The 288358-nt window shown below is 32.7% G+C and overlaps 31 protein-coding genes across 51 annotated transcripts in view; 16 read left to right on the top strand and 15 right to left on the bottom strand.

Moving 5' to 3' along the window:
- Positions 1-594, top strand: part of LOC123691825 (myoblast determination protein 1 homolog) — a 1589-nt gene extending 995 nt beyond the window's left edge. The window contains exon 1 of the mRNA XM_045636398.1: positions 1-594. This exon is cut by the window's left edge and continues 995 nt beyond it. Coding sequence (XP_045492354.1) covers positions 1-260 — 260 coding nt within the window. The 3' untranslated portion in view covers positions 261-594.
- A 5009-nt stretch (positions 595-5603) lies between these two features.
- On the bottom strand, positions 5604-13676 carry LOC123691746 (facilitated trehalose transporter Tret1-like). Of its 2 annotated transcripts, XM_045636286.1 has the most exons (3): positions 13529-13676; positions 8718-8859; positions 5604-8101 (listed from the first exon to the last, which is right to left on the bottom strand). In XM_045636286.1, exons 1-3 carry the CDS (start codon positions 13637-13639, stop codon positions 6852-6854), a joined length of 1503 nt encoding a protein of 500 aa, XP_045492242.1. In that variant the 5' UTR covers positions 13640-13676; the 3' UTR covers positions 5604-6851. The 2 variants fall into 2 exon arrangements, with proteins under 2 accessions (XP_045492242.1, XP_045492243.1); XM_045636287.1 differs by lacking the exon at positions 13529-13676 and having other exon boundaries at positions 8722-8851.
- Positions 13677-26562: 12886 nt separating this feature from the next.
- LOC123691641 (cytochrome P450 4g15-like) lies at positions 26563-36645 on the top strand. 3 transcript variants are annotated; one of them, XM_045636141.1, is made up of 12 exons: positions 26563-26672; positions 27897-27993; positions 30344-30552; positions 31322-31519; positions 32053-32235; positions 33339-33408; positions 33559-33685; positions 33974-34154; positions 34325-34437; positions 34718-34955; positions 35680-35865; positions 36238-36645. In XM_045636141.1, the coding sequence occupies exons 3-12, from the start codon at positions 30348-30350 to the stop codon at positions 36414-36416; spliced, it is 1680 nt and encodes a 559-aa protein (XP_045492097.1). In that variant the 5' UTR covers positions 26563-26672; positions 27897-27993; positions 30344-30347; the 3' UTR covers positions 36417-36645. The 3 variants fall into 3 exon arrangements, with proteins under 3 accessions (XP_045492097.1, XP_045492098.1, XP_045492096.1); XM_045636142.1 differs by having other exon boundaries at positions 26565-26668; XM_045636140.1 differs by lacking the exons at positions 26563-26672; positions 27897-27993 and adding an exon at positions 29106-29239.
- A 91-nt stretch (positions 36646-36736) lies between these two features.
- On the bottom strand, positions 36737-47311 carry LOC123691642 (monocarboxylate transporter 13-like). 2 transcript variants are annotated; one of them, XM_045636143.1, is made up of 9 exons: positions 47004-47311; positions 43265-43388; positions 42294-42437; positions 41856-42128; positions 41445-41589; positions 39197-39344; positions 38812-38956; positions 37921-38109; positions 36737-37611 (listed from the first exon to the last, which is right to left on the bottom strand). In XM_045636143.1, the coding sequence occupies exons 1-9, from the start codon at positions 47118-47120 to the stop codon at positions 37493-37495; spliced, it is 1404 nt and encodes a 467-aa protein (XP_045492099.1). In that variant the 5' UTR covers positions 47121-47311; the 3' UTR covers positions 36737-37492. The 2 variants fall into 2 exon arrangements, with proteins under 2 accessions (XP_045492099.1, XP_045492100.1); XM_045636144.1 differs by having other exon boundaries at positions 41445-41508.
- A 6761-nt stretch (positions 47312-54072) lies between these two features.
- On the bottom strand, positions 54073-80456 carry LOC123691655 (monocarboxylate transporter 14). Its single transcript, XM_045636161.1, has 9 exons — positions 80087-80456; positions 67653-67795; positions 65530-65800; positions 60212-60495; positions 59433-59786; positions 58912-59122; positions 58446-58601; positions 57973-58164; positions 54073-57480 (listed from the first exon to the last, which is right to left on the bottom strand). Exons 2-9 carry the CDS (start codon positions 67770-67772, stop codon positions 57344-57346), a joined length of 1725 nt encoding a protein of 574 aa, XP_045492117.1. The 5' UTR covers positions 67773-67795; positions 80087-80456; the 3' UTR covers positions 54073-57343.
- Positions 80457-85378: 4922 nt separating this feature from the next.
- LOC123691890 lies at positions 85379-96773 on the top strand. Its single transcript, XM_045636476.1, has 13 exons — positions 85379-85584; positions 86522-86648; positions 87643-87786; positions 88456-89976; positions 90047-90238; positions 90459-90601; positions 92769-92776; positions 92842-92947; positions 93491-93761; positions 93857-94195; positions 94281-94868; positions 95915-96106; positions 96363-96773. Exons 1-13 carry the CDS (start codon positions 85477-85479, stop codon positions 96503-96505), a joined length of 3882 nt encoding a protein of 1293 aa, XP_045492432.1. The 5' UTR covers positions 85379-85476; the 3' UTR covers positions 96506-96773.
- Positions 96494-115736, bottom strand: LOC123691710. The gene is made up of 4 exons (XM_045636239.1): positions 115468-115736; positions 97889-100820; positions 97598-97665; positions 96494-97446 (listed from the first exon to the last, which is right to left on the bottom strand). Exons 1-4 carry the CDS (start codon positions 115480-115482, stop codon positions 97408-97410), a joined length of 3054 nt encoding a protein of 1017 aa, XP_045492195.1. The 5' UTR covers positions 115483-115736; the 3' UTR covers positions 96494-97407.
- Positions 115737-123612: 7876 nt separating this feature from the next.
- LOC123691711 (glucoamylase S2-like) lies at positions 123613-124921 on the bottom strand. The gene is made up of 2 exons (XM_045636240.1): positions 124719-124921; positions 123613-124258 (listed from the first exon to the last, which is right to left on the bottom strand). Exons 1-2 carry the CDS (start codon positions 124767-124769, stop codon positions 123656-123658), a joined length of 654 nt encoding a protein of 217 aa, XP_045492196.1. The 5' UTR covers positions 124770-124921; the 3' UTR covers positions 123613-123655.
- A 2536-nt stretch (positions 124922-127457) lies between these two features.
- LOC123691712 lies at positions 127458-128340 on the top strand. Its single transcript, XM_045636241.1, has 2 exons — positions 127458-127537; positions 127614-128340. Exons 1-2 carry the CDS (start codon positions 127502-127504, stop codon positions 128139-128141), a joined length of 564 nt encoding a protein of 187 aa, XP_045492197.1. The 5' UTR covers positions 127458-127501; the 3' UTR covers positions 128142-128340.
- Positions 128341-129318: 978 nt separating this feature from the next.
- Positions 129319-151347, top strand: LOC123691713 (protein PTCD3 homolog, mitochondrial). The gene is made up of 15 exons (XM_045636242.1): positions 129319-129500; positions 129752-129934; positions 138814-139042; positions 139150-139373; positions 139546-139642; positions 139765-139926; positions 140939-141113; positions 141442-141572; positions 141702-141820; positions 142528-142612; positions 142947-143088; positions 144221-144332; positions 144588-144786; positions 150680-150861; positions 151222-151347. The coding sequence occupies exons 1-15, from the start codon at positions 129475-129477 to the stop codon at positions 151292-151294; spliced, it is 2139 nt and encodes a 712-aa protein (XP_045492198.1). The 5' UTR covers positions 129319-129474; the 3' UTR covers positions 151295-151347.
- Positions 151348-151730: 383 nt separating this feature from the next.
- Positions 151731-153006, top strand: LOC123691709. Its single transcript, XM_045636238.1, has 2 exons — positions 151731-151866; positions 152091-153006. The coding sequence occupies exons 1-2, from the start codon at positions 151828-151830 to the stop codon at positions 152817-152819; spliced, it is 768 nt and encodes a 255-aa protein (XP_045492194.1). The 5' UTR covers positions 151731-151827; the 3' UTR covers positions 152820-153006.
- On the bottom strand, positions 152987-158684 carry LOC123691707 (probable serine/threonine-protein kinase DDB_G0282963). The gene is made up of 2 exons (XM_045636235.1): positions 158453-158684; positions 152987-158357 (listed from the first exon to the last, which is right to left on the bottom strand). Exons 1-2 carry the CDS (start codon positions 158498-158500, stop codon positions 153078-153080), a joined length of 5328 nt encoding a protein of 1775 aa, XP_045492191.1. The 5' UTR covers positions 158501-158684; the 3' UTR covers positions 152987-153077.
- A 729-nt stretch (positions 158685-159413) lies between these two features.
- On the bottom strand, positions 159414-164033 carry LOC123691708. Its single transcript, XM_045636237.1, has 5 exons — positions 163874-164033; positions 161985-162108; positions 161442-161594; positions 160190-161365; positions 159414-159994 (listed from the first exon to the last, which is right to left on the bottom strand). The coding sequence occupies exons 1-5, from the start codon at positions 163943-163945 to the stop codon at positions 159645-159647; spliced, it is 1875 nt and encodes a 624-aa protein (XP_045492193.1). The 5' UTR covers positions 163946-164033; the 3' UTR covers positions 159414-159644.
- A 2298-nt stretch (positions 164034-166331) lies between these two features.
- On the top strand, positions 166332-167859 carry LOC123691676. Its single transcript, XM_045636188.1, has 4 exons — positions 166332-166799; positions 166873-167194; positions 167280-167539; positions 167748-167859. Exons 1-4 carry the CDS (start codon positions 166472-166474, stop codon positions 167834-167836), a joined length of 999 nt encoding a protein of 332 aa, XP_045492144.1. The 5' UTR covers positions 166332-166471; the 3' UTR covers positions 167837-167859.
- A 139-nt stretch (positions 167860-167998) lies between these two features.
- On the bottom strand, positions 167999-169904 carry LOC123691677 (transmembrane protein 41 homolog). Of its 2 annotated transcripts, none has more exons than XM_045636189.1 (5): positions 169526-169904; positions 169294-169423; positions 169088-169216; positions 168403-168740; positions 167999-168267 (listed from the first exon to the last, which is right to left on the bottom strand). In XM_045636189.1, the coding sequence occupies exons 1-5, from the start codon at positions 169674-169676 to the stop codon at positions 168098-168100; spliced, it is 918 nt and encodes a 305-aa protein (XP_045492145.1). In that variant the 5' UTR covers positions 169677-169904; the 3' UTR covers positions 167999-168097. The 2 variants fall into 2 exon arrangements, with proteins under 2 accessions (XP_045492145.1, XP_045492146.1); XM_045636190.1 differs by having other exon boundaries at positions 169631-169903.
- A 349-nt stretch (positions 169905-170253) lies between these two features.
- LOC123691675 (tumor necrosis factor receptor superfamily member wengen) lies at positions 170254-180597 on the top strand. The gene is made up of 4 exons (XM_045636187.1): positions 170254-170593; positions 171832-172306; positions 174548-174670; positions 180425-180597. Exons 1-4 carry the CDS (start codon positions 170576-170578, stop codon positions 180487-180489), a joined length of 681 nt encoding a protein of 226 aa, XP_045492143.1. The 5' UTR covers positions 170254-170575; the 3' UTR covers positions 180490-180597.
- An 888-nt stretch (positions 180598-181485) lies between these two features.
- Positions 181486-187299, bottom strand: LOC123691701 (G2/mitotic-specific cyclin-A-like). The gene is made up of 8 exons (XM_045636225.1): positions 186915-187299; positions 186545-186834; positions 185813-186044; positions 185450-185673; positions 184915-185119; positions 183902-184070; positions 183099-183237; positions 181486-182416 (listed from the first exon to the last, which is right to left on the bottom strand). Exons 1-8 carry the CDS (start codon positions 187059-187061, stop codon positions 182311-182313), a joined length of 1512 nt encoding a protein of 503 aa, XP_045492181.1. The 5' UTR covers positions 187062-187299; the 3' UTR covers positions 181486-182310.
- A 659-nt stretch (positions 187300-187958) lies between these two features.
- LOC123691699 (ER degradation-enhancing alpha-mannosidase-like protein 2) lies at positions 187959-192302 on the top strand. The gene is made up of 8 exons (XM_045636224.1): positions 187959-188288; positions 188384-188680; positions 188863-189106; positions 189432-189582; positions 189825-190004; positions 190254-190510; positions 190851-191095; positions 191299-192302. Exons 1-8 carry the CDS (start codon positions 188182-188184, stop codon positions 192017-192019), a joined length of 2202 nt encoding a protein of 733 aa, XP_045492180.1. The 5' UTR covers positions 187959-188181; the 3' UTR covers positions 192020-192302.
- Positions 192303-192478: 176 nt separating this feature from the next.
- On the top strand, positions 192479-196284 carry LOC123691598 (testis-specific serine/threonine-protein kinase 1-like). Of its 4 annotated transcripts, none has more exons than XM_045636075.1 (6): positions 193643-193755; positions 193830-193910; positions 194043-194147; positions 194227-195004; positions 195072-195248; positions 196168-196284. In XM_045636075.1, the coding sequence occupies exons 2-5, from the start codon at positions 193890-193892 to the stop codon at positions 195239-195241; spliced, it is 1074 nt and encodes a 357-aa protein (XP_045492031.1). In that variant the 5' UTR covers positions 193643-193755; positions 193830-193889; the 3' UTR covers positions 195242-195248; positions 196168-196284. The 4 variants fall into 4 exon arrangements, with proteins under 4 accessions (XP_045492033.1, XP_045492031.1, XP_045492030.1 ...); XM_045636074.1 differs by having other exon boundaries at positions 195072-195244; positions 196168-196282; XM_045636076.1 differs by having other exon boundaries at positions 195072-195256; positions 196168-196279.
- LOC123691597 (testis-specific serine/threonine-protein kinase 6-like) lies at positions 195314-197227 on the top strand. The gene is made up of 5 exons (XM_045636073.1): positions 195314-195701; positions 195777-196385; positions 196462-196621; positions 196805-196936; positions 197115-197227. The coding sequence occupies exons 1-5, from the start codon at positions 195591-195593 to the stop codon at positions 197186-197188; spliced, it is 1086 nt and encodes a 361-aa protein (XP_045492029.1). The 5' UTR covers positions 195314-195590; the 3' UTR covers positions 197189-197227.
- Positions 197228-199693: 2466 nt separating this feature from the next.
- Positions 199694-216574, bottom strand: LOC123691595 (liprin-beta-1). 4 transcript variants are annotated; one of them, XM_045636067.1, is made up of 13 exons: positions 216121-216574; positions 215170-215804; positions 214633-214806; positions 210697-210843; positions 209262-209424; positions 208181-208340; positions 202987-203209; positions 202501-202711; positions 201923-202162; positions 201572-201683; positions 201346-201442; positions 200855-200965; positions 199694-199879 (listed from the first exon to the last, which is right to left on the bottom strand). In XM_045636067.1, exons 1-13 carry the CDS (start codon positions 216392-216394, stop codon positions 199805-199807), a joined length of 2622 nt encoding a protein of 873 aa, XP_045492023.1. In that variant the 5' UTR covers positions 216395-216574; the 3' UTR covers positions 199694-199804. The 4 variants fall into 4 exon arrangements, with proteins under 4 accessions (XP_045492023.1, XP_045492024.1, XP_045492025.1 ...); XM_045636068.1 differs by having other exon boundaries at positions 200872-200965; XM_045636069.1 differs by having other exon boundaries at positions 209322-209424.
- Positions 203627-207727, top strand: LOC123691599. Its single transcript, XM_045636078.1, has 2 exons — positions 203627-204008; positions 206195-207727. The coding sequence occupies exons 1-2, from the start codon at positions 203834-203836 to the stop codon at positions 206968-206970; spliced, it is 951 nt and encodes a 316-aa protein (XP_045492034.1). The 5' UTR covers positions 203627-203833; the 3' UTR covers positions 206971-207727.
- LOC123691596 (protein ANTAGONIST OF LIKE HETEROCHROMATIN PROTEIN 1-like) lies at positions 204022-207894 on the bottom strand. Its single transcript, XM_045636071.1, has 2 exons — positions 207611-207894; positions 204022-205041 (listed from the first exon to the last, which is right to left on the bottom strand). Exons 1-2 carry the CDS (start codon positions 207892-207894, stop codon positions 204123-204125), a joined length of 1203 nt encoding a protein of 400 aa, XP_045492027.1. The 3' UTR covers positions 204022-204122.
- Positions 216575-239430: 22856 nt separating the features above from the next.
- Positions 239431-241764, top strand: LOC123691889. The gene is made up of 4 exons (XM_045636475.1): positions 239431-239463; positions 239655-239901; positions 240315-240503; positions 240935-241764. Exons 1-4 carry the CDS (start codon positions 239431-239433, stop codon positions 241762-241764), a joined length of 1299 nt encoding a protein of 432 aa, XP_045492431.1.
- A 5423-nt stretch (positions 241765-247187) lies between these two features.
- LOC123691580 (zinc finger protein ztf-16) lies at positions 247188-252703 on the bottom strand. Of its 5 annotated transcripts, none has more exons than XM_045636030.1 (8): positions 252566-252697; positions 252358-252484; positions 251960-252083; positions 249592-250106; positions 249210-249520; positions 248839-248966; positions 248220-248396; positions 247188-248021 (listed from the first exon to the last, which is right to left on the bottom strand). In XM_045636030.1, exons 3-8 carry the CDS (start codon positions 252032-252034, stop codon positions 247782-247784), a joined length of 1446 nt encoding a protein of 481 aa, XP_045491986.1. In that variant the 5' UTR covers positions 252035-252083; positions 252358-252484; positions 252566-252697; the 3' UTR covers positions 247188-247781. The 5 variants fall into 5 exon arrangements, with proteins under 5 accessions (XP_045491986.1, XP_045491987.1, XP_045491985.1 ...); XM_045636031.1 differs by having other exon boundaries at positions 252358-252454; positions 252566-252688; XM_045636029.1 differs by having other exon boundaries at positions 252289-252702.
- Positions 252704-253239: 536 nt separating this feature from the next.
- LOC123691579 (transmembrane protein 184C) lies at positions 253240-257688 on the top strand. Its single transcript, XM_045636028.1, has 6 exons — positions 253240-253775; positions 253913-254152; positions 254663-254944; positions 255149-255251; positions 256041-256215; positions 256659-257688. Exons 1-6 carry the CDS (start codon positions 253513-253515, stop codon positions 256925-256927), a joined length of 1332 nt encoding a protein of 443 aa, XP_045491984.1. The 5' UTR covers positions 253240-253512; the 3' UTR covers positions 256928-257688.
- Positions 257689-258485: 797 nt separating this feature from the next.
- Positions 258486-262516, bottom strand: LOC123691767 (putative neutral sphingomyelinase). The gene is made up of 6 exons (XM_045636319.1): positions 262190-262516; positions 261943-262116; positions 261516-261699; positions 260470-260624; positions 259804-259996; positions 258486-259597 (listed from the first exon to the last, which is right to left on the bottom strand). The coding sequence occupies exons 1-6, from the start codon at positions 262225-262227 to the stop codon at positions 259139-259141; spliced, it is 1203 nt and encodes a 400-aa protein (XP_045492275.1). The 5' UTR covers positions 262228-262516; the 3' UTR covers positions 258486-259138.
- Positions 262517-262780: 264 nt separating this feature from the next.
- On the bottom strand, positions 262781-265372 carry LOC123691768 (gastrula zinc finger protein XlCGF8.2DB-like). Of its 3 annotated transcripts, none has more exons than XM_045636320.1 (8): positions 265083-265372; positions 264798-264989; positions 264614-264726; positions 264173-264346; positions 263826-263977; positions 263388-263511; positions 263200-263299; positions 262781-263114 (listed from the first exon to the last, which is right to left on the bottom strand). In XM_045636320.1, exons 2-8 carry the CDS (start codon positions 264912-264914, stop codon positions 262851-262853), a joined length of 1044 nt encoding a protein of 347 aa, XP_045492276.1. In that variant the 5' UTR covers positions 264915-264989; positions 265083-265372; the 3' UTR covers positions 262781-262850. The 3 variants fall into 3 exon arrangements, with proteins under 3 accessions (XP_045492276.1, XP_045492277.1, XP_045492278.1); XM_045636321.1 differs by having other exon boundaries at positions 264798-264925; XM_045636322.1 differs by having other exon boundaries at positions 264798-264916.
- Positions 265373-266923: 1551 nt separating this feature from the next.
- LOC123691706 (protein ILRUN) lies at positions 266924-272269 on the top strand. Of its 2 annotated transcripts, none has more exons than XM_045636233.1 (6): positions 266924-267128; positions 268558-268774; positions 268862-268975; positions 269410-269636; positions 270579-270685; positions 271885-272269. In XM_045636233.1, the coding sequence occupies exons 2-6, from the start codon at positions 268605-268607 to the stop codon at positions 271912-271914; spliced, it is 648 nt and encodes a 215-aa protein (XP_045492189.1). In that variant the 5' UTR covers positions 266924-267128; positions 268558-268604; the 3' UTR covers positions 271915-272269. The 2 variants fall into 2 exon arrangements, with proteins under 2 accessions (XP_045492189.1, XP_045492190.1); XM_045636234.1 differs by having other exon boundaries at positions 266924-267133; positions 268560-268774.
- LOC123691705 (thymidylate synthase) lies at positions 271930-275401 on the bottom strand. 2 transcript variants are annotated; one of them, XM_045636232.1, is made up of 5 exons: positions 275168-275401; positions 274817-275090; positions 274558-274678; positions 274208-274433; positions 271930-272804 (listed from the first exon to the last, which is right to left on the bottom strand). In XM_045636232.1, the coding sequence occupies exons 2-5, from the start codon at positions 275019-275021 to the stop codon at positions 272595-272597; spliced, it is 762 nt and encodes a 253-aa protein (XP_045492188.1). In that variant the 5' UTR covers positions 275022-275090; positions 275168-275401; the 3' UTR covers positions 271930-272594. The 2 variants fall into 2 exon arrangements, with proteins under 2 accessions (XP_045492188.1, XP_045492187.1); XM_045636231.1 differs by having other exon boundaries at positions 274817-275074.
- Positions 275402-276885: 1484 nt separating this feature from the next.
- Positions 276886-283523, top strand: LOC123691741. Of its 2 annotated transcripts, none has more exons than XM_045636282.1 (10): positions 276886-277100; positions 277307-277427; positions 277862-278050; positions 278933-279081; positions 279303-279475; positions 280576-280709; positions 281009-281183; positions 281340-281450; positions 282197-282308; positions 283107-283523. In XM_045636282.1, the coding sequence occupies exons 1-10, from the start codon at positions 276961-276963 to the stop codon at positions 283402-283404; spliced, it is 1602 nt and encodes a 533-aa protein (XP_045492238.1). In that variant the 5' UTR covers positions 276886-276960; the 3' UTR covers positions 283405-283523. The 2 variants fall into 2 exon arrangements, with proteins under 2 accessions (XP_045492238.1, XP_045492237.1); XM_045636281.1 differs by having other exon boundaries at positions 280576-280715.
- The last annotated feature ends 4835 nt before the right edge of the window (positions 283524-288358 follow it).

The raw sequence follows: 288358 nt of genomic DNA, 5'->3' as shown, positions 1-288358 counted from the left end.
TTCACACTAATTACGAAGATGCATCTGAGCTGCCTCTGGACGCTATCAATCCAGATATGATTCTTAATCACGCTCAGTTCAAATTTAAAGAAGAAGATCAAGTGTCGGACGATCAACAATATAGCGATATAGAACTCAAAAAAGAGCTTCCTGACATCCAAGTCACTCCCGAAGATCGTGAACAATTTGAAGAAACTCTAAAATGGTGGCAAGAAAAAACAAGGCAGGCGCGTTCGTTATCTAAAAATAAAACGCCTTAACTAGTTATAATATTAGAAAACTTTTTATAGAAACATGTAGATGTAAATAGTATTTAATTTATAGGTATGTGATGTAAACATACAGCTGTCAGTGCCAAAGTCGATGTACGAAGCGAGCGCAAGGTGTTCTGTAACGGTCATTTTGTAGACTAGTTAGACTTTGCGTCTATCGCGTTATAAATGTCGCATATATGTAAATGCCATTTATGCTAGTGTCAATTAATTTATATTGTATCTAGATTAAAATATAGATACGTTTGTAACTAAACTTAGATAATATTAAACCATAAGTGCTTTTATAAATCTATATAAAGGTAGGGCACCTGATGGACAAATATTGTAGGATTTTTCTTTGTGCCTTTATGAAAATAATGTGATCTTAGATGTATATTATTTAAGTGTAATAAATATTTCTAATAGCTACCCAATTTATTTTATTAGTCATTCCCAATACCCCAATGCATACTGATCCCTTTTTTGGTAATCTGATAATCTTAATGACGTCATTAACGACACATCTTTGTATACCAACCCTTCGAGACAAAACCCTCATGCTAATACGGCAAATTGTTTTACATTAAAGGACCTACTTAAAAAGCTTTGTGAGTACCGATTTGGGGTGCCACAAAATGTTAACCATAGCATTAAACGTCGTTTAAAATGTTTTTTTTTAATGTAGTAAATAATGTATTCTTTGAATTTTAAAATATTTTAAATTTTATTAAACACGAAATAAAAAGTTTTCTTTCACCAATAATAATTATTAATATGTCAGTACGCTTTTGAGCGTTTTTGAGCTCAAAATATTAAAATCCAACCTTTAAATGAATATTTCTATTCTTATAAACTACCTAGGTACTCGTAAAATTATGTTATTTTTTCCATTTGCACTAATTTTACTCCTACATTTCTTAACCGTAGTTTAATCTCCAGTTTTGAATATCGTTGTATCTGGAAAAAAGGCCGTTAACGGTACGGCGGTGTCGCTATTATGATTGTAATGCGCCGCCGTTACCCTTCGAAAAAAAATTCATTTCTGGGGAGCGAACAAACGGTTGATTACAATTTTTGGGATCGAGTTTAAGCTAAGATTTATGCAACGGATCCTTTTCTGGTTCTATAGTGGAGAGTAAACTGGAATTTGATATGTGCGAGAATTTTGACATCGATAAATATTTAAAATAAATCGTGAATAATTTATAAAACATTAAATATAAAAGTAATGCAAAGACAATTCACAAATAAAATTAAAATTTAATTAATCTTTAACCTTATTAGAATCATTGTACTTTTAAAAATAAAATAGACAACGCAAAACATTTTAAGCAGGATAAATAGGTAAGTATATATTAACACAGGTGACATAAACAGAATGTGAACAATTTGAAATTTGTAAATCCTATTTCTTGCTTCGTTCCTGTTATATCCAGCTTCCGGGTGCAGGAATTTTAATTTATTTTGAAAAGTTTTTTTATTCATTTTAGTAATATTTTACGGGGATAACTCGTGGCACGCTATTTTGGCTTCCATTTAAATATTTTCCGCTTCATTCGTCAGGCACTGTTCCTTATGATTAGAGTTAGACACACGTGAAAGAATATGTAATTATGATCGATATGTGGAAAAAAACAACTCTCAAACAAAGAAGTTTTGTTTTGGATATTTTTTTATCTAAATGATACCTACGGCTATGATTTAAAAACAAAAAAGATGCTGTATTTACTAAAGTGAATGTGTGGAATTCTATTGATTTATTTTTTATTTATATCTTACTGTGCCCGCAATCTTTGCACCAACTCACGTAATATTTTTATAGTTAAATTTTCGTGATTACTTTCCCTGTTTAAATTAAATAACCAAATATCAAAATTATAATTATTATATTGTTTAATGATTTACTTTAAGAAGTGTAAGATAAAATAGTTTGTTGAGTTAAGTAAAAATTAAGTGACGTGGGAAAGAAAACTGCTCTTTACCATAACAAACTATTACGTTACCTACGTAGTATATTGTGATAACAACGAAGAAATCCTGATTGATTCTCTTTGAAAAAGTCCGTTACGGGACTCTACCTATTGTTATCTTATACGTGGCCTGACACCCTTGATACTTTTCGATTAAAGGAGTTAAAATCACGGCTATCCTGACAAAACTAAGCGAGGTTATTTGCGTCTCTTTAAATATTATGATCAATGATCATGTTATATTTTTGCAATTAATGTCTTTGTTTTTATTTAATCGTTTTATGTCATATATTAAATAGTAGTATCTGCAAGGCATAGGTATTGTAAGTACATAACTTTAAAATCTCTATAATAAAAATTAGGCAAATAGAGAAGTAGATGAACTTGTCCGTCGTACACTATTAAAATGAAATTTAAATGATAGAATAACTAATAATTTAATAAAACTTATATCAATACAACGTTTTCATGCAAATATTTTACATACTTTGAAGCGTTTAAATAAAGCATCAAGTCGTTCCATAGCGCTATAAGGCAACTAAAAGTCAAAGAAGCTACCCTATTGTTGCGTAATATTTATTCTTGCGTGGATCTTCGGCAGTCTTTCAGCGAGGTCGTCGCCATTGTCGCAGGGTTCATGGGAACCGGCAAAAAATGGACTCGCCTTTAGGGAACTACCGAACCTAACGAACAAAACTGAATAAGCACTTTTCAACCTCACACAAAGTATTGGATCCACGTGTTCAAAGATTAGGATGACGTTTATAATCTTCGTGCTTTATGCAACGTCGAAAGTTTGAGCTTCATATTTTTGGATCACGAATTAAATTGTATGCCGCTTTTGTTCAAATATTCATACCTGATCTTTTTATCATTTTGAAATTCCACACAAAACAACATCAAACATTAAATAAATGTAAAACAACAAAACATAGATAAAGGTAACTAATCTAAGTTAGTTTTTGGCGGTGCACGTAAAAGTATTAAGTAAACATTACAACTCATGAAAAAGCGTATACTCCAAACCCTCTCAACGGAGACGAGAGGACACTTAAAAAAATAGCCTCTTTTTATTGCAACAGACGTACTGCCAGATTGTTTGAGATAGTAGACAGAGAAATTACGCCAGAATCCCGACAATGTATGGAGCCTGCCATACGGCATGCGTATCAGCACCATATGGCAATCTCACCGTACAAAAACCTACTCCGAACTAAATTAACTACAGAGCAAGCAAAAGTCACGGTGGCATATGTTTTCATTTAGATTAATTTGTTTAATTCGAATCAAATATTTAAAATTATACGTTGAAAAGTACAATTTGAATTGTAAAACGATCACGTCATAGAAAATGACACTGTACTTTATGTACCTACGTGCAAAAGTCAAACTACTAATATTATCATAATAATGATAATATGATGAGATAGCTAAAGTGTCTAATAAATTATTCTAATTGTTTATAATAATCTCAAATTTGTCATAAATGTGACACGTTTGATAAGATCAATGTTTGTAATTTATTAAGTGTTTACGAAACTTACTCATTCCCTGCTAATAGTTTTGTTTACTTAGATTAATATCTAGACTGTGACACAGGGCTTTAGACTATCTATTTAGATACCTCATTTCGATGTTATGCGTAATCTGCGAGCATACTCATGAGGAAAAAGCACGTTAATTTATAACAAAATACATACTACATAAGTTCAAAGACAACAAAAATAAAATTTGTATTCGCTTATCGAATGTATTAGCACTTTGATCTGGATATGATGTATAATTTGTTTTAATACTTATAAAATATGTATGATAGATTAGGTATATTATAATCTTTTTTGGATAGTTAATAGCAAAGGGGCATTGTGATATCATAAAGAAAAAAGCTTTACACCATTATTTTCTAAAGAATACTCAGGTTCCTAGCCTTTTGGGAAGTTTATATGTATTACTTACTATTATTTCATTATAATTACTACAATAATTGTTTCATTATAATTCTGAATACTATGGAAATAATTCATACCTTTGTATAAAACAAAAATATTGTAAGTATGCAAAGCATAAATGGACGCCGATTATTATTTAAAAGAGGCCCATATGCTGTTTATTTCGTACGTTCAAGTCATTGTTTTGAAAATTTTGTCTAATAATAAAGAGAGATAGAGTCTATTGAATATTAAGAAGTGAATAATTACGGTAATTAATTAATTATTATTAGACGTAAAAAAGTACTACGTGAACACTGGACAGTAAATGCTCGCAGCTTAGGCTAAAAAAAAGGAATGATAAATTAAGTATTGTATCAAACGCACAGTAAATGTACGTAAATGTTGAATAATTAATGTATTTTTGTTATTGAATTATTTAGTTGTGGCACATGTGTATAGGAAGCGGGGTTGACGTATGGTTTAAGCACGTGCATGCTCCGTGCAGAGTTTAGGCATGATTCCGGTTATTTATTATTTCATATTAAATCACTTGCATAATTATCTTCCTGTATAGAAATGTATTGAATGTTAATAATAGCGTTTTATGCATATTCAAGATAATTATATGCATCCTCGAATCACCTATTTTATGAGTAACTGTTTTTCTTATCTCGAAACAGGTGATGAGGAAATTTTTCATCTTAATTCACTACTATGAATCATATTTACTCAATATACGTTTGAAGCCCAAATCAAGAAACATGTATGTTAAAGGAGATTAAACAGTGAAACAATAAAACAAAAAAAATCAATGATGTTTTTATTTATTTATATAAATGCTGGTACATGGTTGAAAGTCGCATAATTATTTGTCTACAAATGCTATAAATAAGTCAAAATCGATGGCTAACATAATTTGTATTAAAATTAAACCTAAAATATTTAACGGACTAGATGAAACGTGGCAATTGAACACATAGAACTGTAAAAATTATTCCATTAAACATTCACGAAATGAACAAATTCATATTTAAAAGAAACAATAATTTTACAAATGATGTTATAATGAATCCAAAATACCTAATAATTAACTACTTAAAACAGTAATAAAATCACGAGTCTTGTATTGTATAATGATAAATGGAACAATGTTTTCTATTCGCAGTCATAGGTCAATAGATACGTATTTCTTCGATAAGCCCTTTATTACAACAACTCCACCCACTTAGGGGTGATGCGTTTTATTCTTTTTAATATTTTTTCTATCTCCCGCTCTAATTGAAACCACGTGCATAGTTTCCGTTCCGCCACGTGTCTTATTGTAAATTATTATTATTGTAGGTACCTCCGTTCTGACCCATACACATGATATGATATGTAAGTAGTTCACAGAACAATAAACAAAACATATTCACAGGAACTACTTGATATGGAAATTGAACTATAGGTTAATTTACATACCAAATTTCTATTACTCTTCGATATGCAATTATTCGTATAATTCGTATGGAATGTACCGAGCTCATTAGTAATATTTTTACGTATTTGAATATTTATTACGTAAATAATTTACACTACACTATTATCAATGTGTTTGAGTTATATAATAAGGTTAAGATAAGAGATCACATATGACTGGTTTGCTAATTAAATATTTGTTATGCGCATTAACAAAAGACAGACTCAGCATTTATGACAATGTAAAGACTACACTTTGACTCGGAATGAGCGACTTGCGTGTATAAAGATTACTTTTATCAAGCGAAGATATACGTCAACGTTTTTACATTTCCTAGCATCTCCATAAAAACATCAAGTCCTCCGAAAATAACCACATCTAGCCCAGATGTTTTCCTGGGTTTTTGTCTGCATAAAAACAAGTCGCGTACCAACGTGGGAACTTATTAAATTTTGAAAAAAAAAAGCCTCTTCGCAGATGTCAGCGAATCATCTTCGAGCGCTTCGGGTCATATCCACGTGTCACAACAGGAAGAAATTCATAATTTACAGACAGAAGCGTGCCACTTGTCCATCTTTAACGGACTGTGAAATAGTCTTCGGTTTTTATTAGCGAGGGTGCATCCGTAAACACTTCACCTTGTTCTAATTAACTAACATTGAAAGAACATTTTTTTACAGCAGGTTAAAAGGGCAGTTTTATAAGTGGGGCTCTCTAAACTGTTTCTGGACTGATAGGTTGTTTGATGTTTCATAGGATAAATACCGGCATGATACATGCCGGTATTATATTAATAATATGCAGTTTTTATGGTAACTATTTTGTGTGAGTTATTTCCTATTTCATAACTATTACCTACTAATCAAAATGAAATCTAAATAACCTTACACAGGTACAATATTTATTTATTTATCTAAAGGTCAAATTATACCTGGTATTTCGTAATATCAATGAGAATCATATCTTATTAGGTTAAGTAGCGCATTATCTGTAACGATAGGCATTAATAGATTTTATGTAGCTAAATGATTGATAACATTGTGCTTTACTAAAAAATATTCCTATCATAATATTATTTATTTTCCTATTATTCACTATTCTAATTAACATTAAATCATTTACTTGTTTGATATTAATATCTAAAATTGTTCTATTCAATTAATTTCATCCTAACCTCTCTTCATTAAACAGCGAATTATCTTATCACGACGTCTTAGCAACGGTATTGAACTCGTAATCAAACAAAATTATTATCTTCCTTAAGACTTTTTTCTTTACTTTTATTGCCGTTTCTGAAATGCTCGGCTATCTGCAATAGAGTTTTTCCCTTAGTCTCAGGAAGGAAGAAGTACAAAAATATCGTACCGCATAGAGTCGATAGACCATAAAATAAGTAAGTGCCGTGGTGGCCAATAGTATCGAACATTGCCGGAGCAGTTTTTACAGTTCCAAAGAAAGCTATCGATGTCATCATTACACTTATTCCGGACCCTAAGCCTTTTGTTTCAGTCGCAAATACTTCCCCTACCATATTCCAAGGTAATGGCGATATACCTAAATTAGAAACTACTATATACACCGCCATTAACCCTAACGATATCGTCGGTGATATATGTCTTATTATGCGTTTATCTACAAGGTATAAGTATATTGCTAATGTTATCAGTGATAAAGTAGTAAATATCCCACTGAATACAGCTAATGGTCGTCTACCTATCCTTCGAAGTAGAATACAGGCTGAAATCAAAGCTACGACTCGTAAAACATCTGTAGCTAACATCGCAGCGTACGTGTTTTTGTTATTTCCAATGAGAACTTCCATTATATTGGTCGTATATGCGCAAATAACATTGATACCGGACAACTGAGTCACGATAAAGAATACAATCATGATAGACAGCGGTTTCCAAAACTCTGGCTTCTTTATGTTTTCTTTTAATGTTTCCAATTTTGGCTTTACCTCCTTTTTCTTTTCATGTTCTACAAGCATTTTGTCGAGTTCGTTCTGCATTACTGGAGTTCTTCCTCTATACCAATAAAATGCAGTTCTACATTTTTCTATTTCATTCTTGGATGCCAGCCATGATGGTGATTCAGGAGCGAAATATAAAACAATGCATCCTGATAATGGAAACAGAGCGCAGAGGAATGAGGCGTGACTCCAGTGAAGGAAAGTTCCAAATAAGTGAGACATAAAAACACCGGATGCAATGCTCAATGATAAGCCAGCTAAAAATAATCCTCTATAAGCCGGTGAGCTAATTTCTCCAATAAACACGGGTCCTAGAGGGCCAAGCCATCCTTGACAAAAACCAGTGATAAATCTTCCCAGTAACATGAAAAACATGTTTTTTGCGAATCCAATGATGACCCATCCGCTGATATAGAACATTGATAGAATGATCTGGGATGTTCTTCTTCCGAAGCGTTCCATCAAATATCCAGATATCATGTTACCGAAGAGCAGAGCCAGCGATGACATAGCCGCTGTAAAATGCAAGAAAATGTGTGAAAAGATTTTCTAGGTATATAGTGTGGAGTATTGTTATTTACACAAATTATAATTAATGAAGAACGACTGAACGGATTTTAATAGTTTTCGATTTGATGGTTTAAAAACAATAAATTGTTAAATTTTTAATGACTAATGTTAATAAAACACAAAATTAAATGAAATTGAAGCAGCTTATTTATCTATATTGAAGCTTGATATTTGCATTATGGATTATAATTACTGGGAAATATGGAATTGTCTTATTTATAGTAACTGGCATCATTCAATATATTATATAAAGTCAGAACTATATTTAATTTACAAATGCAATAAATAAAGTTAATCACACATTTCATATATTTAAGAACATATAACAAGTGTTATCTTTCTTCTCTATTTCTTACTTATTACTTTGTTAAATAACAATTTGACAATTTTATATAAGGAAAAACTACTTCTCTAAAAATACAACTCAATAAAATCAAAACAACTAATAAATATTTAACTCCGTAATTATAATGTGACGTAAACGAAAGCGTCACTACCAATTCATTTTAATTAATATTAACCAATCAACAATATTCAAACCAATGTACCAGGAATACATACCTACCCAGGACAACATGTTCATATTATAGTGATTGTGTCTCCCATGATTGTCTTTTAGCAACTGCGGTATAATAATAGCTGATATTCCACCCGTGGCTCCTGCACTGAACGACAGCATGAATGACCCCATTGATACCAATGCCTGAAATGTGTTTAAAATATATCTTTAGTACTTTATTAATAAATTACGTTACACAATCATTTATTTTCTTTGTAGTTACTTCTTGGTGATAAATATTCATTCAAAAAGGCCTCGTTTATAATAAAAGCAACTTGTGATAAGAATAAAGATTGTAGACCTTTAAAACTTGTTAATTGATATTACAATAAATGTAAAATTATTGATTTGAATAACGGAAGGGAACAATTTATTCAATCTAATATCTATGATTGCATATCTTGCACATGTTATTAATAATTTTAATCTCTTATAAAATATATTTAAGTCGTTCAAGGGACTGGGCATTGAAACCAATTTAATGATTTTGAAAGAATCAAAATGTTGTTTACGATGGTCGATAATAATCTACATTGTAATGTATATATGTAATATAATATAAGATATGGAATCTTGATTTGCAACTCTAACTGCGTCTTAGCTTGAGCGTGTCATTCTAGGGTCTTTAGAAATCATTAAATCTATGACTAGCTGTACACTAATACATATATCATTTACTTTGTAATCTAATGTGGTCAATATTAGAGCAATATATTAGGTATTACACAAAATGAGCTTGTTGACTGACCTAACGTCCTATACATTGGTTTCATTATTTTTAAAGGAAGACTAAAAAGGGCCAAATAAGCTTCGATGTGTCACCTGCAGCCCAAGGGCAATAACCGATTTTTGTCCTATAACTTAAATATATACAACAATAATTACACAAAGAACATCGATAAGCGACTTTATGAGATGGTTGACATTGTTTACTTGTAGGATATCACCTATTTATAACGCATGTATAACGTCTCGTGTTTTATTATAATGACAAAGTTATACAGATTGTACTAACTTCCTAGCTGAATTAATACCTATAAAACTTCCTTGGGTAATTTAGATAAAACTAGCCAATTAACAATTAACGTTACCTTATAGTGCGATGAATGTCACACATAGAAATATCCTAATTAACTTCCAAGCTTAGTGTTCTCTACAAAGAGTCTTATTCCATCTACTAATATCCTATAGGGGTTTTTAATAATTTCGATATCTATGATGTGTGGGTAGGTAAATAAAAAAAAGCCAAATCCTTTCTGTTATTCAGGCGTGATAACGTTACTACAGACAAAGTAAGTAACTTTCATAATAAATATTTTCGTCTGCATCTTATTATTTCTTGTTTCAACACGATGCAAAGGGTACAATGAACTTAGGGCTCTATGCAGTATTCAACCTTTTTACTGCTTTATATTATTACTAGCTGTGCCCCTTGGTTTTACTCGCATTACTCCGCTTCTGTTGGTCTTAGCGTGATGATATATAGCCTTCCTCGACAAATGGGCTATCTAATACCGAAAAAATTTTTCAAATCAAACCAGAAGTTCCTGAGATTAATTAGTTCATGAGGTCAAACCAACAAACAAACTCTTCAGCTTTATAATATTAGTATAGATTCTCTATTATAGGTGTTGTTGCAATTTTGTTAATCTGTATACATCGCAAACAAGTTAATAGCACGTTTTTATAAATATATTTATCTCAATATAAATAAGATATATGTTATTTATTTAAAAACGCGTAGTATTTGTTTATTAATTACACTAGTGACTAGTCTAATTTGATATTACAGATAACGGAAAATCTCCGATACATATAATTATGCATAATGTACATAATTAATCTCACGATTTCTACCACGTGTGTGAAAACAAAAAAAAATTATTAAATAACCCGGAAAAAGCTTTCATTATACAGTTATTATTACCGTTAAAATCTTAAATTATATGTACATTTAACATTATAATTTTTACTAGCGAAAGCCTCGCTGCTCAATTCCAATTAGTTAAGTATGATCCATAAAAATTTATAAAATTTGAGTAACTCATCAGTTAAACGCATAAACAAAATGGTCGAAAATGTTTGTTTGTTTCGAATAGTCTTCTAAAATGGATGGTATATTTTCTTCATGGCTTTTGGCTTTACATAACTCTTGAGTACCAGGAAAGAAGGACTGATGAAGGAGTAGCATAGTTGAATGCGTAAATGAAATTAAATTTCAGAATTTAGGTATCTAAGATATATTTTCGTACTATGAATAAGTCGTTGGCAACAGCTAGTTTGAATAGAGATAAGGTGTAGTTCCTATAGTAACATTATTCAAAATATAGGCTTCAAATATAAAATTTATTTCAGGCATGGATGTAAAAACAGGTTTCAATAAGTATTTATTATGAGTTATGTCAATATCGTTGAAAGCCTGAAAGGTTTACAGTATCTTGACGAAGCAACAATACAAATAATATTTTTAGACAATTCACTTGTAATTCTAATATTGTTTCGTTGAAATCAATTTAGTAATTTTAAGATTTTCATCTGTGACAAGTAATTATTATCTGTAATTTTTTTATTCTATTCCACTGTGATTTTATTATTTCTTAAAAAACTCTACATTGGGTGATTTTCAATAGATACACGTTATATATACTGAGTCATAACAGTAATAATTTATAAACTTATATCCATTGTGATTTTGTTCTTTTTTTTTCATTACTCTGATTGCCGTTTCTTAATCTAGGTATATATCTCGAAGATTTCTTTTAAGTTTTGTGTTAGAGCGGACAGAAATACGCTCAAAAGATTATTCTTTTATTTTTTATTTAATAGAGATGTTAATTTTTAGTTTTAATTATACTTATTATCAAAATTATCATTAAAATTCTTGTTAGATTCTATACTAAACAATTTACATTTTTTTTATCATTATCATATTTTTTGTGTATTAGTATAAATAGATAGTTATTCTGCTATTTAGTGTGTGAAATTCCGTTTCACCAAAGACGTCTTTTTAAAATGTACCTTCAAGTTACGACTTTACTACGACTGACACGCGAAAACCGGCCACAATTAGGTGTCTCTTGGTCAAGCCGGCCTTTTAAACTTTAACGTTTGTAATATTAGTAGGAACGGTTAAATTTAAAGGAATGGGTATAAGTCGAAGGAGCTTCGCGAAGCACGCCTCCTATATACATAATATACAATTAAAATAGAGCGAAGCCCACTTAATAAAATCAAGTGACTATATTCTCTACAAACATTTTTAACAAGTATATTTCTCCTACAAACATTTTTAATAAAGGTCAACTGATAAAACGCAGGTTTTCTGGAACTTTAGCTTTTACAGTAGCTTATACATGAGTAAAACATACTGCAACCAATGTAATGACTCCTTTGTCCAAATGAAAGGCGTCTTCTTCGATAAATTTAGACAATAATCAGTATCAATTATTTATTGGTGACATGGTTACAACTATCGTAAAAGTTCATGTCAAAACAATGTTTTCATTGCATCATACTACGAGATGGCCCCATTTTGCTCCACAACATAAAACTCAATGACGCAAGAATATTTTAGAAACTAAGACGTTTAACTATTATTAAGAAGTATACCCGAAATACCACCGAATTTATGATATTTATGACATAAGCATGGTTTTAAAGGTAAATCACCTTTAATATTTAGAAGGAAAAAAGGACTCTTGGGTAAACCGGTTTCCAAAAGCTGACTATAATACCGTTCGGTCCTATATCCAAAACGCTACTTATTACGTTTTGTAACCCTTCGGCCTACGGTAAGCTTTGTCTAGCTGTTGTGCTACCTTTCTCTTTACTTTGGGAAGGTATGCTATATACCTAAATACCACATGCTTAAATATTTTACATCTCTGGACATGTACCTACCTGGAATATATTGTTTCTTTTGATTATTTATTTCATTTGTCATTTAACTGCATTGTCATTACGACCTTTTTTTTAAGTAGAAATTTATTGTTTAGTGGGTTGCGAATATTCAGTTGAAATTTTGATCTGAAGAAAATTACGCTAGTTTTATAAAATTTTATTATTTTTAATTAAAAAGCTTTGCATACTTTTATTAAACAAGAGTATACCTTATATTTTATATGTTTTGCGTCCTACACATTATGCTCAGAATAGATTTCTTTATGAATATTTTATGTAGAGTTATGAGAGTTAATATGAATATTTGATACCCACCATGATAAAAATTTATTGACCAAACATTTTAGTAAGACCAGTGAAAGTTTGGCTCATTATTTTGACCTATATTAAAAACCCAAGTGCCCATGCTTTCTATTAATTTTATTTCCAACGAAGAGTAGATGAAATGTTAACACATCTACATTTCACATCGATTTGAACCTCTTTCATACTTAAAACGAGTTAAAAGCCTCACGAATCCCATGGTTACGAGGTAATTTAAATGCAAATATATTCCAAAATAAATTTAATATGTAATATATAGAAAAATAAACTTCATAGTTATCCTCAAACAAAATTCTTATACATACTTAAAAGGTATATTTTCCAAGTTTAATAATGCGATTTAAATGTAACTACAAACAGTGCATAATAATTTATATGCCATTTATATTTTAACATCATTACACTTAAAGTCAAGCTTTAAACCAGATTTTGTTGTTGTTTTTTTATAGAAGAATAAAATATACGCACTGTACCTACTTAAATGGATATTATTTTAAAGACTCGTGGTAATTTTACGAATATTCCTTTATGTTCATTTAGCCACTTGAAAGACATTAACTGCTTAATTTATAACACACATATCACACACCTGTCTCCTAAACGGTAGCCGAGGATCGACATCGCAATAATTATTTTTCACATCACCATTTTCATCACTTTTGTTTATCTTTTCTAACTCAGTTCCTTCCTCGTGGTCCATCTTGTACCGATCATGCAATGATACTGTGAGTCGCCGATGTACGGACCGAGGGCTTTATTTTATGAAACTCCAATCACTACATGACATTATTTATCTTATCTTCGAGTCGCATTGTTAACATTTTACGTTCTGACGATTGTCGGAGAAAGGATTTCAATGTCATTAGCACGAAGTATTGGATAATAGATGGGACTTCATGGCTGAGAAAGTATTTACGCAGCAGGTACTTTTGCCATTGTTATTTCACAAAAATTCGGTTATGAAACTGTGGCTGTGTTTAAATTATTATTTAAACATGCTTAAATAATAATTTGAAAACAAGTTGTCGCGACTATTGTACTTTTTAATAAATAAAATTGATAAACAATATTTTTATTGATGTGATAAACTAGGTAGCAAAACATATTGACAATAACGCACAAATAATATTGAGTGAAATTAAATTTTGGTCGTGCTACTTTTTAACACGCATTGACTACTTTAAAATAGATAAAAAGACTCATTAATTTAAATTCTATTACATCACATTGTTAATAACTGTTAGTGCTATTAATTCCACATGTACTTGATAATCGTTTCTACATTATTGTTTATTATCTAGCTCTTATAAATAATTGACGAACCGGGTAGCGCTATTGTGGTGTTTAAAGTTTTGTTTCTTGTGTCTAGGCTTTATTTTACTTGTCAAGTAACCCATTGAGTCCCGAGCGGCCCGATCGGACCACGACACAATATATTTTCTATTGTGTCTGTGATTCCGGGGGCTGAGTAATAATAAAAATAAAAGGTAAAGAATGTTTTTATCAATTACTAGCTGTTGCCCGCGACTTCGTCCGCGATTACGTCGTTTTTCGTCATTCGTCGTTTAAAAAAAATACGTGACACTTTATTTTTGAATGTTCTTAATTATTGTCTCTTATAAAATTTAACTACATTAAAATTGAACACTGATAAGAAAATCTTAAAATCTAAAGATAACATGAATGAATGTGATTTAAATTCTACATTACTTAGTATTTCAAATAATAATCTAAATTAAATGTAGATTAACAGTTTGAGCGCACCATTATAGAATATGTACCTAAGTATTAAATTACGTCAGTATACATAGTAACTTTACTAAAAACACGATGACTTTCTTTCGCGCTCGGTACCACAAACTAAGCATGTTTGTGGTACGTGGCCCGCGTCACTTGACCCCCCGCGAGTTCCCCTCCGTTGCTATGCGAAAATACATTCGTCGCCCTACTGTAGGAAAAATTGTAATACTGTGGCCTGGGCGTTATAACACGTCCAGGGAGTTCCTGAGTGCCGATATCACCATCTTGAGGAAAAGCTTCTAATGTCGATTTAAAACTGCATACATACGAATTAACCTGTTCTAAAATAATTGTGAAATGAGTTCAGTTTAAAATTTGAGAAATATTGATTTCTTGTATTCCACTATTCGTTGTAGTCGAATACAAAATATATTTAAACAAACTTAGGTTGGCCTTCAGGCAAAAGAGATCCTATCAAATGGTAAACTTGACCTTGTATCTTAAAAGTAAGCATGAAAGGACCTTCTGATAATTATTGAGCACCAAAGGATCATTTGAAAATTGAAACGCACTACTATAAGAGCGAATATTGTCTAATAACAGTTTAGATTGCACAGTATGTTCCTCTAAAAGTAAGTGATTTCAAAGGTTCCGGTATATCTTCAAACGAAAGCCGTCTCCTTACTCCACTTTAAAGCATGTAAAGCATGCAAAGAACATACTACGTTAATATCGCCTATACAGAAGATGATCTGTAATAAATTGTGAGGTTATAAGCAAACCCACTTTTATGTTTGTCGGACCACACCACCGAATTCGTAGATTGTTTACCTCTAAGTCATCAAGACTATGACGAAATCGTCTGCAGTAAGACGGGCCATATCTCGCTATTCGTCCGTTTTCAGAGACTGAATAATTTCAATTCTTAATCTTTAATTAAACAAATATTAATCGTTCTTGTCTCAAATAATTGTAATATTCGCGTCCCTACTCTAGTCATTGCTTATGCTCATGTTCATCTTCAAGAGATCGAATAATATTATGATACACCCTATCATTTGTCAAACGGTCTTCATATTGAGTAAAGTTTCAGATTCTCGAGATAAAATATGACTGTCGTGATCAGTAGTGAGACGTAATTCCCTCTCAGTGAGGGTTTCGGTCTAACGGGATAATAGGGGAAACCGGGTTTGTTTGTCTCACGGGTTGGTTGTCACAGCGGTCTTAACACAAAACTGAACTATCGAATAAGTCTGTTGAAAAGCGTGGCAAAAGCGATACAGTGACAACGCTGTCCCCACTTCGCGTCAGACCGCCCCGATCTGCCGTGAGGGCCTTTTTTTTTTAGTGGGGAAATCTTGCATAGATACCCACGGCCTCCGGGGAAGAGGCCGTGGGTTATGTCGGATTCCTACCGACCAAAACCCCACTGTGTTCCGTCGAGCCGCATCAACGACAGGGCCACGGGTATGTGTAGAATTCATCCGTGACTGCCGTGAGGGCCTCACAAGTGTTTATAGTTTTCGCACAGATTTTTAATGATATGAGGACCGAATATGGTCCTCATAACATCACCATCAGAAAAAAGGAAATATTTTTAATTGTGAAAAAATATTAATATGATTAACACTATTTTAACATAAAATATTATAAGTCTGTGAGTGTGTAAAAAAAAAGACGGGTTGCACTCCGGGAGTGCCGGCAGAAGTGAAAACTTGATTATTAACGTTCAGCATGTTTGATATTTTGGAATGGTAGGTATCTGTCTTACGCATGGAATATAAGGGCTAAAAAAACTAACATCCGTCTTACGCTTTTTCGATGGTCACGTGTCCTGACGCGAGTTTAAGATTTTAAACCCAACGCCGCTAAAAAAGTTTTCACTTCAATAAATCCAGCTAATAACACATCAAACTTATGTTTATAATTAAGTATACGACATGAAAATATATTAATTAGTAATTACCAAGCAATAATAATACAGATAAATACTGAACATAAGTATAATAGTTAGTATTAAGTAGTATTAGTTAAAATATACTTTGACTGTTAGTCAAAGTTTATTTTTACTAACAACATGTAAATGAAGAAGAAATAATAATTACCAACGAACTAACCTTTTCTATAATACTTAACACGGCACATTTTTCAAATTATCTTGCTCAACTCTGCTCAAAAATTTGAGGGTTTTGTTGGAACTTTAATGTGTCAAAACTATGATATATCTAAACTACTATACTACTTGAAATAACTTGCATGCGGAAATGCTCATTACAATTGTGAATCTAAAGAATAACTAACAACATACTATTCAATTTTATTGAGCTGATGAATATCTTTTGCCTGGAAGAGATCACTGTCTCCTAATAAATATACTGTGTTTTCTTATAAAATCTTTACATAATTTATTTTATTTAGTAGTTTAGTTTTTGTTATTTTTATGTAAAAATGAGCTTGAGCAATGAGCTTATACATATTTGGCAAAAGTATACATAAATTTTTTATAATTTCAGGACCGCAACTTAAATGGGGCGCTCGGAAAATATGCCTATGGGTTATTAATAGAGAAATGATACACAACAAAGTTATGTTGGATCCATTTTATTTATAAATAATGAAAATGATATATTTATAAAATATAAAACATATTAGTTATGTAAAATGATTAAAAATAAATAAATGAAGCAACTACGATTCAAAGAAAACATCTTTTTCAGTGTGAAAATGCTCTTAGCAATCCTGGATGATGAACTGTATATCATGTACTCTGATCCCAGTACGGTCGGTACCTCGATAGCCATAACGATAAATATTATAATCAGATAACCGCAAAGTCAAAATAAAAACATTGCTTGTACAGTTGTGAGTGCAAAATTTACGTTTCATTTGGCAATGACATTTTTTCGGTACTAAAACGTAGTAGTTTGATATGTGGCTGGCTGCCCCTCCTCTCCTTCCTGAAAAATATCCTCCAAAATTTCCCGAGATACTTCCAATGATTGAACCATTATGATTAACACTATTATTGATATTGATCAATGATTGAACCATTGGAAGTTGGACATTAACTTCAGTCAAAAATTAACGAAGCGGATGATTACTAATTTCCACTTAATCCTCGCTGCCACTATCTTTATCATCAAATCATAAATTTTCAAGTGGTGTTGTAAAATTGTCAGCAGAAATCGTCTTCCAAAGGCGATATAATTTTATGAGCATTGAATCTGTAAATAAAAAAATCAAAAGTTAACTGTAAATCTATAAAAAAAGCTACTTACAAATAAAATTTTATCAAAAACTACTGTTCCCAATGCACCTCAAAATCTTGTAAAAGTCATATTATATAAAAGAATAATACCAACAAAACACATGAATTGCTATCATTATAAAAAAATAAATACCTGTATGTAACAACTTACCTTTAGTGGGAACGCATGACGGTGAAAATTCACAAAACACTAAGATTGCATTTGATATTTTTGGTTTTATGGCATTCAATAGTCAAAAGTCGATTTCTCTGTCCCTATGTCCCTTTGTATGCTTAAATCTTTAAAACTACGCAACGGATTTTGATGCGGTTTTTTAAATAGATAGACTAATTCAAGAGCAAGGTTTTAGTATATAATTTATTAGGTTTTAGACAAAGCGGGCGAAGCCGCGGGCGGTAAGCTAGTAAATTTATAAAACACGAAGATTTTTAAAATTGTAACTAATGAACACAATCAATATTAGATTAATTACTGTAGATAATGGTGTCTAGTTTTACTTAAAATAATAAACATCTACCCTCACCTTAAAAAAATGTAGTATATTTATTATTTACACGAAATATACCTTATAAGGAAGGGAAGATATGGGTTAAAGAGTTAAATAAATAACATGATTATATTTAAATTATTAATTTTCAACAGTGTATTCAGTAGTGTTAACATGTAAATTGATTTGATTTTTACGAAATCTCATAGATGGCGCTGTTACAAAATTAACATTATACAACTTACATTCTTTAAACTATGTTTCTCTTCCCAAGTTACTTAAATGGCATAATTTTTATAGTTTCAATCTAGATATTGTCAAACAACGTCATTTAATTATTAATTTCCAATAGTTAATGTGTGTTTGATTTTTATAACACTGGCTATAGATGGCGCTGTTTCAAATTTGTCTTTATACTGCTAAGATTCATTTAACTGTTTCTCTGCCAAAATTACATAAATGACGTAGTTTTTATAGTGTAAAGGTAGATAATAGCATGGCTTACTCAAAAACAACATTTAAACATGAGTCTTTAGATTGTACGCTGTCGTAGTACACGGAATATGAAAGAAAAATAAAGGTTCACAGCTCCTCCCCCGTAGGTGATAGCTTGATAATATGTAGCCTATAGCCTCACCCGACCTGTTAGTAATATTCATGCAAAATTTGAAGTCAATCTATGCAGTACTTTTCGAGATTAGCCCAGACAAACATACAGACAAACAGACAAACAGACAAAAATTCTAAAAACTATGTTTTTGGCTTCTATATCGATTACTAGCGGCCCGTCCCGGCTTCGCACGGGCATTAAACATTACATTTAGATTTGTTAATTTTACTAAACGAATTATTATCAAGCGTAAATTCCGCACACGTCCATCACGTAGGTAGCCGACCGCGCGAGTAAGCCGCGCGGCAAGTTTATTTCGTGATCTTAACCCCCCTCCCGTACCCCTGCCCGAGTGACGCTTACAACGCATAGCTAGCCGAATACAGTTTATTTTTTAATTTTTTTTTAACTCGTGATATCTTTTGATTGGATTGTCAGAATCGAATAATTCAAAAAGTAATATAAAGATATTGAAGCAGTCTTAAATAATACATCGTTTATTTTGATAAGGGTTAATACCAAGGTACAAATAAAGAGCTTTTTGTAGCGGTGGTATTTTAATTTCTTTTTTTCAATAAAAAAACGCTTATTGTGACATGACTGTAATAGTTAGAGATATGCTGCCGCTGATTTTTTGTAGATAATGGTGTGTTCTAAAAAAATGTAGTATATCATTTTGTTCTATCATCAATAGTTTTCGCAGCGCACGCGATGTAAGGTAGTTTTTTGATATTTTTTTCACACCTTGGATTACGTTATCGTAATTTTAGTAAGGATGCCTATTTTTTTTGAAAATGAAATATAGCCTATGTCACTCAGAAATGATGTAGCTTTCCAACAGTGAAAGAATTTTTCAAATCTGCCAAGTAGTTTCGGAGCCTATTCAATTCATACAAACAAACAAACAAAAAATCAAACCTTTCCTCTTTATAATATTTGTATAGATAGATCACGGCCCAAGTATTCTTTTAAAAAAATATTCAATGTACAGTTTTGACTTCCCTACGATTTTATTATATGTATAGATTAAGTCTTCATAGTGCAAGTTTGTATTTTCTCCTTTTTGTTTGTCTGGAGAAGATGGATGTTCTGTATTTTGTGATATTTATTAATTAGGTACTTACTTGCAAAATTGTGATATATAGGTCAATCCTACTTTACTTGTTCAGTTAAATGCAATAAAGAGCTAAGCTAAACCGTATATTAACAACATGAATATAAAGTAAGATTTAAGACAGAATATATTATGTGTAAATCCAATCTGCTTGTGGGGTATTATTTACCGTCTGTTATCTGCAATCTTTACGAGCAAGAAGGTGGTCAGCCTACATTACCCTTCCAAAGCAAGATTTTTCTTTGTTAATTTTCTCCTGTCTTTTTGCGCATGTTTACTATTTTACCAAAGAGTCGATCAGAATTCCACAAAATTATTTGATAGATTATAATTCTGTAACGGTGCATTTACATTTACATCAAACGGGCGAATGCTTAGATATTCTAACCCCATTATGTCAAATTCTTTTATTGCGTATGCGTAAAGCTTCTTTCGTTTTTCTTAGTGCGTTCGAAATGATTTTATGCAATGTTCTAATGCTGAACAACACTATACGAGTTTAAGTTTACACTAAAAGGTCACGAAAGAATGCTCTTGCTCTAGCTCTGTGCTTTTGATGTAAATGAACCGTGACTATACTAATATGTTCTATAAATATCCACACTACACAGGTATATACAAAAACTTAGTATATTCTTAAATTTTATCATAAAAATAGAGATTAAAATGATTACCATAGAGAACGCTATAAAACGTCCAAAAATTTGCCAAAAAAATAAAATTTGCCCTGTTTTAATGTGACAAACGCACGTGATTTGTAAGAACGTTAACGTTTCGTAACGTAACGTTTAAGAAGCATTATAACTAACAATAATTATTATTAAAGACACCTCATTATATTAATTATATATGTACTACAATTTATTATTATATGTTTAATAAATAAGAGCCTCAGGTAGGATGACGAATCCAAGCTTATGCGCATGTTACATAATAATATATAATAGATACTATTAATGTATTTAGTTACACATGCAAGATTATTATTTTTATATGTTATAATTATTGAGTATGTATCACATTTCATTAAATGCATTAATAAAGGTTATAATTTTATGAAAATGAAAAGCGTAATTTGAATAGACCGTGTTTAAATGAATAGCTATACCTAGTCTCTGTGTGACAATTTTCCCTAACCTTCATCTTTTTACATAAATCTTTAATCGTATTTCAAAATATTGTCAACATAACGCTATAAAAAAAAACCGTTGTTTATAGTTTGTTCCCTTACAAATATATAAGACAACTTTGTAAGACAGACATTATTTATAACGATTTTAATACTGCCATTATTTACCACGAAGAGATTTACGGGATATATATAATTTTATATACTTATAATATTATTATTGTTATTGTTTTTCATTATATTTTGCGAAAGATTTCTCAGCACAAAGATTCGTAATTTCTTTACCACTGATGCTCTTCGATCTTTGTCATTCCATGGTCGAACTGCATTCCTTTCATTGCTGTACCTAAAGACCTTGTATTAAAACAACAATAATAATTTTCTTCCGTTATTATTGCCCTAAATGTAACGGTTTTTTTAATATGCAATATAATATATCCAGAATAATACAATACAATATATTGAAATAAACATCAAATAATGCTAAACGATAAATAAAAAATATTTACTATCACAATAGAAACACTAGGTACATTTTTACAGATGAAAATGGTTTTAAATAATCCTTTATTGAATTACCATTATCTGTATTTAATTACTTTATACGATCAATTAGTTTAGAATGGCATGAGAAAGAATAATGTAAACATGCCACCTAATGTGTAAATTGATGTGTTATTTTGTTTGTGGTTTCAAAAAACAGTACATATTTAGTTTTTGTACATATCTCTATAAAATAACAATGTAAATTGGATATTTGAACAGGTACATATGAGTTTCACAGTGTGTTCTTGTAAATCACTCTCATAGCCCGTTAACAACCACATATATTTTCTGACTTCTACTTATTTTTGTCATGTTGTAGTAAAAGTACGCTACGGTAAAAGTAATGAAATTCAGGTAATCAAATAATCTCTGTTTGAAAAAAAGGTCTATCCAAGATCCTAATAAAGGATTTAGTAGAAATATTCCCTCCAATATAAAAGAGAATAAAAGGAGGTAGAGTCCTCACTCTACCTCCTTTTATTCTGGTATTACACACTAGGATAAGACATTTAGTGGCATTTATAAGCTGAGGAAGTACATAGACAGAAGATGAATATCGCAAAAGACCTCATTCACTGCAGAAATGGAGAAAAAGTCGTAGATATTGTATTGAAATATTTGAAAAATTGGGATAGAATAATTTATTGTGTCACCTCAGCTATAACGATTGCTTTTGAGGAGAGATATAACGAAATTATTTCCAGGCAATAATGAAAAAATGGCTGCTTAGGGCTTTTTGAAGGGTCATTTTGAAGTGTTTTTAATTAGGATAATGTTGTTGTAGGTATTGTTAATAATATTAATAAAAAATGTTCTTTAAAGTTATTCATTGTATTACACATCATTCCTTTTGTTTATTTTTCTAACACCCCTGACGCATATATGATTCACAATCTAGTTTGCACGTGAAACCTCATTTAAATAATAAGTTGTCACTGTGTAAATAAAACAATCATTTGTATATTTAATGGTGTTTACCTAGTCCCTTTTACAACAAAATAACACCTAGACCTTTTAAAACCTGACCTTTGATCATTTTAAATGAACGTGTATTAAAAAATTACGTAAGTATGTTAGACATTTATTAACAATTATAATTATCAATAAGTAGAGATCTCTATTCTCACGACTTTTAACAAAACATTACCTACATAACTACGTACACATATTAATTAAAAATAAATCTTGAATGACATGAACAAAATAACTTTCTTAGTATAAATTTTTCATTTTACACGCATAGTACTAAAAATAGAGCAAGTAGTTCCTTAAGAAATTGAGGAAATTTAAAAAAAACGCAACTTTTAGATCCGCTCTCCGAAAAAGAACACCTAATCGAAATACCATTTGAAAAAAAAAACTGAGGCTTCTTAGTAAGTAGGGCACTAATAAACCCTACTATATAAACCAACAATGCCTATGGGTTGGTAGTGTTGTTAAATCGAAATATTTCATGTAATACAAAACCAAAAGACATAAATGTACATGATATCGTAGAAGCAAAATATAAATAGAAATGAAAGATGCCTCATGACTCTTAAAGATCCGATTTAATCAATAATTTTAATGAATAAATAACTTTTATATGAGTGTTAATATTATAGCATGCGTCTATAAATCTCGGGTATGTTATGTGCTTATCACAAGACAAGGAAACATGTCATCGATTTATTTATGATACACTTACTACGTACCTAAAAAGATAGTCCCGCGCTTTTACCCGCAGTGCTCCGCTCCTGTTGGTCTTAGCGTGATGATAGAGCCGTAGCCCTGCCTTCCTCGATCATTTTGGTGTCACAAACATTTCAGCTTTATAATATTAGTACAGATAAACTTACATATCCGTTATTTATGAAATCACGTTTCAGCACTATAGACTCAGACACAAAAAAAATCGATATAATCGATGTACGATGAGTACACAGTAGCTATGATGAGAAATGAAAATGGTTTAATTTAACGACATTTTTTCATATTGTGAAACTTAATTTAAATTTGTTATAGAATTATTCAAATTATTTACGTTTGCAATTGCATATTATGACAACAAATAGTGTTATTTACATCTGATTTTTTTTTTATTTGTAATTTTTGCTATTAATAAAGTTTTCGAGAGCTTCTTTGTTAGACATAACTAATGTATTCTATAGGAAAACGCTCTATCTTCTCCGATTGGCGTTGTCTATTTTTTAACAAGATTATAATGTAGGTATAGGTAGTTATGATAGGTTCGTAACTAAATAATTGTCTATTTATTTATTTCGTATATAGTTATATAACAATTATTATACGTTTTGCAATATTAATACCGCGTATAATTTTTGTTATGCGCTTCTTAGAGGCAGCTTTACGAAAATAATAAAATCAATTTAAAAATGAATTTTTTCAATGTATTTTAAGTAGCACTCATACTGTGATTTCGTCTTCTTAAATATTTTATAATATTTCAAACGACATCATCAAAAATAGTCACATAATATTATAAATTTGGCCACCACCACATAAGAGGGATCCAAAACATCACGTGACCCCTAATTACCTATTAAGCATTCGTAATACAAAAAACTATAATATTAATATAGATAAATCATAAAGATACATTTTATAATGGTAAAGTATTGATATTTGCTACCATGATGAATATTAATCGTAACAGGTACCTATCGACCAATATCTGTGTTAAATAAAAAGCATTAAATTAGCATTTACAATTTTCTACTCAATTCGCAAAATTTTAATTTTAATTAAATTAGTATAATCTACCTATGCATCCGAATTTCTTCGCATCCATTGTGACCTTTATCATCCCACATACCCTAAAATTCAAAATATAAAACTAATTCAGGTTCACGTTTATATGTGACCTAAAGGCTATTGACTCGGATGTTATTGGCCTCTGGATTTGGAGTCCGAAAACTTTAAAATTACCTACTTATCTGAATCGTAACCCACTAAAAACAAGATATTGTACTAAACGTTGCAAGAATTCCAAATGAAACAGTTAACTAAGGTGTCATCATTTTTCTGAGTTAACTCCAAATTTTAAATATTAAATACAATATTAATTGTTACAATACTATGACTTTAATATGCAGTCAAAGAATTTAATAAGCTCCAAATTTATTATGTAAGCATATTGTTGGGTTATTCAAATTTGTAAATTAGGTATGCACACAGCACAATAAACATTACTAATATTTCCACGATTGCCTTTTGATTTTACTGTAATTATAGAAACCCAAATGGAACACCACCAAATTAAAAATGTAAGTTTTAGAAAAGCGAAGCTTTTAAATTTACACGGTAGACCAACCTGTATACCTACCTATACAATAATTATAGGTAGGTATCAAGGGCATACTTAAACGTATTGCAGGGCTTAGACAGCATCTTAATAGATAACATTATAATATTATCTAAATTAAAATTATAAAGTCATGCACATGTCAAATAACAAATGACATTAGTTCATTAACATGCAAATGTACTTGCTAACATTGCAATGTTACCTACTTGTTTATAAAGATAACTATCTTGTAAACGCAAAGGGTAACTTTTTATAAATGCATTTTAATGCAATGTTTTTGGCCTGGCCCAAACAACATCTTGATTTTCTTTTAAAATATGTTTGTACTTCTAGTTCGTATTTATTAAAAACATAATGTAGTGGTTTCCAATTTTAACCGCCTCCAAATGTGGTATAGCAAAAATGAACATAAGAGAAATTGCCGTTAACATTTACTTTTGGATCTGATTGAAATTGAACTACGTGCATTGACGAATCGTAGACATAATATTGTAAATAAGTGTAATTATTGTGAATTAATTTCACACACTTAGATAAAATCTCTTAAGAATCTTTCTCAAAAATGGGCTGTCAGAACAAAAAATACCTAAAACGTTCATCTTAAAAAATAATTGTACGTAGGTAATATTCTATAATTCTCAAGTAGTGAACACAAATTATTGCTCTACTGATTATTATTTCAAACATCTTTGAAATATGTAGAAAGGCATAAATCTCAAGTATATCTATACTAATATTATAAAGCTGAAGAGTTTGTTTGTTTGTTTATTTGAACGCGCTAATCTCGGGAACTACTGGTCCGATTTGAAAAATTCTTTCGGTGTTAGATAGCCCATTTATCGAGGAAGGTTATAGGCTATATATCATCACGCTACGACCGACAGGGGTGGAGCCACGGGGGCTTCACGGGGGTGAAACCGTGCGGAGCAGCTAGTAGTAAAATAAAAGAAGTTACCTTTTTTTATTCCTACAGGTTTGTGGTTACAAAATAATCATTATAGATCATTTGCTTACATTAAAGAGGCAGGTGTGTAAATTGGAAGGATGAATTATTAAGTTTACCAACCCACATAACGGATATTTTGAAACCTATAACTGAACCTAGTTACACATCCACCCTAACTCTCTGTATTAGGTTGAGCAATAGCCTTCCGCTGGCCATTTGTTTCGCAATATTGTACCGATTGTATCATGTATGTAATTCTGGGTATTAACATTTGTGACTCCAAATCGTCCACTTGTTATAGTTAAGAAATTAAATAAGTTTAATTTTAATTTTATATAATTTATTTTTAAAAAAGGCAAATCGCTCCCGCAAAGTTTAACTGGCGCAGCCGGTAGGAATTAGGATAGCCATAAAAGGTCTGCATGTCTAGAGGTCTTCCAAATTAGCCCTAGAAAATGTTCTAGGGCTAATTTGGAAGACCTTTATAGCAATGGCTATAAAGGCAAAGGCCGTGCTATCCTAAAAGAACCGAAAAATAAATTTGTTAAACGACCACGACGAGGACATGGGATCGACGATCGGTTAGTGAGTAAAACTTTTTGCTATCCTTTCTGATATATTCCCATATCCTTTTCACGAGAGTGTTATTTTGACTTTTAACTATTTTTAACTGTTATTATGGGATTGAACGTGAGAGACGATTGAACGGATTATAAGGGATCTGGTTTTAATATGAAATTCTATTAAGTCAGTAATTAGTTATAACTTATACATAAGAAATATCGTATTTAATTCGAAGAATTGTCTTGCATCAAAATCTGCACAGACTAAATTCGAAACGAAACGAAACGCCATCATAAATGCACTCGCGAATGCCACTGCGAATTCCATCGCGAATTCCATCGCGAATGCCATCGCGAATGCTATCGCGAACGCCATTGCGAATGCCATCGCTACTGCCATCGTGAATGCTATCGCGAACGCCATTGCGAATGCCATCGCGAATGCCACCGCGAATTCCATCGCGAATGCCATCGCGAATGCCATCGCGAATGCCATCGCGAATGCCATCACGAATGCCATCGCGAATGCAATTTCCTGTACATCAAAAAGTTAGGTTTGGTTCACCAATAACTTAAGTTTTATCCAAAAACAAAAACTACTGAACAAAGAGGAACAATAACTTGAAATTAACTAAGTTGATAATAATTTCCCTGAAACAAAACGATGTTTTCTTCAATAGTGCCAAAATGCGTATTTGAATCGATGCGTATGTACTACCACTGTAAATTCTAGATTAATTAATTTAGGAATTATTAATTATGTTGTGAAAGAAAATACTTACGTGTATTTTGTGCATATATAGCTAGAGTGCTAAGGAAATCAAATAATATTTTATAATTTACTTAATTACTGCTAAGCTAAATGCTCCTTACAGTATTTGTTGCTAGGGAGGAGTCCCTACTGGAGAGTAGCCACATCTAACCACACTAGACTAAGAAAATTATTTTGATCTATACTTATGAAATAACGCACACTCTTTTTTAATGCACACACTATAACGATTTTTTACTCTTTCATATTGGCATAGCCGTCAAAAAAGTTATTTTTTTTTTTAATACGTGTATGACACCCCAAATATTATGTAAACACAAATATTATGTCGTAGAGCCAAAAAAACTTTTGGAAACAAGTAAAATCTACCACACTTTTTCAGAGGCCGCAATGTAATCTCCCTTAGGACGATATCACTCGCCGTGAATACACAGAATATAATATGCATATGATGATAATTTACGTCTGTTTCAGTGATTGGTATTGGCTCCTTGATCCATTGAGAACAAGACTTTTTGAGGTTTCTACCAGGACCCGAACACAGAATCGTGGAACCGAGTACAGTAAATAGGTATAGACTATAGACCACAGACGACGATATGACGTACTATAGATCCAAAGAGAATAAAGAAACTATACATATAAACATACATACAATTAGATCTAAAATCAAAAATGTAAAATTCATAGCTGAATCTCATTAAACCAAACGTAAGATCCAAAACCAAAGTTTTCCATCGACCTATTACGAAATGTGTTATGTCAATGCTCTATATATTATTAATTTCATAAATTTACATCGGTAATAAGTTATTAAAATGATACAATTATTTACATACACACAGTTAGTACTAGGTAATGAAATTTTTATATAATACTGTATGAAATATTATAATTTGGTTAACTGTTTACAAGTTCAACATAAATTTTATCACCAATCAATTGGTCATAAGTGATTCGATCCATTAGCAAACAATGAAAAAATTTCAGGTGAAATGTCAAGGAATTATAACTATTAATTTCATTATAGTTAGGGCTTATACATATTGTTTTTCTAATAGTATAATATAATGTTAAATAATAGTATATACAGATAATGTAGTCATTTCACAAAAAGCTTATTTTAAAATTAGATTTCATGGTGTAATAAACTATCATAAACTTGAATTATTTGTTAAGTGAATCTGTTGGAATAAAAAAATCAACATTTTACACTATGACAAGTATATGGTATTTGTGTAAAAGCGCTCCTAAACAAGCTTTCACTGAATTCGTAATTAAATGTATGAGTATTAGAAATTACATTTAGTAATAACAACTCTGCCAGGCTCATATTATAGGTGAATGAAAAATGAAATGCATTTCATAGGAAAATGCAGGAGAATAGTATCTATTAAAGCGGATTGAAAATAATAAAAAAAATCCTTAAAACTCGAATCAAGAAAACTAGCATCTGTACCTATGAAAAAATATATATTTATCATAAAAAACAACAAATTTAAAGTATCATGGAAGCCAGGCGTGTATCGTTTAGTACCTAGATAATAAAACTATTTATGATATTCAGTTTTCACTGCTGAGATAGAGCTCATAAAGAGTAATAAAAGCTCAAATATCCCTAAATAAAATTATTATACTTATATCGTAGGTAAAACGCGCATGTGTCCTCACCTTAACACTTTTGTGATTTCGTTTGTCATCGTCATTATATAAGAACTGTTGTTTAGCGAATCTTAAAGCCAAATAGCAATACACCACCAATTGTAACTGGAGCAAAGAGGACTATATTTTCACATCACACCGTCTGGATTAACCAGGTACCTACAACGTGCATATTTAATAGAACTCACATAATTATGTAATAATTGAAAACTTTTCAGACTAAATACTTTTCTATTTCGAAAATTACCAAAGTTGTTTCTAAGTGGGTGATGTTATTATTTTTCTATGGTTTATTACTAAAAATTATATCTAAATATTTTATTTATTGTAACTAAAATAGAAGCTTATTTAAGTTTCGTGTTCTTAATTATTACCATACATGTGTTTATTTTGATAATCTTAGATTTTTCGTGTGTATTTGCAAAATATTTCAATAGGTATCATTTTTATTAAAAAAAAAAATTGGCGGACAAATTTATATGACAAACAAATATAATAAGATATTATTTTATCACTGCCAATTTCTTCTTAATAATATATTTTAAACAAAAAATTACAAAATTTTTATAATTACTTTTCTTTCCAAAAGGAACTAAAATTTTGTTTATTAATGTTATCCATTTCAAACTTGACCTTCTTATTTAATATAACTGCATAAGAATATTTTACTGCATCCATACGTGCTGTTATTTATTTATGGAAAAAATAATGAACAATGATATTTTCAAATTCAGATACATGACAAATAGTTTGCAAATAGTAAAGCTTCGATTAACTCAAACATCGATGATTTCTACAAAACCATTTTAGGATTATATTATTATAAGCTTTACTAAATTATGTATTTGCAAAGAAAATCTCTGTAAAACCATAGATAGACTTTTCTAATTTTCTTATTACTTTACTTTCTATCTATTCATATATTTTATGAAATATTCTGCCCGCGACGTATGATAGATTTAAAATAAAGCTTTCTTATTTTCCTATTGTAAAGTTCCTTATTTTTTTTTATATAAAAAAAACTTTCGCTACTGAAACCTTTTTCTTCGAACTTTAGTCAATCTATGAAAACACCACATCAAAATTAGTTGCGAAGATGATCTTAGCGTAGGTAGGTACATAAGTACAGACTGACAGATAGCGGAAAGTGACTTTGTTTTATAGTATGTAGCAATGATGACTAAAATGGTCAATAGATATATCACTTTCTTTCTTATAATAATATAATTGCATGTATTTAGACGTTTTCTTTTTTGCAGCAACATGACGGTCGTCGAAGACGTTCAGACGTACCAGCTCTCGACGCGTCTGATCTTTTATCCTCTAGTTCTCCTTGCCACTGGATTATGGCTCTTATACAGATGGCAACAACAGTCAAGATTACACAAGCTAGGAAACAAACTGCCAGGGCCCATGGCAATTCCCGTATTCGGAAATGCTTTGTTGGCCCTCGGTAAAAAACCAGAAGGTAAGATTGGTATCGATAACACCACTAAACTCAAATCCAATAGCACTTTATATAATATGGACGTCATAGTGAAAATAGATCCTCTATATTATTTGAGATAACCAAGTTAAAAGATAGACTATACGCTAATCCAGAGTATTAACTACCTAATTCATTTGTGGAGTAATTTAATAACCAACATCCGCACATATACATAAAGGTATTTATCTAAATATCCGAACAACTAAAGTTTCGCATATTGTAATTTATAATACCCACTAAAGATCCGTGCTTTAGAAAGGCTCACAAAAGTTTCTTCCTTCACATTTTAAAGGCAACATTATAAGAGATATAATTATTTAAATTATTATGGCGTCTATATTCTATATTCATACGATAAAATATGCTTTACATTTTATCTATTAAACAATAGACAATTTGAAAAAATCAAATTTGACCGTAGTTTTTAAGCCGTTACAAAACACAGATGGAAGTAAATATTTAACTGACTTTTTAAAGAATGACGGAGGTTCTCAGTAGCGAATACAAAATATTGTTATGTCGATAAAATAATGTTAAATAAGTTTTTTTTTTCGCCGTATCATGATCGATATTTACTGTTCTGTGTATTTTAAAATATTCATGTTTTATCATTCCTAAAATATAGCTGGAGAATAAATACTATTTATAGGCCCAAACCTGAAAATATGATAGTAATGTATTGTTTGAGGTGGTAGTAATTTAACATTGATAAAATTCGCCATTACATAACTCCAACATTTCATTTTAGAATTGGTCAAACTTGCCCTGGAATACGCCGAAGTATACGGAACAGTCGTCCGTGGTTGGTTCGGCTCAAAGCTCATTGTGTTCTTGAGCGACCCTGATGATGTAGAAGTAATCCTTAACAGCCAAGTACACATTGACAAAGCCACTGAGTACAAATTCTTCAAGCCATGGCTTGGTGAAGGTCTCCTTATTAGTTCAGGTAAATCATACATTGATACATTATTTGTATATTTTGCAATTATTTTATATGGAGTAAAATTAACAAAAGATTTGTAGACATCACTGCTCTAATAGACTAATAACGATTGTATACTAGCTGCTCCGCGCGGTTTCACCCCCGTGGCTCCACTCCTGTTGGTCGTAGCGTGATGATATATATCCTATAATAGCCTTCCTCGATAAATGAGCTATCTAACACCGAAAGAATTTTTCATTTCATTGGTCCAGTAGTTCCCGAGATTAGCGCGTTCAAACAAACAAACTCTTCAGCTTTATAATATTAGTATAGATATTTTGTGACGTAAATTTCAATTATAAATATACGAATTGTTTAATTCTAAATAACGTTTAGACTAAACACAATTTCTTATAGACTGTATATCCACGCCATGCTTAACCAAATTTTTGTTATTTGTAAACACATCTTAATTAATGTGATTATAGCCTTATAAATAATTTTCATTTTTACTCTAACAAACAATTGTTGATCAACAACCAAATGTCTCAATTTAGGCGAGAAATGGAGGTCCCACCGCAAAATGATTGCACCCACATTCCACATCAACATCCTGAAGTCCTTCGTGGACACCTTCAACCAGAACAGCAAGAGTGTTGTCAACAGGATGAAGACCGAAATGGGAAGAGTCTTCGATGTCCACGACTACATGAGCGGTGTCACTGTAGACATTCTTTTGGGTAAGATTTTTAACTTACCCTACTCATTTCCCTATAATTAACGCGATAAGGAAATAATAAATTATTGAGAAATTTTATATGTACTATACTACTAATCTATTAGTATTCAATTACAATTAAATTAACGAAACTCAAAATCATATTCGATATTATACATTCTCATTATTAATGTTGTATTTGAATTTCACAACATTACGTAAAACAAAATCATAACATTGTGTAAGAATATAAACACCAAAATAGCATAAACTATTTTTAGAATGATTAATATTTACATCTTTATCACTTCATAAAATCCTCTTTTTATAGATTTTATATTTATAAATATTATCTAAATCTAAAAGTAGAATGTTTTATTTCTGCAATACTGTTTTAAATAAAAACGAGTAAAGAAACTTGATCGAATAACGGATACGACAACAAAAATTTACATTACCTTATTACATTGACAGTTCATTCGATTATATTATCGAACTTTTGCATCGCCAAAAAAACAACAAAAGACATGCACACAATCAAGAAAACTTAATTTTTCAGCAATTAAATTATTTAATATGTACATAATTACGTACAAACGAATTCTGTTTATTAAAAAAAAACTAGTTTTGCATATTCATACGTATACATAATTATGACCTTAGTACATAATTTTGTTTTTATTGTTAACAATAAAATCAATTGTAATGATGAAGCAACATTTGATTTGGAAAGTGCGTCATCGATGAATACCTATTTCAATAATTAACTACTATTTATTTATGATGCATTAATTAATTTAATACGTCATAATAATATATTATTGTTTTAGTAGGAGTATTATCTGTTTATGTTATCTATTGTTAAAGTTTATTTCATAAAACACTCATAAGATACATTCTACACGTTTATTTTTTGTATTAATACATTTTTTTCTGATTTTGATAAATCAAGTTACTGTAAACTATAATTACTATACTAAAAAAATAGCTTTAATTAGCTTTAAATAGCTTTACTTTCTTTAATTGTACATACAATTTAATAAAGTCTCAATTCCTTTATATACCTAGATAAAATTAAAATCATGCTCCAATCCAAATTTATATAAAATGCCATAATTATTTCAGAAACCGCTATGGGTATTACCAAAGAAACTCAAGACGAATCCGGCTTCGATTACGCTATGGCTGTCATGAAGTATGTACCTATATCTAAAACTCTAATCTCTCTATCTCTCTATTGAAACCTCTAATCTTGAAAAAAAAAAAGCTTCTAAACATGTTTAAAGTAATTATTTCTACTGTTTTATTCGGTTATATTACGATGTTAATAATTCATAATTTATAGGATGTGCGATATCATTCACCAAAGACATTACAAATTCTGGCTTCGTTTCGACGCAATCTTCAAGTTTACATCTTTCTTCGAAAAGCAAAAGCAACTGTTGGGCATCATCCACGGTCTGACTAACAAGGTTAGTATAAACCGTTTTAACTAATTACTTATACAATTACATTTAAATTTAGTTTGAAACAAACTTTAAACAATTAGATTCAATTTTACATTGTTTAAGAACTTTAAAGGACGATGAAAATTTGTTCAATTTCTCTATTAATAAATTAATCAGCAATACAATTACAAATTATATTTTTTAGTTATAAATAATAAATGTTTTATAAAGTTTACCCATTTGAAACAATGTTAGATTGTTTCCAAAAACATTAAAGGACGATGAAAATTCTTCAATTTTTCGGTGGTTTAGGTTATCAAAAACAAGAAAGAGCGCTACATCCAGAACAAATCCAAGGGTATCACAACTGGCATTGTAGAGGAGAAAACTTCATCAGAAAACGAGACAGGTCTTGCCAATGTCAAGACTCTGGCTGACACAGTCTTCAAGGGTTACCGCGATGATCTTGACTTCAACGATGAAAATGACGTCGGTAAGTAGATCTCGATTGGATAATGTTACTAAATAGGTAATTGAGATCTTGTTTCATCTTGATATACCGTTTCAAGGAGCAAAAGATCAATTCAAGTTCAATTTTATCGTATTCCGCATAACAACATCGCATTGTTTATAACTTCCAATACAAATTGTAATATGTTTTAGGTGAGAAGAAACGCCTTGCTTTCTTGGACCTTATGATTGAGTCTGCTCAAAACGGCACAAACAAAATTACTGACCATGAAATCAAGGAAGAGGTTGACACCATTATGTTTGAGGTAATTATGCGATTCTTAAAACATTGAAAACATATTTTGGACAATATGATTATAATAATTCTTATTTCAAAAACTTCAATATAAATATTTATTCGAAAAAAATTAAGCACTTCATTTATTCGGAAAAGTTACAAACTTTGCAAGTTACATAGGAGCAGGTTCTAAATAATAAATTCTTCATCGATTTATTACTTACGTAGAGACCAACGTTTAGTTACAATTATGTGGTTAAAGTTGTATCATACAATAAGTATTTCATAAGGTATATTCTCTATCTCAGGGTCACGACACGACAGCAGCTGGCTCCAGTTTCTTGCTCTGCCTGCTCGGCCTCCACCAGGACATCCAGACCAGAGTCTACGATGAGCTCTACTCCATCTTTGGCGATTCTGACCGCCCCTGCACCTTTGAAGACACCCTCCAGATGAAATACTTGGAGAGAGTAATCTTTGAATCACTCAGGATGTATCCACCTGTACCAATCATTGCCAGGAAATTGAACCGTGACGTTAAGATTTGTGAGTATAAATGATTTGTTAATATGTGAATTTATTTTGATTCTTTCGCTTATAAAATCAATGTATGTTATAAAATTGTAATATGTATGGCCACATGTTGTCACACAGCAAAACAATGTTATTGATTATTAGCGAATAGTAGAAACAGAATGTGTTATACTTTCATATTTTTATCAAAAGGAAATATAAGTAAGGAAATGGAGTAATATCAATATCGTTATATTGAGTGGGATACAATTTTTATTAATGCAAATTATAAATTTATAATGCAAATTATTTCATATAGTAAATTTACACGTGTACTAATAAATCAAACTAATTTATTTCTACTCTTTGATCGCTTTATCTTCTAAATTATATGTTAATGTGCATACCTTGTGGACATAATCGCGCCAATAGTCCAGATTATACTTTCAAATCATTGCGTATTAATTGTAGTTTAAATCATCTCACAATTAAAAATATAATTTATATAAATAAAATATAGATATAAAAACGCAAGAATTTAGGTATATAAAAAATATGTATTTTTCATATTTAATATTTCTACGCGACGTCAAAAAAAGAAGTAGATTCTCAATTCGACTCAATTTTTTTTGGGTTTGTTAGATCAGCACTTTCGACTGTGTGATCCGATTTCAATGATTTTTTTTAAACTTGCGCGCTTTGGTTGGTCCCCCCCTCGTTCTGACAATTTGAATCAAAAATAATAATTTAATTGCAGCCACAAACAACTACGTACTCCCCGCCGGGTCCACGGTGGTAGTCGGAACCTTCCAGATCCACCGCAACCCGAAATACTACAAGAACCCGAACGTGTTCGACCCTGACAACTTCCTGCCAGAGAACACACAGAACAGACACTACTACAGTTACATTCCATTCAGTGCCGGCCCTAGGAGTTGTGTTGGTATGTATTTTTTTTACTTTTTTTTTGTGAAAATCATATCAGGCTATGAAAATTTTGTCACTTATTAATTTCAGTTATTAAGGGCAAGGAAAAAAATGCTGTTTCTATTTTTTATATTAGTTATCAATAAAATATGAAACTGAAGTGCAATTAGTGTTTGTAGCAAGATAATTATGTAAATCAAAATTAAAGAAACCGGTATAAACAAACCATTGCAAAACTTGTCATAACAACACTGAGAATCTAATTGTTACTAAAATAGTTTTATCTTGTAACTGTTTACTCTACAATCCTAGAGTACGGTACAATAAAATAGAACAATGATAAACGTTTATCTTACGCTGCACTTACACGTTAATTTGATGCTTATAGGTCGTAAATATGCTCTTCTGAAGCTGAAGATCCTCCTGTCCACGATCCTCCGTAACTACAAAATGGTATCTGACGTAACCGAGGACCAGTACGTATTACAGGCCGACATCATCCTCAAGAGAAACGACGGCTTCAGGGTTCAAATCGAACCCAGGAAACGGGTTCCATCTACCGCTTAAATTTAACTCCTAGATAGAGGAAACTATGACTGTTAACACTAACTGTCATCATTACTATTAACGTAGTCATTATGAACGCTAATGTAACAAATGATAAGACCTGATAAATTTAAGAATTTTAAGGCTAAATCAAATATTTCAGATCATTTGTGTAATTAGGGTAACACTATTTATATTCTTGACTGGTTACGAAAGGTGATATGTATATAATAAAAGTTGATATATAAGATTTATATTTTTTTATTTATTAAATTCAGTAAAAATAACTGAATTGTTTCATTTTATATTTATTATTTTATGTTACTAATATAATTTATGTATACAGATATAAATTGAATATTTATTAAATTTTCGTTGAAACAATGCATTGAGTATTTTTACCAAAACAATCCATTCATATAATAAACATGTGTATAAAAACTTAAAGTTGATTATTTTGGATCTCCACTATAAAGGAAAAAAATTACTTGTTACACATTTTTATTATCTATTTTATACGGTGTTTGCACTATTCATATACCTATTGCTTAAATACAAAAAAACAAAATCATCAATTTCAAATGTCGTAGTCTATTAATTGGTGAAATGGAAATACATTTGTAAGTACATACTTTACTTCTACACAAATCCTGTTTTGCATTTATATATTTACAATAAATACAAGTTAATATATCTATATCCAATCAATTATTTTACAGAAGCCTCATAATCACACTGAGTTTTACCGATGTGTTTGTTTCAGTCAATTTTATAAAATTTCTAAACTAATCTTATACACTATCAGACAGCGAAATTAAGAGGATTCAGATAAATATATACTTATTATGTTAATCTGTTTGGTAACATTATTTTTTTAAAATTAGTATACCTTATATTTAATTTACTACTAAATATAGTATTCTTAACAAACGTAACAACAACTCAAAAATAGGAAACCTTTGTGAAAAATAAAGCTTAAATTGAACCTAAACTACATAATTTTAAAATGGTTTGGAATAAACTTGCTTGGGCGTTGAAAACATATTGTTCCCTGCAAGAAAGTATGAGTTTCTATAATTAATTAATACTCGATTTCATCACGTTTTCTTACGATACACAAAGTATTCTACAGTCCAGAGAATTATACACACTAAGCAGCAAAAGCTCATAGCAATAAAACAGTTTACGTAACTTCCTGTCGCTTCATAAATTACACCTGAAAATATATAATTAATTAATGTACCTATTTATTTATGTTTCAATTCATTACAAATACTGACGCCAATTTCTGCATTACAAAAACCACACCAAGAGATTCTTAAAAATTAGAAATTAACCTATGCATTACATTAATTATAAAATAGTTAAGCACCCGTCACGTACGCGCGTGCGTAAATTCAAATTAAATTAATCACAATAAATTATATAGCCTAACTATAACTAAATCATAAATCTTTCCAGTAGTTTTTGCGAACAACAGTTTTAATAATTATAATATAGTTAATCACTATACTGAAATACCAACCTATCATCGGATCGGCCATCAACATGAGACATCCAGAGAATAAGATATGGAGTGCCAAAGCGGCTGGAAACCGGTCTGGGGCTGCAGTCACCAACACCAAGGGGAATAACACTTGTACCGAACATCTTACAAGACCCGAAATTATTGTTATTGTGAACACGAATGTCACGTTGTCTGATGTTACCAGAACTGAAAAGATATAAGTAGAAATAAAAGTAACTAAACTAAATATATAATTTAAGACTAGCCTTTCGCTCCCGGTTCAACTCGCGTTATAGTAAAAAGTTGTATGGATCAATCAAGTCGTAAGCAACTCTACGTTTTACATTTCATTTCTAAGCCAATATAAACTTATAAGTTTATGGTCTTAAAATATTATATATTATTATGGGAAGCAAAATTTAATTGAAATTCATTAAAAAGTAAAGTTATACCCATGTTATTATGCTTTGAACTGTCATCAAACTTGAAAAGTTTATATTGTATAATTTTCGAACAAATTAGTGTGTGACACCCTCATTGAATTCGCATACCTTTAAGGTTAAGAAACTATGTATCTATAGAATTTTCTTAAATAGACCTTGGCCAAACCTGATAAATTATATAGCTCAAGAAATACATAGAATATTAATGAGAAGTTAATCGATCTTAATAAGATTTACAGTATTATGTAAATAGATAAAATGTAGGTACCTTAAAATATTTTTATAGAGAAGCCTGTTCTCTATCAACTTAATTACTAATAACAGAAGTATTGCATAAGAAAATGAGGTTCGATTGGAATAATTGATCCATTATTAAAATTATAATTATATGACTATTTAAATAACATGAATATAATTATTTCTATAAATTGACGTTGTACCAGGATAAAAAAATAAATGAAATTACCAATTCGTAATATCATAGTAATGAATGTTCCAATAAAAAATAATTTTCTGCTGTCCACGTTATAAAAATATGTGAAAACTGCTAAAATAAATCTAGCAGCCAAGTCAGCAATAGCACCAGCCATGACGCATGTAGCCACTTGCATCTATAACAGATTGTTATTTCTAAATAATTATGAATATTCGACACATTTATTTGAATCTATGACAAAATAAAACTGGCCACTAATAAACATTTAAAAAAGAACAAAGATCTTAGACATTCCATTTTCAAAAAGTAGCGGGAGTATTGAGCCTATTTGCAGCTCTTAATAATTAATGACTACTACAGACTAGTATTGTAAATTACCTAAGCTAATGATCTTAAAATAATATAACCATTTTACCTTAGAATATTGATAAGAAAACAACAGCATGGGTTCCATTGCAAGATACGTTACATCGGACACAAAAGCAAAGCCAAGTCCGACTAAAGTACTAACAAATTTGGGATCTTTCAATAGATCTAACTCTACGTTTGCGTATATAATTTTTCTGTAAGTAAAATATACAACTTATAATTTTTATGCACAAGTAAACACATTTTTATACAAAGGATGTTTTAGTGATCGTCCCTTCCAAACTTATCGTCAGGTACTTAGGTAAGAATTAATATATTAAGTACCTAATCGTAATTTGCTCTATCCGTTGTTTTTCTTGGTTAAATATTTGAAACAATGTCCCCGAATTTTATTGTTTAGAGTTGTAAAATAGGTAGAGGGTAGTGACTTTTCATAACAAACTGCTTTTCTTTTCCAACTAAAATGCGTAGTTTTTGTGAAAATCGAAAATGAAAATAATTTTTTTAAGGTTATTTTTGTACTAAAAACGACACTTTTATACCATTGTCGTATCAAAACTTCTAATAATCTCGCACACAGGCAATATTTTTAAATAGATTGCCGGATTATTAATTTATATATATAACAATTTCTAAAATTATATTAACTACCTGAAAAGGTATATAGCCAAAAATTTAAGTTTGTATTTACCACGTATTTACGACTGACGACATGCCATAGATAATAAATGTTATATGACGCGTTCACGATTGTAAATATTAAACATAATAATTAGAAATTGATTTTTAAAATGAATTTGTCAAAAATAATTTTAACTTAGAAAGCTTTTGATAATAAAAATAATTTTACGATACATAAATAAAATACAAACAAGTTGTTTAAACCTAAGTAGTTTTTTTTTGTTTGAGTGGGAATCGCCCTAAAGTCGCTTCTGGCACTCGCCGGCCGCTGCCGCGGCACGCTCGCTTTGCTCGCTCGGCTCGTGCGGCAGTTCAGGAGTTAACCTAATACGCTCGTCGCTTCGCTCCTCGCTACCTATTTGAATACTAAAAAAAGTAAAAGTTAATCGTTTTTAAAAACTGAAGCAAGTGAGCTATAAAAATAACATTAAAATGTATCATTTATACTCTATGATAAGCTAGTATATTTTTTTGCTAATCTGTGATATGCGTCATATTAACTAATCTGTGGCTTGTTCATTGTTGTAAATACAAAATTAATGGAACGATTTTTGGCTATAATAAATTGTTAAAATAATATTTTAACAAAATAAATTGTAATTTGTAAATAAAGTGATAGGTACGTGAATATATTTAAAAATAATGCGTGTGAGTGGGTGATAATAAGACATTTTGATACTATAATGGCTTAAGATTTTACTTAAAGTTACGTTTTTAGTACAAAAATAACCTTGAAAAATATCATTTTCAATTTCGATTTTCACAAAAACTACGCATTTTTGTTGGAAAAGAAAAGCAGTTTGTTAAGAAAATCCACTACCAGCTATCGACTTAACAGCAAAAAACAATGAAATTCGGGGACATCGAATCAAATATGCAGCCTTTTTCTTTCCATTTGTTTTTGGATTTCTTAACTAAAAGTTCGAATCAAGTGATTGATATTTTATTTATTTATTATATACTAGATTTCCGCCTGCGGCTTCGCCCGCGTTTTCAAAGGAAAACCCGCATAGTTCCCATTCCCGTGGGATTTCCTGGATAAAACCTATCCTATGTGTTAATCCAAGTTACCCTCTATGTATATGTGTGCTAAATTTCATTGTAATCGGTTCAGTAGTTTATGCGTGAAAACCATACATACATACCTTTCCTTTTTACACGCTTTATATTAGCTTCACCTGTATGTTTGTAACCGACTTCTTTGGGCGCGATTTTGACCCACTTTAAACGGCCAGATTTCGTTCAAACTTTGTAGATTTATTGAGGACCGATGACAATACACTAATTTGATAAAATTTTCTATTTTTTAGTTCGGTTTTCTATAAAAAGCGTGTTTTTTAGTTTTTTTAAACTATTATTATTATAATATTATAGTATAAAAGTATAGATGTTTATTATGTATACTTGTTGAATAAATTAAACACAATATTCATTAATAAACTTCCAACATTCATGTATAATTAATAATTATATCATTAATGGTAAATACTTTAGAAATATATTTCCAAATGCAAGGTCAAGGACAGTATAGCAAAAATCGTATAAATTAAGATATCTGAATCGTTATCACTAAAATAATCATTAAAAAATCATTATAATAATACTCCACTTACATAATACTTTTTTGAATTGATTCATGCCGAACCGGTGATGTTTTAACTTCGATGACGTCATCACCTGGCAACATTTTTATGGCGGTTTCATCTATAACTTCACATTCATTTTTTATTTTATTGACGTCACAAAGTGAAGACAATTCTGAAATGCCATCTGGACATTGATAAGCGGACGACACATACGTACATACACACATATCCGGAACAAATTCAATGAGCAAAAGCCACTAGATATTTTAAAGATGAAGTGAATGTGTATTAAAATAAAACCATTAAACATTAAATTTGAGCCTTAAAATGATATGACGCAAGGACTTCCACAAACTTACTTAATGATTGAACCATTATTTGTGACTACAAATCAAGCAACAAGACAAAGACTGTGATAAAAACTTCATACAAAATTACCTTTTATAGCACACTCCGGTGCCTTCACCATGTGCCATTCAACAGGATGCATAACTATCATCGCGAATAGTAAATGTAAATCTACAGCCATGATCAAAGCGAGAGTCCACCTAAACCCATATTCTGCCAGAAGATATGTAACAAGAATGGGAAATGTTATCGAAGCCATACTACTCATAGTTTGGTTTGCACTCATCATGGCCGTTCGTTTTTTCGTAAAGTAACAGTTGAATGCCGTAAAACTAACTGGTATCATTACTCCAAAACCAGCCCCTGGAATACAAATGTTCATTTGAATAATCAATTGAATATATCAGACAATAACTCTACTTTAAAGTAGAGTTTTCCTCCGCCTCATTCAGATTTCATCCTTATTAAGGCGATAATTTTTCTAACTCAATGACTATTATGTATGTTTATTTAACTATAAATATTTACCTCGTATAACACCAAACGTAAACACTAATTGATAAGTTCTTTGTACGAAAATTGTCAAAACGTCTCCTAAAATGAACAGTCCAGCTCCAACCAAACCGACTTGTCTGAACGAATACTTTTTCAATGCTATGCCACTCAGAAATCCTGAAAGAGAAAAATAGATAAAAAACTTAGATGTTTTTCATTACTATCAAATGTTTTCAAAAGCTAATTCTATAAGGACAAACAGAGTCAAGCAAAAAGGAATTGTATAGGTTTGCAATTAATTGCCCTTAAATTTTGCTTCGTCTAAATTCAGTTCATCAATAAATTAGGGAAATAGGTCATTGCTTTTTGATTTCCATCTAATATCTCGGCCAGATCAATTAATATTGCAAATAGAAAATTAAAATGACACTGACATAGCCCTACTATGGTCTCTTAATAAAACTGTTAGATTAAGATAATGGTTATTGACCTTTAATAGATTAGGGTCAGAGCAGCGTAATATGAACTATCTTCAATGGATTTCGTGGCAAACATTTGCCGGGATGGAAGATTAATATAACTTTTAATTTCTTTTAATTGACATGTGGTGTACTGTTTCTATCGTAACAATTAGTTTTTAATAATTTATAATTTAATCGTCTAGTTCATTGACATTATGACTCTCTCTCTCTCTCCTCAAGAATTTTTGAACATGAAGTTCAAATATAATCGGAAATATAACTCTGTTAATGTAATATGTATCTCTCTATCTCTTTATCTGTTGGTAAATTGGGAAACACTGGTTTGTTTTACCAAGATAAGAGAACTCGATCCAAATGATAGAGGGGTGAAAAATAGGTAAGAAAATATACCTACATGCTGGCAAAGACCGCGCTCGTTTTTATTGTTTTTTTTTGGCTTTACTGAGATAAGTTAGTTGCATGTTATCTCTGTAAATCCATCAGAAATTAAATATGTAAATACATATTGCAACAACTCAATACCTGCTATTGACAGTGCTCCATTGTAAACTCCTATAACAAGGGGAAGTCCACTCGCACCATCTTGTTCCATGAAAAAGTTGTTAAATAGAATTCCGAAAGCATTTGACGATCCGAATCCAAGCATCTGAAAATATTAACAAAGATCTTGATAATAGTATTTATAGACAACTAGCGGTCCGCCCCGATTTCGCCCGTGGTAAATATTTCGCAATAAAAAGTAGCCTATGTTCTTTCTGAGGGTCTAAGGATTGTCTGTGCCAAATTTCATCAAAATCGGTCCAGTAGTTTATGAGCCTATTCATTACAATCAAACAAACAAACAAACAAAGTTTTCCTCTTTATAATATTAGTGTAGACAACATAGGTCCTCTTGATAGTAATAATTTCTTGCAACTATGTTATTATATTTAAGTATATATTATTTTGTTATTTTCCATTTCTCTATATTAATAATCCCAATAAGTTTTGTATGAATATATTTTATAGATAGATTTTAGGCTACATTAGTACCATATAGATGGTAAATGGTAATAGAAAGAGAACGTTACAGAATTTTATTTAATTTTAAAACAATTTAAACATTATGGTATTTGGTAACCCCGCTGGTTTAAATAATTAAAAAAATCTGTTTTCGTCAATAATAACAAAAAAATATTCCATAAATACAATTTTATTATAACTTGTAATTGTTGATACATAAATATTAAATATCCTTTTTTATTTTTGTTTTTCCATTTTTCAAACGCTAAGGATCCGGTCCGGTCGTAAAGAAACTGTGATGAAAAAAATCCACGAATGCATCTTTTGTAAATAAGGTTTTATCTACTGCAAGATATCAAATCTTATGATGGCAAGCAAATCTTTTACAAATATAAATTTATAATTTAAAATATTTAATTAAATAAATGAAGTCAATTTGCATTTAAAGTCAATGGTCTAGACCACAGGTCTAGACAGATATAAGTACTAAGACAATAGTTTTTTTTTTTAATATTTATAAATTTTCTTTTTTTCCAATCTTAATATATATAAATCTCGTGTCACAATGTTTGTCCTCAATGGACTCCTAAACCACTTAACCGATTAAAATAAAATTCGCACACCATGTGCAGTTCGATCCAACTTGAGAGATAGGATAGGTTTTATTCCGGAAATCCCACGGGAAAGGGAACTATGCGGGGTTTTCTCTGAAAACGCGGGCGAAGCTGCGGGCGGAAAGCTAGTATCTACATAAAATGTACAGTTGCGCAATATTTCATATGGGAAACTTTGGAGATGAACCTACCAAGAAACTAGTTCCGATGGCTGAATATTTGGTTATAAATTCTATAGGTACATGTTATATATACAAATTATAGCTATAGTAGATTTATCTTGTCAATCACGTCATAACAAAACATATATTGTATTCAGGAATGTTATATTTAAATTCTATTTTAGTATTTATGTTAAAAGACAAGTTCATCAACTTGCTATTTATCGAAAATTAACGTTATGCATACTTAATTAACTTCGTAAAATACTCTACTTTTAAATAAAAGTTTTACAATATAGACTATCTTACTACTTTACCGTAAAACCACCAGAATTTAAGTAATAGGTAAGAACGCGTCATACTTATCTATACTCAATATTATAAAGCTGAAGTGTTTGTTTGTTTGTTTGAACGCACTAATCTCAGGAACTACTGGTCCGATTTAAATAATTATTACGGTGTTAGATAGCCCATTTATGGAGGAAGGGTATATATTATATCATTACGCTAAGACCAACAGGAGCGGAGCCAAACGCAGCTAGGTATATGTATTTCAATTTCTCACTCAGTTTTATTAAAAAAATGACATTAGAATTGAATAGACATGAATAATTTAGATAACTATAATTAATTCTCTATTGATTAGCTGTTGTCCGTCGCGAAATATAGGTAATCTGTCGCATAGCCTTCAACTTTCTTTTATACTTTGGAGGCTTTATCCATTTCCGGTATATACAGCTATCTCCTTAAAATTCAAATCATAAGTGCTATGTTAATGTACCTAATAAAGAATAATTTTATTACTGTGACGATTTAGATATCTTTATTTTTATTTTTATCTAGGGATGGTTTAAACTAGGTATATTCTTATATGATTTAAATTTGAAAATTTGTGATTTGAATCAATGCAACTGCCAACTGATTTGCAGTTGCATTGATTCAAATCACTACAGAAAATGTATTTTAATTACCCTTTCAGTTAAAATAAAATAAATCCAATTCTCAATCACTACAACTAACATGTAATGGAACAAGATAATATAATTCCGATTCAATTAATGACAAGAAATAATATATTATACATAAGATAGATTGTTGTTTGAACAATATTGAAATGAATTATCGGCAATACGATATAATGTTCACAACATTTCTGGAACGCTCGGGACGCAGATTTTAATTATATTAGAAAATGTAATATGCTAATACTACATCTGTTACGTTCTGATAAATCAATACATAGTATTAAAAAAAGCCGCTTTCTCTGTATGCTTAAATCATTAAAACTACGCAACGAATTTTGATGAGTTCTTTTTTAATAGATAGAGTTTTTCAAGAGGAAGGTTTTAGTATATTATATTTTATTAGGTTTTAGACAAAGTGGGCGAAGCCGCGAGCGGAAAGCTAGTACTTTATATAAGAGTCTATATAACTCTTGGATTTTTTGCAACAGCTGGGATATTATGAACGAATAAACTGTAACTCAAAATAAAGAGTTTGCGGATCTACACGCATTCAATGAAATGATTGTAACTCTAGATAAGAACACGTATAACAGAAAAATAAAACACTAACTCATTGATAATAAATCAGATTCAAATAATTATTGATTAGCATATGAGTATAAAATAAATAATTAATAGCAAGTATATTATTTAATAACTGTAATCGATCGTGTGACAAGAACATTGCTGCAGTGAATGATAAAACATAAGCGCATTTCTTATCATTTTAAGATCATAAACGCATATAAAACTTCAGCTTAATAATGTTTGCAATTATAATCTTCCAGCACTTATTTAAATATAAATTTAGATACCTAACGTTATATATTTGATTTTATGGTAAGAGGCCATTCATCCATTGTCTTTATTCATTCACGCAACTCATAAAGGTAAGTAAGAAAATAATTAATTCAGATAAAAATATAACTAAAAAGACATGAAATGATGAGTTAATTTTACTGCATATCGTATTTTCTTTAATTACTTTTTTGTAGACAATCTTTAGAATTCAATTAAGATAAATTATTTGTACAATAATTTAACTACCGATTATTGCATGATAAGCATTACACAAATATTTTCTGTTTTGATTTTTTTATCGGCATGAAAACGCAAATTTGTTATGGTAGTCCTTTATTTGTAAAATGTAGAGTGAATGTAGAGTTAAAAGTCGTGTTTCACAACTTTCTTTTATTATAGATAAATGATAAAACCGCTATGTATTATCTAATAAGATACTTAAGAAATGTATATTAGACTTTAAATAATTAAGGTACCATAATTTATGAAAAGATAATTATTAAGGATTAAAAAATGAATCCTATTAAACAATTGAATAAAGTAATATTGTTGTTTTTTATTTGGATTAAAATCAATTCTAAATATCACGTAATCCATTATTTAATAAACCAGTACAAAATCTTGCACAATATCTCTCAAGTAAAATAAACATTTCAAAGTAAGAAAAATAGTAACTTACGAAAGTAAATCCAACACCGATACAAACGACATAACCCCATCCCCCGTCCGGCGCTATCAAAGAGTTTTTTCCTTGTTTTGGTTTATTTTGCTCCAAATGTGCGAACGCCTCATCCATCGTTACCCAAAAACCAAGTCACCTCACAAAAATTCAAGGGAATCTTCCGCGATATATTTTTTTATATTATTGTTTTACAAATTAATCTATTCTAAGGCGCATCCTCTAAAGTATTTTTAAATTAAACAGGTAATAAATGTATAAAATGTAATGTCAGCATTTCCCTCCGAGGAGGCGACCCGCACGTAAAACAGCCTGTTTGTTTCTGCCACCATTTTATACGGTTCATTTGTTAAGCGAAAATAAGGCTCCAATTGAGAACATTATTCCAACTTAATTAAAGCACATATTCTCTCAGTCAGTCGGTGATAGTGATATTATCAGAGATGTATGATGCAAGGATCAGTTTGACATTAAACATTAAATCCTACTTTAACCTGTTATACTTAATACCTATTTTTTAAAGCAGAGGAACCTTTCAACAATCCATTAGGTCAATTCATAATACACAATATAAAACAAATCAATGATAATATGTTAATGCAAATTATAACATTTAAGGCATTTAACATTCTTATTATTGATTTTTAGCTATAATATTATACATATCTATAACAGGATTAAAGTATTAACGAGCTGAGGTTCAACAAAAGTTTAGATAAGGCGATCAAACTAAATAAAAACTCAAGTCATTTGGCATTGCTAGCATTTTCTATTACCTACATAAAATTCATTGAAACTTCAATTAAAATACATAACTAAAACAAAACGCTTGCAGTAATAAAAAACTGTCTAGTGACATCGTAGGTATTTGGGACAGTCGATTTCTGTCTTTATAGTTACAGATAAGATATTTTATAAATAGTCATAATGTTATTTTTAACTTAATTGTTTTATCTCAGTTGAAAAATATTCGAAAATGTTTAAAAAATGTAGGGAAATACTTGCCCTTCACGTAAGGTTCTAGCAGAGATTTAGATTTTAGATTTAGCTAGATATCTACATAACATTTTATTAACTCAATCTCCAGACAAAGGAATGTATATTACAATTATATCACATTCACCGAACTTAACTAAGTAGATGATAAATAAAGTACGTATTTAGATACTAATAAAAAACGATCAAGTGCTAGTCGGACTCGCGACACTGAAGCAACTTCAAGCAACTGTAATAAAAATACCTATCCAATTAAAAAAATCGTTGGCACATCACTCATTTTTTTATATTTATTGTTATTTTTGCAACATGAATAAATCATTTGCGCTATACCCTAAGCTTCTTACATTTCCTTTCCTACCAGGTTGCCTGGCAGAGATGGCTTTACAATAATAAGGCCCCCTTTTGTGCAAAATGCCTGTACTTCTTTAATTCGTATTTTTTAAGGTTTATTCATATTATTTTGTACAATAAAGCATTATAAATAAATAAATAACAATCATACAGAAAACTTGAACTAACTATCTATTATTGTTACGGAACCAATAATGCTATAACGGAGCTCTAAAAACTTAGAATATTTACTAGCAAAAATAAAAGAAAGGTCCAAATGCAAAAGACACTAAATATTAAAATGCTGTTGTATTTTCATTCTAATAGTAGAAATTATCTGTATAGGTAACCTACCTACTAGTATAGTTAGGTAGTATTTGGTGATTAATTTTCTACCTTTTTTAACCCTGATTCCATCGTTCTTAAAGTGTCTACAGTCTATTAATAGCCTTAATACAACAGAAAAAAATGTTATACTTACATACAGTTATTTATGTAAAACATAATAATGATCGAGGTCCAAGGTGCGGTTAAACCCTACGGAAGGTTATCGATTGCCAAGGACTTCGGAAATAAAATATCTAGGCCTTTATTATCAGGTAATTTCTCCATGTTTATGTTGACATATTTACATAATTATTATGGTAACAAATAAACTATACTAGATTTAAGGCAAATACTAGTAGGTAATTTACAAATGTTGCATAACCATCATGTAATATATTCTCATAAATTGAAACTCATTCTGCTGCAGTTTCAAAGAATAATAAAATATTAAGAATAAAAAGAATGAATTAAAAATGGAAAAGATATAATAATGAACTTACATATAATACAGTTACATAAAATTGAGATTATAACAGGAAATATTTTACCTTACATCCAATTTATAGTCGCAAATAGAGGTAAAAAATAAACAACAACTACCTACCTATAAAAATTAGAGGTTGACAAATCTAAAAATTTCCATTTACATACTTACGATAACATTGTTATTTTCGTTCATTTGAAACATTTTGACCTCTGGATAGCAAGATAATAATAAATAAAAGAAATGTATTTTATCTGCAAAATGGCATAAAAAAATTCAATTAAATACGATAAGAAATGATCAATATACTTTAAAATAATTATAGCTATGTTTACATTCCCACCTAATCCATATTCCATTCAGGACCCTCTGGTCTGCTGGTCACTTTAATTACTTGCCCAGGGGCCCCATTATTGTAAAATATAATAAATTAACACCGTGATTAGACACGTCACCAATATATGATAACCATATACATATCTAATTATATCTGGTGCTAACACCATAATTTTTAATTATAACTAATAATATTTAATTCAAAATAAAAATATATATCACCTATTTAAAGTAAAGTATATTTTATTTAAAGCTAAAAAAAATAAAACAATTAAATTAATATAGTTTTGTACAACCGAAAATAAGTTTCGTTTTACATTTCTTTCCGGTTTGATTATCTTGAATAAGTTCTTACCAGTGACATTATTAATCTCCTTTATCTATAATAATGTAGATTTAGGATATTACGTGGATTACATACCAATTCTGTAATAAATTAAATATTTGCGGAACCAAGGCAAAACAATTTTTTCGATCGCAGAGCACTCTCTTATATGTACTTCGCATTATGAGTCGTGCAAAAGGCCCCATTTTCTTTATTTTCCCAGCGACCCGTTCCGGTTAAGACGGCCCTGGATCCATTTGCATTATTTTTTAGGGTAATACATTATCATTTTGTTATTTACAATTTAGATAAACCTTTTCTGATATATGGATGTTAATAGTGTGTTTTTCAGTCTTTTATTTGTGAACTAAATGTAAACTTACTATAAATGATCTTTATCTTTGTCATTAACAAGGTTTAATTTAGCATATATTATTATATATATTACACAATTTATGTTTTCATTGCTTAGATTCGAATAAAATCATTTTAAATAAATTTATTATACATACCTACCAGTGTAAATAAATCCCAAATCATGAGTAGGTACTAGATAGGTACATAAATATATAGGTTGTTTCCACTATTAATAGTAGTCGTATAGGTAACTATAAAATAACATTACTGCATTATGCATAATATAATAAACATTATATGGTAATCGTAATTCACAATAATTTGAGTGAACTTAATTTTAAAAAATATGAATAAAAAAAAGAAGCAAGATTTTTCAATCCGACCGCATTTCCGCTTGAAACATCCATATTGCAGTCTTTTAAAATAGAATAAAATAAGTGTAAAAATGGTCTGGATAGGTATCTACTGTTAGATTATGTTATGTATATAGTAAATTATAGACGAGCACAATCTCCGATAATTATTTGAGTGTAAAACGTTAGGTAAGTAGATACCTATAATTTGTATATTTTAAATCTTTTCTTTAACCTAAAATTACATCGTTAAGTATCTTTGTAACGACTTATTCAAACATGATTTTCTGAGTTATGTTAATGGTATCTGAACAAATTTGTTTTATCTTGTATGTTCATACAAATTAAGCCGCCGAGACTATTTATCCATAATTGACCGATATAAAATCACACTAAATAGTGCCGCCTGTCGGTAAAAAATACATGCATCTAACATGAGGATGTTTCTTTTAGATCTCATGTTTTACAAGGATTCCTATTCCCAAAAAGGTAAGAATTCCTAGCGTGGGTATGCTTTTTATGGTCTCTCCATGTTTGAATCCAATCTAAATCCTGGATATTCTTTTTGCATCATTTGTCACTTTCACACTATGACGATATAAATAATTTCAGCAACAATATTATGATAATCGAATCACGAGACGAGCTAGATTTGATAATTAAGTAGAGATTAAAAATTTAAAAGACTCTACTTCTTAAATCCTCAACCTTTAATCCATACTTAATATTATAAATGCGAAAGTAACTCCGTCTGTCTGTTACTCAATCACGAACCAATGAAATTTGGTATAGAGATATTTTGATACCCGAGAAAGGACATAGGCTACTTTTTACCCCGGGAAAACCGGGAAATACAACGGGAACGGGAACTATGCGGGTTTTTCTTTGACTGCGCGGCGAAGCCAGTAGAAACTAAGTACAAAAAATGCGAAGGAGTATTGTAATTTGTAACTCTCATTATTTGTTTTGTTAGATACTTATGTGCTGTAATAATAACAACGTAAAAATCGTGGTTATTGTATTACTTACAAGCCACAACCGATAGGTAGGAAATTATTTATCTAACACAGAGAGAGTGAAACGTTCAAAGTTCAAACGTACCTATTACTTAGAATACGAACCTACGCTAACTATATCTACCTATATTGTAGTTCGTTAGCATTTTAAAATAGATGGATAATGAAATTCAAATGTACGTACTGAAAACATTGCATCTATGTTAATAAAGCAGAATTGCAGATAAATAATTAAAAAATAAAGGTAAGCAACTAAATAGTATATGCCGTATTGAGACATTCATAAGTAGGTATTCGTCATGCATTTAAGTATAAAATGATAAAGGGCTAATGAGGACGAATATGTATAATGAGGGCTCCACGAACATGGTTCGATACAAAAGTTTATTTTTATCCCAGGCTCAGGATGTTCATTTCACAATGCTTGGGCTCAATTTAAAGGTATAATTGGTATTATTTCTGTGCCTTAGAGCAGTGAGTAATTTTCGTAATTTAAAAAGCATCATTCTGTGGTATATTTCTGACAAAATTAGATTTAAAAAAAATATTAAAGCATCGTCGTCATCGCCAGCGAATTAAAGGTAATTTTCCAAATGCGAAAAGCATACAGGGTTAGTTTTCAATGACCAGCCAAATTTTTTTTTCCAGCCATTTTAGATATGTAATGAAAAAAAAACGTTTTTTTAAAATTAGATTTCATTCCTGTCCGCCACTAAAAAGCGAACGTGTGGACATTACAAAAGCACAATTCAGTTCAACAACCTAGATAGGTAGAAGTTAGCACACACATAAATTTGGCAATGCGCGCACGCACACAAGTGCATTGATTCTGGCGGTGGTTACGATTTAGGAAATTTTTAAGACATTTTCAAATAAATGCTATTATTTTTATTTTATTTTATTCGACAATAATGTTTCAAATGTACCTTTGGTTTAATATCTAGATCTTAATTTTAAATTTTGGCTGGTCATTGAAAACTAACCCTGTATTATTAGGTATATAACTAGACTAATAGTGATTTTTCACTGTCTTTCCTTCTGGCTACGATCTCTAAACTAGGTAGGTACAAATTATTAAAAAAAATTACATATGGAAAACGTTGCAATACACCAGTGATAACAACATTGTACCGTCTTCAAATCTGTTCACCCTTAATGTGAAGCTACCACATACCTACTTTTACTTCAGGCTCTTACTAACATTGTACTAAAACATTCCGTTCGTAAGTTCTTAAAATAACTTTTGGGGGTCAGTAACACGGTGCTGTAATTTATTGAATAACAAATCTTGTTTGCATTTACGATGCGAGTAAAAGATTCCAATGAAATTGCAAACAGGAAGCAAAATCAATATAATCATCAAATGATATTTTATGATTTATCCATAACAATTATTTTAATAATTAACACAAAAAGAGAGCAATTAAGAAACGGAAATAATAAGAATAAAATATAACAAGTTTCGAATTTTTACTATAACAATAATAATGTAATATTTTTAAAGGTTTGTAATAAACTTTATATAATATTACCTACGCGTAATCGATTTACTATAAAGGCACCCAATTTCTACGAAAATTATTATTTTCAAAAAGAGTAATTGTATGCCAGGATAAGACCCCAAATAATAGTTGTTATTTTTTTTGTGTTGGAATGCGAATCAATCGCGTAAAAACCAGTGCCCAGATTTTATCAAAATTTAATAAATAAAATACTAACTATGAATAATTTTTATTCATAGCATAAACCGCATATTGAATACTAGTAGGAGTAAAAAACGTCACGAATTACTATTAATTTCCATCAAGACCGGAGGGATATCGGATTACACCAAATTAGACCACGTGCCTGTTGAACCATAGTCTAGGAAACCAATAAAATAAGTTAATCCCGTCAATGTATATTGATCCAAAACGTGCCTCTTATGGATAAGTGATACCTTGACTCCTAAAATACCTGTAATAGATATATACTGTGATCGAATTTCCGCTTTGAGATTTATTCATTATTGCTTCAATTAAGAATCCTTCGAGGTGCTACCATTTTCATAAAATTCTTTTTTTTTATAGTAAAGTGGGCAAACGAGCATGTGGACCGCTTTTTGTTAAGTGATTCCCCAGCTAATTGACAAGAACCTGCCAGAGGTCGAACCTTATGACTTATTACCCTAAACTTTGGTTCGGTCAAAATCGGTCAAAATTGATTTAATATATTTCTGCATTTTGTTTTTCTAATATAAATCACATTATGGTCAGTGGTTAAAATTAAGCCAAACAATATTAATTCAGTAAGACATATAAATAGTTGCTCAATCTTATTTAAAATTGATGTTCCCAGTGTGTAGTGTGTAGTACACTCTGTGTAGATTTATTCAAAATCATTCTCGTTGTTTATTTGATTAAAGTATATTAATTAATTGGATGGTGAATTCCCTTCTATTTTGTCTGTCGCCACTGAAAGACATGTTTTTCATTTCTTTCTAAAAAGTATATTTGAAAGAAAACCTGTGGAAGCTGCTTGTAATAAAATAAAACACACATACGGGTAACCAATTACTTGTTTAATCATTGTTTTTTGTCTTGTTTTAATATGTACTCAGATACATTGTACATTAATCAATAATATAGTATTTTACATAGTACAAGTACAGCTCTAAGAGACAAAATATAAATATTTCATCCATAATGCACTTGTCAGCCGTTATGATATAATACAGTAGGCGCTCGATAATCCGGCGCTCGCCAATCCGGCACGCTCAGTAGTCCGGCACTTCGGGACTCAGACAGCCCGCTCTATAATCCGGCATTTTACATAGCTGAACGCCGGACTACTGAGCGGCGCGGCCGGCGGTGTTCGAGTAGTTTCTTTCGCTCGGCAGTCCGGGCCTAACCTCAATAATGAAGCCACGTGGAATTTTTTTATAATAAATTCAACTTACCATTTTAAATATGAAGTCTTATTTCCTATACTAATTTGATAATCCGGCATTTCCGACAATCCGGCATAGAGGAAAAATTGCCGGTGCCGGATTAGCAAGCGCCTACTGTACATAGATCGACCCGCAAAACACAATAGGAATTACATTTTCATATTATTTTTACTTCATTTGATAAAATATTTTTATATGGAAATAATTATTAGGAAAATTTACCATCGTATAAAATAAGTAAGTACGTAAACAACAAAATATATAACATTTTATATAAAACAATGTTTGTCAATGATTATTAAAGTTAACAGCACACTAAAACAAATTACGACGCAAACAAAATTCTTAGAATATTTTCCACTTTCTAAATCCACTTATAAAACGCAACAATATTATTTCGTATTTGAGTTAAATTAATTTAAAAACAAACTAAAATTGAAATAATTATAAGCGTCGTATTTGTTTATAAACCGACACTAAAATTAAAACAAAGATATAGACAGAATTAGCGTGGAAACAAATTACATATATGTATACTTAATTTTAAAATATATACGTAGATTTATATTTAGAAACAGTCACGAAATACCACATTCAAAATAGACATATATTATATAGGTAAAGAAAATCTTTATCCCTATTAATTCTTTCGGCCTTACTAATAAAAAGTTAAAAAATGGATAAATTTCTACCATTTTCTACCATAGTCCTGCTCTTGCTCACATGAAAAGTCCAATCATAAAAACAAGACAGGTTATTGCAATAACTAATCCATTGCATAGCGAATGGGTAACATTTTATTAGTAATACCTTAGTTTATTACATGTCTACAAAACAAACACTTACTCACTTTTAGAAGGCAAATGTAATGCATTTAAATAATATGATTAACGCTATAAAAATATATAATATAAATCCATCACACATTTCATTGTTAAGTCATCTCTATTCATACGTTTAAAAACGTTACCTTACAACTAATTTCATTTCAGTTCCTTCCACATAAAAACATTGGCACATACATTTCAATAATTGAGTTTGTAATTTGCTTTAAGGGCAAATTAAGTCTTGTCATGAAAATTAATAGTTAAAAGATAACAACAAAAACATCGATGCTTATGTTTAAAAGGAAGAAACGAATATAAAATAATCGATTTTATGTTTTTGAGCTTGATTAAAATAAAATTTGACAGGAAAATGTTGCCATTTATTACATTTTTAACACTATATGAATTAAACAAAATTAGTTCGGTTACGGAAGACAAATAACGCATACGTAATGCGTCAATAAAATTCATACAAACAACATAAAAAATCGATTTGGGAATCGATTCGATCATTTGGTTAAATCGATTATAAACATCGAACACAATCATACGTTTAAAATAGTATCGTTCTCACAAAATAACTGTACTGCCGAAACAAAAATCTTTAGCATTCAATAAAAGTAAAGCACTGGTCTTACAATAAAAATATAGTCATATAAAATTGATTGATATAATATGTATGTATAAAAATGGAACAAGGAAGAGCGAAGTATGAGGTCATCAAAATGTTATTTAACGTTTTAAAAATACTTACTAGACCCGCGAGTTTTCGCGTCTAAAATACATGAAGAAATATGCGTCGTAGAAAAATGTCAAGACAAATTACGAAGAAAAATGTGGCAGCATAAAACATTGACACATCTTTTAGAACTACACAATAAATTTCATATAAGTTTTGTTAACAATTCAAGGTTATGCTTGAAGTCAATGAAGTAGGAGGCATCTAAAACCTAGTGTTTTAGTCGATAAAACTTTCCAAACTACCAACAATCATCTAAAAATACAATCATTAAAAGAACTACGAAGGTTAAAAGGTTTTCTAAAACTGTTAAACAGGTATATTAATTTTAATATTACTACAGAAGTTTAGTATACAAACTTCATTTATTGGCATATATTTGTGAAATACTCTAAAACTGGTAAACATTGTTCACACTGGGACGCTCGAAGACATTATTTTTTACACACAACTCATTATTTTTTCTGCTCACGTCTACCAAAATGCATCGACTTGCGTTGTATACTGGGATTATATTTTTTCGCAAAATTCCTAAAATAATAAGTAGATAATAAAAGTTAAAATACGTTTACAAAATAAAATAATAATTAATTATACGTTTCGTCATTTTAAGCTCCAAAATGAGGCTTAATATTTGTAACACTGAATGTCTGTTACATATTAAAGTGAGCCTATACAGAAAACAAATATTATATTCTATTAACGACTTTCAATATGCGTATTTCACATTCACTTTTATATAATTTTAAAATAATAAAAAGTCATGAAGAAAAAGTTTAGAGAGAGGCTAATTTTGTCATGAGTAGGGATAGTATAGGATTTAAAATGTAAATAGAGATTTATATTTACTTGTCTTTTCATTTTGATATGAATTTTATAGTTAATTCTAGTTTGCTGATACTCATAAAATTTGACATGGACCCGAGTCTAATTATTTCAACTTTGCGATGATTGGCGACCTATTTTAAGAAATGCTTGGTTTGTGCTTGCAATGCAAAGTCATACCTAATCTATTTAATTCACCAGCCATGTCAAATAAACTACCTATAAAGTATAAACCTATCACTTGTCATCATAACGAGAGTCAGTATTGTTAATAAATTTCAAAAACATAATCACTAAACAAAACATTAAGTATCAAACTAAGTACTGCTGTAACCTGGCAGTAGGTTGACATAAAATTAACCGCTCCTTAACGTACATAGCCAACAAGCAAACTTCAAAACAACATGAAGTACGTACAACAATAACAAATTCGTCATAATATATCTGCAAATTTGCCATACAAAATTGGACCTAATATCGTACCGTATAAGTACTATATTTGTACGACTTTACGCCGCCGCGTCAGGTTATACGCGTACTCGACGCCCCACACGAGCACGCACGACATTATCAAACAATTCTGTACGTGTATGCATATTGAGAAACTGTTCGTGTAATCTCTTACGTAACCTGGAAAAGGAAAATATGTAAATTATAATACTTATGTTCTTAGTAAAAATATATTAAATCTTAGAGAGACCAACAAAAACATCAGAATGCAGAGAAATAACCTATCTAAATATTTTTTTAAAAAAACTTTTGAATTATACTGCTCTAGTTTTTTTTGGTATTTTTTAAGGTGGCCTCTAATTAGCTGATTGTTTAAAAATTGCATTTTGCACCCTATTTAGATAGGATCAAATAAAAATAACATTATATTTCTTACTAGCTTTCCGCCGGCGGCTCCACCCGCGGTTTCAAAGAACAACTCGCATAGTTCCCGTTCCCGTGGAATTTCCGGGATAAAACCTATCCTTTATTACTCGTGGATAATGTAGCTTTCGAATGGTGAAAGAATTTTTAAAATCGGTCCAGTAGTTTATGAGCCTATTCATTCCAATCAAACAAACAAACAAACAAAGTTTTCCTCTTTATAATATTATTAGTGTAGATTTAACTCACCAATAAGCGGTCCAATGAGCACAACGAGCACACCCTTGCTGACCATGTGCAGACCGAACGCAGCGGGCAGCTTCTCAAGGGGGCAGTACTCGGATATCGTTAGAGTGAAGTTGCTCAGGCACATGCCTCGGAAGAAACCACATATGGACAGCCAGATCATTAGTGGCACCCATTCTGATTGTTCTGCTAGCACTGGAATTTAATTGTGTACTGAGTTTTGACGGTTCAAATCTATAAACTATGTAGTGTAGAAGGGGGATAGCAAAATAGTAGTTCGAAAACTGATCACGTGGCGCTAGTGAGAAAAGTTCCCATTAAATACCTTTTATGGAATGATTAAACGCATACGTAATGCGTCAATTTATCAATGCTATTTTTTATTACATAAAAATAATAAACTTTATTGATGTACGGTATATGATATTTTAAATCTATACATTATGTCAATTACCTGATCACACATGCGTACATACCTGATCGTGTAGCAGCCAAAAAGAAGGAAGACACGAAGAATATCATCTTCTTGGATATCGTGGTTCTGTCGAATATTGGAGGCAACACCAATCTAACGCCTATATCCGTGATGGCGGTCATAGAGAGGCAAAAAGCCGTGTCATTCATATTATAACCTAAAATAACAAACATACACATTAAAATAAAACACATGAAGGATATTTTAATGTTAAACGAAGTATCGTTTCGACTGTTTATCTGTCACGACTTTATTACTCGGCTATTTTTATCGGTATCTTTGGAGAATTTTATAGGATAATTAGTAAATAAAAATGTATTTTAATGGAAAACATGGAGGTACAATAATGGATATGAAACATGGAGGTACGAAAATGCGCATTTACGCTAACAAATTTAAGAGCATACATTTATAATTTTTTTTTTTTTTTTAACATATCATTAAATTAATAACCAACTATATCTTACCTAAGCTCCTAATAAAGAAAGGCGTCAACATACGAAACTGCAACTCCCCAGCCCAAAACAAGGAGAGTCCAAGTAAAAGGTTTAGAAAAGACCAGTCTTTTAGTAAATCTAGATCCATGAGAGCTATGAACTTTCTTATAAAACTCTTCTTCTTCTCCTCAGGTTCACTTTTCTTTATAGCTTTCATTTGAAGCGCGTCTTCGTCTGCCGTCTAGAATAAATTTGCATCTAGTAATATAACTGCGATTTTACTTAAAATGATAATACTGAGATACATTTAATACCTACTCATTATTTTTTATCAAAAATAAATACTCATTTAAAACTAAATAATACCTTGTTATAATGTGAAAGTTAAATTAATTTTGCAAAAAAAAGTGGTATGAAAAACAAAATTTACTTTATTATCATTTATGCGACTGACTTTTTTTACCATTATCACAATTTTTTTTTTCTTACATTATTACCTCAAGGATTGCCTTGAGGTAATAATAACACAAAAAAAAACAAAATATACTCACATCAAGATACAGCTGAAAGTAGCTACCCGTAAAGTCCATATTGGATATGTTAGATATCACAGACACTTTCCTCTTCCTGGCCGCTTCGCTTATACTACCACTTGACTTCACCATTGGCATCGCTGCTAGAGACGCAGCTGTTGTCATTCCTTGGTTCTGTTTACACCTTTCAAATTCTTGCAATGGTTTGTCACATGTCTTCGCTCGTGGTAAACCAACAGTTCTAACTGACGGATGGTTCATATTGTTGTGGGACCTTTGAGTTGTCAGTTTGGGCATCGGATGAGTAACAAGTGGATTGATTTCAAATTTGTCTTCTTCTTCTTCGTCGCTTTCGTTGATGCACTCCATTTCCTGGAATTTGTGTACATCGAGTTAATATGAAGGTTAGAATTCAACTAAAAATAATACTTATTTACTGTTGAAAAGTCATATATGTAGTCTGTATGTATTCAGATATCACAAATGTTCGATTGTTTAGTTTACCACAAATGTGAACAATAAATATAAATTTGAATTTTGGGATATCATCGCGAAAATTGTGTTTATGGACACTCTACTACACTATGTTAGTCTTTCACGCGCGCTTTTCAACAATATTATACGGATTTTGACGACCCTTGGCAGTGATATAGTTTAATAAAATACTGAGCTATAACAATATATTTACTTTTGAAACCGCAGCAGCTAATAAACACTATATTACTGGCAATTCGTGGCTATTTATCTACTTAATACTTTAGAAAAGGATATCTACACCTATTCACACGTTCCCTCACCTTAACAGGCTGCAGTTCACAATCCACCGGCTCCTCCTTCAGATGCTGTTCCACAGGTTGCAATAGAGTCGATCCCAGTACCGCGTGGAACGCCAGCGCTCCTAATATAACCACGGTCCATCTGAACCCGTATTCCCCAAGTAATATTTTAACTAATTGCGGCATAACCATCAAACCGAAGCCCGTGCCAGCCATCGATAAACCGACCGCTTGACCGCGCTTTTTGGAGAAGTAATGATTTAATGATACGAAGGAAGACGATGACGCTAAACCTACTCCGAACCCTGAAATAAAGAAAGAAATCGTGAATTTTTTGTATGTAAATAATATTGTAATAAATCACTACACTATAAAACAAAACTCTATCGCGTCTGTCTGTCTGTTCGTGATGAAGTCAAAATTGACTGCACCGATTTTCATTCTGTTATAGATTTCTGGCGATATTCACCATACCGTACCATATAATTTGATAAGTTTTAATAAGTCATACTAATATTATAAATGCGAAAGTAACTCTGTCTGTCTGTCTGTTACTCAATCACGCCTAAACTACTGAACCAATTTTCATGAAATTTGGTATGGAGATATTTTGATACCCGAGAAAGGACATAGGCTACTTTTTATCCCGGGATTGTGACACAATCCCGGAAATCCCACGGGAACGGGAACTATGCGGGTTTTTCTTTGACTGCGCGGGCGAAGCCGCGGGCGGAAACCTAGTAAGTAATAAATATAATATTATGTTCTTCATAAAATAAACTTTAGGCCCAGTTTCACCAATATTTTCTAAATCAGAGATTTATTAATCGAGCTTCAAAATAAACATGTATTTTAACATCGTTGTCAACTTTACAGGTTCCACGAAGGAAATTTAAAAGACCATTAACAAATCGACCTTTAACTGAACGACTCACGAATCATTCATTCGTATTTTAAACCGCCCGAAACAAAATGTCATAGTTGACAATGCCATAGTTTCGCACGTTGGGGCTATTTGTTCTAGTTGTATAATAACTGTCATGTTTGGTAATTCGACTAAATTGAAATGTTCTAATACAGTATAATATTTAATAATCATGTAGTAACTTTTACGTTTACTGGTTTATAATATGTCAAACGATTTGTTCGTTACCATGGTTACAAATGTTTGATGTTATTTGGAGATTGTTTTGTTGTGATTTTTCTTGTGTTATTTTAAATTTATTTTGAGTTGAATAAAAACAATAACGTTGAAGAAAAATCGCGGTTCAATTTCACTTGGTAGAAGGTAAACTGGATCTGATTGAAATTACGAAAAAAAATGCGGAGTCCGAAGGAAAGTGGAGAGATGGTGGAGAGATCTCATACTAGAAGAGGAATTATTAAAACAAGAAAAATAAAGACAAATATAAAAGAAAGCAGCAAGATACATTTAAAGTAAATTAATAGTAAATTCTTGTTTGTAATAAGCTTGTATCTAGTTGTTATAACCTATTTATTGAATGATGTTGATAGGTACAATAAAAATGTTTTATAAAAACACAAGTTTTATTTATTTAGGTAACATGAAAACATACATACATTACATATTTGATATTTCTATAACAATAACACATTTAAATTAAATAAGGATCATCATCATCAATACTTCCAAAACCGATTGTTTTGATAAACGAAATCTTGAACTAAAATCAACATCATCATATTATTCTTCGAAACAATGACGACGTCTTTATAAATTCTGGGCCGTCGCGGTCGCACTATATAATCCAAATTATACAAATCATCCAACACATCTTCATTTTCAAAAATAAAATAGTACCTATGCAGAGTCCATCTTGACAGCAAGAAAACATCAAATCATTTTTTCTAATCACTTGTTAAAAATTTAAAGAGCCTCTATGCCAGTAATTAAATATAATGCCGTGTTAAGGAAACTAAACCTCGATTAGGTCATGGTGGGACACTCCCTTACATTGATGTCCGTTTAAAAGAGTTAACAGCGTGTTAAACTAACTAACAGAGCTTGGTGAAACTGGGCCTAAATTTCACGTTGAGTGTGAAGGTGACATAAATAATTAAATTTAGAATACGCATGATCGTGAGTAAACCGGTATAATATGAAAAATGAAAAGTATTATGACACTAACTTATGCAATATACTTTTCCGATATTCGGTTCCAACTTCCAACACACAACGTTTATTGCGTTTTCGTGAATTAGGTACCTAAGTAAGTACCTAATTATTATCTAAAATTATATAAAATCGAAACATTTAGTTGCATGAAAACAATTAGTTATAAGGTTTTAATTAGAAATCGTTATGTAATGTTTTGTAGTTTTTTCTATCTATGATGAAACAACATTATTTTTAACCGACTTCAAAAAAAGGAGGAGGTTATCATTATTTTAATACTTACTACAAGTCGAATAATAATAAATCTTTAGTACAAATCATAATAATCATATCATATCAATCGCTTTGATTATAGAAATCTTCATGCGAGGCGTTCTCAGAGTATGTTGTACAGTGCGCTATCACTACGTGAAAAGTAGTGTGTGTAGTAGTGTGAAATATTGAAGCTAAAATAAAACAACGAATATTATGCCAAAAAAACAACAAGGAAACTATAATTCACTAAATAACTATTTCCTAGTACATACTAGTGAACAGTTTCTATTCATCATATAATATTATAGTTTCTACATGTTCAATATGGACAATTTTTAGGGAAGCGCGTACCAACTTAGACCACATCTTCGCTTTACATCAGGCGAGATTGTGGTCAAGCGCTTCCCTATCTCTAATAAAAAAAAACCATCATTCTACTTCTTCTGCACGATTAATGAACACCGCAAATGACTAGTATTTATTAATATCCTATAAATGTTTGTTATCTTAAGGCCCAGTTTCACCAAGCTCTGTTAGTTAGTTCAACACGCTGTTAACTCTTTTAACGGGACATCAATGTAAGGGAGTGTCCCACCATGACCTAATCGAGGTTTAGTTTAATTAACACGGCGTTATATTTAATTACTGGCATAGAGGCTCTTTAAATTTTTAACAAGCGATTAGAAAAAATGATTTGATGTTTTCTTGCTGTCAAGATGGACTCTGCATACTATTTTATTTTTGAAAATGAAGATGTGTTGGATGATTTGTATAATTTGGATTATATAGTGCGACCGCGACGGCCCAGAATTTATGAAGACGTCGTCATTGTTTCGTAGAATATGATGATGTTGATTTTAGTACAAGATTTCGTTTATCAAAACAATCGGTTTTGGAAGTATTGATGATGATGATCCTAATTTAATTTAAATGTGTTATTGTTATAGAAATATCAAATATGTAATGTATGTATGTTTTCATGTTACCTAAATAAATAAAACTTGTGTTTTTATAAAACATTTTTATTGTACCTATCAACATCATTCAATAAATAGGTTATAACAACTAGATACAAGCTTATTACAAACAAGAATTTACTATTAATTTACTTTAAATGTATCTTGCTGCTTTCTTTTATCTTTGTCTTTATTTTTCTTGTTTTAATAATTGCTCTTCTAGTAGGTATGAGTTCTCTCCACTTTCCTTCGGACTCCGCATTTTTTTTCGTAATTTCAACCAGATCCAGTTTACCTTCTACCAAGTGAAATTGAACCGCGATTTCTCTTCAACGTTATTGTTTTTATTCAACTCAAAATAAATTTAAAATAACACAAGAAAAATCACAACAAAACAATCTCCAAATAACATCAAACATTTGTAACCATGGTAACGAACAAATCGTTTGACATATTATAAACCAGTAAACGTAAAAGTTACTACATGATTATTAAATATTATACTGTATTAGAACATTTCAATTTAGTCGAATTACCAAACATGACAGTTATTATACAACTAGAACAAATAGTCCCAACGTGCGAAACTATGGCATTGTCAACTATGACATTTTGTTTCGGGCGGTTTAAAATACGAATGAATGATTCGTGAGTCGTTCAGTTAAAGGTCGATTTGTTAATGGTCTTTTAAATTTCCTTCGTGGAACCTGTAAAGTTGACAACGATGTTAAAATACATGTTTATTTTGAAGCTCGATTAATAAATCTCTGATTTAGAAAATATTGGTGAAACTGGGCCTCCCTACAATATATTCACATTATGCATAGCGATTGGCTTTCATCATATATAATTAGAACATCGATAGTCACGAGTGTACTTAATAGGCACAATAAAACAGTATCATCGTAGGTATTCATGGAAATTAAACCTATGGAAAATTTTAAGGAAACAATAGGATAAATACAAAATTCAAATGAGTAATAATACAACTTACAAGCAGAATCCTTACAAATAAGCAATTATATATTTCCACTTCCCAGAAGACTCAGCTCCGTCTTATTAAACGCTCATCATTATTTATCACTAGTGTTCAGATTATATATTATATGTTGAGTCACGCAAAAAATTAATAAAATCTATTTTAAGACTTTTAAGCTAAGTTATTAATACAGAACGATTGTAGGCGGTGTGCGATAAAATGACCATAACCTAATTTAAGAGAAGTGAGAGAATAATATAAATTATTGGTGGTTGTGTTTATAATCTCTCTGTGAAAATAATGAATTTTTAGGAATCATACCTACTAAAAAAAGTTCTAGTTACATTCAGAAATGCCGTTTCGATAACTATAAATTATAATAACTATGTACATGATATATTTGTATATTTTAATGATTAATCGTTCTCTCTCCATGATTGTGTGAATCAATAATTTATTCATTTTAACAATTATTAATTATTATGATAATGATTTTTTGTAGTTATTGATTGCATAACGTTTATTCCATTCACATAGCTCAAAGTACGTGTACTTTAAACATTTATAAGAAGTGTGTTTAGTTCCATTAACAAAGGCACATTGCATCACTTATCGGTTAGGTTCAGTGGTCAAACTGCCTTATTACAAACTTATCAGCGGCACAAAGCGTGCTGACGAATTATTTTACTATGATTCATACACGCTAGCGACAATGGCTTTGTCGTAATTCTGAAATTTTCTCCTGCATAAGGTAAAACCCGACAAACGTTACGGTGTGTGGAACTGAATGGGAAAACATTAATATCTATTATTATTTATTATTGGATTTAAGGTGATATAACTTGGAACAAATAAAATAAAACATTTATACCTACAATATAGATCTAATGACATGATAACTGGATAGGTAACAAGCGTGTAATCCGATCCGATGTGAATGAACCTAAAGTATGCACGGATCACATATTTATTTGCCGCGTCGCTTACTCTAAACAATGGACTATAAACTCACCGCCAAGTATACTGTATGTAGCTAATATGTGTGCCATACTGTTCGCCGGCGCGGTGAAGAGAAGACCAAGGGCGCATATCGTCGAGCCGACGAAGCACACCTTTCTGTATGAAAAGGTTTTGATGACGGGTCCCACGAAGAAACCGGAGAAGTTCACGACCGAGTCAAGGGTACTGGCGATCACTGCCGCCCCTGTCGTGTGGACCCCGAGGTCGTCCAACAGATCCTTGAACAGCAAACCGAACGATGGCTCCAGTGAACGCGTGGAGAACTGAAAAACAAATTCGGCGGGTTAAATGGGCGTGCTGACGTCATAACCCCATTAGTAAATTGAGCAAGAACAAAAGTTCGAAAGGATGACGTCATGATTGTGCCCATTGTAATCGAATCACGATGTTTTGTTGTGCTTTTGGCGTTGTTATCATTAATGTGTAGCACGGCTACAGTTACCGAAGATAAACAATGCCATTATAAATATGATGATAAAGCTAATGTGCCTGATTTATATTTCGCTGACTTAACACTCAGTTAATACGTAGTTTCATAAAGCTTACATATTATAATATTATATCGGTTTGATGGGTTAGTTCGTTGATTGATTGACCCAAATACATTTATTAGTACGTTTGTATACCAATCAGAAGATAGAATCCAAATCTCAATCCAAATAATAAACAGGAATTACCAACACCAAAATTAAACTGAAAATGTGTCACCTTATAAAGAAAAAATAAATCGTATAATAGTGATTAGTGATAGCCTTGCACAAAGATCACGAAAGCATCTAACAATCACAAACGACGAGGTAAAAGCAAATCATTAATATTATTATGATAATGACGTCGATCTTGTGCCGCTGGATATTTCATTAATTACAATTTGCTAATTCACTTCAATGACCTAAATAATTGAGGTAGAAGATATTGTATTTATAATGGTATTTAGGTAGAAACTGATCCATATCGTATAGAAGGTACATCAAAAATGTATTCTTACGGGTAAATACCAAAAGATGGATAAACATGCCTGTGAGAGCAATTGTAGTACATGTGACTTATAATAATTGTGAGATGCAGCATCATTGCCTCCACGCACGAACATTGTTGTCAACAGAGTTCATGGAGTTCACTTAGATATATTATTGTGTTTGAAATATTATTATCAGGTCACATAGAGATATTATAATTTATGATAATACACACGAATACCAGACATGATATTTAGTTTTGACACAACAATCGCAGACATAACTTTTTATTGAATATTTTATCGAAATATTGTGTTTAGGTTCAATTCTTGGTTTTATAGCATTGAGTGAGAAGAGTCGAGGTTCCGATGTCCGATCCCATCGTAGGTACAAGGACTGTATTGTTGTGTTTTCGTTGCAATGAAACTTTAAATTTGTCATTGATGCTTATTTTTTAATGGAAAATATACTAGCAAGATTGACACCCTCAACCAAAGAAACAAATCACCTGTATAATTATTATCATAGATAGTTTCTATATATTATTATTCCACTCATTAAATAAATCGATACACATCAATGTATGTGTAAATAAGTTTGCCACTCTGCATACAAAACATTATTTAGCATCATAAAGGCTAAGTAGCGTCTCAAACACTCATATTGTGCCTTTTACGAGGATAAAGATCCAATTATTCATGTTATTACTAGACCATTATGTGATAATACAATAACACTTTATTGTATTTCTTTACAATACCTACTTGAAGATAGAAATATACTACAGCCATGGCAAGGAATATGCAAGTAGAATTGTAAATTCTAACCCTATAACTAAACATTTATTTAATGTTTGCTTTAGATGCTCTATTTACTCATTATAATCGAAAGAAAGGATATAGGATAAAATACTGCTTATATTTCACATATTTTAAACGGTCAGGGTTGGATGTATTTATATAAATCCCAAATCTGCTGCTTGGATCTGAATAAAATTCGACACACTGACATTTTCTACCACAATAACATGATGAACATATAATTAAAGCCTAGCTTACCATTGAGACTACTTTCCTGAAACCGAAAGTAAAACAAAGACTAAAGCTAGCTAACAATTAATCAGTACACAAACGAAATATAAATAACACTAACTTACATTCACTAAGCTGACTCCCAAACACACCATCCACGCCCATCCACCGTCTGGTGCGACCTTGCGCGTCGCTGGCTGGTAGCCCTTGCTCTTCTCAAAACCTTTGCTCTTCTCTACCGTCATTTTGCTAATTGTCACCTACGAACCTGCAACGTGCAATAACATGTAAAAAAATCATTTATTTGAACACGTGATTAAGGATACTAATTATAATATGTATTACAGTGGCTGTGGCCCGGCCTCAAGGTTTCAACCATGTTGTTATAAAGCCTTATTCAATTAGAAACAATTATAGCACAGATGTAGTTACTACGTAACAAGTTCCAGAGATTAGCATGTTCATACAAACTCTTCAGCCCTATATTATTAGTACAAAGTATAGAAATGTGAAAGTGTGTTCGATTGCTTGTCTTTCTCTCACGTCACAACGGAGATAATAATTCTAAATGAAAACATGGCAGGTAATTCAATTTATCAATCAATTAATTATGTATTGGGTAGTTACCTTAGATGACAAATTGTGTAATTATTAATTCCTTATTAACCTACGATACTAAAACTTTACAGCATTTAAGTATTACTTACTAGTAGGTACAAAATGTTAAAAAGGTATGAGTTTGATAGAAAACTTTTAGAATAACTCAATAACTCGCGAGCCAGAATAACTTATTTCGCCAACGCTACTATCTTATTTCAGACAAATACAGTATAAAAACTTAATTAAAAGTTTTGGTCCCTCTGACATATAAAAAATGTATTCGCTAAATTATCAGTACATCAGTTACTTCTGTATAGGTAAATAAATACGGTTGGAAGGATATTTTTATATAATTTATTTTTTCTTTTAGGATATACATATATATCCTACTATATTATTAAATTGTTTGTTTTTTTTAAAAGCGATCCGCTTCTGGCACTCGCCAGCCGCTGCCGCGGCACGCTCGCTATGCTCGCTCGGCTCGTGCGTTGTTTATCAAAGTCTAACCTAACCTAACTGTTTTTTTTTGCAAAAACGATTCGCTACTGGCAACCTCCGGCCGCTGCCGCGGCACTAACTTAAGGTTGATGTAACAGTGAAACGATTTTGAGGATTTGGACGTTCTCCCCGCGCTAGCCAAGCACCCCCGATTCATTTTTACGTGCGCAGAGCGTGATCCGCTATCGCAACTATCCGCTCGCGTCGCGTTTTTATAACCCGACTAAAAAGAATAGGGTTATGTTTTTCGCGCCTATCTTTGTATCTAATATTCTTTATACTCTGATATCTTCCGAACCACTGGATGGATTTCTTTAATTAGGGTATCGTTAGATTCGTCGTATTAGCCTAAGTTTTGTTAGATAGGTGACAATAAAAAAGAAAAATGTGGGGTGCTAGACTAAAATACAAAAAAAATCTTTTTCTGCAATATGAGTATCAATTTATAGGTATCATAATAAGGATTCCAAAAAAGTGTATCATGCTTATATTACCTACAATAATAAAATAACATAGATTTATTTTTGTGAAATGAAATCAGTGATGATAAGAATGGCGGGACCACTTTGTTTATAGAATATCTTGAAATCCTGTTAGAGTAGAAGTTTTTTACGAAAGTAGAAAATAGTACCTAATAATTATGAACTAAATTATCCTACTAATATTATAAATGCGAAAGTTTGTATGGATGTATGGATGTTTGTTACTCTTTCACGTAAAAACTACTGAACCGATTAGAATGCAATTTAGCACACATATAGAGGGTAACTTGGATTAACACATAGGATAGTTTTTATCCCGGAAATCCCACGGGAACGGGAACTATGCGGGTTTTCCTTTGCAAACGCGGGCGAAGCCGCGGGCGGAAATCTATCCTACTAATATTATAAATTAGCTTCCGCCCGCGACTCCGTCCGCGTGGATGTCAGTCTTCGCGTGGATGTTTTATTTCTCCATTTTGAGTAACTCTGACAATGACATCTTATAAATATCTATCTGACCCAAATACGGCTAGGCCTATAATAATACGCAACGTGTGTTCGCGGTTCTACAGAACAACGTCTATGGATAACTGAAAAGTTAAGATTATTTTTTTTCTACGTACCTATTTATCCAGGATAAAAAGTATCCTATTTTACGCCCAGGATAATAAGGTATAATTACCAAGTTTCATCGAAATCGAACCGGTAGTTTTCACGTGATGTCTTCACATACAGACAGACAGACAGACAGACAGACAGACAGATAAAAATTTTTTTAATCACATATTTGGGTTTGGTATTGATCTAGTAACACCCCCTGCTATTGATTTTTTCAATATTTTCAATGTACAGAATTGACCCTTCTACAGATTTATTATATGTATAGATGCGAAAGTTTGTATTGATGTATGGATGTATGGATGTTTGTTTCTATCCCGGAAATCCCACGGGAACAGGAACTATGCGGGTTTTCCTTTGCAAACGCGGGCGAAGCCGCGGGCGGAGATCTATCCTACTAATATTATTGATTGTAACTTGATAGAAAGCAATCCTTGTTCGAATTTTATATTGAATTTTACATGGAAATAAAATTTTGTTTGTTTAAAATAACTAAGTATGACGACGATAGACGCATTTGAATTCTATATTTGTGTTATACGAATAAGTAAGTTATTAGTTAACACTACATAGTATATAAAGCAAAGTCGCTATTTCCTACTACTAGGTAAGCAACGGATTTTGATGCGGGTTTTTTTGATAGATAGAGTGATTCAAGAGGAAGGTTTTAGACTTTAGTATATAATTTATTAGGTTTTTAAAACAAAGCGGGCGAAGCCGCGGGCGGTAAGCTAGTAGATGCATGCTAGTAGATACAATAATCAATGTGCACTAAAAATCATAAAATAAAAAAGTTGTTAAAAAACCCGACTGAGAAAAAAACAAGTTCAAAACAAGATTTCTAATAGAAAACATAGTTAGTAGCAGGCGGGCACATATTCGCAAACATAGTTAAAAGAAAACTTATGTGAAACCAAGCGCACGCACAAAATTGTCCAAAAAAAAATTGCACAAAATTGCCATCCACAATCAAGCAAAATACAATTTTAGAGAATGAGCAGCACAACCTCCTCGTCCGACAGTTCGAGCTACAGTGCCGCCCGTCGCCTGCGCACGGACCCGCTCATTTCATTTCATTTAGAAAACAGTGAATAATTATTTGTAGCTCAATAAGAACTTGCTTTGTCTCGCCAAACGTTGAATTTATGACAAACACCTTTTAAAATATTATTGTGAAAGAAAAATAGCAAAACTCCATACCGTTTAGACGTAGTTACGAAAATTCAAACAAGGAAGGCTCCACTTTGGAATATTTTTTCGGATATTATTTTTATAGATAGAATTATTTCAAACGTTGAAATTAAAGTTTAAGGTCTATTAAGTAACATATATTTTTTTTGGACATTTATATTCACTAACCGAAGAGTAGTTAGACGAAGAAAACAGGCAATTGGCAGTAAGTAGCCCCTTAAATGACATTAAACGTTTTTAAAATATTCTGATTTTTTTAATATTTTATGGACTCTTTATATTTTATACGATCTGGCCAAATTTGGATGACCAAATCGTGAAACGTTGACGATTTAACGATCTGATCAAACTATGTTGGCCATTTCATGAAATGTGACCATTTCGTGAAATGATCGATCATATCATGAAATGAGCAAATCTACGATATGGCCACGACATACATATTACTTAAACCCAACATGCTGTATGTGTGGGTTTAAGTACCTAATATGCTAGTTTGGAGTAGATACAGTTGCCGGACAACGACTGCTTTATCATCACGTCTTATCATTGTTGTTTTGAATTTTGATTCCGACAGCCGGCACGCTTCAAGTATTCGCCTATAAATACCGTCGACAGTTAAACGTATATACGAGTGGGTCTAGAGAGGATCACGCTAGCACCACGTGGCCGCAATAGAACGATAGAAGCCGGCAACCACGTGCGTATTCGCGAGGTCATCGCAAACTGTTAATCCGAAAGCGGTATACCTACGTAATAACATTTCGTACTTCCAAGGGCAATGACTGATTTTTTTGTAGCATCAGCAAGACGAATATAACTCTTGTACACTGTTCGGACCTTAGTTCGGACACATAATCATTTATGGTACCTACTTGACATGCACGAAGGTGGCCTAAACTTTTTAAAGTGAAACTTTTATTACATCGCCTCAAACTTTTTGGTCTGTGTAGCGCATGTCGCGTGTATCGCGGCAACCGAGTAGGTATTACCTACTCGGCACGCGACATGCGCTACACAAAGCAGTGTTCCGAACCGTTCGAACAATTTCATTTTACCGGGGTTTCATAAAACCACACCCTTGGATATGTCGCCATGACCTCACCTTCACCGAGTAGGCCGAGTAGGTAGACCATACCTATTACCGAGTAGACCAAGTAGACTGCACCTTCGAGTAGACCAAACCTATTACCGAGTAGACGAAGTAGACCGCTCCTTCGAGTAAACCAAACCTATTACCGAGTAGACCAATTAGACCGCACCTTCGAGTAGACCATACCTATTACCGAGTAGACCAAGTAGACCGCACCTTCGAGTAGACCAAACCTATTACCGAGTAGACCAAGTAGACCGCACCTTCACCGATTAGTCCAAGTAGACCATACCTATTACCGAGTCGACCAAGTAGACCACACCTTCGAGTAGACTAATCCTATTACCGAGTAGACCAAGTAGACCAATCCTATTATCGAATAGACCAAGTAGACCACATCAATTTCCGAGTAGACCAAGTAGACTGCACCTTCACAGAGAAGACCAAGTAGACCGCACCTTCACCGAGTAGACCAAGTAGACCGTACCTTCACCGAGTAGACCAAGTAGACCACACCAATTTCCGAGTAGACTACATCAATTTCCGAGTAGACCAAGTAGACCGCACCTTCGAGTAGACCAAACCTATTACCGAGTAGACCAAGTAGACCGCACTTTCACCGATTAGTCCAAGTAGACCAATCCTATTATCGAATAGACCAAGTAGACCACATCAATTTCCGAGTAGACCAAGTAGACCGCACCTTCACCGAGTAGACCAAGTATACCACACCAATAGACCACATCAATTTCCGAGTAGACCAAGTAGACCGCACCTTCACCGAGTAGGCCAAGTAGGTAGACCACACCAATTTCCGAGTAGACTACATCAGTTTCCGAGTAGACCAAGTAGACCGCACATTCGAGTAGACCAAACCTATTACTGAGTAGACCAATAAGACCGCTCCTTCGAGTAGACCAAACCTATTACCGAGTAGACCAAGTAGACCGCACTTTCGAGTAGACCAAACCTATTACCGAGTAGACCAATTAGACCGCTCCTTCGAGTAGACCATACCTATTACCGAGTAGACCAAGTAGACCGCACCTTCGAGTAGACCAAACCTATTACCGAGTAGACCAAGTAGACCGCACCTTCACCGATTAGTCCAAGTAGACCATACCTATTACCGAGTCGACCAAGTAGACCACACCTTCGAGTAGACCAAACCTATTAACGAGTAGACCAAGTAGACCGCACCGATTAGTCCAAGTAGACCAATCCTATTATCGAATAGACCAAGTAGACCACATCAATTTCCGAGTAGACCAAGTAGACCGCACCTTCGAGTAGACCAAACCTATTACCGAGTAGACCAAGTAGACCGCACCGATTAGTCCAAGTAGACCAATCCTATTATCGAATAGACCAAGTAGACCACATCAATTTCCGAGTAGACCAAGTAGACCGCACCTTCACCGAGTAGACCAAGTATACCACACCAAATTCCGAGTAGACCAAGTATACCACACCAAATTCCGAGTAGAACAAGTAGACCGCACTTTCATAGAGAAGACCAAGTAGACCGCACCTTCACCGAGTAGACCAAGAAGACCGTACCTTCACCGAGTAGACCAAGTAGACCACACCAATTTCCGAGTAGACTACATCAATTTCCGAGTAGAACAAGTAGACCGCACATTCGAGTAGACCAAACCTATTACCGAGTAGGCCAAGTAGACCGCTCCTTCGAGTAGACCATACCTATTACCGAGTAGACCAAGTAGACCGCACCTAGATTACCGAGTAGACCAAGTAGACCGCACCTAGATTACCAAGTAGACCAAGTAGACCGCACCTTCGAGTAGACCAAACCTATTACCGAGTAGAACAAGTAGATCGCACATTCGAGTAGACCAAACCTATTACCGAGTAGACCAAGTAGACAGCACCTTCGAGTAGACCAAACCTATTACCGAGTAGAACAAGTAGATCGCACATTCGAGTAGACCAAACCTATTACCGAGTAGACCAATTAGACCGCTCCTTCGAGTAGACCATACCTATTACCGAGTAGACCAAGTAGACCGCTCCTTCGAGTAGACCAAAATGCATCGGTCGAACCGTACGATAATAATTATCGTACAAATACGATAATTTTGTGCCTAAGTTTCACTTTTACCGTGGTTTCATAAAACCACACAACATTTTTTTTTTTTTGTTAGGTATGTTATAAAACCATAATACTTATCGTAATGTACATATGTTTTGAGTGAAAAAATGAAAAGAAATTACCTAAGATAAAAATTCTGCAATATTTTATATTAATTGCAACCGAACGTTTATCAACACGTATTCAGCATACCTAACACATAACAATTTTTTTACAAATATTACAATTGATGAACTTTAAACAGCTGATGGCGATAAGTAATAATACATTGTAGATTACATCCATATAAAGATACGAGAATGCGAGTATGTTTCGTTTTGTATGTATTTAATCGTTACATTGAAGATAAATACAATTGGATCTTGAGCATTTCAAAACGATAATAATTATTACATTATATTTTAGTTCTAGTTACTTAGGTACCTATATATTTAGAAAAAAAAATTGTGATTGGAATTTCAATGTTTGTAATCAAAATTTTTCCATAGTCTCATTATTTTATTACAAAGTAAAATACACAGTAGGTACGTAACTAACCAATGAATATATTTAAGCTATTTCAAAATTACTAGTAATTTACTAGTAATTGATGCTGTTATGTCCGCTTGTTTGTAAAACTAGATCCTGTATTCAATTCAACATTTACAAATTAAAAACTTATAGAAACAAGTCCCTATCTAATCCCAGTTAAGTTTTATCTAATCCCAATAAAATATACATAACAGACGCAGCCCCGAATCTACGATTTTTTAACTTGATAGTGGCGCCCCTTCCCTTCAGTGTTTGAAGACAGACAGAGTTTGTCACTTGAAGTTCGACTATTCCAATTTGTTCGACTTGGCTCTTAAAGATATGACGGGAATTTCCCTGTCAGAAAGATAACGCATAATAGTTACATACGCACGCGTCCAAAAAAGAATTACTTGATCTGTTAAGATGCCTTCGTAAATCAATTAACTGTATAGGTACTTATATGTTCAAAAACTACCAAACAGATACGATAACTTGATAAAAACATATGAGATTGTAGGAAAGGGGCTTCACTTCTACGATATTTCGAATTCTTGTCTCAACTCTCAAGGATTTGGTGCCCCCAAGAAACTGCCGCGCGGGACAAGTGCTCCAGTTTGCTGATTCGGGGCTGTTAATTGTTATAGAGAGACAACCAACACTGTTCTTGATTTTAAACATAATGCCGTATGTTGATGCACACGATATTTATAATTATTCAATATGTTTTTAATAACGTTTTTCGAAGTTATGACTATATTCACAATCATATTGTAGGATACTAAATATTTTAAAACATTTGATTTGTTTGAAAACATTTGTTTGTTTGAGTCATTTTTATTAAAAGTACTTAGATTATTTATAAATGATGTGCTAAAATGATGATCAGATAATAAAATTTCACAAGACAATAAAGATATCACTTATCAATTATCGTGACCCAGTAACCTATATCAATTACGAGTAAGTACATAACATTACAAATTCGTTAATTTGTAATAACGAACTACCTAGCTGTGTCCCGCAGTTTAACCACGGGCAATAACCTTTTATCTATTTTTTAACCCATTAGATGATTTTTGAAAAAAAAGCTTACGTTTTACCTATCTATTTTAATTTCAAATTTACTCCAATTCGGTCTAGTGAAAGAGTCACAGCCAAACAAACAGACTCTCGTATTTATTATTTTTATAGTAAATATAAATTATTAATTTTACACGATTTTTCAACAATTATTCTGTCATTTAATATTCAGTCTTTAATTCTCGAATGTTCTTAGAATTTTTTCAATTTTTTTACAACCATCATATCAGTCCAAGTTTCAGTCAGAAAAACCGAAAGAGGACAACGACCTTAGCCGACGTCAATAGTCGAATGCAGTGTATGATTTAATATTTGATAGCTTGTCCGCCTCTCGTGAACTGGGCAACGAATAATTTAAACCCTATTGTTTTATTAATAAATAATAAAACATACCTAATATTTAAAGTGAAAAATACAAGACTTCTTCATATTATAATATGCTACATAAAATATCATAACAAAAGCTATTGCGCTTATGAATCCTATTGAAAATAAATACAAAAAAAATACCATGACAACAAACTTTTCAATTATCAGTAATAATAAGGTAACTTAGGTAACTAACTATCATCATAAACAGTTTTAGCTCTCATACTTTAAAAATAACAGAATTCACTGAAATAATCATGAATTATTATATTTATGTAGGTACCTACATGTCGAATTGGCCGAACCATCAGTCTACACAGAATTTGCACCTGACTAATATTTGCCATTTATCAAATTCCGGTTTCACATTACCTGTTCTTATATAAAAAATTTTCCATATTTTCAAACACGTACGTATAATATGTTGTTTATACGCGAAATTTAACACACTTCCAATGAGACGATTTTTCTTTGTGGGTGTGAGTGTCGCAACTCGCAAATTTAATATAATATGCTACATAGGCTAATTTAGACTTTCAATGTATCACTTTAAATTGTATTATTAAATCGAAGGCCACTCAGTCGTTATACGTGACCCCCAACACGTAAACAATGTATCATCAGTGAATACGATCTTTAAAATCGAATTGTAGTTCATTCACAGTTGTAGGGCCGATGCTGATTAATATATTATGTACCTATTTAATATGTAACAACTAACATCTTCACAAGGCGCATTGCTATCAGATAAAAAAAACAAACGATGCTGAGATTGAATGCTGTAAACACTCCTAAATGTCGGTCAATGGGACCCTTAGTCCTGTCAAGGCAATCAAGAACTTTATCAGCCTCAAACACTTCAGACATCATATTATTGCACAATAATCACGTGCATTGAGATTGATCTTTAAAAATTATCAGTTAACTAGGTAGGTACCTGTAATATATTATCTGTGTTTATATTATAAATAATATATATAATAAAGACATAATATTGCATAGATAATAATTATCAATGGTAAAATTTACGATCAATTGTATTATCAAGACATTTTTACCAATGCATTTATCAGTAGGAATTATACCTATTTAAATAGAAATAATAATTATTGTAAAGTGAATTATTAAGAACAATTTTAAGAATCACTGATCATTTCTAATATTTTATAGACTTATAATACCTATATTAGGACGATTAAAAATAAAGATCACAAACAGGTTCTTAAATTTCACATTTTTTAATAATATTATACCTAATGTGCTAAGTATTTATTATAATTGTTACACTAGACTAGAAAATTGAAACGTTTTGCTAGTGTAGTTCTAAAGGTTGTATTTAATGTATCTATCATCAAATTTAATATTCATTGGTTGTTTTATATTTATTATGAAAGGACACTGTTCATGTAGGTATGTGGGTCACACAAATAGTTCTGTGGTAATCTACGGTCAATGTAAAAAAGTTTATTTCATGCGTGTTGCGTTATAGGTATTTACTGTGGCACCGGTATACAATCTAGGAGTCCTAGATTCATGTCGGCTTTCTCTAATAAAAAAGCTCTTAGGTCGACAGACAGACGTTAGACGACAAACGTGTAAACAAATACCTATGTGGCTGCAATAATTATTAGGACAAGTGAGCAATGTTAAACTTAGGCTCTGTGGCGTACGCGGTACGTCTGAGTTCTGATATTATGGACCCATATTTTTTTTGTTGATTGTTCGCTACGATTTAAAATCTCATGTTTAATTACTATTATAATAATAGATAGACTATTTTTTTTTTTTTACACCTATGAACACGCATCCCACCGAAACACGTGTCTAGATTAAAATAAACGTATAAACTAGGTATAAATACCTAAAAGATAAAAAATAATGATGTTCTTACCAGATTTAAGCAGTCGTAGAAGATGCAGACAATACGATAATAATAACACAATAAGTACATATCAATACGATTTTGAGGTTTTTATTCGGTAAAAAACAATCAATGCCAACCGCAAGTTATATTTGCGATAACATAGACGTCAGGTTTGCGATACTCCACAAAATGTTCACGACCTGTGTTGGTGATATTTGACGCACGTTCTTGTTATTGTATACGGCAATAAGATATACTTAACTACAATTTAAGATAATCTATAACACATCGGAAAAAAGATTTCCTTATATAGTTAATGCCGTTTCAATCATAAGCTCGGGGAATCCTGGTGGGTGACATAAATGACAATAGGTACCTACCTACGTATTTTCGTAAAGTTTTAAATTCTTTGAAACGTTGGGCAATACCCTTCGTGATGACATCACAAAAACGACGGAACGGAATATAACAAAGGGCAAATTTGTTACGATATAATGCTTGTGTTTAACTTTATGAATTATTTTCAGTTACAAAATATGCCATCTACAAATTTTACTTGAGTTGAAATATATCGAACTTGTGGGCCACCTGATAGCTAGTTTTAGTAGCACCACCCAAAAGCAGGTATATGCCAACCTATATCAATAAAACAAAATATATGTATGTTGCAAACCTGGCCTATCTTCTAATAAATAGGATGAAATAGAACTTAACTACCCGTGACAAATCACAACAGAACAAGTGCTACATAAATGAAGCTAATCTTTGCCACCTTTATTATTCTTAGGGAAGATATGAACTTCCTATGATTATGTATATTGTATAAGTATTTACTTAGTCACTTAATCCTTTTAAATTTATTGATAGTTTCAATAACAAGAATAATTTTAATAGGATTACTATTAAATATTAACATTTTCAAGTTGAAAAATCAAAGAACTGAGTTCTTATGGGTAAATTTTATGTGTTACATATGCATTAGAAAATTCTTATTGTTAAAGTCTGAAGTTCGTCTCAACTCATTGTAATGATAATATGTATCATTTAATTCATAAAAACAAGAATGTATCAATTGAATAAAATTATAAAAATGAATTCAATATAATATAGAATAACGTACATTATATAAGCAGATAAGCGTGAATTGATATTTTTCTATGTATGTGTATGTGTATGTTCATTTCAATAACAACATACAAAATTTCACAAACACTTCTAATTAGCTGAATGTTACAGAACAATTAATGAAAATAAGGAAATGCCTATTAAGGTAATTAATATCAATAGACTAGTTTTTATATCAAACAATCTAATCTAGATGATGATAAAGAAAACAATTAGGTACCTACATTGAAAAAACTTCTAATCTTGCTTTATTGTCTACCTAATCATAAATGTGCCTTTGAACTAATAATAATAATACAATATACATAAAAATTTAATCCCCAAAGGCAACCACAGTGAAAGAGGGGTTATAATGCATGTTCTATTTCTAACGGCAGAATATATGGTTCTTTTTACTTCATTTTTAAACTTTTTAGGACAACTTTCTTTGTACAAATTGCATTACTAATAAGGGTTAGTGAGTAATTAATATAGATCATCTCTCCGTGTATGTCATGGAAATGGGAATTGTATTTCATTGATTGAATTTAAACATTTGAAATGTTTTATTTATACAGTCAAGGAAAATTAAACATGCCTGACTAAAGTTAATTCGGAGAAATTGAATGAGGAATAAAATAATGTTTTTAAGTGTTTATATTAAGGATGATCATAACTTCCTTACTATATTATATATTTTGTGTGTACCTATTAATTAATATTTACTTGACATGAAAGGTATTTAAAAATAGAAAAATTAAGGCTACTTTCTTAACGTTTCAGCTAACTTCAGTGTATAGGTATTACACTATTTACTGGGTTTATTTTTCTAAGTAATTGAAATGTACATTATATGATGGCCATTGAAAAAGAAACATAGAGAAAATATAAAATTTCACAGCCGGGCTCAATGGTCAAAAATAAATACACATTAAATTCTTTGTAATAAATATAAGATCTTGGCAATATCTATGCCAAGTCTAACAAAACGGAAACTTTTGTGATATAGTTAGTAAATATAAGATTTTACTTACCGTGCTAAAAAGAAGTCCCATATATGCAGTTACGAAATATTCAGTTTCACAATAACACCGTTAACATTTTTTAGCTCACTTAGAAATAAACATTCAACTTTAATTGCAGGATATTAATACTGTTGTCAAAATTAATAAAGTAACGTTAACTATCAAATAACTTTTGTCAAATCAATTCTTGCAACGAATATTAACAAAAAGCACGAAAAACTTATGACACAAAACTACAGTCTACAACCACTCTACAACTGTTTAGTGTTTTGATAACCTGGTTCTTTGTTATTTCTCTCTCTTATGTTTTCCCTCGTTGCACATTTCTTCGAATCTTTGGTTAGTACTTAGTACCTACCTAGTTTGCGACTCGGTAGTTGGTAGCTACTGCTTATTGGGCAAAAAAATAGGGATGTGATTGGCACAAAGTTCAATCGATACTGCAGATAAATATTATTTGTAATCAATTATAATAGTCGGATCTTGCTCAAAGCGTTAATATAATTTTCTACGTACATATCGAAATATTTGTACGATAACTATTTCTAATAAAGGTATACCTATATTACATATTTTGTGTTCCCCATTCTTCAATTCTATTTCATTTATTCAATACTTTATCATTCCAGAAGAAATATAAATAAGAACAAATTATCAGGCTATTATCAGTTTATTGAATTGGCTTTTTCATCTTAAAACAAAATAGTAATTATTACACTAAAAATATAATAATCTTATCGATACATTTACACATACACACAACCCTAGAACTCTCGAAATACAGACAATCTATATTGACTTGCAGAATCACAAGATGGCACTGTATAAATTAATACTAGTAAATTATTTAATTAAAATAAAAACTCATACATTAAAATAAATTAAAATAATAGTTATGTGTATATTTAAATTAAATTTATTTTATTACAAAGTTTATATAAAAACTTGAATGTAAGGTTTTTGTCACAGAATACAAAACATTGTAGTTCTATGAGTTAACGCTAGATGCCGTTATTTTTATATTTTATTTTTACTTTTATTACTTTTTACTGTTTTTACAATATTGGTATCAAGGTGGTAAAGTAAGACGTAGGAGCTAGTAAATAATGTTCATATGAATAAAAAATATCAACTTTGTTAGAAACCAAATCGACACCTCAAAGATAGGTCAACTTGTTGCAACTTATTGGTTGCAATCTCTACGATCTGTCTATAAAGAAAATAATGAAAGTCGTACTAATTACATAGTATATACTCCATTTAATATTATACATTGTGTAGAATAATAAACCTAACACTGTATAGCTATGGCATTCAAGTTAACAAGGAGAACAGCGTTGAAAAAGTTTCCGCGGCTTCACGCTCAACTACACAGACATATATACATAGTAGCACAGACTAATAATAATATACTACGATAGTAGTCTTTGACACAGACAGACAGTCGTTGAAATTACGCTGCGCGCTGGTCGGATTGATTTAAAAAAAATATTTCGTAGATTCATTCCGTGTGTCTTCGTTTTCTAACTGAAGGTGTAAATATAGATGCTGCTAACTTGACAAAATTGTGTATCCGGATAGAGCCTTTTATATTCAAATCAGCCTTTAACCGACGAAAATAACTTAGTACCTAAGTACCCTGTACTTAAATATTATAATGCATATTGCATATATGATATAGACAGTGGCGTAGCTATCATATGGCCAGGTGGTGCAGTGCACCAGGGCCCCGGAGCTCAGGGGGCCCTCAAACCTCAGCTTTGAAATATATTTTGGATCAGCGATAAGCTCTCGTGCTTGACGGTAGTGAGACCAATTCGCCAATTCCACCCATCAACTTTTTAATGAAACTTTCATTCGCTCTTGCCTTGCATGAGTTCTCATTTATGATATTTGTGGCGATGTTTTCAACTTTCTGGGGTCTGGGACGTACTACAATAGTTGACGCTAGGTGTGTCGCTGACTGTTGTAATTCGTAATTCCCTACTACCAGCCTTATTTCATCAAGTATCATTATGATTTCTATTCCGCACATCCATCCATCTGGCACCAAATTTCTGCTAGAACTCATTTTCGCTAAAAAAATTTCCGATGACAAAATATGTATTCGATACCGGTTGCAGCACAACGGTAACCGTATAATCTATGATAGCTCTCAAGTCTCAACATGATCGACAGCAAAAATAAAAACATTTATTCTAAACTCAAATTCAAATTGACAAATGAGCTACTTCACGGAAAAAAAGAAACAGAAAATATCGCAGTGTAAACTGCTTAAACAACGGGGTACCCACTTCATTTTACACTGGAACAGAGAATTTTCCTGTCCAAACTGACATTTTAACAGTTACACTGGATTGTTTACAGTTCGATACACTAAATCTATCAATGTTTCCAGTAAAATAGTGTTCAACTGTCAAAATTAGATGACATCACCGATTTTCATACTGTTCGCAGCAGCAACGGTTACAGTGTTACAATATTGACTACCCTATCAAACACCGAAAGGCCTGTGATCAGTTACAGAAGAAATATTGCGATATAATTGGACCCAATTTCTCGCTCTAATTTCTTAATGTATATCATCTGATTCTCCCTCAATTGATGGAGACGTGGTCTATTCGCCAGCTTTGCAAAGAAATTATAACAAAATTTGTCGTGTGACCTTACGGAAGTGTATACAGTGATGCTACTGTTTCATACAATTCCTGTTACTTCCGCGGCAGCAGAAAGATCTTTCAGTAAACTGAAGATTATAAAAAAATTATTTAAGAAACAGAATTTGAAAAGATCGCCTCCGACATTTATCGTTAATTGCAATAGAAAATGAGGCGGCATCAAACTTGGATTTGAGTGAAATTATAGACGAATTCGCAAAAATTAAAGCGCGCAAGAGATTGTGAATTGGGCGGAAAATTCTGTTAAAAATAGTTTTTTCCATTAATTATCTCATCTATTGTCATGTGCGTCGTTGTTTATTTATTCCCTTTTTCTTCTATTAAACCTTCTATTAAACACATGGAGAGTCTAATAGAGACGACGCACGTATGGATTTAGCCTACTAGAGATAAGTTCACTTACTGTTTTCTATTCTTATTCTTATCAATAATTTTGAAGGCTTTATTTTAGAATTAATAAGTTAAAACTACGCGGAAAGAGGGGAGGAGGAGGGCCCGATTCTTTCCCTATGCACCAGGGCCCTTGTCCCCCTAGCTACGCCACTGGATATAGATAGTAGGTACATAATTAATTACTGTAGAAGTCTATATACCTATTTCCTTATTACTTTTCTAGTTCATACATACTAGGTACCTACCTACGTAGGTAGTACGTATTCATGTAAAGTTATTGTAAAGCGAATATTCGATCTCATTCTGGTAATATAGAATGGATAGGTAGCTAGATTTGTATTGCTAATAAAACACCGTAAGGACATGGTTTATAGACGACAATTAAAATAATTCAAACAATAAAATATCAGATAAGTCGGTACTTGTTTAATTGATGCAATACGTAAGTAGCTAATCTACCTACCTAGTATTGTAAACCAAGTCTCCATAATTAAGATTCCATGGCATTCAGTAGATGAATAACCGTACGAGAACTTGTGTCTTGTGTAGCTCTTTTTAATCATTGATATATGAGAGCTATTGTGAAAAATTAAACAGTTTTTTTTCTTTGTGAACATAATACCTATGAGTCAGGTGAGTCTTATCAACGCGGAGATTACAGTTGCAATGCACGCATTAATTGGAAACCTTATATTTCAACTTTTGAGAATTACAGATATTTCCTCACCCCAATTTTATTTATTTTATTTTATTTAAGAAATTTAGCTGTTATCAGCTTTTATAAGAAGGCATCTCGAGAAAAAAAATCATAACAATCGTTCGGTTCGCGTTGTGATAGACAAGTAAACCCACTTTCTTATTTAGGCACATAGGTAATTGTAGTTTAGTATTACATTATCTGTGGTATTACAACATTTGCATTAATTTTCTCTTAAATGACGCAAAAAACGACTATAATTAGTTATTATCTAGTAAACAAACCCGGGGCGGCGAAAAGATAATTCGACACAGCGCTACACGTTAAGTTCAAAAATTTACTATTCTGCTACCTACTCATTCACACAATAATTAGAAAAATAAAAATGTGTTTGTTCCATTTCACAATGCATTTTATATACTTACATCACATATGAAAGAAAACCAGTCACACGATTTTCTCGTGAATACTTATTACTTATTAGTTATTAGTCACCTTTTTAATGGTTTTAATTATTAGCGTTATACATATTATTATTTTGTTTAGGTATACCTGTAAATTGACATTGTTATTCATCATTATTTATATTATATTGTTCACAAGAAGAAAATAGACGCCAATATGTACTATACTACTTACTTATAGAAGACATGTCTAGTAATAAAATACTTGTATATTCATATTCAACAAAGGATTAGTTATTGAGACATCACGTCGCCACAATTATAATGGAACAATGAGTAGGCTAGTTTCGATAGGCTGTTAGTATAGATATAGTCTGTAGACGATAAACATTAAACAGTAGTTTAACATTGTATTTACTACTATATGCCGATTGCCGAACGATATAGGTATAATTCTAGCTGTCCCTGCGTGCGTTGTACTCTTGTGACCTAGGGTTATGAAAAATAGATGTTGGTTGATTCTCTAACCTTATACTTGTACATGTACCATACATGTCCAAGTTACGACTACAAACGGCTGCTGAAAAGCGCTAAGTTTGGATGTTTAACTTGCCTTTGTCACTTATATTTGCCCTTTGTGGCTTTGTCTCTTTAAAAACACACGAAGTACATACTTTAATTAATTAGATGTCATCTATTGTCTATGTTCAACTTCGTAGAAACCTGTGGTAGAAACGCATTCTAATTACCTAGACAGTTGGATATCGTTTAGGCAAACGATACTCGTGTATGGTTTTTTGATTAGTTTTTTAGAGTAAAGTTGAAAATGACAATGTAGTTTATAATTATAAAACAAAAAGCTATTGAGCTCATATCTGCAAACTTATCTTGAAATGGGCGCAGTAGTTATCAATGTGCTATAAAACTAATGATATGTGTTTATATGATAAATTCCAAGATGCATGGACGGACGCGTGGGCAGATAACACCAATTTCATACAAATATTGCTTTTGAACTGAAGACTACACTTCAATTCGAATAACGACTCTATTTATTCCACAAAAGCGTTAGACAGTTTAGATAAGAAGCGAATTGATTTAATTACGGCTCGTGTAACTATAAATTACCACTCAAATTTGTCACTCACTAAATGACTGATGTGACTCTCCGATATCATATTATATAAAAAAGATATACAAATTTCTGACTGTGGAATTAATTTCAGGATGACTAAGTCAAAACCCATCAAATCGAAGGTTTTAAAGGAAGGCGAATTCGTGCCTCCTGATGGAGGATGGGGATGGATGATCATATTTGCAGCTGGATTTTCTAATGTAAGTCTTTTATTATTGATGGGATCATAAATTTTTGCTTACCTCGAAATGCTGTTATTACTAATACATGTACCTATGTGAATGTGACATTAGTAAACTTTTAAGAAAACTGTCCAAAAAATAATTGTTATGTTCATAAGAACCTTCCTTGTGCCTAAGCCAAAACGTATAAAAATGTAACCAAAATTGTAGAGCCGTTCTAGAGTTTTACGCTTAACAACACATTTGGCGATTTTTTTTTTCTATTATATAGGTATACAGTACATTGTAAGTAAGTACATAATATTTTTATCACATTTTACAAAACTTTTTATATTTGGAAAATCTCAGTTTGTCCTCACTCCTCATCATTTAAGTGCATATTAAATTTTTTTAACTGTTTTTGTTTGTGTTGAAATCATACTTATATAACAAATTAATTATTAAGTAAAATATACCACAATCACTCTCTTTTTTAAATCTGTCACGACTCCAATATAATAGATGCTCTCAAGCGAATCACGTCTAAGTGGACCTAATCGGTTCCCACATTTGTTAAATTACACTTTCAATTAAGCATTCATAAATTCGTTATTTTTACCGCTAAAGTTAGTTAGTAGTACTTGTGTCAATAAAAAGGGCGTAAAGGAATCGATGTGTCCGGTGTCAATAAGTAGTGTGCCAAATTGTCCTTATGTAACTAGCAATTCAACCACGATATGCCATAAAGGTACCCACGACATATTGGGAAAAGAATTGATTACTTGTGCATAATTGTTGTTATGTTTAAATTAATACAACATAATATTGGGCAGAGGTCGCTTGCAATCACGTTTACGACTGCTCTTTGCCCTAACTGTCATACAAATTTCAAAGCAAAAGTTTGTCTATCACGAGCAATAAAACCAAGAACCGCTGATCGAACAAAATGTTTAATAAACATATTAATTCTCCTCAGCTATCTGCGTTACCGATTCTCCAGCAATTCGGGCTATTGTTTCGGGACAAATTCGCTCGTATCGGCATCACCAGCTCTCAGACGACGACCATTATCAACATGAATTCCGCTCTGACGTCTTGCGTCGGTGCGTGACGCGTATTGGATGGTAACTTTATGCACAATAACGGCACATTTAACTTACGCACTAACTGACGATAAGTTTATTTGTTACTTCAAAATTTCATGAATATTTTTGCGTTAACCTGAAATTAAATGACGGTACCTCATATGTAAGAAAAACGTTTCTTTGGGATACTCGGACGAAAGCTCTGTTTAGGTAATATTGTACCATCTTGTTCAAATTACATTATTTTAAACTAAAAGCATTCTGCGTGGCTTCGCCCGCTTTTTCTAAAAACTTAATAAGAAAATAATATACATACCTACCTTAGATATATACCAAAATAATATACATACTAACCTTTCTCGAGAACCACTCTATCTAATAAAAAAGCGCATCAAAATACGCTATGTAATTATAAAGAATAAAGCATGAAGGTATCCTAAAAGATCTGCGGTTTGAGATATCCCAGAAACAGAAACTACTGTATACCTACAATAAGAATAAAAAAATGTACTTGATCCCCTTATTGAATGCTTATGCATTTTAATTTTAATAATGTACATTTGACGTACCTAATCACTAAACTGATAACCGAATGTATATGATCACTCATTTCAATTACATATTTAAAAGATTATCTTAATACCATTTTAATACCCAATATCAGGTGTTATATTATATTCAAAGCATAACGGAGTTTATGATAATATCGCATTATTTTAGTAAGTAATTTCAAAATTTAAGAGCCGATTTTTTGGTTGGCAAATAATAAAAAATGTTATGACGATTGAAAAGTGCTTCTAGAAAAAGTCTAATTTAAAAAATAAATGTATGACTTTGAGTTAGACTAGATTTCTCATGTTTTTCTTGAAGACAATATGACGCCTATTTGGATGCAGATTAACCTGTTTAAATAACTACACGCCTTTTACACGACGAAGACACGTATTTATATCACGCATAGAGGTAAATCTCTTTTGCGAGATCTATCTTAATTTGTCATTTATTTTTTCAGGGTTAGCAAACGGTCCTGTTTTCAAAACATTCAGCTATCGCCAAGTGTCGCTTACTGGAGCAATTGTAGTGTTCATAGCTCTACTTTTGACGACATTTTCTTACAACTTCACCACTTATCTTATCAGCTTTTCAATACTATACGGTAAGAGCCTATTATTTATTAACCGACTTCAAAATAAAGAAGAGGTTCTTAATTCGACCCGTATATTTTTTTTATATTAATTACTAGCTGCGCCCCGCAGTTTCAACCGCGCTCGTGAATGAGTTTTTCCTTTTAATCATAATGTTCATTGGAACAATATAATAATGGGGGAATATCGGTATAAAAGAACGTAAATTACTCCTTATAACAACAGCTATCTGTCAGTGCAAGTCCCGTCAAAATCGGTCCAGCTGTTCCTGAGATTAACCGGAACTAACAGAGAGACAAAAATTATTAATACATTCATTATCAAGTATTTAGTAAAAATCAGTTATTTCAATACTAAAAACAGGCGTTCCATTTTTATTATTTATATAATATTCAAACAATTAAAATGTTGTTTAATTGGCTAGGTACGCTCTCTGAATAGTAAATAATGACTACTTATTCGACGATAGGTAATTCGTCCATCAATCACTGCCTATAATTGTATATTGTGTAACATAATATTATCACCATAAGATAAGAAAAATTGCGCGCAATTTACATTTACAAAATACAATTTGAATATGTGAACTAACAAAAATAAAGCTCACACGCAGTTTCTCGATTTGGTTACAAAATCAAGTACCTACCTTAGTACCTTACAAATTTATTTCGCATTTCCAGGTGCTGGTTATGGTATAAGCAGCTCTGCCAATGCACTAGCCCTTAATACTTATTGGAAAAATCGAAGAAGATTAGCAACCGGCCTGTCATGGACTACAACTGGGCTCGGTCCGATGTTATGGCCTCATATTATCACAGCACTATTTGCCTATTTTGGCGAAACAGGCGCTGTACTTATTTTAGCCGGATTTGCTTTACACGCTGTGGCTGGAGCCCTTTTATTACAACCTGTGGAATGGCACGCTAAACCACCAAACAATAATGACGAAGAAAGACTTCTGTCCTCAGATCAACCCACTACCCAATTAATAAATGAAAAGAAGAGCGATGAAAGTGGATATTTTAGCCAAGTGTCGAAGATAAAAAATCTCAGTGTATTCTCTAGCCAATACCTTTATAATGAAGATGATCCAGTAAATACTGGATACGAAATCACAGATCCTGGAGTTCCTATGATGTTGCGAGCGAATGATGGATATTTCAGTCAATCCCGCCAATCAAGAAGCAGATTATCATCAAGAGAAACTTCTGCTAAAACATCGCGATTAAATTCTAAAAAACCATCAATGTCAAATTTACTAGAAAACAGATCTAGAAAATCTTCAACACTTTATTTGAATGAATCTAAAAAAAACTCTTCCGCTAATTTAGGTCTCTTAGTACAAGAACGTGAGTCCAAAGTTATTGTCAAACAAAAACGTAAAACATCTATAACATTAGGAACACAAATTCCTGAGTCTGAAATAGAAGATTGTCCGTCTTTAAAGGCTCCTCAAGATCTTAAAGCTGAAGAAAAAGCAGTTGTTGAAAAAATTGATCCGCTAAAAGCGAAATATATCGCTGACCGCGCTGAAAAACACATGGCGGGCGCGAAAAGCCTGAAATCATTTAAAATGGATGGACAGTACGGTGAAAGCTATCAAAAGAATAACCACAGTAATATTTCATTTAAAAATCAAGAAGAATCCGAGGACAAAAAATATTTACGTGATAATCACAGTAATCAGTCAAATAAATCAAAGACTAGAAGGAAGTCTAATAACTTCAATTACGAAAGCGAAGTTTTGAAACAAGCATCTTTGAAACTCGAACAATACCTAAAAGAAACTGAAGATGAAAACGAAGCTGAACAATCAAAGTTTATCACTAATAATAATGAAACCAACGGAAAAATTCTTGAAGAGGAAGAGGAAAACGAAGACGACCCTTTGGAAAACCTAACATTTTGTGAAAAAGTTGCAATGTTCTTTGATTTAGACCTTTTAAAAGATTTCACATTCATCAATCTAATGCTTGGAATAACTTTAGCAAATTTTAACGAATTAAATTTTTCAATACTTACTCCGTTTATTTTAGGAGATTACGGAATGACAAAATCGCAAATAGCGTTCTTCATGTCACTTCTGGCTGGAGTTGATATTTGTATTCGCTTCTGCATACCTTTCGTTGCCGGCAAAATCGGTTGGGACAATAATTCGTTTTTCTTATTAGGGGTTATGTCAATGGCCATGGGAAGAGTTGGTAAACATTTTTTTTTTATAGATACATTTCAAAGCAATATTCGATATTTAGTTAATAATTTATATTTCAGTGTTAGCATATTGTCAAGATTATACCGTAGTACTTCTGGTGGCCGTTATGATTGGTTTCGGAAAGGGATTACGAACAGTTTTTATGGCCCTTGTTATCCCCACTCATGTTCCGCTCCATAAGCTTCCAGGCGCTACCGGTATACAACTGTTGACGGCTGGAATGGTTTACCTTAGTTTGGGTCCCGTTGTTGGTAAGAATTAAAAGGCGTATGATCTATTTTCCCATATATAACATTAATTATTTGCATTTTCATTAAGCATTTCGGCTATTCGGCCACTCGGCAACACTTATTAAACAATACAATAAAGATACAGTTGAATAAAGACACATGAATATGTGTAATTTTGTATGTTTTTGTACAGGCACCAATTAAATTTAAAATGAACATTTATACAGTGGCTTACTTTCAGGTTGGATCAAAGACAACACGACGACTGCAGTGACATTGCATTGTTTGAACATTTTCACTTGGCTCACAGCCATCTCGTGGGGCTTGGAAAAATATTACATCATGCGAAAGCAGAATGCGATCGATGCAGAAGCTGTCAAATCATGATATAATATATTAGTTACTGTATTAGTTTCAATAAAAATAGTTTTTTACGATGTTTATTCGTTTTCATTGTTCGGGATTTTATGTAAATGCCATAAGTGAATAATGCCGAATACGACCTATTAACCAATAATGCTGATTAGTGTGGCCAGTGATGGTATGGAGGTCATCTTGCTGCCAGTATCATTTTAACACTCGTGACATGTGTTGTGATAACAAATCCTCTTATATCCGATCGTTAAATATTTGTTTGTACACGTTAGTTTGTTGTACTTTGAGTTTGCGTCTATTGATTTTCAATATGAGTTGCTGTGTTAAAAAACATTTGTTTTAGCGAACCGAAATTCGTTCTGTCTTTCACATTGTTATTTATTGTTTACTAAGTTGTGACTAATTACTAACAAATTTTTTGAAGGTTTGTGTAATGTTTTAGATGTCGTTTTACAAAAATCATAAAATACCTTACTATGTTCAATTTGGAAATTGTGTTGTGGGAAGGATTGACTTACTTCAAATTCTAATATTAATGTTCAAATTATTTAAAGATATACAAGTAACCTTCATATTATTTATACTGAACATTTACCTGATGCCCATTTCAAATCTATGTCGTCATATAGATAGCTTACATACTTGTAATCATTTTAAAGATATAAACTTAATCCCATTCGTGACCATTAATTTATCGATAAGAAATGGAAATGCTATAATGCGTATATTCTAGATAAGTATTTTTTACCAATTTTAACGTTGCTAAGCGCGTATTGATGATAATCGTGCTTTGATTGAGACAGAGAGAAATTAAATTCGGTTTCAAAATTCATAAAAGTAGGTCATTCACAATGTTTTTTGACCCATGGTCAAGGTGTAAACTATACTCAAGTAAAATATATATCTAAGAAATTTGTCTTGAACCCTATTTATTTGTTTATTTACTTTATCATACATCATTGACTTACCGTACAATTAGCGACAAATGAAATAATTTAATACTAAATAACAATAGCAAAGATACAACCTAGCCTAGCCTAGCACACTATTAGTAGTGTGGTAGTAAGTATTATGGTATGATATTAACCAGCTCATTCACATCAACCAAATAAGCCTTGGATACATAGTAAGAGTAAGAGCAATACTAAATACTAATGTAAGTAATTGATGGACAGGATGAAGTAGTTACGATGATCTCGTCATAAGGAAAGTAATATTAAAGAAATAACCAGTGCTCTTATAAAAACTCTAGTATTTACGTCAATTAACTAATAATACCTATATAAGTTAATGTTCAGTAATTAAATAACAATGCGTCACACGTAGCGATTTTATGTAAATATCTTGATAATTGTTAACATTAATTGTTCTTTTGTTCATTTCGAAATGGTCATTGACACCGCGATTCAATGATAAAATATCTTCGTCTCTTTGAGTTATACATGTTAGACTGGAACTCTATCATGGTTATCGATTAGAAAACGAGTTTTTTCGAGTTTATTTAAAGATAACTTAAAGAAATGTTAGATTACTAATTTTAACCGTATATAAAATACCATTCTATTAAATTGCACTGCATGAAATATCTCATATTACTTACCTAACCTAACCACAAGATTAACCCTAAAATAGACATCGAAATATGATATTGGATAGATGTTAATAATAAATGGAGAAATAGGTAGTTACTAGTAATTTTTTTTTGAAATTGTAAATATGCTAGAGTCTAGAGACACCAAATCGATACAAGTAATAGATTAAGAACATATGCACTCATTTAAATTAGATGCAAATGGCAGATTTCAATGTTTATCTTCCATTTGTTTGCAATAAGAAGTATCAACTATAAACAAATTATAGTATTTATAATAGAAACAGAAAGAATTGCCAAGAAATTTGTTCCAACATAACCTCATATCTAAGTAGGCGTAAACATCTGTTTTGGCTATAAATAATCAAAACTTAATTCGATAAACATTAGGTAAATAAGTCTGTAGGCCAATAAAATTTCAGTGTTGATAATAAACGACATTAAAGTCAGACCGATAACAAGTGTCGGAATGTCTACTTTTGTACGTGTTACTCGCCACCGTTCCTCCATTCATGCGGGTACTGCTCCTGTGCTATTTAGGACATTAAAGTCAATAAACTGTTAAGTGGATTATCTCGGGCGCAGATGACCCGGTAGTGCACTCCACTAGTGATAATGGCTTCTAACTACACAAATAGTTAAGTTACCGTTGATTGAGAAATGTGAATATTGCATCAATTTATCTTACAATGGCTCGACCTAATAAAGTGCCACCTGACGGAGGTTATGGCTGGGTGGTCACTTTTGCATACGCCCTTAACAATGTAAGTAATAGTTTTAATTAAATTTTTATTTTGTCAATTATTCTTTTTTTTAATTACATAAGTATCATCATCATCATCATCATCAGCCCATATTATACGTTCCCACTGCTGGGACACGGGCCTCCTATGAGGGTACAGGCCATAATCCACCACGCTGGCCAAGTGCGTGTTGGCGGATGACACATGTCGTCGAACTTTTTAATTCTTCGACATGTCGGTTTCCTCACGATGTTTTCCTTCACCGTTCGAGCAGTGATGATGTTACAACATGCGCAGATAAATTGAAAAATCAATTTATTTCCTGCGCGCTCGCCTGGTCTCGAACCTCGGACTTATCGATTCGAAGTCCGAGGTCTCACCACTGCGCCACCACTGCTCTAAGTATACATAAGTATACAATTAGTTAATTAATAAATTGATAAGCAACGTAAATTAAAGTAGAAAAAAATCAGTATTGAGAAAAACTTTTCCTGCTAAGAAAAGATGTTCTTCTCTATCTAATAATCTATATACATAAATATAAATTAACTAACGTAATTCCAGGTGGTCGTTTTACCCCTCATAGCAGGGTTTGGTCTAATATTTCAAGAAGCATTTGCGGACACGGGTATGTCCGCTACACAGGGGACACTTATAATTATATTCAATCATGGCAACGGGATGCTCCTGTCGTTCTTTGGTGGCCCTGTTTTACGCCGATTTGGGTACAGAAAAGTTGCAGTGGCTGGAGCCATTTTTGTATCCGTCGGTTTGATGCTGACCGCGGTATCAACGAACTTTTGGCTATTCTTCATCTCCTACAGTATTATTAACTGTGCGTACATTTATTCTGTAAACAATTTTACACTAATTAATTTCATCTAACTACTTAAGAGAATTACATATGAATATGATGGTCATTTCTTACAGCCATGGGAGTTGCAGCAGTTATGGCAGCGTTTTCTTTAGCTATAAATTCATTCTTTAGACAGAAAAGAGGGCGTGCTATAGGGGTTGGGATGTCTATAACTGGACTTGGGGCTATTTATACACCATTAGTTATGAGTGTACTTATGTATGCCTATGGCTGGAGATATGCAGTTCTCATTTTGGGTGCAATATGTCTGCATTCTCTCCTAGCCGCGTGTCTACTCAGGCCAGCAAAATGGTACTTAATAGATCCTCCTCAATCTGAAGAAGAGGAACCCCTAAATAAAGAGTCTGCTGTTGAACTGATAAACGGCAGCATTACAGCCTCCAAAGAAATCGGTAAGATTGGTTTAAAACTAAAGATGCTGAATAATTTTTAGTGTTCATTATCATTATAACACTTCTTATCTGTTTTTTTCTTCAGGAATACATTCCTTACCACATCTTGAGCAACAAAATGAAAATGGAGATCTACCATCGAAAAGTACGTCGATGCATGCTCTAACCAATGGCAATAGTTTTCATGATAGAAATGCAGTATCGCATCCAGATATTAGGAAGAATTCTCCTGAGCCACCTTTGGCGGAGTCAAAATATAAATGGTGGGAATCTCAAGAAATCAATTTGGGAAGCTCGATCAACATATTTCGAGAAACCGAAATTGTAAAAGAAAAGGAAGTTAAACACGAATTAAACAAGGAGAATAAGACACACTTCAAAAAGTTTGTCGATTTTTTTGATTTAACGTTACTCAGTGATCCAGTATTTGTGAATATACTAATAGGACTATCGTTTGCATCTTGCGTAGAAACAAACTTTTCACTTTTGTTTCCTATAATACTCAAAGACATGCTTCAATTTGAAACATCCGAAATTGCACAGATCATGGCTATCATTGGATTTTCGGATACACTCTTTAGACTGTTATCCCCTTTTATCGGGGAGTGGTGTAATAAGCCCCCAAGAATTATGTACATGGTTAGTTTACTAGTCATCATCTTTACAAGGACAAGTAAGTATTCTTTTCTTTGATTTATATAATTAATTCATTTCAAATTGCTTACCAAAATGTATTTATATATTTTATCAAAGTTTAAGCTATTAATAGTTCTAGGAAGGATTTATGTAAGTATAATATGTTATCTAAATTGGTAGTGGGTTACGTCGTGTTAACTAGTAACTTTGATTAATGGATTCAATAAATAATCACCATAGTTAATGTTTAGATCGATTATTATCGATACTTAGGGATTATCACTAAAACAAATAAAGAGCAAAAAATCAGATAATACATAGTGTTCTCAACCAAATCTCGGACATGGAAGTGCATCTCGAGCACACTCAATAGATCATATTATATTATTGACTCAGTAAATCATAATAAGTTTATATAACACTTATTGTCCTCAAACAGATCAGACGAAGGATCTCTACATTCATTTAATAGAAAATAATTATCGCCTCATCATAATATTTTAAAACTGCGTTCTAAGATCAACATTTGATTTGTTTTATTTAATGACACATGAGAAAACTAACAGTGGCTGTACAAATACAGAAGTTGTAATTATGGAAGATTTCACGTTAGGGAATAATATAATAATAGTTAAAATAATGAAGGTCGAGCAATTGAATGTGATAAGATAAAACAATATCACAAGAAAAGTAATTAGTTATCATGCATTAATGCATGAGAATATATTACACAATTATTTATTTATTAGATTATTTAAAAATACGAAAAGTTAAACAAATTGAATAATGAAATTTGCTATGATTTTATAACTGAAACCAATAATTATATGGGGAGTAATATTTTTCCATTTTCGTAAAAAAATACCTATCATTTGAATTTGACTTATTTTCGAATGAAAGATAGATCTACTATTTAACTTTAATAAGATGTATTATGATAAAGTGTAGTATAATATACTGAGATTAATTATTACATTTGTGTATTTATGTCTACATGTCCTTAATTATTGCGTCCTCTTGACGACGAACCACGACCTAAATAAGATAAATTGTAAATCATAACAAACTATATCTATGTTTCAGTAATGCTGTTTACAAATTCCTTTATTGGAATGGTGTTAGTAGCTCTGGCTATCGGAATTACCAAAGGAGTGAGAACAGTCTACATGAACATTATCATACCAAGCTATGTACCACTAGAACGGTTGCCATTCGCATCTGGTATTCAAATGTTCTTTAACGGCATTGTTATAATTACTATTGGATCCTTTTTAGGTGAGTTCTATTCTTGTTGTCAGAATACTGATATGTATGCTGTGAATATTTATCCTAAAATAATATATCTCTACATAGAGCAAATCCTGGAAAAATCTAGTCAGAAAAGTGATTCCAGAGCACAAGTCAATATTTTAAAATATATTCATACAACTCAAGTGTCTATCAATGCTATTGTGTCTTCATAATGTCTAGAGATTACTCAATATTTAGTTATTTCATAACAAATTAATGAGACGAACAATTTTCTTTTCAGGTCGAATACGTGATGCTTCAGGTTCATATAGAGCACCAATCGTTGTTCTCAATTTTGTTACGTTCCTGACTGTTATTCTCTGGTGCGCCGAATTTTTATACTTCAGAATGAAAAGTAATAAAACAGGACAATCAAATGAATGAGCAACTTGCTTTCGTATAATTATTATGATATAAATTTACAAGTATCTGTATATACTTAAATTAATGTACAAACATATTGATAAGTCATTCACAAAAATATTATACGTATATAATATTTATTTTATCACTTAATACTTATTGTAATATAAGTCTCTACAACTTAATATTAAATTGTACTAGGTAGATATTTACAAAAGTTATTATGTACAAAGTTGTGACCAATATTAATGTAAATAAAATTAGTTATAGAAATAATAAATTTTTATAAAAAACTTCTCGTTTACATTATTTATTCACGCAACAAATTGAACGTTATTCAATATAAAATTATAATTTGGTCTGCAATAAGGAATTATTTCAGGATTTCCAAATGCAAATCATATTATTATTAACCATGGCTCTTATGAAAATCTTATAACACACTTTCAGTCAGTCTAACTAACTACAAAACTTAACATGAAATGTTTGTTGTTATTTTACGTGAAAGGAGTAAGCAATTATTATTATCTGGACATAAGTCTGATTATAAAATCAATGCAAATATATACAAAAAATATATATTTGAATTAATTTTTTATAATCCACAGACCGTTTAAATTTTAATCTTTCAGGAAGTATTTCCTTTAACAAGACATATTGCATATAAATACACTACAATAATACAATTACTGTGTAAAACATTATATAAATAGATACATTTCTACATTAAATTACTTTGGACTTATATGACAATATAAGTTAAAAGGGCGCTTATCTATGGTAAAGCAGCACTTTAACTGCATAAAATCCACTTAGTCACTTCACAGTTTTAAATTTTATATACTTCGTCACTTGAATATAGCAATTTAAAATGTCACTATCACACATTAGTCTTCACTTAAAGAGAGTAAAATAAGCCCACATTATCTTTGGGTCTCTACATTTTTTGGTTCCTCTTCTTCCTGCAACAAGAAAAAATTGTAAAAAAAAGTTTCATTTTAGTCATTAAACTCTCTCCACAGAGAATTGGAAATAATACATTCCTATTGTATTAAAAATATCGTACAGTGAGAGAAGACAGTGTATGTATACTTAATGTGTAGAAATTATTACCTCATTGCCGTCAGAATTGCTTTCAAATGAATTATTTTCAGTAAACATTCGATTCTCCAAGTTGTTAACTGTAACAACAAATAATACACATGAGACAATATGCAAGACACATACAAATATAATACAAAATAAGGCATCATTTATATATTGGGTCAAAAAGTATTAATCTAAAAAGAAGTAGGTATATTATGTTAGTTACATTTCAAATTTTGTCAGCCACAGTTGTCAGCTAAGCCAAGCTTATTAATGGTATACATATTATATTAAAAATAAAGGTAATGTAACACTTACTAGTTTGATGCCATCCTTTTGAAAAGAGGTATGTTTGATCCCCAAAAGCAGGACGATTGGAGAAACGAGGTGATTTAAATGGTAATTTATCGTAGGATTCATCACTTTCAGATGATTGAGATCTTACTTCCTTATTGTATTCATACTCATTTGAGGAATTGGATTTCTCCCGCCATGGTTTAGATGTTACTACATATACTTTTTCTTTTGTTAAAGGAGATATAGATGTTTGTATATAACCCCACGGTGGAGGAGTGGTTGTTGCCTTTCTAAACTTTGATGCAGCAGTGTAAATGTGAGGTTTATAATCATCATGTGATTCTTTGCTCTTCTCACTTTGATGATTTGTTTTAGTGCGTTCAATTGTATTGTATTGCTTAAACGGTTTCGGTGAAATGCTGCTCTTATTTTCCCTAACCACGTATTGTATGCTACTGGAACCTTCGTGGTCGTAAATATCGTAATTATAAGTATTAGCATCTGTAGGCATGCTTGTTATCGGGCTTAACGTTGTCAAAAAATCATCAGGAATTTGTTTCGAGTACTTTTCATTAGACCTTGATTTTGCTGGGGCCCTGAAGTCTTTAGAATATTCTTGTTGTGTCCAATCATCAATGGTATGTTGTAACTTTATAATGTCGAATGGGGGTTCCTTGACATCATAGAAATCATTTACTGGAGGCGTGTTAAAGGGATCTGAATTATAATATTCTGTTACAGTAGATGTTGGTACTTCAGTAGTTGACATAAAACTTTCGTAACTTTCCGTACTTGCATTTAAAATATTTGTTTCGGTTTTAGTATAGACCTTTCTAGGTTGGGCTTCTTTTTCTGAAGCTAGCGACCACTCTTTAAGATCATAATAATTATCGTTGTCTTGATGCCCGCTTGTGTATGGAACAATTATTTGCACAACTTTAGACCTGTTGATGTTTTGTTCCTTTTTTGCAGGTGAGATTTCTTGTGAAAAGTAATTCCTGCTTTCATCCCAAGCACTTGTTAATGTTGAATCTTGTGGTGTTTCCGTGGTTGGGATTTCATCGTATATTTCATATTCTTTTTTATTTCTAGGGGTAGAAGAAGTAACAAAGTTGGCAAAATTTTTGTGAGGAGCACTAGGCTTTAGATATAGTAATGGTGAATCAATGTGCTGTAAATTACTCTCCGTGCGATATTTATCAATATCTTCATCTTTGAATCCTCTTAAATCAGCAAACACTGGCCTGTGATTAGATGGAACACTGAATGGTTGTTTTAATTCTGATGGTAGTATAGTATCATATAAATCATTTGCATAGTCCACTCCAGTACTTTCAAAACTAGAATCGGAATTCGTTTTTGATGCTGAAACGTGGTCTTCCGAAGCTTGTGGAGTAATATCATGATTATCATCAACAACAAAACTATTTGGAATATTTCTATACGACTTTGTCTGATTTGTTTTGGAAGTATCAATATCAATAATAGGTGACTGAATGACAGTATGTGGATATTCTATAGAATGTACAAATTCAGCAATGGGAATACTTTTAGCAATGTTTACGTTATTCAAATGTTGTTCGATATTATTTATTTCTTTAATATTGTTTGATAAATTATTTAGCGGTAAACGTCTAAATGGTCGTGCATTAAAAATAGGTGGTAAAGGTGACACACTTAAATTTGGTAATGCAACCGGTTGTAGTGTGTGTATGTGCCTACCTCTATTTAAGCTAAAGGGTGCTGGATTAGCTAGAGCTATCGTGGAATTAGTATTTTGGTAAATGGGCTTGCTATCCGGTAAAACTTCTGTTTTAATTTTTAATGATTCAGCACCAGTGATTGAATATGGAATATCTAAAGCATATGTATTAACTATAGGTTCTCCATATGAGTTTTTAAAACCGGTAGGCGATTCCACTTTAGGTAATTCAAATTCAGTTGATGGTTTAAGTGTACTAATATAATTACTATGATCCGGTATTTGATTATTTATCTGATAGTGAGAAATACTTGATGTAGAAGTAGGAGGTTGTTGAGTTACAAATATCGAAGAACTTGGAACATATGATGAACTCGGTACACCGTATGACGAACTCGGATTTCGGAAAGAAGAACTAGAACCAAAAGAATTACTTGATACTTCGTACGAAGACGTTACAAATGGATTGTTACTTGAAAGAGAATGTGTACTTAAAGAAGATTCATGTGGTATTGTGACAGTGTGAGTTGGGCTTGGAGGTCCATAGGTTGAGCTTATAGTACTGAAGCTTTCTTTGTATACTTGTTGAGGTAGCCCATAAGTGGCATGCGAACCATCAGTAGTAAATGGTGACTGATCCGACGTCTGCTTGTTAAATCTTTGAGGCACATTTTGAATTGTATTATACACATTAGAGGAAGCCGTTGGAATGGGTGACCCATATGTTTGTTTGATATTTTCTCTTTGATTTTTAGCTGACAAGTCGTATCTAATTACAGGTATCCATGGTGCTAAATTACAAGGATTGCAATTTTTTTGAACTTGCGGTATGTGATAATTAACATTTGCGTCATCGGAAGTCTGCTGCGAGGGAAAAAGCCATTGTGATACTTTTTGGAAAATAGTTGGCGATGGAGTAGTTGTAAAAGGATGCGGAGGAGGAACAAAATTGAAATTGTACTGTTTGTAAAATGGTGCGGGAAACTTAAAATCACTAGGTGGAGAAATAGGTGGTAAGGGAGGTTGAGGTGGTGAAGGTATTTGATACTGGTAGCCGAAGTCAACGTTTTGTTGCTGCGACCGTCCTGCTCCTCCGTGGAATGGCACAGGAATAATGGGTAATGGCGGAGGCGGAGGCGGCCTCAATAATTCTCCAAACTGTGATGCTTCGTTTCTGTTATGGTATGTGTGGTCAATTGTTGGTTCGCAGCTGCATCTTGCAAATATGGCGACTAGTAACACTGGAACGGCCTGAAATAGATAAATATTCACCTGTTAATTACTAATTTTATTTAGTAGAGAAATTTCTTTAACCGTTCATTTTGTAATTAGTTAGAAAATTAGAGAAACACGCGCCACACTGCCATTGTAACTACTTCCCACAAGTTATTCTTTGCACTTTTCTCTTTCCCATACTATACTGTTGATAAATGTCGACGGAAGAAAATGCTTCTTATTACTAAATCATAATAAGCTTAAATTATTAATTAATAATTATACGTGCGTAATCTTTATATCATATTCATTAATTTTATGGAATATAAATAATTAATAATGTATGTCATATAGGTTATTAGGTCTTCCTATCTACTCTTGATATAGTAATATTCAGATTTGAAGTAAAAATTCCTCACTATAATCTGTTGAGTGTGAATCTGTGTGTACACATGTAGAGTCACCACTATATAATCTGCTTAATTCACGGAATAATTGAAGTTGGAGATGAAAATCACATTTTTAAATTATACTTGGCTCAGGCAAATCTCTACCTAATAATTAAATAATTAATCCCAGGGATGTCGTTTCAATCGAATGAAGCTTCAGCGCAAATCTACAACCGAATATATCAATTGGTTATAAATTATAATATTGTCATAGTAGGTATATTATCTATCCATGCCATTATTTTATATGACTGAAATCGTTCCAAGTTATATTGAATGCATCACTCGTATCAAGAACAAATTTCAAAACTCTTGCCATTCGTTTGGGCACATCACTTGAATAAATACGCGAATAAAAGTGAAATGTTTCTCGATGGGCTACTTGACCACAAACATCACGTAGTTTTGAAGGATTTTCGTACGCAGGAATCGAATTGGTGATCGATCGCATAATAAACAATAAGGTTATGTTAACTTGAAAAGAAACTGAAGTGAAACTGAGCTTTTAAAATATGTTTTCAATCACAGAATAATAATATTCAAATTGAACTGGTTTTATTTTTATACTTGTATTGTAAAGTATAATTTTAGGTGATTAATGACTATTCAAACACAAATAATTTATCGCAATTATTTTGACCCGATGACACTCAACCGAAGCAGTTACTTTTAAATTTGAAATACTTCGATATAAAATAATCTACAATATATTAATAGCTGAGAATAATTCAAATAACCTTTGAGGAACTTATCATTAAAACCATACTGAAATTTAAAAACCAACTAGTAATTGAAACTTTTAAAAGCTTATTAAATGAAGTAATTAAAAGTTAATATGCTTTGGGATACCTCTTGCTATGTAAGAAGATCTTGTGGTCTTATCATTACGTCATGATAACTTAATCTGTGTTAACATCTCTTGAGGACTTGGCCATTAACCTTACTTGAGTATATTCGGAAATTACTATATAAATAACCGTTAACCGCATGATTCTTGATAAAATACAAATATTTTTACCTAACACGATCTTAACATTTAATGCTTCCGTGAAAGAATTATCATTTTGTGTAATTTTAGATCTTAATTGATATAATTTAAGGAAGTCTAGCATTTCAACGGTTCACCGTCCATCCGTAGAAAGCAAGCGTTACAATTTATTACAAATAATTGTAACATTTTAATTATCTATTTTTAAACAAATATATAGTAACTAATTGGGTCGGGGGGAGGTTCTTGTCCTCTACTAGCGTGTACCTAATTGTATGTAATCATATTTTTATATCACACTTGTAGGAAACGCAAAGGGGCGAGTTCCATGATAGTAGTCTAATCATTGAAATCTAAAATCCGAGTAAATATAACACACATCGTATTTTCACCTGACTGCGTTTAGAAAATATTATGTTGTTTGTGATTTGTGTATATTTCTTTGACATAATATCCTGTAGCGTACCTAAACATTGTGCTAGCAGCTAGATTTTATGAGGTGCGAATTATGAACGTGAAGCTGGATTTATTACATTTATAATTATTTTTTTTTACATATTTTACGACATTTTATTTACTACCATCATATTGTTAATTTTTTCGAAATCTATCAATCATGTGGTTCAATGAATTTAAAAAATATCTTATGCAGTTGTGTTTTGAGAATTATTTCTTTGTAGGTATTTATTTTTCATGAATGCAACAAACTTTAAAAATCTTATAGCGTCTACGAAAAACATTATGGAGAATGATTCATTCATAAAAACAAAACTATAAGGTATTTATAATCTCGTTCTAAAGGTCAGCAAAAGGAAGACCAATGACCCCAACAAGTTCGCACGCTTCTACCATTACTTTTACTTAATTGCACCACAAATCGCTATTCCTATGTCATAAGATCATTTTCTTCAGTCGAAAGTGAAAACTGGGTTAAGGTAATAACTTTATGTTGAAGAACAATGGTTTTGAATAATATGAGATAATTTGAATTTAACATTCCACGTTTGTTACTTTTTATACAAAAAAGTGAAGTCTTAAATTGTAATAAAATACATATATAACATTACTTGTATTTTGTTTTTAAGTTCTCTTCGATGCATAATATTTTATTCGAGTAAATTTTTATTTTTTATTACAGCTTATCAAGAGTAATTTTTATTTTTAATTTTCGGAAGTGTTACCTACCAACTTGTTATAATTTTAATTTAACAATTTATAACATCACTTTTACCAAATAGTTTCACAATTTTAGAATGTTTATAAAATCTTAGAGCTTATTATATATTAATACTTTAATTAACAATCTTTGAAATGAATATCATCGTATTATTAACATTAAAACAAGATTAGGTACTCGGCACCGGAAGGAAGTTAGCGCGGAAAGTTTTTTTTTTATTATTATTAATATCTCAAAAAATTGCTCCTTAAATGCTCCATCAGAATCTGTAATTGCTCCACTTCTATAATTATTAGTTTATTTATAATTAATTTTTAAAAAAATCCAAATACTGAAAACTTGATTTCCCTATAGAATGAAAAATATTCACTTTTCATAAAAAATTTTTTTGCAAAAAAATTGCTCCCGATTTGCTCTATCAATTAACAAAAAAAATTATTTAATTTTGTTAATTTTTACAATAATTAACTGAAAAACTATGTTTGCATAGTAAACTACTGCGCTGTGACGTCATCAATTATTGTCGTTGCGACGCATAAGGGCCATATTTACATGTATCAGCACTGCAGCGATATGTATAGACCTTAATGTTTATGTTTTCTTATTTATATTATTCACTAGATTTCCGCCCGCGGCTTCGCCCGCGTTTTCATAGGAAAACCCGCATAGTTCCCGTTCCAGTGGGATTACCAGGATAAAACCTATCCTATGTGTCAATCCAAGTTACGGTCTATATGTGTGCTAAATTTCATTGTAATCGGTTCAGTAGTATTTGCGTGAATGAGTAACAAACACACACACATCCTCACAAACTTTCGCATTTATTATATTACTAGCGGTCCGCCCCGGCTTCGCCCGTGGTACATATTTCGCAATAAAAGGTAGCCTATGTTCTTTCTCAGGGTCTAAAGATTGTCTGTGCCAAATTTCATCAAAATCGGTATAGTAGTTTATGCGTGAAAACCATACATACATACATACATACAAACCTTTCCTCTTTATAATATTAGTATAGAAGTATAGATTAGTAGGATGGTATTACTTAAAAGGTTATTAATTATTATCATGTAATTATTTGGTTCTGATCACAGATCACAGAAACTAAAGGGTTCTGATGATAAGAATAATAAGAAATAATTATAATTTTTGTTTTATTGAGTCTTCAAGTTAGGATTGCAGGTTCGAATGATAATAATTTTTGTATACCATCGTATATATTACATATAACATAATATGGAGACATTTCATCATGTCCACAACAATATCAAGGTTAGTAATAAATATTTCTACTATCAATTATCATCAAAGTATTAAATCGGTAATAAGTATTTTTATAATTGAATTTGAATTTCTGTTTACTATAAGAAAAATTAATAGGCACTTTTTATTTTAGGGTGTGAAGGGATTCAGTCAAGGAGTTTTAAATTATTGAAGAGTGGTAATTATTTAGAAGTAGGGTTCGCGAAAAAATTGAGCCCTACTTTTATATAATCACCTGAAAATTTTTCACTAGAGTATAAATAATAAAATATGTGCTAATTATAAAGAATTTTATTTTTGACAAAAGGTTTTACATACAAGACATAACTGCGTTAAAAACAACCGACTTCAAACTTGCACTTGCAACATTTACAAATACAGACAAAAATGCTCATAAAATAAAATACTGGGCCTATCCTAATAAAATTTTTATGGGACCAATTCGACACCATCCCGCATCGAACAAAAAAAGAATCACGTAAATGATTTATTTTCACAAAACACGAAGATTGAATTTGATATTTTTGGTTTTATGACATTCAAATGCTTTATAAATATAAATTTATAAATATAAAGAATATAAACATTCGATCCCGAAATTATGCGGGTTCGAGTCCCGCCTCGTGATCGAATTTTTTCTATTCTTTATAAATTTATAAAACACGAAGATTTTAAAAATGTAACCAATGAACACAATCAATATTAGATTAATTGTAATGGTGTATAAAAAGTATTATGTCCTATGGAATTCTACTATGGGGCTGGGCAGCAGATATAGAAACTATATTTATCTTACAGAAAAGAGCCATTCGCTCTATATATAATTTACGTGCTCGGGACTCGCTAAGAGATCTCTTTAAGAATACTGGTATCCTTAAAGGGGTGACAGACGTACGAGTAAGTACGCGAACTTGTGGCTCGACGACCTTTTTCGCTCGTGTGTCACCCCAAGTACGCGTACTTAAAAACCGTCGAGTAAGTTCGTTGACGATCCAACATGTTTGAAATTTTACTCGAAGCCCGCCTTGGCTCGCACGTCTGTCACCGCCGCGAGCCGAGTAAGTACGCGAACTTTAAAACCGTGACTTTAAAGTTCGTACGTCTATCAGCCCTTTTACTGTACCATCACATAATATTTTGCATGTACACAAAAACGCCGACTTACACACAAGAGTAGGAGATAAACACTGTTATGGCACAAGGAACAGAAATAAAATTGAAATGCCATTTTACCGGTTAGCCAAAGTTAAAAATTCATTTATGGGTCTAGTTATACGCTTTTACAACAGAATTCCACATTGTATTAAAGAGTTTGGTAGTGCTAAATTCAGGTAAAACTTATGTAAAAAATATATTAGTTCAGAGAGCCTATTATAGCATTAAGGAATATATGGAAGATGAAAATGATATATTATGAAGTTAGATATAAGTTACAGATTATGTAATATTGACATGATTTTAAAAGAGCAACTATTTAATATGATTAATTACCATAAAATGACATTAATAAGTTTTATGCTGGGAATAATAATATTATTATTTAATACTTATACTTACCTTATGTTGCTATTAATTATACTCTAAGAATATCTAGGCGCCATATTTTAATTATTGAGTTTTCATCTAGCAAAATTTCAAGGAACAGATATTATTATGTACCTATTTAAATCATTCTTATTATAGGTATTCTTATAAACATTTCCCTACCCATCCCTAAACTCGTACGTTTATTCGTATTAGGGCCGATTTTTCAATGCCCAGATAAACAGTCTAATAACTACCCCTCGAATACATTTATTCAATTGCTTATCTAACTCATAACGGCTCGCCTATTTTTCAATCGTGATTTATTTGATGAATAACTATCTGACCAAATATTTCCATATTGGCAGCTCTGCTCTTGGAGTGGCGAAACAAACATATTAAATTAGTCAGGTTAGAGCGGGATAGAGTCAACTTGCAATATGTCAACAACCGTCATTATGACTCACGTCAGGAGTGCATTTTAAGTTTATCTTGTGTTCTATGATTGTTGATTATTGTTTTGATTCGAGTAAAGAGTTTTGATTAAATTTGTGTTAAAATTTATATATTTTACGATGGAAACGACATAAAGGCAGCGTCCGGCAAATTTTCAATGGCATGATCATCAGTAGGTACTATCAAAAACATCAATTTCAATATGATTTTAATTGATAATTATTTTATAGAAAGAGGCTTTATTGTAAAAATTCTACGCTCTATGTTATTACATACGAAAATATCCCAAATTTGACGCGTCAGTTGTCAACTCAAACGTCTAATCGTCGAATAGCACGCTATCTGGCCGTTGGAGCAGCAGATAGATTTATTCCTCAAATAACGTAGTTATTCGATAGATAAGTCCTATTCGTCTATTGAAAAATTGAATATTTTGTTAACTGAAGAATAAAGTCTATCTAGCTGTTTATCTGGGCATTGAAAAATCGGCCCTTATTAAAACTTCAAGTAATTATCAATTAATTTGTGTTTCAGTCGTTTGTTTCATCTTTCGGTGTCAAGTTGCTATCGTTTGCGTTAGCGGGAACTACCTATGCGGGTTTTCCTTTGAAAACGCGGGCGAAGCCGCGGGCGGAAATCTAGTGAATAATATAAATAAGAAAACATAAACATTAAGGTCTATACATATCGCTGCAGTGCTGATACATGTAAATATGGCCCTTATGCGTCGCAACGACAATAATTGATGACGTCACAGCGCAGTAGTTTACTATGCAAACATAGTTTTTCAGTTAATTATTGTAAAAATTATCAAAATTAAATAATTTTTTTTGTAATTGATAGAGCAAATCGGGAGCAATTTTTTTGCAAAAAATTTTTTTATGAAAAGTGAATATTTTTCATTCTATAGGGAAATCAAGTTTTCAGTATTTGGATTTTTTTAAAAATTAATTATAAATAAACTAATAATTATAGAAGTGGAGCAATTACTGATTCTGTTGGAGCATTTAAGGAGCAATTTTTTTGCAAAAAAATTTTTTATGAAAAGTGAATATTTTTCATTCTATAGGGAAATCAAGTTTTCAGTATTTGGATTTTTTTAAAAATTAATTATAAATAAACTAATAATTATAGAAGTGGAGCAATTACTGATTCTGATGGAGCATTTAAGTAGCAATTTTTTTGAAAAAAAATTTTTTATGAAAAGTGAATATTTTTCATTCTATAGGGAAATCAAGTTTTCAGTATTTGGATTTTTTTTTAAATTAATTATAAATAAACTAATAATTATAGAAGTGGAGCAATTACTGATTCTGTTGGAACATTTAAGGAGCAATTTTTTTGCAAAAAAATTTTTTATGAAAAGTGAATATTTTTCATTCTATAGGGAAATCAAGTTTTCAGTATTTGGATTTTTTTAAAAATTAATTATAAATAAACTAATAATTATAGAAGTGGAGCAATTACTGATTCTGATGGAGCATTGAAGGAGCAATTTTTTTGCAAAAAAATTTTTTATGAAAAGTGAATATTTTTCATTCTATAGGGAAATCAAGTTTTCAGTATTTGGATTTTTTTTAAATTAATTATAAATAAACTAATAATTATAGAAGTGGAGCAATTACTGATTCTGATGGAGCATTGAAGGAGCAATTTTTTTGCAAAAAAATTTTTTATGAAAAGTGAATATTTTTCATTCTATAGGGAAATCAAGTTTTCAGTATTTGGATTTTTTTTTAAATTAATTATAAATAAACTAATAATTATAGAAGTGGAGCAATTACAGATTCTGATGGAGCATTTAAGGAGCAATTTTTTTGAAAAAAAATTTTTTACGAAAAGTGAATATTTTTCATTCTATAGGGAAATCAAGTTTTCAGTATTTGGATTTTTTTAAAAATTAATTATAAATAAACTAATAATTATAGAAGTGGAGCAATTACTGATTCTGATGGAGCATTTAAGGAGCAATTTTTTTGCAAAAAAATTTTTTATGAAAAGTGTATATTTTTCATTCTATAGGGAAATCAAGTTTTCAGTATTTGGATTTTTTTTTAAATTAATTATAAATAAACTAATAATTATAGAAGTGGAGCAATTACAGATTCTGATGGAGCATTTAAGGAGCAATTTTTTGAGATATTAATAATAATAAAAAAAAAACTTTCCGCGCTAACTTCCTTCCGGTGTACTCGGCTCTATTTCTTTGAAATTCATGTTTAATTCAATGACATAGCATTCCAACAAGATATAATTGATAAGGAAGGTTACAGGTCAATTTAGAGACATTCTCGTGAGTATAAGTATGAGATGAAAAATCTTTACAATTAGAAACCTAATGCGTCTTTTAAACTCTTGTCAGATTAATGTTTCACGGAGAGATTTGGCGGAAATAAATTTCAATGAATAAAATCTCAAAAGTATTAACTTGATCTATCAAAAATCAAAATCTATATTACCTGTAGGTAAGTGGTAGGATTTTAATGACCTGTAGGCCAGGTAAAGTTTATCTGGATAACCCGTAATTATATGTTAAAAAAAAGACGGGTTGCACTCCGGGAGTGCCGGCAGAAGTGAAAACTTGATGATTAACGTTCAGCATGTTTGATATTTTGGAATGGTATCCGTCTTACGCATGGAATATAAGGGCTAAAAAAAATCCGTCTTACGCTTTTTCGATCAGGCCACGTGTCCTGACGCGAGTTTAAGATTTTATACCCAACGCCGCTAAAGAAGTTTTCACTTCAAAAACGACCATGTAGGGACATTTACGCACTTGAAGAAATTATTTTGATAAAAGAAACAGTAGTAAATAATATAGAAATCGGATGAAAACATGGCGTTTCAGGTTAATGGCTGGAAGATGATTTGTCGTTTTATTTCATGTCCGGATTAAGTGTTACTTGCATCTTGTCATGCACATCGGTTATTATGTGTGTGAAAATAATATACAAATGTATGCTATTATAAAAACACGAGAGAATCTCAGTGGGCCAGTATGTCTTACTACGTACTATTATGGTAATTAATAACTAGTTCATAGACATCTTACAGAGTATGGCGGTTTTTAATATTGGTTTGAGACCGGGAACCATAGTTTTGTGTGCAAATAAAGAATATGCACATTTTTAAGAACATAAATTTCTCAAAATAAAAAAAAATAATTTCAGAATAATAATCTCTTCGTATCATCCTACAAACAATTAAATGCTATGTACGGAACAAGACAAGAACTATCAGCCTTGCCGAAAAATAAGGTCGTAAATACGTAGGTATACAAAATATCCAAGTTCAAGAAATTGGTACCTACTTTTACAATTTTTATGATCAGTATTAGATAACATATAAAGTATTACCTCACTATTACGCAAAATCTAGACACGATACGTTTATGTCGTGTACCTATTATTTTTTGTTTATAAAATAATTTGATTCAGAATAAAGTTATTTTTACATTTACGGTATTAGGTAATACATTTTTTACTGCTCTACATTATACTTATTTAAATACGAAAATATGATAGTATAAAACATAGAATACAATAAGTAGATAATGTTAAAATATTTTACAAAGAATAAAGCAACTGCTGGAAAATTTTCCATTTACTATTTAATTTAGGTAACTCTTATTTTCACTAGGTACTAGGATAAGAAGAAAATAAGGAGATAGAAACATAAAGGTCTTGGAACTTGAAACCATTGTGCTATTCTCGATAGTATTATTTCTCGATATAACACCATAAGCCACACTCACACCTTGTGATAAAGTACCTTATCGAAGCCAAATTGAAAAAACCTTAAAAATTATAATGCTCATTGATTACTTTGATATTTTATCGATACATTTTGAGTTCATTTCGATTTCAATAAAAAACGAAAGTGACCATCGCATTCCTATATGGTCATTCGAAATTATAGCTGAATCATTCAATGGTGATCTTGAAATCCCATAGTGTACAATCTCATAATAATTGATTCAACGATCAGGATCTACTTCAAAAACTGACAATGAACCTTAAAAAATGTTTCTTTTTTTAACACAAAATACTGAGAGCTTATACTTACGTAAATATAAAGTTGTTTATGTTTGAAACCTATACTTGTCAATGGGCAAAGTTTGTCATAAATCTGCAAATGGATGTTATGTTACGTACATAAATGGCCAGACATTAAGCTAACATCCGTTCATTTAGAGAAAATAATCATTATTACATTAGGAAGGTGAAAGGTCTATTTTTATAACCATAAAATACATCAAATATGTTCCACTGCATAATCTATTTTAAAAGTATAAAAGAACTTATACTTTTAGAGTTCTAACCGTGTGACCTAGTTTCGTTAGATTGAAACTATCAAATCAAATATTATGGCATGTTTGGTTATTCTATTATCAAAAATACAAATACATGGCAAATCATCTGCTTGTAGGGAACAGCTGTAGAAAAAGCAAAGACCACAATAATTTTATTGAAGTGAAAACTTCTTTAGCGGCGTTGGGTATAAAATCTTAAACTCGCGTCAGGACACGTGGCCTGATCGAAAAAGCGTAAGACGGATTTTTTTTTTAGCCCTTATATTCCATGCGTAAGACGGATAGGTACCATTCCAAAATATCAAACATGCTGAACGTTAATAATCAAGTTTTCACTTCTGCCGGCACTCCCGGAGTGCAACCCGTCTTTTTTTTATGTTCTAATCCTATTTACACACCCTGTATCCTAATTAAAATTATTTCACCTACAAATTATGTTTAATTTTATCTTCATGTGTGTAGTGTAAAAAACTATTCAGTAATGCTTAATGAATGGTTTGTAACTGTAATCATCCATCACTACGATTAACCGGTGCTTGACGCGATAATTTTCTTTATTTACATAGATTTCCGCGCTTTGTTTAAATTGCTATGTTACATAACTGATGAATGACAATGAAAAAAATTTATGCGCTAGTACTTACTATAATTATTCACATTCCAACATTATGATCGTGATGTATATTTCACGTATGCATAACCAATATTTAAAATTATTATTTTTAGAAGATCTATTATCGTATGAATTTTATAGAATACAAATATAATTTAGCTGATAATAAAGTTTAAGGCAGTGAGAAAATATAACTATTTTCATTCCATTTAAGTAATCTAAGCTATTGTCCTTTTTATGTTTGGCACAGAATTGAACCCGATGGATCTACGAAACGCTCTGATTAAAACATGAAAGTTTTAACACTGCTCTTATAATATGTGTACTAGAGTGTGATGACCTAAACAAATTAACCAATTAATATGACGAGATTTTATTTTAATCGCTCCACGCGATATAACATAATAGTTTCCATTTTCTGTGAAAGTCAACGCAACGTATTTGTTTTGAGCTGTAGGTATGCATTTTTCGAAGAATCGTTACTCACTCCCTGAACACTGATAGTTTAACAAAAAGAATTAACACGCTCCGTGGCACATGAATTTAAGCAAGCGCCTCGACAATATTATATCTTTTACGAGCTGGGTGAGAAAATACGCTTTCACGGGCTTAACAAACACATTCCCAGACATAACAATTGGATAGAACAATGATCAGTTCCAAAGCACTCGGCTTTATGATCTAAGTTCAACATTAGCGGTTCGTGAGATATGCTCTGCAGACAAACATCTTGTAATGGCAGGAACACGAATTAAACATTACTACATTGTTTTATAATATCGATTTCACTCTAAATGTAATGTGTTAACAATCTATTTACATTGAATTGGACACAGAACGTACGTATGGAAGATGTCACCATTGCTTAACTTTCATAGTTGAGTACCTATAATAATATATTCCTACTTTCTTTTCTACATTACTTAATCAATACGTATTGTTAGTGTAAATATTATGTAGCAGTTTTGGTCATTATTTGCGTGTTTTTGAACGTTTCTCTCATTGACCGATATAATTTATACACAGATAATATAGTACTATGCCTTGTATTTATAATTTATATATTTTGTACATAAAGTCAAGTACCATAGTATCATAGAACTAATACTGGATAGACCGAAAAATCTTAGCTGATAGGTTACAAGTTACAACATAAATGTAACGCAAGGTATAGAGACTGATAGAGCTTTAGATTTGATTACATTTGTAATCAAGTATAAGCTTTGTAAAGTAGCTAGCTTTTGATAAGCTAATTGTTCTGTTTTATTTGTTGAAGTTGAAACAAATCGATTTATCAGAAATTGCATCTCAGTATTAAATAATTACCAGCAGGGCGGATGAACAAATACTACAACTTACTACAAATATAACTACGATCATGAAATCGAAAGTTAAAGTTCAATGCGATGAGCACGGAACTAAGAGATAGTAAGTATTAATGGGATAGGAAGTATGCTTTATGTATAAAATAAAATCATTTACTATACTGACTTCTTCTGGTGTTGGGAAAAGTCATTGGTATAGCCGCGGTTATTGACCGAGACATTTTTTTTTTATTTGTCTCCACCGGGAATCGAACCTAGGACCCCTCGGTTCTACGCTCGCGCGTCTACCACTGTACCAAGGAGGCGGTCCGTTTGGTAAATAATAATATGAAAAAATATATCCCACCAAAAACATTTTCATGTAAAATGTTACCAAGACGAGCCCATATGACTCGCACGGTCAAAAAGTTATCAGATCTCATGTAGAGCCAAGCTTCTAACACTACACGCCCTAACTCTACAAGGCCTAACTTCACAAACTCTACACCTTATTCAAAATATGTGGCTTGGCCATTTCGCTACATTCACATCGGCGTAAGGTGAAAAATTAATTCACTGTTCATTACTTTTGTGTTATACAATAGTTCTTGTAGTAACGAACGGCCAAGCCACATATTTTGACTAAGGTGTAGAGTTTGTGAAGTTAGGCCTTATAGAGTTAGGGCGTGTAGTGTTAGAAGCTTGGCTCTACATGAGATCTGATAACTTTTTGACCGTGCGAGTCATATGGGCTCGTCTTGGTAACATTTTACATGAAAATGTTTTTGGTGGGATTTCATTTCTTTTTGTAAGTTGTTTGTAACAAAATTTTATATGTCGATTAAATTTTTTTTTTTAACAAGGAGTACCTATAGAGATATATTATATATCTAGGGGAACCAAGTTTTAGATTATTAGATTAGACCTCTAGCATCATCAAAATTTAATTTAAAATTACAGGTCTCATACAAACTCCCATCCCCTAGTTTAAGGGGTTGGGATATGAAAGTTACAAGTTTTATAATTTTTTTGTTGTTTGTGTGCTAATACTAGCTTACATACAAAATTTCAGCTTTCTAGGACATAAGGAAATACCTTAAGAATTTTGATGATCATCAGTGAGTCAGTGACGAAATTAGAGTTTTTTAGATATAAATAAAATCTGAAGTATAAAAGCTAATGTAATTAAAACTTAATATATTCAATAAGTCCGCTATTGACAATATATCCTGAAAATTTTGTTGATCTAGCATAATCCAAACCCAAGTTATGAGGGTTCAAAAAAACGTCGAAGCGCTTCGAGAAAAGGTAGGTAGTGCCCGTGCGCTTCGCTTGTTCGCTTGGCTCGTCTTGGCGGGGGCACTACCGTGCCCCCAGATTCATTACATAGGACTTGTATAGCATAATATAAAATATTATGTTTCACTTTTTACTCACACTAGATTACAACTTGTCAATTCTGTGCTGGACTTCCAAAAATTCTCTTAGATGTATTATAATGTATAACCCAGTTATACATAATATTATATTATTTTAATTTTTATCCTATCTTTATTTAGTAGCATAAATATTAAAATCTGGATACTTATGCATATCGTAATATTATTTATACAAACAATGCTCACAGCTATATAAGTGAGAAATTTAATTAAGTTTCTTTAAAACGTTTATGACGATTATAAATAAACTTTATAATATTATATTTGAAACTTTTCCAACCAAGAACATAATAATCTCAAGTCAATCATAAAGCTCTCATAGCACAAAGGCACTGGTAGTCATAATGACTTTGCATTTTGTATAAAAACGTACAATTTCTTTTTCTTCTAAAATGACACTTGCGAGTAACAAAATACGTTCATGGAACATTAAAAATATTTTCAAATCACTGTCAGAGCGATGAAATGTTATGCAACGGAAAAAGGTGATCCCAGAACTGCCGCGAGCTTTAAGTAACCTTCAATATTTACTTTAACAATTTACTTTGGACCTTATCTGTTTGTTTTTAAATTCCTCTATCGAAACATCCGTGTGAATATGAACTTCCACACAATTAGTTTGAACTAAGTAATTTAGCTCAGAGTTATCATAAAAAGTAATGATTATACCATAACAATTAATCTTAGTTGAATGGTTAGTGATAGGATGGTTGTAGATGAACTCGTATGGTCTGCGTAAAAAGTAAGAGATCAATACAAAATATTGTATAGGTATATTGTGTTCTCCAGAGAAATATTTGAAATAACTACAGTAAGAAAAATATCATCGTGATATTTTTTTTGATAATTTATAGTCTATGCTTCGCACAAGTTGACCCGTAACAAAGAACATATAATTATTTATTGTTTGGGGCTTATATTTAACCTTTTTTTTTACTTTCTAAAAAATCGTTTTCTTTTTTGTTTAAAGGAACAAATTACAAACAAAAAAATTATTAATAAGAACGTAAATATAATAAAATAAGAACGTAAACATACGTTATGAACATCAAAAACACTTAGACGAAGACGTAGATAAAACAAGAAACTAAACATGAATGAATTGAAGCTCCCAGGAAGCTTAAATTGATAACATAAAGTGGGTAGATGCGATAAACTTACCGATAGCGTCGCCATTATCTCCAAAAATATGATTCAATCACTCAATTTATATGTTCATCACTTTACACCTGTTCACAAATCTAGACGTCACCTTACATAGTTACATTCCTGACTCATATCACAAGCCATGCCTCACTATAACGTGTTATCAGTAAAGACGTTGAAGATGTACAGGCTTGCGGTTAAAGCACGAAAAGTCGGTTCCCACGAGAGAAATGCGTAAGTGAACAATGGTGGAGGCTGCGCGCAAGTCGAAAGGTGGGCAAAAAGCGAATGAGCGCTAGGTGAAGCGGTGCGCATGAGTCGATGGGGCGGGGGTTTCTACCTGACCCATTTCGATTTCACGACCAGCCGTGTGTGAGCCAACCCTTGACCGCAACCTGCGTCCTGCACCCATATCGAGGCAATCGAATCAATATTTCTAGCTCAATTTACGTGATGCAGGTAGATACATTTATTAGAAGGGATGCGAGATTCTAACTGCTAATAAAGCTCTTGAAATAAAAAAAAAATATTTCATAGAAATATCTTTCAAATTATCGATGGCAATAATAATGTGGTAATAAGCTAGGATAGCTCATTTTAAGTGATGTTGACAGATAAATAAAAAAAAGAGATGAAATAATATTTTTGCTGATAATAAAGCTCTTGAGGTTTTATGTAGGTAGGTAACATGTAAGAAATTGATTTAATTATAAAAATACCAGCAACTTCTTGTAAATAGAAAAAAAATGAACTATTTATAGATAATTGAGTGAGATATGTGATACAGTGATACATATGTATAAAAAACAATTAACGATGCCAATGAACATAAAATGTCACACCCTTACGTTTTAAACGTATTTAAACAGGACCATAAACTTTTAAGAACTTAAAATTCCTTATAGCTTTGTCAGTTGCTACTTAAACGTTTTGAGGGACATAAAATGCTTCAGCGTTAGAAGCACCGTCACAAATTTAACTATTACGGGAGATTTACTGGTCTGGTACTAGCTAAGGCTTCTGACAACAATAGTGACGTAATTGATAAGGAATGCACCCAGATATTGAGGTCACGTAAGGTCATTTGGTATTATTGAATCTAAGCATTGTAGATAATAAAAAGTGCTTCTTTCCGTATACGGTTTATTTTTATTTAACAGGTCCTTGTTTTAGTAATTTAATTTGTGTTAATAAAACTTATTTTAAACGACATTTTTAGTATTATATTAATATCCTGTGAGTCGACTTTTTTTTAATGTTATAATTGTCTCTCGTTATGAATAAACTGTTAGAAATAGAAAGAAGCTCGATTTTTAATTTCTCAAAACCATGGTTCTCTTTAAAATATTTACAGAAAATCCAAATTTCAAAGTCACTCTAGCTAATAAGGAAACATCAACGATCTGTAATAAAGCAGGGTAAACGCAGGTATTAACGACCCCTCTAAGGCAATTTCAAAATCAACCATATTTTTTAAGTATACTAGTTCTTCTAAACATTTATAATTTCATTTTATATGCTAGTGTTATGTATAAAAAATGTATTTATTGAAGCAAATACATTCTAATAAAGGATTATCTTGTAAAAAATAATTTACAATGTGACTTAGTCGATTGTTGCTATTACCGACCCATAAAAACGGCTGTGAAGCTATTAACGATTTTTATGCAGCTATTCCCGATCGTATGTGAGAGGAGGCCTTTTCCAGCAATGGAATGTATAGAAGCTAGTGATGATGATGATTACCGATCTTAATAAAATGAAATAAAAATGCAAAAATATTCGTTTTTTTTAATTGTAGTTATTTTTAATAAAACAAATGAGTACTTTTTAGTAATGAACTAAATAATTATAAACTTTTAAATTAATCAACATAATACTATTAATATATGTACATATATTAAATTAAGGATTTCAAACTCTAGGATATTTCGTTATGCTATTTGATTGATTGCTTCGGCGAGTTGTGTTTTACTGAATACTTTTCGCCGCTTTCGTGGCTCCATATTTCTGGAAAAAATATACCTAATTATATGTTTTATGTTAATTTAACCTAAAAACCTAAAAATATAATTTTTTTTAATTTTTTAAATTTAACCTAAAAATATAATTTTTAATAGGCACCTATTATGTCATAAAAGTAATAAAAATATTTTTGCACGCTCAATTACGAGCAGAATGTTTAAGGATCAATATTATCTGTATATACAAACATCTTTATTCTACATTCTGCAAATAAAGCAATTTGAATTTGAATTTGTAGATGAGAAACTAAACAATCTATATTCGATCGGTAATAGCTTCCTATAGTTGCTATTGCCGACCCACATGGGTCGGTATTAAAGTATGTAAGTATAAACCTAAATTGTATTACCGACCCATAAAAAAATGGTTATTTTAATTCATTTGACCATCAGACTATAAAATAGATTATAATTGATTAATGTCATACAAAATATGAACAAATGCATATTGTTTAAACAAAAAAAAACAATGATTTACTTCTGTAACTATTCGATAGGGATCCTCGAAAATATCATAACTTTGTATAAATTGACAACGCTACAAGACACAGCACTAGACAAAAAAGTTTAGTCGCTAATAGATTTTTATGAAGACTCATAGCTTAGATTTAAACTGGTCCATAAAACCACTTGTGTTAGTGTGATATAATAACATAAAAGAAAATAAAACAAAAAGTTACGTTGCTGCCATTGCCGACTTACGGGTCGTTGATACCTGCCGCGGCTTAAACTGGTGAAGCTAACACCGTCCCATTTTAATTTTAAGTTTTATCGTTTCAAATTAATTTTTATTAATAAAATGTTGTAAGAAATGAAAAGTTGACACTTAAATGCATTGACATTTAGTAATATAAATTAAAGTATAGATGCCATTTGTTTGTAAATGTCTTAAAAAGATACTCACAGTACTTACCCGAAGGAACAACGGAACAGTACGACACGTCCTGCTTCCACGCTACCCCGCAGCAACTTACGCATTTTAACTCTTTTTTGCTCAGTTACTCACTCTAACGTTAAAGTATACGATGCTCAAGTAATACATTCGTGTATAACTTTGCCTACCTATAGCTAGAATAGTTCTGGAAACGTTTAAATTTCAAATTACTTTTATAGGTCGGTAATACCTTCAGATTTTCGATGGGTCGTTGATAGCTGCGTTTACCTTATTATTTAATTTTCATAATGGTAAACATGTAATAGTAACGGACAAAACGCAATAATAGTTGGAGATAATCTTCCATACACCTTCCCTATTACTTGCACTTTCCTTATTACCCGGCTCGTACATTCTGTCACGATACGTATGATGCATGATTACTAAAGTTGGTTTTTTAATGATGCTTCGTTGGTTACAATTTATGGATTTCCGTGCAGACGCATACGGAAGGTGAGCTATTTGGCACGCATTTCTTTGTATTTGTTTCAGTAAATATTGGTAAGCGGATAAATTAAGGTCGATAATTACAATATAAACAAGCGAATTCTTTGAGATAAAAATAAAAAGTAGCATCCGAAATTAAAATACCAATTTATCTTGGCCTGTCCGTTGTTTTTTGACAAATTCGATATCTATAGGTACCTATTATATGTATATGACCTAAAAATTATATACCCTATAGGGTTACGAATAGACAACCTTCATTGGAATTTGACCATCGGCTATAAAGTTAACATTAGCGTAACCACGAGTATCGAGAAGATCGAACTATGAAGACTATGAAACTATATATTTTATCAGCACATAATCCTTAACCATACCTATATGTAATGTGCAATGCATATCATACTTGGCTTCGCGACACTGTCAGTTTACTTACAGTTTATTGTCAGTTTCGCATACATTTGATTTGATTTATTTATTTAATTTAAAATTAACCTCTAAACAAACAAAGAACGTTTGGGTGAAATGTAATTATGTAATCCACCTCGTTTGGTTTTTCTACATACCTACCTCAACAAATTTTTCCACGTTTTTTTACTGCAATAAAGATATCGGCAAAATTGCACAAGACTGCAAACGCATCCTTATTGCAAATTTTCATTCCATATAAGTGCAAACATGTATAACTAGATGCGTAATAAAAGTTTAGTATTCACTGTTGTCAGCCGTTATTTAGTGAAATTGTAAAATTTCGAAGAGAAGCGAACCGTTTACTAAACAGATACTTTTGCGAAAGCAAACCGATATTCTGTTCACGTCCACTTGAGAAACTTTTACTCGTATTTACCTGATATATTGGCAGATGTTAACTAAAATTATGCTTATTACGAAATTCGATTTATGTTGCATTACGTGTAAATGTGTAATTGTTGTTTAAAATAAACTTCTACACAGAGTATGCGATAATCGCTACGTTTTATATTATAGGTACTAGCTGTGCTCCACAGTTTTACCCGCAGTGCTCTGCTCCTGTTAGTCTCAGCGAGATGATATATAGTCTTTCTCGATAAATGGGCTATCTAACACCGAAAGAATTTTTCAAATCAGATCAGTAGTTCCCGAGATTAGTGCGTTCAAACAATCAAACAAAGTTACTTTTCAAAATCCCTAATAGATTGTAGAGCACTCGTGTCATTTATGTAGTTGTTGTCTACAAAAAAAAACTACCAAATTTAATAAATTTCCTTTAATTTTGGTAATAATAATAGGTAATATATAAGGTACCTAACTAATATTTCATACAGTCATACTGTTCCTGTCAGAAAAACAATCGCAGATCAGCTAGTCTTGATGTAAAATCTTCATCGTTATTTATATATTTTCAGTCATTAATAATATGTAATTATGTGTAGTTATATAGTTATATTATATAGTATAGATATTATCAGTTCCTGTTATAATCATAATTGTAATCAATAATAGATAACGTGACATAGTACATCATCTGTGGTGCAACTCATGCAAGTAAGAAATTTAAATAAGATTTTTAAAATATGCATTACAATTAAAACGGAAATACTGCATTTTGTGATATCATCACATAACTAAAACCAATACAAGGCTACGCTTATCGATTAGGTTAGGTTTTATCGATATAATATGCTAAGATAATATGTATAGAGCTAGATTCGCGAAAAGCTCCCAGATATGCTTTTGACATATTTTCATACATTATCACGGGCGATCCCAGGCACAGACTGGAAAAGCAGCTAGTTAAATTTATTTTCCTATAAATTTAGGTACTTATTTAAATTGTTTAACATTTAATACCTTTCGTATTAAAATGAACCAAAAATTCAAAACAGTTAAAGGAACTTGTTTTTCTTTGTCGGTTAATGCTTTAGTATACTGAGCTGAGAATATTAATAAATATGTACGTTATATATATAAATAAAAATGCATGCAGATATGTACATACTATCATGTTATATTGTGAACTGTGTACATTTGATTTGATTTATTTGTATAATTTAAATTTAACCTCTAAACAACAAAGAACGTTTGGGAGAAATGTAATCCGCCTCGTTTGGTTTTTCCACATACTAAACAAATATGATATCATATTTTCTAAGTGACGAAATTACGTCACAACTAAATCGAATTTTTATAACTATAATAGATATATGCAATTCCATCTCTTATATCGTATGATTAAACCAAGATTAAACTATACCATCTAGTTAAGCCACAGATAATATAACACTAGTTGCTAATCGTGTTGTCATCAAAGTATAGTCGTTGATACATTTGTGTCACCGTGGTCTACACACGCAGTGTACCAAATTGGAACAAAATGCTAAAATAAATCATTGCAAATTGTATTGATCAGCAGCTTCGAGACACGCGAGTGAAAGCGTATATCACACTCACACGATTATGGATTAAATAAGGAACAAAAATATGTAGAGTCGCAAATTCAGAACTTTAATTTCTCTATACATATATTACAATACACACAATCATAGCGATTTCATGATAAATTGATACGGTTTATATAAATTTATGATTATTATAGTGTGTGCATACATAATCACAATTGAAATACTAAGAAAATTCATAATCCTTTGTTATTATTAAATTTGACTATGCCGTAAAAATGATCAATATATAAGAATGATAATAATATAATCTTTATGTCATAATTTATAACATTCCTTGATATCGATACTATAGATGATGATGATACAGTCAAATTACATACTACAATGTAGAGAAACGTACATATACTATACTGACTGTTGACTTCGCCATAACTAAAAAAACATCTTTAGCCGTCCTTCCAAGGCACAACGGGTAATATGTAGGTATTCATAATTATTAGGAAGGTAAGTATTAAGTTGTAACAAATGGTTTCAATTTAAGAACCTCGAATCATCACTACAAACTTTTTGTTTTAAACATTCAATCCATATTCCATTTAATATAATATAGAGCGACTCTACAGTTTTAATAATTATTCTCAAGCGGAAGTAACAATTAAGAATCATGTACTTGTGGCATTGAAAACAATAACATCGGGAACTATCTCATGCTCGTTTCCCCAACAATTCACATGTTTTTACGACAATGTAAAATATGATTTATCACAAGAGTTATAGAGCTTAAAATCGATTTGGGTATTTCATCTTTGGATGATGCATTATGATTGACCTTGATTTCAAGTGGCTCTTTATTTTTCACTTATTGAAGTAATAAAATTATAACATAAATAAAAAGTAATTAACTCTTTTAATTTAATACATTGTACGATAAAGACGATAAACTAAGTGATCAACGCACATCAATAAATAAATTAAAACGTCTTATTCTCCGGAACTCCATATAATTCAAATTACTATAAAGTATAACATATTAGAAATTACCTAAAGATATAAAGTTATAACCATTGCTATTTTATATTTTTTTTATTATTATTGCTTTGAAGTAGATACAATAACATTTTGTTTACAATTTTGTTATTCTTATATTTTACAATTTACAACCTCTGACAATAGTATGTATCAGGGTGTGTCAAGGGGTGTGTATAAAAAATAAGATGACCCTCTATAGTTTCTGGGAGGGGTGTGTCTCTATCAAGAAGGTCTCTCCCAAGAAGCTTCTACCATCTCGACGTTGGTTGTTCTCACGTTGTACGTGTTCTCTACTGTCATGCTATTGTCTGTTCATCATTGACAGTAAGCCACATGACATGCAATCGTTGTAACAATCACGGGATAAAACATGTGATGAATGTATTCAATAGAAGGCATATTTTGCTACGACATTGTATTATTAGCACTATAATAACTCTCACGAGCTGTGTAAGGAATTATCAAGTGCGACGGTTGAACGAGTCAACTTATTTAGTTACCTGCTTCCCTGATCTCGAAGAAAGCTTTCGAAGGATTGATACCAAAATCGTAACTATCCAAAATGATAAACGATCTTTCAGACCGAGTGATATGGGAACTGTTACTGCTATCACGGTTGGAGAAACGAGAATTAAACAGAAACCTTTTGTACCAGCATATCTAATTAACCAAGTACGAGACAATTATTTTCGTAAATTTTACTCCACCATGAAGAAAACTACAGCGAAACCTTTCTCAAGTATAACAGCTATCAGTGAAGTTCATGATGTTTTTGAAGTTGAACGCAATCTGAAAAAGGCTAGGAAACTTGCATCACGTTTAAAAGCAGAAATCCAAAATATGGACATTGATACTTACGAATTGAAGTACGTAAAACGAAGTAAGCGACAACGATCATAAAAATCACAATGATCTGTGTACAAAAATTAAAATACCTTATTTTTTATGATGTTTTAAATACTTTATATTCCATTGCTTAGTACACCGATGTCGGGACACTCTGTATAACATTCCTAGAAATACATTATGTAGAGCCATATAGAGTTTATTGTATTTATTTTTCAGAGAATGCATTTTGTGTGAAGACATAATTAATCAAATTTAAATTAAACTAAATTTTATTTATAACCTAGATATTTTAGTTCATGGAATTATAGCGGAAATTTGAAAAGATAAATCAGTAACTTCCAAGATAACTAAGCATTACATAAATTTTCTATATCTTTCTACGATTGTTACATTGTATTGTCATAAGTTCATATTTCTGAATTCCAAACATTTATCACACCTCTCGCATTAGATACTCATAATTATTAATGAAATCAGGTTAACTAAATGAATTTATTTCTTATTTACATTGTGACTCAATACAATCATATATATACTTACTAATTAGGACAAGTGTAGTTAGTTGTGCAGACTCGAGTGGTCGGATTGAATAAAGATGTCGTAGGACATGTGTAAGAATATTGCAATAAGGTCCCATTTGTTGCCGCAACACACAGAATATATCTCTGGCAAGTTGTGTCCGTGGTATTAGCTATTCTCCCAACTGAAGTACAAGATACCGTTTGAGTAGTAGTACACGTATAACTCTCTTCACATAATGTCGTATTTGGATTATAAAACGTATTATTTGGACATGTTAATGTAGTTTCGCTGAACGTCCCGTTAATGTCCACACATTGTATATACGTAGTGCAGTTCGTTGAGCTCGGATCGGCAACGAAACCATCAGTTGTGCAGACCGATGTCGTGGTGGTATTTGTAGTGGAATTTGTAGGGCAGACATAATTAGTGGTACAAACCCTGGTAGTTGGGTCGAACAAGGAGGTTGTAGGGCACGTGTAGTTGTAAGTCAGGAGCGTGTTCGTGGTACTGTCATATACACAAAGACTGTAATTCTTGCATGTAGTGTCGGCTGGATCTGCGAATCGACCAGTGGACGTACAGTTCACGGCTGCTTGAGCCTTCCACGCAAAACAAGCAAGCTGCAATTAAAAAATTAAATATATACTTAATATTATAAAGAAGAGGAAAGGTTTGTAATTATTTATGTATGTATGGTTTTCACGCATAAACTACTGGACCGATTTCAAAAATTCTTTCACAATTAGAAAGCTGCATCTTCACTGAGCAACATAGGCTAGGTTTTCAGGAAATCTCACGGGAACGGGAACTATGCGGGTTTTTCTTTGAAAACGCGGGCGAAGCCGCAGGCGGAAAGCTAGTATACCAATAAAACATTATTCTAAAAAACATAACTATATATAAAAATATACTAAATAAGGTGAAAAGGCTCAATAAGAAGTGATACCTATTGGGCGCATCTGTAAAATAGAAATGTAAATTCTTAATTTTAAAAATCCATCATTCCTCCGTTTTTTAATTTCGGTATTATTATGGTTATTCAGTTCTGAAAGAAAAAGTAAAACATAACTAGGTACTTACTAGGAAAATTGTAACACAAAGTTGTCCACCCATATTGAACATCGACTCCATAAACCTTCAAGTTGGATTCATTTTATATGTGTCAGGATGCTCTTAATTTTACAGCCACAATTAGTCTCATATTTGTTAAACCTTTCACGTCTAGCTTATCCGTTTATAACCGAAGATATTTTTTGTTATTACTTATTCTCTACATTTTCTTTTAATTTGACATCCTACTTGTATCTAACATAAGATTCCGTGTTAAATATCGATTGTTATATTGTAATTAATTCTAAATACATACTTAAGTATGTATATGCATTTGCAGAAATTCTAAGTTACTAAGTCGCATAATCCATTGAGTATTCTAAGACTAGATAATTGTTATCTTAATCTTACCTTTGAGTTATGATGTTTTATTGTACTACTTAAGCAAAATTTCATGACACCTATTCGAATATCTAACTAATAAAACTCTATGCATAGGTAAGCCGAAAAAATATGTTCTACAAATACAAAAGAAAGCAGACAAAGCTCATCTCATACGATTTTTTAACCGACTTCAAAAAAAGGAGGAGGTTTTCAATTCGGCCGGTGTTTTTTTTTATGTATGTAGTATGTACACCGATTACTCCGAGGTTTCTTATTTTTTTTTTCGTTGCGGGATGGTGTCGAATTGGTCCCATAAAAATTTTATTCGGATAGGCCCAGTAGTTTTTATTTTATGAGCATTTTTGTCTGTATTTGTAAATGTTGCAAGTGCAAGTTTGAAGTCGGTTGTTTTTAACGCAGAACTTATCACTTGTTGTAAAGTTGAAATGTCTACATTTTCTTTTCCTGCATTTTACTTGTAATGTCTCGCAGAATTTTTACAAGGTTTATAAACTTTAAGCATTAAAATATTATAGTGCTAGCTTTCCGCCCGCAGCTTCGCCCGCTGTTTAAAACCTAAAAAATTATGTAAGTACCTACTAAAACCTTCCTCTTGAATCAAAATCTCTACCTATTAAAAAAACGCATAAAATTCGATTGCGTAGGTACTTTTATAAATAAATAAATAAACGTTTATTGTCAACATAACACAAATACACCAGAGCATGAGATTTTACACAATATAAACACACACACATAATATACACACATTAAATTTATCATCAATAAGTAAGTAAGGTACTGGGCATTTTCATGTTGACAAAAGGGACCAACTCAGTATTCGGCACGAATGATAATAAAACCATTCGTGCCACTGATTTTCAGTGGCCCCTAATGACACTTGGAGTTGACAATTACGAAATACAAAAAATAATAACAATAAAAAAAACGAAATTAAAACAAAAACAAAAATTAAACAAATAAAACACGACACTAACAATACTTGCAATTAAAATAGTAACAGAAATGAGAAAAAAAAATACATTAAAACAACCAAATAAAAATAAAAAAGGTCTAAAAACAAACAAAAACTTTTAAAGCGTACAAAAAATAAAATAACAATAAACAAACAGAGCAAAGCATATTAAAATAAACTAACTGAAACTTATATTTTATGAAAATTAAACACAGGAATCTGTATGAAAAAAGAACTAAGGAATTACTTTCAGTGCCACCAAGGCCTTCAAGAAGTTGAGATCAATAAGTAATTACGATATTTTATACGGAAGTTTTCTTTAGTTTTAAAGATTTAAGCATACGGACAGAGAAAGCGATGAAGTTTTAGTGAGAAATTAATAAAATAACAATTTAGCGAAAGTAATACATATATATATCATTATAGTCATCATCAAATTTTAAGACATACTTATAACTAGTATAGACGGTAACTATATAATTTTGCAGTATTTAAGACTATCTTTGCAAAATTTGACTCGATGCGACCACATTTGTGCAATGTTTCACCCATTCTTTTTTACTAAAATTTCTTGGTTTAGTCTCGTAAACGTGATCTCTTAATTGTTTAGAAATATTTTTTTAAAACATCCAGCATTAGGTATATAGGACAGGTCCTTATCTAGTTGAGAACCACAATCTCTAGCGTGTGACTAATTCGTGGAGAGCATAATAAAACGTAAGCTATGAACAAACCTATACCTACTAAACTACTCTCATATGAAATCTTTTATCTAAATCCAACATAGTGTTGTAGGGGTTCATTTTCTTAAACGATGAAACTTAGTTAAAAAGACACAGAATTGTTTAATGTATGGATGTTTATTTTATATGTTCATATTTGTAATTCTTTTTTTGTATTCTTTAGGCATATGCGTTAAAATGTACCACACCAACAAAAAAATGTCTTCGCCAACCATTAAAATTGGTAACACTGGAAGTGTTACAGGTACTTTGAATATTTTTTTTAAGTTCAAGGCCCCATAAAAATGTTTTATGACTCGATATTAAAATAATATACCTTTTATGGTTATTTATTTATTTAATTTTTAATACAACTAAACGGACTTAGGTAGGTACTAAATAATAATTTTCTTAATAAATTTTCTCTATGTTGAAAGAATGCATAACTAACTACATATAGGTACGTAGGTATGTTTAATAAAATTCTTCCACTTTTTAATTAAGGAAACATTTACATTACATCTAAATAGATTTAGACAATCATTTTTTGCCGTTTATCGATAAACTTTCTATTTATATGAACATCCCTAATTTTTTTATTTACCAACCTGACTGAGACAGATCTCTTAGGTTCATTGTTAAATTCATTTCTGCATCCGACATCCAAGTTAGTAATTAATTTGTTACTGATTTATATTGTTCAGTGTGTAAAAAAAAGTAAAATTGATAAAATGTTTATATATTTTATGGGATTACTTCTGCTTTTGGTAAGCACTATGATAAATAATAAATAATAATGAAGTCATTAAATTAATTCAATGATAATTTATTGTTATTTTATAGGGCATAAACAATGTGAGTGACGCATGTACGCAAACAGGAAGATTCCCAAGTAATTCAGAACCTGAATGCCGTGGTTTTGTAATGTGCTTGAAGGGTGCAGCAGGTTTCATGCAGTACAACCTTGTGTGCCCTGAACATTCCATATTCAGCCACCTAGAAAACCAATGCACGAATGTCACCGAGTACAAATGTTGGCCTAATTACAACTGTACTAAGGAAGAAGACATCGTTCAACCTTTGAATGAAAACTGTACATCCTATATATCATGTATTCAAGATTTCAACAATACTTTCTCAGCAAGACTCATCGATTGTCCTGTGAACACTGTATTTAATGGAAGTATGTGTGTCGAAAAAGACGTCTATCAGTGCCACAAAAAAACAGAGACGACCACGACCCCAAAAAACACGTTGCAAGTTACAATAGACAATTTTTCTGGGAATTTTACATTGAATTCAGTTGCTCCACTATCAATACAATGTTTAACTGTCGGTATAACAATGTCTCTCTGTTTAATGATTTTGTAATCGCATCAACGCTGATTATTTTCATGCGACATTTCCTGCGTTTACATATTTTGTGTAAAGATGTGTTTCGTCATCTAAACGAGCCCAAGGCTAAGACAAATACAGTTTGTATGTATGTTAAACGCCCAATATGTATTGCACAGATTAGGTATTAGTTACTACGTATGTACTGTATGTACATTGTACAAAGTACATCTGTCATTTTGTATACGTACGTACCTTTGTTATTACTGTTTTAAGTTATAATTGTATACGTAGTATATTAATATTAGTCTGTGGTTATAGGTAACTTTGAAATATCTCACTTAGAATCACAGCTTAGAATGTATTAAGTACAAAGTACATAAAATAACAGACAGGTTTATGTTCTGACTTTATCTTCGAGTACAAGTTTATTTTCTAAAAATTTACATAAAATATTTTTAAGTGTTATCTACCCTTTAATTAAGATGCCTATTAAAATGGAGGGATACAAAAAAATTAAATTAACAATAAATTTAACCATCATGCAATGATAATAACATACGGTCTACTAAATGAAAGTTTGATGTAATATGTAATCTTTTATTTGTTATTGACAATAAATCATAATGAACTAGCTTAAAAAGAATATTGTTTAGTAGTTAATACATTCTTAGAAGATAACGAATAGGTAATAACTAGTAACTGGCTAACGACAGGTAGGTACCTATAAAGTAAAGCAATAAATAAAAGTTATATATTAATCAAATATAAATTTATATTTAATTATTAATCGCTTCTTCCACCATCATTATACATCTTGATGACTTGAGAGCTCTGGGATTAAATTTATATGGGACTTTCCACGCGACGCCGCGAAGGCCCCATTGGGCCCCATTAGACACTAGTGTGGTCGCCGCGAAAGAAGTCCCGTAGACGCGATGATGTCGCGGTCAAGGTCGGTGCCTAAAATAATGTTGCCAGTTTAATTTAATTAAAATGTGCGCTGAGTAAGGGAAATAAACTGTGTATACACGATTATAGAAAGTACCGTTCCCTTGTTTGTGCAAAGCGTGAAAGTTCGTTTATTCATCTTAAGAACTTATTTGGCTATAACTGAAAAACCTTGTATTCACTTACTAAATTAATGCATCTGAAAAAGAAACGGATGTCAGCTGTCATTTGTCAATTGTCAAATGTCTGTTTTAAATTTTCACGTTCTGTCAGATGGTATGTGTAGGTTTTTGGTTAGAATTTAAGAATTAAATAAAATATGAGTTCATATACATCATAAATTAATGGTTTGAATTGGATTATTCTCGTTGATCCAGCTACAATTAATATTTAACCTCTACATCAAATATAACTCACAATGTATTCAAATATATCGATACAAAGGTAAATATTTTTGTGTAAATTTTGTTTTCCTATATTTATCTTAATGTTAATAATATAACTTATTATAATAGTTCTACTTTCACTTATCTCATTTGTTAACATTTTATTCATTAATGTTTTTCATTATTAAATAAATTAGATGTGAATATTATCGGAATCTTATTAAATAAGTGTGCGTATCCCAACTCAACAACAAATCATATTTTACCGACTTATCCTATTTAAATATCAAATAATAATTCGTTTTAAAGGCAAGTAGCCAGATTGGCTCGCATTTGTCGATCTGTGTCAACCTTGGAGGGGCAGAAACTACCTGTGGGCGGAAAATCAATAGATGGTATTTCGCCGCCGCCGCGCATCCCCCGCGGGCCCACAGATATTCTTCAAGCGTTGGCCGCGACAGTCGGTGTCGACCCTACAGCTCCACATTACAAGTAAGTTATATTCTAAATTTTATAAACCTTAATTTATTTTGCAAAATTTATACCTATTGCTTCTTGCGAATATCTGTTTCGTTTATTACGTTTTTGGATAAAAAGTTTGTCTATAAATAGCATAGGGTGTGGTCTGCTCAAAAATATGTTTGTTAGTTTTAATGTTAATAGGCTAGTCCAATGGGTTCTTAATGATGCACCTGTATCGCAGGAGCCACTGGTTTGTTTAATTATCATTATAACTGCGCTTTCAATTATGTTAAAAAATAATTACTTGTTAATACATGGTGGTATAACGTACATACCTGTGTGGTATAACAAACTGTATTGGTTGTCAATTTAAAACGACATTTTAATATAAACTTAATAAAGCAAAATTATTTGCTGAAAATTGATTTTGTTTCTCATTGTGATAACATACTGAATAGGGTCAGCCATTTTGTTTAGTATAAAGCCAAAGTCAATATTGTATAAACTTGGGAATAAGTATTTATTACAAATTATACAGTATGTAACGGGTAACATGATTATTCTATAATCAATACTATTGTATTATATGATTCTTTTAACCTGATCTATATTTAAAAAAATGTATTCATTAATATTTTTCCTAATGCCTGTCTTATTTCTTGTATCTTCTTTGAATTACATAAAAGTTTTATGTCGAGACATTTAATATAGTTTTTAATTTACTAATTGCTCTCATGCTTAAGTTCCAAAGACGGACGGAAAGTGATACCAATACCTATAAATAGATCTTCAGACAAAATATTTTTGCAACCTTTCTCTTGTTCATATCATAAAGACTCAATGGTGATGAATTATGAAATTGTTCTTTGTCTGATGTAAAACTTCTTATTTATTGTAGGTCAAGTAACAACAATATTTTAATAGCTAATTTTTATTCTGTAGCATATGAGCAAAGCAATTGTATCCTTGTATTTCAAATTACATTTGTTTTTACATACAATGATCTGTTATTTTATAGATAAAACCTATATCAGCCATTTTGATTCCGCCAATTCGTAAACGGCTGAAACAGTAGAATGGGGTGGGTTGTTAAAATCCATTTATTATAATTTTTTTGCCATGTGCGGCCATATTATAGATAAATCAACATGGCCATCAAATAGGTATCGATTGTACATATAGGTATCGGCCATTTTAATTCCGGCATCTCGAAGCGTCTGTGTAATTGTGGAAGGGGGTGGGTGGCGGTGGGGTTGTAGCGAACATTATTCAATAAATCGACAACTGCGCAACAGGCGCGGTCCCTGTCTATGACGTGGGGAATTTTCCATGATAATAATTGATTCTTCATAATTTATTTGTTTCGCTAGCTGTGTTTACTTTACTATTCCTTCCCCGCGGCTTGTCTTGTGACATAAGGCTAATCTTACTTTTTCATTCTAAACCGCAAAATCGAAATCGTAGCGAAAAACTTGCTCAATAATTATTATGCACCAAATGCTTAGGTATCGCAATTAATAGCGGTCCGTCATTATTCATTCAAACAACATATTTAAAAAATGTTTCCATACAACGCGAAAAAGTAATCAGACAAAATAAGTCAAGTGATATATTTTGTCAGCGCAACAGGCGCGGTCCCTGTCTATGGCGCAGGGAATTTTCCGTGATAATAATAATTGGTTTCTTCATAATTTATTTATGTTTCGCTGTAAAGATAAATCAATATGGCAATCATATAGGTATCGGCCATTTTGATTCCGGCATCTCGAAGCGTCTGTGTAATTGTGGAAGGGGATGGGTGGCGGTGGGGTTGTAGTGTGGGTTGTAGCGAACATTCCGGAATCTTGGTTCACCTTTGACCTATAGCAACTAAAATGCAATAAATCGTCAACTGCGCAACAGGCGCGGTTCATAGGTAATTTACGTTTAAGTTTTCTTCATAGGTAATTTACATTTATGTTTCGCTGTAAAGGAACAGAATCCTTCTCCGCGGCTTGTCTCGTGAACTAAAGCTATTTTAACTTTTTCATTCTAAGAAATTTGCTGTTTGGTGTAGATTTTCTTAATTAATATTGATACAGGAATAACTGTAGCCTTCTTTTTATTCTTGCGAGCAAAGCAATTGTATCCCATAATTAAAAATATGTACATTTATTTTGGACCTTCTTTAACGCGCCCATGTTATAGATATAAATCAATATATGGCCATCATATAGGTATCGACCATTTTGATTCCGGCATCTCGTAGCGACTGTGAAATTGTGGAGGGGGTTGGGGTGGCGCGGGCGGTGTGGTTGTAGCGAACATTCTAGCATCTAGATTCACCTTTGACCTATTGCAACTAAATTCAATAAATCGGCAACTGCGCAAAAGCTCCCTATCGAATCGCCGGGTTACTGAAGTGATAATAATTGAATCCTAAATTATTCATTTTAAACGAGTACCTAGTATGAAATTTTCTTTTTAACTAATATTGTATGCATCAAAAGCAAATATAAATTATTATACAGTCTGACTTCTAATTCCTTAGATAAGTGCGTGTAAAGGAAATAGGAAAGAATACTTAATAATTATTCAATTTTCCATTTTCGTTCTATTTCAAAGTATGGATTGAAATAAACAAAACATCTTATGTTATGATAATATTAAGTCTGACCTTTTTTTTTTTTTTTATAGTGGGGAAATCTTCCAAAGATACCCACAGCCCCCGGGGAAGGAGCCGTGGGTTATGTCGGATTCTTACCGACTAAAACCCCACTGTGTTCCGTCGAGCCGCTTTAATGAGGGGGCCGCGGGTATTTGTTAGAATTCTTCCGCAACCCCCTCGGCGGCAGCCCATCTCCAGGCCAGGCGCAAGCCAAGAACAGGAAAGGTGATTTGCCTGCTCTTCCCTCCCGTTGGCGGCATGAGCGGGACACGTCTCAAGTCGCCTCACCGCACCGGACGATGGATTACATTCCCCGTTCCACCGCCCGGCGCCCTTCGTCAAGGAGGCACGTTGCGACCGTGTAAAGCGGCCGCAACACGGCGACGACGCCCAATAAGACGTCTGCGCCGGATCGGGTCCGCGTGAGGATCCCTCTCGCGCACCCGCTCTGCCTCCTCTTTCTGCGAGATCACACTCTCCGAGAATGCGATCACCGCACGCCAGGATCTGTCGCCATCCACCATTGCGCGAACAACGGAGGGTAGAGAGAGATCCGGCCCGATTATCGCGACTAAGCGAGCACGGGGCTCGGCCCACGCGGGGCACACGGCAAGGGTGTGATCTGCCGTGTCCTCCGGGCAGGCACACCAGTGGCAGACCATGCTGGGTTCCCTCCTCGCGACTTTACACAGGTACCGCCCGAAGCAGCCGTGCCCGGACAGTATCTGTGTAAGGCGGAAGGTTATGGCCCCGTGCCGCCTGTCGCACCACTCTTGGAGGACTGGACGTATGGCCGCAACCGTCCTCTCACCCGCGCTGGGCTCCTCGAGCCGGCGTTCCCACTCCCGGAACCGCCGCTCGACAGCCTCGGCCCTCCACTCCTCTACTTCCTCGTAGGAAGGATTCACCCCATGTGACCTAGACGCCGAGACGCGGCGATACACGTCCGCTAGCATCTCGGCGTCCAGATCCCATGGCGGCGTTCCGGCCATTACGCAGGCAGCCTCGAAAGACACCGTGCGGTATGCCCTAACTACCCTGAGCGCCATGACCCGCTGCGGCCTCCGCAAGAGGGGTCTGGTACGGGCGCTCAGGGTGTCTGCCCAGATGGGGGCCCCGTAGAGGGCCATGGAGCGAATTACGCCAGTGTATAGCCGGCGACACCCACCCCCAGCACCTCTAAGGTTTGGCAGCAAACTTCCCAGTGCTCCGGCCGCCCCTACAAGACGGGGGGCGAGGCGACGGAAGTGCTCCGTAAACCTCCATCGGCTATCCAACACGATGCCTAGGTATCTCATGGTGGTGGTGACCCTGATCGCTACCCCATCCACCCGGATCTCTGAGCCTGCGCTATGCAGCCTCCGGCGACCGGGAAAGAAGATGGCTTCGGATTTCTCCAGCGCCACCCGTAGTCCCAACCGCCGGATGCGGCACACCACCTGCTCAACTCCCGTGGTAGCTAATAAAGCTGCCTCCTCATATGTAGCCCCACGCGCAGTCACCAGAGTATCGTCGGCGTAACAAGTTACGCCAACACCTGGGAGGTTAGTGGCGCGCAGGACCCAGTCGTACCCGATGTTCCACAGAAGAGGCCCGAGGACCGACCCCTGTGGGACACCGCACGACATTTCCCTCTCACTCCATCCATCGCGGGTTGGATAGGCAACAGTCCTATCTGATAGGTATGACCGCAGCAGTCGAACCATTTATAAAAAGGCCTATTTTAGCAAATGGGCTTTTATAAAGTTTCGTGCCGTTAATGATCTCGCAGTCCTAATTAACGGTTTCCTTGGTAAGGTTATCGGTTTCCAAATAATTATAATTTAATTTCAAAAAGGCTTAACGTTCACGCCAATAATCTTATTCCATTTAGCCCAATTTAATCAAGCAAGGCAAATATTTTTATTTTTCCGCCCAATTGTAAATAACCAGACTAAGCACTCTATCTTCCCAGCCATCCTATATTCATCTATGACCTATTTGACCTATCCACGAAATATTTCTAAAATACTTCTAGTCTGTGTAGAATATAACATATAAGGAACATTTTTTATTAAATTAGAAAGTACGAATTTTCTCAACACTTCTAGTGTATTTTCATTACAAAGTGACAATCTATAATCGTGATTCCGCCATTTTGTTGTTTGTCATTGAAGAGAAGGTCGCGAGAAAACGTGGGATGGGAGGGTGCGGTGGTTGCTAGGTCCATAACATTCTAGGTTTACCTATGACCTTATGTTCGATAAGTCTGCATCTGCGCAGAGCATCTCTACAAAGGATGATGCAGCATCATATTTAGATAACTTTTATTCAAACATATTTAAGTGCAAAGTTTTAAAGTAGGTACTCTTGGCTTTGCAATAGTCTTAATATGCGAAATCTGTTTTATTCTTTTCAACTTAAATATTGAATGTAATATGAAATGAATTTCACAATTTTGATCTTGTTGCGTCCCTCTGTAGAGAAAAACATGGGCAGGGTGGGTGCGGGTGGTTGCTAGGTAACGCCCTAGATTTACCTATGACCTATTTGAACTAGTATTCAATAAATCTGCATCTGCGCAACAGGTGTCATCGGCGGGGGGATACAATTTCCCATGCACAAATTCTAACATAATTATGTATCTGTTTTAGAAGCCAATTTTTTTTACAATATGCTTAACTGCGAGATGCATTCGAAATCGGTTTGTTCTTCTAGATTTCCCAAATACCTTTTGATGTTAATATTTTATCATTTTAATTCCGCCATCTTGTTGCGTCTCTTTGTAGAGAAAAACATGCGGGAGTGCGGGAGTGGTGGGTAGGGATGGTTGCTAAGTAACCTCCTAGATTTGCCTATGACCTATTTGAACTAGTATTCAATAAATCTGCATCTGCGCAACAGGTGCTTTGGCGGGGGGATGCAGTGTCCCTTGTACCCAACCTAGACTTAATTATCTGTTTTAGAAGCTTAAAGTTTTTACATAATAATAATATGCTTTACTTCGCGATATACCTGCATTCGAAATCGTTTTCTTCTTCTAAATTAACGAAGTACCTATTATTGTAATGTTTCAATTTTCATAATTTTGATCCCGCCATCTTGTTGCATCTCTTTGTAGAGATAATCATGCGGGAGTGCGGGAGGGGAGGGTGCGGGTGGTTGCTAGGTAACGTCCTAGATTTACCTATGACCTATTTGAACAAGCATTCAATAAATCTGCACCTGCGCAACAGGTGTCTTTGGTGGGGGGATGCAGTGTCCCTTGTAGCAAACTTTGACATAATAATCTGTTTTAGAAGCTTAAAGTTTTTACATAATATGCTTTACTTCGCGATATACCTGCATTCGAAATCGTTTTCTTCTTCTAAATTAACCAAGTACCTATTATTATAATGTTTCAATTTTCATAATTTTGATCCCGCCATCTTGTTGCATCTCTTTGTAGAGATAATCATGCGGGAGTGCGGGAGGGGAGGGTGCGGGTGGTTGCTAGGTAACGTCCTAGATTTACCTATGACCTATTTGAACAAGCATTCAATAAATCTGCATCTGCGCAACAGGTGTCTTTGGTGGGGGGATGCAGTGTCCCTTGTAGCAAACTTTGACATAATAATCTGTTTTAGGAGCTTAAAGTTTTTACATAATGTGCTTTACTTCGCGATATACCTGCATTCGAAATCGTTTTCTTCTTCTAAATTAACCAAGTACCTATTATTGTAATGTTTCAATTTTCATAATTTTGATCCCGCCATCTTGTTGCATCTCTTTGTAGAGATAATCATGCGGGAGTGCGGGAGGGGAGGGTGCGGGTGGTTGCTAGGTAACGTCCTAGATTTACCTATGACCTATTTGATTCAATAAATCTGCACCTGCGCAACAGGTGTCTTTGGTGGGGGGATGCAGTGTCCCTTGTAGCAAACTTTGACATAATAATCTGTTTTAGGAGCTTAAAGTTTTTACATAATATGCTTTACTTCGCGATATACCTGCATTCGAAATCGTTTTCTTCTTCTAAATTAACCAAGTACCTATTATTGTAATGTTTCAATTTTCATAATTTTGATCCCGCCATCTTGTTGCATCTCTTTGTAGAGATAATCATGCGGGAGTGCGGGAGGGGAGGGTGCGGGTGGTTGCTAGGTAACGTCCTGGATTTACCTATGACCTATTTGAACAAGCATTCAATAAATCTGCATCTGCGCAACAGGTGTCTTTGGTGGGGGGATGCAGTGTCCCTTGTAGCAAACTTTGACATAATAATCTGTTTTAGGAGCTTAAAGTTTTTACATATGCTTTACTTCACGATATAGGTAGGTATATCGCAACATCATTCGAAATTCGAAATACCTGCTTATGAATCTAATATGTCATAATTTTGATTCAGTCATCTTGTTGCGTCTCCTTATAGAAAAGGACACATGGAGGGCGCGATAGTTGCTTGACTATACTTTCTAGATTGATTTTTGACCTATTAGATATTATTTTCGATATACATATTATTTACATGTACACAACATAACATGGGGGGGATGCGAAATATTAAACAAACTTTTAAAATTAAATTAAAACATTCTTTGCAATAGGTATACTTATATACTTTTATTCGAAACTCTCGCCACTTCGCTTATATCGGAGCTTGTAGCCGATATCTTATATCCTAGACTTACCTGTGACCTATTTGAAATATTTTCTTACTTTTCATTATGGATTCCGCCATCTTGTTGTTTTGAAGAGCAGTACACGAGGTGTGCGGGGTTGCAGTGGCTATCGTATCCTAGATTTACCTGTGACCTATTTTTCCTAATAGTCAATAAATCTGCATCTGCGTACCGTATCTCATGAGGGGGGCGGATGCAGGGAAATAATATTTAACAAATTTAAAGTCATATTTTAAAAGCTGAAAATTTTCAAAAAAGCTTTACTTTTTTTCTTCTGGCCATTATAATGTAACCAGATATTACCTGTGATATTTCATGATTCCGCCATCTTATTTTGAAGAGCAGTCCACGAGGGGTGCGGGGGGTTGCAGTGGCTGTTGTATCCTAGATTTACCTGTGACCTATTTGACTTAATATTCAATAAATCTGCAGCTGCGCAACAGGGTCCAGACGTGATGCGGGGGTACAGAGGAAAGGTAATGCAGCTCACTGCAGCGTACCTAGGACGACACTTATCGCCAGTCCTTGCAAGTGAATAGACCTCTGTATATTCAAAGCTCCATAAATTTAATAAAGAGTCTATAGTCAAGTGATAGATTTAACTTTATAGAATAGAAATATTTTATCAAATCTTTGCTACAATAGTGCATCGTCCTGCCTTTTTAGGTGAGAATTATTTTGTATCTACTTACCTACATTTTCCATAACTATTTTTTTTTTTCAAAAATTAAAATTTTATTGATCTCTTCTAATATTCTCATATCTCAGATCTCATGTCTTTAATTTGATTAAATTTATTATTTTGTATGGCAAGCAATTCAAATAAATTCTTAATAATTTTTCGTGCGACTTCAATAGCTGCCATCTTGGGCGTAACCTTTTGAAATAGAAAACACTTGTTGATTCATTGGGTCTTGTTTTGATGGCCTGTTGATTCAATATTTTATTTTTTTGCGAACTTATGTACTTATTTATTGTTTAGAGCGCTAGCAATCTTTTTTTTTATATTACCTACGCGATGTGGCAAACTTTTACAAAAATTGTTGTAAAAAGGAAAAAAACTATACTTAAGACCTTTGTCACCTTTAAATATCCTGTTGAACTTCGACCTTTTACCATCTGATTTTTTGTTACACTATCTTCTTGATAAAAAAATCGCAAACGCAGCTCTTTGTTTCTATTCTAAATTCAAATATCCTCTTTGATTGTTGTATTATATGGCCCAATTTAATTTATGAATTTTACTGCAGTCCGCCATTTTGAATTGAAACCTACCGATAGTCATTTACTATTAATATTACATGACTATCGATAGCGATGCGGCAATCAATACACCTGCGAATCCTGCAACTTGTATGCAACTGCGCATCCGCCATCTTGGGCGTATCCCTGTTAGGTGGGAAGGGTGGGAGGGGTGGGGTGGACTGACCTATTTCAATTTCATCTCCTGCATGCGCATTTACTATCGGAACTGCACTGCGAACACACGTCTTCTTTGCAATTATTTTGAATAAAGACAAAGGATTGAGCTGAATTATTTTCATATACTGTGTAATTACTTTTTTTTTTTTCTTTAATGATTTGTCACATCGATGATTACAATTTTTTTTTATTCTTTTCAGATACCACGATGATCCGTTCCTCATACCGCAGTCGAATTACCGCAAGCGGGCGTATGCGTTGTCAGCGGAGGCGGGGCGCAAGGCGGCCGCATGGATAAGAGACGAACACGCTAACCTGTTCACTACAAGAGAATGGGATCCACCTTTGAAGATGAAAACTCCTTACGTCAATGCGGACCCGGAGATTGAGGCTTATGCACCGAGGCCTATCTATAATGATGAGAGCAAGGTAAGATCTTTTTTTTTTGGTTTCGGCAAATTAATTTGATGAGTTGAGATAATTTTTTTGGAATTTTTTTTTTACCTTTGTATCAAAATTTCATTTTTTTTTATCAGGTCACTGAAGAAGACCTAATATATACCATCAAAAATGCGCTCCTAGATGATGCAGTCAAGGTGTACCAACTGCTAGGTGGTTCGGAAGGAGTCAATGATGAACTGAAGCTTGGTCTTTTGCAACTGCTATGCTTTTATAATGAAAAGGAACCGATTGCTGCCGAATGGTTGGAGGAAAGGTGGTTCGCTGCGGCCACTCGGGAGAGACAAGCAGCTACTTGGAGGTAAATTATTAAACTTCTTATTATTATTTCGTTTTCCATAATGTTTGAAATTTGATTTCCCAGCTAAGCTGCAAACAGAAATATATTTTGAATTAATTTTCCAATATGAATATTTTTATTTTTAATCATAAACAAAGGTCAAAAGATAATATTTTAAATTTTATGTTTTCAGGTTGGGTGGACTTGCAGACAAAATCTTTGCATCAATGGAACCTAAAACACCAGAAGCATACTGTACACTGATTCAAGGAATGGCAAAGTATTATCAGGTAATTATATGTTTTTCTTTTGAATATGCTTTGATCTTTCAACAAAATTTAATTAAAATTTGTTAATAAAACATTGGAATTGTCACTATTTTTTTTTTCCTAACATTTTTTTTTAATATCAGGCTGAGCGTGCGCATGCCTTGGCACAGGAAGCGAAAGAAAATGGCATACTCCTGTCCACTGACGTTTACAATTCTCTACTAAGCTGTGTTGGCTTTTTAAAAGAAGGAACAGCTCTGCGTATCGATGCTATGAAATCTCTTCTGGCACAAATGAATGAACAGGTAAGAAAGCGGATTTAACATAAAATAGCATTGCGATTTGACGTGGAGTCATTTGATAATAATAATAAAAAGAATGTGACGACCCCATCGCCCGCGGTTGGCATATCTACAATAGATATCCCAGCCGTGCAGTCAGTCACCCCGCAGGGCACCCTGTGGCGAGGTGTCGGGGAGTAGCGACCCCGCGGGAACCGAGCGCTCCCGGGGGAGGTCCCTGTCCTCACCTCTGGGCTGTCCCGGTGGCAGTTCGGAGTGAACAATGACGAGGTTCAGGATCCCCCACCTCTGGCTTGCCTTTGTTGGCCGTCCAGAGTGGAGCCGCTAGAGCTATATGCTCGGGGGTGGAAGTGTCTAATGGCGTAATAGCGGGGAAACCCGCTCCGGGCCCGAGGGCTCGCGATGGTGAAACCGGTGCCGCACCTCTCTACACCCCTAGCCGCTCAGCTGATGTTGCCCCCTTGTTGCCACTATCGGTAACCTTTTTGGGAGCCCATCGACCGAACTGGCGAGTCACCGTCTGCCATAATTTTCAATTTCTAATATTGAAAAGGCAGACGTCCATAGTCCCCATAGACCCAATATACCAGTCCATCTAACACCCCCTTCCATAACCCAGTTTTATTCATTTCCATTTTTCTGCAATAGTCCTACATTGGCCGCGGACTGCCCAGGGCTGTATCTCTATAGTGCAGTCATGGGCAGGCTGCGGCTGGTGTCCCACAACACATTAAAATTCTCTAAAGGGCCTCTGCGTGTTGGACCTGTGTCCCCACGTAAGCCTTCCAAAGGACCGGGTATCTTCCTTCTGGTAGTGCCCGTGTATTATGGAGAGAGACATAAAAAGAAACTTCAAATAACAAATCATGCCATGTCTTGAAAAGAAATTGATTCTTTAGGGCCTAATTTAAAATGTGTTCCATTCTCAGTACCGACCATAATGCTATACATGTATTTAAATAAATTAATTTTGAATGCCTGGAAATATTTATTCCATTATCTTATTAATTTTCAGGGGCTAACACCAAACAAAGAAACATTGACGTCATGTTTGAAATCGATATCGGCGTGGGGCGGTAGCAAAGCGTTACAAACGTTCGCCTTACAAATTGTCAGCGAAATGAGAAAATTGAATATCCAACCTGGTCTTGGCGCGTATTATCATTTGTTGTGCTTGTTCTGTAAAGAAAGTAAGTATTTGTTTATTAAATATTAATTTATTTATATAAAGTATGTTCGTCCTCGGAATAAAATATATTCAATTTGACTCAGGAAAAATGTATCTTTCTCTGTCTGTAAAATTTTTTGAAATCGGTCGTATTTATGTGAAATTATTATTAAAAAGCACAAATGTTTCCTATTGTAATATTAGTTTAGATACAATCATTGTTGCAAATGACTGGGCTTGAGTGTAATTGCTTTGTTGGCTCTATAAAATGGATTACTATAATCTATGCTAACAATCGAGATAATACTTTCTAAAAAAATACATTTTATTATATTTTTATTTGTTTGCAGGAGGCCCACGCATAGACATTCTATCAACAATACTTAGTGATCTAGAAAGCAGAGCTAGTTTAGAACCAAGTGATGTGGCAGACACACACTTCTTTATCACGGCTATGGGTGTATGCAGTGAGCATTTGCAGGTAATAATTTATTAATAATAATACCTTTTAAATATAAAAAATGGTTCAAAATATATTGTAGCTTATACCTTAGCTTCATGTTATAACATAAGTTTATTTTATTGTATATCTTTATTTATTTATTTACAGGATATTACTTTAGCAGAGCGAGTACACGCGTTGCTAATGAAGGACGATAACTACAAGTTGGTTGGCGACGCATACAAAGAAAGCATTTATTACAGACACTTCGTTACCGTTGCTTGCAGGTAAGAAATCTAATTAATTTATTTTGTTTAATTTTTCAAATAAATTTTTATCTGCAATAAAATTGATTCAATAGTTATTGAAAAAAATAATTATGTATAGTAGAGCCATTTTAATAGGCAACATTTGACAGTTCAACAAAATTCAACAACGTAACCTAGTAACGACGACATAGAATAACATGATATTTTGTTTTGTTAGATCTGCACATTTGCTTAACTTTTTTCAATTACGATTATATATTTATAATAATAATGACCGACACAATTAATTTTAAGATTTCATTTTACTGATAAACCATTCTAAACATAATAAACAATTTATAAATTGAAGAACTGACGTCGCTACAATTTTGTGTCAATAAACCTTTTTTCTTTTTAAATACTAGAGATGTTACTCTAAAAATCGAAATCTGACATCTAGAATCGAATGCATTGATTGCTTGTGAATAAAAATCATTATAAATTAATAAATTCGATTGACAAATGTTTCAAATCCGTATCGATTAATTCACTTTAATCGATGTTTTTAAGCAGATTACCTCTCTTCGAAGATAAAATTGATAGACGTCAAATGTTGCCTATTAAATTGGCTCGACTATAGTTTTATTATAATATGCTAAAACTATTAATATACAAAATTTTATACAAATTAATTCTGTATAAAGTTTATTCTTAAGAATTAAAAATAAAAATATTTTCATTTACAGACACGCGCCATTTGAAAGAACAACTCAGCTACTGGATACGTTAGTCCCGAATGTTTATGTGCCAGAACCTTCAGTAATGGAAGAGGTAATTTTTATTATGAAAAATCTTTCAAAGTGAAAATATAAATGCTTTTTGAACGCAGACGAAGTTTCGTGCAAATGTATGGGAAATTGAGTCAAATATAAATTTCGTCTTTTCGTATATTGTCCATTCAAACGTAATTCTTGGTTGCCAATTTTTTTAATGCTATGCATTTTTTATTTATTCAATACTGGTCCTTATCCTGTTGCTAATAAGGACATAAGGCACTTCTGTACAATACATATTTCCTTTATTCAAAATTGGTTCTTATCCCATAGAAAATAAGAACAATACAAGAAATATTATATTTCATTCAAAATTGACCCTTATCCCATAGATAATAAGGACGCTAGAAGTGAGCGGTGCCGGTGACCGGTTAGCGGAAGCGTGGTCACAGCTCGTCGTTTTCGGACACGCTAAGCGGGTCAAACTCGTCGAGAGGCTTCTAGAAGCTTTCTGCAATTGTTACTCGTATCAAGGTAATTAGGGTTTAATTTTAAATGTGCACTATGTTAAACTATTGAAAATATTTTATTTAGTGTTGAATTTTGCAAAAAAAATCTTAAAACATTGCACTATTTACAAAATTAAAAACACGCAAAACTCGACGAAAGAGCGTTATGCCGAGCTCACGTGTCAGAAGTGAAACTTCTTTGACAAGATTTGAAGATACCAAAATCGTCGCCTTACCTTGAAATTTTACTCTCAACGCGCCTAAAGGACTTATAAAATTAAACACGCTAAACTCGCCAAAATAAAAAAAATCTTGATTTTAAGCTATTGCATAGCTTCTATTGCAGGCCTTGAGCGCGGAGACCGAATCTAGAAATTCTGTAACGAAAAAACCTCACGCTCCCCACTCCGACGGGCGGAGGTGTGGCTTGAAGGCATAGCATGCAATATCTTTACCGCGGCAGTCCCCGAGTGCCACATGTTTTTTGTTTTGAATACATAATCTACAGGGTTAGTTTTCAATGACCGGCCAAATTTTCAGAAATGGTTTAGAATCGATAACATTTTCGATCTAATGAAAAAAAAAAGTTTTTTTTTTATTAGATTACATTCCTGTCCGCCACTAAAAAGCGAACGTGTGGACATTACCAAAGCACCATTCAGTTCAACAACCTAGATAGGTAGAAGTTAGCACACACATAATTTGGCGATGCGCGCACGCACACAAGTGCATTGATTATCGCGTGTTTACGATTTAGGAAATTTTTAAGACATTTTCAAATGAATGCTATTATTTTTTTTTATTCGACAATAATGTTTCAAATGTACCTTTGGTTTAATATCTAGATCTTAATTTTAAATTTTGGCTGGTCATTGAAAACTAACCCTGTATACATATCCATACTAATATTATAAATGCGAAAGTAACTCTATCTGTCTGTCTGTTACTCAATCACGCCTAAACTATTGAACCAATTTTCATGAAATTTGGTATGGAGATATTTTGATACCAGACATAGGCTACTTTTTATCCCGGGAAAATGACGCAATCCCTGAAATCCCACGGGAACGGGATCTATGCGAGTTTTCTTTGACTGCGCGGGCGAAGCCGCGGGCGGAAACCTAGTAATAAATAAGCAATATGTTTCGCATTTGCAGATGAAGAAGTGAAAGCAAAGATTCGCGCCGCCGCAGCCGACATGCTCAAGTTTGGTCAAATGATGGAGGAGCAAGGCGAAAATGAAGATCGACGAACACCAATGCAACAAAAGTATTTGATGAATTTTTTTTTCTCTAATAACATTTTACAGATTCACACAAGGGCTCTATCTTACATCCTTTTGTCAATGTGATATCTGTCGCTTGTTATGCTTTTGTGAAACCCATTCATGCATGAACATTGTATTAAATGTATCGACATTATTTTATACAATATATTAATATATATGAGCATCCCATACTGCGAATTTTTAGTTTTTTTCTTCTGTGTGTTTTATTTTCTTCCATTTTGTTTACAATCTATCAGGTTGTCAGCGTCGTCTTTGACGAATATAATAGAATTATGTTCGGACGTGAAAGATAAAGAGGATCCGAGTTGGGAGGTGGTCGGTGAGGGGTTGAAACGTCTGAGGGAGGAACAGGCCACAGGGGTGCCGGCCAAACCTGACGTGCTGGTGGAAGTTGCCAAGAAAGCGGCCAGTGTTGGCAAACCTGGTCTATCTGCTGTAAGTATTTGTTTATTTACTCCATAATATGTTACTTACTTGACGTATAAGACAGTACATGTATTGCGATGCGAATGAGACTAGGCATATCCAATCAAAAAATCATGTTAGATGTCATTTGATGACTATGATTTGCTTGGAAAACCTTTTTTTAATATCAATATTGATTTATTTTATTTTGTCCGTTTCCAAAATTTCTAAATTAAATACAAATGCCTAACTTGGATTATGTACTCCGCACACAACAGCGATGACGTCACAATATGGCGCCAAATCGATCCTATTCTAATCGGGATCGTATGTTGTTATTATAACATGTACTGTGTTATATGAGTAATTATCTCGTTAATTGTTAATTTTACTTTTAAATATTGCTTATTATGCCAGTATAAAACGTTTAGACGAGGTTGCCGTACAATGTGATTATTTGAGAACCGGCAAGAAACTCCATAGTTGCTCTTTTAAATCATTTCAGTTTTACAATTTAATTTTACAAAATATGTAACTGTATATTATCATAATATGCCTGTGGTTTTTATTACACTTTTAAACACTGACTTAAGATCTATGGTGTTTTCTGTCGTACAAAACAACAACGCATGAATGTTATTTTATTATCAGCACATAGAATATTTCAGTTCATAGTAGGAATGCTACAAGGTACAGGATTTGACTCATAACATATATTTACTTGTATATAATATGTAATTTTTTTAACAAATGTCTTAGAATAAGCATCTTTCGATCAAATAATACTTATACATTATATATTCAATGTTCTATTTATATTCCATTCAATATGTTGATATTTTACCTTTGTACATCGTACGGCCATACTAGCGAGCCGCTGCATTGGCCGTGATGTATCGTGCCCAGGCGTCGGCTCGCAGAGAATGTTCGTACAGAAACAACGATTTTTAATCAACGAAGAATAGTAACTTAACGTAGACATAATTTAATGGAAAAAATTTCTTTCAATAATTATTAAACGGCTTTCACGGATAGATATCAGAATCGTGTATATTAATTTATTTAAAGTTATAAGATTTATTTTAACAATGTTAGCCTTAAATTCAAGATATTGCGTTGTATGGCCATCTCTAGTGAGTCGATGCATCGGTCGTTGTGTATCGTACCCAGGTGTCGACTCACACAGGATGTTCGTACATTGTCGTCGAGATCTTCACGTTATCCCAATAAACTTACGCTTTTTTTATTTCAATAGATTATTATATACTTGCTCTAAGTTTATTTGGTATTAAGACTTCCGGAAATTACATTTACATATATCGTGCATATATCCTATTTCTTATTGTAATAAAATATGTTTAATAGCTACAAATATAATATGTATAATATAGAATAGTTAATGATTTTGGCGTTTTATATTGGATAATGTGTAACCAAAAATATAATAATTTACTTTACGTTGTATGGCCATCTCTAGTGAGTCGATGCATCGGTCGTTGTGTATCGTACCCAGGTGTCGACTCACACAGGATGTTCGTACATTGTCGTCGAGATCTTCACGTTATCCCAATAAACTTACGCTTTTTTTATTTCAATAGATTATTATATACTTGCTCTAAGTTTATTTGGTATTAAGACTTCCGGAAATTACATTTACATAAATCCTATTTCTTATTGTAATAAAATATGTTTTATAGCTACAAATATAATATGTATTATATAGAATAGTTAATGATTTTGGCGTTTTATATTGGATAATGTGTAACCAAAAATATAATAATTTAATTTACGTTGTATGGCCATCTCTAGTGAGTCGATGCATCGGTCGTTGTGTATCGTACCCAGGTGTCGACTCACACAGGATGTTCGTACATTGTCATCGAGATTTTTACATTATCCCAATTTACTTTTCTTTCTTTTTTCCATTAGATTAATTATATTTGTTCTAACTTTACTTGGTACTATGTATCCCTAAAATTACATGTATGTATATCCTATTTATATGCAAAATTATATGTTGTGTAGGTACAAAAGCAATGGTAATGGCCTTTTAGAATGAATAATTTATGACCAAAAATATAAAACTTTACGTTGTATGGCCATCTCTAGTGAGTCGATGCATCGGTCGTTGTGTATCGTACCCAGGTGTCGACTCACACAGGATGTTCGTACATTGTCATCGAGATTTTTACATTATCCCAATTTACTTTTCTTTCTTTTTTCCATTAGATTAATTATATTTGTTCTAACTGTACTTGGTACTATGTATCCCTAAAATTACATGTATGTATATCCTATTTATATGCAAAATTATATGTTGTGTAGGTACAAAAGCAATGGTAATGGCCTTTTAGAATGAATAATTTATGACCAAAAATATAAAACTTTACGTTGTATGGCCATCTCTAGTGAGTCGATGCATCGGTCGTTGTGTATCGTACCCAGGTGTCGACTCACACAGGATGTTCGTACATTGCCGTCGAGATCTTCACGTTATCCCAATAAACTTACGCTTTTTTTATTTCAATAGATTATTATATATTTGCTCTAAGTTTATTTGGTATTAAGACTTCCGGAAATTACATTTACATAAATCCTATTTCTTATTGTAATAAAATATGTTTTATAGCTACAAATATAATATGTATTATATAGAATAGTTAATGATTTTGGCGTTTTATATTGGATAATGTGTAACCAAAAATATAATAATTTAATTTACGCTGTATGGCCATCTCTAGCGAGTCGTTGCATCGGTCGTTGTGTATCGTACCCAGGTGACGGCTCGCACAGGATGTTCGTACATTGTCGTCGAGATCTTCACGTTATCCCAATAAACTTACGCTTTTTTTATTTCAATAGATTATTATATACTTGCTCTAAGTTTACTTGGTATTAAGATTTCCGGAAATAACATGTATATCCTATTTCATGCAACTACTTTCTATAATTAATAATGTGTAAACAAAACTAATAATTTATAGTTACGTTGTATGGCCATCTCTAGTGAGCCGTTGCATCGGTCGTTGTATATCGTACCCAGGTGACGGCTCACACAGGATGTTCGTAGGTACACAAACTACGAGATAGTTAGGAAGGAAGGAATCTTCTACTAATGCTCTACTGGTGTAAATCGTGTATATTCCACTTAGTTCAGGATACATCGCCCATTTTTGCAAGTGACTACTATCAAGCTAATTTTCCGTTTGTAGCTTTATTTTGATGAGACGCCCAATAATTTCGTGTACGAAAGTCTCGATTGTGGTAGCTAACAGAGATAACAAGGATAAAAAATTTTGATTTGATGGTTCTCAAATATTTATTACTAACTGAATGAATTTTTTTTGTTCAATCTCAAGATAATTACCTAAATTATTTGTCGAAAAAATATTTGTCCTACAAAATCTATGGTTTGTTCAAAGAGTCCCCCTTTCCAAAGTGTATCGATAACGAGGTCATCATAAATGATTACTAACAAGCTGATTTTTTTGATTTCACTTAGTTAATGTTTATATAATTCAACAGACATATTGTCCTACAAATTGCGTAATAAATATTTGAGAACCATCAAATCAAAAAATTTTATCCTTGTTATCTCTGTTAGCTACCACAATCGAGAGTTTCGTACACGAAATTATTCGGTGTCTCATCAAAATAAAGCTATAAACGGAAAATCAGCTTGATAGTAGTCACTTGCAAAAATGGGCGATGTATCCTGAACTAACTTTAAATATATTGTTTTATCGACCACCTGGTTCAAAAATTGCTAGTAAAATGAAATAAGTAATTTTGTAAATTGTGATTTAATATTTTATAGTTCATTTTAAACGATGGAGTACCTTTTCAAGAGTATCATCGAAGTATTCATCGAAGAGTTACACATTGTATGGCCATCGTTAGTGAGCCTTTGGATTCCTGCCCTGCATTGGGAAAAAATAATTAATAATTCAAAGGCTCACGGTGGATGTCCAGACACATACATCGAGTCGACAACTAGCTGCTGAAGATACTACATGCAAGAATAGAAATTCGAACACGAACTACGAAGACCAAATGTTTATTAATCAAATTTTTATTAAGAAAACTACGGATTAATTGTATGCGTTCAAATATTTTATTCTCGTATTTTATTATCGTTTATTGAAAGTAATTTTTTTTTATATATCATGCATATTGGCTATAAATCTAACGTTCTTTACAAGCTGATTTTAAGAAGTATTGTGAGGCCATCGTTAGAGAGCCGTTGCATTGGTCGTTGTGTATCGTACCCAGGTGATGGCTCACGCAGGAAGTTCGTGCACCCGATCATTTCATTTTCAATGGAATCAATTAGTTTTTTTTTTTTGCTATATAATAGGTGGGTCCGAAGTGGGCTTAAGAATAAAAAAGTTTTCAAGCGAACATTTTCGCTTATAACTTTTTTATTTATAGTTCTACGACAAAAAGTTACTGGACCAAAATTGTAGAGAATTTAATTTGCAACAAATAATGTTAACAATTTTTTTTATCAAATAAACAGTTTAAGAGATATATCGTATAAACCATATCTTCCGCTATTTTCAAGATGGCGGCCGTGGGACAAGGGTGGCAACCCCACAAACTTGGTGATAGCTTCACACTAACCCCACTCTACACATCAAAAAAATAAAATTGCGTCCTCTAAGAAATGCAACCCCAAATGTAACTTTTCAATGGACTACATCGTTAGTGGGTCGTTCGTCTGTTTAAAAAAAAAACTATAGTAAAACGTCCCACAGTGGATGTCCAGACACACAACGTTTCACCAATGAAGATCAAGATACCTGCGTCATACAGTTACTTCGACTCCCTGAGTCCTGATCATCATAAACTTCACTTTAAACTACTTAGTCTGTTTTTATTAACGCTTATTCTTTATTCAGTGTGTTTGTTATTTGTTATAAAAGAATTATTGTGAATCAAAGTCGTCTAGTTATACGTTATTAGTTTTATAGACGTCATAAGAACTTCAAGAGTTTATAATATTTTGTTTGTAAATTGTATCATATTTTTAATTGTTTCATCTGAAATCAAATCAAATCAAAATCAAAATCTGTTTATTTAGAATATATGTTATTGTTATTTTGATAGTATTATTTTATTTTTTTATTTAAATTTTTTTTGTATAGGTAGTATTTTATAGATAATGTTTGGCCGTCGCGAGTGAGCATTGGCCGTCATTTCAGTAACGGTATTTAAATGATAATGATAAATAAGCGTATTATTATAATTTCTATATATATTGCACATATATGCTGTATTTTATTTGACTCCAAAATCATCTTATTTCATGTTTGGTCGTCTTAGTGAGAAGTTATGTATTGGCGAGTATATATTTTATATTATTGTCCAATATAATGCCTCACTATAGACGTTTAAACATATACATCTAGTTACCAATAACTCTTTATTTATATTTATTGTATTATTTATAATTATAATATAATTGGCAAGAGTGTGGTCTCCTTGTACGGCCATCTTTAGTGAGATGTTGCATTGGCCGTGAGGTATCGTGCCCAGGCGATGGCTCGCAAAGGGTGTTCGAACACCAACGACGTGGTTTAAGAAGCATTTGTCTACTTAGAAGATATTATTGAAGATATTTTAAATTTTGGGTAATATACACTTACCTACATACATTACACATAGATAGAAATATCTATAATACACAATCAAGCACCGTTCGTTTACACACATACTATAAATTTACATTCAAGTATTTATTAACGAAAGATTAACTTAATTATTATTAACTTCATCTTTCGTTAGCACCTCATCTACGTATTTTATTACTGGCTTAATATAGGCTTAAGTTTATACATTAATTAATTATTGTAGTTAGTATGTTTGTCATTTTTTTCTAATAAATACAAAATCTATAATTGGAATGTGTTTAACCAATCAGACAGCAGTTACATACCTAGCGGAATGCGGGTTTGAAGAAGCGCTAACTGCGTGCACGGGAACGTTGAGCGTGATGTTGAACCGACCAATTGAAGAGGTCGAGACGTTGCTGCGGGAGCCGAGGGCTTCGCTGACGGCCGCGCTGCATCCCACGGCTTTGGTCATCGCGGAGGCTTATCATTTGTGAGTATATAATCGGAAGATGATGAAAGATGTCTATTTGGACTTATTTTTGTGGTTTTAGAACTTATTAAATTTAGGATTTTTAGATCAAGTTTAATTTTCGTGAAATTGCAATTTCCTTAGCTTTGTGTTAGATCAATAGGCTATTAAAGTGTAATACAAGTTTGTCTTTAATAAATATCTATAAAAAAATAAGAAGTAAAAACTATAATAATCCATTGTGTCTGCATCAACATAACGTAAATAAATAATTTTAATTAACAAAATAAGATTCCAATAGGTTTTTGTTCGATATGATATCAAAATTATGAAAAAAGTTGCAATGTATGACAGAATGGTAATATGAATTTCTCTTTTCAGAGCAAAGACTGGTGCGCCCATGGATACTTCGTCTAGTTCAGAAAGCGACAGCGATACATCTGATGAAGATTAACTTTAATTACAATAATTGTTAGCTTTAGTTGAAATATACCATTATAGTTGTAACCGGTCTTTTCTTTATCAGAATTCATTTGTAAGAGATTTATTAGATATTTTATAAATGATCTATCTTTTTAAGACTATAAATAATTATATACATATGTATGTACTGGATTTGAACCAGTATATTTTTTACAAAATTTTCATGACAATAAATTCTTCTCCAAACGTTTGATATCAAAAACACACTCATCACACCAACACGCAATGCTGATAAAAGTGTGAACTTGAAATACTGCCGAAAATACGCCTACATTATTTGACTTAAGTGAATAGATAAACATACCAACTATGAATAATTCCCGCTAAGACAACAAAGACAAGGCGACACAATGAGCCAGTGACATGGACCCATTTCTCCATACTCGAGGTGTTAAAAATGATAATTGGATGCGAAATACGTAAGTTCAAAAGAAAGTAACTGATGCTGTTAGTTGAACAGTGGTCGTAAAGAGACGAGGTGTGGTGTTCAATCTGAGTTTAAAAATGTGGAAATATAATTCAGTGTGGATATGTTTGTCTCTGGTAAGTAAAGTTTTATCGAACGAACTTGATAGAAGATATAAAGGATAAAATATGTAACAAACAAAATCAGGCTTTTGATGTTATAATACGTCACTAATAAACGAATAATTTCATACTCTTGTAAGAACTAACATTATAACGATTATCATTTATTTTCATTGTTTATTTTATTAAGGAATTATTATATTAAGATTAATAATTTCAATAATTTTTGTTACTCGCAGATCCTGCCGATTAATAGCGCAAGAGTAACGAACTTTTACACGAATAAATTAGACTGCGGTCCATATGGTTTTGTCTGCGATGGAGTATCTCGATTAAGAATTTGTGAGGAAGGCAACATGCTGGGTCCAGCTTTCTTGTGTCCATCAAATACAATATGCAATGAAGAATCCAACGAAGTTTGCGAGAATATTGGCAATTATATCGATCCAGTCCTAACGAAAAACGTTCGATGCTACCGCAACGAGCGGATAGCAGACCCAAATGTACCTGGCTGCAAAGGCTACATATTGTGTATACCGAATAAAAATCGCTTTCAAGGTCTCAAATTCCAATGCACGGGACGCACAGTTTTTAACGGCTATACAAGGGCATGCACCTCGCCAGACAAATACAGATGTCCTATGGGAAATAACACTTCTGTATCAAACAAGTTTTATTCCGATGGTAACAAGAAGGGAGATACACATCGTATTAATGGCAATGGAATAGGTCAGTATGGAACTAGAGTGAAGCCAGTCGAATGTGAAAACTATAACTTTGCTGTGACCGATGACGAAGGGCCCGTGCGTGTTACATACTTCTGCCCCCAGAGACCAGCAAAAGGAGAATATACCATTCGATGCACACTGTTCTCAAACAATTTTTGTATTTCATTGGAAAAGGATGAGGAAGATCAATTTTTACAAGGCGCTGGAACAGCAAACAGACGACCTCGAGAAAATGTTTAATTTTTTTTTATGTTATGACATATTCTCAAATAATATAAGACTGATCATTATGTAAATTTTATAATAATAGTACTATTTTCTAGTATTTCTTCAGAAACTATTTATTGCATTAATTATTTTATTAAGTATGTACCTTAATAACATTATTATTAAATAAAACCAGCTAATTATGTACTCAGTAATTTATTTATTTAATAAAGGTATTAAAAAATAATAATGTGTAATAAATAAAATCATATTATACATCTTTGAATAAACTTAGTCGTCGCACTCGTAACTCTCAGCATCAACACATTTTTTCTTTCTTTTATGAAAAACCTCATCCGGGTCACAATTTTTCTTTCTACGTCTAAATTCAGATTTGGAATTTTTCTTGCATACGTAATAAGTTCTACAATCGTATGGATCTGAAAATTTGCCTTCTTGGATACACTGAAAATTATACTTTAAGGGTTTCTTATCTTTGTTTGATGACCTAGAATCCATACTGCTACTACTACTACTACTACTTTTTGAATCAACCTCATGGTTTAAAAGCGAAACCTGTAAATTGTCCTCGATACAAGTAACGGATTTCATATTAAGTACGTAGCCTCGTTGACACCTAAGTTTAAATCTTACATAATTATATTTATTTTTTACACAAATATAATATGCATTATGTTCCCAAATATCACTGAATCTCCCAGCTCTTACACACTGAAATTGGTTATTTCTAACACAGTGAGATAAATTCCTGGTGCACTGTTTAAGAATGTCGCTAAATACCGTGTTTTTAGGGCAGTGTCCGACTATAGGATAGAATCTTCCAATACAAATGTAGAACTTTTGACAGTCGTTCTCGTCAGCATACTTTCCTCGAAAACGATTCAGGCAGTTAAAACCAAATGCGCGAGTATTAACTGTAGTTCTATGTGTGGCAACAACAGGTGCTATTGTCGTATGACTTTTTACTTTATTACCTTCTGTATAATTTATGTCTGACTTTATAGAATTCCTGGTTTGGTGCTCCTCTACATTTGAAACTCTTGGATGTAATACATTTATTGGTGAATTAATGTTTTCGTTTATACCCCTTTCAGACACAATAGGAACAATGACTTCTGGTTCTGGCGTATTTATTTTATTTTTTCCTATTCTTATGGTTTGTTCAATAATTTCCAAACCTGGTGTTATGTGTTTAGCTAAAAAGAGGATGTTTCCATTGTTATTAATTGTACTAGCGGTCTGGCTTTTCACACTTGATTGACCATCGTTCACACTTATATAATCGGGCTTGACGGTAGTATAATATAAATTTGCTTTTGTTTGCTGAGGTGATATCTTTTGAGGTAAAGCCCCTTCTATGTTTGCAGAATAAAAAGAAGGAAGAGTAACAACCGACATTCTTTGATTGCTAGTTGTTTTGATCTCTTCTGCATTTGAAACCTTTGAAAATAAAACATTAATTGATGATTTTATGCTATGGGTAGTACCCTTATCTTTTGCAACTGGAAACATAACTTCTGATTCTGAAATATTTACATTATTTTTTCCTATTCTTATGATATGTTCATTAATTGCCAAATCCGGTGTAACGTGCATAGATGAAAAGGGTGTATTTCCATTGTCTTCACCTGAACGGGCAGTTCCGTTTTTCACGCTTGATAAACTAATGTTTATATTTAGAGTATGACTTTTCACGCTTGATAGACTATCATTAATGTTTAGAGTATCGGGTTTGTCTGTTGCATAAGAACTTACTTTTATTTGCGGAAGTGATGTTGTTTGAGATAAAGTCCCTTCTATATTTGTAGAAAAAATAGGAAGATATTCAACTGCTTTTATTTGACTGTTAGTTGTTTTAGTCTCTTTTGTATGTTTTTGAGTGGGAGCATTTTCATTATAGCTGTGAGTTTTTTCCGTTGCTCTTAAATCTGGTGTTTGATATTGGAAATTAGCCGTTGTTAGCAAATTATCTTCGAATTTTACATTTATTTTATCGGTGCCGTAGATGGTGTCTTCGTATGTATAATTTATTGCCTGTGCTTTCAAAGTTCCTCCATTTGTAACATGGTCTTTACTTATAAACACTTCTTTCGGTGGTAAACTTTCTACATCTTCATAAAACTGTTGATGCGAATTTGGTGCAGTAGAACTATCGATATTTTCATAATGATTACTATCTATTAAAGTTATAACAGGAGTTTTTTCAGTAATTGTTGTCAATGTGTAATCACTATTGGAATTTTTATTGCTACCAAGATTTATTTGTAATGGCACAGTGGATAAATATCTGTCTCTTGAAGATGTGTAAATCTGATTGTTTAATCCTTCCGTAGTACTAACAATTTTGATAGTAGTGTCTTTATGAAAATTAAGATTTTGTGTTACTGGTACACTGGTTGGAAACTGATACTTATCAGTTTCTTTATGTTGTAAATTACTATTATCATCATTGTATTTATATGATTCAGGACCTAAGCTATTGGTAGTATATACTTTATCTTCTAAAGAACGTGACATACCATCATTCAAACTTTCTCTTGAAGGCTGAAAATTATGATTGGTATTACTATCAGTAATTATTTCTGGATAAGGTACCGTCGCTATCGTCTGAGATTCAAAATATAATGTTGACAACGGTTTTATATAACGAGTAGCTGATAATAATTTTGATATGTTAAAATTATCTAATGGATCCTTAATTTTTGTTTCGAATTTATCAGTTTTATCGTAGATGTTACTTGAACTTTCAGAATTAGTCGTCACGGTCAATATTGTAGGAGGTTCAGAATACACAGTTGACATCAGAGTTATGTTATGTGTATCGGATGATAATTTTGGCTGATCAATACTATCCAATGAATGAATCTTCTCAAGAGTTGTTTTGGGTCTGGAAATTAAGTCTTGAGCGTTTTTATAAGTTGTGTTTTTATCATCGAATGTGTTTCGTTTTGTTTCAGGATCTAAAGTATTAGTCGTATCTTCTGTACGAATTATATCTTGATTAGAATTTTCCGTCGAAATCAGAATATTATTATCGATATCGTTTTTAATGGCTCCTTCCTTGCTTTTTGATTTATTGGGATATGGAATTATAGGAACTATCTGAGATTCCATATATAACGTTGTCATAGGTTGTTCATTAAGAATTAAGGATGATAACTTTGACTCGTCAATATTATCGAATAGCTCAATCACAGCGTCAGATATGTCAATCATTTCTTGGCCTGTATTACTAACAGCATTTGTGGTTTCATAATGTAATGAAGTTGGATTATAGTTGTTTGTAAAATCATTTTGTAAGCTTGCTGTATATTGATATGGTGTCGGCGTTGTTGTGGTATATTTGCTTGTTAAAACTGTATTTGATAAAGCTTGGTCTGCCTCTGTTACATCAATAATAAATGATAAATTAGAATTTAATTCTGTAGGTTTTAATCCAGATGTAGTAATTTCATCAACGATCTCTCCGTATTTTCTATCATTATTCGAAATCGTTGAATTTATCCCATCCATGATATTATTTTTATGAAGGTCTTGTGATAATGTAGATAAATCTAAAATATCGGATATCGTGTTCTCTATTAAATTATTGTCTGTAACTTTTGTATTTATTTCAGGATCGATGGGAACAGTACTAAGTTTCATAACATCATCTGCGTCAGTATTATTTATCTGAATAATTTCTGATTGGTCAATGAATGGAAAAACGTTCTTGTTAGATTCTGTTGTAATTACGTTTTCATGTTCTAAATCTGCTGTTGAGAGACTTTCCAGAGTATAACTAAAATTCTCCTTGAACAATTGCTCTGATACTGTTTTTGTCTCTAGAGGATATTCATTTTCATATACTTCTGTGGTGTTTACTGCTCCCGCATTTGTCGCTGATAAAATATTAGCACTTGAAATAGCATTCTTAGGTGTTGCCGTTTCTTTATAATTTGTATCACGGGTAAAAATTGTACCTGCTGCTGCGTCTTCCTGTATCGTACTCATTATGTAGATTTCTGTGGCGCTTTCGTTGCTAGTGTATACTAACACATTATCATTGTCATATGTACTATTAAAATTGTTTAATGAATTATTTGCTTGTGAGTATTTATTTGAATCATTATATTTTTGTATATTACCTGTATGAGTATCGTTTTGAGGCAGGGTTTCTGTATTTGTTTCCATTATAGTCATTGTTTCAATTAAAGATGCATCCTTTTCTGATTGCTCGTTCAAATCTAAATCTGTCGTTCCAAGAGTATTAAAATCATATAAATTAGCTGTATCCTCAACTGGACTAGACGTTGAAATACTTTCTGTAGGTGAATTTGTTTGGGTTACTTCTAAAATTGTATGATCAAGACCAGTACTTTTCACACTCAGATTATTATCAGGAAATTCTGTAATTTCATTGAAAATATTATTTTGAGTAAAGGTAGGTGCATCGTTAATTGATTGTGTTTCCAAGATTCTATTCTCTGTAAAGTCATTTACAAAAGTTGTTTGTGAATATTTAAGAGTAGTAATCATAAAATTGGAATTCATCATTTCATTTTTTATTTGTTCAATATCTTCAGTTATGACTGATCTTTCGGTATATGCTGATGCAGTATCAGGTTTGTTTATATTACTCCACGTACTAGTTATTACTTCATCTGTTGTTGGACTATTAAAATATTTGACGTAATCATTAGTTGTTAATTTGGCCTCAGCTTCAGATACTAAATATGTGCGGTCTATAATTGTCTCCATTGACTTATAAGTATCAGGCGTAGAATACACATGACTTGGTTGTCCTGATGAAGTTGTTTCGCTCACATTATCATAATACTGTTCATAATATGGTGTCGTCTTTGGGTATATATTATTTTCATCGATGTTGCTTGTGTAGGAACTATAATCGTTAGTCACTTTCTGGCTTTTAGTGAAATGAAAATTTGATTCTGTAGTGCTTTCATGCGTTTCTGGTACAGTATTTGTAGATGATTCAGTATTATAATCACTTACCATGTCTACTCTAGGTTTATTTGTATATGTCAATACCTTTTGTATTTCACTAACTGTATTGAGGTCATTTGTTGTGTAATGTTGTGTTTTCATTTTCTCGATTGACTTTGTGGTAGTATCGATTTTAGTATTTGATTCAAAATGAGGCACAATTTTATCATTATTAAATAATTCATTTTCAACTGTAGAACTTCCTGTGTGATATTGCTCAGATTTTTCACCCACATTTTTATACCAAAACGGTATAGCTGTTGTATATTCTTTGCCTTCCCAAGATGAATGATGACTAGTTGCAATCAAATTTTTCGTTACTTCACTCTGCTGAATAATAGGGTTTAGAGTGGTCGTTTCGTGAAATTCACATTCATAGATATTGGTTTCCGAACATGTAGTAGGCGGAGGGCATGGAATTAGGAAGTCATCTACAGATTTTGATATTCCATCTCCAAAATCAACACATATCATAAAATGTGTTGAATTTAAACAATAGAAAGCCTTTCCATTACAATCAAAATTTTCAGCACACGTTATATCCACTTGAATTATGACTGTGACCTGAAAATGTTTACATAATTTTTAATAACACTCTTTACTATGAAACGTAATCAATCCGAAATAATCTTATGATAAATATAAGTATTCATACGTACCAAGAACAACACAAATATATTTTTGTTTTCTTTTTTCTTGAGAGCCATGGCCACATTTTAAACGTTAATTAAACCAATAGATTTTCGTTCGATTCGTATACTTGTCGTTTATCTCGTAGACTTTTCAGAATGTCAGCCTATGATACTGAGAGATAATATCAATGTTCTTGCGAGGCAGCTGTAAGCTCAAACGACTCATTTATAATTACATACACTGCCACACATAGATTACGAGTGATGTTAAACAAATAAAGTTGACATATAATTTCCTGCGATTATTATCATATCACTTTGTTGACGGCACCTTTTTCTCTGAATACTGAAATCTGAATGATAGCTGTCTACTAGGTATCTACTAAATAGAAGTTCTAGTTATTTTAGGAATGTTAACTGGACTGGACTGTTAAAATTTTCACTGAACTGGATGCAAACAGAAAATTGCAGAAATATGAGAGTTCCTTTTAAAAATCTGTTAGCCCTTTAACTTTTTCCAAATTTCTACAAAATACAGAATTAATTAATTAGTTTGAAATATTTTAACCACCTATGTAGAATCAGTAAATATACAGTTAAGGTGATGGATGACACAGGCCCCCTACATGTTGCATAATATGTGTGGTAGGTATGTAATGCGTGAGGACGATGAGAATGATCAATGATCAAAGTGTTATGCATAAATAGTGTTATTAAAATATTTGGAAATTATAGATATATAGAAATAATCTCCGTTTCCTATAAATGTTTACAAGGATTTGTTAGTAGTTATAGTTGTAAAAATTACTTAATAACACTGTTTATCTGGGAATTTCCTTTTACGAGTAAACAAGATACAACTCAAACACTAACGTCACGTAGGTACATTATTATTTATTATTAAACCTCTCTATGTCTATGTGTCTCTCAATGAATAGATAATTAAAGAAATGTGAATATTATACAATAGAAAATAAAAGATATAGCATAAAAAACATTCAGTATGTATTCATTTAAAACTTATTAATTATATACAATTGTACATACTTATGTCATATTTTATTGTAAGTATATTTACAGTTATTATTGTTAAACGACATTTCTAGATCTACACAACTAAAATATCACAATAATTACTTATTCCTGTTAATAATTTAGTCTGTAAATAATAAGAATCTTAATGAACTTTCCCTGGTACTTAACTGTTTATTTCAATAGTTCAAAACAAACATTTCCTACCAAGTCTCATCGTTCTTATGTTTGTCAAATAAATTGAAACAGCGGCTATTATAAACCAAACAAATGTTGCACTTGCCAGTAGTATACCTAATATGAACATAACAAATTGGGGACCATTTGCTTTTTCTATTGTAAAAGAGAGCCCTACAACAAATACAGTCATCAAGCACGCTGAAAGGGTTTCTAATGTACTGTGAATTTTAGGCCACTTTCTAGCACCGACGAAGTCTTGGACAGCTGTCTCCCAACTTGATGCCACAGCTCCAAAGCCAAAACCAGCAATTACGCAGCCTATTGAATATGAATCATGGTTGTTGTCTGCTGCTAACACTGAAAAATAAATAAAAAGTTTGTATATTGTTATCACATGCCTGTAAAGCGGAAACCTAAACATTTTAAATATTAACTAGGACAGCATGTAATCGAATTTGTGATGACTTTTTAATAGATCGATATTAACTGATAAAGAATGTACGTTTGTGTCACATATGATAAAAAAATTATAAATATTACGTAGAAACATACCAAATGCTGAGATCGTTGATATGCCTAGGCCCATGACGACAATATATTTGTAATTTCGTTTTGGTGTCTGCTCCAGCCACGGCGTACATAACAGGAAACAAATCCAAGTGAAGCCATATAGAGACATCAAAAAATTCATCTCGAGCATCGAAATTTTCGGATGCACTTCTGAGGCTAACATTGGTAACAAAACTAATGATATTGATAGTAAACTTAATCTTGACAAACTTAATAACAAGGCAGGATAAAACTTTCCACAAGAAAGCGACCTCGTTAGCGGCTTTAAAAATGTGTCATTAATGCTGTATATAAAATAAATAAATCTTCGTCGTATTCTGTACATCCTATATGAAGGAATCGATAATTTTCTTTTCATATTCATGTAAGCTGATTGACATCTAAAGTTAAAAGTATTAAATATTTTCTCTGTATGTATATCAGTCATGGGTGCTATAGTTTCATATTTTACTTCAAATTCTGTATATTCACTTACATCAGCATTTTCCCGCTCCGTTTGTGAATCCCTTCTTACTTGATTTGTTATACACCCGTCTATGTTTTCTCCCAAGGTACTCAGTCTTTTAATAGCTACACTTAAACGATTCTTTTGCTTGTTAATATCTGCTGCGTTGTGATCATCACTGTCGCTTTCTTCACTTTCTTCTGGTATTTCTGGTAAAATATCAACTCCAAATATGTTTCTTCTCTTCTCTTCTGGACTCGGAGGAGGTGTTATCGTTTCTATGATACTCACATCATCATACTTGAGCTCTTCTTCCCGATGCAATTGATCGTCAGAGGGATTTTTCCAACACTTTTTGTTTAAATAGTGCAATTGTAGTTCTGTTCCATAAAAATTATCCATTGCTTCATTCTTATATACCATGTAACCTTGAGATAAGTCTTTATATCTTGAGAAAGAAGCAGGTCTTCGCGCACTTTCGTCAATATTCAGTAACATAATTGCGACTAATGATTGTAACATAATCCCAGCATATACAATATAAGCGAAAGAATATCCATAAACGTCTATTAATTCCGTCAGTAAATGTGGAAATATCGATAAACCAATGGCCTGTCCAAGAAGGCAAAACCCTTTTACAAAAACCAAGCGAGTATCATAAGTTTCAAATATTACTGCATCTACTTGTGCGGACAAAAGAGATGATCCTAGACCTAAAAAAAATAAAACAATCTTTAATAAGCTTAATGAAAAATAAACACGACTAAGTTAAAACAAGTAAAAACTCACCTCCAACTATACCATAGATGTAAGGCTGTACATGATATGGAACGAAAGCGCAAATGATGAGACTGACGACCACAAAGAATAGTCCTATAGTACCCATCACTCTGTATCCTACAGAGCCTCCCCATGAGTCCGCCGCTTCTCTAAACCAGCATTCTAAAATTAAGCCAGATAAAATTCAAAACGATGGCTGCGCATACTACCCTCAAAATTCTTCGATATATTCATGTATTTAATATGTCTAATGCAATTTTTTAACCTATTGAGCCCCAGCGGCCCGATCTGACCACGACACAATAGATTTTCTATTGTGTCTGTGATTCCGGGGGCTGAGTTATTAATATCAAGTGCTTCTTTATTCTAATAAGGTTTGATTTTATGCACAATTTTATGTAAACCGTTTGTCATTTGATATTCATAGGAACATGTTGTCCTTCATGTTGAATATTAGGTGTATTATGTATAATCAATCTTCAAATACAATTATTTAATCAAATGAAGATAATATGATTAAGATAAAAAGATTTGTATATTTGTATAACTTACGTGTTAAACTAAACGTTAGGACAAAAATGGACGGAGTCGTAAGGCCAACCCATAACGGTACATCGAAACTGGATAAATGCACCCAGAAAACTCCATAGGAAAGCAGTAGACTGGGCAGGCATATCTGAAAATTAAGGAAATAAATGGATAAAAGGAACGAAAAAAATGATCCACCGTAGAAATTTTAGGGCAAAATTTCTACGGTGTCACGAACATAAGTTTCGGTCAAATATGTTACGAACTTTACGAAGTAAGTATATGAAATTTCAAAGCGATCGGAAAGAAATGGCAAGACGGGCAACAAAATTTATGAATTTATTTTTCTTTTTTAAGTATATATATATATAGGTGTCATGAAAATTAATATCTTCAAAATTCATTAAATTTGAGTCATAGTCGACGACTATGACTCAAATTTAATTACTACTATTAGTCGTAAACGTACCTTCTTTCATAAAAGCAATTTTTTTTGCTATGTTGCTTATACATTATTAATTAATCAATAGGTACGATAAGATTAACATTTTTTGCATTTATTAATATCTACACACAATACATCATGCTACGTCACAGAATAATATCGGCTTATGGATGATGTGTGATGTGATGTGAGCTTCTGTGTGAGTAAATTATGCACGTGATGTTAACGATATGTATTGTTTAAAATATATGCCGTTATCTTGAAAAGTGTTTCTAATACAAATGTTTATTTGTTTTTATTGCTGAAATTACAGAAACAACCGTTCCTATGATTTAGATTTTAGACACAACACCCAAAGAACCTCTACCGGCCGTCCGGCCAACTCCGGCTTCCTTGGCATGGACTCAAACATCATTGGAATAATAATAATTAGAATCAGTTTTGTCAGTATATTGCGTTCAAATAAGTGCCTACTAAATCCAAAAAAAATGTTTCTTTATGAGAATATTTTATTTCTTCCATATAGATATAAGATGCACAAGCTTTCCGCCCGCGACTTCGCCCGCCTTGTCAAAGAAAAACTCGCATAGTTCCCGATCCCGTGGGATTCCCGGGATAAAAAACCTATGTGTTATTCTGGGTCTTCAGCTTCCTACATACCAATTTTCATTGTAACCGGTTCAATAGTATTTGCGTGAAAGAGTAGAAAACATCAATACATACATACAAATTTTCGCATTTTTAATATTAGTAGAATATACATAATACATATCTATAATCTACATATTGCAGCATCCTAAGGCGTGATTAGTGGAAAGAAATCAAATAATATTTATTTCGTAAACATGATAAAGTTGTTTATATATATTAATTGATCATAGCAATCAACGCAATGAAGTAATTATATAGTTCAAGTAATTATTTAAATATTGCGATGTTTGCATCTACTATAAATACCTAGTTGAATTTGATTGTTTTATCTGCCGTTTTGTCAACTCACACCTGTGTCTTTGTAAATTGACGTATCCTCAGATAACATCAACTTTGTGACATCACGGCCATGGAGATAAAAATATTAGAAACAATAATTGTAAACTAGGTACTCTACGTTACCCTCGTTACCTGATAGATACGTAGATATAAGTACATAGATATTTTAGCTTACGTAAAACATAATATTTTAGAAAAACAATTAGGTACTTAAACTATTTTATAAGTACCAAGTGAAGAAGTGAAGATATCAGACTTTTTTTCTAACACACATTTTAAAATTAAGTTTCCTGGTGTGACTCTCTCTCAGCAGGAAACTTAATTTTAAAATAGAGTTTACTAATAACAATGAACAAAATAATTATGACGCAAATATATTTCCGCTTACGTGTGATAACTCATATTTGTAAGAGATTTAACCTGTTGATGTTGAAATCACTCAGTTCGTAAATATTTTGTAACGGATATAAGTACTCACGTTCAGGAATACAAGGGAAAAGAGAAGTGACCAGCGCCAACCAGCGCTTTCCCGTCGTCCATCAAAATCCATTCAGTTGTTTGTTTATAAACATTTTATCAATCAGTGAATATTTGAATACATTCCAACAACTTCGCTTGATGCTAGCTGATCTTTTACACTACACCTCTACACTATTGAAAATGAAAGATTTATAAATAAGAACATTCAAGAGAGCATGTCGTCTTATTGACGGACTCTTTACGTGCATTGACAGTATTATCGAACCCGAACACGGCTACTTTGTCTTATCTTATCGTGTAATTATTTTGTGGTTAAATGTCTAGAGAATTTGTTATAGAAAATTGGAATTAGTGCTGTTATTTGACACTTAAATATTAATATTTTGTATTTATTATTCCGTCTTAAATAGGTGTTACCTAATCAAATCAAACCCATGTGAAAGTGATATTCACATTTTATCAGTCATTACCCGTCCTAACATACCTACCTACCTGAATATCAGTATTCACTATTGTATTTGTATGTATACTGACTGTAGTACTATTATTAATAACGCGACCTTATATCGTTTTTTTATAGTTGTGTACCTAACAAACAACAAATAATAAAATCATTGTACTCCAATGCCTATATCAACCTAGACCCAAATTTAGGTTGTATTTACCTACCACGTAAACATGGAAATTGATAAACTTGTAAGTACAACTTAATCTAACAAAACATAACAATATTAGGTACTATTTTGTAAACACCCAAATAGTTAAGAACTAGGTATGTAGTTAGTAAGTTAGTAACGTCACCAAACAATATGTTTGTACCTAATCTGACCATAACCTATGGCCTACCTATATGCTTCATCTCCAATAATGAATATTTTAAAATATAGATTCATAACAACACCACAAAATATGAATGATTAGAAATAAACAAACAATCATTTTGAGGTCTCACTATGAAAGAGAGAAACGCATTATTAGGAACTTATAAATTATAATATTCAAAATCACCGAGGTTCCAAAGGGTTCCAAACATTTCCTTGCAGTTAAAAATATCAAAAGGAAACTACTTTAACCAAGATGTTTTTTTATAAACGATACAAACTGAATTTATAAAAACTATTTTTATCTTTAATCTCAACCTCATAGTCAAACATTTATTTATTTATTTAACTAGACTTCCTTTAAACACTTTGAATCATCATAATATTACGTCTAGGTATGTACTACGTAGGTTTGGAAAACAGTTTCTACATGGTTTCTACTTTCTACCAAGAAGACCCGACAAAAAACTCTATAGTTACTCTTTTAACCTTTTCCTCGCAATAAGGAAGGGGTGTTAGGTATAAGGTTGACGTGTCTGTCTGTGTTTCTGTGTATCTTAGCTCCCAAATGGTTATGGATGAACACTTTTCGTTAAGTTTTTTCATTTTTACTATAGATAATTTTATCCCGAGTTTTCCGAGACATGTTTCATGAAAATATTATGTTCAGCCGTTTGAAAAATTAGCTCTTTTCAATTGAATGTAAAATCTGCAGACTTCCTTAAATAAGGATATGGCTTTACTAATAAGTAATAACTATTTCAAATAATCAAATATCATATGATTCAAGTAGGCAGACAACAAAACGTGTCATGAAATCACAGAACAGTAAAAACAAATGTTCTGTGCATGAAATCATGCCAATTTATTTCGATGATTATATTTCTCCTGTGCGAAGTGATGACCTCGTGAGGCTATTAATGAGGCCCCATGAAATTGAAATCTGACTCGTTGCAGTTGCATGTTTACCATTTTTTAAACGTTTTCGTTACATGTTGTGGTTATAATTCGATAATGTAGTTCATACCATGGATCATTTATAAGGTCCTAAAACAATAACAATAGATTGTTATTGTTTTTTAATACCTTTTATAATATAATATTTTTTTTATTTCAAGATATTCATCCATAATTCTGTTGGTATACATTAATCTTAGAAACTAGTATATGAATCTAGTAATAAGTATTATAAAATTACATTCCATACAATTAAATTCATACCATTAAAAACAATATTAAAACCATTAAAAATTATCCAATAAGATATTGTGTACGATGCGATGTAGACACAGGATGTAAATTTGCCAACCGCTTTTAAAAGGAATGGACCGTCAACGACTTTCTCAATAATAATGTCTTCAGAATATCATTGGATCTCTATCGCATTCTCTTCATCATAGATGCTGCCCTTTTCCTCATTATCGCGTATTTATAAGAATACCTTAATGTAGGTATATATATTTAAAGGAACTACTACAAAGCTACTACAGGACCATAGTACCCACAGATAGTACCATAGTACCTAACAATTTTGTAATTATGCACAAGTTATGCACTACCTATCCAGTCTGTGCCGTAAATTGTAAAATTAGCTAATCGTTGACGTTGATGTATTTGACTTTGACACCAGAAGTTGACAATTCAATTGACTCAATGTAAACAATAAGTAGGTAATTAATTTCAAATCGTAACTATATGAATTATATGAACTTACAGAATTATTTAATACATAAAAGCACAGAGCAAGTAATCATAAAAGTAGTGCCACTATATAAATGACTACAGAAACTTTACAAGATTATTCAAACGATGTACAGAGATTAAAAAAAGAGTGCATTGATGCGGGCATTAGCGAGGATGAGTTCCGACGGATGTATTTAGAATCCCTTCGAAATCTAGAAAACTCAAATCAACCCAAGCGTAAACTATGGCTAAAGATATTCATCGTAATATTTGCTCTTTCATGTATAATAGCACTTACTACACACTATAGAGAAATTTATAGTTTTATCATTTGCAATCTACAAGAATATATTTATCCAGGACTGCGGTTCTGGAGACAAATTTCTATTCCATTTCTATCCCTATTCCCGGCATTAACAGGTAATTATTAGTTCTGTTTATTTGATTAATAAAAATAACTGTATATTTACTTTTATGTTATGATTTGCTACAGGTCTGCATCAAGAAACATGTTTGATCCAAAACCCTTACTTTACGGTAGTGGATATGGATTGTTGGCCTTGTAGTAATGTTCAAAATGTCAGAGAAATACAAAATCCCAATCCTTCACATAGGCAGCACATTTCACCCTTGATTTATTTAACTAAACAACCAGAATTGCCATGGACACAATTATGTGAATTATATATTAGAAATAGTAAGATATTTGATGCAGAAAGTCCTAAAGTATTAGTAAATAATAAATATTATTTAACACCTGCAGATGTGTTTGGTAAAAATCATAATAGAAATACAGATAATAATCTGTATATTTGGTGAGCTAATCTTTTTTATTAGTTACTATATTTTCATACTTAATTGAATTTGAATATATTTTAAAGCAAACCCTGATTTTTGTAGGAAAATAAACACATTGAATGCAGCAAGAACATTACGACAGTACATTCCAAGGCCCAAAATTGTGCCAAAATTTGGTCAAAGCTCAGAAAGATATATAATTGTAGATACAAAAGGAAATCAATTTCAAGTGCCAGATACAGAATGTAATTTCTCATTTTTATTAGTATTAAGTGGAAAGAGAACTGTTACATTGGCACCTGCTGATGAATGTAAGCATCAATGTAGATCTCTAGAGATAAAGTTACCGGAATCATACTTGTGTAAGTATTTTAAATAATTTGTATATTATAACAATAATGTGTGCTAGATTTTTCAAATAGACTTCTTATTAAAATTCATTATACTTGTATTTTTCATGTACAAATTACAATTTTATACTAACTTTATGCACATTTTAACTTTAGTTCAATTGAATCATACTCAGATGGATAAATCATACAATCTAATTATATTTTTGTTTTATTTTAGTGTGGTACAACTGGTGGTATTGGAGACCTACTGTCCAGCAAACTTTACATAACGAAACATTCATTGCTCATGTTGGATCTTATTGTTGAATAATAGTAAAAATTTATCCTAATAATACTTTTTATTTAGTTTTATCACTTGTGAATAATACTTCTGCAGAAGAGCTTACATGTCACTTGAAATTAGCAGCCAAATGTTAAAAGTTAATACATTAAAATAATTTAAAAGATAAACTTTCAAATAAAACATGCTTGCCTCAAACAACACACTCCACATGGAATGTAAAAACATTTAATCAAACCCATTTATATTAATTTGTCTAAAATAAATTAACTAAAAATCATAAATAGTTATTCAAACTTTGCTTTTAGTTTTTGCTTCAATAATACAGGTACTAAGGAGACTAGGGCAAACAAACTTAGGACTGTTATGGAAGTCCACGACCATGCGTCCCTTGTTGAAGTCAATGTATGTAAAGTCTGCCCTGCTTGTATGGCCACAAAGGAAGGTGGGGCAATACCTAGAAAAAAGACACTGATTTAGTTTTATATAATAATGTAATAAATATAATAACTATAATAAGCACAATTTCAATCTAAACTACTATCATATTGATAAGATAAACAAAAAAATGTTTCATCATTAAATGACTCACCAATAAAGGTTCCTACTGCAAATGGCACGAGAGGTACACCGATGACTGGTGCGGACATATTTATAAACCAATTAGGCAAAAATGGAGTCACCCTCAAAAATATTATATAATTGAGCAAGTTGTTTCTATGTTTCTCAACAGCTTTTGACCACTGTGCTGCTCTTTCTGGAAAAAATTTCTTCACCAATCTCTTCCCAAGTAAGTTGGATAAAAAGAAACATAAACTTGCTCCAATTGCAGAACAGCAACAAACCAAAATTAGTGCTAAATAAAATGGGAATAGAAATCCCGAAAGAATACTGAGGAATATTGACCCTGGAATGGCAAATGTTTGCAAACTGTACATCTCGTTAAGGTTATTATAAGTTTTAATTCATTGGATATCATCCTATACAGAAGAAATATTAAAGAATAATCAATCTAATCCATCATCCATTTTTCATCAAAATGTCTTATTATGTAGCAGTAATTGAACCAAAAATTGTTTTTAAAAAAGTACATTTGAATTGTTATGTTTACTAAAAATAATATTATAAAGCTGTATTGTTGATTTTTAAAGGGGGGAAAATTCTTTAACCATTGAAAAGCTACATCTTTACTGAGTAACAAAGGCTATCTTTTATCCAGTGTCAACCTGGTCTGAGAGAAGCCAGGGCAAGTTGTTAGTATTCAATAAAAAGGATACAATATGTACACTAAGACTACTCCCAATAAAACTTCATAAAAGTACTTGTCTTTGTATCTATCCAAAACAAGACCAAGTTGTTTGGCCTCTTCCAGATCCCATGGTAACTTTATATGCTGTTTTTCCTGGCTTCATGAAAAAAAATGAGGTAAAATGTTGAACATGTAAATTGTAAACAATTCAATAATATTCACAACAGAACTTACTCATCTAAATCAGGAAACTGTCTATAAATAAAGCCCAATGTTAACAGGGAAGACAAAAATATAATGAGCACAAGAATTAAAGCTGTGGATGTTGATAAACCTGGCGATTTTGATACAGTATTGTGGGAATCTGAAATAGAAATCATTAATAAGTGTTTTATATCAGTTTATATCACCGTTATCAGGCGAGTTAGGACGAAAAATGGTAAGGAAATATAAAGGAATAAGGTACTTGGAATAGGATCAAACAATCCAATACAGTCACTTCGCCTATACAACACTCTTGGTGTTTTGTTCATAACTGTTGATGAAATGGACGGATCTTGAATATTTTCACCTTGGACACTTTGTGCTCTATTGTTCTTCCTATTAATTGCGCTCATGTTTTGAGTTCGAGACGTAAATACTGGCAAATATTGAATTATATTATTATTTTGTGCATCTAAATATTACAAAATATTGTATTGTATAAACCGTGGTAAAACATTAATAGGTTAATTAATGTTCATTTAGAACCTCACATTGAAACAATAAAATTACTATTCAATCCACAAAAAATTAAAACAATGTAAAAACCTTTGAACTATCGGCGAATGACATTTAATGAAAATAAGATCGAACGTCAGTCAAATTTGACATTTAACAGTATTTTTTTAATTGATAGATACAAGGTTTTTCGGTGAACACTTGTGAACGCATTCTATTTTCAACATTTCAATGATAATTCTATATTTGAACTGTTATGGTGATTTATTTAATATTTCTATGTTTTTGTTTAAAACTTGAAGGTTTGATGAACATAAATAAATAGTAACACTGCTGGCACAACCAATCGTCGCTCAATTTAGCATCAACCAATTTTGAATCTTACGTCTTAGTAACGAAGGACCAAAGTAATCAAATAAATATAAAATATTCGTTGCGACCTATTCGTTCTTGCTTCTTCAACTCGGTTTGCCGTTTGACTTCGGAAATCGGAATACGAGAGTTGAGTTGGGCAACGGACTGTTGAGTGTCGATTCGATTAAGATTTGTCAGTCACGCTAGTTATAGAATAAAGCGTAGGCGCATAATATAAAGAATCCGTTATTAATTTAATTTATAACATAAATAAATGAAATAAAAGTATATTTTAAAAAACGTGAAGAGTTTGTGCTTAAATTGAACATATTTTTATTTATAATATACCTAGATGGCCAGGAATTATGTAAAAAGAAATAGTGTTTGGAGTCTATTAAAATTGAGATGTGGACCTTTTTGAAGACATAGGTAACATACCTACATGAATCTAAGCTTTAAGGTAAATATTTATTATTATTATTTTTTCCAACAATTCTATATAATAAATTATTTCTGAGACTAATTCCGTAGGTACATATTTTTTTATCTTAAATCTTATTCATATTATAGATAGCATCTATAATATTTTTACGTAATCAGGATATACCTACCTACCAAGGTACATCAGATTACCTTCAACCTTATAAATAAATATATAATTTATTATAGTATCTTACTGATCATAAATCATATTGATGTGATCAATTGCTTTATGAGCATCCAATTTAATTTTGTTATGAGCCCTCTATTTTAAAGAGGTATACCTACCTATCGCTATAGTGCCGCTAAAATGCTCTTAGATCTCTTCCTACAAAATAATTTATAATTAATATTCACTTGATGTCGTAGTTACATGTAATATGGATTATGGTATCTAAGTTGCTGCATTATATAAACAGACTTACATATGCTGCTTGATGAGTATTTATTTAATAGGAAGGTAGGTACATATTCTTATTAGCTGTTCAAAAAATCTTATAGGTGGTATAGGTACCTACCTATTTCTCTTTCAGGGATCCTAAACCTTTTATTTTAATGTCCGTTATATCTGTTTAAAAAACAACACAAGCTGTATCCTACCTATATTTTTATTGCATGGGATTTTACAATGCGCGCCTTTCTCTATAGTATTTATAGAACCGACAGGGACAGATTATCACAATTTTTTTTTAATAAATCCATCTGAATTCTGAAGTCTTAAATTGAATATCGAAAATGTGAACTGGGCACATCTAATATATTGTTATGTATTTATAATGGTATTAGGTACATATAAACGTAAACGGTACATCACGACAATGGATAATAATCAAATGTCTCACAAAGCCGCGGCTTAGAAAGTTTTAGCTGGAAACCGAACGTGCAACGATAAGCAACAAGCCTTATAAACCTGTATTTTGTTCTAAAAGCCCTAATGCACACCACCTTTCGCACAGTTTAAATAATATTACTATTTACTACCTACAGTTTAGCCCGAGCCAGTATGCTAATGCATTATTTCTCCTATTTATTATTTGCCTTACCCACATACATTTCTCGATCTTTTACTCGCCGTAGATACCTATTTAATATAGTACGCTCATTTATCTGTTTTGCTTCTGTTTTGGTCCTGTCTGATCTTTACCTGTATAATTCGTGTTTTATACATTCGAATAAATTGTCTATTCATTTGGATAATAATTTTTTTATTCCAAATAGGTAATGCGAGGAGAGACATTCAGGTTATGTTTGCTGATCGCTATCCTGACGCTCGCTCCCGTCTTGGGCGGCGGCGCCTGCGAGCGCGGGAAAACCTGGTGGGATCGAGAAAATGGCGTCTGTAAGCCTTGCACCCGCTGTGACCCGCGCCGCCTCGCCGTCAAGTTCCCCTGCGAGACACACAGGGACACCATCTGCCAACCACTTTACGAGGTCCGCATCTGGCCCTTTAACACACCACGAAAAGACAATGACTCAAACGCGAGTGAACTATCTAGTGATTACGAATATTACGAATACTCGGACTACAGCGGTGAAGTGACTGAGAGTAGTGCTCGTGAAACTGGTTGGGACATACAAACGTCTACATTGACTTTAGCAGTTAGTGGATGTATAGTTTTTTTCGCAGTAGTGCTTACGCTATCCGTCTACCATGCGAGACAGTGGCGGGCATTGAAACAAGCGCTTACGTCAGGTGAGCATCACTAGTACCTGCAGCTACTAATTACTACAAACTATATCACAATAGTAAATAATTCAGTTATAAATTAATCGTCAGTTCGAATTTCATCATAAAAGGATAGGTACTCGGTACTCCTATCAATTTGATTTACAAGCAAACTACTTGTATAGTCATTCATTAACGTGCAGCATCACTCAGAACCATTCATATAATATGTTATTTCATATGACCCATCGCAAACTAATCATTTTTTATACCAACAACATTTTCAAAAACAATGCCGCTTATTTTTATGTTATTTTTTATGAAGAAACCTTTTCAATCTTCAATCAATCGTCAATCGGTTCCACTTCCATCTCTAAAATATAATATATCAGATATCTCAATATCTGTTCTGACTTCTGACTCGAAATGTTCATGCCAATTTATGCACATCGAAATCCTAGCAGCTGTTTTCGTAAAACGTAGCATGTCTCGTTGAATTGTATGGATATTTTGTTTACTAAAATATAATAATTGGCTATGATCCATATTTCATCAGACTATTATTTATTTGAATAAGGCGCCAGAGAAAATAAATTTCGTGAAGCGCAGTTAAGTTTTATTGGAGTTAGGTAGTTATATAAAATTTTAATGAAATGAAGTTATAAAACAGGCTAGATATATTACTCTCTAGTTTATTGCATTACAGTATACACATTAAAACCTACAGTAGTAGTAGGTATACCTATATAACGAATGCGTCAATAGTAAAAAAATCACAATAATGATACCATTGGAAACCTAATTTTTCCCAATTCCAGCTACGACGGGTCTACAATTCCATTCAAATTATAACTCTAAAAGAATATCTGACATACAAAATAATGCACCCAAAAAGAAAACGACACATACTTAAATAATTCGCATGCATGAAAATTGAACATCGTAAAATACAAATTAAGTGACCGCAATGTTGTCAAACATGATGTTCATAAGTACCAAAAACATTTATTTATTCAGGACGGTGATGATCACGCGACCTCCATGTATTATTGTGGATATGTGGGCGTACTCGAGCATGTAGGTAACGTTAACGAAACTACGACGTCCCTTGAATGATAAAAGATTAAACTATTAAACAATCCGCTACTCTTATTTGGATGTTTGTCTACATTCCTCATTCATAACTGTGTAGGTGCATAGTAATTTCATTCATATGAACAGTGCTAATTAGTAATCACTATACTTCTTAACATCATTGGTTAAAAGGTACCTAACAAATACTTTGGTATAATTAAATCATATTATTATAGTAGGAAATGCATTTAGTCATTGCTTCATAACTATATTTAAGAAATCAGAACAATCTGTGACAAAAATTACCCAATTAGGGATACCAGATATACAACATACATAAAATCATATGTACAACATTTTCGCATGAAGTTAGAGTGAGTTTAGAGTACACATCGAAATCCAATAAACATTCTTATCACAAATATCAAGAAGTTTCTAAAATAGATACAGAGCTGCGAAAGAACTATCAATATTATGTAGTGAAAAAAACAAGGTATAGCCAATAGCAAATAGTGTAAAGCAGTAAGCACACATGGTCCAGGTTTTGGCTGCGTGGAGGCGCGCAAACAGGCGCGAGCGCATGTAAACAATGCGGGTTTGTTTGAACATGTGCGCTACTAATTTTGACCTGATCGCCCAACCGACATCATAACAATAGCTAACGGTGGTTTTTGTATGCATTTCATTATACCAAAGTAGATAGGTACAATGTTATATTGTTCATGTTTGTTTTTGTTTTTTTTAGATATTTCCCAAAATATAATTTTTTTTCTTGATTATGTATGCGAGAATTACACATTTATCACTGGACAAAGAAGAAATTAACATGAAAGAACATTCGTTTACGTTAGAAACAATTAAGAGCTCAACCAATAGAAGCGTAGGTGGATTTGTAGAGTAGAAATTCAAACGTTTACTGTTATTATATCTATGTATTGTGAAAGACATCCGCTATCAAGAGAAAGTTGACGAAGACATCAAAAATAAATTTATACATTGTATCGACATATTTTGTACTACCTACCTATTTAAATAAATTTCAAAGAACTTAAAACAACTGATGCTGATTTTGTATAAAAAAATTGATAGGAAAGTTGAAATTCTCTTTTTAGTTTATTAGATTCAAAGTTTTTTAATAAACTGTGAATATCGACTTATAAAACATTATATATATATATTTTTTTTCTTCATCAGATGTGCACGATATATCAGCAAAGCTGAAATTGATGGAAGCTGGTGAGGCGCCGGTCGAGCCGCTGGTGGCCACCGACCATCACATATACTGCAACATTCACGCCGGCAAAGATGCTTTGCTAGGTAACATTTTAATACATTTTCTTTCCTTTGTTTTATAGCGGATTCCGTACCTGAAATTGCTGGAGTTATTTCCCCTATTTTATTGTACGATTCCTTCTTATTTTTGTTTAAAATCGATTGGCAAACAAATTACCTTCAAATTACCGTTATTTCACTTTGAATTTACCACACGATGCATCGAAAGATTTAGAATTTTTTAAACCAATTTAGCATACCAATTTTATACCCAAAAACGGTTAACGTGATTAGAACGACGATTTAAATGCGAAACATAGCTATTGAAATTTGAAACAATAGGGAACTAGAGAAAGTGCATTAACCTATAACATTCTTGCGTATCAGGCGCTCGCATGACTTAAAGATACCAAAAAAGAAATCCTAAAAAGGAATGTTTACTGCGTCACAGTAATAACTTTCGTTTAATGGTGAGGTCGCGCAGGGCAACCCTGGCCGCATGCCAGTGCGACTCGAATAAACCGGGTTATACGGACTTGAAGCTGAAAAACTTTACGAGTTAACACTGCATTTACAATTGCTAGTTATTTTAATCGTCAGTCGGTTGGTTATTTTTTTGTGTAAGCAATTAATTTACCTATTGTAATCAATTTTTTGTTAGGGTTTTTCAAAACTAAGTACTTAACTAAGTAGTCATCTTCATTTTTGTTTTCACTATATTTTTACAAAATTTTAAACGTGATTTTATTGTGTTGACGTCGCGATAGCATACATGCTGCATAAAGCTCTAGATTTTATACAGTACATAAAGGTATGAAATACACGAGTAAGCTTTAAGTAACTACCATGAATGAATTTAAGTAAGTAATTAGCTGAGCTTACTCCACACTTTTTGATAGTTGATAGATAATTTCTATTGCTAGTTCAAAGAAATCAAGCAACAGAAAATGTTTCAGAATACAATAGTGTGGTTAATTTTAATGTTTATACCGACTGCAAACAAATCTATAATAGGATTGATCAGCGTCTAGGAATTGCATGGCAACGGTCTTTTTTTATAGGTCTCAGATAAAAAGCTTACTTTAAGTGCCAGATTTTATACAGCGAATGAAATTCGACATGCTTGTAGGTAATTGTTCTACTCCGGAACTTTTGCCGATTTTGCAAAAACGAGAACCAAAATGTCTGATATTTGCGGCTATTTTTTGTTGTTCTATAATGTAAGTGTAATAAACGTCGGATGACTTGAAATTTTAACTTTTTGAGATCTAAAAAAATCCTCAATATATTTAACAAGATTGAACGCTTGATGAGGATTTATCAGTCATCAACAAGGCTGTTTTTCTAATAAGCGATGAATATAGCTCTTGTTTACACAATTACTTCGACCTATTTAACATGCGAGTTCATATTCGTTCTTATTCGAGATGATTTATAGATGAGTGTATCGATAAGTGATGAAGAACATTGTTCTAGATTGTACTTACTTATATTCATTTCCACGAATCTATTAACGGGACGATAGGTACTCACGACTTTAGTTTCTATTGTACATTTAATCTCTATAAATTAGAACGCTTACCGAAAGTATACTTGTAGTCAGTTATAGGAAATAGGAATGTCATTTGTAATTATGTAATACTTAAAGAGGTCCACGATAAATTATCGTGTGTTCGGAGGAAAGGTAGCCTCATTATCGTCGATAATGAGGCTACCTTTCCTCCGAACACACGGCCTTATATCATAGTAAAGTAGCACGTAAACATTCAAAGGCTAAATTGTATATCAAGATTGGAGGAATGCACGTGCGTTCATTAAGAAGTAATTTGTAATGCAGGCCCGTCGCCTTCACTCCCACCTCAGTGCTTCCGCTCCCGAGGTTTCACTCGGCCCGCCGGGAAGCCTCTCACTTCCTGCTCACTGATTTTTTGACCACAATCAAACATAAATAATCGTATTGGTCCGATATTTATAGGTTCGTTGAACTGTTTACGATTGTAAACTAATTAGATTATAGGAACAGTAGCTGCTTGTGCTTGCGCTTCACCCGATGGCCCGGGATAAAAACTATGTACGGTAGCAAAATAATTTTCAATATAAGTCGAGTACTTTTTGAGTTATATCGTTAAACAAAATAATATAAAATATTTACCGGCTCTATATAATTAATTAATCAGTCAACTTTGTATAGAAACGTGACTTAGGTAATAAATGCATTTTTGTATAAATTGAAATTCTGCCCTTATCAAGTGGTAGTATTTATTTGAACATAACAAAAAAAACACTACTATCTAATTAAAGATGAATATACTGGCGGCCACTTATTTAGGTAAAAATATGATATTCCGATATTAATTCTCTTCACCATTATTTTGTTATTTTCTTTTGTTTTCAAGTTAGAAATCACCATACCTCTAGTCCTAATCCACGGGACTAAGTACCTATAACAAAAAAAATTACAAAGTCTCTACTAACATATGTATATCTAGCTAAAGTACCTAATATTATTCTTCACATCGTGCATCGTGAGATACGCGTACTCTAGATGCCTTACAAACAGGTGTTCTTCGAATTAGTTAGTTAGTCTTATGCAGAATGTTCCATTTTATTTATAATCTCAGTACAAAATAGAATAAACAGAACAACTTCTTTGTAACAATGAACTCTAGCGTCTCATTATTATTCAGCAGAGCGCTCCGACCGTGGTAAGAGATCAGACTTCAGAGGCGGTTTATCTATTCATATAGGAATATACTCTGAAAGAAAATAATTAGTTCAAGTTAATAATTTATTTAAATTTTATTTTTGAAGCACAAAAATGAAGAATGTAGAGTCGAAACTTAGATAGAGTATTTTTTCAATGGCTTATCTTTGTTTGTTCATTTTTGCAAATATTACATATTTGAAACTTAGGAAACTACCTGTAAGAATGTAATTCCAAATTTTATGAGTTACAATTAAAATGTTACAACAAGTTTACAATGTTTATGATTGGTCCAAATAAAACAAAATCCTAATTTCGTTCTTTGGAATTCGACAACGCCGTGGCCGTTGCGTTGGCAGGAAGCTATAGAGAACTCGACAAATTTAATTAGTCGAATGCCGAATGAGTAAAAAAATCTAGTTTTTATAAATATGAACGGATGTAGATGTGTAACGTGCGTCACGGCCGGCCCCATTTCTCTGCGCCAGGAAACGAGCCGAAAGCTTCCCTTCAAGATGTTAGCGTAGTCAATAATAGACCATCCGATACATTCTTTTTACTATCGATCTATCATGTATAAGCTAATCCACATATTCATATAAAAAGCTTAGGAACGTAAACGTTACAAAAGCAACAATGCAAACGCAGCGTGCAGATAATTTATTGCGAAAATAAAATCATGTTTGTTTAAAGATTTATGCGTGTTCTTGAGATTCATTTGCTTGCTAATGTCGCATGAAAAATGTTGAGCCATATTAGCGTGAACAGACATAATAAATAATCAAACAAATACCGAATATGTCGGTAAATAAACCAATAAAAAATAAAAACAGTCTACGTTCTAGGCGAAGGAATATGAAGATTCTTGAACAGGTACCTACTAACTTAATTCCTATGTGTGTTTATATATAATTGTTTTATGAATGCTCTTTAATGCACCCTCGAAATTTGAATATGGTCAATATGCATAACACCTGTATAAAAAAGGTATTAGGTAGAATCTTGCCTACATATTTGAAGTCAACAAACGTTTTTGCAAGATATAGATAATCTGAAAACGATAATAGTTACCGAATTCATATATTTTTTTAATTCTTATTAAGGTAAGTAACTATTTACTATTTAGGTATGCATTAACTATTATATAATGCATATTGCATATACTTGAATTCCTATTTCAATAATATTATTATTCTAGCTGCCATGGGAATCGATTCGGTTCATATCACACACACGTATTTAATTGCTAATTCACTCGTGAATTTCCTTTCCTTTTGGGGCTGCGGAAGTTGCTCCGTGGCTCCGATACCGACCTCTTAACATGCAAAACGTCACAATCGTCAGTTTATTGTGTCGATTACTGATCGATTGTTTTCTAAAAGCGTATTCTTATGTAATGTCAATAAACCAAACAACACAGTGCTTTGCTACGTTCCCAAATTAGTAACTAATGGACATTAGAAACAAGTGATAACTGCGTTAAAAACAACCGACTTCAAATTTGCACTTGCAACATTTACAAATACAGATAAAAATGCCCATAAAATAAAAACTACTGGGCCTATCCGAATAAAATTTTTATGGGACCAATTCGACACCATCCCGCATCGAACAAAAAAAGAATCACGTAAATCGGTTCAGAAACCTGGGAGTAATCGGTGTACATACATAAAAAAACATACCGGCCGAATTGATAATCTCCTCCTTTTATTGAAGTCGGTTAAAAATTATTGCAGTATCGAATAATTTCGAAAGCTTGCATAAAACCACGAAAACCTATAGCAAAATTCGGACCACTTATTGCCGAACATGAATTTCTCTCTGAAAGTATAGCCATTTATAATTTTCTCTGAAGTTTCTAGGAATTCTGAATCGTAATGAGTAAATCAATGATGTAGGTCCTTTGCATTACGTTAGTGGTTATAACGCAACAACAGGCAGCGTATGCAGGTAGATAATTAATTCTCTAAGCACGTCCGCTTGTATAATACTGAGGTGCTATAAGCACGACAGAACGAAGGCTAATAACGCGCTTCAGCCCTTGTTGTGATAAAGATTAACACGTTCAACACTATTGTATTTAACATTCTCTAAAACGTGAACACGACTTTGTAAAGTAAAGAATACTAATGATCACGGTATCATAACTAATTTCACGGTTAACCTTCCTTCTGTACCCTTAACCCGCATCTTATCTCATCATCATCATCATCTCATTAGAGTTAGTTAAAGTAGGTACAGTTAATATGTGCATAAATCTCAGATCATAAATAAAAATGAAGAGATATAATACTTGCATATGTTGAGTTTTATTACACACAACCACATGCGGTAAGATGAATGGCCCTTGAAAATCAATCATAACGAAAGATATCTGACGCATAAACTCGTCCCTTATCATCTCTTTAAATACATCGTCGCAACACCCGGCCTGAAAGGGGAATGATTTATGATGTTTACGCAGATCGTCTCGTGTCCAAAGCGGACAGACGTTCGCAAATAAAATTTAAATCGTTTGTCTCGAAAACCAGACGAAAGGAAGACTTAGAACGTTTAAAGTTTGTGCTATATTCAAATTGGAAATAGATGTAGTTTATATAGAAACTTCCTGGAAATCCAGACTGAAATAGGCATTTCTCGCACGTTCCCCGTACACTTGCCAATTTCATGAATGTTTATAAACACAACGCCAGCTCGGTTTTATAAACTGTCTGTGGATAGAAACGGTTTCGTACACGTTACTATGACGAAAACTTATTTATAAATTGTAAAAATAATATATTTTCGTTAATTCATTTTTGAAGATTACAAAAGCAGTGAAAATATGTCTAGAAATATCTGTAAAAAATATAAAAGCATAGCTGTAAAGTCTGGAACATAAAATAGCTGCAGCCGGGCAGCAGGCAGCTGCGAATCATTTAGAATTCCGTATTCAAGCACGCACGTCGTAAATTCAAATACGGTGGCTACAAACCGCAATTAGCATTGACTCCGTACAAGCGCGGAGTTTTTTTTTATTGCAAACGAGTATTATGTAACGGCCGTTGCAATTTATATTGTGAGCATTTATAAATAATGGCTGTTTTTCATTCCAGGATCACCGACTGCTAAAAAAGGCTTTGGCAACGTGTACACTCAAGAAAAACACTCCCCACAATGACCACCGACGATATGCAAGTCATGCAAGTACAAATATAATATGGAAACCTCGCACATCACGTTGAATGAAGTAATATATTTAGTTCGAAATAAACGAAGTACATAATTTTGTCTGTATTTTTTTTTACAATCGCGTCAGTCTCTTCAAATAGATTTTACTCGCTCTACTAGGTACCCACTTTGTCTATCGCACTCATTGACTTTTCAATTTGCAATGCGTGCACATTAATGAGGTTAAGTAAATTAATTCAATGAATTGCATACTCTGATGTCGCGATAAAAAAATGCACTCATATATATATTATAACCCCCTTTTGGATGGAAATCACATGACATAACAAGGCTGCCCTAAATAATTGTTGAAATATAATATAAATTCATACTGGTTAAATATAGTGCTATTCAGTACATTCGCTGCCAACCGATTTACAATGCAAAACCCGAGGTACTTTTTCTAGCTTACAGACAAGCCGACGCTAGGTGGGTTTTGCACAGATGCGTAAATGCGTATGGTTACCATATTTTTTTAGCCTACGACTCACTTAAAAGGCATAATAGCAATAACACCACGGCCTGTGCCACGGCAGTGTGCAAGCTCTTGGTACCTACGTGTTGTTTTATTGCATTTAAAGTCTAATGCTGTGTGTAATACGAATTAAATTTATTCTTCAATGGGAACTAAAACTCTTTTGATAAACATATCTATTTCATTGTTTTATATGCAACGATCAGAATAAGAAGTTTGGAGTACATTTAGTATCCATTTAGTATCGTAGTCCATTTGAAAAAATATGAATCGACAAGTATCACTTTCTTACATATTTAAAAAGTGGATAATATAATAATAATTCATACATTTTTTGATCGACAAATCATAAAATCAAATGCATCAATGCTCTAAAATTTTTATGTGTTTAATACCATGTGTGTGAAAATAGGGGATGTTTTATACATAACTATATAAATATTATTTACTAGGAAAAAAATAAAACAACAATTATTTTAATAATACTATATATTATCATTATAAATAGGTACTCGAACTCACCTCCGCTAGAAACACTGGAGAAAAATATGTGGTTTCATTATATTAAATTACATTATAAACTACTTATCAACATTAAAAACATACCTTATATCTCAAAAATAATAATTTACTAACAAACATGTAATCAGTAATACGTAATAATTGGCAGTTCAAATTATTTACCAAAAATATACGAGACTTGTCCTCACACATTAAAATACTTGGCAGCGCTAAATGCAAATTCGTCAGTAACATTACAGCCAATATTATACTAAATTTAACCCTATTGTGTGACTACATTATGTAAACCTACCTATCAAACTAATTGGTCCACAAAAATCACAATATGCCGAATTTAAAATCGTATAATTATTGTTACGTTTTTTGCTCAAATACTTACGAAAAACCTGGAATTAACGAGATAAGCAAACAATGAAATGATTACTATTTAATATTAACTCTTTCAGCCTTCCATGAAGTGAAATAAAAATGGACAGCTTTACAGACAAATAGAAGGGACGTAAATAAATCAATCAATAACTTTCATTCATTCATTCATTCATATTTGAGCAAAGCTGTGTCAATGAAATTCATAATTTCTTGAATCTTGATAGAAACACGTTGCGCGACGGCAAAGCGTTCAAAGCAAGTTGCGTCAAAAGACATATTATGTGCCATTTCGTATGTTTGGAGTTTCGTTGTTATTATGCACATTTTAGTGCATAACTGTTTGAGCTATATTTAATTTTTACCGTTTGGCACAAGGGTTGGGCACATTAGCTAAGGTCAAGTAAACTAGGCAGTTCTGGCGGGTTCGCTCGGACGCGCGGCGGGCGCGGGCGGCTGGTACTTGGCGATCGCGAACATGGGCTTCGGTTCGATTGAGGAAACCGCGTCGTATCTGTAAAGTAGGAAAAAACACACACACATGAGATATTACTGGGATTTGATTACAATAACATCAGTAGGTAAATGCTTTAAAAAATGTTTATTTTAAAACTTTGTAAATTTGGTTCAGAATATTTATTTTGAACTAGGTATCTGTATCTCAGGTTCATACGTATATTATTTGATATGTAAACAAAATAATTCTTGATTATTTACAATTAAAGAATAATAAATTGATGCTTGTTAAGTCGAACCTGATTTTATAGAACTACATACATATTATGTACAAAAAGTATTCATTTATTTTTGCTTTAAAATTATAATTTTCAATAATTTTATTCACGTATCAGTCGCTTTATGCGATGAGGTAATAAATATCATGTGTTTTTATGCATTACAATGATCTGCAATGCTCTAGTACGGTTCCCAAACTGTGCGCCGCGGCGCCCTAGTGGCCTAGTGAGCTGTAGAAAGGGAAGAGGGGAGCCGAGAGTCGATCTACCTACCTAATACCTTTTTTCCTTTTCAACTATCAAGGTTGGGTGGGTAGGGCGCCGTGACAAAAAACTTAACATGAAACTGCGCCGCGAGATGAAAAAGATTGGGAACCCCTGCTCTAGTAGGATGTTCAACATCTTGACTCCGCACCAGTGTGCCTACTCAATATGCTATCAACAGCTACAACATGCACTCACTTGTTGTTCCTGTACTTGTCGGGTATCGCCTGGTAGGGCTGCGCGGGCGCGTGCGCGTGCGAGCGCGCCAGCTCGCGCAGGCACGCGCCCAGCGCGCCCAGCGAGTAGCCCGCGCTCGCACCCAGCGCCGCCGGCCATGCTAACACGACAATATATTAATTAGTGATCAAATGTGTAAATTAAAACTTGACATTAAGCAGACCAACATTACCAATAAATTAAAAAAAATCTAAATGTAGTGAGTGTGTATAAAACCTTACAGCCTGCTAAAATAGCTTAACACAATATCAGTATGTGTAAAAACCTATAACTGTCATATTCATGTATCATTATTACCTGAAATAATTAAACAATAAAACTAAACTGCCTTTAAACAGTCAGAATTAGACCACAAGGGAGGCACCAGCTTTTAAATAAAATAAAATAAAAACATCAAAATCAGTGCACACAGTTGAAAACTTAGACGTTACAAAGCCAAAAAAAAAATACAGTTGAATTGAGAACCTGCTATGTTGATGACTATGTTATGTCATACAATTTAAGAAATGTTGTACCCCTCCCTCCTCTTTTTATAGTGGGGAAGTCTTGCATAGATAATCACGGCCCCAGGGAAGGAGCCGTGGGTAATGTCCGCAAAAACTCATGTTCCGAGCCGCTTTATTATTATTTAACTCTTTGAAAGTTGTACAGTTAAGACACCTTATAACTACTTACACATAGAACAGAGTACAACTATTTTGGCGGCCTTATCGCTTTAATGACGGGGCCGTGGGTATTGGTTAGAATTCTTCACACACACTCACCAATAGCAGCGCATTGCGGGTGCGGTGCGTTATCCGCGCGTCCCTGTGCGCAGTCGGTGCGCTCGCACAGCAGGCAGTGACGCGCCGTCGCTAGCGCACTAGCCGCTATCACCGACGGCTTGAACTGCAGGTACGGGTCCGCTTCGAGCAGCGACAGCTCCGCTATGTACTGCGGATGTGGTATGAGATATTGCAGAATCAGGTTACAGTTACAGGGATATTATTTTATTAAAAATAGAAAGAATATGATTAGATAGTACTCCAAAAGTACATCACATATTAAATATCCAATTATGACTCAGAGAAATAGGGATTAAATGGAATATAGAAACGAGGATTATAATACTCATAAAGTAATGTTTATACGCATCTATTAAGAAGTGAATTTTTTGAGGAAATCTATAATAAATCTATTGACTGTAAATTAGAACTAAAATCCTTGTGAATGAATATAACATCTGCATTCTGCATCACTGCTAAATCATGAACACAAAAAATATCAAAATGTTTCAACAGAATTTGATAACTTGGCAAGCATTATACAATAGGACCAATTTATTGTAACACTGATTTTATAAATATCAGAGTATTGTAAAAATACTTGATATAATTAGATTATTTTTAAATGAATATTGAATAGCCTTATGAGTATCTGGGTCAGTTTATTCTTTTAACATGTTTTGAACACACAATAAAAATGCATTTTGCAACCACAGCATACCCATAATAAGAAGGGTCATAAATACAAATAAGCATAAGTCTTATCTATTATTACAATGACCCAATTAATAAATTAGATTATAATTACAAAGAAGTCATTTTATATAGATAGATGATAATATATTTGTTAATGTATATTATTTGAAAGCTTTAACAAATAAAACTGCAATATTTAAATATGACAAGTAAGAACAGAATTTCAGCTGATTCGTTACTAGTAATTACCTTTCTGAAGTAAAATAACAACATCATATGCTGTTATTTAACCTCCAAAGGTATCTAAAAACACTTACCGCAGCCAGATGGAAGGTCTTCTTAGAAAGTCCATTTGATATGCAATAATGTGATAGGAAAGACAGTGAGGTTGGTGTGGAGAGGTCAAAAGATAAAACTTTCAGTATAAGATGTTCCATACGCAGCACCTCCTTCTTTGTGTATGTGTCATCGGTGATATATACAAACTCCGAGACCTCTGGAGGGTACACCTCTTCATATTTCCTGTTAGATAAATTTACTAATAAATAAATAAAATATTGCATTTTAACAGAATTTATTTATTTAAAGATTACTGAAAGGATTCAACTGATAAATGCAAGTTTATTATAAAAAAGGTAAAGAAGAACAGATAAGTTATAAAGTCAAAACTTATAAATGTAACCTAAATATTTATTACAATGGATTCAATTCCAAAGCATTTAAATTTCAATTAATTCCAATTCATGTTATAAAAATATCATAAATTACATATCCATCAATCATTTCATAAAACCTTATCTTTTTTTACGTATAATTAAAAAAAATATACATTAAGTTAAATATCACACTTACGATGCAATATAAGTAGCAGCTGTGCCCACCAATTGCAGTTTAGTGCGTACCACACTCATATAAGACAGGAATCTGTCTACATAGGACACTGCAAGGTGTAACGTCTCACTCTGCTGGTTGTACTCATCGCACACCTCCACTAACCAGTCAATGAGAATGGACCTCATGACATGAGTGATATCGGGTTGCTTTCGCATGTAGCGAGGATTTGGTCTGTTCTTTACCTGTTGATATTACAAACTTATTAACAGAATGTAGTATTAGTATTCATATTTACTGTTATGACTTATAAATCAATACTAAACTAGTAATATTAAAACTTAATTTGAATATTGTGACTGATGTATTACAATGATTTAATACCTCGATCTCTCTCATATAGTCATAGATATCCTGTCTATATTCAGCAACATGGAAGAACATTTCTCTGTCAGTCTGAGCAGTTTTAGTATCATCGTCTGTCTCTTCCAAAAGACTCTCATTTTTTGATATTGACATAGACAGTATACTGGAGTCAACAACTGACATTGGAGATTCAACAACATCTTTCTCAACCTTTTTCTCTTGGTCATCATTTTTTTCTTGCAAAGGTGGTCTATACAAAAGGTATTCAGATAAGTATATATACAAGAATAGAGACAATTGTTACAATATAACTGCTCCCTCTTAATCCCATGGAAACCAGGTTACAAACATAACATGTTTGCACTAATTCATGGTTATTATTGAGTGTTGGTACAACTTTGTTACTATGGTAACAAACAAAATACCAAGAACTTATATCGAGGTTGTGGAACAGTGTATTTAGATCAAATACCTATGATGCCATCCAAAATCTGAATGTAGGCTATGATGAAAAAACAATGAGACAAACAACATTAACTTTTTTTTGATGTATTTAAGAATTTAAAAGTAAATGCACATGCAATTCACTAAACAATGATACTTACACATTTCCAAGAATGTGATTACTTTTACAAAGAGTGTGAGGTTATACAAAGATAATTTAAGCTGTTCTATAAGCTTACCACTATGAGTACTAATATTAAAGAACATTTTGGAATTGACTAAGAACTATGTGCAGCAAGTACATACCTTATTTGAGGCAGCTCTTTAGGTTTTTCACAATGTTTCTCTGCTTGAGCACAAAGAGCCTTGACATTTTCTGCAGCGTTGATGAAGAAGTTGTCTTTTTTGATCTCTTTGGCAATAAAGGGTTTAAATGTAGGTTCTCTTTTCTTCACTTCTGCTTCAGTTGGTTTATCTTCGTAGACGCTGAAGGCGCGAAATTGAGCCACGGGGGGCACAATATTCTTTTCGTTCTTTATCTGGCGTACTGTCCTATTCTCATCTTGAACTTTGCATGGTCCTTTTGTCATGCCAACCTAATATATGGAAGGAATGAAGAAAAATATGAAACCTATGAGAAAATAAGCTACAATTTTCGATGAAAGACTCAACTTACCTGTTTTACGTTGCGGTTCTGGTTGCAGGCGAATTGGCTGAGATCTCCCAGCGCGCGCCTTTGTGTAGCAGTAGCAAGTGCGTCTGCATCTTTTCTTAATCCTAATGAAGAATTTTCTTGATCGTCGTAAATTCTAAAAGATGCCATTGCCCCGCTGTTTCCGTAAACAATAACCGTTGAACTTGATGAAACAAAACGCGGGATTCTAATGTGGCGAATGGCAGTTTTTGCGGAAATACGTTTGCAACTAGGTACTTATGAATGCATTTTGTTAAAAAGTTGAGTGTAGAAGTTAAAATATTTCCGCAAAAAATTAAAATCACCCTCAAAACGCAGGGAAGCGTCAACGGAAAACAGACATGTTGATAGTTTCAGCTGTTGTAATTTACGTTACTCTGTTAGCTATGATATTTTTAAATTTGAACCAATAGGAAGAAAGCACACTATAGGTGCCATTGTGGCTGCCATAGAGTGAAGTTTTTAATCTTTTTTTTTTAGACTATTTAAATTTTATGGATACTTTACTTTTTAATTTAAGTTAATTTAATTTAATCACGATAAATTCAATTGTACAATGAGTCTGAGCAACTTTAAAATGGAGAGAAACAGTTTTCCAAGGAAGCTTTAATCTACATTGAACTAGTGCTGTATTGGTAGGAGTTATGACTAATATAATATCCAAATAATTTTATACGCATATAATAATGGTATGGTTGACTAACCATTGAAAGAAACAACTAAATAACATTAGAACGTTATGTTGTTAAATTTCTTTCAATCGTTAGTCAAAAACAAGATTTGTTTTATAAAGGATTAAAATATTCTATGAGAATATTTCACAAGTGTTTAACTGCAAACATTTTATATCACAAAAAAGAAAAGATAATAATTATGTTATTCTAAAACTTATTCCAATTAAAAAATATATTCAAAAGTGGACTAAATAAATGGACTTCATCATCATCAAAAAGACGCGTGTTCTCGTGTGGCCAAGGTAAAACAAAATATCTTCGACATCAAACGTCATGCCACATGTCATTTGTAATTGTCATTTGTCAGTTGCAAATGTAAATAATTGCATTATTTTTGTAAAATTGCAAATAATTGAATAAATTGCATATAGTTAATTTGCAAATAACCCGCAATTTAGAATGCCGGCTTTTTTTGAAACAGCTTAAAATATTATTATATGTTATTGTAGTATCTGAAATGGTTATAGTAAAATAAACTTCCCACTTTTATATGAAAGTTTTAGAGACTTCGCAAAATGTACTCCGTAAATAAACTGCATGTTTATTTCGTTATAATTCTTTGTTTATGTAAAATGTGTTATACTATCAGAGAATATAAGAAAGAAGACATTATTAAGTTAAGGTAAAATAAACAATGCAACCTGCAACCTAAAAACTTAATTATAATGTATATTTTCAAAATCTATTTATCTATATATGTGGTGGATATTGTTTTAGGGAGGAAGTCCGTGAGATGTTCCAGCATGCATATGATAGCTATTTAACATATGCCTATCCATATGATGAACTGCGGCCCCTAAGTTGTGACGGAGTAGACACATGGGGCAGCTACTCTCTCACACTTATAGATGCTCTGGACATGCTGGTGATAATGGGAAATTACACCGAGTTCAACAGAGTAGTTGATATTGTTCTACAGAAACAAAACTTTGATACAGATATCAATGTATCTGTATTTGAAACAAATATAAGAATAATAGGTGGCTTGTTGAGTGCTCATCTATTGTCACACAAGTAAGTCAAATCTTTAATAAAACTAGATAAATACATATCATATATTAAATCTTTGCAAACATTTTCTACCTAATTTTATAAGATTTCATATTTTCAATGATCAAATTATAATATTAACCCTTCTCATATGATATGATATGTGTTAGAAGATTTCATTTAAACAATCAATTTAATTTTTTTAGATCAGGCATGAAGTTAGAACCAGGCTGGCCCTGCAACGGACCTCTTTTAAGACTGGCTGAAGATGTAGCTCAGCGTCTTATTGCAGCATTTGACACAACGACAGGCATGCCGTATGGAACAATCAATTTGAGATCTGGTGTTCCTCCAGGTGAAACTAGCATTACTTGTACTGCTGGTGTGGGAACATTTATCATAGAATTTGGTACTCTGAGTAGGTTAACTGGGGATCCTTTGTATGAAGAGGTAAGTTTAATATATTGTATTTATATAGAGCTAAGAAAATACATACAAGAATGGGATATTTCTATTTTCAAGCACAATAAGAGTGGTTTTACACTACATTCTAAATTATTGTTCTACACACTAGTTGTTGACTAATCGGACGTTTATACACAATCGTTACCAATAGGTACAGATAACTTCAGATTAGTGTTTGTGTTCATACAAATAAAATTACGATTTTCACGCGAAAATATCTAAAAATAATTTTGTTGTTCTATTTTCTGGTTTTTATTATTTGCTATTGCATTGTAATTATTTCCTATGAAATTCGTCTCTCATTTCACAGGTAGCATATAATGCATTAAAAGCACTATATCACCATAGATCACCAATTGGTCTTGTGGGTAATCACATAGATGTGATGTCTGGCCGTTGGACTGCACAAGATGCTGGCATAGGGGGAGGTGTGGACTCGTATTTTGAATATCTAGTCAAAGGTTTGTATAATTAATAGAAAAAAATAATCTCTGAAATGGTTCAAATATCTAACTAGTAACTATCATGATTCATAAGATACAGCCTAAAGTCAGACGGACGGACAGACCGACAAACACACATACAAGTCATATGAAACAGTCCTGTTTTACCCTGTCAGTATAGAACTCGAAACTCTTAAGGATATATGCACGTTTTAAGTTCTCTTAACCCTAATTGCTTACACGATTTTAATCTTTTGCAGGAGCAATATTACTAGAGAGGCCGGAATTAATGTCAATGTTCAATGAAGCGCGCGAAGTAATCGATAAATACCTGAAGAAGGATGACTGGTATGTGTGGGCCACAATGTTGAGGGGACATGTGACGTTGCCAGTGTTTCAGTCTCTGGAGTCATATTGGCCAGGATTACTCAGTTTGATTGGTGAGAAATTAACGAAAAATATTTTGTCAAAAATACCGTTTTAAAAATAAATACTATTTTTATAGTTACTATTAATAATGCGCTCTTTCCGCGTATATTTTCGATATCGAAAGATAAATAGATTTTATTTATTGTTGGTATTTTTATATTTCACATTAATTTCAATATTTTGGAACACTTTCTATTATTTTATATTTTCAATCGAAAGCTGCTTGTTAGTAATTTTACTATGGTTCTTCTGCTTTTTAGGTGAAAGTGACACAGCCATGCGCATAATCCACAACTACCATGGTGTATGGAAGCAGTATGGTTTCACTCCCGAGGTATATAACCTGGGAACAGGTGAAGCCTCCACGTCTCGAGAGAGTTATCCTCTCAGACCAGAGCTGATAGAATCAATCATGTATTTGTATAGGGAGACTAGAGATCCAATACTTTTGCAAATGGGTGAAGATATTTTGAGAAGCATTCAACATAGTGCAAGGACTCCATGTGGTTATGCAACGGTAAGATAAAATAATTGATGATTGTCCAATGGTGAAGGTGTTAAAGACTTAAATAAAAATTTTGTGGGTCCGATTCTAGATTAATGACTACTCTGAAAAGTGATATTAATTATTTTGGTCTTAATTGAAATAAATGAAATTCAATGGAAAATAAAAAAGAATAAATATGGTCAAAAATTCAAATTCAAATTCATTTATTAATTGTTATAATTCAAGTATTAATAACATCTAAAAATGGTCAAATACATGTATTAGCTTATGTACTCTCAATTTTTATTGAAGTCATTAATTTTATAACTATCATTCCTTCCAAAGCTATATTATAACATATCGATTTCAGATAAAAGACGTCCGTGACCATCGCAAAGAGGACAGAATGGAATCTTTCTTCCTTGCTGAAACAACCAAATACTTGTATCTACTCTTTGACCCAGATAACTTTATTCACAATCCTGGTGTACATGGCACTGTGATAAATACTCCCAATGGAGAATGTATAGTTGATGTTGGGGGATATATATTTAATACTGAAGCTCACCCTATTGATCCAACTATGCTGTATTGTTGCCATGAAGCAAAACAGGGGTAAGTTTTGATAAAATTTTAGTTTTGACTGTAGTTTATTGATTAGTGTTGGTAGATTTTTAAGAATAATTAACTACTAAAGAGATTTGTTCAATAGTTTAGTAAAAAAAAACTATTAAAAATATTTTTCTAATAGTTTATTAAGATTTAAGCTACGTCTTTCTGAACTGTTTATATTAAAATGATTAAAATATTTATTACAGGATAAATATAAGTGAAGTTCATAGGATATATCAAATACTAGAAGAGGAAGATAATATTCAGTTTATGACAATGATAGACGCGTCGACAAATAACAGTAGTAATCAAGAAATTAAACCTGAAAACCCGCTAGAAACAAATAAAGACGATATTCTTGAATCTGAGGAAATAAAAGATAATGTAGACAGTAATGTTAATAAAGATCAAAATCACGTTTCCATTAAAACAGAAACAAGGACAGGTTACGTGAATATCGACGGAACAGAAAGAGAAAAAACAAAGAACGAGTCATCATTCAGTGATGTTTTAAAGGAACGGATTAATAGTTTTTACAATAACACAAGTAATATCGAAGATGAAAATGAAAAATCAGACACAGGTCAATCGGAAAGTAATGATACAACAGATAAGGTTGAAGTTGACGACATTATTACACCAGAACCAGCTCAGGAAGATGATAAATTAGAGTTACCAAGTACGGCAAGAACAAAAGAAGCTATGAAGATGTTGCCAAAGGTTTTACAGGATTTCCTTAACAGTGAATGGAAGACGAAACCCAAATGCGAACCGCAACATATGCTCGAACGTATAAGGAGAGAAAAGAGATACCCAGACCATCCTGATGGTGACAAATACAAACTATTGTTAACTCCTGCGCCGTCTTTCTTGCAACGAATATCTTTAGCGGGAGAATTTTTAAATAAAAAGCAATTGGAAGTATAGGTGTAGATGAATTTATTAATCTAGTTACAAATCTTAATTTAATTTCTTTCTTTCATTGAATGTACTATAGAACGTATTACGTGTGGTATTACGATAAAAAAATATTTATTCTAAGTATTTATTTATTTTATCAAGTTAAGACAAATTTAAAATTTGTTAAAGTACATATTACGTAGATTTTTTATTATAATTGCATTATGTTTTTGCCTATTGAGTAAGAGTACAAGATTAAATTTATGTATATTTTGCATACCTTTGATTCCATTAGTAAGATATAAGCATTTTAATTTTCTGGGTTTGTTAAGTTTGAAATAAAAGACTGAATATGAATATGCATTTTATTTTCTCTATATTCACAATAAATCTTCTTTACAATTGTCATTGACGCTCACAAAATGATAGATGCATTATCGATGTCAAATTATTAGTGTATAAATAAAAAAAATTATAGTGATGTAAATCGAAAAACAAGTTTTCGCGTAAAAATGTCCTCTTTCCTTCGATCGATGAGCCCGCCGAAGGATCCCGTGGTGGGCGAGAGAGGCGAATACGCAGCATGCTCGGTGCTTAACCACATGCGCGTATTATCATGACCGATTTGAAAACAACTGCATCTGAAGAAAATACTTTGTCTGCAAAAGGATACAAATTACTCAAATTCGTCGGTGAAGGTGCTTACGCTAAGGTGGTCCCACATATCATTCATTTAACAATACATTATTCATTTTTCATGCTAAGTACTACTTGTTTATCCACAGGTTTATTTAACCGATTATTCAACAAAAGAATCTTCGAATAAAATTACACTCGCATGTAAAATAATAGAAACATCAAAGGCTCCAAAAGATTTCGTCGTTAAGTTTCTACCTCGCGAAATCGACGTTCTCATACGCTTGAACCACCCACACCTAATTCATATACATAGTATATTTCAACGAAAAACTAAATATTACATCTTTATGAGATACAGTGAAAACGGGGATCTTCTCGGTTACATTTTAAAAAACGGCTGCGTTTCTGAAAATCAGTCGAGAGTGTGGTTTCGTCAATTGGCATTGGCTCTACAGTATTTACACGAATTGGAGATTACTCACCGTGATATTAAATGTGAAAATGTGTTGTTGACAGCGAATTATAACGTGAAACTTTCAGACTTTGGCTTTTCGAGGTCTTGCGTGGATGAAGAGGATCAACCTATTTTAAGTGAAACGTATTGTGGTTCTATGTCATATGCGGCGCCCGAGATTTTAAGAGGGAAGCCGTACTTGCCGAAGCCTACTGATTTGTGGTCTCTTGGTGTTGTCCTATTTGTTATGCTTAATAAATCTATGCCGTTTGATGACACACGGATGCGTAAACTTTACGAACAGCAGATGGGAAAAAAGTATAGGTTTCGATCTAGAGTTGCGAGTGTTTTGTCTTTGGAGTGCAAATCTGTAGTTAAGCATTTAATGGAACCTGACCCTGGTTTACGACATACTGCAGAGCAAGTGCTAGGTTCCGAGTGGATTGCTATGGACAGCAGACTTACAAGTAATCAATTTTATACAATTTTGTTAATGCGAGCCAATGTGTACGAATGAACTAAAATTTATTTATTTTAAGCTTTAAACGCTGTTGAAGCAGCTGCGTTGCAAAGAGCTAGAGAGGAGCGTCGAAGATTATCGGATTCTCATCGCAATCCACCTAAAAGACAAGGAGACATTTTGAGTCGAGAAACTAAAGAATCGTTTAGAGTAAGTTATAAATAACTATAAATGTATTATTAATAAGTTATAAATGTATTATTTAAAAATATTTTTTTCTTTAGGTCAGTGAAATGATAAAGTCTCTCGCTAATTTAACGGCTAGACAGAAAAAACCTGAATAAATGGAGGGAAAAGTTAATAAGGTATAAAACCGCTTAATTACCCTTATGTATTTTTATTATGAGATTTAGTCTGAAAGCTTTTAAAAAATCAATTCACTAGGCAAAACTGCAGTATAGTAAGCCATTATTGATACAATAATACAATGATAACAGGTATCAATTGAAGACGATTTGAAGTTAACGGGTTCTGAACAATTAACACTAGCGACGCGTGGGTACAAAATGATAAAAAAAATAAACGAGGGCTCATATGCAAAGGTAAGGCAACATGTTAATTAGAAATATTTCTCTCCAAATGTACCTGAATATTTAAAAGTTTGTGTCTATTTTTACATAGGTGTATCTAGCCGAATACAGAAATGCAAATAAAAATGATAGATTATCGGTCCTTGCTTGTAAAGTGATCGACACGAATACAGCTCCGAAGGATTTTGTTAAAAAGTTCCTACCACGGGAAATTGAAATGTTGATTAAACTCAATCATCCCCATCTAGTGCACACTCACAGTATATTTCAAAGAAGATACAAGTATTTTATATTCATGCGGTATATGGAACACGGGGATCTGTTAGAGCATATATTACAAAAGGGAGCTGTACAAGAGGACCAAGCAAGAATTTGGACAAGACAACTCGCTCTAGCTATTCAATACATGCACGAATTAGAAATAGCACATCGTGATATCAAATGCGAAAATGTCCTTTTGACTGCTAATCAGAATGCCAAGTTATCTGATTTTGGATTCGCTCGAATGTGTGTCGATAAAAGATACAAGGACATTCCGAGTGAAACATTCTGCGGATCCCTATCATATACGGCACCAGAAATTTTGCAAGGTTCTCCATATTATCCGAAACCTACAGATGTGTGGTCGTTAGGTATTGTCCTTTATGTTATGTTGAATAGAGCCATGCCGTTTGAAGATAAACACATAAAACAGTTGTATCAAGCTCAGATCAATAGAAATTGGAGGTTTCGTTCTCGCTACAATGAAACACTGTCTGAAAATTGTAAACGTCTTGTTCATTTAATGTTAGAGCCCAATCACAGAAACAGGATAAAAGTTAACGATGTTATAAACGGCGAATGGATTGCTATGGACTCGAGATTACTAGGTAAATTTAGTTTAAAAAAATGTATTTTTATCTTATACTATGTAACATTTGATATATTTTTTTTAAGAATGGACACCTCAGGAAACGATGGCTTATAAAAAAGCTCGGGAGGAAAGAATTCTCAGCCTGCAAAAAGTTGAAGTAACCGAACCAATCAAGTCAGAGAAGGATCCCTGTCTTCCAGATCAATCTATTGTTAAACCGACCTTCGATTTGGATGAATCAACATCATCATGATGATTAAGTATTTATGTAATACACACAAACCAGAAAGATACCTCGTCTTTTGATTTTTTACTATTTTTGTTATAACTACAGTGGTTTTAAAATTTTAATTTAAAAGTAAATAATTTTTCGGATAAATTACTCCTTATTAGAAATATGTATATAGAAATATAAATTAGACAGTTTACGTGTCACTAATAGGTGACAATTGATGACTGTAACAACAATAATTTCAATCATGTAGCAATATCAAAAGATCTTTTATCTTTCTTCCGTAAACAATAGCCCAACATTTGATAAATATGTTGAGTAAGGTAAAAATAAAGTAATTATGCGCACACGACATGCAATAGTCACATAAATGCCAGCGAACGATAAGTTAGAACTTAGCGCCACACATTCAGACATCACCGTTCTGCAAGAAAAGGGTTTCATTCTAGAGAAAATTATTGGAGAAGGCTCGTATGCTAAAGTAAATTCGATTTAATAATATAGTTTTTAGCAACGTGACTCTTCATAATAATTATAATAACCGTGATCCTTTCAGGTGTTTAAAGCAACACACATGGTTGATGAAACCCGACATACTGTAATGGCCTGTAAAGTTATCGACACAGCGCAGGCCCCACGCGACTATTTAACGAAATTCTTGCCACGAGAACTTGATGTGCTAATTCGAGTCAATCACCCACACATTGTTCATGTGTCCAATATATTCCAGCGTCGCGCTAAGTACTTTATTTTCCTTCGATTTGCCGAGAACGGAGATCTATTGGATTTTTTAACACAGAACGGTGCCGTCCCTGAGAACCAAAGCAGGCTCTGGATGCGTCAAATTCTATCAGGGCTACATTACATACACACCTTGAATATCGCACATAGGGATTTAAAGTGTGAAAACATTTTAATTACAGCTAATTATAATGTAAAAATAACAGATTTTGGTTTCGCCCGTAACGTGAGACAACGGGACCGAGACGTGCTCAGTGAAACGTATTGCGGTTCGTTGTCGTATGCCGCTCCTGAAGTGTTAAAGGGAGTGCCTTATCTACCCAAACTGGCGGATATGTGGTCAACTGGGATCATTATGTACACGATGCTTAATAAAGCGCTACCATTTAATGAAACTTCAGTCAAAAAATTATATGAAAAACAGGTAATTTCATAACATCAGTTAACCTTTTCATCTTGCTATCATAAATCAAAGCTTAATCCACTATTCAACTGATTAGGTGATGCGGAAATGGCGATTCCGTACAGGTATTGTGAACCAATTGTCATCGGAATGCAAACAACAAGTGACGCAGCTAATGGAACCCGAGGCGAAGGCGAGACCTACCGCTGGCAGTATGTTTAACGGGCCTTGGATCAATATGGACCCTAGGCTTACGAGTAAGATATCTACAATCTTAATACTGCTTTCAAATGAATTATTTGTAAATACGAATTAATTGTCTGTAGTATGTATATTACGTATACGTAAATTTTACGACTGAAAAGGGGAATATTCACTTCATTACGTTGCAAGTTTTTCGAATGCAAAATAAACATTAGTAATTTCTGCTTCTTTTTTAGAATTCACATTCTTGGAAGAATCCTTACTGAAGCAGGCTCAAGAAGAGACGCAGAGAAAAGAACAAGAGCACTTTGAAGAGGAGAGTGAGGTGGAAAGACTTGCAGAACTGCGTCGCAAAGGAAGAGGGAAAGGTAAACAATACCTTATACTTTTAGTTTAATTTTTGTGACTATTATTACGTTCGCAATATTTGATAAAACATATTATGTTTATTTGTGTGTTTGTTATCATTACATTATTAGGCGATACCTTACCCATTAGATACAGCGATCCTGAGAATATTTTAACCGTTAAATGTAATTTTTTCAGAGGGCTTAAAAATATTAAAAAACGCCGACTCAAACTTCGCAAAATCACATCATTTGTTCGAGGAGAGAGAATAAAAGACGAAAATGTTTCAATCAGTGTTTATTAATTTTTACAAGTATTATTGATGAATTTAAGTTATTGTAAAAATTATTTAATATATTTATTGTATAAACATGTTCTGTTGTATTATTTTAACTGGATTATATAAAGTTTAACACTTACATTCTATTAGTATTACATTACTATGGAAGACAAGGGTTCATTATAATGGGCATTTTGATCGCACAGTCATTTGGCACACTTGGTAGGAACAGGAACGTGGATCGTCATTGTATTCATTTAATACAAAAATCACAAGGAACAAACAATGTTTAAGCAAATGAAAATATAGACGCGAAAATTTCTAATGTATATCATCAAAAATGTAAGTGTATATTACAATACGAGTTCATGGTACATATATGCTATACAACACAAATTATTCATAAAATCCAACACATCAAGCCCAAATATAAAATTTACAAAATAAAATTAATTTGTAAAGAACCCTCGAAAATGCATTATTATTTTGGTATTGTGCGATAAAATACAAGAAACACATTTAAGAATGCGATTCATTCACGATTAATTGAATTAATACTTATTCTCAATTCATAAATACAATAATTATCAAACACTAACGATTAAAACTCTTAAAAAAACTCAACACGTATGTTGTTATATCTATGAGACTACATATAACAAATCGATATATTCACCAACTATGCAATAAATAGTAGCAGCGATAAGAAAGAGACCAGTTATAATATTGTCGTTGATCAGTCGTTTTCTATCTACTATAGTTTTAACTAAGTACGCTTGAAAATTATAGAAATATACACCTTGTTGCATAGGGAACGTTACTTAATTTTTGTTACTTTTAATTTTTTAAAAGTTAAAATAAAATTTTCATCTTTTCAGAATAATTACGATCCCTATTCTGAAATAATTTAACGACCTTAGAAATTTCATAAACTAATTTATAGGTAAAATAAATAGTGGTTAAAATTTTAATGATACTATAAAATTATAGCTGTATGAAATAGCTGTCAAGCATGTAACATCATGTACAATTTTGTACACGTTCGTATGTAAAATAAAACATGATGGAATGTCCAAAAACTTCTCTCGTTAAACTTGTCCTGAATCTTATTTCTTTTGATAACTTATTTACTTATTGCAATTTTGTGCAAAACTTTTACGTTAGCTGGCTGTTACACCAGAATTAAAATATATTAATGTGTGAATTTAGTCACTACATTAATTCCCATCAATATTAATTACTTCACCAATATTATTTTTATTATTAACCAATGTTAATTATAAAATTTTTGGCAATTAAAACTTGTATGTATTAGTATATATATCATATATTTTATTCTTAATTATCATAACAATATCATTCATAAAGAGCACAAAAAGCACCACAAACATGCTGCCAATAAGATTATTTTATTAAAAGGATACTTATTATTTTATACTGTAGCACTGTAGAAATAACCAGGGTCAAGGGGAATTATCATATTATGATACGTATTTATTTTAAATTTTCGATTCTAACGAATACACCAATATTTATGGCATAATGCCATTTATTTATGAAATAATTTTATATTTAATGAAAAACCTGGTTATCTCCGGTTTCATTTTTGGTCAAAGAATGGAGCATAAGCATTTATAACTACATCTCCTTGAGATATATATACAAAAGTATTGTACTGGTCCAGTACCAAATCCCCAAATATGGTACTTATAACTTCCTATAGGAAACTATATTATCATGATTATGTATAAAGTCAAAGATTAGTATTAAATTTGTTCAATTAGAAATAAGAATAGAATTTATTATTTAATTAATACATATTTTAATTTATTTAAATTATATTAATTAATAATTTAAACACATAATATTTTAGCACTCGATAATCAAACATCAAGCTATTCTATTCATTTATATACTGTAATCCCTTATACTAAAGTGATCTAAGTGTGATTTATTTTAAAGACTCGCATTGCTTTGCATATTCAAACTTCCGTAATTTTTCACCAATCTCCACTCATATTACTCCACTATAAATAATTAATCTGTGCGTGCGTATATGTCATAATATTATATGAAAACATTATATTTACAAGAAATTATTTCGTTTCAGCGCTCTCGTGTATTGTAGAAAAAGAAAACGAACACGTATTGCACATAATATTGTGTGTTTCAATAGCGACGCGCGAACACATACAATAAACATTATCGTATGCACACACGCATACGTTCAATAATATGAGATTATTGAACGTTAACGACATACACGCACGCACACATATAACCAACATAAGCAAGTCCTGCGCGTGTGCTATAAAAACGCCTTAACCCACACATGCTCAAATTCTGCGCGTGTGCTATAACAACTCCTATACGCACACACACATGTTCCCAACATGAGCACATCCTGCGTGTGTGCTATAACAACTACACACATGCACCCAACACGATCACATCCCGCGCGAGCCACACGTGAGTCGTGACACGTCACTACGTCAGTAGCGTCCCGGACGCCGGCACGCGCGCACGTGTCCGCCGCTGCGCTTGTGTCCGCTGCGTGCGCGCGCTAGAGCACGGTCTCGGCGCCGACGCACACACGCAGCGGCGCGGGCTAGTGGCCGCGAGTGACGTCACGCGGGGGACAGGCACCCGACTCGCCGGCTGCCGCTGATTTTGCTCTCGTCGTCTGTTTCGGGAACGGTTATTTGTTAATATAACTTATTGTATTGTAAAATATTATGAATGGGTTGTTAATCAAAGAAAATAAATGAACTTACTAATAGGATAGGAACAAACTAGAAATTTATTAATTAAATTTATTTATTTGCTATAAAGTACGGTAATAGACAATAAATAAATATGACATACTTAAATATTTTAATTTTATTTCATTTCATGAACAAAATAAAAGGAACTTAAAACACCCAAAATCAATAATTTATCTATCTACCCAAAAGCCAAATTATCCACACCAGTTATTAATCTCGTTATTTATGTTTAGTAAAGCCAAAATTTCCCGTAAATATACATATTACATAGCTAGTTTCTTCAAAATCCAAAATTACATTGAAACTTCACCACAACCATTCCTAATTACCAAATATGTACTTACTATTCACGTCATTAATATTACCCCAATAATATTTCACTAGAAAATATCCAAGATTATAAAATAACACCAGATTATAACTTCAGAATGTGCAATCCTTTTCTACAATTATTTACCGATTAAAACTTGCAAGAAGTTGTTTCAACTTGGCTGATGTCTTTCTTTCTGCAACGCTTTCAAGCTCTTCTAAAGAACCTATTTAATTGAAATTTTTCTCAACCCCTAACTTCAGGCTTTCAAAACTCAATTCGCTACGCCGTGCGTTTATCGCAAATTCAATATTTTTATCGTCCCAATATTTATCGGCCGAATCATAAGATATTAAGGTCTTATCATCTTATAGTACCAGTCTATCCGTATTTGTAATACTCTTTCTAGTAATATCCATTTTTTACTCCAGAAAAAAATCATTAAAACATGCACTTATCCCAACGTTCACATTCCCCTAAACACTGCGCTAACACCAACCAATCGAACCAATCAAATTGACACTTTCACAAAGTACAGGTAAGTGTAAAGTGTACATGCAGTTAGTAGTGTTAGTGCACTTACACCGTCACCCGCGTCACCTGAGCAGTCGTCGTGCAGCGGACACACGAGCTCGCCTAGATCTTCCTCGCGGCTCTTCTTGCGTTTTAGCGAGAATTGACTCCTCTTTGGCACCTGGAATGTTCGGCGATACTTATGGGTATTATTTATTTATTTCATATGAATAGTCAGCGACGTAATGTGAAATATAGGGAACCATTTTTTAATAATTTATATAGATATTTATGCTACTAGTTAATAATTAATTACATATATGATAAAGATAAAGACATTATAACAAATTCCACTTCATTTAATACCAGCACATTTTATCATTTAGAAGTGATCGATTCAGAGCATTTTACTATAAATTCTTACTAGTATTTATATGTATAAGTATTACATATCTACGATGATTTACTTCTTTTATAATTGTTTTTGGAAAAAAATCCCGCAATGCCCAGCTAAGTAAGTAACCAAAATTACTAATAAAATATAAGATATTCTTTAGGAACCTTATATTTGGTAGTAGCAGTGAGTGGTTGGTAACCCAACGTTTGTTCGGCGTTACGCTTCTGTTGTATTACGTCCCGTCCTAATAGATCGTTAAATCTGAAATATAAAAAAAGGGTTAGGAACAAAATTGCATTTAATATTTGAGAACGTTGTTGTACAATGTACGTAGATATTTTTGCAAACAACCAAACATTTATATTAATTTTATCGAAACAGTTAAATCACCTCTGTGTAAGATGTCGCCGTAATAACGTCTTGTTGGCGGGAATATTGAGGAGCGCCGCGAGCAGCTCGGCTGTAAAACGTGGCTCTAGTAACATAAGACCTCCGTGAACACCTGTAAACAATAAAATGTATAAAAAACGTTTTCTTCGGAGTTATTTATCTCACTTCTGATATGTATAACATTCTCGTTAGCTGCTCTTTTGACATTCGGTATTGTTGCAACATATTTTTATTTTTGTTTCTTTTGTTAATAATTCTGGCATATAAGGTATAATTGTGCAAAACACGTTATGCATGCAATTTTTTTTATAATTTATAAATTTTTATATGCTATATTTTATCTGTACTCACCCGCCCCACGCAGGTTAGGCGCGTACTCCGCTAAATCAATCTCTTTCAACCACTGCATGACTCTATGCGACGACCAGCGTGCTAACTCTGACGCGGGTGTGCTCCCCGCGCCCCCCAGAGCTGTCGCCGCACCCCCGCTGTCGCCCTCCATGTCTGAACCAACGAGGGCCACTTCCCCTTCTGCCGCGCGACGTATCATCGTGTCCGGGTTGAACTTGTTGTCGCGGAGCACTTGGATGCCTGTGAACCGATAGATACGAATTAAATGTGAATTACTCATATAAAAAGTGAAAGTATTTAAGTGGAGATGATTGCTAATTCGACTGTATAATTTAATCACTGTTTACACAGTCATTCAATTAAAAATGTTCAAAATTATGAAACAGATTTTGAAGTAAATATCTTAAATTAATTAATTTCTACTTTCATAAATTTCAAGGTCGCGTCATGGCAATACCATTACGTCATGGAGTAAGGCGACGATTTTGGTATCTTTGAATTTTACCAAAGAAGTTTCATTTTTGACACGTGTGCTCAGCACATACACTCATTTTTTATTATTATTTTTTTCATCTTACCTCTCCTGATAGAGAGTGCGTGCAGCGCATGCGTGACCCGCAGGTGGTTATATAAGTCGGAGTGCGTGAGGCGGTGCAGCAGTCGCGCGTCGAGCGCCGCCTCGGCCGCAGCCGCGCGCGCGCCGCACACGCCCACGTCCTCCAGCCACCGCAGCGCCCACGCCGTGTCCAGTCGACCAGCTGCCGTTAGCATCGCGTCGCCGTGACCACCCTGCAATAACAGATATAAACGTAAAAGTGGTAGTTCATAAGAATAAACTAAACAAAATTCAACACTGTGTATTTACAAAAATCTCAATTTCACACGCAGAATTGTACTTCAATACAAATATATTATGTATACGTAACTATCCAAACAGAATTTAATTACAATCCAAATTCTAAAGAACCGTAGACAGCATATTCTTTTTAGTCAACTAAGTATCATGACACATCTCATAAAATCAACACACTTTTATATTAAATTGCAAGTTTTATAAAACTCACCAAAAGATCAGTAATAGCGAGCACAATCTTCTTCTTATGCATTGGATGTTTTATCCCTAGCTCCTTTTCTATATTCGCTGGTGAAGCAGATGCGATAACACCGCGAGCGTCCGGCGAAGAGCCGAGCCAAGTACGTGCCGCTGGTGTGTATGCGTCTAGACCGAGGTGTTCTAGCCAACCGCATGTCGTGTCGCAGTCCCATTGGCGCACGTCTGTTGTTTGCCTGGTGGTTTAATAAGGGCATATTAAATATCATTAATATTACCATTAATTATTTATCACTAGCTTACCGTCCGCGGCTTCGCCCGCTTTATCTAAAACCTAATAAATTACATACTAAACCTATGACGTTGTTGACTAAAACTTTCCTCTTGAATCACTCTATCTATTATTAAAAAACCGCACCAAAATCCGTTGCGTAGTTTTAAATATTTAAGCATACAACGGGACGTAGGGACAAAGAAAGCGACTTTGTTTTATACTATGTAGTGATAGTGAAATATTGAAAGCAGTTAGTAAATCCATTGTCTGATTGATATTGATTAAATATAATTATTTATATACACACATGCACCTGAATGTGTGTATATAAATAATTAAGACCTCGGGCGCTTTTAGTGTCACGCGGATTTGCTCACGCACGCGGGATTGGACCGCATGCGTAGCATCCGCAAAGAACAATTTCATATAGGTATCTATTGTAAAGCGTGATAAACGCACGCGGGACGCGGGGCGCTGTGCGGGGCGTCACCCCGGTGCGGGGTATCCGCATGCGTAAGCGCTGCCTACAACTTCAGTGCCCATTTTAGAGTCGAGCGGGGCGCACGCGCCGTATTGTACTACCGAAATGAAAATCGATACAGAACGAGTAATCATTGAAGTTCATCTGCGGCCCGTTTTGTGGGATAAACGCAATGAATTATACAAAAACAGGGACGCGAGGGAGGCTGCATGGAGAGATATTTTGAAGGAATTGGCACCTAACTACGAAAATTTGAGCGAAGAGGAAAGAAAAGAGGCGGGTATGTGTTTGGTTCATTATTTTATTTATACAAGCATCATTACTTTATTAATATAAGCATAATTATTTAATTCACAAATAACATCAAAAACCTTCTAAAACCTTTTGAGTTTAGTTAATTAATTATATATAGGTGTTGCCAGGAGACTTTTCCTTCATTGATAAAGTAATCTGCAAATATATCTCTGATATTACTTGCCGACGTATTACTACTTTCAGTCTGCTGCCTGGGTAGTGGTCCCGTAAAACCATTTGTGACAAATGTATGGCTGACCTTGTAGCCATCCCGTTTCCTTATGAAATTGTGAAGTACACATGCCGTCTTGACTATTAATTGTGCTAGATCTAACTTGACATTCATGGATCTGTGAAATATTCTAAATTTATTTGACATAATTCCAAAAGTGCATTCTATGTACCTTCTAGCTCTGGACAGACGGTAATTAAATATTTTCTTTTTGTAAGGTAAATTATCACGAGCATAAGGCCGCATCACATGTGATGATAAACCAAATGCCTCGTCTCCCACTATCACGAACGGCAACTTTGCTCTTACACTAGATGGATAAGCTACTTCGGGGCAAATAATAGGCAACTCTTGCGGGTCAGGGATACCCAACGTGTTACTTTCCAGTTTCGTATACAATTGACTCCTTCTAAAGATGGTTGAATCGGCGTTGCTTCCACTGGTACCGACATTAATATATGTAAAATTATAATCAGCATCACACATTGCGAGGAGCACTACAGAATAATATTTCTTATAATTAAAATATAGTGATCCACTGTGCGGCGGCCGAATCACTCTTATATGTTTTCCATCAATTGCACCCAAGCAATTAGGAAAATTTGTATATGTGAGAAATCCCTCTGCGATTTCTTTCCATTTGATCCCATTAAGCTGTGGAATACATTCAGACTTTAGTTCAATCCATATTATGTAACAAACTTGTCTTACTATTTCGCTAATTGTTGCAATTCCAATCACATAGGAATAGTGTAGATCAGTGAATGTATTACCAGTTGCCAAATATCTGAAAACAAAAACAATATATTAATAATATGATAACATAATATATTAATAATGCTGACATCAGACATAAGACAGCATGCACCGCTCGAATTTTACTTCAGAAGAAAAATAAATACCCTTAAGGTGAAAGGGCACGGAAGTAGCTAGCGCTAGAAGTTTTTAATTCGTTTTAACTACAGTACTATAGCTACGTTAGATTTCTATGATTTGCCGAAAATTTTATCATAGGGGGGTATTTATGCAGTTATGATTTCATACGAAAAGTTCGAAGTATAGTTATGTGTCTCAAATCTGCTAAAAGTGGCCACTTTATGCTGTAAATATTTTATAAGAAATCTTCTCTGTATAAATTAACCCCTATGGTAAAATTTCCGGCAAATGAAAGGAATCTAATAAATATATATAATATAATATAATGAAATATCGTTTATTTCAGGCAATATTTACATTACAAGATGTCCTCCTTCATGAAGGTTGACAGATGCAAATAAAGCAAATTTTTGTTAAAACAAATTAAAAACTTACAGCGCTAGTGACTTCCGGAAGTTTTCACCTTAATTTTGATGATGGCAAATTTTACTGTAACAAATAAACAAATTGCCCGATTCAATCCGGTGTTTTTCCAAAAATCCTTAAATGAAGTTCTAATTATTTTTGTAAAAAATGAATTATTTCGTCGATGTCTGCGCCGCGCCGCCCCGGCCGCGCCGTCTGCGTCTAGTATAAGATTCACTTTGCGCTATCGTTCGCGGCGAAATTGACCGGCCTGCGCCGGCCCGCCGTTTGCGTTGCGCCTAAGGGTACTTTTCCTTCAACTGCGGCCTTATTTTTCCACTCTGTATAGGTATATATATATATTGCTTGATTTATCTAATGCTTCATGAGACAGTGTAAAGTTGACAACATGTGTGAATTAAGGAGGGCCTTTAATCGAATGCAGTTAAATTTCCAACTAATATCAGATTTGTACACACGGCCACAGATCAAGCTTCCCAAAACCAGTATAAACAGGACTCATGCGTTGTTTATTATCGTAGACGACTCGGCGCCCGGCGAGGCCCTAGCAAGTTCCGTTTATTGGTACTGGTTTTGGGTAACTTGATCTGAAACTGTGTGTACTTTTGCCACTTACTTATTATATTTTGTCATTTCAGACAAGAAAATACAACAACGCTGGCGAACAGCAAGGGACACTTACCAGAAAGACAAGATATCTGAAAAAAATCAGCCATCCGGCTCTGGGAGTAAGAAGAAGAAGAAATATTCTTACTATGACATTTTGACTTTCTTAGACAGTACAACGGAAACTGCTGGAGAAGAGTCACTCTGTGAAGAAATGTCTGAACAAAGTAATTTAGAAACACCTAATGAGTCCACGCAACCAGATACTTCACGTCAAGAAAGTTCTCACCCAACATCAAAACAAAAACAAGTAAAATCTAAAAAGCAAGCACCATCTGAATTTGAGGCACAGTTATTAGAATGCTTAAAGTCTAATCAACTGGAGCTAGAAAGTGAGGATTTGGCTTTCTTTCAGTCTCTGCAGCCTTCATTAAAAAGATTCACTAGATATCAAAAACTAATGTTCAGAACAAAAGTGTTAAATATAGTTATGGAAATGGAAAGTCAAACACAACCTGCATACTACAGTCCCATACCTACAACAAGTTCTAGTGCTTTTACTGAGCTTGACAGTTTGTCACCGATAAATCAAGATTACCAAACCAATAGTATAATCCAGGATACTTCGAGTCTTAACGACAATGCTATTAGTTCTGCTGCAGTGAATGACAATGAAACTCTTATTTCGACTGAAAGCGGCCTGTTTAATATCACGTCTTATGACGTAATTTATACCCCAGCAACAACATCATCTACAGGCGAAAGTAATGTCAACGCTCAGGATACAAATTTACAAAGAAATGAATGATGTAAAATTTGATTTTTTAATTTATGAATAAAACTCTTTTTATTAAAATGAGTACGATTAACTTTTTTTCTCCAGTTTCTCTCTAATTGTTTGTTTAGTCATATGAGTGCGGTTGTACACACGGCACAGATCAAGTTACTCAAATCCAGTATAAGCGGGACTCCGACGGGTTACCTAAGTATGATAATACGCAAGGCGCGAGTTCCATTTATGCTGGTTTTGGGTAACTTGATCTGTGGCCATGTGTACTTTATCAGATAAAAAAAAGGATTGTGTATGTAGGTTGAACGTACCAATCCCAAACCAATTAAGGACTTTTTTTGACTTTAAATTACTGTCATGTGCAAACCTATAACTTTTATCTATATTATAATAAGTAGCGTGTGATGAAAGGTAGGAATGATTCCACTTTAATGGCGACATTTTATGAGTGAAATAATCTTATTTAATGAAATTTCAACATGAAATTGAATGAAATTATGAACAATGAAATTTCAGAGTACATGACAATTTTTTTTTTTTGCACATGTAAATTTACACATGACAGTAATTTGAAGTCCAAAAACGTTTATCCTACCTGTTCAAATCCCTTTCCACTAAATCATAGCAGGCAATTAAATATTTAAAATTTAAAACTTACCTTAATGTAATAGCGAGCCTCTCAATCGGTTGTATTGTAATCCTTCGTAAACTGCTTTTTTGTAGCTTATTCTCAATTTTACACAACAGTTCATCAAAAGAACGAATGGACATTCGAAAGTAATTTTTAAATTTACGTTCATTATTTTGTAGTTTTCCAAAGCGTGTAACAAACGCCCCAGCAAGAAGCCTATTTTCAAGAAAGGGATCAACATGTACTCTTGTCTCCTTGTTTCGTCGTTTGTAAAGTATGTAAGCGACACATATTCTTCTGACATTGATCATTTTTGAACACGTCTATACCGTTACGCAGCCCGTAGAAAACTGAAACTCATGCTGCGTATGATCCGCAGCGTGAAATTTTACGCATGCGGTCCAATCCCGCGTGCGTGAGCAAATCCGCGTGACACTAAAAGCGCCCTTAATGCTTATTGACCAACTGATTATAAATCAACTTCTACTACATCTTTGACAAATAAATTATCTTTTAATTCTGAAGTAATTTTTTTTTTGTTTTGTGACACAACATTTAAAAAAAAATCAATATTGTTTATACTATCTAAATAAATACCAGGGCATAGTCTGTGGCCGTTGCCTAGGCGCAGACGCACGTAACGAAGATCGTGACAGTTCATCCCCCTCAAGCCTCACACTCCCACTACCCAGCCGAGCTCGAACCTCCCGTAACGATGGTGATGGACTACCACGTGGTATGGCGTCCTCTTTCTCAGCTATAAAGTCAATTGAATGTCAATAATATTTTTTTATTATATAGAAAATTGTATTAGTTGAGGTTATTTACATTTTTTGCGTTTAAAAATTTATGCAAGAATGACTAATTTGCAAGTATTTGGAACTCAGAATAAAACGTTAAATGATTCAAGCAATTGTAGAAGAATTATATAATTATGCAGTTAAGGCAATAGCTATTGCTACGAACTTGTGCAAGTAGAAAATAGTGATAAGAAAATTATGAAGCTCAGCGTATACTTATGCATTATATTTGAGTATAAATCATAATACTATTATGAAACATTGTACACATAATATGGGAAATTGCATTTGAAATTGTCCTGACATTAAGTGTACGCTCGCTTTAAAATCAATATTTACAAAGCCCCTATAGGTACTCCACAAATCATGTTAAAAGCATGCATTCAATGTACATCATTTAGCGGATACTCCATTTTAATGGAACTTAGAGCGACAAACAATAATAGTGTAGGTTTGCTTTAAAAACTTTTACGTTGACAAGTTTTATAGGTAGGACCTTTAAAAAATTCAGCAAGGATTTTTAAACAATTAAGAATTTGATTTTTCTAATAAATCTAAAAATGAACTGAAATTGAATATACTATTTCTTAAAAACTGTATATTGCTCATAATTATAAATTTAAAATTATAAAAAGTAAAAAAATAACGTAACTATTATAATTAAAGAAATTCTATCAAAAAACTTTAAGTCAACCTATAAATCAGATTAACTATTCAAGGGACTCACAACTACTTTAATTTCATAGATTACATAACTTTCTAGCTGCAATCTCACAACTAAATCAACCAACTACCCGCATTTGCACCAAAAAAAAAAGAGTAAAAAAAAGCACAATCGACAATCATTAGCACCATGCTGGGGGCGAAACCCCAGAGACCTAGGTTCGGCACCGATTGTCCGCGGCCGCGAGCCACCACCATGTTGTTGATGTGTTTACCGAACGCGAGCCGCGCGTCCGTCGCCAGCACCGACGAGCGCGGTAATGAGGAGTACGCGTGCGTGTTGCGCTCGATCTGCCGCCCGTAGTTCGCGGGCGGCGTCTGCCGATAATAATACGATTTAAACAAATCATAAAAATATGTAGAGTCAAAAAAATCAACATGAACATAAATAGCATATTTTATTCGACATAAAAAATGCATGCAATGCATTCAAAACTGTAAAATTTGGTTTGATGATCATAGAAAACAATTAACATCCTAAATTTCGTTGATCGACAGAGAAATACAAAAAATAAACATCTAAGAACTATAAATTGATTTTATTTTATATGGACTACCATTTCTGCCCACCGGACTTAAAAAACAGAAACTTAAAAAACACAAATCATGTTTTAGTTTCTTATTCATTGGAATTTATATGATTATAATCAAAGCTACAGCATAAAATGTTTTGTTCTTTGTTGCCTAACGTGTTCATTTTCTCCTCTTTGATGTTATTGTCAAAACTCACTCTCCTAAATGCATAATATATGTCGTATAAAAATCTAGGTTAGTTGGAAAGTGGAAACTAAACTCAAGGGGAATGTCTAAATGTGCCTCATTAGGCTGTCATTAGGCCTCAGAGCGGCTCATTAGTCCCGTTTGTTGTATTCTACGCATATGAAGGACTTTTGTTGTAAAAGCTCCATTTGAGGTCGAAAAAATCGATGAAAGTATAATTTTTTGTAGTATTCTAATATAATTTTTTGTAGTCCTCTATTCAGGTGTACACAAAAAAAGTTTTGTCTGTCTTCAAAAATTCATACACACTCATATCATCAATAGACGAATAAATGTTTTGAAGGTCAATTGATACCCATAAATGTATAACACATTAAACTACTTTCTTAATCTAGCTGTAAAATGTGGAACAACTGAATAATATAATGAAGACACGTTCTACTTTTAATAGATATTTAGCAAAACATAATTTTAGATAAAAAATTACAGAAAAACTTATAGCAATGGCTACCAATTTGATCGCCTTTGATCTGTTAAGACGCGATTTTCCCGAGTAATTAACAATATTTATAAATACTCTTATCGTGAAGGTATTGATCGTAATCTTCTAAAGCCTATGATTACCTCGATTAATGGGTTATTCAACACTAAAATATTTATTACATTAGATTTCTGAAATAAGCCTAATAATATTGTTGTATCATAATTGTATTTTCAAGATTTAATTAAATTTTTTATCTTTGTTGGTTCTGTCTTGTGGAGTCAAATAAACTTTCTTCTTTCTTTCTTTCTTAAAGATGGGTAATCAAAAATCATAACAAAATACAAATGTATGTAAATTAGTTCAAAGTGTTAATGTATAGCACTCACCCTCGGCGGTGCCGGGCGTGGTACGGGCGCGTCGGGCGGCGGCGAGCGCTCCAGCACGCCCCGCTCGGCCGCCCGCAACCGAACTTCGCTCAACTTCGACAGCAATTCCAACTTTTGCGTCTCGAGCGATGAACGCTGCAGCATTTCCTGTAAAGATCACACGCCCCTGCAGTTTGCCGTCGTTTGCGATGTGGTCGTTTGCAAGGTAATTGAAGTTCGAAAAACTAATCACAGAGCGCTCTTCGTTTGGAATTAGGTGCCACCACTCATCACTAAGCCAATCAGCAAGCAAGAATAAATACTTATGAATCGTTGCTCTTATAAAATGAATTTGACATTGACTGGGTACATAAAAAAATCTGAACGAAATCATAGTATATCTACACTAATATTATAAAGAGGAAACGAATAGGCTCATAAACTACTGGACCGATTTTAAAAATTCTTTCACCATTCGAAATCTACATTATCCAAGAGTAACATAGGCTAGGTTTTTTCCCAGAAATCCCACGGGAACGGGAATTATGCGGGTTTTTCTTTGAAAACGCGGGCGAAGCCGCAGGCGGAAAGCTAGTTAATTATAAACTAGATATAAAGAATATCAAACAAGGGGTATAAGCTAAGAGCTTATCAATATTACGACCACATTCCAACCTTGTAACAATTTGCTGGAGATAATAATAGGTTTCATATATAAGCGTGATGTAGGAAAGGAGTCGGTTGTTTGCCACAACAAAATGTATATAACTACCCTATATACATATAACTCATGTTGCTCTATGCTAAATTCTAGAGCGGCTGTTAGTTATTTTATGTATTAAAATTATAATTTTGGCAATGAATAATAAGTAGGGAAACAGTTCAACAACTTGAACTCATCATTTCCAAGTTGGAATAGGATAAAAACTGTGCCAGATCCCACGGAATAGTAACGGAAGCAATTAAAATACCCACTGCGCACTTCACAAGCTATGAAACTATAAAACCTCGCTTGAATTCAGTTCATTTTTTATTTTCTTTGTTATGCTTAATATGAAAAATTCTAGTGCGAAATAGTTTACATATTTTAATTTATCTCGTATATAGGTTAATGTGTGTCGGAGCTTATCAAGGGTTTCGCACTAAAAGGTAATTAAGTATCCATTGAACTAAACCCGCAAAGTCATTACCGTGACGCTTTTCATAAACGTGAAAACCATGAAAACTAATGGACGTCGAGTACCTTATCAAAATATGAATATTTTATCTTATTTATATATCTCGAGTCTCATTATGAATAAATAAAAATTTATACAAAGAGAAATGCAACAAATACGGTCGTCGGGTTTTGTGCAGTAAAACAAAACATATTGTTCTCGGAATCTCTATTACAATATCAGTATGAAATGAAAGGTCGTTATATATTTTTCTATGCACAAAAATATTTCTATGGTTAAAACATTTTAGAGAATAAATAATTACACTATTTTATGAATACCAAACTTCTACTTGCCAAATTTTGTGTTCTATTGGTACCTAATTGTTGCCTACCTACTATATTTCTGTGCTTTATTGAATTTCTATCATAGTTTTGTACTGGTTTGTAACCACGCTTCAAAAATACCTTTAACTTTATAAGTTTTCAGTTTTCACATTGTATTAATTCATCAGATTCGTTTCAGTCATTGTGGTGAAGGAATCTCACATCATCACATAAATACGTACGATTTTATTACACCTAGTAGTTGAAACAGTTAACTGTTAAGTGTTAACCCATTTTTTTGATCCTAAATTTAAATCTATAAATTGACTTCCTCGTGCCATCGTATTAAGTGAAAAAGTAAAACTTAATTTATAGGAAGGATTGTCGTTTTTCTACTCAGATTTCAAGACTTATTTCGATTTATTGAGAATACATATAAAACCTAATCAGCCCGGACAATTTAAAACGAGTTTTAATGTTTTTTTGTGTTTTATTTTTATAACGGATAATAAAAATCGGTTAAAGATAAGGCTACTAAAGAACGATGCATATAGAGCGCCTTATCTAAGTTCTCTACAACCTATATTAAAGCATCTTTCGCAATAATGCGAAAGAAGCTAGTTTATCCGCGGTATATGAGCTTTTAGCCTTTTCATAACTTTATTTTCATCCTATAACTATTCTTAACAAATGCCATGGATCTATCTATGATTAAAAGAATAACATATATCTGTTGAAAATATTTCCAGATCCCACATTGCCGGGCTGCAGTAAATCTTAGAAATGTCTGTATAAACAAGGGATTCTCTTTGGAAAATAAACAGACGGGAATAAACTTTATCAATCCGACATTTTATAGCTGCATTTACTCTTATCTCGTTTAATAAAAAGCACGCGTGCTGTAGGCGTTCGAAGCGAACTACGCGACGAGCAAATAGACTACGGTATTATAACTGTTTGTGTTAACTATGCATTTACCTTGCATCATAGTTAGAAAATATAACATAAATATGTATGTTGTGGATACCTACCTTACATCCTACATGTTTTATATAAAAGTTATCGGATAAAATATGTCTCAATATATAGCTGACTCAGCACGTCACTAGGGCAGTTTTGTCACGAGCAGAAGAATCGTTAAAGAATCAATAGTCCAACATCAATCAAATTGCAACTATTATAATTCACGCAATCAGTTAAAATATTCGTATTACATTTTTGATGAAGGATATGTATTCAGAAATGGATTCAATGAAACTTGAATTCAATGGCAAACTTTACAAACTTGTAAATGGAGAAAGTAAAAGGTGATAACTAGCCTTTTTTAATTTGCAACATTTCTCGGTTATAAAATGCACTACCATAATTATTAGCAGTCCTCCAACTTTTTATTTACTTGCATACGTGGCGCACGTGATGCTAACTAAATTGATGCCATCCATTAACGTATTTTACGATGAACAGTGCTGTGGGCTTCCTCAATTCAGTTAACAAATATACACCGATGTAATATTTCATAAACCGACGCTTTTATTGGCCTCGTTTGTTCTGACTCATCATTACTTTTAGTTGTATTACGTGCTGTTCTCTAAACAACGGTGTAGAGTTTGCTATGAATGATACGATTAAATCTGACGAAGAACAGACGTTACAGTCGAATAGACTTTTTAAAACGAAGCTTATCTTAATGGGGTTATTTTGGCACATTTCATTCTTAAGATCTGCTACGTATATCTTGTGTTCAGTTTACATAATTTTTGAATAGGATATCAGAATATAAAAAAATACAAAAGAACATAATATATTATCTACATTTAATAAATTTATTCTCGATAGCAAACACAGGAAGTAACATGGCAACTAATCATATTTTAGTTTATTTCCAAAGTAATAATTCAGTTGTTTAAATGGCTTTCCCGGAAAGGACGCAGTTTATCAAATTCTTGGAGCAATTTTCATTCCAGTATCAATAAATTATAAGAGCGGTGCTATTAAAATAAGGTTGTACAACCACTTTCTGAAAATGCTTTATAAACAGATATTATAAAGGAACATAAATATAAAACATACCTATTCTAACTCCGCCCAAACAATCAACAATTATAGTAGAAGTACATCATCAAGCAAGTTAGAAATTGTACGGCCCACGCCAATCATGTTTATTCAATCACTATTCCACTGGGTACCGTGCGCTTTAAATGCTAAGCAGATTTACACCTGCTTTGAATAATTCAGTTGTACTCGTCGGTACCGTTGCCTTTAAATCTAATTTGGTTGTTGCCTCAAGTAAATGGACTTAATGATTCTTCGGTGTGGAAATCAGAAATGCAGATATTATTGCCCTAAATAACTTTATTTGATATTTTGTATGGATATTTCTCATCGAAATAATCGTATCACAATTTAGCATGGATTATTATTTCTAAGTATGATAAATGGATATTACTCGTAAATAAAAACAGAAAGTACCATACCTTTTGCAGTCTTTGTTCAGTATCATCTAGTCGCTGCCTCGCATCGTGTAGAGATCGCTCCAGGTCCGTCATCTTCTCCGTCTGTGCCGCAATTTGTTCTGACAAAACCTGCACTTGTAGCTGTAAGCTCTCCTTATCCGCCTCCAGCCGCCGCACTCGATCTTCCGCGTCATTCTGTAATATTTATTATTCTATTAATTACAACCCATATACAATTCTCATGCGTAACATCGTATCTTCACGTTTATAAATCTTGAAACTACGTCATAACTTCTACGCGATAAAGTTTTGCTATTCTCATGTGCAAAATTTGTTACGGAGCACGAAGCTTTTAGCGTTGTGTACGAACGCGATTATAAATACAGCTGAGAATAATAAATCAGATATGATTATTGTATTAAGTGAATAAAATATTAATACAGGAATTACAACACTTCTAGAGTTATATCACAATAAAACACGTTATTTCATACGGTTAAATCATCTAATTAAAAGACGTTAATACAACTATATTTATATTAATTATACACAATATACCTTAAACGGACGAGAAGGAACCGGTGCTAGGGATGGATGTGACGGCCAATTATTATGTTCATGCATACAACAAGGAGGTGGCGGGGGCGGACCGTGACACCAACACATAGGTGGCCACCATCCGCCTTCAGGCCATCGAAAATGTTCATAAGAATTCCAACGTCGCTGCAGTTCAGGTGGTGTTTCTTCATTTCTCGAGTGACGCGGCCGGGGAGATACCCGTGGGACCGACGGATGCTGTGGCGGTTTTGTTGACAACGATGACCTTGTTTTACGGTCACGTTCTCCCCGGTCACTTGGCGTACGACGCCTTCTCTCTAAGCTTGCTGAATTGCAATTATTACCACGAGAACCGACTGAATGCATATCTCCAGTATCTTCCATCATGTCTACGCTCGGCATCCATTTAAAATCCCCATCACATCGTGTACTATTATCAGAACGTCTATTAGGCGTAAGAGTGCGGTAATCTGCATCATGGTCACGCGTCACATATTCTTGGCCATCCGAATCGTCATCATCTTCACTCGAAGAAGTGTCTGAATCAGAAGAATCAGCTCGCTGAGCTGGTGCAGTACGATCCGTCCATCCCGAACATTTCACTGTCGTTTCATCTGGACTGTCCGAGTCACCGCCTGTTATCACATTTTTTTAAATAAGTTTAAAACAGTGCAAGTCCCACGTTCGACAACGATCTTCACTTACCCATTGGGGAGTACATGTAAGAACGGACGGCTGGATGTACGTAACCGACAGCCGCCCGTTCTCCATCTTCTTCCTCCTCAAAGGGTTCCGTTAGAAATTCGCGGTCGGACATGAGGCTTCACAATAACGACACTGCGCGACAAGCTCTCAGTATACGAGTCACAAACGCGCCTCTATTTTAGAGTTTGGCCGCGTTCCAGTGTTACTATACGTCATTGAATCGTTTACAAAGCGTATATTACGTACTCTCGTGTAAGGGAGGTTCCTCGCTGGATTGAATGGACGCGGAATCGCGCTCTGACGTTTCTGATGCTGTTGATAAAGGGCGCTCACTGATCACAGATACCCGTCTCAATTGATCGTCAGGAATGATATTTCTTGGAGATCGAAACACGTTCCTGTCCACTTCGGTGGTTGGACGTGGATTGACCAGTTGAGATTTAACATCAATAGCCGAACGGCTATGCAACGCAGCTATAGTGGCAGCTACGATTGATCCCTCGCGGCCGCGTTCACGCATGTTGTAGTTCGAAATGAGTGGCGCCTGTAAGAACACGGTAAACGTACGTGCTCAGAAATAGAACGCGAACGTTCGATCCGTATCCCCGCACCCTTTAAACTTTGATCCTTTTATTAGACAAAAATAAGTGTTATAGCTTTTCACATAAACAAGCCGATCGTTATAAGAAACGTGTATAAACAACGTTTAGGTTATTACGTTACGAAAGTGAACTGCATTGCTACAATTTACAAACATTACACTAAAGATAACACTGGGCAATGCGTAAGCGCATGTGAGCAGCGTGCGGCGCGATGCACACAAGTAACAACACTTGCGCACTCACCGGTAGCCAGTTAACGCCTTCGTATACCGAGCGCCGCCCCCGCCCATCGGTATCGTCTTCGCAGTTAAGTGTCTGATGCACGGTGTGGCTCACTCCTCCAGGAAAATAAAAGCTGGTTTTACTCTCTAAGTTTTCATAAATAAACTCGGGGTTATAAGGAGGCTGAACTGAATAATATGAAGGTATTCTCGAATCTTCCAAATTCTGACGCCTCTTGCTTCGAGGTGTTAAGCAGTTCATTGTCTTGTTCTGTATAAAAGTATATTATAGATTTACACATGTATTATTGGATATTAAAACATCTTCGGTAACATAAAATAAAAAAAAACAAAATCGTCCCTTTCTCCCTCATAGAAACTACGTTGTAATCAGTCACGTACGCTTCAAAAAGGCACGCAATTTCTTTTACTTTCCCCCTAAAGCCCACAATAGTACTATATGTATATAGCACACCATTACAATAACAGTTATAGGAAGATGATTCTGGGTGTCGTGCGTATTGTTGAATGTTTCAAATAAACCTCCCCTCGTGTCGGAAATAGAAGACAGCTGTCTCCTTCGTTAACGCTTATAAAATACTTTTTTTAGACTTAAGTATTTCGTAAACTACAGCTATTTTAGGCATGTATTTTTCTTTTATAGCTTGCACTGTTCACATTAAAATGTCACTGATATAAAATAATATTATCTTATTTGTAGAAAGTACTTAAATATAAATTCATATTTATATGCTAGAAAATACCTTAGATGAAAACATGAATGAGAATATTTAATAGAAAATTAAATTACGTATAGGTAGCACATAAACTCGTAATGAATACCGATAAACATATAATTTTAGCTGACTAATATCCCCTTTTCACAAGACAATTGTCTCGCACTACATTATTTACAGGTTGAATTATTCATGATGTCTAAGCTATTGATCTAAGCGGTAATCAATTTTACTTTCACATCTTTTAAAATGCCATATTCTTTTAAATCTGATAGGGCACAAACAGTCCTATGATATTATATCAATGTATTTAACACGACCTTTTATTATTATTTGAAGATTTTGCATCGTAATTTGAAGTAATTATGTATAATATTATTTGTTACTATACAGTCTACGTTGTAAACACTGTTAAATAGTTCGGTATTTCAATTAATTAGTAAAATTAGCATTTAAGACACAGCGTAACGTTAGCTTAAAAAACATTTGAATTCATACATTTGACTTCATACGTGGCACTGAAAATATATCAATAGACCAATAAAGATAGTAATTTACCAATTTCAATAACGGGGACATAGTTTACTTAAAACAACAAACAATAACTGGAAAATTAAAAGCAATAAAACACGAGGACGCAAACTGTTTACTATGGTTCGTGTAGCTAAGTACTCCGACGCGAAACTTGTCGTAAGTATTTTCTAAAAGAAAAACAAGGCACAGAAAGTTTAACCTGAACTTGACAGCGACTGACTGCCTGCTTACGGAGACTGGCTGGCTCGTAGACGCAATTTTTATTCTTCTTTGTACACTGTACGAGAGCAATCGATTCCTACGACCCACATGGGTCTCGAACTAATCGGGCGAAAGAACACACGCGAATAATATCGTTCTGCAATAATCTAGAATACTAGTTTAATCACTTGCTCCGTGCGAAAGTTTGAAAGCTTTTGAGCTTCACGCAACGTTGTTGCCAACTCGTGCTAAAATTCGTCACGTGTGAACGACACGTACACAAGCTAGTAGAGTAGAATTGGGTACAGCAGTCGAAAATTATAATTAAATGGATTATTTTATTAGGAGACCCAATTGAATAGCTTTGTGGTATAAATAAATTAAACACTAAAAGCGTAAACGCGAATAACAATAACAATTCATATGAACTACCACAACAACCTAACAATTTCAATATTTGAATCGGATTAAATAATTATTGTAACACTAGATAATATAATACTTATTAGGTACTAGCTTCCGCCCGCGACTCCGTCCGCGCGGATGTCGGTCATCGCGTGGATGGTTTATTTCTCCATTTTGAGTAACTCTGACAATGACATCTTATAAATATCTATTGGACCCAAATACGGCTAGGCCTATAATAATACGCAACGTGTGTTCGCGGTTCTACAAAACTATGGTCTATGGATAAAACTGAAAATTAAGATTAATTTTTTTTCTACGTATTTTTCCAGGATAAAAAGTATCCTATTTTACGCCCAGGATAATAAGGTATAATTATACCAAGTTTCATCGAAATCGAACCGTTAGTTTTCACGTGATGTCTTCACATACAGACAGACAGACAGACAGACAAAAATTTTTTTAATCACATATTTGGGTTTGGTATCGATCCAGTAACACCCCCTGCTAGTTATTTTTTCAATATTTTCAATGTACAGAATTGACCCTTCTACAGATTTATTATATGTATAGATAGATAGATAATACCAATTTGTCTAAAGTCAAACAAAGGCATATTTTAATAATTGCAACAATCATATTGTTGTGTTATAATAATAACAACAACGTGAATATTCCGGTCGACAAACTTACAGACCAGTGGGTGGCAAATGGAGTTTTAGGCGGCCGGCAGCTATAAATACGATATACTGAATTGGATAATACTCCTGCTCCCAATAATGATTGCGTGCTGAAATCGAAACACCAAATATACCGATTTTTAATACCCATGTGAATCACTACTATTTCCGTTCGTCAAAATAAACAACTGGATGAAGAAATCGTTTCAGAATGCCCTAATTTACAAAACTAGTGTATCTACGGTATTTCTTGATGGATTCCCGCATACCAAGATAGAATTGAGGAAGTTTTACGTGTTATGTATAAATATATCATTAATCTTTATCAAAATATTGTGAGTTGTAATGCTGCATCCAAAGATATTCATAAACATTCGTGGTGATTTGCAAAATGCGTGCAATTAATCAGTTTCAAAATATACATAAAGCGTTCGGCTGTTCTCTTGTGTAAACAAATACTGAGCATGCGTACGATTATACAGCAAATAAACCCGAAATTGCTTCACATTTTACATTTTACATTTTACTTCACATTACCTGAAAAATTATCAATCTATAATAATTAATGCAAATGCAAAAAAAATAAATTTAATACAAATGGTAATCGAGGGTTTTAAATTTTGAAGTCTTCTGGCTATTACAATCTTAGCAATATATGAATAGTTTTAACTAAAAAGCTTATTTGTTGTTAATTTTATCGTACTAAAAATCACATCAGTAATTTGTAAGCAACGTACCTATACGTCGTCGATATTTTCAATTTCATTATCCATTGTGTATTCTGTGACGAAGATAAAGGTATCTAATAATGAGAGGCTCGACGCTGACGCGACTGAACTCTCTGAATTTTAAATTACACTTTGCACAAGCAAATTTGCTGAGGCAGCCGGTAAATATGGAAGCTCTGTAGCTCGAATGCCACATGACCCTCGTACTTTTGCGAGTTTCAACTGACAATCATTTTAACTGATCGTTTTCTATTTGTTTTACATTTTCCGCTTTACTTTAAAAGCTATTAAACTAAAGACCAAATTTAAAACATTTTACGGTCAATTTTCGAAATCACAAGTTACTTGTATAATGTTTAATAGTAACAATGTTTACAGCTTCTCTACTCATTAAGAGATCCTTACTTCTTTGAGAAAAGAATAATAATATATATTATAAATAATGAAATTTACCTAGACCCATAAGAAAATAAAAAAATGGTTCAAGATATATTCTCAGACCAACCATATATACATAAAAAAGTTTATAAAAATCGGTCAAGCCGGCTTCGAGGAGTGGCCTGTGGTATGGCTACTGACACTTTGACACGATAATCTTATAAATAAGAAGATAGATAGATAGACTTTTATAGACGTAAATATTACACAGTATTCAATAAATTTTGCAGATCTTGTTATTCTTGACACACTTCATAAAACTTTGATCCAAATTAATGAACACAATATGGTCACAATGTTTGTAGATGAAATACTTTTAACATAATTTTCATAACGAAAAGGATTAAGAGTACCTCGAGTCCCGGGAAAAATAATGAACTTTTAAATCACGTAAATATCACAATCCAATTACCGAGTTTCAGATTCAAGTCGGAAGCATCGAGAGCTTATTGGTACGATGATTGAAACAAATTATTCGCGTGTAACGTAACAATTCATATACGATTTCCTCGAAACCACGTGGCTACGCGATATTGGCTGGTTTGCCAATTCCGTTGGAAATTTGTACATTCTCATAATTTCTGTTACATAATTTTAGAGCAACAATGAAAAAGCAGAGTTTGCCATATTTTGCAATTTCGCACGACTGCGTCCAATACTGTATGATTAGCATACTTGAAGCATCGATGTAAGTAATGAATCAAAATCAAAAATAGTTGATGCATAATTTGAAACTGGAGAGTGTTTATCTATTAACTATTCATTTTCACATACAGTTTAGATAAAAATTCCTGAATAAACGTTTTATTCAGAAATTCATTAACACGATAGAGGAAAATCATTTAGGCGGTGGAACTCAAGTACACTCGAACGGAAGCGAGTGGCAGCAGCGGATATTCGAAGTTTTCACGCTCTGCGCCGATGACAACGGCCACCGTAATGAATCGCCATGTCAATTGAATTACTATAGAAAATAAACTTCCCCTTCCTAAAATTATGGTGGATACTGCGTGTGCCTTATAATAGTACGGGACTTAAGAACACTACAAGATTATGTTCATTCTTGCATGCCGTAATAATTATTCGTTAGGCTGCTTGAGGATTAAGATCATACTCCTCACATTCATTACTTGTCGAGGGAGTGCAATGTTATCAGATTAAAACAATGTCTAGAACACAATGCAATATAGACAGAAGAAAAAATCTTTTTCGCGAGCAAATCAATTATTTTCGTGAACTCTAGCAGCTATAACAAAAATGTATTTATGGTAATATGATCTAGGATACGGCGTATCCCGTTTTGTCGACCTGAAATGACCCGAATCGATCGAGGGAGCCGCACCAATCGCCATGGAATTACAAAAAAAAAGAATTGTGCAAGTGTGAGCAATTAGTATGATTTGTTACTGTGAAGGAAGTAATTCAATTATCATAACGATGTAAGACAATTTAAAAATATCATAAACAACAAATGTAGGCCGTTCGTAAGCTAATGGTATTACATACTGTTATAAATTTCTGTGTCACGTTTTACATGATTGCAATAAGCTACGTAATTACGGAAGAAAATTAAGATGTTATTTTAGGCGTTCTTACTAGATCAATATATACTTGAACACTTAACTGTTTTATGTATAAAATAAGATGTTTTACGAGATTTGTCTAAACCTTAATCCAATAAGTTAATTTTGTACATATTTTAATCCATATATAAAAGTTATTAAAATCATATGCCTGATATGTTTAAATTTTAAATTAACGAACAACATCCACCTTTCAAGAAAAAAGTATTTTGTACTTGAAAGTTGAAACTCATTCTACTCGAAATAAGGTGAAAATGGGTCAAAGACAATAATCCGCGGAAGCGCTTCATTTAAAATAAATATAATAATATATTATGGAGCTCCGAGATAGCACACAAAAAATACAAACACATTTAAATTGTAATTGTGAACCGTGTAGGTTAAAACACAATATATTATTTCGAGTTGCCTTCCCTTGGTAATGAACATTTGCCGTCTACGTAATAGACGGGTCTTGACATTTTCACCAATCCACGTCCGATATTTTAATTAAACTTCCTTCGCTGTTTTCGATAATATTAAATGCTTATTTAAATAATAAATTAAATTTTAGGAATTTAACTGACTTCCTTACAAATACCGATGTGTATTAATAAACTTTTATTTTACATTTTTTACACATGAATCACAAATATGACTGGTTTTTTCCCTGTCCGTAAAAAAACCTTTTTTCCTTCCAACTATGACGAACTTTACTAAACATGAAAGTTACAAATACATATATAACAATATCAAAAATAACTAAATATTTCCTCAAACACAAACAATACCTGTTATGAAATCCGAATCTACATTATAAGATGATAAAATAAAATTCGATAACCCGCTAATATCGGAGAAAATTTATTTTCAATATCAAATCCCTCAATATTGCACGGTAAGTTTGAAGCGTATAAAAATTCTAATTAGCACTAATGGGTAGCGCACTCACCTGGAACCGCCTAGTTCGCAGGAGAGCAGCCTTCCCTGATTAATTGATGCTATAACCACTTTACAGACTCGATAGAACACTGACCTGTCACTATGTAGGCAATGGTTTATGAATATAATGTAGAATGTAATCACGACATGTAAGGAATACCACGACCTACTTATTAGAAGGTACTATTGTGTATTTTCTGGTAACTCAAATTGTTTGCTACTGAAAATTGACAATTAATTTAAGATTAATATATTGTTTAAAACCTGGCTATAGGTAATTGCAGAAATAATAATAAAAACATGTACGGAAACACGAAAAGCCCATCACCGTTTTATTGTTATTTAAGCTTACAATGAAACGGGTACAAAATTCCACAATGAAATATTCGATATTCTGTACATGTTCGGGGCGAAATAGCCAAAGGGATTATTCAGACACGGGACTACAGGATGTTTAAGCCAGCATTCATAGTCCGGTTAGTTACCCCGACTGAGGGAAGCGACTGCCAATGAATGCCTAAGTGGTACACACGATACACATTCAAAGTGCACTCAGTCCTTGCGTGTAAATAGATCCATTCATCCAAAATGTGTCACTTGGTCCTGCTAGCCAAGTGCGTGGGAATTTTTCGATTCATCTCCGACCGCATAGATCTTTTCAGTGCTATTTCGTTTTTAAAGCTTTAAGGATTTTTTATACGACTCATGTTCTAGGCAATTTGAATACTACACATCGAATATTATGAAAAGCACAGTATTCTAGACTTTTTAATATTACAGATCGAATATTTTCCGTCTGCGAAAAACTCTTAGGATGAGGGTAAAATTGAGTCTACAAACTTTATTTGTAGAGCCGGTTGGCTGTGGACACAAGTTTCTTTCCAAAACTTTCATCAACTCTTTAACGATGGTAATGGGATCCGGGTAACTGCTGCCTAAACCCGATCTTATAATAAAAACGCTAATATTGGATACATTTTGATTCCATTTATTTGAAAAAAAAAAATACTTATTTCAATTTTAACATTAATTCAGTTTGTTACAGAAGGAGATGTTCATCTGCTGAAGACAGGGTCTGTTGTCTGAAGAATAACAGACACGGGACAGTGAATCAATAACACGAGGTCGCGAATTGTTCGCGGGTACGCATTGAAATGCTATTCAGAAAGAACACTGCGACTATTTCTATTTGAAAACCGAGGCTTACACAAAAGCTTGGTTTTACAGGAATTCATTCTTGTTTAACATTGAAACGTTTTGGGAACAATGTTTATTTGCATTTTTATTAGTAGTAACGTACATATCTTCATATTATACATATATCAATAAATTAGATTGAAAATTATGTAGATACTTCGAGTGGTCTCATAGCTAATGTTGCAAAAATAGGAATCTTGTTAAAAATGGTCACGTTGCTTTACCATATACGGCTGTTACAGGAAAATATTTAATTACCACCACTATATTAGGTCATCAGACCGTACTCCAAATAAGCTAGTAGGTACTTAAACACTGAATATGGTTGAGTTGGAACAGCACAGACTCAAACTCACGTCAGCGAGCAAAGGGACCGAGCGAGCGCAATTAGCTCACTTCCGTACTACGCTCTCAAAGGCTTTCAGTTCTATGTACTGTTTAAAAATTTTAATATCGCACAGAAAAATTGGTATTTTTTCTAGAACAGAATTATTCCACTCGGCTTGTTGAAAAATTATTAAGAATGTTATTTCAAGTCATACTTTCGACATGTAAGCTGTTATTTCTGCACCAAGGCACACTTCGCCTGTCATCTTACTAAAAAATACGTGTGGCACTCGGGGACTGCCGCGGTAAAGCTATTGCATAGCATGCCTTCAAGCCTTCAACACCTCCGTGCCTGTCGGAGTGTGAGCGTGAGGTTTTTCGTTACGCAATTTCTGGATTCGGTCCCCGCGCTCAAGGCCCGCGATAGAAGCTATGCAATAGCTTAATAATATTTAACTCAGGTTTTTGAACGATTTTCAAACAGAACGGTTTTACAAAGAACATATTTGTAAAAAGTCATACAGTTTTAGAATACGCAAATATTTTGTAGAAATGTTATCAGAATGTAACATACGAGTACATGGAACAAATCGTGTTCACTGAGCCGTTTATTTCATCGGTTATCCGTTATCCGCGATGCCTTGCGGCTATGCAATTAAATATATGAATTTTGGATACTATGCACGTTGAAAACGTTTGTCATTTTTATATAGAGTTTTATGAGGCTACTTTAAAATTCAGTTCAAATTATCCTTTCTTACTATCAGGAGTTTAAATTTATCTTATTTTTAATTTTATTAAATGCTGGTGCTAATAACGTTGATATGGCCAGTTCTGTTGTGTTGTATATGGCCATAACTAGACATCGGATTATATGCACTAACAAAATGCCAAAATATGCATGCAAATATGCACTAAAAAAGGCCGAAATATGCACCAAAAACAGCTGATATGCCTAAAATATGCACAATACAAAATCAAAAAACAGCGAAGTTTTCTTAAAATTAAGTATAGTTTTTGTAGCAATATACAATTAAGCTTTTTAGCAAATTTTCGAGCGCAAATTTGTGACGATTTTCACCCGCGAGCCCAGTGTTGCCACCTTTTCGGGGTAAATCTAGGCCTTTTTTGGAATTCAACCCGTGTTTTAAGTTTTTAGCCCGAAAAGGGTAACCTAGCCCTATTTTCAATTGCCCAAAATTTACTTAAATGGAGCCCATTTCATTATTTTTTGCCATTTTACCATGCCAAAATAGGGTTTGTTTACTCGCTGAGCGTTCTGATTGGCTAATAAAGGTTTGTCATCCAATTAAAACTCCCGCTACTTAACGAAATATGCACGATTGGAGGAAAAAGGCTAAAATATGCACTAACGGCGTAATTAGAGAGTTATATGCATTTGCATATGCAAACATGCAAATGCATATAATCCGATGTCTAGCCATAACAAACATTTACCTAGTCTTTTCTCATTAATAATAACTAACAAACGATTCCCCTTTTCAGGATTCACGTGGTAAACCATAAACAAATGAACTTACGAGTGCCACCGAATTATTGTTCTGCTGCAGCCACCGTAGTATAGCACTCGCTGTGGTGAAGTCAGGTCTCGGTGGCGGTGGGATCGCATGTTGCAGAGATGATGCCAATTGCTGTGCTAGTTCTAACGCCCGCGCCCTGGCTGCTCGTCCCGGACCAGTTGTCCCACCGGGACCCGCACCTCCCGCCTCTGAAAAACGAAATAGGCATGTAAAAATGTTTTGTGCTGAACACAATTTAGATATTTTTAGAAAAATCAATCGGGATAGAAAGGCAATATCTATGGTATAGTTCACCTGATGGTAAACAACATCAATTTTCCATGAATATTAGCGGAGGGCCTTTTATTGAAAAGATTGACGACACGAATAAAGGAATGGACTGGGAAGAGCGAGAGAGGAAATAGGATTCCAAATTCAATTTAATTTATACAGGGATAAGACTTTTCTATTTACAATGTATATGTATTTAGTATGTCAAGTTTTAATGTATGTAATATATCGAACTGTTCTGTAAGTTTTATGACGGTGTATTTTGTTTAAATTAAAGTACCTAACTTAATAAGGACTTCGACCTAATGTGCATAGCACTTGATAAATAATTGTGCATGGAAATACGTTCAATTCAAACATTTTGAGGCTGATTATTTGTATTACATTGCATTCACACTTTTAGCATTCACAACAAATTAAGACGTAGCATATTGGCATCTGCACGGAACTATAGGAAGAGGAGTTGAGTGAGATGGGCGTCTGGCTGCTTTATTTTAAAGCCGATGACCCAAATCGTGTTCAACATGCTCTACTGGTAACTTTAATAAGTAGAACCCAACTCATTAGTGAGATGCAAAGTAAATGAAGCGAAGGACGTCATGTCCTTGTTAAGAAATGCCGCAAACTTGCTGACTGAAGTTTCAAGTGATACGTTCTATATTAATGAACATGTACGAATGCGCCTCGCACCGTGCGAAAATTAAGTTTCAAACTTGCAGAAAATTATGAAACTCATCCCACATTAGATAATAACACTAGTTTTTGAGAGTTTTGTAGATAAAATAAGCAACAAAATTTATTTCGACTTATCATTCAAAGTTAATGTTAAAACAGAAACGAGCTCTACATCTTTAAAATTAATATACAAATAATGCAACTGGTTCAATTCCCAGCAGATATATTGCAGTTGTATTCAACATTTTCATGAAATACGTTGATAAAAGAACATAAAAGACATAAAACACATTGTGCTACCTTTTTATAAGGAAAAACATCATAACAATAGGTTAATTATCTCCGATGCCGACGGCGTATAATGGCAATGCAAATGTTTTCAATGGTTATTGAATATACTAGTACCTATACAAGATAAAGCCATCGGATTACGTCTGCCATACTGTCTACACAGTACACTTACTGATCATCGATCGCTTGTAAAAGCCGATGCCTAGCGTTCCACGGGCTGGCTTGTGGTCTGAAGATTCCTTTAGCGCAGCTGTGTGGCTTTCTGCTTATGAAATACAAAATACCTTACACTGAACACGTTATGCAATTTATTATTTAATTAAATTTTTAGCTTGTCCAATAAATTTGACGAATATTTTATCGTATCACGTATGCCTTACGAGATACCATTTTATTTAGCCGCAAAGTCAGCGTGAAGCACAACGGATCAGTGACCGGTTTAATTATACCGACTAACTCATAAATGCACAAAATGCTTGATTGTTCCTACGAAGTAATATTTTATAGATATCAATTTACTTGTTAAGCTCGCACCGCCGGCCGCGGCCGCACTGGTAGCGCCTGTCGTAAGTAATTAGTAAAGAGGATGGGCGCTACTTCAAATATTATTTACAAAGGGACTCTATTTTTTATCGACCTAATCACTACATAGTATAAAACAAAGTCGATTTCTCTGTCCCTATGTCCCTATGTATATCTTTAAAACTACGCAACGGATTTAGATGCGGTTTTTTTTTAAGATAGAGTGATTCAAGAGGAACGTTTTAGTGTATAATTTATTAGGTTTTAGACAAAGCGGGCAAAGCCGCGGGCGGAAAGCTAGTAATGAACATAATTCACTGAACTTACGAATTTAGGAACTTACAAATAAAGCTTTTAATGAGCTCTTTATTGTATTTAGTCCGTTTTGATATTTTACGAGGAAAATTTAACGAGTTTCGCAGCTGTGGCTTTAAACTACTGAAACCATAATAGACGAATAACATAATGAAATATTTATACCAAAACCCGATGTTAATGATTTCCGTACAGGGATACTTGTCGATGGTGTACGGTAGACGGTAACATCTAAACTGCAATATGATAACATAGTAATGATCTGATTTCCGTACAGGGATACTTGTCGATGGTGTACGGTAGACGGTAACATCTAAACTGCAATATGATAACATAGTAATGATCTTCTCCATTAACTCTCGACCACCAAATGTTTAGGGTAGTATAATGCGATCTTAACATGGATAGAACGTAACTTAATAATCTTGATACCTTACTATAGCAATACGGTGATATAGTAAATTTTAGCAGCTGCTAATATTAACAAAATTGGTTATTACCGCCAACTTACCGCATATTCTTTGAATGGTAATCTAGTCTATTGTCTACTGCTCTACTACGACGCGTATGGCATAGCTAACATAAATCCAAAATATTTTCTATGTTCCCATAAATGGTAGCACATAAAATCCCAACAATCATCTAAGGCAATCATAATGTCGTCGAAATTATTCCAGCCGCTGAAATATCGCAGGGAGCGAGGGAATTGTATTCGCGTTGGAACAATGACTCTTGCTTCGGGCACGAAAACAAAAACCACTCCATCATTTTTTTTCTTTGCGTTATAATGCTTTACATAGATATCTAGCACGATTTTAAAGCAGATTGCAACGTAGCTAGACAAATCCGCTGGGAATTTGCGGATGAAAAGGATATCTCAACTTATTCAAGGAAATGCTGTGGGAATATTGCGCTGGTTAGTAAGTGCAACTTGAATAAAAATAAACATAATTTATTTAATTACCTATGTCCTATATAATATTCTATTTCTTATTTGTTGTACTAAAGTAATCATTCATAATTTCAACGACTTTATCGGATAATTCAGATATTGGATATTCAGCATACAATGGCTACCGAAGGACTACCGACACGTGTCACCATAAAATTATCCAAAAGAGTTTTACAGTTAACTTTATTTCAATGTGTGCCTTATTATAGGAACGTCGTTTTTATGTATCCTTTAATCGATCGGGAATCCCATCACTGTCTCTATAAACAGCAGAAATCAGAATAAATACGAGTACCTACCTACACCGTGTCCGTGTACCTACATACAACGTGTACCTGTTAGAATTTCTAATAACAATTATTACGTAATATAAATTAGGTCACATTGAATAATCTATTTACTAACATTAGCCCACTGCTTCACTCATGTAATAGGTGGATAAACAATATTCCCAAGCTCTCATAGCTGATACTATATCCGTGCAAAAAGTCGCGTCCGTGCATTGTTCCTTTGCAGCGTGAATGGTAGGCAAACCATTAACCAACACTATTTCGCATTTACAGTATAGCAACCTGCTTGAAAAGGCTCCGTTAATTAAAACTTTCTGTTGGTTGATTGAAATGTTACTATCTGCAACTTAGTAAAAGCACGTAAAAGCGAGGCAAAATGTAAACTCAATGAGCAACAAAATTATGAAAACAGAAGGTGTAGGTAGATAAGCCACATTTTTATATAGGTACATAATTTACTAATGTTCCTCTAGAATCTGATAGAATTCTAATCACAAGTCACATAACATACGTTGTGGTATCTGCGATTCCGCCTCAACGTCGAACAGGCCCCGGCCGCACACGTCGAAGAGCCAGCAACGCGTGACGTGCTCCGGCCACTGCCAGCAACCCGGCATCGCAACACAATGCTCTCACATCACACACAGAACTTTAGCGATCATTGTCAGAGTCCGTCCACACACGATATTACGCCTCTTCCAGCACTACATGAACAGCACAGACAAGCTCAATGGTATTGTGTGAAAACTTTATTTAATTCAAAATGTTAATGGCGATTGTAATGTATATAAATAACACAATTATTATATTTATACTGTAATTAAAAATATCATCTGTTAACCGTATTCCACACGATTGAACCTACACGTGAGAACGATACCGTAAACTTTAAAGGTGTATACAATGTTACTGTGTACTTAGTTTGTATTTCTGAATTGATGAATCTATTTAGAGCTATAATTTAATAATATGGGTATACTATTATAATGGTATGTTATCTCCAACCATTCCGTTATACCTACGACTTGAAGAATTTTAAATTACTGTCTCTGATCAAGGATGGCATCAAAGACCGCGGGTTCCACATGAGGTACATAATCTTAAACTGTACTATTTTATGATACTTCAGTGAATGTCTGACGTCTTCCTCATATGAAACACAATAGATAGCTTATCGGGATTACTCGCCTCTTCACGAACAATGGGAGGAGACTGGGGTCAATAGGGTGTTCAGGTCGAAATCCGCGTGAAAAATAAGAACCTGTTGAATAACAGACAGTAATGTAGGTGTTCGAAAAATAGAAACAGTAGGAAATGCCAAATGAATTTCAAACATATGGTTTTATAAATCGGCTTTGTCGTACGGATTTCATCTGCTCCTGGTTGCATAAGGTTTGATGATAATAAATTGTAATAAAACCATTTTTCTATCAAAACCTAAAGGTTCTGTTTTTTCATCGTTTACAAAAAGGAATAAAGCTTCTTACAACGAAAATTAATAAAATGAAAGTGTTACATTTATCCTAAAAGCAAATATTTGATGAACGGCCCACTGCGATAAGAGACGTCAGAAAAATTCAGCTTTCTATGTTCCAAGAGAGATTAAATTCTCCATCCAACCAGCTCGAGTTTCGTTGTATACGATTCTTTATCCTTGTTTTGCCATAAAAATTCTTCCTATATTTTCATTTGGATACTATAATAACGCGTAAACGAATTCTTTTTTTACCAATTAACAATATAACGTGCTTCTTTTAATTTATGTTTACTTTGTTTTTGTTTAAAAAATCCCATGAAAACGATTAAAACGAAAAATGCGCAATTTTTTCTTTTTTATAATATACGAGTGCATGCACGTGTTTACTATTTTTTGCATTTAACAAAACGCACTATATTATGTAAGAAATGAAGTAACTTTATAAATAAGCCGATCAAAACGATCGCAGACACAAGTATATAAATCAATTACAGGTCTTAATAATATAGGATATAAATATAGCATATTTAGAATTTAATACATACATACTTAGGTATTTTTATTAACTTGAAGAGATTATAATAATATTATTTTTTTTTTAATAATAAACATATCTTTAATATGCATTTCTATCTTTCTCGCATGTTTTGTTGATGATTATTACTGCGATAAGATCCTTTAATTACTAAATAGTCTTCATTACTATACAATGTTCGTCGGTATTATGCATTTCTCTACACCGAAAAAATATTGTGTAATATGTTTACATAATATTACCAGTCTATCAATGTAATGACGCATAGAATACCTACTGTAATGTTTGTAAGGTTAAAAAAATATATAGGTAAACAGAATTCTATTTTCTACACCATAGAAACCATGCAGATAAATGTGTTCTTATCTCTTCATAAGTTTTAATAACTTATAATTAGATATTCATAGCTCAAAACATGTGTAAAAAAAAGAAAAATTACAAGTAATTGAAAAAAGAGAGATTATTTCAAATTTTGCGAATATAAAGCGTCACGTAAATTGCGGATTTTTCGCGTGTTAACCGACGAGACGTCTGTGCGACGCGCGTGCACCGACCGACTGGCGCCGATCCACCCTCGGTTCAACAGTTAGCACCCCTTTTCACCCTAATGCCACCCCCTAGCTTACTTGTTACTGCTCGTTACTTGTTTCGAATTTCGGTCCCTGATAATTCTCAGTATACATAACATTTAATGCTATTTAACTGTGAAGAAAGCTTTCATTTTGGGTAGACTTCCTATTATAGTAGAGCCATTTTAATAGGCAACATTTGACAGTTCAACAAAATTCAACAACGTAACCTAGTAACGACGACATATAATAACATGATATTTCGTTTTGTTAGAACTGCACATTTGCTTAACTTTTTTCAATTATGATTACATATTTATAATAATAATGACCGATACAAGTAATTTTAAGATTTCATTTTACTGATAAACCATACTAAACATAATAAACAATTTCTGAATTGAAGAACTGACGTCGCTACAATTTTGTGTCAATAAACCTTTTTTCTTTTTAAATACCAGAGACGTTACTCTAAAAATCGACATCTGACATCTAGAATCGAATGCATTGATTACTTGTGAATAAAAATCATCATAAATTAATAAATTCGATTGACAAATGTTTCAAATCCGTATCGATTAATTCACTTTAATCGATGTTTTTAAGCAGGTTACCTCTCTTCGAAGATAAAATTGATAGACGTCAAATGTTGCCTATTAAATTGGCTCGACTATAATCAACATGTTTTTTGGTGTTAACTATTGTACGCTATTATTTAAATAGGAAAGAAAACTCAACTTTTGTTACAAATTTTACATAATTATAATTAAGATGAGTCATCATCATCATCATCATCATCAGCCCATATACGTTCCCACTGCTGGGACACGGACCTCCTATGAGGGTACAGGCCATAATCCACCACGCTGGCCAAGTGCGGGTTGGCGGATGACACATGTCGTCGAACTTTTTTAATTCTTCAACATGTCGGTTTCCTCACGATGTTTTCCTTCACCGTTCGAGCAGTGGTGATGTTACAACATGCGCAGATAAATTGAAAAATCAATTTATTTCCTGCGCACTCACCTGGTCTCGAACCACGGACTTATCGATTCGAAGTCCGAGGTCTCACCACTGAGCCACCACTGCTCTTTTAGATTAAGATGAGTATGCAAGACAAACTAAATATGTACATATTGAAATTAATAATGTAAAATACATCAGGTTTCAATTATTATTTTGAAGATTATCCAAATTAATTGGCATGGGGGTCAATTTAAATATGTATGTATTAAATATTTCGGATAAGCGGACATAGACTGCTAATCAAGAATAATGAAATTTCACACATAGGCTAAACTTTGTTAAATTTAATTAATAAAGTTAGTTCAAAAAAAAAGGAAAACAAAAATAAGAAAAGTAAGGATACAAGGAATTCTAGAATGGATAGTGTCTTTCAACTATAATAGTTGAAATTTATCTGGATTTCAGCGAGTTCCAACTTGGTACAAAAAAAAGAAATTTAAGTTTTTTCATTTTCTGATACAAAAGAGAAGAAGAGCTGGACCAATTCAGATAATTAGTGATTTATTTATTTGGCATATGGATATTGGTCATTCTCTCATACAAAAAAACAATAATTTTATTTACATTTTCAATCTTAACTTTTTATGTAGATATGAGTAAATGGGTACTGTACCTTGAAATGTTAATGCTCAAAATATTCATAGGAAATAAAGAAATGTAAAGAAATTATGTGAATTTAACAGAACATTTAATATTACTTGAGAAATTTTATTAAATGCCACCAAACAACATACAGCAATGCAAATTTATCAAAATATAAGATTAACATGTCCTACTTGATAAGATTATATTGTTAAAATTCTGTCATACTAATAATATTTTATATTTTTATTTTTTATGTGTTCATAAAAAGTCCTGCAGTATATGCAGAATTATTAACAAAAACTTAAATCCAGAAAAATACCTCAATAAATAGTAAATGTAAAAGGGGTGACAGACGTACGAGTAAGTACGCGAACTTGTGGCTCGACGACCTTTTTCGCTCGTGTGTCACCCCAAGTACGCGTACTTAAAAACCGTCGAGTAAGTTCGTTGACGATCCAACATGTTTTAAATATTAAGTACTCGAAGCCCGCCTTGGCTCGCACGTCTGTCACCGCCGCGAGCCGAGTAAGTACGCGAACTTTAAAACCGCGACTTTAAAGTTCGTACGTCTATCAGCCCTTTAAAGTAGTTATGAAAACTTTTCACACATTTTTTTTTTTATTTTCAAAAGATTTTCTATTTGCACTTATTTATACAAAGAAATGAATAGAACCGTGTAGAAAAATGCTTAAAATATTACTACTAATAGGGACCAATGTAGGAAAGTAAATATAAGTTTCGCCCAAAAGGAAGTACCCATATTTGCGATGTTATAGAGTACTTCAGATATGTTTGAGTGGGTTTATGATAACTTTTGTTCAATAAAGATTTATGCATATTCACTTACCGGCTATAATTCCATCCATCTGTTGTAAAGCAGCCTCCAACAACTTTGCGGGATCCGATTCCGGAGAAGTTGGATTATTATCGCCATCGACCTGCGTACTTTTTCCCATTACACGAATTGTAATTATACTGCTTCAGGAACAAAATTACGGTTAATGTTTTATAACACAAGCAAGAGATTAAAAAGTTATTAAATATCAAAAAAGTTTTGAGTTTAGGTCAACAAAACTTTGACAATGACATTAAAAACTTTGCGCTTAGTTTACTTGTGATTTGTGACATAAGAGATTAGGACCGAGTTGCCACTTGCCTGATTTCCGTTTTTTATTTATTTATTAAATATCTAAGTTAAATATAAGTAATTTGGTTACGATTGTAAGCATATTATCCATAATTCATCAATATATATTATAACACTAGTTGTCCGCCTCGTATAGTATGTCTTAATATGTCTGTCCGTTTGAGGCTTGAGGCAACGGTTCGAGGTAAACTCAAAAACTTCAGGATAAAACTATTCTATGTATCTAAGCTATGTATCAATCCAAGTTACCCTCTATATGTGCTAAATTTCATTGTAATCGGTTCTGTTTGGGTTCAGTAGTATTTGCATGAAAGAGTAACAAACATACCCACCTACACATACAAATACATCCGTCCTCACTCCTCACAAACTTTCGCATTTTTAATATTAGTATTAGTAGGATATACCCTGTGGATATACCCACAAAGATATACTTATGAAACGTACCGTACCTGAATTGACCTGAATACAATGATATATCTCGGAAAATCAAACACGAACATTGTATATCTGCCACGATGATTATTTTATTAGTTGAGCTCTAAAAATGGAGAACACACGAGGGTCAAAATATTACTAAAATATACACTTAAAATATTAAAGTAGATCTTAAACATTACGTTTTTATTTCACTTCAATCCATGCAGTATTTCCGAAGTTATGACGACGAGAATAATTAATTAGTCTAAGCGCTTTTTTTAATATCCGAGTTTACGCGCGCTCACGCTATGACGTCACACCCGGTCAGCCCGCGACTTACCATAGAGGAAGGATGTATAACTGAGACGACTTACTTGCTGAGCCCGCGACCGCGATACTGCGCGGCGCTCGGTCCGGTGCATTTTGTTTCGTTTATTCGTCAAAAAATAGTTAATTCCTAATTAGTGTGCTAGTATATCAAGGAACATTATAGTAAACCGTCTAGTGTGCAGAATGGATGAAGGTTTTCAAAAAGGTAATTCTTACGATCTACCAACTACCAAGAGCTTACCAAGAGTGGGTAGTTTGATGGTGGCACAACAATCATAGAGCAAGTAATTGACATGAAGAACTAGCGGTCCGCGCGCCCCGGCCGCGGCCGGTCGTACTTCAAGGAATATTATAAGAAAGTTAAACGAAATCGGTTCTGCTTCTCAAGGTATAATATACGCTTACACACATTCTTTCGCACATTTTGCGATTCATTTTTTTATTATAAACTAGCAGTCCGCCCCGGGCTTCGTCCATGGTACAATTTTTTTTTATGTCAGAGCAAGCAAAGGCCACCCAGATTTTACCTTGGTCACCACCGCCCAAACACTTGCAGCACTTAGGACCGATTTTTCAATGGTTGGATAAAACTTATTCGTCCAATCTAATATATAAAAATCAATGCCACTTTTCGTTGTAATTCCATAACTCGAGAACGGCTGAACCGATTTCGATAATTCTTTTTTTATTATATTCCTTGAAGTACGAGGATGGTTCTTATGTAGAGAAAACGTTAATATGTACCACGGGCGAAGCCGGGGCGGACCGCTAGTAATGTATAAAACTGCCATTTAAAAAACGTATTCTAATTGCCCTTATTTGACAGTTTACGTGACATCATCATCGAGTGTCTAGTATCTTTGTACCACGAGATTTTGATCTTGCAAACATACATAAATTTTCCCGTGTGAGTTGCTAATATATACCAGCATAAAATATTCTGACACTTTTATTTATTTAAATTGCCACACCGACGGACTAAAACGTAGGTACTGTCACTTGTCATTGTCAGCGCTAGCGCTCAAATCAATGAATAAGGAATATTCCTTGGCTCAAATAAAGGTCCGCCATTTTGTGATGTTTGCGATCGTTAATGTTTGCTTCTCTCACCACATCATAATTCATAGCAAGGAATAATTCATAGTGATATTCTAAGTAATAAACTGGAAAAGGATGTTAAAGTGTTTTCCGTGTTTACTATATGATTTCATTTATGAAATTTCACGAAAAGACGTTTAGAACATTGTGATAAATATATCGACAGGACGATTTCTTTTTTTTTATAACTTTGTTGATTTTCGTGTTTGCCGTGTGCTAAGAACGCTATATCTTTACGAAAGGACGTTTAAACCAGTGTGGACGATTTCGCTTTGTAAAATGTCTACGAACGACTACCGAAAATGTGCTAAGTGTGGTCGAACACGTAGTGAAGATATGACTGTGTCTTATCATCGGTTTCCTAATCCAGGAAAAAATAACATTACAAAGTAAGTGTAACATACTTAATTTTTATATTTGAGTTCAAAAGCTGCAAGAAAAATTCAATACTCGGATTGAAACTCATTTATATTTAATGTCATCATAACAAATATAATAAAAAAGCAATAACTAAACATAACCATTGAAACAATATTGTCTATTTAGGCAACAGACAGAAGTGCGTACTTATAGATCTCACCTCTTTGTTTCAGTTGCAGAATTGTTTTTTTTTTTGGGGTTGTTAATGTTACTGCTTTTTAATCAGTCGCTATGTGTCACTTACTAATTGCATCCTTTTTCAGGGCTTTAGCGTGGGCCAAATATTGTTGGCCTAATGAAGATTGGACACAACCTTCTTTACTGGCACTACATAATACCAACAAAGTTTTATGTGGGAGACATTTTGCTTCAACTCAATTTAATGATAATAAGCGCCAAAAACTGAGCAAGTTTGCTGTTCCTATTTCGGCAGAATTAGGTGAACTTTTGGCTGAAAAAGATAATATTTTCAAGCAGGTACCTACTAGTTATAATAAAATTTAATGTCAATAATTTAGATCAAATAAAATTTTTAAAAATTTGAATTATTAAACTGTTATTTAACTAGTATTGAAATTTTTTACAGAATGTTGAAAATATTCCAATTGAGCCTTCTACTAGTGCTATGGCGTCAACACAAGAAGCTATAATTCTTTCAAAAACATTAAAATCCACATTCAATGAGCTGGTAAATATGGTTTTTGTTTAAGTTTGTTAGTGCTGCGGTTTATGTTTTTATTAAATCAAATGATTAGATCATTATAGATTTCCAACTGTTATTTAAGTTTTAGAGAATGTATAGAATGTTAAGTCACTACCATTTAGTACATAAATAAAAATTAGTTTAACAATAATAATTGTCACCAAACAAACTTTTAAACCCTATTTTATAATCTTAATTTTATTGGCACTTATTTGCAATTATTATTGTTTGTTTCTACACAATACACTTATAGTCCTTTCCACCTAAGATGATTTCTGTGACACATCGATTTTTGACACGTGAAGAGATGTCTGTACTGAAATCATATCAATTGTTTTCGATAATCGATAATATTTTATATGGAAATGAAATCGATTTGAATAATGTACCAAAATTTGTTTTTTCGGCATTTCGCCATCAATTAACTAAGGAAACTTATCAAACAACAGCAACAAAAAGTCAACAATAACAATTAGTAACAATAGCAGAATACCACGGAAAGTATCAATATAAAAATGCAACTTGTATACAAGGCTGACGCACTCCTACAGACGAATGACTCGATTGACAAACGATCATAAGATGGGCGCCGATTATATGATTTTCCAACTCTATGATTTTTCAACGATCCATTTCATGTACACGAGTTGCGTAGGTATTATATTTTTGTGTTATTTTATTTTATTTTTCATTATATTAAACTAAACAATACTGTTTTTGATTTATAAGCTTAAGATGTCTCATTTTTATATTTTTGGTAATAATGCCGCCATAAAATAAAAATATTATGCACTAAAATCATTTTGGCGTTTTAAACATAAAATACGTAATTCGGAACACGATGAAGTGTCACAGGAATCATCATAGCTGAAAAGGACTATAGTAGATCATTATAGATTTCCAACTGTTATTTAAGTTTTAGAGAATGTATAGAATGTTAAGTCACTACGATTTAGTACATAAATAAAAATTAGTTTAACAATAATAATTGTCACCAAACAAACTTTTAAACCCTATTTTATAATCTTAATTTTATTGGCACTTATTTGCAATTATTATTGTTTGTTTCTACACAATACACTTAGTTTAAAAGATAAATTTTTTATTTACATAGGGTTTACAAAATTATAAACTTATATAAAATTGCTAATTAGGTACTAAAGGTATGTTGCATTTTTATAGTATGTATTTTTTTACTCATTTCAGAAAACTCCATCAAAAATGATAACCTCAACGGACACACCATCTCATGCCAAGGAGCTGCCAAGAAAATCACCTAAACAACGTTGCGGCGTCCTTAATTCTATAAATGTATCCAGGCAAAATGAATTGACTCCTAGAGAAAAAAAGTTGTACAATGTTTGCAGAAGAAAGTTAAACGAAATAATAAGACTCCGAAACAAGATTAAAAATAAGAAGGTTAACATAGTGAAACAAATTTCAAATGATGAAAATTTGCAAAAGCTATGCAATTTAAATATTAGTAATTCCTTTGTGGTATTACTACAGAGCCAACTACAAAATTGCCCGAAAAAACAGAAAATAATGGCTTTAGTAATTTATAAAAAATCACCTGCCTGCTACAGACTTTTAAGAAGAATGTTTGCTTTACCAAGTCAAAGCAGTTTAAATAAATTGCTAAATAGAGTACCACTCAAACCTGGCATCAATACACATATATTTTCGTCTTTAAAAAAAATGAGTGATAAGCAGAGTGATGACGATAATATTTGTATATTATCGTTTGACGAAATGTCAATTAGAAAACATCTTTGCTATGATGCAAGTCAAGATAAAATACTGGGATTCCAAGACCATGGCAATCATGGAAGAAGTTCCCAAATTGCCAGTAAAGCCCTTGTTTTTATGTTGGCTGGCATAAGAAAAAAATGGAAGCAGCCCATTGCATTCTATTTTTCAAATGTCATAAACGCAGACAGAATGACCGTGATTTTAAAAGAGGTAACATATATTTTACAAATGTTTTGTTTAAATTAGTTTTTTTCTGTGTATAAAATACTGACATTTTATTTCTTTCAGATACTAACAGAATGTTTTAATTCTAATATGAATGTGGTCGCCACTGTATGTGACTTATCTACAGTAAACATCAAAGTTTTGAAAACGTTAGGTGCTACAACAAGGGACCCTTATTTTGACCATAATGGACGGGAAATTGTTGCTGTTTTGGACCCTCCACATCTTTTAAAGTGTACACGAAATCTATTGATGAAACACGACATAGAGTGCACAAGTGACATTCAGGGCAATAATGAATCTGTCAAAGGTAAAAAAATATAGTTTTTTGGTATTGGTACAAGTCAGTTATTTTGGTGGCCGCCCGCGACTTCTTTCGCATGGTTCCCTACCCTTACCCTACCGCTACCCTACCCTACACCTACTCTACCCCTACAACTACCCTACCGCTACTCTACCTATTTTCCCTTGAGAATGTGTTTTTATATTATTAGTTTCCCATGGGAATTTTGGGATAAAAAGTACCCTATGTGTTATTCCAGGTTACACTCTACCCGTGTACCAAATTTCATCCCAATCCATCCAGTAGCTTTTACGTGAAAGAATAACAAACATACAGACAGACATTCTCACAAACTTTCGCATTTATAATATTAAGTAGGATTGATATAATCAGTATAACAATACATTTGTAATATGAATTCAATTTTTTTTTTGTTACAGGCATAGTTAAATGGAGCCATATAGAATCATTTTATGATTTGGACAAAAATAATCTAAATTTTGTTTTTGCTCCTGCTTTAACAGATCGTCATTTAAAGCCAAATGTTAAAGAACAAATGCGGGTGAAGCTGGCAGCGCAAATATTTAGCCACTCTGTTACGGCTGGCATATTGGCGAAAATTGCAACAAGTAAGTGCCTTCATTTAAATTGCTTACCCAAATGATTAGAAACAACTTTTTATAATGAGAAAGCTGAAAAATTTTTACAATTCACAGACTCGATGCCAAAATATATTGTGTATCTTGCAGAAGTTAGCATGCTACACCTGTTTACAGTGGTAACAGCTTGCGGAAGTCAAAGTTTTATTGCTAGTCTAAACCTTGCTAAAGGCCTAGGAAGCGTTTAAGCATATAACCCGGAATATAGGAGTAATATAAATGAACATGTTGATTAAATGACATGTTAATATTTTTATACAAAAAAAATTAACTTATTTATAACTTATTTGCCATGGCTTTGGTTAACTTATTTGCCATGGCTTTGGTTAGCCTCTGAGCTATAGCAATTAATGACGCAATAGCTAACTTGTACATACTGAACCTATTTTTTTTCTTTTTAGATGAACTACCACCCGAAGCCCATGCGACTGCAACTTTTACAAAAAATTTCGACGAGATATTTGATGCCGTGAATGCAGACAGCCCAGATTTACGAGGAGGAAAAAAATACTCCACAAACATGACCATACGTTCTCCTCACATTGATTTATTTAATCAAATGCGAAAATTTATTTCGAGAATGAAATATCTAGGCAGTAGGTCCAAGCCTCCATCCCAAGACGGTTGGATCCACACATTAAATGCTATAGAAAGACTATGGAAGAATTTGCAGTCAAAAAAAATCAAAAGCCTTTCCACGCGTCGTCTTAATCAAGACCCATTGGAAAACTGTTTCGGCTGTATCAGGTATAACTGTGGCTCAAATACAAATCCCACAATACAACAATTTGTAGCGGGAGTAAAAACTGCAATTTTGTCAAATTTGCGCCATTCTGGGCTAAAAAGGAACTGCGAGGACGACACCGCTGTGTTGTGTGATAATTTGACCAGCTTTTTAACCAATTTGCCAACTGAAGAAAAAGGGCCAGACCAGAATCCTTACAATTTCAGTGATATTGAAGCGTCATTAGCTGATGCAGTCGAAGCAGTAGAACAGGCAACGCCGGAAGGTCAAGCTTGTGGATACGTGTGTGGTTTCATATTCAAAAAACTCCGACATAATGAATGCCCAGATTGCCGGAAGTCATTTTTGTCAGATTCAACTGAAACCATACACGTATTCACAAGCTTTAAAGAATATGTTACATCACTCCTTCCTACCTTAAGAATAACTTTTCATTTCTACACTGTGAAGACTACTCTCTCCGATCCGTCGACAGACTTATTTTGAGTAACCCATCTCGTCGCACTAACTTCTATGCCGATTCTTTTACTGCCTCTGCTGTTAGACTATGGAACTCCTTACCACTAAAGATAAGACTTGCTCCCTCTCTTTCCTCTTTTAAAAAACTTGCTCGGAAACATTTCCTCTTATCTGCCTTTAATTCGGAATAATATATTTATTACAATATGTATTTACATTTATTAGTATATGATATACTTTATGTAGTTTTATGTATGTATTATCATTTATTTATTTATTTTTCTATTATAATATATTGTATATATTATGTTAGGTTATTTATAGTATAGTTTTTATACATATATGTATAGTTATGTATGTGCATATAATTTTCATTTAGTGTATAACTCTTTTTTATTCTTTTTTTTTTATGGTTTTCCAATTTCAGCTCAATTAAAAAATTATTATTAAATATTTCGCTTTTTTTGCCGCTTGGTTGCCTGGCAGAGATCACTGCTTAGTGATAAGGCCGCCAATTGTAATACGTCCTTCTCGTTCCATATATCTCCTTTTTATTGTTTTTTGTTATATAATGGTTGTATTACAATAAAGTGTGATAAATAAATAAAATAAATAAATATGACACAATAAACGCTTTAAACTACGTTAGCAAAGAAATGATACAATGTGTGGAAACGATGGCTACTTTAATACAACAATATTTACAAAACGAGGATTGGAAAGAAAATATTAAGAAAAATATTATCGCTGGTCTAGATATTGTAGACTTTTCTTTTTTGTCTGGTTGTCAAGAACATCTTGAAATAAATACACAGCATTTAAAAACAAGTGCTTTTTATATATGTTTAAAAAGATTTATTGTTTTAAAGAACAGAGAAATGGACGAAGAGGAAAAACAAAAGGCGCTAAACAGGAAAATGAGAATTTTGAAAAATAAATAATATAGTTAATCAAATTTCATATTGTTTTATTTGGTTTGTTTACAGCATGAAAAGAATTCTTAATTATATGGAGATTCAGAATAACAGTTTCAACTCCATATAATTACGAATTATTTTCATGCTGGAAACATTCTTGACTATCCAAAATCCAAATATATAAAATGAAAATATCATTCGAATATTCCCGCTCCTTCTTCAGTTTGTATTGCTAATCCGCAATGGCGCTAGTGTGCGTACGTGTATAGTTCGTGGTTGCTTTTTTTTTCCATAGAGTTACCATTCTTCTCTCCGTGACATTTTAATATGATCGTGTAATACTTTAATGGACGGATAAGTTTTATCCAAGCATTGAAAAATCGGCCCTTAGTGTTGCAAGTGCTTTACCGGCCTTTTATGGACAAATATGCTCTTTTCTTGACAGTAATGTTAACGTATATAGACCGGGAGATACTGACACAAAATTTCGAGTCATTTGTAACAGGATGGCGGTTCTACAGGGGTCTTAGTATGCAATGACAAAAAGAAAAACGATGGTGTGAACGCTGGTACCGGCGGCTTAGTCGCGTGGGCGTTAGTCGAACTCGTCGGAAAATACCGAAAGTCAAACGATTTGTAACAGTATGGCACTTATTTTTCCTGTAAGTTTGAGGATCAACGAATATAAATACAAAATTTCAAAGATCTAGGTGTTGGAAATCTTCACTTATATAAATTAATACTAAATTAATTTTTCAAGTATGACAGCACTTTTTCCCCCTACTAGAAGTATGGCAAATATAATAATGGTCACATTTTATCAAATACTCTCCAAAAATCCAAATGCAATACTGGTAGAAAAAGTTTGGCGAAATAAAAGTTTTTTGCAGATTTTCGGCGGTATGGCGACCATTTGGAATCGTCCGAAAAGTATGGCATGGCGATTTTCGTAAATGGCTGCACGACGATGGTTACCTGTGCAAAAGTTAGCCTGATACAAATGGTTGAATAATTGTTTTATTTAAATCAACACATTCGCGTCGGTATGGCGGGCTGTAAGTCACACCGGAAAAGTATGGCATGACACTACCGCCTACTTCTTTTTTATGGGCTATCGGTAAATTCTAAAATTTTTGTGTTACAAATCGTTTGACTTTCGCTATTTTTCCGACGAGTTCGACTAACGCCCACGCGACTAAGCCGCCGGTACCAGCGTTCACACCATCGTTTTTCTTTTTGTCATTGCGTACTAAGACCCCTGTAGAACCGCCATCCTGTTAAAAATGACTCGAAATTTTGTGTCAGTATCTCCCGGTCTATTACGTTTTCTTTCCATAAGAACCATGGTCGTACAAAAAAAAAAGTAGTGTACTTCAAGGGATATTATAATAAAATTAACGAAATCGGTTCTGCGATTTCGAGTTTTGCGCATATTAACACATTTAGGTAATCATTTATTTTACGGCTGCCGAAATTCACGGAGTAAAGATCAAAAGGTGTGTATGTTTTATATTATTATAAGCCTGTGTATCTCAGCCATTTTTGAAGATATGAAAAAAGTAAAAACACAGTTTTTTTCGTAATTTTTTGAAGATTTTTTTGACATGTAAAGTGAAAAACACTTGTCATGTCAGACCCATTCTGCTAAGTGCAGACAAACATTTAACTTTTAATGAACTAAGCGTTCTTACGTGGTTCTTACAGACGAACGCCAAGTCAAGTTCTTAACAGTCGTCAACGCGTCACGGCTGCCGTCGACAGGCAATAACGGCATGATAACGGATGCCGTCAAACGTCAAACGCTTGCAGTTTGCCGTCAACGCAAACTGCACCTCGAGTATCGACGGCAGCCGTCGACGCACCTATTAACTGCTACCGCCGACGCGTTTACAACTTGCTGTTCGTCTGTAAGAACTCTAAGATAATTAGTAATTATGAATATGTAGTGTAAGATTAAAAAAAAAACAAACACATAATTTCTGATATTTTATTAATATTTTTATTAGACCCTTTACCAAATTATTTTATTACAAGTAAATAAATATAATTACATATCCGGTAATAAGTACCTTTTCCTTTAAAATTCTAAACAATCGTAACAAGATGACATACATATCAACTGCAAATAAACTTTACCATAAAAACAAGCAAAACAGCCGTATTTTGCTATATTATATAAATAAATAACATTTATTTAGATTTCGTGTAAATATACTTTATGTGAGAAAACAGTTTAACACACACGTCTAACTATTCTTTAATTTAATTCTTAATTTCTTTATATAAATTTCGAAAACACAATTTACTATATATACTTTATTACTGATCTAAGGCACAATCTGCTATAACTTGATATCATTTACTATCACTCATATTTCCAAAATTGGATGCTCATATATAGATTATCTCTTCTAAATTAGTATAATAATATGTTATTATATTTATAATATTTAATAACGCAATAAATTTAACAGCAAAATATCAACGATGTTCTCAATCTGTCTACATTTATGATTGTTTTTAAAATCTAAACTACATTGTTACACACATAACAACTTAAAGCAAAATATTAAAATGTTGGTAAGCTGTATTTTGGTATTAAGGTGAGGACTGCTAATCTAAATATTCCTACAAGTAAAGGATGTTAAATATCTCAGTGTCAAAGGCCTAAAAGTGGTTTAGAGCCTTAAACAGCAAATATTTACTTGAATTGTTGTCGGGGTAATGAAAAAAAGACAACCGCAATAAATAAATTAATTACGATTATTAAACACGATGCTATTCTACTTACAGTTAAACCACATTTGCTTAACAAAATAACGTGAATGGGGATTTTAAAATACTGCTTTGTATCAAGTTCACAATAAATTGACAATAGTTAATAGTTATATTCCTTTGGACCATATTTTTATGATCGTTACTTAGAAATCACTACCACACGAACGTAAAGCATTTACATCAAAACTGCAACAAACAACAACACGGTCTTTAAGAATTATCTGAGAATCAAAAAGTAAATATAAACATAACTTTCTAAAATAATTTCTTGATTCTAAAATAATTTCTCTCCATACGTAATTACATCAAATATCCGTAAACCTTTGTTATTCTGTAAATATTTCACTTAAAATCTGCTCTTAGTGTAACTAACACCTATAAATATATTATCTCTATTAAATAGTAAAGGCAATATCTATCGTTAGATATGGACGGATTAAGTGAAGGCGCCCAATGGGGTTACCAATTAATAATATTAATTGCATTTAAATAACCTACCCTTAAAACTACACCGTGGCGCAACGGTAGGGTCCAAATATTAGTACTACAATTCACGTCTATAATATAATCAACAATGAAACAGAAATATAAGAATGTATATAAATAATAAATATGTCGTTCCCAGGTAACTCTCTAAGTCCACGTCTGGACGGACTACCGCGCACTCCGATTTCCTAACTAATAGCAATGAAATAACAAAACAATAAGTCATATATACATATCTTCGTTGGTAAACATAATTTCAGTTTTACCTAAAACGATTTTGTTAACTTAACAGGCAAGACCACAACCGATATTAAGTACTTATAGTCTACAGGAATGTTTAACTCTCAATCATCGAATTATGTGAATGGACCAATTAAAATTAGAATGTACTTACCTGTAAGTCCCGAATATATATGCACCTTTATGATAAGATATTTTTGCAGCCATGAATAAAGATTTTAGATCTAGAAAAATATTAGTATATTACCAAAATAAACAAGAGAAAAAGTCAGATTTTGAAAAGAATAATAGAACTGCAACAAAATATCCTAACTAAACACATTTTTTTAATATAATTTAAACATAAACATAACATAAGCATTATAATTCTAATATTTATTTATTTCTCTAATAAATAATTTCATTGCATTCAATATTTTTTTGCGGTTGAGCACATTTGGCGAATAGATGAATAGGTACGAACATAATTTATATATTCTTAACCAATTATTTAAAAAATAAAAATTAAGTAGATTTCAGAATAACTTTTTGTTAAATACCTAATTTAATTGTTAGTTAGCATTTGAATTTCTACAAGCACTGGCTGTCGCTTATTGAAATGGGCACCAGGTAAAAGCACGCAATTTGTTAAAAATAAATTGAACATTGACGGCATGTTTCTGTTAAATTTAATTTTGTGCGAATAGATTCTACCCAATAGTGTAATATGGTTCAATCTCCTTGAGCCTAAGTATTGAGCAATACATTGTTTGCATATGAGCTATACAAACACCCATCTTAATCACGATTGCTTGACCACTTAAGTACATTACAATGTATATCTACATATTCTGTTTTTATTTTAGAAAATAAATAATAACAACAAAATAAAAATAAAATTGTACATTAAGTATTAGTCGTGGACTTGCATTACATGCTTAGAAAATATATTATAAATAAATACGGAATGTAGAATTTATAATTCCGGTCTATCTCTTGATCACAAATAAGGAGCTTAGAGGCTTTGCCTTTTAATAAAAATCTTGTCAATAGTGAAATGTAAAAATATATTAATTTGTACACTATCTGCATCTCTTTTAAACATTTGTAAAATTTACTATCGCACCACATAATATACTATAAATATTGTTTTGTAAAACTCTCTGTACGTTTAAGTACACACTTGAAATTAATTAAATTAATAAATAAAATCTTTTTAAGATAACAAATAAGTATTACTTCTTTCCCCACCAGAGGCTTCATATAATCAATCTCATCAAATGGAATGCATTCGTTACAATTTGGAATGTTGAAACTTTCCAAAAACATCAACCATAACAGGTCCCAAACTTTTTTTTTATAATCGACGCTAATTAAAACCGCAAACAATTAAGTACTAAAATATCCATAAAAATATCTTCACTCATTTACCTACAATAACCATATTATAAACTTCTCGAATTTGCACTTTCATTAGCTTCGGGGGGACGTTAGCGTTAGCATATTCGAAGCACTTCAACATAGGAAACGTTCGTAGGGAGAGAGGGAGAGGAAACGAAAAGTGAAGAAGTACCTTCGAAGCGCTCGCGTAGTTACACAGTGCATCGTTCAAAGTCAGTGTTCGGACGTCCCCCCTGCAAACAGTCATTGATGACTCTTGCTGAGAAGGTGGGAGTTGAACTCGTACACGTTGCAGCACTGTTCGCCGCAGATGTTGCACTTCCACGGGTTGGAGTCGCAGTGGCAGCCCTTGTGCAGGAAGTAGAGCGTCGAGTCCGGGAACGTGATGGAGCAGAACGTGCACACGAGCGAGGAGGGTAGTAGGGCGGCATCACCGTGGGTTGAGGTTATCACGCCGCCTTCGCACGGAGAAGATCGAGAAGCCTGAAATTTGTTGACATAATTAGATGACATTTGCCATATAAGAGTATGTTTAAACATTAAAATATATTGTAATACATGCATTATCCTACAGAAGAATGACGTTTTGAATGTTACATAATTAACATAGCTTTTAATAATATTTTGGAAAAAAGCGGAAGAGCAAAGTATCAATGCGTGAATGATGTATGGGGAACATACATTGGAACCGCGAGTCCGTCCGCGGGCAGAGATTCGGCGGCGTATGTCTTCCCGCAAGAGGCTCTTGAGCGGCGACACTTTGATAAGGGACGGGAGGCTCGACGACACGTCACGTTTGTCGCCGCTGTTCGCGTCGCCTTGCTCGCCGGAGTTCGACTCGTCTTGAGCATTTGGTTCCTATTCAACAACAATACTTAACATTCCAAATAATGTGCGACGTACAAATACATACGCAGTATACGTATCGATAAAAAATTTTTGTGAAATCAATTAGCAAATATAAAATTATTACGATTAGCAACAATGATTCATACACTTCATTAAAAAATCGTACTTATTTATTTTAAAAAGTTGAAACGAAGTACAGTTGCTCAAGTCCTGCCCGCGAGACGAATACCCGTTAGTTATTTAGTACGCATATTTACAGATGAGTTGAACTTTTTGATTTTGAAGCTTTTCATCATGATTCAACTTCCTTTAAAATTGAAAGCACTTTTTATAATATTACTGTTTATTTAAGCCAACAAAGTTTGCTAATGAAACTTCTAATGCATAACCTTTAAAAAAATTACTAAATTACTATTCTTCAACAATACAGACAAAACGAAAAAACACATACTTGCTTGATAGGTATGAGCGTGATGGACGGGGTGATGTTAGTGGGAAGGCCTGCAGAGAGTGAGCTGCTGGCGACAGCGCTGTCGCCGGACTGCGGTGAGCTCGGACCTTCGCCGTTCATACGGGACTCTGGAACGTTTGATTGTTTCTTTTAAAAACATTTAGCGATCATTACTATGTCTTATTGTTAAGGAAAACTAATAAAAATAAATCACTTTAATGGGGACAATAGATGGGACCACGCTCGCTGTAAAGTGTTCGAAAAGTCGAGAAAATAATATAATGAATTAATCGGGTTTAAAATCTGTTAAAAGTCTTTAATTTCTAAATATATAATACTCGCGTAAAATCAAACACTAGAGAATACTATACCTGAATTACTCATGTGGTTTGTTTGCCCTGGAGAGAAGGTGTCATTATTATCTGCCATAGATATTTCGACATGAGGGGTCAAATAGTGCATAGGTGGCGTTGCATTGTCAACAGATCTTTCGCCGTTACTATCTCCACTGTCGGAGTAAGCTGCCGCAACCGATACGGATAGTCCAGAGCCAAGAGCTCCGAGTGCATTCAGTGTGCTAGGGTCCATTGTACCATCGGCGTATGCGGCATTTGCGATGCCAGCAGCGAGAAGGGAAACAGAGTTATTGCCGGGACCTGGATTGTCGAGATCGATACCGTGCCTGAAAAATAATATTTCATTTTTAAAATAAAATCCATCCATCCATCATTTGGGGCAGTATTATAATGTTACCTGTTAAAGAAATGAACTCTGAGACTCTTCATTGTCGGCGCACGGTAACTACAAAGCGGGCAAGTTTTAACGAGGTCATGCTGTCCCACGTGTTCGTTTTGGAAGTGGGCACGCATCGCGATCTGTCGTTGGAATCCTCTATTGCAAATCGGGCAATGGTATGGCAAGCTTTTGGTGTGAGTTGTAAAGTGTTCGGCTAAATGATCCTTGCGGAAAAATCTCTTCTGGCACACCCTACATTCGTAGGGTTTTACGCCGGTGTGTCTCATTTTATGTCGGCGCATGTTAGCGCCATTTGAGAATTTCATATTGCACACATCACACTCGAAGAGCTTTCTGTGTGGCCGCGTGTCGGTGTTCTGAGCTGCGGCCACATTATTGTTATCCGGTGAACACTGCGCCATATGTGTATTTAAAGCCCGTGTGCTTAAGGTACTAAAACTATTGCAAGTGGTACATTTAAGTAATGTACCACTGCCCCGCTTTGGAGTTTCTTTACTAGGTGCTGCCACCGTCTGAAAGAAATATTTTGTCTATTTTATAAATATTTCTTAGAAACCCTAATAAATTTCGAATACCATGTAATACAATGTAATGTTTATATTTAACTTATAATAAAGACTAAGGATCTATACTAATATAATATGTTGAAAGAGATTGGTTAAAAATGCTCATTTGATTTCTCAGAATATATTTCGATTCAAACCAGTGTAGTTCCCTACACTGGTTTGAATTGAAAAATTTAAACATTGCATAAATATTAAATTTATCTAGGAAGTATATAGCCTAGGAATATATAGGATCTAACATTACTCTATGATACGAGCAGAACAGCAGTGCAAAAATAGAAAGAAATATTGCTTTGAAAGTAACTGCAGTTATGTGGGTCAGTGTGCGTATAACCCAATGTTTCATAAACAAAAATATTTAGCATTAAAAATATCTTTACAAATACACATTATTCATTTTTCCTATTATATATGTATACTGCTATTACAGATATAACAATTATATTAATATTTTGTTATACATATATTCAAAAATAATAATCTATATATTATAAAGCTGAAAAGTTTGTTTATTTGTTTGGTAGAACATGCTAATCTCAGGAACAACCACACCTGAACCTCAATTAATCCAATAAAAGTACACATAATTTCATACACAACATTATTTCATAAAAATAATGATATGAAAAATTTTCTTGTATTCCAATTCCACTGTTTCTTAAATAATCCACCTTTGTCAAGTTTTTTTTTTTTATGAATAAGAAGGACTACCTTTTTTTATAAGCAAGTTTTAAAATGCAAGTAAAAAAAGCAAGTGACCAAATAGAGTAACAAAATATTATATGCCTCAGGATATATTTTGATTTGATAGTGATGAAAACATAATGCTACATAATATTATCAAATTAATGATCATTAATGATACAAATTGTATTAACAATAGAAAAAAATCACAAATTCTCTGAACATTTCTTTTAACAAATAAAAACCTTGCTAATATACCACTAATTAAGTAAATTTTGAATAATTAAGTGTATTTAGAGCACAGGTTTAATATTATGGTCCATTAGCTGAAATATAATTATTACATAACAGAACTTAATTTTAAACCTGCATTCTTGCACCCCTGTTGAATTTTGCCAAAGTCGATTATTTAAATAATTCATACAACCGCCAATTGATTTGAGTCTGGATAAAAACTAAAGAAACATGTAAAGTCACTTAAACAATTATATCACATTTTGTTCATTAATGAACTTTTCAAAACTGTTTTAGTAGTAAGACTAAGACTTTCATGTACAACCAATTACCAAACAAACAAACTCCTTAGTTTATTTTTATTAAAGATATTAAAACATTTTCATTTTTTCCTAACTATAGATCGTTGATAAATAATATAAATGTATAATATATATTTCTCTATCATTAATAAATGGATCATCAATTTGTAAAAAAATAATCCTTATTCAACTAGGTAGTTCTTATTACAAGAATTATATAGATAATTTTGTAAAAGTATGAGGTTTAATATACTTAGTTTAAAAGATACTTCTAATAATTAAAGCTTAGAATGAAGACCAAAACAGGAAGGCTTTAAAAACTATGATTTGTCAACTTTATACTTGTATCAAATATAACTTAATAGGACAGCAACATGGTGTAGAATATAATTCTATGCTAATAATAAATTTGTGTGAACCAAGAGATATATAATAGATTACATAAGTTAAGTTTAAGTTCGTAATAAACATAATGGAATAGCAGCTATGTAAACCAAAGTAGGTTCAACAAAATTGCCCTACTTTTTCTACTGACATTGGGATGATGTTATTTTTTTAAATATTAAAGATATCACTCACCGGTTCATTTTTAACAGCAGCAAGATTTGGCGACACGGTGCCAGAGTCGGCCTCTGTTTCCCCTTTTGATGACATCACATTAACTCGCGGCCTTTTTTGTTCATCACTCTCCCGCCTCACTTAACTAAAACAAAAACACGTTATAAGCTGTATCCACTAACGATATAATAATCAAAACCCAACAAATTAAAGCTCCATTTCAATCTAAACACCTTGCAACTCATTCTTCAAGAATGGCGAGGTGACCCATTTACGAAAACATACGAATAATCGAGTTGCGATAGACTATTTATAAACCTTATCTATCACATCCTATACTTATTCCTTACTTTATAATCACCAATCTAATCTGTTAAGTCCAATTTAATTTGCAATTATTAACAAGACATAGCACTCACTTGCTGGCCCGTCTCGATACCTACGTCGACACTCGACAGCCAGAACAGCGGTATTTTAGGGAGAGATCGCTATGTGGCCTAATTCAATGCTCGAACTCTATGCACAAAATACGTGTTACGCGAATAACTGTAAATGCACAAATAAGTGGGTCCCCACTTTTAGTTAACCGCAATTTACAAATAAATCATGGTATCACATTTAGTTTACCTTTTTAAATTTTCTTAAATGAAATCACTAACATATTTTAAACGAACCCATTCCATACAACTAATACTAGCACTAATATGAAGTATCTACTATCTACTCTCTCACTCGTCTCGCAACTCGATAGATCAGATGAACTAAAAAAACTTGTTGCGATATTTGCATTTCTAGGTGGTAGCAACACTGATTGACATTTTAATCTTCATAGACACATTTTTTTTGTTTGTATTTAGAGTGACCACATAATCAGTATTTATTTTCGTACATTAAGAATTTTACCAAATTTTAGACTATAATTTTGTAGACGTAATAAATAAATAATTCACAGCCAATTTTAGATCGTTTAATTGTACTTTTCATGGTAATAATGGCAAGAAAATTTGTTCATTTCTGTTGTGGTATAGAGATATAATTTGCAGTTTTGAAGCTAATAGAAGGCAGAAACCATAAAAATATAATAATTTTATGAAATAATTGGGACATTGTTTCAGTTTATTCGAATAATTGATCGATCATTCGTAAACAAATGTCATGCTTATCCATATTATAGCACGTTGTGTGTGTAGCACGGAAATGTGTGTATACTGCTCGGAGGTGTACTGTGTCAATACTCAATTGTCAAATCAGAATATTGTCAAATGTCAAAAAGTGATTAATATTCATAATTCATTATTGACTGTTCGACGAAAATATTTTAGTTTTATGTAGATTGTGGGTAAAAATAATACCTCGTTGTAAGTGAATAGGTGCAAAATATAAATAAAAAGTGAATTAAAAATAATTATATACTTATTAAAAAATTTCTACATGTTGATGTTTTTTACAAGTGTTGTTTATTGTGCATCCATATGAATCACAATTTGTTTAATTATTCTTTGAAAGTGACTTTCTGTAATGGACATGTTTGTCGGGTGAAGAAAGTTATAAGCACGTAATTAAAAGAGTAAAAAATGTGCACACCACCAATTAGTTCGTTTTTTGGCCAGTGGAGGCTATGGATACGACCTTTCTTTATAGCTACGTATATCCTGTTGGTAATTGTATTAGTGCCAACGCTCGTTGTACATGCCATAGAAAATGGCTTTACAAAATCAGATCAAGGAACCCTTGTTGCTGGTGGGTTTGTTCTCCTTGCCATGCCAATATCAATTTGGCAGATTACACAACATATAGTCCATTATACTAAACCTTCCCTTCAAAAACACATTATAAGGTGAGTGAAAGTTAACAAAAAGCAGTGCTTTCCTGTAAAGATTCCCAGTATATTTTTAATCCATGAGTCAGTAAATTTTAAGTTGTTGTCTTTAATATTTGTTTTCCTCATATGAATCATTTTCCTTTAACTTGCAGGATCTTATGGATGGTACCAATTTATGCCTTAAATGCATGGCTTGGATTGGAATTTCCCGAGCAGTCCATTTATATGGACTCTTTGAGAGAATGTTATGAAGCCTATGTAATTTATAATTTTATGAAATACCTTCTGAATTACCTCAATGATGGTAATGACCTTGAAGCTTCATTGGAATTAAAACCACAGGTCTATCATATATTCCCATTGTGTTGTTTGGCCCCATGGGAAATGGGAAGGTAAGATGATTGATGATTTTATTTTTAATTTATGACTGTACCCATTATGAAATATTAAATCTTTCTTAGGGAAAGTTTTTTACCCAATTATTTCATAATATTACCTAAAAATTAACTAAATTTGAATATTAAACATATTTGAGCTATAATTTTGATGAGGAAATTTAAGTAATAATGATTCTTTTCCTCTTGTTTGTCTGAAATTATATATAAATATAATTATGTTTATCTAAAAAGTAATAATGACCTCCTTATCTCATAAACATTCTTAGTTGCAATCAAAGAATAAATCACTTTTTAATTGAAATTTAATAATGCTAAAAACAAGTCTTAAGAGAGCAGTGACTGTTTAAATTACTAGACAAAATTTTTTACTCAGTTTTATCACTGAATTAACTTTATATAATATACATTTTAATTAATGAATATATAGAATTGTTCAAAAATATAAAATTGTTATTAGTTAAACATGTTGTTTGCCAATTTAATTGATTTAAAAATTATTTTCAGTGAATTCATTCATAATTGTAAGCATGGTATCCTGCAGTATACACTTGTAAGGCCTCTAACAACAGTAATATCAATGATATGTGAGCTCTGTGGTGTTTATGGGGAGAGTGACTTTAGTCCCAACGTAGCGTTTCCTTACATGATTGCTATTAATAATTTCTCACAATTTGTGGCTATGTACTGCTTGGTACTATTCTACCGAGCCAATAGGACTGAGCTAAAACCAATGAAGCCTATTGGAAAATTCTTATGCATCAAGGCTGTTGTGTTCTTCTCATTCTTGTGAGTATAATTTAAATTAGAAGAAACAAGTTACTTCACTATCTTTTGAAATTTATCTGTGTTGAAATCAAACTGGTTCTGTGTGTTAAATTAGACTGTACATAGTTGATAAATTCTTTAGTAGATTAAAATCTTACAATTAATTCATTTATGTATCTTTATTTTTTATATTTTTTTTTAAGTTTTGTATGATTTATTTTTCAGCCAAGGTGTAATCATCAATATTTTGGTATACTGTGGTGTGATATCAACAATATTTGATATTTCTGATAAAGACAAGATAAAGATTATGTCTTCCAAATTACAGGTCTGTGCACTTTGTTTACTTTACCACCTTATCTACTAATAAACAGATATCCAAACATGGCTATTGGCTATTGCCTCTAAATAAATGTCAGTTGATTGACCTCTAAAATATGATATAAATTTTATGTTCATGAAGATGGGATTTAATAAAAAAAAAAATAAAATAAAAACTTTATTTATTTGCCTTCACAACTTATACTATTACAATAGAACAAAATATGTAAACGTGTAGCATTTACGTTGTGAAGGACTAGTGTCTGAAATAGGTCTGTGAAAGACCTGTAGTACAGATCACTAGCCCCCCTCGCGGATGACACTACTTAAATACATTTATAACTTAACATAATAAACAAATGGCAAGAAGAGAAAAAACAAAACAATAGACTGAACTTAATATCTACTTCTACTTAAAATAATATAGACCTATTAATACGTGACCAGTGTATGTGTAGTGAGTGTTTGTCTGCATGTATGTGTGCGCGTAATAATTTTCCTTGTACTAATAGCTAGTTCCTATCCTAATGAAGGAATGAATTCCTTATATAAATATTTGAAAAATTAAAAAGATTATAATATGGATAGTGAGGTACAATTCATACCCTCATTTTTTGTTTTACATAAGCACTGCTTTCTTTTAAAATAATGAAATATTTATGAACTTTATATTTAAATAGTGTATATTGTAAATAGTGTATATTGTATATTTAATAGTACAAAAATGTTATAGTATTGAAAATACATTTCTTTTACTATGAATCCAATTATCAAATGAATAATATTTATTTTTCAGGACTTCCTTATATGTATAGAGATGTTCTTAGCGGCGATTGCCCATCACTACAGCTTCTCGTACAAGCCGTATGTATCGCCCCTGGACCCGTCTCCATCTTGTCTCGGCTCGTTCTTGGCTATGTGGGACGTGTCGGACGTGAAGAGAGATATATCTGAGCACCTTGGTGTTGTGGGTAAGAAACAGTTGTTTATTCTCAGACTATAAATTTTTTAATAATAGAAAAATTGCCCGAAATAAAAACCCGCGTTTTCCGTATTGTCAGACTATCTGTATATAGCTTTGTAATCCTGCAACGGATAGAATAAACAGCTGCTAGATAGGAAAAGCGAGTAGCTAGATAACTTTATCCAATGACTAGCCGCGCCCCGCGGTTTCACCCGCGTGGCTCCGTTCCTGTTGGAGTTAGCGTGATAATATATAGCCTATAGCCTTCCTCGATAAATGAGCTATCTAAGACCGAAATAATTTTTCAAATCGGACCAGTAGTTCTTGAGATTAGCGCGTTCAAACTAACTCTTCACTTTTATAATATTAGTATAGATTTACGTAGCTCCCATATACATTTTTTTTCTAACAAAAACAGCTTTGATGGAAATAATTCTATGTAAATTTCAGGAAGCTCATTCAGTAGGAGATTACGAGGTAAAACGCAGTATCACATGACAAGAGGGTATGACGAGAGTTCGAGATTGGTTACTGAACAGGATGCATCGAGTTCTGCACCTGACTTGACGGTGGAAGCGACTGAACCGCCTTCAGTAGAAGTTAGACCATCCGTGTATGGCTCACTCGAAAATACCATAGCCACTGGCTCACTGAACTCAGAAACTGACCCTTTACTCGATATATCTGACGATAACAAAACGCCTGACCCGAAAGTTTAATAATATATTGCATGAAATGCTTGATATATTTCGTTATGAATCACAATATTTATTGGATACTGATTTTCATATATTATAACTGAAGTGATAGTAGTCTTATCTCGCTAGATTAAGTATTAATATTGCATTCCAAATTTCTAGGACAATTATTTACATTTCGTCAAACCACTGTACTTAACCAGAGTATTTTGTGTGCTGTTTACTTTAAAATAACTATCGAGTGCAATTTTAGGCTATAATATACTATATCAATGTACATAATATGAAACATAATCATAGTATAACCCAGTTGCTAAAATAACACCTATGATTTAATGGGAAGAACAAATTAATAATCTTTACTAATAATTTCGTTCGTTCCTTATAATCATTTGAGCATTTAATTAAATCTCAACTAAAATAAAATAAATAAAAGATTTTGTTAAGAATAAAAAATGAACTTAATAAATGATTTTGTACATGTAACGTACTGAATAAGTACAAAATATCAAAATTTTATATTCATTATTTTTATTTCAATTGCCTAGATATGATTCTTATAATATATTGTGTTTTTTTGTCTTAAGTTTTAGAATAACTTCGTTTTCGAGTATTTTTCTTGCCATAAAGTGTCAAGTTAATAGTACTTGGATGCATAATAATTAATAATTAATATTGTGCGGATGAAAAAAAAAACTTTATGGTGAATAATCTGGAATGTGATATATTGTTAAAGGATGTAATTGCATTGCATTGTTGTATGAAATAAAAAGTTTTTCTAAGTTGCGAATTTCATTTATTTCTTATAATTATTATAAACAGGAAAATTATAACTAAAGTCATGTAGTTGTACATAAAATGCAAATTTAATTATTATAGTATCACATACATTCGATATAATATTCTTAAATACTTAAATATTCATTTAATTATTGGCTAAGTACAAATAGCTTTTATAAAAATATTATGAACTAGCTTCCGCCCACGACTTTGTATGTGCATCCCCATTTTTCCCCGTTCCCGCAAGAATTTCGGGAAATCCTTTCTTAGGGGACGCCTACGTTATGACATCTACCTGCATGCCAAATTTCAGCCCGATACGTCCAGTGGTTTGGGCTGTGCGTTGATAGATCACTATATCAGTCACCTTTGAGTTTTATATATATAGATGTACTGTAGGGGTCAATAACACACACCGTAGGGACACAGACCCCTACAGTGCTTAATCTCTTAAAATCTTGATAATTACCTACGACTCCTCTTCTTTCATTGAATGATGGAAAATGAATTTTCAACAAAAGAGGTAGCTAAAATAAAACGTATACCGGTATAACTGTTGATCATAATAAATATGTATATTGTACAATGCATTCCAAAAAAGTTTATTCCTAATATATTATTAGTTCAGGATCCATCGCCCATTTTTGCAAGTGATTACTATCAAGCTAATTTTCCGTGAGTAGCTTTATTTTTATGAGACGCCCAATAATTTCCTGTACGAAACTCTCGATTGTGGTAGCTAACAGAGGTAACAAGGATAAAATTTTTTGATTTGATGGTTCTCAAATATTTATTACGCAATTTGTAGGACAATATGTCTGTTGAATTATATAAATATTAACTAAATGAAAACAAAAAAATCTGCTGGTTATAATTTATGATGACCTCGTTATCGATACACATTGGAAAGGACTCTTTGATCAAACTATAGACTTTGTAGGACAAATATTTTTTCGAATAATTTAGATAATTATCTTGAGATTGAACAAAAAAAAAATTCAGTTAGTAATAAATATTTGAGAACCATCAAATCAAAAAATTGTATCCTTGTTACCTCTGTAAGCTACCACAATCGAGAGTTTCGTATAGGAAATTATTGGGCGTCTCATCAAAATAAAGCTACTCACGGAAAATTAGCTTGATAGTAATCACTTGCAAAAATGGGCGATGGATCCTGAACTATATGGATTTACTATTTTAGTAAGTAGCTAGTATGTAATTTAAGTAATCAATTTTCAGAACAAATATGCATAATTATTTTGCGTAATCAAATATATATAACAGATTGAACTTGACTTATCTAATAAGTTTATTTATTTATTTATAATAAACTGTTTTTGGTAATGGATATGTAACCATCTTAAACTAAAATACGTATTACATAAATACTGATGTGTTATATATTACTGTATAGGAATTAAATCGCCTTTCTGTCGAATAAATGCGCTCCAGTTAATATTTAGATTTACCCAAATCATAATTTTTGCTACATTTGAAATTTTCCAATGCTGTTACACCAGCTTTTAAACTGTTCATCTCAATTCTATTCCAAAGTGATCCCATTACTATATAATAGAAGCATACACCGGTCATTAGAATCTTAATTACATCTGCAATTATGCTATTGGGCCAAAATCCGACTGAACCAAGGAGAAACATGAAAATCAATGTTCCGGTAAAAAGGTACAACTTTTTCGATTTAGCTACAGTCACCATTGCTTCCTTACAAACTTTGATTGCTTCTATTATTGTATCATCATAACTATCAATTGAACTCTGTGATCGTATTTTATTTTTAACATTTGACGGTTTTATTTTCAACTGCAGAGATACAGCATTGTGGTCGGAGTATGAAAAGTTTTGACCTGGTACTCTATCTTCCAGAGGATTTTTCATGTCAATCACCTCGGCCTGAAATATAATTATTTATGTTAATTAATGGTTTTAATATGTTTTTAATAGCTTCATTATTGTGTTTGTTATGACAAGTAGGTCTGGTTAATTACGGTCTGTCCATCACATTACTATGAATATTTATGTACATTTAAAAATTTCCTATTTATAAGAAATTATTAATATTTAAAGAAAACTGTTAAAATGAATATAAAAAACATTACCTCCCAAGCAGGATCTACATGATACAATATATGATCAATTCTCTTTCCCTCTGGACAGGCTTTTGCTATTTTAGGATTAGAATAACTATTGTTGATATTATCACATGTCCCTATTGCTTTTATCGATGTTGGGCCATCGCCAGCTGCTCCAACGCTGCCTGGGTCTATCAAGTTTGGTATCTGTGTTATTAATCTGTAAGTGTAACGAATGAATAATTTAACATACTTACAACATACCTAATAAAAAATGACCTCATAAGAAAAAATTCCAATATTAAAATAATGTAGATAGTTACGATATTATAGTTTTTGACGTGATAACGTCTTTAAAATCGTTTTAGTCGGGTGACATGTTCAGAAACTTGTGTCACACCAAAACCTCACGAGCGCGATCACAGGTATAACGAGAGAAAGACGGACCGATCTCCCGTCTCATCTCGAGCGCTGCCACTGCATTATGTTATCACGTAAACATCTCGATCGTAAACCTACTTTACAAACAATCAATTTTCTTTTTATGTAGGATACTTACTGATATCCATACATATTATAACAAAAACCAAAATTTATGAAATTTAGGCATCTAATCTTAATTTTGTATTCCATCAAAATGTTTAATATAAAAAAATCTAAATTATTATAACGGAAATGACTTGCAGAAATTACCTAAAGGACAGTTCTCCTGGTGCAGTATTGAGATCTCCCGCTAAGATAGATATGTCAGCTGGTGGTGAGGTAAGATTAATAAATTCAGCCGTGGAATGTGCTTGCAGAACTCGATGCGCCAAATATATGTCATCTTCATTGTATTCTGCATGTAACTGGATAAAAATTTCATATACTTACTTTTTTTATTTTTTAAATTATTTTTGGAACATCGAATTTGTTGAGTGAGATAGTTTGTAGTGAGTTTACAAAAAAATTAGGCCCCTAAATAAAATAAAACAATACCCGTCTGATTAATATATAAAAATAGTGTTTTATAGCGTATTGTATATCCATAATAATTTTTATCATTAAGTATACATGTTTTGTCAATTACATTCGTTTGTATAGGAGATAATATGTTAATGAGTCCATGATAGCATAGTGTTAAACTAACATTGAACTGCAATTATTAATATCTTCAATTACAATGAAACATAAAACAAAGGAATTAATAACAAAACATACATAGTGGTTATTGAGCTTTCAAATTCAAATAAATTTATTTGCCAAAAAACATGGTATACATAGATGTTAACAATAGAGTTCCAGCATGTTCACTGTTCAGCCATTATTAACAGCATGCAAATTATGTCACTTAAATATAAATCAAAACATAGATAACTGGGATTTTTTTAAATATGTATATGACAAGCCATAGGTGTGTTTAGAATGTTAATTAAAAACAAATAAAAATATAATAAGTGTGATAATCCTCGGTAATCATAATCCTCGGGAAAAGGGAGTTTTTCTTTTGTTTTGGTGGTAAATGTTAAAAATATGTATTGACGTTTCAAAAGTGCTTCTCGAAGAAGTCTTATTGAATAAATAAATGTTTGAGTTTTGAGTTTGTTTTTATGGGAAAAACAAATATATTTAAAAAATTAATACTAGGTACCAAATATTATTTCACAAATTTACCAATCATTGAACACTGATAAACTCAAATTCATAGATTATTTCAGCTAGTGTTATCATGTCAAGAGCTTTATCTTTTTATTACTTACGTGAGTACAATAAACATTTATCAGTTTTTCCATGTATTTTATCCTGCACAGGCCAACCCCTTTGCCTCCAAACCAGTCACCATGGTGTATTTTGTGTATGTAGCCATTTAATGGCCACTGGTGATAGAATACATCTTGTATGAGCCATTTAGAGAATACACACAGTCCTGAACCCAACACACCGCTAAAATCATAATATTTTTTTTTTCTATAAATATGAATATAAATTATATTTAGTACTAGGCAGATTTCCTATTATTTATAAAAATCTTAGAATATATTTTTCATCATGTTTATAATAATTAAAAATTTACAATTTTAAATAAAAATACTTTAATCTAAAAATCACAAAACAATAATTATATTACAATCTTTTTTCAACTATAAAAAAATATTATTAAATTATTTAATAATTATAAGTATTTACCTATAAAAATAATGAGAATATGGCAAGGCAGTACTTATGTTTTCCTTCAAATATAAATAATCCTGTTCACTCCAAACCTCTTGCAGGCACACTATATTATGATCACTAGTGATTAAATATTTTGCTATTGCTTCCATTCGTTCCTTACGGTTTTTTGATACAAATGGAATGCCCCTAAACAATAAAGAATAATTTTAAATTTTAAATCATTAAAAAATATTTATGGATAAAAAAGAAATATACACACCAACAGTTCAAAGTAAAAACGTTTAAAGTAAACTCCATATCTAATAACTAGGAATGTGCAATAAATTCTTTGAATATTGTAAAAACTATTTTTCTTTAAAAAGTGCAAGCACAAGTAACACGTTATTGTATGAAACGATTAGTAAGCAAATATTAACTAGGTCAATCTTATATTGATTAACGTATAAACAGGTATATATTGAACGTAACTATGTTAATTACTGTAGAAACTACAGCAAAACAAAAAACTTTATACACTGTAGCCACACTATGTAGCTGCAGCCAAAAGCGGCAACAGCTGATTTATAAATGATAATATTTGATGTGATTTGTCATTTGATATGCCAACTGTTGACTGTTGGCTTCATGTGTCAGTTTTGAACATGACAGTGACACAAATGTCAGTCTGATAACCACAGAGTAGGTCAACTGCATAGATTAGATACATTGAAAGAAAGAACGTAACGAATAGGCATGATGGTACCTTCACTTTTAAGGCAAATTAAGTAGGTACACAAACAATGTGCACAAACATGCGAGACTAAAAACTGTTTTGACTTCTATAACATTAGCTTTAAAATAAAAGAACCTGTTAATTATAAATATTTTTTTTATTGTACATTCGAGGTACTACCACAATTTTCAACTAATCAGTTTTAAATTCAAATGATTACAGGATTTTCGTGTTGGATTCCTATATTACACAGCTGGTTGACACCTCCATTTTCTACATTAGGTTCAACAGTTCCACCTTGAGCCATATATGGATTTTGTTCAAAGGAACAGTGCAGTCCTGCTAATTTCAGGGCTGTATTAGTCCTTGGAACATAGGCATCTTTGCGTTTTTTTCTACCTGTAACTAATGTCTTTGGTGGCTTATACATTGCAGGACGATTGTGCCTTTCTATGTGTTCATTCAATTTTGCCTGTAAATTAAAATAAATGTACATTTACATGTTTTACTCTGCTTTTTATGTAATTTCCACAAATTTGAGTAACAATAAAATTTACCATTGTAGTCAATTTTGCATCACAAAGATGGCAATTAAATGTCATCCCTTCATGTTTTACTTGTATGTGCTGCTTTAGATTGCTGTTCCTTGAATAATGCCTAGAAATAAAAAAAGGTTCGTACATTTTTATTACGGGAAATAATAAAAAGTAAAATGAATTTATTTACATAATTAAACACATACTACCTAAAACAGTTTTCAAAAGGGCAAAAGTAAATTGAATTTTCCCTGGAATTCGCGTGAAGTTTAACATGACGGACTATGTGCTGTCTTCGGTTAAATGTTTTTCCACAATCATCACATATATATTCTGAAAATAATAATGTTTTTCTTAAAATACTGTTTTTTTTTTGTATTATGTCTAGCAAGATCATAGTCATCCATGTCTTTGTATTGTATTTTTTTTTACATTATTTTATATAGGCTAAATATTAAAAATCTTACAAAATATTTTATGGCTTCATGAAGATGTGAAATCAGTCGCAAGACTTTATAGTCTTTGTGCAGCATTAGCAGATGAGGTGATTTGCATGAGACCAATTTACAAAATACAAGATATTTAAATAATGAAACAATATAAATACAAAACTTTATTTGTATAAGAAGAAAAATAATATTATATACCTTCGGACTGATGATTTGTCTGCTTGTGACGCAATACATCCGTCCATCTTGTAAATTGTTGATTGCAGTGCTCACATGTGAACACTTTATGGTTTCTTATATGCTTCTTCTGTTCCGTTATAGTCACAAATTGTTTTGGACACATTGGACAACTGCAACATTTAGAATGTCAATATACTGCCTAAAATTATACATGTATTAAACTTTTAGAAATTCAGATACTGTTAAATAAAATCACTGCTTTTTTGCCACATTTCTAACTTAATGTGTCCATTTAAATCATAGTTAGTAATTATTGAGTTTGGTTAAAGTAGTAAATATTTATCATAAAAATATATTATACATACTTGAAAGCCTTAATTCCTGTGTGATGATACATATGAGTGCTCAATTGATGCTTATGTTTAAAGGAGAGTGGACACTGTTCACATGCAAATGGTTTGGTTCCATCAAGATGCTGTATTTTATAATGCCTTTTTAAATTTTGCCTGTTTGCATATTGTTTTAAACATTTTGGACAGCTGAAACAGTAACAAATTTGAAAATATGTTCTATACACTTACACATAGAATTTAAAACAGTTTGATGAAAAAATATAATTAAGTAGCTATGTTTAGTCATTAACATATTTTATATCATGTTTATAGGAAGGATAATATCATTCTTGTTGTAATTGTATCACTATTGTCATTGTAATGCTGTTTTTAGTGTGCAATAAATAATTTTTTGTTTATTCCTCATAATGAGGAATTCATTTCAGGCCCATATAAGACAAAATAAATACTTACGTATACAATACATCTGTATTATAGCTTCTATGTGCACTATTTATATGTCTCTCTAAGTGACTTTTGCTTGTGTATGATTTTCCACAGCCATCTTCAACACAGGTAAATGGTTTCTAACAATAAATAGCAATATTATGTTATTTTATACACTCAAAATAATTAAGGATTGTTTAATAGAACTTACATAGTTAAAATGTGTTAAGTGATGTTGTGTTAATCTATGAGGTCTATCAAATTCAGCTGAACAGCCAACATGTGCACATTTATATTGCTTCTTTGATTTTGGTTCCTCATCTTCCATATCTAGGTAATCTTAAATTAACAATAAGATATACTCCAAAATAAAAGCGTCATGAACTAATTTTTTCATTTGTAACTGAAATTTTTAATTTTAATTTATAGGTATAATGTGCGGAACTATAAATGAATAATAAATATTTTTTAAATCTACATAGTAACGATTTCTTACCGGGAAGCTTCCCTATTCGTTGGATAACACTACTTCATTTATATTACAAGGTAAATTAAGGGAGTAATAAATAAATAATAGAAACATAATATAACAATTCGAATACATAAGCACAATAGCCCAGAATTTTCTTTTTTAATTAAATATTATACTTTTATCCACCAAATGTTAAGTGTGTTTGTAAAAATTGTATTTTAGAGCGCATTGAAACTAAAAGTTAATACAACGAAATCAAAATATCAGTAGAAAACTTGCGAAAATATGAAAATCTTTCAATTTTCATGTCTAGACCACTCATATATTATGTCAACTGTCAAGTGTCAACTGTCAACACTCAACGCCAAACCCACAAGTCACAAGCCCAACACAAGCCCATAACCATAGAGTAAAGTAATTTAACGTCACAGATCTACTATCTGTGTATATCGTGTACCGTGCGTGTACCCAACGTGTACCTATATCGGGTAGGTACCCTGGGGTACCCATGTGCATAACCACTGCATAACCGTGTATTAGGTGTAAGCTTCTTGGCATAACCCAACAGCAACAATCGCATTTTTTCCATTTTTTTTTTTGTTATGCGCATATTACCTACACCTTCCTCAAGCCCTTATTAGTTATTACACTTCCCTAAAAAAATAAATAAGAAGAAGGTGAGAAGAAGCTTCTGAAAACACTGTCCTAAATTTAGAAATTAAATTAGATAATGCTGATTATGAGAAGGAGGATAGGACCAGCGGGTGCAGAAATTGTCTACGAATTCATTCAAAATCGTTTTACACACGTTTTACATATTATTGAATCTGGTGACATCATTAATTCAGAAGCAAAAACTTTTATCCTATGAGGAATTTTGGTAGTCTAGTACTTCCAATTCGGCTTTACTTTTAATAGTACTTTTGAATGCTAGATAATGTTTTGGAACCGAAGCCGTACTTTTTCAAATCACCCCCCTGCACTACGGAAAGGGAGAGTCTCGATTTTTTCCCCTTGTCGCACGATTTTTGTACGGCGGAATAATGGATTAAAAGTAGTATTGAAATAGTATGACACAGATGCCGTGCAAAATCAAATGACCAAACCCCGGTAATTGTCAGAAAATAAAAAAAAATATTCCGACTTTGTGGACTACCATTTTTGTACGGCACTCTGTGTTTTCTTATTATTTTTAACTAGATTTCCGCCCGCGGCTTCGCCCGCGTTCGCAAAGGAAAACCCGCATAGTTCCCGTTCCCGTGGGATTTCCGGGATAAAAACTATCCTATGTGTTAATCCAAGTTACCCTCTATATGTGTGCTAAACATTGTAATCGGTTCAGTAGTTTTTACGTGAAAGAGTAACAAACATCCATACATCCATACTTACAAACTTTCGCCTTTATAATATATATTAGATAGATATTAGATAGATGGACATGGGTGGTTAGAATGCCGTACAAAAATATGTGACGGTATAGTGCTGAATTTTATTATTTTATGCTCTTATATATCGTCACCTGGTGGTTCAAATGACCTATAACTTTTTCAACATGGGCCTGTAGTCTAATAAAATTTGTCTTGGTCTGCTTCAACCTGCTTCTTTTGTGTAGAACGAACCAACGTTGTCAAGCGCCGGTATGCGCTTATAAGTTTCCAGCTACTTTCTGCATACTGAGGCGTATGCAGAAAGATAGCTGGAGTTTGAGTACAAGACAAGCAAGCATTTATTCTCCTAAAAGTGCCTAAAACTGAGTTATCTTTTTGAATGTAGATTATACAAACGGATCACAGATAAAAATATAACTTTGACCATTGTGGTTTCTTTACTATTTTATTGCTATCTAATAATAATAATAATGATGACAGCTGGTCCACTGTCTGTGTGATTTGTTAAAATTTCAATCGTAATTTTGATGTTAGTCGGTCATTGTATATTTTTTTGTAAATAATGCGATTTGTGTATACATAACTTAATTTAAATCACTGAAAGTAAATAGATTGATTAAATGGTGAATATTGGCGTTTGCTTGGTCAGCTGACGAATATAAACAAAGGAATGTCAAAAGTGCAATTGGCCGTAGATAACCAAAAAGGATCCAACCCACAAAATGTTACTTTTGAGTTATTGAAGTTTGAAGTTTAACCTGTGTTTGTTCATATAAAGACTTGCTTGTGTTAATTGCTTCTTAAGGAAAAGTGTGTGTGTCAATGTATATTTTATTCTTACAAACAAATTTTATTGAATTTAGTTTTATTTCTTGAAATATTCAGCTAAATGTGTGTTAGGATCGTTTTTGATAAAACCTATTTTCAATTATGATAAGTGAATTTTCATTTCGCAACAACGATTCAAAGTAGCTAATTGCTACTAAGATCCTTATTTTTTTTTAATTTCATAAATAAAACAACTAACTTTCAATTTTTTTTTCATTATTTATATAAAACATATTAATTGTATCCGATTTACTATTCTTCTTCGTGTGCGAAGTCCGGTTCATCGCCATATCTACATCGACATGAAGTCTTGGATTGCCCCCTTGGATTGATTTATAGAAATCCAGGCAGTATTTAGATAAATAGTCAAAGATTGACTTCAAATCGTCTAATTGGGCTTTTCTTTAACATTTGGCCATAGTCATTGAAAATCATTATCGAGCCCGCCCATACATACAACTTTTGCATCGACTAAACTGATCTGTCGAGCTGTATTCTCCTCTTGAATTCAACATGACTAAACTGTTTAGTCGATGGAGGTGCGCATACAATCGATTTCAGTCTTAATAATTTATATCCCCAACAAACCTTACAGTCTTCTATAGGCAATTCTTGAATGAAGGTAATAAAGATCACATGAGCGGGTGATCGATAGTTGTACGAGTATTTTTTTTTTTTTTGTTACTTCGACATATTCGTCAGCTTCGTAAATTTTTTCAGGTATTTTCAAAGTGCTTCTATTTTCGAAAAATCGGTATAAAAAAGGCAAAGATGTGTGACCCGATCAAGATACTTGGAGTGTGAACTTAATGCATGCCTAACGCCTCAAGCTTTAAATACATAATATTCAGTCTATCCAAATGTTCTGAATCGTTTTTGTTATTAAACCAGTATACATTTCTACAAAATTCAGTTTAATAAAAGAGATCCATGCTTTCTGAATCTTTTTAGTGATTTATCTATTGCATCATAATATCATAAAAATTAAATATCTAAAAGGATCCACATGCTTTGGATTTTTTTAAACATTTTAGTTTTGTGTTAGTTTCTTAGACTGAGCGTTTTACAATATGATCCAAGAAGAATGGATCGTTTTTACGAAACTAAAATATGGCTTCTCCATACATGTGGGTTGGTACCCAGTGTCAATTTAACGTCAAAATATTCATATTTTACTTGGACTGTTTTTGCTAATCGAAAATATAGACCTAGACGAGCAGTTTGGTATATTTAACTCATTTTCGGTCATGTTGTGGGTTGGATCCTTTTTGCTTATCTACGGCCAATTGTGAGTCGTATTGATGCAATAAACTATCTGAAAAGAAAAACAATGGATGTGGACGGTTCTGCCATTCCCGGGGAGATAGATCAAAATCTCTTGTTGCAATTTAGTTGCATGAACACCACAGATAGAGATGAACTTATAAACCAAATGCAAAGACTTCTAGGACCTAGTTTAAATTATAACACTGCAAGTTTTTTTCTAGATATGAGTAATTGGTAAATAGCCCATTCAAAACAAGTATTGTTAAAAGGTGAAGTATTACCGATTGGAAAGATTTTCATAGATGATTTGTTATTTTTTAGGAACTTACAAGCAGCAATATGTTGTTATTTAGATTATAGTCTACCACCCAAACTTCCATCCATGTCTCTTAAAGCAGCTCAAACACAGGAGTCGGCAGTTGGTCCCGGATCTTGGTAAATTTTATATTGTACCTATATACCTACTACTATTTTAAAGTTTCTTTTAACCTTATGAACTTATATTTCATCATTATTTAGAAGAATTAATATTCTAATTGTATAAAAGTGTGCCAGTAGGCTTATCTTTTCCAATGATATAATTTTTTCAACAACATTTAATTTCTTGCTATTTTTTCTGCTTCCTACAATGTGGAATCAGCATTCTTATTACTGTTATTAATAAATTACAAACAATGTACTAACTAAAGATGCATCAATGAAAACATTGAATTTTTTTTGGATATGACCTTGAACATAATAAATAAATAAATTATTTTGGATAGTAAAATTATTGAATTAATTATTATTGAATTATTTTTGCCTATTGATAGGTGTTAATTTTATTTTTAAATTAATTTATATTATTATTAACTATATTATGATAACAGTTTTGAACAGAATTGGAGTATAGCAAATACAGGCACAGAAGGATGGCCAGGGAGTTGTAGGTTGATTCAGGCTGGAGGTGAACCTTTGGGAGCCACTCCTGTGTACGTACCACCTTTACCACCTGGACATACAACTACAATAACTATGAAACTTGTAGCACCCAGCTCCCCCGGAACTTTTAGAGGCTATTTCCACTTAGTTACAGAAAAAGGAGAACAAATAGGAGGTAAGTTCCATATTAACCATTAGTTTATTTTTTTTAGATAAAATTAATCAATGTTTAACATTAGTGCTGATTTACACAGGGTCAGTAGACAAGTCAGTCGCAGCGCCAATTTCGGCACCGCGACAGACTTTAACTGTTTACATGAAGTAAGTAGTAATGGTGCGTTTCTCACGGTGACCACACGTTTGTGAAGTCAGTGGGAAAAATGAATTCGCGAAAACAACTGAAACAACGATTTAATTATTTGTTGAAAAATTTATCAATTTTGCTGTTGAATGAGTTAATAGAAATTGTAGAAAATGAGATATAACTAAAAATAGACGACAATGGGTAAGAAAATGGATTTAGGGATTTAATATCCCAAAGACATTTCGTCTTTGCCATATAATTGCAACAATTTGAAGGTTTCGCCTTGGCTTACGGGTCATTTTTATCGCCAGCGAAAAAAACGTGGTCACTCTACAACGCAGCAGCAATGACTAACCACGCACTTACTTGTCTGTTTACACGGGGTTTATTTGGCTGACTTGGGGGTGCGCGGGTAGCGGGGGGCGCCAACTGACTCTAAAATATTTGTGTCCGAATATTCAACTCAGCGCTGAGTTCAAGCCTCTGTGCTGACTTCAAATCTGTTTACACAGGGTTTTTTTCGGGTCAGCACTGATTTGCCTCGAATTTGTAGTCAGTTACTGACCCTGTGTAAATCAGCACTTATTTATGTGTGAACATGATGTGTTATTTGAATTGCTATTGGCAAGATTGCACAATATTTTGCAAAAAGCTGTTTTTTAATAAAATAAATAATTAAATATGAGAATGATCTATGAAATGGTAAGGAAATAAATAAATTTATGACGCAAAGAAAGATAAATGAATAGAACAGGGGCAAAATTTAACCTAAATATAAATCAATCTTTATGTTTATTGTTTTACTTTTTACAGATACATTATGGGTAGAAATAAAAGTAGAATCTGAGGAAACTATGGCATTAGCCGAACAAATGGCTGCATTGCCTATACCAAGTAGTAGGCTAGAAGAACAATCACAGGTAAACAATTTTTTATTATAGTAGAGCCATTTTAATAGGCAACATTTGACAGTTCAACAGAATTCAACAACGTAACCTAGTAACGACGACATAGAGTAACATGATATTTCGTTTTATTAGAACTGCACATTTGCTTAACTTTTTTCAATTACGATTACATATTTATAATAATGATGACCGATACAAGTAATTTTAAGATTTCTTTTTACTGATAAACCATACTTAACATAATAAACAATTTCTGAATTGAAGAACTGACGTCGCTACAATTTTGTGTCAATAAACCTTTTTTAACCGACTTCAAAAAAAAGGAGGAGGTTATCAATTCGGCCGGTATATATATTTTTTTTTTTTTATGTATGTACACCGATTACTCCGAGGTTTCTGAACCGATTTACGTGATTCTTTTTTTGTTCGATGCGGGATGGTGTCGAATTGGTCCCATAAAAATTTTATTCGGATAGGCCCAGTAGTTTTTATTTTATGAGCATTTTTGTCTGTAGGTATTTGTAAATTTTGCAAGTGCAAGTTTGAAGTCGGTTGTTTTTAACGCAGTTATCACTTGTTCTTTTTAAATACTAGAGACGTTACTCTAAAAATCGAAATCTGACATCTAGAATCGAATGCATTGATTACTTGTGAATAAAAATCATCATAAATTAATAAATTCGATTGACAAATGTTTCAAATCCGTATCGATTAATTCACTTTAATCGATGTTTTTAAGCAGGTTACCTCTCTTCGTAGATAAAATTGATAGACGTCAAATGTTGCCTATTAAATTGGCTCGACTATAAATAGATCAATTTGACAGTAGTATTAATTTATTCAATCAATTTTACTTGCTTTACAATTATTTACATTGGTTTTCGCGGGATCTGCAATATGGAGGCTATAAAATATTATATTGAACTAGCTAACCCAGCAGATGTTGTCGTCTTTGCGTGAATTCTCAAACCCATGAAGCTGAAATAGCCGTTACTTTATTTTTTAAATCTCTGACGAAAATTTCTTAAGTTTTTCTTTCATAAGATCCTTGGCAATAACAAATAAAATAAAAAAATAATTATCGAAATCGGTCCAATTGTTCATGCGTAATGCCGTGACCAAGTGAAACAGAGATTTGGTTTTATATTATATTCAATGATTGTATAAATTATATAAAAGTAATTAATAACATTTTTCCCTATATATTTCAGGTACCATCACAGGACGATCAAATGTGTTGATAATAAGAAAGTAGATTTCCATTGATACCATTTATTTATCAAAGTCAATTACAATATCCATGAAATTAACACAATTTTTTTTGTACAAAATATTTCTGTTGCAGTCTTTGTTCTACTATATTCATCATGTTAAGAAATTAATGTACAAACAGTAAATACATAAGGATGTTGTCTAGATTGTAAGATAACAAATGTTTATTATAGATTTGTTATATTATGAATTTAACATTTTGAATAAATGCAATGTATTGACAAAATGACATCACTTATTTTTAAGAATGAATTGCCATTTAATTAGTTATGGGCGTTTTTTAATATCATAAATGTAATTTTAATAAAGCAAATTATGAAATGATTTGTGTTTTTTATCACATGTTTCCACTTACAATAATACTGAAAAAAATGATGTAATTCAACAATCACTACTAACATTACTACATAATATTGTGATGATACAAAGTCTTCCGCTGCGTTTGTCCTTCAGTCTAATACAATGAACTCAAACTACGACACTGATTTTTATTCTGTTGGTTGTCACCAATAGGTGGTGTAATTCTTGAAGAAAGAATATTATTTTTTTTAATTTTAGACAATGCTATCAGAAAGCTTCTAAAATACTATATTCTTAAATGTATAGTAATATATAATTTTTTAATACAATTATCATTGAAACATTTATTTTAAACAGCCATTTGCATTTCAATCTTAGGGTGTGGATTGTAGTCCTTAATAACAAAGTCTTCAATCTTGAAGTCATCAATAGAGCTAATCTTCCTGCTGAATTCTAATGTAGGGAAGGGTCTTGGTTCTCTTTCTAATTGTATTTTTAGTGGTTCTATATGATTAAGATATACATGTGTGTCGCCAGTAGTGTGGATAAATTCTCCGGCCTGCAAAAGACAAATATGATATTGTAAAGAATTAATTTTATATTTCTTTCTTGTACCTATGTACTACAAAGTTTTTATGATAGAAATTTTTATAAAAAAAAACTTAAGCAAGCGATATTGAAGATAAGTGAAAGTTGTACAATTTCAATGGCAGGATCATGTAGAATGTTTGGTGTCTTTGTCCCAAATCATTGTTAACCTTTTGAACGCCAATGACATCTATAGATGTCATGCGCAATCGTGCCCTGTGCGCCAACGACACCTATACATGCCAAGAAACAGATCATAGATAAATACAAAATAAACATATTAAACCTTTACTTTTACGTGTTTTATTTATACAGTTTATGAACTGAATCCCCAGTTATTACATAATTGTACACAGTAAACAAAATTGCCAAGTAGTTATTCAAATATTTGATGACAAAAAATAACTTAATTAATGGCTAAAAAAGCACGTTCTCTCGCGCCAATGACATGTATACGTGCCTACTAGTGATGTAGTGTAATATTCAAGTAACTTCATTTATTTTTTATTTTATCGTCACAAACACAATGTATGCGTTCTAGCATAATATTTATTGTCCATGTAATGATAAAAATTCGCTTAGGTCCAAAATGTATAAATATCTCTAAAAATCTGTAGGTACTTACCTATTTAGCAGTTTTCAAAATTTATTACCTAATAAGTCTAATCAGTGCCTTTATTAGAATATTCTTATGATACAAATTGTCGCTATGTCATATCAAAATATGGTAATCGACCTAAATAGGTACCTACATATAATTAGTATTTGTAATAACTCAAGTATTAAACTAAATGATTGGAAAATAAATATGTAGTTTTAATGCAATTCCCTTTATTTAAAGGTAATAGTTGTTTTGATATTTACAAATAAACACTCCACAGTAATACCTATAGTTCATATAAACTTAATAAATAAACTCGATAAGTTATAATAATATACAGCTACACATCCCTAATCAGAAGCGAGAGATTATAAAAAAAAGGATGGTTGCCCGCGCCATTGGCATGTATACATGCCAATGGGGCGTAACTGATAGAGAATAGTGCTGTAACTTGCTGCAATTTTATATGTATTTTTGTATCTCAAAAGGTTGATTTTTTTTGTTGATAGTTGCTATAAATGTGGTCTTAAGTTTTTACAGTAGGAGATGAGGTTAAATAAATATTATTTTTGTGTTATAAGCTGTTTATTCAAATATTCAGACGTGAATTATTATGTTTATCGATAACATTTTGGACTCCCTACTATTTTCAAGGTTATCTCATTGAATTTGTGGCTTGGCGTGGTGGGCACGGCGATGCGTTTTTGCTCTGGCGGTCAAAAGGTTAATAAAGATTAGTTAATATATATAGTGGTAGCAATGCGGATACAAACCTCAAGTTCTGTAATGTGTGCTATCATATGTGTTAAGATAGCATAGCTAGCAATATTGAAAGGGACACCTAGTCCCATATCTGCACTCCTTTGGTACAATTGACAAGAAAGTTTGCCATTAGCCACATGGAATTGGGCTAAGCAATGGCAAGGAGGTAGCGCCATCTTCTTAAGGTCAGATGGTATCCATGAACACATCAAAATTCTCCTATCGGCAGGGTTCTTCCTAAAAATAAAGAATTTCAGATTATTTGCAGTTAATATTAGCCTTATTTAGTTATTTATAAGGTTACTGTTATGTTTATTTGTTGTATTATTTTTAATTATTGTATTAATGCGTTTTATATTACTTGATAGTGTCAATAACATTCTGTAATTGATCAATCCCCTGGCCAGTGTAATCAGTTTTGCAGTCTTTATATGTAGCCCCACTGTGTCTCCACTGAAAGCCATAGACAGGACCCAAGTCACCTGATATAAAAAGGTATAATAATAAAACAAGAGATAAGTTATAAAGAGTCATAATAAAATACTCTAGCATCATGTAATGTATATTTATTTTTTTAATTTTTAGAATGTGAATTAATAAAAGATTTGTGTATGGCTTACCTTCTTCACGATTTGTAAATCCTAAATTGTCTAAAAATGACCTGGAACCATTTGCGTCCCAAATATGAACACCCTTACTAGCTAGAGCTTTACTGTCTGTGGAACCAGAAATCATCCATAATAACTCTGCTATAATCCCCTTGGTGAAAACGCGCTTGGTAGTTAAAAGGGGTAAAACTTTATTACTGAGGGAATATCTTTGCATTGCTCCAAATATAGACTTGGTTCCCACTCCAGTTCTGTCTATACGTTCATCACCTACAAAATTATTGATCTATAACCACACTTATCAACCTACATAACAGAAGAACAGTGACCTGTGCAAAGGACCTGTGAAACTTAGATAATTACCTGTTTCTATGATCTGTTTCACCAGGTTCAGATATTGATATTCATCATGTGTTTCGCAACCGTTGATAATCCCCATTTTTCTTTGAATAATGCTCAGCGGAATATCCACAAAGAACCCTGAAATTACCCTAAAATCTAAATGTTAAGTTTAAGCTTCAAATTTTCAATCCTTGTACTTTTACTTTGTAGTGTTTTGGCGCCAAATAATGAAGTCTCGCCCTCGGAGCAAGTAGAATGAAGTTGACATTAGACATCTGACATTTTAGTTTTTTTTTTTGGGAGTTTAATGAGGTCTAAACTTTTCGCCGATGTTGAGTAGGTACAACGTGAGTACCACAGTGAGTACCTACATACAACCGTGATATACAACCACAGTATACAACCTATCCAAAAGTTTTTAAGTAATTCTTACTGCATAATAAATCTTATTTAGTTGTTAATAATTATTTAATTATTATCAAAACGAATATACCTATATGGTTACATGTTAAAATATCTAAATAGGTACCTTTGATGGTTTGTCTGGACAGTTTATTTATTACTAGCGGTCCGCCCCGGCTTCGCCCGTGGTACATATTTCGCAATAAAAAGTAGCCTATGTCCTTTCTCGGGTATCAAAATATCTCTATACCAAATTTCATGCAAATTGGTTCAGTAGGTTAGGCGTGATTGAGTAACAGACAGACAGACAGACAGAGTTACTTTCGCATTTATAATATTAGTATGGATGATGGTCATTGTTATCTACACAATGATACAGATGACAATAGATTCAGAGGGGTGGCCAGCGGTGCGTCTTTCCCACCTATACATAGCTAGAACGCAACCATAGGAAACTACTCGTGTATTTATTGTAATGCTGATTTGCACATTTTAAGTAAGTATGTGATTAGATACAATATATACACGAATATTTTGCGTACTGATCGTGTATACTTTGTAACGCGGATGCTTGCGTCTTCGTTCGAAGAAGATAGTTCAATCCTGACCACAATCCTGACCTTTAAAGGATATATCAACTGTGTGCATTGTAAATAACGTAACGCGCATGCGCCAGCCAGGCACAAGCCAGGCACGTATTTTGCCGCGAATTCAAACGTAATGACGCAGCTACTTACCACCACATTCTTGAATATTCTTTGTCTTGATAAATTGTATTGAAATATAGTCATTAGAGGTAAGAAGCTAGGTGCAAGAAAGATCGTTATCTTTCTTGCACCAACTCCCTATATTACTTGCTCTGTGGCACTCACATTAAGGTCAGGAGGAGGTGTTTAACATAAAAAAAAAAACAGAAAAAAGTCGAGGAAAAACATTAGTTTCAACCATAACAAGTTTATGAAATTTTGAAACGATATTTTGAGATAAATTAAAACAGAAACGTGTTTTAAAAGAAAAACAAACATGTTGGATATCCTTTTTTTCTGAAACTGGCGTAGTTACAGAAATTCCGAAATCCGAATCTATTATTTTAAGTAGAGTACCTACCTATGAGTATTAAAAAATTAAGGCCATGCCATGTTTAATTTAATTTATCATTTTAATCGCATCTATGAAAAACAAAAGGCGTGCATTTTTGGACTTTATAACTTCGCGTCGTTGTCTGATTCTCTGCTGCAATTTGTTGTCATTGACAACAGATTTGTTATTATACAAAATATTTTCTGAATTATTTTGTTTATTTATATATAATAACTGTTAGTTCTCGTAAAAACTTTATGATAAATCATTAAATAACTTTGGAATAAGATATAGAATCAAATATAACAAGTAGTTGTGCGTATTAGTGTGCTATGCCGTTTCATGAAGCGCCATGTGTGGAGCTGGGTGCTGCACCAAGGACTCCTAGTGTAATAGCATCCCCATCTCCCTCCGAAATTTCTAGTACAAGCTCATCAGAACCTCAGAATGTTCGAGCAACACCTTTGTTTAGGTATATTTAAGTTTTATGATGTTACCTGACCTACTTAGTGATTCATTTACTACTTCTGCGCATTTTTTGTATACGGTTGCTTGCAGGAAAATTAAAAAAAAAAGCACACGTAGTTAGTTTTCGAGTAAACAATCTGCTCTTATGTTATTAAGTATGTAACCTGCGTACATACAAAAAATGGAAATAAATTTCATTTATTAATTTAGAGCATTGGCGATGAGACCGCCTGATCCAGAACAGCCACCTGGGCAAGATGAACTGGAACGTCGTCTTCCAGGCTATAGACGGATTGTCATCCCAAGAGAGTTGACGCTCATAGAATTGCTCGTAAGTTCTTAAATTAAAAATGTACAATTTACCTATACTTTTGTAACGTTGTGTCACTCCTTTACCTAGCCGTAAAGCCAAAATAGCTTCAGCAGTCCTTTACCTTTTTTGCAAATACATAGTTATTATTCGACACGTTAAAACGATAGAAAGTAACAATTTAAACTTTCTAAAACTGTATAAACTTGGTGAATGAAAAAAAATGAAATTTTAATCTCTCTTTAATCGTATACTAATTACGGTATGTACGGAGTACCTATAATAATCTACATCTATTCTGCAATAACACCACATGATATAATATGTCGTGGTTATATAATATATGAATAAATATGAATATGGTCCCTATATTCTTAGGAGATCAGAATAAAGGTACCATATTCCCAATTAACCAATTTAGATATATAGTCACCTAGAGTTATTTGTTTTATAAGAAACAAAGCAGTGGTGTCACAACTGATGAAGAAGTTCTAAGAATTCGTGAAGCCAAATTGCGAGTGGTAGCGGAGCGTGTAGGTTTGCGACGGTTACACGTTTTGGCTCCAAGACTTCGTTCGTTGACCCTCGACGGGAGTGCTATATCATCTTTGAGAGATCTCGGCATTGGATTGGTCCATTTAAAGGTACAGTTTCTAATGGGTACAATGGTGTCTTGATACTAGTAAAAAAGTTAGAACTATACCACAGATGCAGGATACTACACAGTACACTATACTCAGCCCTTGTTCAAAAGTTAACGGAAGCACAGATATGAGACAATTTTTGACGTGACAACGTCTTATAATTCGATAGAGCCGCCTGCACGCACGAAAATACATGACTCATGCGGCGTTACCTCGCTCTGAGGCGTTCCATGTAAGGCTTGAAGTGCGAGCGAGAGCGCGGAACGAACGACAAAGAAGCACAATCGGACGTTGTCACGTTCAACTATCGTCAGTAAACCGACTTTACAGACAACCAATTTTTTTTTATTTTTAACGGAAAGTGCTTATTTCTTTAATGTTCTATGGCCGATCCCTTTTCTTCCAATCTTCCGATCAAATTATATTTTACCTACACAAAAAAAGAGTGTGTGATGTACACGCGTTAGAAGTTATACCTACTTCTTTGGCGTATGGAAAAAATACTAGAATATACAACTTGAACATAGACTTTATCAACTTTCATACCACCTAGAACTAACTTCATGCTGTTAAATTTAGGTGTATGTCGGTGTGGGCGCGCATCGTAAAAATTCACTCTCACCATTTTTCTCCATCGCGCCAAAAGAAGTACATAACTTCAAAAATATAAATGCCACAATTACAAGTAAATTTCCTATAGGCTATAGAATAAAAAAAATAGCGTGAATTATTATTGTGTTAGAATTTTGCCATTTTGCGCCTATTCTTCGAGCAAAAAGGCATGATATTCATTATATTCAGCATTCCAAGTCCGCTACGGAGTTTTGTACTTATATAGATAAAAATGTAGATTATGGATGATTATGGAACAAATTATTACAGTTTTTGAGCGTAAACCGTTGCGGCCTCACGTCTCTCGACGGGATATGGGGCTTGGGAACTCTCCGGGAACTGAACGCTGCTGGAAACCGCCTTCATGATTTAAATCCGTTAGCCGTGTTGCAAAAGTTACACACATTGAATCTTGCGCAGTAAGTCAAATTATTGAATTATTTATGTACCTGTTACGTATGTTTGTTTTCTTATAATGATCACCTCTTCAACACTTTTATACAACATGCATACTAAAATCAATGAAATTGAGTACAGAATGCACGCTTGTGCTACTCACAAATCTTTCTGATAGCGTAGCTATTCTACCCAATCTAGTTACCAGTAAGTTAATCAAAACAGACACTTTTTATGTCACTAGAAATCCAATAGAAGAATCGAGCCGCCTCTGGACATTAGGAGTGTGTAGTTCCCTGCGACGTATTGTGTTACGAGGAACACCACTGTCCGACCTGCAGCATTATACGTCGCTCGTGACGTCAGCTCTGCCAATGTTGACACATTTGGATGACCGTCCGTTACAAGATGATAATGGTAAGTTTAATTGAATGGATTAGTTTAAGTTTTTGAGCATCATAAAAACAATAAAATTTTCTTTTTAAGGTTTTACGTTTTGTACGTAGTAGGAAACCAATATTGTTTATTTTATACTAATGAGGTTTAAGGCGCTGCCCTGAGTAAACATTTCATTCCACTCACACACACACGCCGCGCCACAGCTGCAGCCCGACGCCATACGCGCGTCATTACGAACGGGCCTCAGACGGTAGTGTTGGTACACAGGCGTTCACGCACACATGCGTACGTTTTTGGTTTGGAAATAAGAATTTGCGATTTACACGAAATCTATTGATTGGACTAAAAAAATAACACAGTATTATCTTAGTATGTTGCTTGTAGAATTATTTGCCGAAAAAACAGAATGATTGCATGTACTTAGTTTAGTATGGTTTTTAAGCACCAAAAGATTTTTTTAGAGGTACCTTTGTGATTTTTTTCTATTGAGTAAAATAAGTTGTATTGTGTTTTCAACACACTATCTAGCTAGTTTATCTCCTGAAGAATATCATATATTTACCTGAGATTTTTTACTGCAGTTAATCATATACTTTAAAGCATTTTAATTTAGCAGCAAACTCGCGTTTTGCTCTACTAGCCACCTTAATAATTGAAAATAGTAATCATTTTATGGATGTATAAATAGTAACTATTATAAACATAATAAATCTATATAATATAAAGTATCTTATATAAATGCTAGATCAATCACATGATTATAATTGTATACCGGATCTGTAACTATATTATACAATTATATTGTATTGTACGTGGTTTGAATTACATGCTACATCTGCATCACTACTATAGCATGACATGGCCGAGTGGTGAATACTTGAGCGTATAACCGTGGTGGATTCCCGTCAAGATGAATCAAAAAATGTCTTGCTTTGGGAGGACATAGAAGCCTGATCAGGTGTAAAATGCACCTGCATACTTCATAATGCTTTAAGTCACAAAGGGACAAATATTTATTGAGAAGAAAACCTTTATTATTAAAAAAAAAATCTTAAAATTATCTTAAATTTTATCTTATTTTGATTATCATGCCTAATAATTTCATTTATCATGTTTAGCCGATGAAAACTTATCACTAGAAGCATCTTCGGACTCTGAAGCAGGTGTGAGTGATATTGAGGAAGACCAAGTGGTCACTAATAAACAAACAAATTTTGATGATGTTCAACCTGGACCTTCTCATCAGGGAAAGGTACAAGTAGGTACTTTAAAACTAACTCGCATTCTAAGCATATACATTGCATGACTCTTCTTCCCAAAAATAGTTTCTCTTTGGTTTGCTTGGTCTTGGTATTTATTAATTTTATTCTTAGCTGCTTGTAATATAATTGTAACGGTAAATTGCAAATGAATCAGTTTCATCACACTCAATTCTTTTCCTCTATAATATTAATTGTCAATTCGCTTATATTATTTTTATTACAGGAAAATCAGGCGATAAAAGATTGAAAAGGCCACATCAGTTTCTTTACAAAATATTTTCCTTTGCAGGCGGATGTAAATGTTCCAGAAATTGAATTGAAGCGGGAACGGACGTTTCGTAGACCAGCGACAACAGAATGCGCGGGAACACGGCCGCGCGTCCGTTTGCCACAGAGACCGAAAACAGCAGTCGAGCGCACCACAGACAAACTGACCAAATTACACATAATGCATACTCTTTTGGGTACGTGGTTTTTCTCAATTTTGCAAAATTAGGGTTATGTTTTTCGACTTTATAAACGCATAATATATGTGTGTATTTCTCAGGCAGATTCTATACAAAATTGAGGTCAAATTATGTCTACAGTTTACATTCTATAGTTATTTTTATTGTCCATAGATGACGAATGGCATTCTAGTGCAAGTGGAAGCAAGTTGACTTCAAATGCGCCGGTTTGTGGAAATTTGGCGCGGGCTTTACGAAGAACGAAGAACAGTCGTAACAGTTCAAGTACCTACATGTCATTTTTTTATTATAACGATGACAGTTGAGACGTAATTATTACTTACCTACTATGTGAAATAAACGGGATTTAGGTAGATAAATTATATTTATTATATGATGAAATTATTTATTATACCAAATGGAAATAATTTTGAAGTACCCTCTAACGGTCTAACCAATGATGCCTCGTTATATTTTAAAATTTTTACAGAGACTTACATAACGACAGAACATTATATGCTATTCATAAAAATAATATATAAATGGTAATAGGTAAGTATTTGTAAACACTTGTTATGTAGGTAATTTAATGATATTGAGTAATCAATTTATATCACATACTCCATCTAATAGAATAAGCAACTTTCGTAAATTTTATAATCATAGCCGGATTACGAAAGCACGTTATTGAATCGTGTGACGATAATATGTTTTATGATTGTTTGGTAAATAATGCTCATCTCTTGAATACTGTGTACTTTTGGACGCAGTTGACACAGATTTCTCTTTGTACAAGTATACGTCTTCGTCTAAATTCTTTGAGTACACTCCACAAATTACAGTTGTAAATAGTAGAATGTACTAGGTACTCATTATCTAGGTACCATATTTTTTTCAATGGACAACTGTATAGGTAATATCCTTATAATAAAGACTATTGCATGATTCTTAACTCTATGAAAATATTATGCCATTTTCAATGAAAAATTAAATAAGTATCAAGAATTTTTTTAACTATTTATTTTAAACAGCTAGTTCCATAAGAACAGAAGAAACAATGGAGCAAGCTTGTCGGGCCGTAGCTGCTGAAATACCAATGACTCTATCAGCAGATGTGTGGGAGAAGTTTAAAAAGGATACTGGGTAAGTTTATTGTACACATATTATTATAGTAAATGTATATTTATTATTATGTATACAATAATAAATCTAAACTTATCAATAATAATAATCCATACTTTAATATTATAAATGCGAAAGTAACTCTGTCTGTCTGTTACTCAATCACGCCTAAACTACTGAACCAATTTTCATGAAATTTGGTATGGAGATATTTTGATACCCGAGAAAGCTACTTTTTATCCCGGGAAAATGACGCAATCCCGGAAATCCCACGGGAACGGGAACTATGCCGGTTTTTCTTTGACTGCGCGGGCGAAGCCGCGGGCGGAAATCTAGTTAATATAAGGATAATTTGATTGATTGATTGATTTATTTATTTATATAAGGCATTATATTTTATATTTGTGACATTTAAAATCGTGAAAATCGTTCAGAATTTGTTTTAAAATGATGTACGAATAATATTTACAAACTGTAGAGAGTGTTTACTTTCATAAATAGTAATTATTTGATAAACTTTAGTGAAAGGTTTGCGAATATCAATAACATTAAATAGTGATAAAATTAATAAATAAAAGACACCGATGAAATCGTGCAAATGCAACATTGTCTGTAGGTATTTATTCAACTTATATTTTGACATAAAATGAACTAAAACATACTACATATTATTTACTCTGGAATGTAAAATATTATGCCGTTATCAGTGTATGTCAATATGCAAATGGGAGAAACAATGTTGTTTGTATATTATTTTCGTGATATGATAATCTAAATAATATATACATGCAAAGTAAAAATAATTTTTATTTATTCCAGTATTGAAATCGATCTAGACTTCAATGAAAGACCAAAAGGCGAGGATCCGAACCGTGTTATTGAGCAATTAGAACAAATAGAGAGGGAGACAATGGAACGGTTGAATAACGACAATCCAGATTCGAATTTTACGCGCAATGTTTTCAAGTTTTCCACCGATCCTTCTAGAATATTCTCGAGCAACATAAACGATACTGAATTGTGGCGGGAAATAGAAGATCTCGCAGTGCCAGATGTACAAAATGATGTGGATGAATTGTATATTGCGAGTAACGTGCGATTTGCTGTTGACGAATAATAATTATTGTTTCATTTTTTTTATAGGTCATTTGAAATTAAGGGCCGATTTTTCAATGCTTGGATAAAACTTATTCGTCGAATAATGTATTAAACTACAATTTTAAAAACGTATTCTTATTGCCCGTATTTGACAGTTTACGTGACATTTTAATATTATCGTGTAATACTTTATTGGACGGATAAGTTTTATCCAAGCATTGAAAAATCGGCCCTTAAATGACTAAATTAGAATTTCATATGGTAATAGAATATTGTTACCGAAATGAAATATCTAACATGCAAATGCGTATTGAAATATAGTATAACATAATATTAATATGTTGATGGAGCTGTTGTTCAAAATACCTATATAACATTATTTCCAACATTTTTCCTTTAAAATTTTTGAAATATTATTTGGTATTCTTATTGTTCATCGATTTCAACTTAAATCTTGCAAATAGCGTAGGTACCTCTTTATATAGGAATTTTAAACTGATTCTTCCTTGCTATCGTCTACCTCATCAAATTATACTTATTGTTACAAGTATATATAAGTAGGTATGTACTTATCGTGTTGAAATGAGAATTGATGAAAAGAAACGACAATTTTATGTATGAATTGTTATCAATCAAATAACATAATATTTTATTAAATTAGTTTAGTAAGGATGGAGTAGGTCAAATTTTGTTTCGTCTTCATTGTTATGGTGAATAAATTTATTTTCTGTTAAAAGTGCTTTTTATTTACAAATTAGCTTACCGCCCGCGGCTTCGCCCGCTTTGTCTAAAACCTAATAAATTATATACTAAAACCTTCCTCTTCAATCACTATCTATTAAAAAAACCGCATCAAAATCCGTTGCGTAGTTTTAAAGATTTAAGCATACAAAGGGACAGAGAAAGCGACTTTGTTTAATACTATGTACCTAGGTAGGTACGTAGGTACATAGTATAAAAAATTGATCAGTGAAACTGATGTATGCAATGCATGACTGCCCCTAACCCCGCTCGGGGACACGGGACTTCAACTACACTATCGGTCAATTAAGGAAAGCTGGGCATGTTCACAGTACTCACACTTATGCAATTTCACTTACAGTATGTTCAAAAATAAATGCGACTCTAGTTTCATTTTAGACTTGAATTGTAAAATGGGTGCGTTGTAGATAAATATATTATGCAAATATAATTATGAAAGCTTTCATAATTTACCTGTAAAATTATACTTTAAAAGTAAATCAATTGATGAAGTTAATTATTTATTCTAATAATAATCAATTGGATAAAAGTATTAATAATCATTCAATTATCAAATAATAATTAAATTTCAGGTCATAAAAACAATACAAATAACACGTGCGCTCACTCCCAACACACGGATGGTTGTTTTGATAATGATTTAAATAACGGACGTCTTCTGCAGTTGCGGAGCAGTCTTGTCCTGACTTTAGTCGAGTAAAGATATCTAAGAAATATTATATTTGTAGTAAGTACGTAATACCTCGATCGAATACTGGAGGTGCTCGAGAGAATTGGTCTAGACTATAAGGATTGCCGTTTTATAAGAAATCTGTACTGGAACCAATGTGCAAATGTAAGAATAAATGGCAAATTATCTTCACACGTAGAGATTCAGCGAGGTGTACGTCAAGGTTGCATTTTATCTCCCTTGTTGTTTAACTTATATGCCGATTCTATATTCTCAGAGGCTATAGACAACAACCCGCATGGCATCACACTTAATGGGAAACTGCTTAACAACATGAGATATGCAGACGATACGATACTAATCGCGGAGTCAGTCAGTGGCCTACAAGATCTGGTCAATTCAGTAGCTTCCGTGAATGCTGACTATGGTGCTGACTATGACGGACAAGAAAAAACTATAAATGATGCTCGTCTTTAATCTTTTTTATATTACTTTTATATGGGAACCCAACATTTCCTGAAATAAAACAATTTTATTTATTATTTTATTATTTTATGGTATTAACATCAATGCAAAAAAGACTAAGTGTATGACAATTAGCCGAACACCAGAGCTTTACACACAACCTTTATATCTCAATAGTCTAGTTCTTGAACGTGTTTCCAAATTTCGATATTTAGGCACAATGGTTGATGATAGAGGTGACCACAGCCTTGAAATTCGTTGTAGGATTGAGCAAGCACGTAGTGCCTTCACTAAGTTAAAACGAGTTCTATGCGACAGACGCCTTAACATTAAGCTCCGGACACGTATTGCACGATGCTATGTCTTTTCTGTACTCCTTTACGGTATGGAAGCTTGGACGCTGACAGAGACTATGTCCAAAAAACTGGAAGCGTTTGAGATGTGGGTATATAGAAGGATGCTTAAAATATCTTGGACAGAACGTGTACGAAATGAAACGACGTGTAAAAAAAAAAAAAAAAAGAAAACTCGAATATTTCGGTCATGTGATGCGTAACAGCAAGAAGTATGAACTCCTTCAACTAATCATGCAGGGCAAAGTGGCAGGTAGAAGGAGACCTGGCCGCAGACGGATATCATGGCTCAGAAATCTTCGTCAGTGGTTTGGGAAGAGCACTAAAATCATTGTTCAGAACAGCGGTTTCCAAAATTGAAATAGCCCTAATGATCGCCAACCTCCCAAAGGAGAAGGCACTTTAAGAAGAAGAAGACGTAATACCTACCAATACGCGCTAACAAATATGTGTTACATGTTTATTGTATAATTTTCACACTATTGGTTTTAAACTCAAACTCAAACATTTATACAATTAGACTTCTTCTAGAAGCACTTTTGAATCGTCTTAGCAGTTTAACAGTTTTAACATTTACCACCAATTCAGAGAGCAGTATCTATAGAGAAGAAGAAGAATCTATTTAATCATACCTAATCGTAATCTTCTACTTCACTGAAACTTTCATCGCTCGAAGAACTCGCCGTCAGTAAATGAGTCAGTGTAATTTTCTACTTTTGGTTCTAATTGAATATATTTTTCCTCATGTTCTCGCGTCTTTCTCCAAACGTCACTAAACATATCCAGACTAATATGGCATTTGCTTCCTTTCTAAATAATTCTTCCACAGTTTTCAAGTTAAAGTTCACATTTTGTGATGCTACTTTCCCTTTAATTATGCCCCATAGTAACTCTATTGGGTTGAGTTCTGGATGGTATGGTGGAAGGCGCAATACACTATGTCCATGATCTTTGAGGATTGCATCAAGTAAAAATTGTGTATAGTTTGGCTTATTTTTTTTAATAATGTGATAACTCTGATTATTAATTAGTAATTTGATTTTTGAAAAAAAAATGCCGATTTTAGTCAAAATTTATATTTTTCTAACAAGATCCTTATCATCCAAATAAATCCACCTTGGTGAGAAAAATTGACATTTCTAATGAAAATGAACAAAAAATTAAATGATTTTATTAAATACTGTAAAATAGTCTATAATTCTTCCATTTACTGTATCACAAAATTCTTCATAGATTTTTAGATATTCGTACTACACCAATTACATCACCCTGTATTTATAAACAATTGCAAAATATGACACATACATAGGCCGGGAGATACTGACACAAAATTTCGGGTCATTTGTAACAGAATGGCGGTTCTACAGAGGTCTTATTACGCAATGACTAAAAGAAAAATGATGGTCAGAACGCTGGTACCGGCGGACTAGTCGCGTGGGCGTTAGTCGAACTCATCGTATAAATAGTGAAAGTCAAACGATTTGTAACACAAAAATTTTAGAATTTACCGATAGCCCATAAAAAAGATGTAGTCCGCCGGTACCAGCGTTCTGACCATCATTTTTCTTTTTGTCATTGCGTACTAAGACCCTTCTAGACCGCCATCCTGTTACAAATGACCCGAAATTTTGTGTCAGTATCTCCCGGCCTAACATGTGCAATGTGTAAATGTGTTGACGTTCCAGCTCTTCTTAATATATCAATACGGAATTATGACGAACATTGTAAATCACAAAAATATTACACACGTGGAATAATTAATTGGTCTATAAGAACCGACCAAAAAGTGAAACGTCAGTAAATATAATTCGAACGAAGGAACAATTTTCTTATGATACAAAGCATTTCAATTATTGAATTACTTATATATTATATCAATAATTATATAAAAATAAATTGGTCAAGGCAAATCAGCTTGAAGTTTCTAAGATTTTCGTTTTCACTTCGTATGTTTTGGAATTTACACAATTGACACTTTGAAGAGAAGTATTACCTAATCTTACAATGCTTGCTTCGTGGTAGTTACTTATATACCAAATAGCAACTCATTTTTTTGTAATAGAATAGAATGAAAGATCAAACGATGTTTTTTTCGTTAATTTAACATCATTGAATATCAACCAATTTGGGAGCCGAGCATGCTAACAGCACAAATTGAGCCAGCTTGCACCGGAAAGATGGGGAGTCAAAGGTCCGTATCATTTTCCGTAGTCCTTTCAAGTCGTTTCCCTTTGTTTAATACTATGTACCTAGGTAGGTACGTAGGTACATAGTATAAAAAATTGATCAGTGAAACTGATGTATGCAATGCATGACTGCCCCTAACCCCGCTCGGGGACACGGGACTTCAACTACACTACGGAATTATGACGAACATTGTAAATCACAAAAATATTACACACGTGGAATAATTAATTGGTCTATAAGAACCGACCAAAAAGTGAAACGTCAGTAAATATAATTCGAACGAAGGAACAATTTTCTTATGATACAAAGCATTTCAATTATTGAATTACTTATATATTATATCAATAATTATATAAAAATAAATTGGTCAAGGCAAATCAGCTTGAAGTTTCTAAGATTTTCGTTTTCACTTCGTATGTTTTGGAATTTACACAATTGACACTTTGAAGAGAAGTATTACCTAATCTTACAATGCTTGCTTCGTGGTAGTTACTTATATACCAAATAGCAACTCATTTTTTTGTAATAGAATAGAA

This window comes from Colias croceus, chromosome 5, assembly GCF_905220415.1.
Source record: "Colias croceus chromosome 5, ilColCroc2.1".
Taxonomy (NCBI): domain Eukaryota; kingdom Metazoa; phylum Arthropoda; class Insecta; order Lepidoptera; family Pieridae; genus Colias; species Colias croceus.
This window is presented reverse-complemented; position numbering and strand designations above follow the sequence as displayed.

Coding starts and splice junctions, on each gene's coding strand:
- LOC123691712 (XM_045636241.1), top strand. CDS start 127,502: ATGTTTATATATTTTATGGGATTACTTCTGCTTTTG. Junction 127,538..127,613: donor TGGGATTACTTCTGCTTTTG/GTAAGCACTATG, acceptor GTTATTTTATAG/GGCATAAACAATGTGAGTGA.
- LOC123691580 (XM_045636029.1), bottom strand. CDS start 252,034: ATGTCATCAAAAGGGGAAACAGAGGCCGACTCTGGCACCGTGTCGCCA. Junction 248,397..248,838: donor CGCTCATACCTATCAAGCAA/GTATGTGTTTTT, acceptor GTTGTTGAATAG/GAACCAAATGCTCAAGACGA. Junction 248,022..248,219: donor GACGGACTCGCGGTTCCAAT/GTATGTTCCCCA, acceptor AACAAATTTCAG/GCTTCTCGATCTTCTCCGTG.
- LOC123691598 (XM_045636075.1), top strand. CDS start 193,890: ATGGAGGGAAAAGTTAATAAG. Junction 193,911..194,042: donor TGGAGGGAAAAGTTAATAAG/GTATAAAACCGC, acceptor CAATGATAACAG/GTATCAATTGAAGACGATTT. Junction 195,005..195,071: donor TATGGACTCGAGATTACTAG/GTAAATTTAGTT, acceptor ATTTTTTTTAAG/AATGGACACCTCAGGAAACG.
- LOC123691595 (XM_045636067.1), bottom strand. CDS start 216,394: ATGCGTGAACGCGGCCGCGAGGGATCAATCGTAGCTGCCACTATAGCT. Junction 200,966..201,345: donor CTGCTACTACCAAATATAAG/GTTCCTAAAGAA, acceptor CGAACATTCCAG/GTGCCAAAGAGGAGTCAATT. Junction 199,880..200,854: donor CAGGTGACGCGGGTGACGGT/GTAAGTGCACTA, acceptor TTCCCGAAACAG/ACGACGAGAGCAAAATCAGC.
- LOC123691706 (XM_045636233.1), top strand. CDS start 268,605: ATGGATGTGGACGGTTCTGCCATTCCCGGGGAGATAGATCAAAATCTC. Junction 269,637..270,578: donor AAAAGGAGAACAAATAGGAG/GTAAGTTCCATA, acceptor TACTTTTTACAG/ATACATTATGGGTAGAAATA. Junction 270,686..271,884: donor GGCTAGAAGAACAATCACAG/GTAAACAATTTT, acceptor TATATATTTCAG/GTACCATCACAGGACGATCA.
- LOC123691699 (XM_045636224.1), top strand. CDS start 188,182: ATGTACTCCGTAAATAAACTGCATGTTTATTTCGTTATAATTCTTTGT. Junction 188,289..188,383: donor GAAGACATTATTAAGTTAAG/GTAAAATAAACA, acceptor ATATTGTTTTAG/GGAGGAAGTCCGTGAGATGT. Junction 188,681..188,862: donor GCTCATCTATTGTCACACAA/GTAAGTCAAATC, acceptor TAATTTTTTTAG/ATCAGGCATGAAGTTAGAAC.
- LOC123691655 (XM_045636161.1), bottom strand. CDS start 67,772: ATGACGGTAGAGAAGAGCAAAGGTTTTGAGAAGAGCAAGGGCTACCAG. Junction 58,602..58,911: donor TTTCTTTATTAGGAGCTTAG/GTAAGATATAGT, acceptor TTGTTATTTTAG/GTTATAATATGAATGACACG. Junction 57,481..57,972: donor GCTCATTGGACCGCTTATTG/GTGAGTTAAATC, acceptor TTCCTTTTCCAG/GTTACGTAAGAGATTACACG.
- LOC123691711 (XM_045636240.1), bottom strand. CDS start 124,769: ATGGAGTCGATGTTCAATATGGGTGGACAACTTTGTGTTACAATTTTC. Junction 124,259..124,718: donor TTTGTGTTACAATTTTCCTA/GTAAGTACCTAG, acceptor TTTTAATTGCAG/CTTGCTTGTTTTGCGTGGAA.
- LOC123691676 (XM_045636188.1), top strand. CDS start 166,472: ATGACTACAGAAACTTTACAAGATTATTCAAACGATGTACAGAGATTA. Junction 166,800..166,872: donor CCTATTCCCGGCATTAACAG/GTAATTATTAGT, acceptor GATTTGCTACAG/GTCTGCATCAAGAAACATGT. Junction 167,540..167,747: donor GTTACCGGAATCATACTTGT/GTAAGTATTTTA, acceptor GTTTTATTTTAG/TGTGGTACAACTGGTGGTAT.
- LOC123691767 (XM_045636319.1), bottom strand. CDS start 262,227: ATGGAGTTTACTTTAAACGTTTTTACTTTGAACTGTTG. Junction 262,117..262,189: donor GTTTTTACTTTGAACTGTTG/GTGTGTATATTT, acceptor TTTATTGTTTAG/GGGCATTCCATTTGTATCAA. Junction 259,598..259,803: donor ATGTAGATCCTGCTTGGGAG/GTAATGTTTTTT, acceptor ATTATATTTCAG/GCCGAGGTGATTGACATGAA.
- LOC123691579 (XM_045636028.1), top strand. CDS start 253,513: ATGTGCACACCACCAATTAGTTCGTTTTTTGGCCAGTGGAGGCTATGG. Junction 255,252..256,040: donor TTATGTCTTCCAAATTACAG/GTCTGTGCACTT, acceptor TTTATTTTTCAG/GACTTCCTTATATGTATAGA. Junction 256,216..256,658: donor TGAGCACCTTGGTGTTGTGG/GTAAGAAACAGT, acceptor TGTAAATTTCAG/GAAGCTCATTCAGTAGGAGA.
- LOC123691708 (XM_045636237.1), bottom strand. CDS start 163,945: ATGGATTTTGATGGACGACGGGAAAGCGCTGGTTGGCGCTGGTCACTT. Junction 161,366..161,441: donor CATCTATGGTATAGTTGGAG/GTGAGTTTTTAC, acceptor TATTTTTTTTAG/GTCTAGGATCATCTCTTTTG. Junction 159,995..160,189: donor ATCAACGATCTCAGCATTTG/GTATGTTTCTAC, acceptor TTTATTTTTCAG/TGTTAGCAGCAGACAACAAC.
- LOC123691701 (XM_045636225.1), bottom strand. CDS start 187,061: ATGGCATCTTTTAGAATTTACGACGATCAAGAAAATTCTTCATTAGGA. Junction 186,045..186,544: donor AAAGAGCTGCCTCAAATAAG/GTATGTACTTGC, acceptor CCTTTTGTATAG/ACCACCTTTGCAAGAAAAAA. Junction 184,071..184,914: donor AGACCTTCCATCTGGCTGCG/GTAAGTGTTTTT, acceptor CCACATCCGCAG/TACATAGCGGAGCTGTCGCT.
- LOC123691709 (XM_045636238.1), top strand. CDS start 151,828: ATGTGGAAATATAATTCAGTGTGGATATGTTTGTCTCTG. Junction 151,867..152,090: donor TGTGGATATGTTTGTCTCTG/GTAAGTAAAGTT, acceptor TGTTACTCGCAG/ATCCTGCCGATTAATAGCGC.
- LOC123691675 (XM_045636187.1), top strand. Junction 172,307..174,547: donor GAAACAAGCGCTTACGTCAG/GTGAGCATCACT, acceptor TTTCTTCATCAG/ATGTGCACGATATATCAGCA. Junction 174,671..180,424: donor CGGCAAAGATGCTTTGCTAG/GTAACATTTTAA, acceptor TTTTCATTCCAG/GATCACCGACTGCTAAAAAA.
- LOC123691746 (XM_045636286.1), bottom strand. CDS start 13,639: ATGGACCACGAGGAAGGAACTGAGTTAGAAAAGATAAACAAAAGTGAT. Junction 8,860..13,528: donor GGCTACCGTTTAGGAGACAG/GTGTGTGATATG, acceptor AACACATTTCAG/GCATTGGTATCAATGGGGTC. Junction 8,102..8,717: donor GAACATGTTGTCCTGGGTAG/GTATGTATTCCT, acceptor TGCATTTTACAG/CGGCTATGTCATCGCTGGCT.
- LOC123691705 (XM_045636231.1), bottom strand. CDS start 275,243: ATGGGGATTATCAACGGTTGCGAAACACATGATGAATATCAATATCTG. Junction 274,679..274,816: donor ATTTACAAATCGTGAAGAAG/GTAAGCCATACA, acceptor TTTTTATATCAG/GTGACTTGGGTCCTGTCTAT. Junction 274,434..274,557: donor AATGTTATTGACACTATCAA/GTAATATAAAAC, acceptor CTTTATTTTTAG/GAAGAACCCTGCCGATAGGA.
- LOC123691641 (XM_045636141.1), top strand. CDS start 30,348: ATGACGGTCGTCGAAGACGTTCAGACGTACCAGCTCTCGACGCGTCTG. Junction 33,409..33,558: donor TACGCTATGGCTGTCATGAA/GTATGTACCTAT, acceptor CATAATTTATAG/GATGTGCGATATCATTCACC. Junction 34,438..34,717: donor TTGACACCATTATGTTTGAG/GTAATTATGCGA, acceptor TCTCTATCTCAG/GGTCACGACACGACAGCAGC.
- LOC123691889 (XM_045636475.1), top strand. CDS start 239,431: ATGGCAATCATGGAAGAAGTTCCCAAATTGCCA. Junction 239,464..239,654: donor AAGAAGTTCCCAAATTGCCA/GTAAAGCCCTTG, acceptor TATTTCTTTCAG/ATACTAACAGAATGTTTTAA. Junction 240,504..240,934: donor ATTGGCGAAAATTGCAACAA/GTAAGTGCCTTC, acceptor TTTTCTTTTTAG/ATGAACTACCACCCGAAGCC.
- LOC123691741 (XM_045636281.1), top strand. CDS start 276,961: ATGCCGTTTCATGAAGCGCCATGTGTGGAGCTGGGTGCTGCACCAAGG. Junction 280,716..281,008: donor CTCATCAGGGAAAGGTACAA/GTAGGTACTTTA, acceptor TTTCCTTTGCAG/GCGGATGTAAATGTTCCAGA. Junction 282,309..283,106: donor AAGTTTAAAAAGGATACTGG/GTAAGTTTATTG, acceptor TATTTATTCCAG/TATTGAAATCGATCTAGACT.
- LOC123691642 (XM_045636143.1), bottom strand. CDS start 47,120: ATGGATGAGGCGTTCGCACATTTGGAGCAAAATAAACCAAAACAAGGA. Junction 38,957..39,196: donor TTTCTTATCAATATTCTAAG/GTAAAATGGTTA, acceptor AATCTGTTATAG/ATGCAAGTGGCTACATGCGT. Junction 38,110..38,811: donor TACTATGATATTACGAATTG/GTAATTTCATTT, acceptor ATATCTTTTCAG/TTCTGGTAACATCAGACAAC.
- LOC123691710 (XM_045636239.1), bottom strand. Junction 97,666..97,888: donor AAAAGGATGGCATCAAACTA/GTAAGTGTTACA, acceptor TTGTTGTTACAG/TTAACAACTTGGAGAATCGA. Junction 97,447..97,597: donor GCAATTCTGACGGCAATGAG/GTAATAATTTCT, acceptor TTCTTGTTGCAG/GAAGAAGAGGAACCAAAAAA.
- LOC123691597 (XM_045636073.1), top strand. CDS start 195,591: ATGCCAGCGAACGATAAGTTAGAACTTAGCGCCACACATTCAGACATC. Junction 196,622..196,804: donor TATGGACCCTAGGCTTACGA/GTAAGATATCTA, acceptor CTTCTTTTTTAG/AATTCACATTCTTGGAAGAA. Junction 196,937..197,114: donor TCGCAAAGGAAGAGGGAAAG/GTAAACAATACC, acceptor TAATTTTTTCAG/AGGGCTTAAAAATATTAAAA.
- LOC123691596 (XM_045636071.1), bottom strand. CDS start 207,894: ATGATCAATGTCAGAAGAATATGTGTCGCTTACATACTTTACAAACGA. Junction 205,042..207,610: donor AGGCTCGCTATTACATTAAG/GTAAGTTTTAAA, acceptor TTTTGTTTTCAG/ATATTTGGCAACTGGTAATA.
- LOC123691890 (XM_045636476.1), top strand. CDS start 85,477: ATGACTAAGTCAAAACCCATCAAATCGAAGGTTTTAAAGGAAGGCGAA. Junction 93,762..93,856: donor CTCCTACAGTATTATTAACT/GTGCGTACATTT, acceptor CATTTCTTACAG/CCATGGGAGTTGCAGCAGTT. Junction 94,869..95,914: donor CATCATCTTTACAAGGACAA/GTAAGTATTCTT, acceptor TCTATGTTTCAG/TAATGCTGTTTACAAATTCC.
- LOC123691768 (XM_045636320.1), bottom strand. CDS start 264,914: ATGGAAGATGAGGAACCAAAATCAAAGAAGCAATATAAATGTGCACAT. Junction 264,347..264,613: donor AATACAGATGTATTGTATAC/GTAAGTATTTAT, acceptor TTACTGTTTCAG/CTGTCCAAAATGTTTAAAAC. Junction 263,978..264,172: donor ACAGGAATTAAGGCTTTCAA/GTATGTATAATA, acceptor TAAATGTTGCAG/TTGTCCAATGTGTCCAAAAC.
- LOC123691677 (XM_045636189.1), bottom strand. CDS start 169,676: ATGAGCGCAATTAATAGGAAGAACAATAGAGCACAAAGTGTCCAAGGT. Junction 169,424..169,525: donor ATTGTTTGATCCTATTCCAA/GTACCTTATTCC, acceptor TTTCTATTTCAG/ATTCCCACAATACTGTATCA. Junction 168,268..168,402: donor TGCAGTAGGAACCTTTATTG/GTGAGTCATTTA, acceptor TCTTTTTTCTAG/GTATTGCCCCACCTTCCTTT.
- LOC123691599 (XM_045636078.1), top strand. CDS start 203,834: ATGAAAATCGATACAGAACGAGTAATCATTGAAGTTCATCTGCGGCCC. Junction 204,009..206,194: donor AGAGGAAAGAAAAGAGGCGG/GTATGTGTTTGG, acceptor TTGTCATTTCAG/ACAAGAAAATACAACAACGC.
- LOC123691713 (XM_045636242.1), top strand. CDS start 129,475: ATGTATTCAAATATATCGATACAAAG. Junction 129,501..129,751: donor TCAAATATATCGATACAAAG/GTAAATATTTTT, acceptor TTCGTTTTAAAG/GCAAGTAGCCAGATTGGCTC. Junction 139,374..139,545: donor AGACAAGCAGCTACTTGGAG/GTAAATTATTAA, acceptor TTATGTTTTCAG/GTTGGGTGGACTTGCAGACA.
- LOC123691707 (XM_045636235.1), bottom strand. CDS start 158,500: ATGGCTCTCAAGAAAAAAGAAAACAAAAATATATTTGTGTTGTTCTTG. Junction 158,358..158,452: donor ATATATTTGTGTTGTTCTTG/GTACGTATGAAT, acceptor AAACATTTTCAG/GTCACAGTCATAATTCAAGT.